The sequence below is a fragment of the Hippopotamus amphibius genome, chromosome 9, assembly GCF_030028045.1.
Source record: "Hippopotamus amphibius kiboko isolate mHipAmp2 chromosome 9, mHipAmp2.hap2, whole genome shotgun sequence".
Taxonomy (NCBI): Eukaryota; Metazoa; Chordata; class Mammalia; order Artiodactyla; family Hippopotamidae; genus Hippopotamus; species Hippopotamus amphibius.
Window position 1 is genome coordinate 136260617 of NC_080194.1, and position 282656 is coordinate 136543272.

Consider the following 282656-nt stretch of genomic DNA (forward strand, 5'->3'; position numbering starts at 1 on the left):
TGAGCCCCCCATACCCATGTTAATCACTCACGGCCTTCTAGACATTAGAGGCCCCAAACCCAGACATGCCTCCCCACTTGCTTTCCTCTCACACTTTAACAAGTGAGGCCTACCACATGTGCTTACCGGCCACATCTCTAGGGCCTGTCTAGGCACTCCTGTTTCCCACACCCTACAGCAGTCCCTCCTTTCAGGAAGTTACTAAGTCACTGAATATAAGCCATGTCCCAGTCCCTGTTAGCAACCCCATGAGGTTAAGCTCTCCCTGTTTACCCAACAGCAAAGCTCAGAGGCTGTCACTTGCCAGAATTCACCTTACGCCAGGTCAGCAGATTCAGCATCCCTACCTAGGCTGAGCACTTACTGAGAACTGCTTGACCCACAGGAAAGTCAAAAAACAGCCCTATAGGAAAGTTATCAAAACAACCCCAAAGGACAACAGTGAAACTTATCCTTCTGAAAAACAAACAAAAACAAAACCCAAACCTATACATCAAACAGGTTTTAGCACCTAACACCCTATTCGGTCTATTAGACATCCTATAAGAAGGCCTACAACCTGGCAGCCTTTTTCACTTTGCCCTGCACGACCAGCAGACAAGTGAGGCAAAGTAGCTGCTGTCCTTTAAGGCTCAGCTGCCCCACTCCTATGCCAAGAAAACACAGCTGGCAGGGGCACAGTAACTTCACATACCCAGCACTCTTTCTCCCTGGCCAGATGTACAGACCCACCAAGAATCCAGAGTCCAGACTGTGCGACTACTGAAAGAGGCTAGTTCCAATCAAGATGTGCTTTACGTATAAATAAATGTACAATGTTCATCTTTTCAAAGACACCACAAAGAGTAAAATCCCATTCTTTACATGATGAAATTTTAACTTTTGAACACAAAATGTTATTTAAAAAAAATCAATCCCAACTGTTTCTCTTTGTCTTAATGTGGCTACTAGGTTTAACTACACGTGGCTCTTGTTACATCTGTACTGGACAACACTGCTCTTAGGGTGAGTGGAGCCCTGGTCTGTTTCACAGAAGCCACCCTGCCCTTTGGTGGTTGAGCTCTTTACAAGCATTTCCCAGGTGAAGTGATCCAGTAAACTAATTCTCCCCAATTCCAGAATACACCTGGTGACAGGTTTACAGTAGAACTAGTTTTTAAAAGATGTTCCATTTTTTTTAAACATTTTATGAACACATAATGCTAAAATGTCCCTGATATGCCATCCAGATTTACTTTGAGATGAGCCTTGGTGGGCTGTGGGGTTCTAGTCAGCTGCTTCCTTATGAGCACGTACACAGGAAACTGTAACCGTATCATATTTTTAGGGCATGAAATGTGTATTCTGTCAAGCTAAAAATAGGAAAGGCACCACTCCTTCCAGGGTTAATTTAAGACTCCGGAAAGGGACAGCTTCACCCCCTGGACCCCAACCCAGAGTCAACCATCCAGGGTCAAACACACCCTCCTCTGGTGAGCAATGAGGATGATGGCGAAAGTTATCCCAAGTCAAAACCTTCTTGCACTTCAAGGAAACAGCATTCACCAATTAACACAAAGGCTGTACACTCCTGCAGATGCTCTTGCTACTCTGCTGTACAAAGTTCAAAACGACTGAGGGAAGCACCAGAGTCCTCTGAGGCATTTTATTTGCACGTATGTATTACATCCCTAGAAAAAGAATCCAAGGATTTTCCCTCCTGTGTGTTTTCGTCTTGCTTCTTCATGGTCCATGATGCCAGCTGAGGTTGTCAGTACAATGAAACTATGAAAAGTTAAAAAAAAAAAAAAAAAAACTGGTAAGTTTTTCCTAAGAATGTTCAACATAGAGCTACTTTCTGGTACAGAAAAACTCATCATTCATCAGTGCTTAAGGTGCATCCCCATCACGGACACACAGACCAATGCTGCCTCCACGGGCTGGCAGTGCACAGGCATGGCTCCTAGAACCAAACACCCAAACCCAGAGACTTCAGCTATACATACAGCCCCGGCCTCAGCTAACAAGAGAAGCAATGCTACCTAAAAGCAAAGAATGAAACTCCTTTAACTGTAAAATGCCACTTCCTGCTCTCAAAAGGAAACAGACAGTTTAAAGCATTAAAGTATTGACATAAACTTTACTGGACTGTTTCTGCCACTTACTGCGTGTATGATCACAGGCAAGCTACTATACACAGTTATTTGGACAAAGGGCATCCCACCTGGCCTGGCTACCTCATGGGTTACTATGGGGATCAAGGTAAGACACAGAACGTATGTCAATTGGGAGACATTAAAATTAGTATCATCATTACAATCATAATTACTCGCTCATAACACTATAGCTGTTATATGGTAACCATGAAGTGGGAATAAACTCAGCATCACCAAACATGACAGAGGGTTTAAGTTTTTAACCACAAACAGATAAGCGCTTACTGTGTCAGATCTTAGAGGGCTTTACCAGAACTAAGTCAGGTGATAACATAACTTATAAGACAACTACTACCATTTTTTAAGATGAAGAAATCAAGGCAATGACTTGCCCGAGTCCTCCCAGCTTTAAAGCAGAAAAACCAGAATTTGAACTGTCTCTTACCCCAGAGGCCAATGGTTGAGAAGTCATTCTGGCCATAGGAGGAGATTCACATTAAATATATATGAACTATAGGCACTGAGCCAAAAGAGCAAACATTTAAGGGCAAACAATTCTGCTGTCTCTCAGCCAGCCCCAGCTCTCACACACCTCTCAGAAACTAGAGCCTAACTCAAGAAGCGTGGCAACACAGGACCTAATCTTTGAGTCAATGAAGACGACTGCTACTGCTGTTAAGTAAAAAAACAAAAAGCTCAAGTGAAAACTGCATCACAGGACTCCACAGCAGTAACTTTCAAATAAGGAAAATCGACTCACCCAAACTGACGGGACGGGAGCAGGTTATTCTGCCATTTTTCTAGATCTTTGAGTTGCACGTCAAACCTGGGGCTGATCACTCCACACTATGAAGACAGAAAGCACTGTTCACACTTCACCAGTAACAGATAAAGAGTAACACTAAAGAGCATTTATAACTGATATGTCATGTAAACCAACCAATGCAACATTTAATGGTAACTATTTTGTACAATCTTTGATATAAATGCCATTTGAAAAACATAATTAAGACTATGCCTACTTAGGAAGAAAAAACTACTGAAAAAGTCAATAAAAGACAACACATGGCAGTCTCCAGTGTGCACTCCTATGGCGTGCAGAGCTGTCCCAGCACAAATGACCAGATTTTAAAGAGCTAAGAGATCAAGTCTTAGACAAATAAAATTATAGTCAAGCCTACTAATCTATCAAAATGGACAGAACACAGAGGTCAGAGTAATTCCACCTGCTTGCTACGGCAGGGGTGGGGGAGTGACACAGGGACAGGAGGACACAAAAACAAATATCCTCCAAAGTGAGAGCTGAGAGCCCAAGCATTACACTGTAATCAGTCATACTGAAACCATAAAACACAATAAAAGTTCAAATATCCACTAACAGGCTACATGAACCTACCTGTGGGATCACACAAGGTCTATGACTAGATCAAATGGGTGGAAAATTAGGGGACTAAAAGGCTTTAATTAATTAGAGCTAAACATGAGCCCCCCTGCTCACATCACTACTCTACAAATCACTAGCACCTAAAAAATTACCAAAGCAGAACGGCTCCCGCTACATACACACAGGAAATGACCAAGTGAGAACACTCAGGATTAGAAGCATCGACATGGAAACTTCAAAGCAAAGCTGTGTGCACCCATCCACCTGAGAATCATCCAAGATTCCATGATGCTTAATAGTAAGCTAAGAGAGACTATGAGACTAGAACTTAAGTGAAGTCTCTGGAGCAGCTACACTTCCCTGGACAGATCTGAACACACAGAAACTGAAATGGACCTGTCAAGCCCAACTGCCCCAGGGCAGGAAGCCCACTCAGGTTCTCCTTTTTGTAACATCATCCTACCAGCTACAAATGTCACTTGATGGCCAAGGGCAATTCCATACTGGAGGGAAGCAATACAGGGATAGGACTAGGGAAAACCAAGCAAACTACAGTGAAAGACATTTCTGAGGCCTCTACCCTAACACACCTTGGCTTGCTTTATTCCAGCAGCAAAAATCCCTGCCACTCAGCTAGCAGAATTCCAGCATATCCGTCCTAAACCAGATGAACCTTAAGAGGATGTATTCAAGGCAAGAATTTTCTTAATTAATCTAATCACTACCTAATTTCCCAGCCCCATTACATTTCCACAATAAGGTACATCTATCTCTCGCAGGAAGGAAACTGAGGCAAGAATGTCTTATAAAGGAAGAAAACTGCAATTGAGAGAAACCAAAAACTTCAGTTAAGTAGGAGTGGCAAGGCCTGGATTTCAACTACCTGTTAGTAAGGATTTTCCAAATTAGCATCCAAGGATGCCACAAATGAGTTCCATTTGGGAAACTCTGTTTAAACTTACTTCTCAAGCTATTATGTGAGGTTCAAGAGAAATCTGGTACAGGGCACTTCTTCAACTAAGTTTTTGGTTTTGGTTTTTTTTTTTTTAACATCAACCAAATCATCTGCAGGACAGCTTTTAGATATGCTATATACTGGAACCAGCTCTTCCATGGGTTACTGAGACCTGGAGCAGGACTCAGATCTCAGCTTCCTAACTACTAAAAATAGGGAAAAACAAAAAGACATGTCTTCTAAAAAGGAAAAAAAAAAAAAAAAAAGACTCCTTCTACTTCAAGACCGCTGTAAGAGAAAGAAGTGAATCCAAATCCCTCCTTGGGATTGGAGTCTAATGGCTACAATAGAACAAAACAAGACATAGACCCAAATTTCCTTCAAAAACTCTTCAAAGGCTTCACATTTAGTAGTTTTCATATGACACTAAGCATCCATACAAGAAGCAAATTCACTATATAAAAAAGCAACTTCGTAAAATAGGAATTGCTGGCCCAGGAAGTAACCTTATCAATAAATCTGGCCACTGCCACTAACCACTCACTTTCTTGGCCCCTTTGCCCCACACTTTGAACCCCTTACAAATCTGAAAGAGCTACAAACCTGAACACAGAAAGCAACGTAGCAGCTAAGAGACCCTCAACTTCCTTATAGACAGATACCTGCACCCAAAATACATGCAATCAGTTAAACCACAAAGTCAAAAGAATCAAATAGATTCAGTATATTATGCCTACAGGTCAAGCTAACAGGGAGAACAGACATACATTCATACAATTTGGCCTATGCCACCAAAAACAGAAGCAGTGATAGTAGAGAATCCCATATTCTCTATTCAAAATACCCAACACAATCACCAAGAGAGATGAAGAACCAAAAGTTATTTACACTGACAGGACTAGTGGCCTTGAGCCACCCAAGATTAAGACACCAGTACCACCAGCTGTTTTCACGGAACCCTCCCACACCTCTTCAGATGCCTTCTACTCCACAAACACTAGGTTAACTCACAATTCTACCTGGAGAACAAATGAAGTAAAAGGTCATACAAAAATTAATGATTTTAACCAATTCCTAATCTTTTCAACCTAAAGCAAGCACGACACTGATTTTACAAGGGCAATTATAACATGAAACACCATGTTAGACCGTTAAAGTTTCTTAAATGTGGAAGAAAATCAATTCTTACCTTATTTAGTCGGCCTGTGAGGTTCACAACAATTTTCCCAGCCCTGTGATCATCGATGATTTCAAATTCGCCAATATAACCTACAGAACACAACTGACTGTATTAAAAATAATTTTTAAAACTTAGTGGGCAACACCCAAAACAATCCACCCTGAATTTTTAAAAAGATTATTTCCTCCTTGCCCTTTCATAGGTTCCCACTCCCAAAGGCTACCTCGACCCAAGACCATTTAGCAATCCTCTTTGCCATCCCAAGGCGCTTTCAAAGAGCGCAGGGCCCTTTCAATGACATGTTGCAGCTGCAACGTAGCACAAAGAAAGGGCATTTTACCCACTAAACACCTAGCAGGGCAAGTCACAACATAACCTTCCTCCTCTTTTCAACAGTTCTACCCTACTCAGTATTTCCTGCGCAGCATCATTTGTCCAGAATTATCCAGTCCACAGCCCAAGTCAACTGCATTAGTCCTCAAGTACGACTGTTTACCTCAAAACATAAAACACAGCAAGACACTTACCATGCTTCATCATCACAGTTAGAAACCTGACGATGACTTTGGAGCACGGCCTAATAAGAACCTGGCGCTTGCCTCTCTTTTCGGCATTGTTGATACTCTTGAGAGCATCGGCCAGGACATTCATGCGCACCATGATGGCTGTTCAGGGAAGACAAAACAGAAGTTTTACCGACAATGCCATTAACAGGCATCCATCATTCCATTGCGAACACATCCTTTCCTTCCTGCCTCTAACGCAAGGAAGTTTCCCACTTCCAAGCAGGTTAGTTCCCCAGTATCCCCAGAGAAATATGTCAACTACTAAAATGAAAATACCAGCCATGGTAGGTCAGTTATTCAGAACGAGAGCTGATAATGACCAGCAATGTTCTCCAAACTTCTGAAATCCAGTAGCATCTGTACCATCTATTAACATTGTCCTTTAAACCAACTCAGTGTCAGCCCTGTCCTAACATTCAGAAGATCCTACTTAACTTACTTAACACCTATAACTATTAAAATAAAACGTCTGTCCTTGTGCCGTCTAAAACTATTTCCAACAGCAAGCGTAGCACAGTGGTACTTAGAAACACTTTACATGCACTTTACAGGCTGGATTCACTGGGCACGAACTTTACCTAACAGTTTTGAAAGCTAAGGATAAAAACATGTCTCAAAAGACAACAGTAGGCATCCAACCTGCTCCCTCAAATTCAACAAAGTGTCTGAGAAATCCTGAAGCGCAAACGACCCAACTTCGTTCCCAGCAAACCACCACCCCAGGCAGGATGCGGTTTCCCCTCCGGAGGGTCCCCAGGCTCGGAAGCTCCCAGCGCGGCCCAAGTAATGGGAAGCTGCACGCCCCACCAAAGCTACAGCCCCCAACGCTTCTCGGAGCCAAGGAGCTGCCTCAACCACTAAATGGCAGGTCCTGGCGCCCCCGAAAGAGTCGGGGCTGCCGCGCCTCCGGACGGTCGAAAGCTCCGGGTCCCGCCAGGGCTGCGGCCTGCGCCCCCGAGGCCGGCCTCCCCAGAGTGCAGAGCATGGGGCGGCCGAGCATAACACTCCCCACCGCCTGCCCAGACCCCCACAAGGCTACTATCCCCGGCCCAGGAGGCCTCCGACATCCTCGAAGGGCACCGAAGCAGAGTCCCAGACCACGGGATGGCACCGATAGCCAACGGATGATGTGGGATCTCTCAGAGAGAAGTACTCACCGGCACGGAAAGATGGCGGAAAGAGGACGGGAGGGGCGAGCGCACGGAATTATGGGAAGCTGTCGGGCTATCGCGAGGCTTCCAAAGGACCGCCAAAAACAAAAAAACAAGGATTGCCTCGTGGAAGGAGGCAGGTGAAGGGGCGGAACCTCTTCAGAGGTAGGCAGTAGAGAGTCGATGGAATCGAACAGCCGGAGCGAGGCCCCAGGGGAGCTAGCTAGTGGAGGTGCGGCGTTGGCATAAGTTCGACTCCCTTCTAGCACCCAATCCATAAAAATAAAAAACAGGCAAGGGCCTAGGTATTTGCTAATTTTTATTGCAGTAACTGTTCACCATGTAGAATGAATTTGGATATTTGCGTATTTACAGTATCTCTGGAAGGACCCGCAAGAAATTGGTAATTGCCTCTGGGAAGGGCATTAGGAGCTGGGATGGAAGACTCGCTTTTCTCCCAAAACAATTTGGTGGGGTTTTTAAGATTGATTGATTGATTGATTTTTGGCTGCCTTGGGTCTTTGCAGCGCTGGGGCTTTCTCTAGCTGTGGCGGGAGGGGGCTACTCTTCCTCGTGGTGCTTGGGCTTCTCAGTGCGGTGGCTTCTCTTGTTGCACAGCATGGGCTCTAGGTGCGTGGGCTCAATAGTTGTGGCGCAGGGGCTTAGCTGCTCCGCGGCATGAGGGATCTTACCGGATCAGGGCTCCAACCCGGTGTTCCCTGCATTGGCAGGTGGATTCTTAACCACTGCGCAACCAGGGAAGCCCTCGTTTTGTTTTTTAAATTGTGTATAGATTTTTTACTGTTTTTCAAAACAGTCAAAAATATTTTTTTAATCACTTCTTTTTTGACTTTCCTAAATATTAGCCATTATTTACTGGAGTTCCAGAGTTTTCTTTCAAGTTCTGAGATACACAGTTTGGAAGAAAGCCACAAATGTTTTGAAATAAACGCTCAGCCGCTTAAAGGTTATTGCAAGGGTCACATGAGATAATGGTGACTTGCAAAATGGGCTTGGCAAATGTCTGGCACGCAGTAAAATGCTCAGTAGGTACAGCTTGAAGCTGGGGGTCTGGCCACCTAGGAGGGAGTGAATTCTGGCTCCGCCCCCTCCGGAGATGAGTGACCTCAGGCTAGTTACCTAACATCTGAAAGTTCTGCCATGGACTTCTTTACTCGCTGCTGTCACCTTTACGTTCCCTTCTTACTCTTTCCTGTGTTTCTCACGTGGCCTCCAGAAAAATCATTTTAAAAACTTAAGTCAGACTGTAACAGGCAAAAGCTAAATTGGACTCCATGTTAGGTCTGTTTGTTTTACATTAACCTTTGTATTCTATTGCTTTTGCTACAAGTTTAGAATGTTGCTTTATAGCCTAAAATATACAGGATAGCCCATTCTCAAGCCTCTGACCTTTAGGGGTGTAACACTTTTCTATTCATTAAAGCTGCAGAACAAGGAATAACATTTGCCTTGTTGGAGGTTTACAGGAACACTGTGATCTGACCTACATGGACAGCTGCAAGAACAAAGGATGCTGGCACCAAGAAGTCTGCAATGGCCAAAAACACCCCCTCCCCTTTTTAGCATAAAAGAAGCCTGAGTTCTAACTCAGGCAAGATGGTTTTTTGACAGACACGAGTCTGCCATCTTCTCAGTCCGGCAGCCCTCTGAATAAAGTTGTATTCCTTGCCTCAACATCTCGTATCCGGTTCATTGGCCTGTCGCGCAGTGAGCGGAGCGAGCTTGGTCTCAGTAACAAGACCATGCACTCTCCAAAGGTTCCTAGCACCCGCAGCAAAATCCAAAGTCCTTATAAAAACTTACAAGGAACTCCCTCTCGTGCACACCTGCCTCCTTGCGTAGGAACATCACCCCCCAACTGTCTCCCCTGGCTGGCTTTTCTTCAGATACTCCAAGCATACTCTGCCGCAGGGCCTTTGCATTTGCTTTTCCCTTTAACTTGAATATTCCTCCCCCCAGTTTGTCAGGTCTCTATTCATTCAGCCTCTGTTCATACACAAACTCATACAGCCTCCTCTCCATTCCCCCAACCCCATTGCCCTGCTTAGTTTTTCTCCATAGCACTTACCACCTGAAATACTGGAAGTGTGCTTATTGTCTGTCCCCATTAAGCAAGCAGGGATTTGGTTGACTTTGTTCACTGCTGTACCCACAGCTTCTAGATTAGTAGTCCAGTATGTAGTACGATGTTGATACATATTTGATGAGTAAATGAATGGGCAAATCAGTCTCCCCATCTGTAAAATGGGGGTGATACACCCATCACTTGAAGTTGCTGTGAGAATAAGTGAAATAATCCAGATAAAAGAGACACATAAACCTGGCAGAGTGTGTGCTCAACAGTAATTAGCGTCACAGCCCACCTCACTCGCCCCCATCCCTTCTCAAATCCTAAGTGAGCCTTGAGGTGAGCCAAGTTCCCAATTTGAACGTCTCAGGGATATAGAAATCTCTGGTTGTAACTTACAAAAGGACATTTGCCGGACTTTCCTGGTGGCGCAGTAGTTAAGAATCCACCTGCCAATGTAGGGGACATGGGTTCGAGCCCTGGTCTGGGAAGATCCCTTATGCCACAGAGCAACTAAGCCCATGCGCCACAACTACTGAGCCTGAGTGCCACAACTACTGAAGGCTGTGTACCTAGAGCCTGTGCTCTGCAACAAGGGAAGCCACCACAATGAGAAGCCCGTGCACCACAATGAAGACCTAATGCAGCCAATAAATAAATTTATTTTTTTTTAAAAAGACATTTGCTTTTCTAGTGAACATTTCCTTTTAGAAGTGGTTTCCTGTAAGCTTAGAACACATCCTTTTGACTAAAAATGTGGTGCTCACCTTAATTGAGGGCCTTAGCAACAGTGGGGAGTTAAGTGAATAAACCCACTTCCCTTTAAGAGCCTTAGCATAAATAGGAAAATAGTACAACCCACTCTCTATCTACTTCATTCATTCATTCATCCCTTCATTCAGCAAACATCTAGTGAGTGCCTACCAGGTGCTGTACCAGGTGAGAGGACAAAAATATCAGTTCTTGCCCTTGCCCTTAAGAGGTGCAGATCTTAGACAAATCTCTGAGCAACAGCATGGTACTGGGCAGTGTGCCATGTAGGATGCCACGTGAAGTGCTGTGGGAGCAGAGGGGTGGCCTGGGAAGTTGCTACAGCCTTCCTAGAGGAAGTGCCATTTGATCCGTGTTGTGAAGGGTGATAATAACCACCCATTCCTAGTGCTTCCTGCAGATTAACTCCCAATCCTCACAACAGCACCTGCGATTACATAATGCCCCTGTCGGGTCTGTACTGTTATCTCCATTTCACAAATGAGGACACAAACTAAATTCAATCTTACATTAACTCAGTCTTAAAATTTTGCTGTAGGTTAAAAAGTCAAAACAAACAAAAGTGGTTACTTATAACTTGTCTAAGCTACTAAATTACTTGTGGGGTTTTGGGCTCCTGAAACATTAGGAAGGGTGTGTGGCCTATAGGTATTATAATGGCTCCAAGAGCTAGGAGGGCATATAAAGATGGACAGAAACCTCAGATCAGTTGGGTTGGAACTGGGAGAAGGGTAGAGGAGTGGAAATGGAGCGGAGGGCCGTGTATAAATTGTCTTGGCATCCTGTGAATTCTGGAATGATAGGACTTCTGCCAGAGGTGGTGCAAAGGCAAGAGTTGAAAGGGAACTTGTGCCCTGGCCAGAGCTGACACAGGAGTGGCCAAGCTGGCCTGGGGCGTAATCATGGCTGCATGTAGAAGACCAGCATTCCAGAGCATCCAGTGACCAGGAGGAGACCTATAGTGACTGGGTTAAGACTTCCCTTTTCTGGACACCATCAAGCCCCCACGAGGCTCCACAAGGAAGGCTATACATTTTTGGGCAAGGGGGAGTGAGAGGTTTGACCTTGAATCTGCTCCCCGGATCCACTAAGTATAGATAGTGAGGCCCAATGATAAAACATCCCATTGGAGCTCTATTTTTTTTAAAAATTCTAAGTGCAGACAAAAATCGCTCACTGGTACTGAGTTCTGAGCTAGGCCCTAGGGTACAGAGGTGCCCATGGCAGGCACTCTTCCCTGCCTGTTCTTCCAACCACGCCTTCTCACACATCACCTTTGGCCATCACTTATTCATTGTTATCTCCTTTCCCATCTAGGGTGGTGCCTTGGATGTTCACTGAATTTAAATCTTTTATTTCATTCATTTTTTTTACATAAATTTATTTTATTTACTTATTGGCTGTGTTGGGTCTTTGTCGCTGTGCACGGGCTTTCTCTAGTTGTGGTGAGCGGGGGCTACTCTTCCTTGTGGTGTGTGGGCTTCTCACTGTGGTGGCTTCTCTTGTTGCAGAGCACAGGCTCAGTAGTTGTGGCGCACAGGCTTAGTTGCTCCACAGCATGTGGGATATTCCTGGACCAGGGATTGAACCCATGTCCCATGCTTTGACAGGCTGATTCTCAACCACTGCGCCACCAGGGAAGTCCCCATTTCTTAAAAAAATATTGACTTATTTGGCACACGCAGGCTCCAGAGCACACGGGCTCAGCAGTTGTGCACGCAGGCCTAGTTGCCCTGAGGAGGCCTAGTTGCCTGCAGAATGTGGGATCCCAGTTCCCCCACCAGGAATCAAACCCACACCCCCTGCACTGGAAGGTGGACTCCCAACTACTGGACCACTGGGAAGTCCCTTTCATTTTGCTCTTAAAGAGCATCTTATAACCGTGTAATGATCACACAGGGCAGTTCATTAATTGGGTACATAAACCCAATCACCTAAACACTGTATTGGCTAAGCTTTTAAAGAAAAGGACATGAGGAGGGATTCCAGCTCTTTTATTTTTCCCCTTTTACACAAAACAAAGTAGAAGAAATAATACAGGATTAAAACTGCAAAAGTAGTTAATTGGTAGAACACACAAACATGAAAATCTGGATAGGCAGACAAGCTTATTTACAATGAGGAAATGTAAATTACAGTAGTTTGTATACAAAACATTAAAAAAGAAAAGTCAAACATATGCTCCGCAGGTGCCACTGTTTACAGCAATACTGAAGGGGAGAAAACAACTCTTTATTTAGGGACAGATACACCACAAGGTCCAAGTTTTATAGCATCAGTGCAATAAATTCACAAAACTATGTTACAGCTAGTTAATCAGTCTAAGAATTGTTCCCAAATATGTCACATTTCCAGCCCTCAGAAGTTCATTCCTACAGATTTCAACTATTCCATTTATGGGGACCAAAAGCAGCCAGTGTTACCATAAAATGAGAATCTTGAGACTTACCTTTAAAGGCTTATTCTGGTCTTGAAAAATTAGTAGGATAAGATTATTTTCTACTGAAATCACTCTTGATTAAACACAGAAAGAGTTTTGTCCTTTATTGGCTGGTCTTGGAGTGAAGGTCATAGACATGACTCAACCTATTACATACTTTAGTTTCAGTTAGCTGAAAATCTGAAATTAAAAGTATGCTCAAAATCCTAAATATCAACTTGTGTAAGCCTGCTATTAAAAAGCCTTTAAGGATGTACTAACTTCAAGTTTAAGTACAAGCGAACAAGAGTTCTTCCCCACTTAGGAGGAAGGATCAATGTTTCCCACAAATTGCTAAATTCTGCACAAGGGAGAAATCAGCACATATTAGGCCATGGAGTTAGTTTCATTTTATTCCATGAGGATTCTTCTCCCATAGTATCGAGACAGAATGAGGAATGAATCTTAACTGGTCTCTTTATCAGAAGTGGGAAACTTGGTCTCTATATTCACGAAGCCAGATTGTTTTGGAAACAGACTATGGAAGCAGATGGTAGAACCAGCTTCCTGTAGTCACAGACCACTCATCTTGTAGCCAGCTACAGCGAAGATCTACTTGAACAGTTATCTCACATCACTGTTAACTGTACTAAAGGGTGAAGTTCACCACTGTATTATTTTTAAAAGAGTTCAATTAAACCTGGTGAGAAAAACAAGACAAGTGGTGCTGATGAATGAGCTGTCCATATAAGGCCAGCTGATGAGAACACACCCATGAAGACAATGGGCACACAGCCTTACTTGGGAAGTTGGAATTTCTACTAACTAAGGGCAGAATGAGGGACAGCAAAGAGCTACTTCTGCAACGTTTTAGTATCCAGACAGCAAAACAGACACTGTTCCCAAAGACAATGTACATGCCATTCATCACACTGAATAAAGCAGATGCATTATTCATTTTTCTTTTCTTTTTGTTTGAGAAGCTTGTTTATCTCTCTTTTGGCCATTCCAATGTACTTCGAAATGATTCCATGTTGGTTTAGTCCAGGAAGCAAGAGTAAGAAAGTCACTTAAAAAAACAACAACAACAAAATTATGGAGGCAGCAATTAACTTGCTAAAGATTATTACATTTTACAGAAGGTAGTTCCTCCAACCATTACACACTCTAATGGGAGGAAGCAACAGGAAATCCATGACTTCCGTTGGTATTTCTCCCAAGAAGCTCCTGCTATCATACCTCCCCACCTTGGATGAGACACACTGCTTATCTTTACCTCTTGCACATTACTTTCTACCTTGGTTATCAGTTCTTTGTCTTACACATGATTGACCGGAGACGTATTAATATGTCTTTTGTTACCTGAACTTATTGACCGGAGGCGTATCAATAGTTTTTAGAGAGTGATACAATTAACATCACCATGTGAAGCTGTTAGAGCTTAAAACTGATCAGGGTTTCATTACACAACTTATGATTGTCACTGTCATTTGCTCCGTTAGGCTTTTGTTCCAAACTTGTTGTATATTATAAACGTAAAATTTTAAAAAAGGACACATCGCAAAATTTTGAGTGAAGAAGAATTTTCTGGTGAATTTTATGCAGATACTTTCTGACTGCCCAAGTGACATATATACTAGTGTCTCAGAAGATGATAGTTCTTCAGAATATAGTTCTGATTCAGACAATGTGAGTATTGACCAAAAAAAAAAAAGACAAAAAGCCTTAGTGATTGATTCTGATATGGAAAGTGAAAATGATATGGTGCTAGAGAATGCTCCTTTGCTTCTACAGAAGAGTGGTTTGAAGACAACATTTCATGAAAATTAGAAGACTTTACAGGTGCGTCAGGTGTAACTATTGAAGGTAATAACCTGCAAAGTGTTAGGGAAATAACAGAATTAATTTTTTCATCGGCCAAAATAAAAATTGCCGGCCACAGGCATTAGTTTCTACAAAAATCCCCTGGTCAGTAGTAAGTTACCTTTTGATAAGATCACAAACTCACTGAAAATAAGGACCTGGGTTTTACTCATCTTTCTATACTTACATGGTTACTTCATCACTATCTGGAATTCAGTGCACAGGAACATACTGTTTACTACATTCCAGTTCGATTTTACTTGCCAGGACGTGCCTGCAGTTCATCCTCAGACTTACCTATCAGGTAGGTGAGAAGGAGGTTGTGGACTTGCTGTCCCACCCAGGCAACCGCAGCAAGAGAAATGATCATGGTCATGAAGTACTAATAATGAAAATAATAAAAATTTATCAACTCCTAGAAACAGACTAAGAAGCATCACTTTAGGAGGTTGTTTCAAAGGTTGGAAAATAACAGTTTTTATTCCCACTTTTCTTTAAAAATATTTACTATCAACATATATAAAACCCATAGAAAACTCCCTAGGTTTACTTTATAGAATTTAGATACATTCTCTTCCAGAATAACTGTATTTCTATAAGTAAATTAAGTAGTTTATAATATAAAATACAGTACTTTTGCAATTAATAACTTCACATAGTAACCTGAAGAAATGCTAAGAGAAAAGAGAACAAATGCTTTCTAAGTATATGTCTTCTATATTTATTTCAGTAAATAAAAAGAAACAGAAAAAAATCCACTCTACAAGAATAAAAAATTAAATGCAAAATGTAATTTCAACTTTCAGTCTAATAAAGATAAATATCTATGCATACACTCAGAGGAGTTAAACCAACAGATAATGATAAACATCAAACCACAACTAGAGTAAAGCGGAATGAAGTCAAAATTGACAACCTTAAAATGCTGCTTCACTTAAATAAGTCAAAACCAAAAACGTACCATTTTAGGCTTTTCTTCCTTTAGCGTAAAGAGGCGTTTCCACCAGCCCACAGCTCTGCGTCGAGTTTTTACTAGATTGCTGCAAATTTCATGGAATCTTTGCTGTTGCTCAGTGGTCCTAGAAAAACAATTTTCCCCTTTACTATAGGCAAATCTTAACAGTAAACAGAAATATACCACCCTCTCAAATTTCAGAAACTATTTTCTAAAGAAAATCTAAATAAAAAACAATTCATCATAATCTTATAGAAAAAGTTCTTGTACCGTTAAGACTCTTGGGAATTCCCTGGCATTTCACTGGTTAGCACTCCACGCTGTCACTGCCGAGGGCCCAGGGTTCAACCACTGGCTGGGGAACTAAAATCCCACAAGCTGCACAGTGCAGCCAAAACAAAACATAATAAAACAAAAAAACCCTCTTTTTATAGCAAAGGAATAAGTTTTAATATAAAGACATGTGTGTATAAAGCAATGGTTATCTATGGTTCTAAAGCCATATTTGGTCAATGATAGCAACGGAAGACTCATAAGTACTAGGAGCAGTGCAGAAATCAGTATGAATTAATCTCCCTATTCCTGTATTATTTTGCAGATCCCAGTGAATCCTGGGTTGTGGCCCATCAGAGTGACACTATTTTGAGGAAGATGTGAAGTTTCTACCAAACAGCTGTATTTAAGTACTCTTCAGTAAGATGATGACTGGCAGCACTCAAAGCACAATCCCCTCCACCAGGCTTCAGACACATGATGCCTTGGCAGCCACTAACAGCTCAAGTCCAAAGTCTTTATAAATTTAGTCCCATTGAGAGAAAATATAATCACAAAACAGCAGTAAGAATACAAAAAGATCCTCCAAGAAAGCCCTTTGTAGTTTATAATGTATTTGGGGTTCTTTTTTTTTTTTTTTTTCAATTTGCCTTTGTACTGTCTTTGCAATACAGACATAATGGCTGCTATAACTGGGGATGTGTCGCTTTCTCGCCTCTAGTCCTGAGCCCTGTAAACCTGCAGTGACAGATACAGCAGAAGGGCTTCTGCTGAGCCCTGGACTCCTTGTACATCATCAGACCTCGTATGCTGCCCATAGTCCAGGCCAGACTGTGGCTACGCAACAGTGTTTTTCCTTCCTCAAAAAGGTCAGAAAACAAAACTGCTCTGTCGATAAGACTGAGCCACATACCGATTACCACGAAACTTCAAGTGTTTACTTCTGAAAATTTTTCTCCAGGAGTTACAGATTAGCAGATTAGAGCGCTATCTGGGGAGACTTCCCTGATGGTGCAGTGGTTAAGAATCCGCCTGCCAATGCAGGGGACACATTGATCCCTGGTCTGGGAAGATCCCATATACTGAGGAGCAACTAAGCCCGTGTGCCACAACTATTGCACTCTAGAGCCTGTGAGCCACAACTATTGAGCCCAGGTGCCACAACTACCGAAGCCCATGAGCCTAGAGCCTATGCTCCGCAACAAGAGAAGCCACCACAATGAGAATCCCATGCATTGCAATGAAGAGTAGCCCCTGCTCACTGCAACTAGAGAAAGCCCACGCACAGCAATGAAGACCCAACGTAGCCAATAAACAAATTAATTAATTAATTAAAAAAAGAATACTAACTGGCTAATAAAGTCAGGGTCTGAGGTTGATTCTCTCTGTTAAATTGTTACATTGCATATTTACAAACTTGCCCCCCAAACAGCAGAATTCATCACTGCACATGAAAAACAATTCTAAGGACATTTCCTAACACTAAATCCATTCTGCTATGGCAGAAACATCTTTATACAAACAAAAATGCTTAATTATCCCATAACTTAAGCAAACCTTACATTTAAAATTCTTATCTTTACACAATCATTTTATAATTTTCTATTATCAGAAGAACAAAAAACCAGAGGCACAAGTAGACTACTAATCAAATTAAAATAAACCACCAAGGGAGAGTAGCAGCTTGGAGGAAAAACCCATTCCTATATCTAGTTCTGTTCACTAGATCAAAAGTGAGAAATGCAACATTCCAGAGGGAAGCTAAAAAACACTTTCACAGGGTCCACAGCCACTTAACTTTATCTTGGGAACTCAAAAGTAACCCGTTCAAAGAATGGTATAAACGAAATCAACAACCCACTTATATGTGCAGCTTGAACTTATTCTAAAGCTCTTTTGCTAACCACCACCGCACTGCCTCAACATCTCAACCTGAAACACAAGATCAATCCTAAAAGTCAAAATATTTCATAGCACCCAGAAGAGTGTGCCTACCATAAAAGTAGACATTCATAAATTGTTGTTAAATGAACGGGCAAAAAAATCTACGTTACTGTTTTCGTATTCATTCAAAAGTGATTTGTGCAATTAATACTATATTATCTTTTTTAAAAATTATTTATTTATTTGGTTGTGTTAGGTCTTCGTTGCAGCACACAGGTTTTCTCTAGTTGCGGTGAACAGGGGCTACTCTTCGCTGTGGTGCGAGGTCCTCTCATTGCAGTGGCTTCTCTTGTTGAGGCGCACAGGGTCTACGCACACGGGCTTCAGTAGTTGCAGCTCACAGGCTCTACAGGGCAGGCTCAGTAGTTGTGGCACAGGGGCTTAGTTGTTTATGGCATGTGGGATTTTCCCAGACCTGGGATTGAACCCATGACCCCTGCACTGGCAGGCGGATTCTTAACCACTGCGCCACCAGGGAAGTCCCCTATATTATCTCAAATATCAATGGAAAAAAATGTAAGAGTAGACATACTACTTTTATGAGTTCTGCAATCCTTGATAAAACGTTACCTAAAAAAGCATCACTTCAATAAAAAGATCTAGAAAGAAAAAAAAGTCAAAATAAATGCTAGAGTATAAAAGAACTATAGCAATGTAAGTATTGGAAGTTCATGATTTATATCTAAATCAGCTAAGAAATTCTTTACATCAAATAATAAATTTAAGCCCTAGCTTTCTGATGGTTAAGACAATTCTCTGTGCCTAATTACAGCACACTAGTCACAGCTACCAGGTTCAGTAACTTCTCAGAAATTAGACTGCCACATCATTATGCCACCTACCATTTATTGGAGCCAAAAATTCTAGGCGCTAGAATGGGAACAAGGTAGTCAGCCAAGCACAAAAACATAACAAAACAGGAAACACCTGACAGAACGGATGGATCTAGATAGTAGATAGTCCTGTTTAAAAAAAAAAAAAATTAATAAAGGTTAGAAAAACATAGTCATTATTAGTCCTAGCTGAAGATGTTTATTCACCTAGTCCTCTGGTTCTCAAAGATGCTATTTGCCCTTTCCGTTCTAATTTTCTCACAAGTGGTTTTCCAGCAGCTTCATGACATGATGACATCACAGCTGTAACAGTTAATGTAAACATCAAGAGGCAAAAGCTCTCTGGGGTCCTCAACACTTTTCGAGAATGTAAAGGGTCCTAAGGCCAAAAAGTTTGAGCCACAGATTTATTCAAGTGCACTGGTTACTGAGTTTACATAGTGCTACAGATTCTGAAAACTAGGCAAACAGCTCTAAAAAAAGGCATTCTTTACAGATTATAAATTACAAAAGACTTCAGGCACTTTCATAAATGGAACCTGAGCCCTTTTAGGTAACAAGCACAATCTACAGTAATTTAATAGTGCACTTACAGAAACACCAAAGAAACCACACCCATGATGGCAGGTGGAAACCAGGCTCTTTCCCATCGAAGGACTTTATCTGCCATGAGCATCACTTCTCCCCATCCTTGCAGCTGCTCTTCCAGACTTGCAGTCTCTGCAGCCTACACATGAGCAACATTTAAAGGCATCATTTTACTAATCTCAACATTTCTGTGGTGCCTAGATGCAAAACAGCTCTTACAAATCACCATCTCAAACAAGTTAGTTCCTTAAAAAAAACTCTGCAATTTTGATACCAAATACAGAAATCAGTGGGGAAAATATATCATTTAATGGTCACCTTCCAAGTCCAAGCACTGGGCTACTCTTTCTGTGCACTATGTAACATAATCCTTATATACCCCTTAAGAAAGGGATAATTAGACCCATTTTACAATTAAAGAAAGTGAGCTCAGAATGGTTACTGTCCCAAGGCCATGCACTACTAAGTGCCAGAGCCCTGAGTATCATATTAGATCACTTTAAGTTTGCTCACTGCAGGTAGTTACAATTGATCTGTTGTCATTTCATTGATTTAACCCCCCTACTTCTGAATCCATTAGGAAAGCCTCTCCCTGAACAGAATTCAATTTCCAAAATAGCTCTTTGTGTAATGGAATCATTCAGATGCTGGCATCATTTGCACAATTAAGGAAAACTACTGTGCTTTCACCAAATTATAAAAGGCATATTAAGCCCAATATATCTCACTAAAATGCTTCTTACACTTATCAGGACATTTTGGTTAGACTTCAAATTTCTCTGCAAATTTGACAATCAGCTGCAAACAGACTTCTCGGATGAGCTAATGTGGCAAAAAGCCCTTAAGCTGATTTTGGAGTGTGTTTGTTTTTTGCCCTTAAGCTAATTTTGGTACAGGAAAAAAAAACTGCAACAAGAAACCCATGTGTCCTTATAATCGTCATCACAGGGAATTATGCAAATGACAGGAGACAGTGCAGCTTATCTTGATAAAGATGCTATCTGTGCCACGATGACCACTTAGGTGACCTCAATGTTTCTGACTTTATATACCAGGCTTAATATAGTTAAATAAGAAATTACCATGTGGCAGAAACTCTGCTAAATATTTTCTGTGCTTATACTTTAATTACTTCTCCCAACAAGCTGAAAGGAAGTTGTCGCTACCCTCATTTTACGGATGAGGAAACTGAGGTTCACAGAGGTTTACAGATCTGAATCCAGCAAATCCAAGGCCAAAGGCCTTGTTCTCCTTAAATTAAGGCATACTGCTCTGTGGAAAGAGCAGCCGAGCTCCAGGCCAGGATCTGTTGTTTCAATAGCTGTGTGAACTTGGGCAACCTCTTTGTGCGACCATCGCTTCTTAGAAGGAACCTGGCTGGGGCTAACTAAGCTAACCATAGAAAAGGGGAGAGAGAGCGTGAGAGAGCGTGAGAGAGAGAGAGAGAGAGAGAGAGAGAGAGAGAGAGAGAGTGTGTGTGTGTGTGTGTGTGTGTGTGTGTGTGTGCGCGCGCGCAAGGGGGCAGAGGTCATGCATATCTAAAAACCAATGCAAAATGAAAATCTCGCACAATCAAAACTGCCCTGCAAAGTCACTTAATTCGTTAGCACCTGAGCTCTTGGAAAATCAGAAGTCACTTAAATTATTTGGTTTCTCTATTCATTGTTGTTCTGGTGGTGTGTGCCATGCCTTTTCCTGGGGAAAGGCAACGGAGAAGACGGACAGATTTCTCTCGTTTTTGCCTAGATCCTGCGGTGAGATTAGTGCTGAGGTTAAAACTGTCCGCCTGTCATACAACCTCACTGCGGCGCCCTCCGACCCCTGCTTACTCTAAAATCGTGCCGTGACACCTCCTCCAACCCCACCAAGACAAACTCCAGGGCCTCCCATTGTCCTTCCAGCTGGATCCTACCCCCAGTTCCCAGCGGTGAGCTCGCAGCCTCCCTACCGTTTTAAGCTGTGCCAGCTCTAACAGAAATTCTTGGCAGCAGCCCTTTGACCCTCCACCCCTGCCCAAATATTAGGGGAAAAGGGCGAAGGGACATCCTGGTTAAGATCAAAGAGGGGGAAACCCGGATACGGCTGGGGTCTGGGCCCCAAAGGCGCTCGACAGGCCCCTCGGGGCCCTCTGCCAATGACTGCACCCAGGCTGGTCACAGCCCCCCTTCTCCCGCTTGCTCCTCAACCCCTATTCGCGGTGACTGATCACGCGCCCTCCTCGCCCCGTCGCACACCTTCCCCAGGGCATGTTAGGAGTCGACACGACTAGTGACCGCCAAGCACAGGATACCCAAGAAGCCCGAAGAGCAGGCGGCGTCGCCTGCACCTGGGAACGGAGAGGAGGGCCGGGCCTGCCGCGGGTGATAGGAACGAGGCCGCAGCGCCGTCCCACGGAGCATACCGAAGCGCGGAGGCCCCGCTCGGTTCCCTCGCGACGAGGAGCTGGGACTCACCAGCAGGTTGGTGCTGCGATTATCCCCTTCCGCCATCGCTCCGGAGGTGTCGTCTCACCCAGCGCAAAACAACCCCTAAGATGGGCCTCCCTCACAGCCGCTAACTGCAACCGTAGCGCGAGGGCACGCCCCGCTGGCCGCTTATATAGGCCAGCTGCCTTTCCCGGCAGACCCCGCGAAGCTCGCTCCTCATTGGGCAAATCGAGATCAAGCTTAAGTGGGCCGGACCAACCGCTGCCCAGCGCATGTCTTGAAACCGAGGTCAAAGGAGAGTGAGACCACGCCGAGGGCGAGGGGGCGGGGACACGGAGTGACCAATCAGCGGCCAGGAGACATGCGACGCCCTGCCCAGGCCTTTCCCAAGCTGTTCAACGGCCGCTGCCGGTGGTGTGGCCTGGCCTGGCCTGGCCTCAGTATCCCGAGGGCGGGCCGCCATGGTGACTCTCGGATGCTCTTCCGGGGATCCTCAAAGCAGCTAAGGAGCCTCTCTGGAATTTAGTCCTCAAGGAAATATGCCACACAGTATCAGGCGGAGGGCAGAGATGGGCATGTGACGCTAACCGCACTGTGATTAAGCGGGCCTGCTTGGGATCTTCTTCGTGACCGAGCCGGTGGCCTTGGCCCTGGCGGGGCCCCTGGGCAGGCCTGCCTTTCTCCTAATCCCTGTTCTGGCAGCTCTAGCCAGACTACTGAGCAGTTTAGCGCCAGATATGAGGCTCGTGCCCGTCTCAGGAGGTTTTGAAGACAAGTGAAAGGGGCTATTTATGTAGATTTTCTGCAATTTTCCCTTCCCTACCCATTAGGAATAAGGCGTTGGTTTGAAGGAGGGGCCGGGGTAGCGGAGAGAGTGTGGAAATCTCGGCATAGTTTGAGAACTTGTGAAAAAAAAGCACCGACTTATAAAATTGACTTATTTTCATGGGCTCTTTGGGGAAATTCTTTGTGTGGCACTTAAGAAACTACGCGCTCCCCCTCCAAAAAGGACTGGTTTTGACAGATCCTCTCACCAAGGTCATGCTAGGGAAAGACATAAACCCTCAGAAGAGTGGAGTCATTGCAATTTAAGAACTAGGTGTCTATGTGAGACACTTATATGTATTTTCCAGGATTTCAAAATGCATCAACATTTTCATTACTCAATACCAAATAATGCCAAATGTTGACCTGGTCAGGTATCTCTTTCGGGAAAACTTACCATAGCTTTTTACTTCCAGCCTTTTATCCTTTTATAGTAATCTATATTATGCCATCGAGTTTAAGTTTATTTTAAAAGCACTCCTTAAATAACTACCAGGTTCATAGGAGTTCAGGGAAGACATAAAGAAATGTGAGCCAACGCAGCTACAGACCACATGCTGCCCCTAAGAAAACTAGGGTGACAGAAGCATTGTGAATTTCATAAAGGTGTAAAATTTGCCAAGGAACTTTGGAAAAAATAAAACATCTGATCAGCTATAAACACTTTAGGGGGGTTAAAAAACGCCTTTGCAAGGGAAGGGGACTCAAAGTTCCACTAACGGGAATATTGGGGAAAAACAGGTTATGCAAATAAAATGCAGCCAGTTCGTATACCCCATTTTGGGAGATTTTAAAGTTGCAGACTTTGAGGAGCAGGCCCTCCCCATCTATTCAAAAGAAAATCAAGGGCTTCCTAGGTGGCGCAGTGGTTGAGAATCCGCCTGCCAATGCAGGGGACACGGGTTCGATCCCTGCTCCTGGAAGATCCCACATGCCACAGAGCAACTAAGCCCATGCGCCACAACTACTGAGTCCATGTGCTGCAACTACTGAAGCCCACGTGCGTAGAGCCCATGCTCCGCAACAAGAGAAGCCACAGCAATGAGGAGCCCGCGCACCACAATGAAGAGTAGCCCCCAGTCACCGCAACTAAAAAGAAAGACCACGCACAGCAAAAAAGACCCAACAAAGCCAATAAAATAATAATAAAAAAAAAAAAAATCAAAAGGTCCGAAACAATCAGCAGCTGCATAGTTAGTGAACATATTAAGCACTGAGTGCAAAATCATGCTATAGGCACAGGAATATCCACTTCCAAAAGGAGAGGGCATGGGGTTATCAGATTGCCATTTGTTCTTTGGGAAATCAGTTTTTGCTACAGAATGTGCCTGATTTTCACCCAAGTTCCCTGTGTACAACTTCAGAAGAAAGACTTTTCAACACCAGCTTGTGAAATTGAGGTAGGTGAAAAAACTGAAGCAACTGCTTTCAAACAGCATGACTTCTCCATAGACTATTTGTTACTCAAGGAACATGTTCCCAGACTTATTTGCAACTTAACAGCCTAGGAGCACAGCTATAAGGTCTTTAACTAAACTTCCAATCGCCCTAATTATTAAAACAAAACAAAACACCCACCCTTAGTGTAGCTTCCTTTGGAGTTTGTTTTTGGTACTACAAAGGCAGGATGTGAACTTTTGAAATATATCAGGTGACTAAGCAATTAACATAAATCCTAACATAATCTAGCAGCAACAAATGCAATCTGATTTCCAGATATTAAAACAAGCTGGACATTGTTTTCCTTCAGAGCTTTCATACACCAGGGAATATAAATGTCAATAATATTCTACAGGAGTTTTTAAAGATATATAAAATTAAGCTTAATAAACTATGTCTTAATACTAAGAACTTTCCCACTGCTATTCAAAAATACAATTAGAACATTGAGTATAAAACACATTTTTTTAGAATCAAGTTTTTAAACTTCTGGAGGTATTAATGCTTTAAAAAAAAAAAAAAAGCTATCCATATTCCAAAATTAAGTTTTCTGGAACCTACTTCAACAAATTCAGAGCTTAAATGCTACACCTTTTAAGACTTTATTTTTTGAAAAACAGGTATTTCATACAATCTTTGCCATGTTAATGCAAATGTGCACAAAGTAGGCCATGTATTTTTGTTTTCCAAAAGTTGCATTATGAACATTTTCAGGAAGCTGGTGTGATTTTTTCAACTTTTAATCTTAAATACAGTCACAAAATTATACCCATCAGGAGGCATTACAACCTTTTGTACAGAGAAGCCACTTTATTTATACAATGTTACTAGAACAAGGAAGATTCAGTTCAACTCAATTTGCTCTTATATAATAAGGGTAAAGTAAATTAACAAGTGAAGTATGATATTGCCATTGACATTACAGGTGGAAATATAAGGAAAATTTAAACCAGAAAATAACTAACACAAGAACTGTAAACAGGAGCTGAAACTTGGACTGTCAAGGAAAAAAAAAAAAAGCCTGCTCTGAAAGACATTAAAACATTCTGCAAGTCTGCATTTCAAAACAATCAGTTCCTTAAGTTTATCATCTTCAAAAGTTGAGCTAATTGTATGACACTTTTACATTAGCACAACAGCTCTTCCCCAGTAAGCCCAAATTCCCATGGAAAGCAAGAGACTAAATGGTTCATGTTGTACAACTAACCCTTGAACCTATAAAGCTTCTCTCAATTGGAGTCCATTTGCCCCTTTTTAAATAAGAGATGGTGATATTGTTACCCAGGCCTAAAAAAAGCAGGAAAAGTGCAACAAACCCTTCTGGGTTCATAATACAGTGAATTTCCTTCCCCAGTGTTTGGAAAATTTATGCTAGTTTTTCCCCATAGGAGGAATCTTTCTGATACAACCCAAATATTGAAAGAAAAAAAAAAGATCTGCCTTCTTGAAGTCACCCTCACATTAACATAGTCTACCTCCTACATATTTTTTTGGTGGGGGTGGGCGGGCGGGGAGTCCTACCTCTAAATTACTGGCATTTTACAAGCTCAAGATACAGAATGGAAGGTCACTGGTTTTCATATTTATCTGGTTTTATGTAAAACAAAGGTAGTTAAATGTGATAATAGAAAAGCATTCACTGATTTTTGATGTATATGAACAGAAGCTTACAAGCGAATTGTAGGTGCTTTCTTCAATATGAAAAGAATTGGGAGAAAAGAAGAACCAGCTCCTTTGATTTTAGTACTGCCAAAACAAGTAAGCCCCCAGAGTAATTACAAATACGTGGAGGAAAATAGGCCAGGAAGACTTTTCAATTCAAAGTACTGCCTATATCACCCCAGATTTAAAAGGACCTAAGATTGCACATCAACTCTAATATTTGGCTGTACGTGCACTGCCCTGCTTGGAATTTTTTAATGGCTCTTTCCTTAAATTTCACACATCAGAACAACCACAGTTAAAAACAATGCAGGTAACACCAAACATTGGACGATATTAAGAACACTACATACTAAGTTGAGATAATAGAGGCAAGTGTTAAGGGCAGAAGTGATGGAAGTTTTTCTTTGTATTACAAACCCTAACCCTGAACCTGGGGTTTGGGCTGTAAAAAAGCAAGTTAGGTTAGGGAAAGCAGATCAAGAGCTTGATTATCAGTTCTCACACAGAAACCTCACACATCTCAAACAACTCACAAGTGTCAGACACAAAGAATCTTAATAATCATCTAGCAAACTGTGAAGAACTCATGACCAGAAATAATGAATACTGCAAGACACACCAAAGAAACAGAGTAGAAGAGAAATACAGACAGCTCCATAAATTACTAAGCCTCCACAATTCTGTAGAGAAATCAACTAAAATTCAGGCAACTCCAGAAAATTAAAGATAGCAAAACACTTAAGATAAACTTCAATTTCCAAGGGTACTTCAAATTGTAGAAGAGGTTGTAAGTTATTCTGTACCCCCTGAATCTTAGGGGGAAAAAAGAGCACATGAGAGAGACTGCACAGAAAGGGGGTGTGTGTGGAGGAGAGGAGAGGGAGAGAGGAAGAGGAAGGAGAAAGGGGAGGAATGGGGTGGGGGGGAGAGGAGCAGACCCCTGGTTTTCCACAGGTATTTTTGTATCACCAAAAATCTATGACTTCATAACCACAGCACTCTGAACTTTACATTATTTTACAAGATAATCACCAAAATATAGCCCTGTTTTCTCAATCTGCTGTATCATCAATGCCTTTTACCGCTGATTAAATCTCTAACTGTTCAGTTCTCTTACAACAGTTCAAAAGGGTAAGGCTACTTGCCGAATGACTTCCCAGAAGAAGCTGAACTGTACAGACTGGGGTCTTATTATCCAGAGTGCAGTAAAGAGCAAGTTCTGAAGTCACCAGTTATTTGGATCTGCCCTACAACCAAACATGTATATGCCACACTATTCTCTGAGGGACCATTTTAAAAGTGATGGATAATTTAGCAGAGGCACATGTTCTTTGTGTAAAGCTGATTTGTTTTCTCTAGGATAAGGTGCCAGGTACCTCTGAAGCCTGAAATTCACAGGCAATAAAATTCACCTATTTCATTTATCTTCTTCACCAAAGAAGAAACAATTTCTGAATACTATCTATAGGGACAAACTAGTGTGAACTGGTCTTATCACTGTGATAAAAGTTTTTCCCCATGACAAAGAATGTTGTTGAAAGACTGTTTAATTTTGAGAGAGTAGAGGTAATCAAGTGAGGAGTGCAATAGCCTCTAGGAAATAAAGCAGTGTGCAAAACACAATATGGCATTATTATTCCAGATAGGTTGTTTTGATTGTGAAAATAAGGTTCAAAATGAATGAAGAAAATAAAATTTGATGCACTAGTTTCCTTAACGTGCTATTAGACACATGGGTATTCAAAAATACCACCTTTCTTATAATATTTGTCAAAGTATTAAAAGAGCACTGATACTGAAATGCATTCTCCCATGAGTATTTAAAGATTACTGATTAACGTGGCAGTCAGAATACAGGAAAGGCCAGAGCTACGTGGAATTTTTCCTTAATACCTTTCAAGTTTGTCTGTGAAGACTGGCGACTAGAAAGTGATCACAGTTTTAATCTCTAAAAGGCAGGAAAAATGTACTCAATCAAGATTTTAACTATGTTCTACTTTGTGTTGACACGTGATTTTAGGAATCTTGGCGTGGATTTTTATTTTGGATCAACAATTGAGCGTACACAGCCAGTCAGTACTGAAAGGCAATGCTAAATTTAAGGAAACCTTGATCATGAATTCACTACTAAACAGGAAACTATTAAAACTGTGCAAAAAGTAAAGCACTTCACATACTAATAACTGAACTTAATAAAAGATGTTGGTGGTTCTCACTTTTGCTGATGTTTGGTATACATGTCCTAAAATGCCAAGTAAACTAAAGCACTTTTAATTTACACCTTGTAAATTGTAAATTAAAAGTATCAAATGAGAAAAATGAATTAAAAAAAATTTCACTCTACCTCCACCTGAACATCACTTTATTGTTAATCTGTCATCAACAATGTAAAACTCTAATAGGTACTCTATCCTGGTTTTTAAAAAGGTAAAAGATTACACTGGATTAGCTACTTTCTATGAAAGAAATTACAGCAATCACAGAAGAGGGAAAATTTGAATGACCTCCCAAAAATGTACACTATAAAAGGGGAGTGTACATTAAATCAAATGTCTGTTAGATTCATTACTTTTGAATGCACAGTGACAATTCTGGAAACTGTACATGATAGAATCACAGAAATGACTTAAATAACCAGAATTACATTTCGTATGTGATCATCAGACCTTTAAACAATCCTTGCATTTTCCATGTTACCAGCAGTTTTGGAAAAATTTCTGTTCATCACTCCAAATATAAAGTTGTTAACAGCATCAAGATGGAAGTATATGAAATATAAGGACTGAAATAAAAGTGAATGTGAAAGATGGCTAATCTACTAGATCAGGTAAAGGGGCACAGGCAGATGGTGGGGATTGGGGAGGACGATGATGGGGTGGGGTTTTTTTCCCTTCATTTCAGAAGTAAGTTCTTCCAATGTAGTGTATCTGCTACATAGCTCTCCTTCTTCAGTTCATTTCTGAAATTCATATCGCATAGCCTTTTTGTACTTACTGGTCAACCCAACCAGTACTGTTGCCAAGCAACAAGTGTTACTCAACAATCTGAATGCATCAAATCTTCCTTGGCTGTGATTTCTTCGCGGCCCCAGTTTTCTCTGTTTCTGAGCGGGGTTTGTTTTTTCCTGGGTTGTACACACAGGGTCAGGTGGAATGGAGTTCCAAATCACTCTGTGCTCCCCGGCATCCCGGTTTCTTTCTGCAGCTAACCTCCTGACACGTTTGCAGCTGTTCTGTGGCAGAAAGACAATCTCCGTGTTCAGGCGGTGAGCTTTCTTTCTTTCACCCTTGACCCTGGGGTTGCAGGCCATGGTGTTGGGCGTATCCCTGAGTGCAGCTGTCCTGCAGGATTCACTTCCTAGTGCACCGAGATTTCCTAGGTTTCCTCAGAGTAAGCCCCCAGTTGCATCACCACCGACTGTGGTGTGGCTGTGGATGCCTGAGGCTGAGTTGATTCTGGTAGATGTCTGACCTCGCTTAACCAGACTCATCTACTGCCTTGCCATTCATACCCAGGCTGTCCAACCTTCATACAGCTGAGCCAAGTTATCTAGATTAGTTGCTTCCTTAATGACATAGTCAACCTGTAAAAATAGACAGGATAGAATTTAAAGCCATATAAAACTTGAAATAACATGGTTCATATACATGAGTTCTTTGAACTGTTTAAGAGAAAGTTTCTAATCTAATCTGAGCTTCCCTCATAATTCCATAATTTACGAATGTGTGTCCTGGGAAAGTCACAATCCCCTTTGAGCCTTAAGAATCCTTAGATGAAGAGAGAGTGCCACTGACCCCACAGGTGCTCTTGGGATTAAACATGTGAATTCACTGCGCAAATGCTTAGGTGTATTAAAAAGTGACCAGAAGATTCTAGAACACAAGTTTGGTACTCAGCAAATATCTGTTGATTCTGACTCAGCTAAATTTTCTTCTATAGCAAGAGATATAATCATATCTCTATCCAGAGCACCCATCAGGGTCCAATTATATGGTAAAATAGATGGCTGCTGAATTATAACCTACACCAAAAGGTGTGCGCAAAGAACTCTATACTTACCCCACTCCTGTGAGCCCCTTAACTTTTTCATATAAAATTTAATAACTATCAGAATAAAAAGCACAATAGCCAAGCATCCTTTAAACAGAAACCTTAGATGCACAGTTATGAAAGCACACAACCCATTAACCTACCAGAAAGTTTCTGGAAGTAAAGATACCCCTGGACACAGAACACTGTCCACGGTTTCTAACAAACTTGACATATTCTTTCCAAAGAATGACTCTTAACCAAGAAGAGCTTAAGCTCAGGTCCTATACAGAGATGTAACAGTGTCTAAAATTTAAAAAAGCTTTCCTTGCTGATGTTAAATTTGAATTGTGGATGCCAGACCACTGGAAAATAGGATATTCACAAGTCTCAAATTTTTACCCCACAGAAGAAAAGACATATGTGTAATGGAGAATCCAGGAGAACACTACCCTTAACCAAGTGATCTACCTTAATAACAACAAAGATGGCACCAACAGACACATGTTCCTTGGCAAAGTATTCCTGCCAAAAATGTTGATTCTGCATCTAATTATGAAGAAAATATCAGACAAATACAAACTGAGGCACATTCTGCAAACCAAGTGGTCTGGACACATCAAAAACTTAAATGTCATAAAAGAAAAAGAAAAGGCTCGGGAACTGTTTTAGACATTAAAGGAAACTAAAAGTAGAACAAGTACCTGACATTCAGCATAAGCCTTGACTAAATCTTTGGGGTGGGGGAGGTGCAGGGGGTGGCAGTAAAGAGAGGAAGGACATTTGAAGATAATGGGGAAATCTGAATACGAACTCAATGTTGGATAGCAGTCAATACATCAACAGCAATATTAAGTTTCCTTAGTTGATAATTATATAATTATATCATAGCTATGTATTATTACAATGTTTTGTTTAGGAACAAAGCATTTAGGCTTGAAGTGTTACAATGTCTGCAACTAACTCTCAAATATGGTTCTGAAAAACTGTGTGCGTGCACACACATACACAGAAAGATAAGGCAAATGTAAGAAAACAGTAACAACTGGTTTACCAATCCTAGGTAAAGAGTATATGAGCATTCCTACATTTCTGTAGGTGTGAAACTTGTCAAACAGCTGTGGGGAAAATAATTCATTCTGAATTTATATATACAATTTTAATAATACTAATGATAAAATTTCAGAGTAATAACTTCAGACAAACTGACACCCAAGAACACTCTATAGATACTACTTATTTATAGATACTATGACACCCAAGATATCATCCTCATTTCATTTGAAACCTTCACATATCCCTCTCTAAAATGCAAATTAACTATCTTCTGTTGGAGGAGAGAGGGTCAAGCCACTCCTCAAATTTTTGTTAAAAGAGGACTGGGGGAAAAGGAAAGTGCTAATAGGGTAGAGTCAGAGTCAAATGCTGAATACTTGATAATCCTGGAGCTGTGTTACTCAAAATCTTCTGAAGTCTGAAAACAGATTTAAGTTCCTTAGTTCTTGATATACCACCAAGGATAGGGGTCAGGGGATCTTTAAACCTATACTGTTTAGGCAGCATTAAAATGTGTAGCTAGACATCCTAGGTGGCGCAGTGGTAAAGAATACGCCTGCCAATGCAGGGGACACAGGTTCGAGCCCTGCCCTGGGAAGAGTCCACATACCATGGGGCAACTAAGCCTGGGTGCCACAACTATTGAGCCTGTGTGCTCTAGAGCCCGTAAGCCACAACTACTGAGCCCATGTGCTGCAACTATTGAAGCCCACGCGCCTAGGGCCTGTGCTCCACAACAAGAGAAGCCACTACAATTAGGAGCCTGCGCACCACAATGAAGAGTAGCCCCCGCTCACAGCAACTAGAGAAAGCCCGTGTGCAGCAATGAAGACACAACGCAGCCAATAAATAAATAAAATAAACTTATAAACAAAACAAACAAAATATGTAGCTCAAGTTTAAAAAATGGTCACCTGTTCAGCAACTGACATCCTTCTATTCGGATCAACATCTCGGCCCTCTAACTTGGCTTTCACTCTCTTCCACACACTCACTGCATAGGAGTTTCTCTCCTGCACAGCTATGAAGCAAGGGAAACGTGTAAGTCAAACCACCACTTTGTGTTAATGTTTAAGGTATCCTTATTCTAACTAATTACCTTTTCCAGTTTTAGGGTCTCTGACGGCCTTCTTAGGACTACAGGCAACACTCTTGCCAGTTCCTGGAATGGTGCTTGGTGGAGTATCTGCTGATGTAGCTAGATTTTTCTGAATCAGCTTTCTAGCGTTCTGTGACATGACATCAGGCTGAGTCTTCTGGCCAGTGTTGCTCCGGACTGCTACACAGACAGAGTTGGCAGCTCAATCGACATGTTGACAGAAAACAGAGGAGCAGGGCAGTGCTCTCTCAATCAACTACAAATGGACAGCCCTGATACAAGATGTGATTTTACAACCTTAAAGTCCTTATCCCTTAAAATAAAATCTCCTCCTAAAAATACAGCCTAAACAGCTAGATATTCAGATATAAATTTGTACAATGATGCTCACGAGCTTGTTGAGGCATTAAAAAATTACAAATATCTTAACTGTCCAACAATGAATACAGTAAAGTCATAGAATGGCACACTAAATCTGGCTATTAAGTCATTTTTAAAAAGATTACTTAATGATAGGGAAATTAGCAATTGAATATTAAGTGGGAAAAGGCAACAAAAGTTGCATTCACAGAAATGAACCGGCTTGTGTGTGTGTGCGTGCATGCACACAGAAGTCAGTCAACAAACACAGTGGTTCCACCTCTAACTGGAATGGAACTACAGATTTTTCTATTAATTATTTTTCTGTATTTCCCTAACAGACAGATATTTTATAATCATAAAATAAACTATTTACAAAGTAGTGGAACATACAGTATTTTTACTCTCTAACTTAAGTACTCTTAAAATTAAGCCAAATTTGTTCAGTTTATGATCTGACAAGAGCTTAGGGAAACACTTTATTTAAAATAATTTTTTTAAAATTGGAGTACAGTTGATTTACAATGTTGTGTTAGTTTCTGCTGTACAGCAAAGTGAGTCAGTTATACATATACATATATCCACTCTTTTTTAGATTCTATTCCCATATAGGTCATTAGAGAGTACTGAGTAGCGTTCCCTGTGCTACACAATAGGTTCTTATTAGTTACCTATTTTACATATAGTAGTGTATACATGTCAACCCCAATCTCCCAACTTATCCCTCCCCCCTTTCCCCCTTTCCTACATCTGTGACAATTTCTGTTTTGTAAATAGGTTCTTCAGGAAATCCCTTTACAAAGGTGATGACTATAAACATATTAGACACGCATTAAACATCCTAGCATCTATGAGTAAATTATTAACAGGCCAGGGCTCAGATTTTTCTGAAGTAGGGGAGTCTTACCTGCAGCAAAGGATGGCTGATAAGTAGCAGATGACGTTGGACTCGAACATTCATTTGTTGCATCAGTGACTAAGGGTGATGCAAAACTCACTAAATTATTATAGACACTGAAATATAAAATAAAATGGCTCATTTATGAGATGCTTCAGCAAATAGCTACCGACAAATATGAACAACACGGAGAAAAAAATTAAATGAATTAAATAAAATAAAACTTACTCTACCAAATGTTTTGCTTATATTTTAAATTCAGGCCAGAAGGCATTCTTACCTCTGACTTTGTGTTTTTAGTTCTTTCAAGGTGGGAGTTATTTCCTGGAGCATTTCAACATGTTCTTGATTTCGAACCTGACCCATGGCTTGGACTAATGTAAAGAGCACCGTCTGAATGCTGTCTTGCCATGATTTATATTCACTCAAGAACTGCCTAACACTGTTCTCATAGGGAACGTCTTCACCATCTGCCAGGGCAGCCTCTTCATCCTGGAATCAGTATGTTAATGATTAAGAAAAATGGCATTTGCTTCAGTAATTACTCTTAAGATAGTCACCTTGTGGATAACAGGTAATGAGTGTTTTTCAAATATCAGTGTTTAATATGCTTATTACAATTTAATTCCTTTCCTACAGGAATCTTGTTTCTAGCATAAAAACTCCAGCACAATTAAAAATAAGTCCAGGAAATGCCATGGCAGTCCAGTGGTCAGGATTTTGTGCTTCCACTGCAAGGGACACGGGTTCAATCCCTGGGCAAGATCCTGCAAGCCACTTGGTGCAGGCAAAAAAAAAAAAAAAAATCCAAAAAGTTAATGATTTACTGTTTTGTGATGATCAAGTAACGCAGCATTTTCCGGGCATTCAGTTTCCTACTATCTAGATTCTGTACAATACTAGAGGGAAGAGACAATATTTCATTTATTTGGAAGCAAGCTGTACGAGTTTGGGTAGGGAGGTGCAAGAGAGGTTGGAGATCTAAACACTCTGTGAGACTAAGTTCAAGTTTCAGCTCTTCTGTAAGTTATGTGACTTTGGATAAATCAATTTCTCTAAGCCCCAGTTTCTCTATATATAAAATTAGAATATTACTTTATATTTACTACCTGCTTAAAAAAAATAGTTGATGAAAACACAAATTAACTCAGTGACAAACAAACTGGAAATATGACCTGAGAGAAATTAGTTTTATTTATGAGAAAAAAACCCTACTTGTAATTTTATAAAAGGGGGGAGTAATTATGTGTCAGTGGTATTAGTCTTACCTTGGCCATTGCTTTCAGGAGATGCTTGACATCTCCAAGCTGCCGGTTATGACCGGTGAGCACAGTCTTTATATTATCAACCAGATTCTGAATGGTTTCACAGACCGTTTCTATCTGCTGCTCTTTCTCTGTCTGAATTGCTCTCTGAGTAGACATATCCTGGGTTAGTTGTTTGTGTGCTGACAAAAGCCATTCAGAGCTGCCAATAGGATGTTCGAGACTCGTGTCCTAAACAGAATAAGCATTTGTTTGGTTGTAAGTATCAGCCAGAATAATATAAGAGTCTTTTCTTCATCATCATCTCAAAAGACATTCATAACTCAGGTCAACACAAAGAACCTCAGCTGCCTACAAAACAGTACTTGATGATAATTTAAACAACCTATGAAACACAAAGATTTTTGACTTTTTTGCATAACCATACAGGGAATAAATGCTTAAAGTTTAAAGCCTAAGAAAATATATTTGGAATAACAAAGATGACCCATATCCAGGACCCTAAACCCCACTGTAAATCACTCTTCAAAATGAAACCAGAGTCTCCTAAGTCTAAAGCCTTCCTTAGAAAATAGAAATGCCGAATTTATCAACTTAATATTCCAGCAGTCATCTTCCACTAGCCCTCTGTCTGCTACTTTACTTTCAGTGCATCTGAGTCGTTTGCTACACACTGGCTTTCTCCTCCCCTCCGAACCTCCACAGTACTTCCAATTGTAGCTCTGAGAGTTTTCACTTTTTCGTTCATTGTATTATTTGCGTAAATAGTTCCTTGGGGGCTAAAAGCAAGGTTTAGTTACCGTTGTTTCCCTCATAACATCTCATATACAGTACATGCTCAATAAACGTAAACTAGTGAATATATTAAATTGATCCTGAGGGCGTATCGTTGGTCTGATTTTAATCATACAATCTCTTCACTCCCACCAAGATTCAAGACTTACCACCCTCTGTAACAAACGAAGCTCTAACTCAGAGACTGAACTGTTAAACTGTGATGCAAATGAACACATTTGCTGACACCGTTTGATTAGTTCGAATAATGCGGCATCCAGGTTTAAGGCTTCTGCAGTTCTAGTTCGTAAACTTTCAAAATGAATGATATTGCTGCAGAGGAAAGTGACCTGTGAAGAGGAAAAAGAGGAGTGGAACCATCACAATGAGGAAAAAAACTGCAATTAATAAAACAAAAAAATACTACCTTTTCATTTCCAGAATTCAGGACCAGGTCCTGAAAATGTATGAATGCATGACTCTTGTGGGAAACAGACCTACTCCTTATAAAAGCTGGAAATAAATGAATATTTTTTGGTTGATGCTGTTAAGTCTGAGATGGCCAAAAGCACCTAAGTAGAATTAGGTAAATGTATCTTCTGTATGATTGTTTTCTATACAAACACTTTACTCCATAATAAAACTCTCATCATATTCAGCAGCAGTTTGTGTTATGTCCAAATTCCAACCTGAAATGCTCCCCTTCTGCTTCCACGCCTGCCTAACTTTAACGTAAAGATCAGAAAACACTAATTAGACATTTGACAATATTAAGCACAACTTTTAAGGTACAATAATAATATTGTGATTATGTTCCTAAATAGTTCTCATCTTTATAGATAAATATGGAAATATTTACGGGTAAAATGATATAATATTTGGGATTTCCATTAAATATGGGATGGGAAGGAGGAGTAGGAAGTATAGAGGAAATAAAGTAGGACTTAAGTTGATAACTATTAAATTCTGGTAATGGGTATATGGGATACAGGAATCATATTAGTCCAATTTTGTGCCTGATTAAAAACTATATAGCAGTTTTTCTGTTGTTTTTTTTGCTCTCAATTGCAACAAAGTTAATCCACAACCTCTGGCAATACACAAGGTCATAAGACATTTTATTGCCATGTGGAAAAATAGCATTGAAAGTTTTGGATAATCTTAGTTGCATATAAAGAAAATCTTAGATAACTATGGAATTAAACTCTTTATTTTCCAAGAGGCTGGAGGCAATAAGGGTCTAGGGAAATAACTAGCTGTGAGCTCAGCCTAAGGACACCCCCTCCCCCTCCCCCAAGGCCTATCAGTCCCTCTCCCCAGTGCTGTGAACTATAGGGTGGCTCTCAAGCTACTCCTAATTATCCCTCATGTAACTTCCAATCAGTTATATAACCCTGCAACTGAAAACAAAATGGTGCACATGGGTGCCTGTACCTGACTTGCTCTCTGGCTCTCTTTAAGAACAAGATTTCTTCTTTCAGCTATTGTTGCTTCAAAATCTTGTAGTACAGGTGCCAAAGCAGGGTTGGCACCACCTGCCCACTTGAGACGCTGTTCAATACTTGCTTCAAGTGCCGCCAGTTTCTCCTATAAAAGCCAGCAGAATCTCAGTGAATACGACACTCTCCACTTCCTGTCTGTTGAGCATTTTAATAAATACAAGAGATTCAAAAGAAGTAGAATGGGGCATAAGTAACTTGGAAAAAAACATATGTTTAACAACTCTCACCTTTTGGAATGAATCTTTATTTCACGTTGAATATTTAAGGCTAAACATGTTTGGGGACATAAGGATTGGCTTTCAGTTTATTGTCTTAAAATTTGCAGAAAGAAGTTTCATTTTCATTTTTAAATAGTCTTTACAACAAAACGCTACAAATTCTCACTGCACTATATACGCTATCTACAAGAAAATTCATTTATACTTTTAATTGTGAAAGAAAAAATCACATTCCCACAAATGTAAAAGTTTATGAATAATGATAAAAATCCAGCCAGATTATCATGACAAGGAAGGTTTTATACAACGAAGTTGTTTCACTGTTTATTCAACATTTCAAGCAGAGGAATTCACATTCATATTCTCTCTCTCATGCACACGTGCTCTTTCTCTCTCTGTCTCGCTCTCCCCCTCCCTCTTTCTTTCCTTTCTCTCACATATACAACCTCTAAAATCAGAAAGGGCATGAGTTCATTTCCCTAAATTGAAAACTAGGACTAATATGCTGTAGAGAAAATGTATTCAATCTTCACAGAAGTGAGCTCCAGAAAAGTTTATTAAAAATTTTACAAATATTACAAGTGATTATGCTTGACTTTACACTAATATTAATCTATAAAAAGAACAGAAAAATGTCAGTTACTACTGAGTATATGAGATATAAGAATACGCACTATAGACATATATATAAAACCATCACCAAGACCAGTTTCTCTTATTTAAAAAAAGGAAAGCAAGATTAAATATTTTGCTGAAATGACCAAAAAATACAGTTAATAGCAATGGCTTGGAAAAATGTACTCTGCCTTTGACATCACAAAATTCCATTAACTAACTACACAATAGAAGTAAGAAATGCCTAAGCTTCTTGGATATTAATGATAAGCCAAATACAACTGGTTTATATGCATTTCAGAAAACAAATTTGATATCCAAGTTTTTACCATTACCAAGGTTCCCTCAATGTATAAAGGCACAGTAATATCGAATTCATTAAAAACTTCAAATATTTAGTATGTCTCTATTCTTGGTTCAAAATATACTGCTAAGAATCAGTTACTTTGGAGGGTAAGAAAAAAATATATAAATTAAAAGTGGAAAGGTACTGTGTGCCTGTGGCTGAGAAGCCAAGGACAGACTGAACAACAGAGCACCAACACTTCACCACAGTGGAGGTCATTTCTAAAAGAAAGATGTGCTGGAAACACACCTGAACTGTTGCAATTGAAGTTTCAATTTGGCTCAGGGTATGGAGCTTCTTTTTCATGCTGGTTAAGATGGCAGAACGAGGGGGAGGTGTGACCGACATGGCTTGTGGTCTACTGATAAGGAGATCCTCATGCTGCCACTGTTCGAAGAAAAAGAAATGTAATAAAATAAGCAGGAAAGGGACTTCCTAGGTGGCACAGTGGTTAAGAATCTGCCTGTCAATGCAGGGGACACGGGTTTGAGCCCTGCTCTGGGGAGATTCCACATGCCACGGAGCAACTAAGCCCATGTGCCACAACTATTGAGCCCGTGTGCTGCAACTACTGAAGCCCACGTGCCTAGAGCCTGTGCTTAGCAACAAGAGAAGCCATGGCAATGAGGAGCCTGCACACCGCAACAAAGAGTAGCTCCCACAACTAGAAAAAGCCCGTGTGCAGCAACAAAGACCCAACACAGCCAGTAAATAAGTTTATAAAAAGAAAACAAAAAACAGGCTTCTAAAAAAGAATTCCCAAATGATGACAGACGTATGCACAGAGCTTAGAGAATCAAGGAAACAAAAGTCACTTTAGAAATAATTATGTTAGTATAGGAGGCATATCCACCTAACAAACAAGGAATAATTGGAAAGACAGCACTGAAATGTTAAAGCTGTGTTTGCTCTGGGCTGGCACAATTCAGGAAGTTTAAAATTTTTCTCTTCTTTATACTGTTCTATATTAATTCCTCCAGTTTTTCAAATTCCTACATTGAGGAAAAACCCCTTTAAAGAGAAATACTTACTTGAAACATGGCGATATGCAGCTGAACGCGCTGCAGGCTTGTCTTACAGGAGGAGATGCTAGTCTCCAGCCTGCGCACCAAGTCATGCTTCTTCCAGGCAGTGTCGTAGGAGCTCGCCAGCACAGTCGCCCTGTTCATGACCAGCTGAGAGAACTTCCCAATCTGGATGTTGTGCTCCACCGCTTTCTTACACAGATCATCAACAGAGACTTTGCTTTCAGCCCCAAAATCCTTTGCCTCCACTTGAGCAATGATGTCTACCCCTAGAGCACTGATGAAGCTGCACAGCGTGAGGCCTAGGGCTTGGTTCGGGAGTCCAATCAGTAGCTGCCGCACAAAGTCAGCTGTGAAGGCCTTTATCGGTTTGGCCATCTGGTCTTCACTGAAACAAGAGTTTCTAAAAAGGGTTTTCACATTGACGATCTGTACAGGCCCATTTACAGTATTCTGATCTTCAAGGGAACTTGATCCTGAAAAAGGAAATTTTTCTTAAAGTATTTCATGCAAAACTAATAAGGTAATACTGCTGCTTAGTTAAAAACTTGAAGATTTTAATTTACAATTAAAGTAAGCCTACCCTATTCTGTCCCCCTCCAAAGTACTACACAAGTAAATTCAATTTGTTTAAGTGTGAAATATTACCTGACAAAGTTTTAGAAAAGGTACCGCAGAGCCGAAAGAACTCCTTAATTGTCTGTAGTCGTTTTAGAAAGAAAATCTCTTCCAGCACCTGTCGGTGATTATCATCATCAAAAAAATTGACTTGGGTGCTCCTGGCTTCCCTTATGATGTCGATCTTTCGCCAAGCTATAGGAATTTCCATCTTATTTAGCTATGTAAACGAAAGAAAAGAAAGTTCATTTCTCCACTCTTCACACACTGAACAACTACTTTACTACACTTGCATTATTCATAAAACCAGGTTAGTATTTACCTTTTCAACTAATAAGCCAAAAGCAGTCTCGACCTGGGCAAACATGCCATCAAATGCTACCAAAAGCATCTGGCCAGCTGACATTTTTGGTGTTTCATCAACTGAACCATTCCTTGGTTGGATTAATTCACCATATTGAGCATGAAGTATTCTAGAGGAAAAGAAAAGGGAGTTAAGACCCTTGCCACAGAGTAATAAATTGGGGAGAAAACGTAAGATCAACATGTCTTACAGCTAGTAATGCGGAGTCTAGGGGAAAAGTCTTTGTATGAAGGAAGGAGTGTCATTAGCCATTACTCATGTGATTAAATTTTATGCAAACTTGAAATTATGACATTTTTAAAAGAACCATATAAAATATTAGTCTCATTTTATATACACAATGTAAAATAATATAAACACCAAATATCAAAAAAAAAAATAGTCAAGAATCACACAACTCTAAGGCTGGAGGACCTAGCAGAAGCTGTCAACTATGTTCACACTGCTGTCACATGGCAGAGTCAGCTCTAGATGGTATAAGAGGAAATACCTACCATTTTTGGCATGCTGAGTTTGAATAATGCATAGTTTGAAGGCAGGTCTTCAAAAATTTGCCTCTCACATTATCATTAAATTAAGACTTGTATAAGCCAATCAATCAATCAATCAATCAATCAACAAACAAATAAATATTAAGGCTTTGTATAGTGTCTATGTATCCAAGCACTATTCTAAACATTTCATATAAAAAAGCAAAAATACAATTCCCAGTACCTACGATTACTATCAGTAAAACTAATGTTAACTAGATTTTCAACTTTATTACACGCACATACAGAGATAGCTATAAAACTATTAAGAGTTGTTACACGAGAATTTAAAATTTAGGCTACCAGAGAAATGTCTAATGGAAAAGAGCTGTATGATGGTATAAAATTTTCCTTGAGATTATCAAAAGTTTCTCTAACACAAGATACACACAGGCTGTAACAGAATCAAACATGTCTGTCTGTCACCCAATGCATACACTCTCAAATGGAAGTAAACATTGCTCCATTTGAGAGTAAAGGGAATCTAGATTAGATATTAAGGAAAAATAAGGGCTGAAATTTTGTGGGAAAGAAAAGTGTATAAATTTAGCATCTAACTTTTAAAATAATAGTAGAAATTTCATAATAAATCTCTTGAGAAGATAATCTAAATCACTATCTAGCTCACATTTATGCTTATGCTATACTAATTACACTCATTTAATTTTATGGTAAAACAACTAAAAGAAACATGAGAAAATAGGAAAATTCTGAATGCAGGATAAAAGAAAACATTAAGGAGTTTTCACCTTTTTTGGTGAAATAAGGGCATCATAAATTAAGAAAAATAAGTTTACATTTTGGATATATATTTCCTGCAGTTTAAGAATGAAAAGGTATTTGCTTCAAAGTAACTGGAGCAGTACAATTTAAACAAGATTAATCAGGTGCCAAAAAAAAAAAGATTAACCAGGTGCAGGTAATTACTGAAGGTGGTAAAATGAGGGTTCATGATACTATTCTCTTTACTTTAAAAAAAATTTACGTATTTATTTGGCTGTCCCGGGTCTTAGTTACAGCATTCAGAATCCTTAGTTGCAGCATGTGGAATCTAGCTCCCTGACCACGGATGGAACCCCAGGCCCCCTGCGTTGGGAGCTCAGAGTCTTAACCACAGGACCACCAGGGAAGTCCTCTCTCTACTTTCTTTTATCTTGGAATTTTCCCGTGGGAGGAAGCATGGTAAGTCAATTCATTTCTACTCTATCAATTATACTTTCTGAAGGAAACTGGACATCAGAATGCCAAAGAAACACGAGTTGGGTCACCAGGGACAAAGGGCTTAGGGCTTAGCTTCGGGTGCAGTGCATGGCTGGAGAAACTGCCCAACCTCTACAGGTTCCAAAATCAAATTGTTTTCCTAGATTTAAGAGCTGAGAATACAATGTTCAATACCTAAAACAAACGTATAAAACTTAAGCTAACTCAAAAGTGTTCACCTGAAGTGGGGTGTATACTCCACTGGCTCAAATGCTTCCATGGAGTTCCAAGGGCTGGCTTAAAAAATAAACCACACTGCACTTTGTGTATGTGCACATGTATGAGGAAACTACAGCCCTAAAAGAACACATATACGTATGTGATAAAACTACACACACACACACACACACACACACGGGTGCATGTGTAACTGGTGAAATCTGAATAAGCTCTGTGGACTGTGCCAATGTCAATTTCATGATGTTGCAACTGTACCATAGGTATGCAAAATGCTACACTGAAGGAGGGATGAACAGTACACAAGACCTCCCTGCACACTTTTTAAAAAAAAAAAACAAAACACAACTTCCTATGAATCTGTAATTATTTCCAAATAAAAGGGTTTTTTGTTTTGTTTTGTTTTGTTTTTGTTTGTTTGTTTTGGCCATGCTGTGAGGCTTGCAGGATTTTATAGTTCCTGACCAGGGACTGAACCCACTCCCTCAGCAAGGAAAGCACCAGTCCTAACAAGTGGATCACCAGGAAATTCCCTCAAATGAAAGTTTTTTAAAAAATATATTACTTATAAATGCTTATAAACATATCTGCTCTAAAAAGTAAAAGTAAGCTTACAGTAAAATAAGAGCTCAGAAAACTTTTATCTGGCTTCCCATCTCTTTCACAAGAAAACAGAGCATAGCGTAGTATTCACTTGCCTGGCAACATCGATGTAATGCGCATGCGTTTCTTCCTCAAGTCCCATAGCTGCATTTCTCAAATAGGCTTGAAGAGATTCAACTAGAGTCTGCAGTGGAATGCCATCAGTGGTCTGCTCAATAAGACTGTCCAGTTCATGAAGCATACTTTCTAACGTGTATTCTCCTTTCATTAAACATCTCAGTGCTTCTGGAAATATGATTTGCCGGAAATTTGAGTTTAATTCCTATAAATATGTGAGAAACAGATTTTAATGCTTTCTGAGTTTAGATAAAGCAACATTAAAAGGGAGGAAGTCAAACTGCTTTTCGGAACCAGAGATGAGGAATACAATGTTCGATATCTAAAACAAACTTATAAAACTTAAGCTAATTTAGAAGTGCTCACCTGAAGTGAGGTGTATACACCATTAGCTAAGTGAACGGCCTCAGATGCTTCCATAGGGTTAGGAATGTCTAAGTCCTGCGGCACTAGGTGACACTGCTTCAGTAACTGAACGAGGCATGTGACATTTCCGCTCATACTGCAGAGTTCCTCCAAGAACCAGGCTCCATCCCGAGAAGTCAGATCAACCAGCTGCTCTCCAGCACTCGAAGCTGCACCTTCCATCATTAGGTTACGCCTGAATGACATAAATATTTGTAGGGCGAAACTGACTTAGCTAAACACACATAAATGGGATACCTCAAACTCTGAAAGGAAATAAAGCAGTCTTACACTGGGTAAGACTAATGATAGTAAAAGGATAGCTTAATTTTGGGATCAAACAAAAGACACGTTTGCTCATGTTACATCTCAATAAGCAACAATGTTCACAAGACAATGAAATGGTCTCAATACGTGGTCAGGTAACTCACCTTGTGAGGGTACAAAGGGCAGAAATAATAACACTTGCTAGACTCAAAGATCCTTCCTCTCCATTCTCATGAAGGAAAACTTTGATACAACGTTCAATTTCTTTCAACTGATCTTCACAAACAGGTACAGTGACAGCTTCCTGTTTCAAACGTTCCACCTGTCTAATAAGCCGGCTATTTATGTCTGCTGCGTACCGCTGCAGGGTCATCTCAGTGGCAGTGATGAACTGACACACTGTTGGGGGTGGCTGGGGTGCATACTGCATTTCATATCTATAAAAACAGAAAGAGGTGCTTGTAAAGAAAGTTCACGCCTTACAGAATACTAAAAAAGACAATACGGATTATTGCACTTGATCCTCAAACCCTGAAGAGTAGAAATCATTATTTCCATTTTACAGAAAAGGTCTCAAGAGTGAAAGTAACTTCCTAAGATGAGCTGTTAGCAAGTGATATTCAAATCAACATTTGAATTCAGCTCTCTTTACCCTGATCCCACCACTCTTACACTGGGATACATTTAATTAATTAGGAAAAACACAGTCAGGATTTCCCTGGTGGTGCAGTGGTTAAGAATCTACTTGCCAATGCAGGGGACACGGGTTCGAGCCCTGGGCCGGGAAGATCCCACATGCTGAGGGGCGACTAAGCCCGTGCACCACAACTACCGAGCCTGTGCGCTAGAGCCCACAAGCCACAATTAATGAGCCTGAGCTGCCAACTACTGAAGCCTGTGTGCCTAGAGCCTGTGCTCTGCAACAAGAGAAGCCACTGCAATGAAGAGCAGCCCCCGCTCACAACTAGAGAAAGCCCACAGGCAGCAACAAAGACCCAACAGCCAAAAAAACAACCCCCCCCCCCCAAAAAAAAACCACACTGTCAAACCCTCTTAAAACCAAGAGAAAAGTGACTCCATTTAAATTCTATCAACCATTTCTTTCAGAAAAATAAAATACTATGCAATTGAAAATATGAACACAACTTTGCCTCCAGTCCTAACAAGAAGTAAAGAAAGAGGGATCTACTTACTTCCTGTAGAGCTCCTGACACCGCTCTACTGTGGTGTTACTGATGAGCTCTTCCATCCAGGTCTTCCACTGCTCAATTCGATGTTTCTGAAATATAGCCTTCGGGTACTGCAGTGCCACAGTCGCATAGTGATGCAGCTGCTCCAGACAGCCGCGCAACACTGAGCGCCTCTGCTGCAGGAGGGTGCCTACTTCCCCCTCCAGCTGCTCACACTGGCTAATCAAGTGGGCCTGGCCAGCGTTCTGCAGAAAGGCTGTTGCTGGCACGTAGCTTGGAGGACCTTTTGGTAAAAGATAATGATTAATCACGGTGAAACCACCTCAAATCAGCAGTCATTGAAAGGGAGTACAAACCAGAGCTCCACACATAAACACACAACAGAACTCACATGCTCACATGCATATCCAAAATAAGTCAACCCATACCAAGGTCCATTTGTGTGCTTATCTCCTGAAGCAAACTTGCCAGCTGTGTTGCTTCTAAATTACTGAATGCAGCCTGATAATGTGTTATCCACTGTTCAAATTCATTCAGCTTCACCTGGATGGCTTCCTGAACAGCTCTTTGCTGAGTCTGTAGTTGAGTGTGTTCAGAATACCTAATGAAAGGAACAACTTTTAATTGATGGCTGTTCTTTCTTCTGTGTACTTTCATCCCCCTGTAAGTACATTCTGCTCATACTTGGACTGTCTGGTAAGCTCCTTTTCAATCTTGAGGGCACGGCTCAAATGTCCTTTCCTTCTCCGGTTTTTCCTGAACCTATAGTTCCCTAACTATACTCACATTTTAAACAAAATTCTACCACCTTTGCCAGGGTTTGAGTTATCTGAAGTGTGCAAGACTGAGGTTTACTAGGTCTCAGTAACCTCCGTGTCTCCCGCAGCGTCTGGCACTTGCACATTTAACTGCCCTTCACTGAGCTTGGGCACCCGTGAGGTTCATTCACTTAGATCACTTTAGCTTAATACTCAAAAAAACTCAGCCAAGTAGACAAAATCCATTGTGCAAATGAATAAGGATTTAGATACAAACTGTAGAGAAAACACCAAACCCCAGGTTTTCTGAATCAAAGTTCAGTGTTCTAACCACTATGTCCACCATCTCCCACAGTTACTCAAACATTTAAATTAAATATAATAAAGCGAATTCTGCTTTATTAACACTTTGAAACTGCAGTTCTTGGGAGAACTTTGATTATTTATGTGAGTTGCTGCAATAATTCTAATTCAAGGTGACAATGTACACAATCACGAAAATTCGCCTTAATGACACATATTTAGAAATAAAAGTTCGACGCTTGTTTTAAACCTGTGCTGCAGAGTATGAGAAGGATGGTCTGCTCCTTCAGCTCCTTCTAGAAACTCTATTTCTTCCAGCAGTTTGCCCTGCAGCTTTTCCACATCTGTTAGTTGCTCTTGCAAACTGAGGTATTCATCTAAGCTGCTGTCCAGCTTCGGAAGTACAACCAGCATCTCATCCCTATTCTTAAACCAGTTCACCTGTAAAAAGACATTATTAGGAAGATTCTTATAGGGCCAACTGTGAGCTATGATGATGTCTGTCCGAAGGACCATGTTAGAAGGACACGCTGCACATGTTATTCTACTTAAATCTCAACAAAGCCAGGGTGTGTGTTTGCGTGATGGCACCACCTGCATTTTTCACAAAGATAACTAATACGGTCAATTCACATGGCCATAAATGAAGACTCAATTCCACAATAACATGCAGTTACCACCATGCCGCACAAAACAAGATTAGCATCACTGGCTACCATGATATTAAAACCAAGAAGGAGGGAGGCTATCCAATTAAAGAACACTTAAAATAGTCACTGGTAAACACATTTCAGTGTATTTAAAAAAGGTATAATCTTTTCAAATCATTAACTCACCTCCCCATGTGTGACTGTGACTGTGTATCTTGGCACAGGAGTATTTCTTAGTAAAAGATCACAGCAAACTGCCCTACTTCGTTGCCACTTCAATATTACACACTACTATCTTGCAAAAACAATTTCAGAACAATAGCTTCACTCAACTTTCTTATGGACATGTTAACTTTTCTCTTTTGGCCCTGCCCCACAGCTTGTGGGATTTTAAGTTCCTTGACCAGGGCTGGAACCCGGGCCCCGGCAGTGAAAGCACCAAGTCCTAACCACTGGACCTCCAGGGAATTCCCTGGATATGTTAACTATTAACAAAAAGATGATGATGACTTACTATCATTGGCCTCACCTTAATTTCAGCTACTCTCGAAGAGAAAAGGCTGCGCGTGATCTCTCGTTCCATCTCTCTCTTGCTCTGCTTGCTCTCGGCCTGCTGGCCCCCTCCACCATAGACAGCACCAGCAAACCCGGCCTCGCCCCCAGCTGTCCAGTCCACCAGGGGGTCATACACAAAGGCCTCTAGCAGCGTCAGCAGAGTCTCTCTGCCACGCCGCATAATGTGTAGGACCTGTTTTCAGAAGACTTTTAATTAAGTTTTGCCACAAGTTTCCTCATTAAAATGTAGTTTTTCATTCCAAAGGACTTGTTAAAAGTACACTAAGAGGTATAAGAGAAAACCACATACCTGCTCACATGAAAGCCTAAAAACACCTTCTACTCCAGTTACACCCAGTGCTGTTTCAATGTTCTGTGTCATTCGAAAAGGTACTTTCTCAGGAACTCTAAGGCTTTTACCTTGAAAAGACAAATCATTATATTTTTGTCCTTTCACCAAAATATGTTCGACCCTCATATAAAAAGTCCACTTTAATTTTACCTTTTTCAAAGCAAACATTGTAATCTATATGAACAACCTCTCCAGTCGTCATATCTATGAGAACATTATCCAGATGTCTATCTCCAAGGCCAATTATGTATCCGACCATAGACATGACTGCGGTAGATCTGGCATAAGACTAAAGAAGAGGGGGTGGGGGAGCAAGGTAAGCATTATTAGCAAATTTCCTTCCAACATGGACTTGATTCTCTACAGTTTACACAGCTCCACCACCCTATCCCCTTATTTCTAAATAAATGGCTAGCACTCCTCGGGGATGCTGCATGTGGTCACACAGTCCCTGCACTGAGCATACAACACTGAGGTCCTTGTTGGTCCCACTTCATCATCAGAATGCAGGATTTAAAAAACAAAACAACTATTCTGCAGCCTCTCTAGTTTTTCCCTTTGTAAAGTTTTTATCCTCCTTTTCATTGCATACATAATCCCCTCCATTCTTCCTTCATACAGTCACAGCCATGCCTTATAAAAATAAATGTAATATAAGATTCAAATGCAGGTCTCAAACTACCAAGTCTGGAGCGAGACAGGAGGAGGGTGAACAAAACAGGAAGCTGGCAAAGAAACAATGGTATTGATGACAGTCCGAAACAAAACACATACCTGTGTGACTCTCCACCATTCATCAGGGGTGGTGCAAGATGACCAAAGCTCTTTAGCAAGGAGATTTGGGGGCGTGGCCTCCATTAACTCTTCTAACACTGCCTTCATTACATGAAGAGGCCAATCCCGTCGAGACACATCCAGACTAAGTCCAACTGCTTTCAAAGCAGGACCAATTTTACTATAATAAAGTTCACTAGGACGGGGTACAATTCCAGGATTCTGAGGAGTTTGGTAGGAATCTTGGGCCTTTAAAAACAATTTTTTTAAAAAAAGATCAACTTTGTTTAAATGATAAAGATTACCTTGAAGTATTTTAAAAACTGGTTTTTCAGCAGCATTCTCCACCTAGCTAACTAAATCTCATGCATCAAATAGCTAATTCTGGACTATGCCTCTTTCTTACAATCTACATGTCTTTCTCTTTCTTAATTATTACTACTTTATTGAACATTTGGTCTACTGTTATATTTTCTTGAGGTTCAATTCGAGCTCAACATCCAAGTTAGATTCTTCTTCATAACATATAATTCTGTTTAAAATCTATCATTCATTTATGCACGTTTCCTTCTTCACCAGTATGACTTCACCACCAAAATAAAATGGATATACAGAAACATTTTATAGATAAAAATGTAGACAGCCCTTCCCTATTCCATCTCCAATGCACCCCTCAGTAATTGCTCTGTAGTCTGCTATGCCTACCTAAAAAAAAAACAAAACTCGGACTCCTTTCAAACTCTTGCTCCTTCCAGTACCTACCTTACTTAGAATCATTTTATTTGTCTAGATGTTGGAACTTGAAGTTGTGCCTGTTTAAAAATTTATCTGTGTATCTGTAGTACTTACTACTATTCCTATCATATACGAAGCACTAAGATAATCAGCTAATTAGCTAAAATGAATTCTAAAACACTGTTCTAAATCAAAGTATAAATTTCACAGGTACAAAATAGGATGCCAGTGATTAACTCCAAATTTAAGGTTGTGTCTATTCCTTCTTTAACTCTTATAAACTTGGAAAAATACTGAAGTGCAGTAAGTCTAGAAGTAGTTCACATACAACAGAGAACAGACTAATACATATACTTGCTTATCAACATTCAAATAGAAGTACATATTTTAATCAACCTTTTGTGCTTGTAAGGCAGCTTCCCGTTGTTGCCATCGTTTGTAAAGACCAAATAAGGGCGTGGCTCCATCCACCCACTGGATTAGGCCTGATCGAGTTCCTAGTGGTGTTACAGAATAATGTCTAGCATGGAAACGGGGTGTTTCCTGGCGATTGATTGTAGCAAACATAGTATTTACAATAGACAGAAATTGCATTATTCTCTCATCCAGATGTAAATCCTCCAAGCCTATGGAAACAAAATTAAAGCAGCTAGAGTAGGTGACCAAATGCGGTGAAGTGCAATGGGATGGGACTGGAAATGCAGCACTTATTTGTGTACCTCTCAATTAGCAATGGCAGTCAAGAACTGACAGCCAAACAGGCACAATGAGAGCACTGGAGAACATTCTATCCACTCACAAGGTATTAGTGACTCACATTACAAGCTACACCCCAGTTGCCCTGCTTGTATAAGTTCATAAGCAAGAAGAAAGGAAGCAATGGAAAGTCGTACTACACAGCTTCCAACCTCTTCCATCAAAATACAGGATACTCCAGGCTATTCACAACATACAGAAATTCACCAAACACAATCCTCCTACCTCAACCCCCCCCCACACACACACATTAATAATCAGACAAATGGTCTTCCTTTAAATCCCACCTTTGAAAAGATAAGGATAGCTCTTCCCATCTGACCCTAGAAAGAGAAGTTTCTTTGGCTTGGTTTTGGTAGGTAAGATTGTGATGGTTCCGCCCACACTGTGGATTGTGACAGTGTCTCTGGCTGAGACTTCTCCAGGAAGAGCAATTTCAGTGTTAGTCATGGCAGCCAGCCACGGGCTGATTTCTTCAAGACGCAAGATGTAACTTGCACGTTTCTGTGCTCTCTGTTGCAAACTCAGCATTATCTATATTTAAGATAGAAGTATAGGTTATCATTACAACACTTATTTTCCTCTATATTCAATTTGGCTTAAAGATGAATTTAAAATACAAACACCTGTTGTCTAGTTCTACAATTTAATTTAATGTTACATATTTGGGCCATCCTGGGAGCGGAAACACTGGTATACTGATATGCTCTATGTGATTTCTACTTTGTTCAGACCTCTCCCACCTCCTCTGTACAAATAAGCACTGAAATCACAGCAGGTAGAAAGAAATGACTTCTGTGATTACAAAATTCAAGGCCTGTAGCAGACTGATTCTCCACTGTTAACACAAACAAATCATTTCAGTCCTTGCAACAGAGCAAAACATATAGCCAGCTATTGGCTGTCAAGCAGACACCCCCTTAAGAAAGCCATCTGAAAATCTAACAATTTAGAGCTCTGACTACTACAAGTATGAGAAAAACACACTACATCTTCTAATAGCTCACAGGGAGTGGATCCTGTATAGCTATAACCCTATTTGTAGCTAATTCAATAATCTATACCTGAATTAATGAATCCTGGGCTCTGCTTTCATGTGAAAAATTTTAAATTAATCCTTAGCGACATTTATTCATAAAAGGAAAAAGACAACTGGAAACACCTCAAGTATCCATTGGGCAGGACAAAGGATAAACTGTGGTATTGTCCCATGGTCCGTCACTGTTCAGCTGTATACCAAATACGGATGCATCATTAAAACAACAAAAACCTAACACTAACCCATCAATTATGGAAGTGGTAAACACATACATCCACAAACAATACAAGCTCGCTTATATGAAGTTCAAAAACAGGAAACACTAAACAATATACCAGTTAGAAATATACTGATAGGACTATTTTCCTTTAAGTAAGTAATGATTAATTCAAAATTCAGAGCAGTGTTGTGAAGAGGATGATCTAATTACGGAGGGACAGGGGACTTCTAAAATTTTTCTCTATGACATTTCACACACACAAACATGGGTTTTTTTTAAAGTATTCCCCCTGGGAGGGGGATAAGTGAGGGTAGGATTGGGATTAGCAGATGCAAACTAGTATATATAGCATGAATAAACAACAAGGCCCTACTGTACAGCAAAGGGAACTATATTCAATATTCTGTGATAAACCATGATGGAAAAGAATATGAAAAAGAATGTAAATACATATGAGTCATCTCTGCTGTACAGCAGAAATTAACACAACATTGTAAGTCAACTATACTTCAATCAAAAAAAAATGTATTCTCCCTGTCTCCTCCTCTAGGTTTCTTGGTTGATTTGCTGAGAAGAATACAAAGAAGCAAGAAACTACTGCTGGAACACGAGGAAACAAGTTTTGGCTAGGTCATACATAATAAACTTCATCCTTCATGTCAGTGCTCTTGTCTTGTGATTCTGAGGCATTTCCTCTGAATTTAGCATTTCCTCTAGCTGGCATTTACTAGTCAAAGTCAGGTGTACTTTTTGTCTCTATGCTGTATCTTTTAATAGTTTTTTCATTTCTAAAGTTAAGTAAGGAAATCAGTTAAGAGCAACATAGGAAAGGGAGAGAGAAAGAAGGGATAAGAAAAAGGTACAAGGTAATAAACAGGCTCCCTCAACTAGTGGTGCTATTGCTAAAACAGATGAAAACCAAAGAAAATACAGAATTAAGGGGACCAAAACATAAAAGATAAGGGTTCTCAAATATTTAAATATACTAATTATCTCTCAAACAGCCTATGCAGAATTGCCGTCAAAAAAATTACTTAAACACTGAATACCCCTCCACCAAGAAAAACTACACAGGTACAAGATTACATTTCTTAATCTTTTATGAGAAGAATATAGCAGGCAGTCAATATTTAGCTCAAGGCCAGCACCCCTTCCTTGTCTAATTTCTAACAGTATATTCTTTGCTGGCATGAACCCTCAGTAGAAGGAAGTTTGCCACCTAGGCCTACTCACCCTCAAATTCTCAAAAATGAAGAAAACACCTTTCTCTCTGTTCTTTTCAAGCAACTGATCACTGACTGCCTTCCATGGGTTTAGAAAGTCTTCTCTTGTGTTCTAAGTAAAGAGTCCCCTTACTTAAATTTTTTATCTCAGGGAATTTCCCATTTCAGTAGCATTCTTGAGATTTTTCTGTACCTCTTTAAATGGAATCCAGCTGCTTCCAGGCTTTGCAGGGTTTGATGGTGTCTTCAGTTTTTCTAGGGCATTTTCAATTGCATCACCATAGTTATCCTGAAACCACTTCTCATGGGGCGTTTCTGCAGGGGCTGCCGTGATGCTCCTCACGTGCTCCAAAGCAAACACAATGGGCTTCATCAAAGCTGTGTGCTTCTCCCGCATGATTGCAATTTTCTCTTCTCTGACCAGAAAGACATAAAGAGTTCAATACAAACAAGGAACAATCTAAATTGTCACATGTAAGCAAACAGTATCAAAGAATAGTCCTATAAAGTGTTAGCAAAGTAACTGACTAAAACAGCATTATAAAAAATCCAGCATATAAAAGAGGTAGCTTTTCTTTTCAACAAATGGTGCTGGGAAAGCTGGATATCTGCTTACAAAAGAAGCTGGACTCTTACCTTATACTATATACCAAAAAAAAAAAAAAAAAGTCAAAATGGATCAAAGACCTTAACATAAAAGTAAGACTTTATTTAAAACTCTTAGAAGAAAACAAAAGAAAAAATAAATTGGGCTACATCAAAACTAAAAAAAAAACTATGTGCATCAAAAGACATTTTTTCACTCAAGAGAGTGAAAAAGGCAACGCACAAAATGGGAAAAAATGTTTGCAAATCATGTATCTCATAAGAGATTAATATGAATATTTAGAGAGCTCCTAAAACTCAGCAACAACAATAAAATAACCCAATTCAAAAATTAGCAAACGATTCAAATAGACACTTCTCCAAAGGAGATATACAAATGGCACCTGAAAAGATGCTCAACATTATCAGTCATTAGGGAAATGCAAATCAAAGCCACAAGATTCCATTTCACACACTTTAGGACGTTACTATCAAAAAGACAGAAAATAACAAATGTTGGTCAGGATGTGGAGGCACTGGAACCCTGGTGCACAGTTTACCAGTTCCTCTGCAAGTTAAACATAGAATTACCATATGACCGAGCAAATCCATTGGCTCACACACAAAATAATTAAAAGCAGGGACTCAAACAGATAACTGTAAACCAATGCTGACAGAAGCACTGTTTACAATAGCCAAAGGATAGGAGCAACTCCAGTGTCCACTGACTAATGAGTACGTAAATAAAATGCATATCCACACAATGGAATGTTATTCAGCAATAAAAAGAAAGGAAATTCTCAGACATGCTATAATATGGAATGAACCTTCAAAAGGTTCCTTCCTTTTATCCATATATATAAGTGAAATAAACCAGACACAAAAGGACAAATACTGTATGATTCCAATCACATGAGGTACTCAGAATAGTCAAATTCATAAAGACAGAAAGCAGACCAGTCGTAAGCAGGGGCTGGGGTGAGGGGAGAATGGGGAAGCACTATTAAATGGGTTCGGAGCTGCTATTTGGGATGATGGATCAGTTTTGGAATTGGACACAACACTGTGAATGCACTTACTGCAACTGAATTGTACACTTAAAATCAATTAAAATGGCAAACTTTATATGTATTTTACATATACATTTTTTGGAGTATAAGCATATGAATACATACTTGCGTAAAGTATTGTTGTTCTGGACTCTTTTCACCTCATCTTCCAGCTGCTGAATTCGTCTCAGGACATACATGTGTTGCTGTAACAGAACTCCCAACCAGAGCTCATCCCAGAGAACAGTGACCCTGCGCAGCTCAGCCACGAGCATCTGAACCTGCACACACGGCACATCCAAACATGCTCATCTACAAGTCTACACATAGCTCAGTTCTGCAAACACTGGAAATTACAAGTGAAATGTGTGAACCTTTTGTTCATTATCCAATTAGAGAACCTTGATCAGTGATTCTGTTTATCAGTACAGATTTATAAAAGCAATTTTGATTATTTTAAAAGCTTTGCTCCTTAAATAATATTTCCATAAAAGTTTCATGGATTTTGTTTTTAGGTGGTTTTTTCTTTCTTTTTTTTTGGGGGGGGGGAGGTTACCATAAAAATTTATTTGCAAACATATGCATTGGTTTCTCTGTACCTGTAACACCATCGTTGGGTTTGCAGAGGACAGTTTATCTACGATTTTGCTGTAGCAATCCTGCATCATGGCTTGGTCTTCATTCAATGCACTCTTAGGTTCATCCTTATTGCTATCTTGAGAAGCAGGAGGACTTCCTCCCTCACATTCAGAAACCAGCAATTCTTCTCCTTGAATGTTGCCAAGTAAAGTTGGAATTGCAGAGGAAAATTTATTTCCTATAGTGAAATGGGAGAATACATTTTGGATGTTTCTCCCATGAGCATATGTTCAATAATGTATTTGATTCCAGGGCACTCATTTAACTAATTTTGCCTTCTGTGCAATAAGGTGACCAAAGATCATGGATGTTTTGCCTTTTTACAATTTGAGCTTCTACATCTATTAATATTATAAGCTAATAAAAAAGATAAATGGGGAAAAGATCATAAATGAGTCTCAACAAATAAAGTGTTCTTCCAGCCAGAGTCCAGAATTTGGTTTTAAACCTGATCTGCCAGTTAGCTCAGTGAACCTGAGAGTGACTCGATTTCTCCAAGCCTCTGTGGGTTATTGTAAGACTGAAGATATCATGTAAAGCACACATCCTACAGCCAGGCATGGCAGTTATTCGCTCAATAAATGGTAATATTATTATTGAAAAAATTATAAAATTATTTTTGATAAAATTATTGATAAAGTTATAAACTCTATCAGCTCTGGAACATAAAGCTCAAAAAATTTTACCTAACAAACTTAGCAAACTAATTTATGCTTAAAGTAGCGGTGTTTTAAAGTTCCTTACCTGAAGCCTGTGATTCACTACTAAGTGATATGGTGCCCACTATTGCAGGATACAATATGAGATGTGGGGAATCTTGAGCCACACGGCAGAGAAGGTTACAAATACTTTGGCGCACATACACTTCCGGGTGGTTTAAGCGTGAGAAAAGTTGTGGAATAATTCCTTCAGGATAAGAAGAGAGAAAAATACTTTAAAGTTATTAAAGACAGTCAACATGGTAGAGGTGAAAGGATAAAACTTGATACCTGTCAGCATTAGTTCTAACAGCCTGAAATTCTCCCTGTGATAACAAAGAACCACACACAATAGCTCTTGATTTGCAAGTTTAGTTAGGGTCAAAATCCTGAGCAGTTCAAAAATGTTACAGAGAAACATATTTCCTACTAATGCCTGTAAAAGAAGGCAGACATACACAACTGTTTCAAAGGTATATGAAATTTTTTGAAACTTATCTTACCACTCTCTCCAAAATTCCTTTTGTACATAAAAAGCTTTTGGCTCTCATCCCTCCATTGCTCTGAAAGGTGGGAGGGAAGTGGTATAACAAGCAGTCCAGAGTGTTCTATGAACTAATACAGCTATTTCATAACACATTCAAATAGTAAACATAGAGGAATTTTTTTTTTGGGCCGTGCCTCGAGGCACGTGGCATCTTATTTCATCAACCAGGGATTGAACCCGCGTCCCCTGCAGTGGAAATCTTAACCACTGGACCACTAGGGAAGTCCAAGGAACTATTATTTTTCAACTGTTTTATTATATTCTACCCAGAAATAATTTTTCCTGAAACACTTTATTCAGACCATCACCTCTCCATGGTGCAGTAGGTGTTGTTTCCAAGCCATGTTCCAGATACTGCCTCAGCTCGCCAGCGTGCTTCACAAGCAACCTGAGTAACCGCAAGGTGGCCATCACAATCACGTCGTCCGTGCTCTGCTCTGCTCTGTGACTCAAATGTAGCCGAGGGTCATCTTCATCTAAAGGAATCTAAGGATGAAAGACAAAAGGAAAAAATTAAACAATTCAGAATACTGCCTTCAACTACAAGAGTAGAAATTTCAAATAAACTTTCCTAACAGAACACTGTGCTACCTACCTGACCAGCATTCAGTTTAAGGAAAGTAAAGTATGCGCTGCAAGATAGTTTGTACAGGCTGAAGATTCTATCTACAACTTTCCTCCACACTTTAATAACGCCTTCTGTTGCACTTTCATCAAGTTCTGAAAGCCATGGGCAGCTTGATATTAACTGACGCCAGATAACATCAACCATGTCATCTTCCTCATTATCTTCACTTTCTGTTATCTGAAGAGTTATATCTTCATCCTGAAGAAAAACGAGGAAAAAATGCTATTTTGGGACATAAAAAAGGAAGAAAGGTACATGATTTACCTTATACATACAAGCATTTTCTTTTTTTTTTAATTAATTAATTAATTAATTAATTTATTTATTTATTTATTTATTTATTTTATTGGCTGTGTTGGGTCTTTTTTGCTGTGCCCAGGCTTTCTTTTTAGTTGTGGTGAGTGGGGGCTACTCTTCATTGTGGTGCACAGGCTCCTCACTGCCGTGGCTTCTCTTGTTGCGGAGCACGGGCTCTAGGCGCATGGGCTTCAGCAGCTGCAGCACATGGGCTCAACAGTTGTGGCCCACAGGCTCTAGAGCGCAGGCTCAATAGTTGCGGCGCATGGGCTTAGTTACTCCACAGCATGTGGGATCTTCCTGGAGCAGGGATCGAACCCATGTCCCCTGCACTGGCAGGCGGATTCTCAACCACGGCACCACCCAGGAAGCCCATATAAGCATTTTCTCATTTTTGAAAGATCAAAACACCCCACATTTAGTGTTATACATGCTAAATCAATGTTACTATGCTTCCCTTTATGATATATCTTCTCTTTATAATATATTCACTAATGTAGCTAATGAAGAAGGATACAAGCATTTAGCAAAGATTAAAGATTCTGACTTGGGGAACTGAAATGCTTCAGAGTTACAATATAATATTCTGCCTGCAGAGAATTACCTTACTTTCTCTACAGCACTGCACATGTACTTAACACCAGCTTCAGCGGACACTGATATATGCTGATGTCTAGAGCAAGAACTCAACAGTTTTAGCTCAGCAAAGAAAATCCAAACTTTAAAGCCTACAGCTAAACGCTTAATAGTTACAACATTCTGAAATTGATAGAACCTTGAGAGGGGAGGGAGTAAATCCTACAGACCATCTAGTCCACTGGGTTTCAGATATGGCTATGTATTTAGAATCACCTAGTAAACATAAATAAACTCTCCCATACCAAACACATACACAAATGTTCCATCCAGAATATGTGGGGTAGTGCTTAGACACTGGCATATTTTAAAAGCTTCCAAAAGAACCTAATTTCTGATCAAAAGAACAATTAAAAGAGAAATCTACTTTATATAAAATGAACTTTGCCTTTTTTATCAGAACCCTAAGGAAAAGACTTTATTTCTCAAGAAATCACATTCTTCTTAGGAAAACATTTTAACTCACTTTCATCTTATCCAAGAAATCACATTCTTCTTAGGAAAACATTTTAACTCACTTTCATCTTATCAAAGTTTCCTTTGAAACAAAACATTTCATCAAGTATATGTGATTTACAACAGTGGCCTTGATACTATTTCCCCCAAACACTGTATGACGTTTTCCTTGCCTGAATCCCTGCTGGCCGACACACAGCCTGACCGAGAATACCATATATTCTCTCTTTTTCTTCTTCGGTTACAGTATCTGGGAGCAGATTCTGAACTTCAGATTTTTCTCTAGGCAGCAGACGAACACCTTCTCCCTGACTATAAAATAAAACAAATCATCAGTATTTCAGCTACTGGAACTGTGCCCTGTCAGCAGACATTTTAAGTCTCTATTCTGCAATGCATTAAATACATTACACATTTCAACATACATACCTGGCATTGTCAACCACCTTTCTGCCCCACCTGTAAGCCCAACTAGCCAACGCTGCCCAAGATTTGGCTACTTCAGGTGCCTGTACTGAAGACAGGTGATACAACTGTCCCAAAATAAAGTCAGGTTCTCCAACTCCAATATGTACTGCCATGGTGGAGAGAAAAATGATAATGTCACATTCATAAACTTCTAATGGCATTCCCATTAGGATTTACACTTAGGATTTTACTATCTGCAAATAGTAAGTTCTATAACATTATATAGTACTAATTTGATAAAGCACACATTTGTATTATGCTTTTCTAAAAGGCTAATACGTTGAAATGAATCACTCAGCTTCCCAAGTAAGCTTAAATTATCACCCTCTAAAACACATCAATGTCTTCCATGACAATGAATTTTACAAACAGTTCAGGTGTCAGATGTGTTGTAGGAATGTCTTGTATTTTGGATTTGACTGGCCATTTCCTCACGATTAGATTCAGCTTAAACATTCTGGCAAATATGATAGATAGGTGATGAGTATACAATTTCACTCAATCAGAGATTCATGAGATAAATATCTTTATTCCCAGTTCAGAAGTTCTGATCTCCTGCTGCAGTGCCACTTGCCAACATGAAGATTTATAATGATCACAAGACATATCCCTTATGAATAAAGACCCCTATAGTACACAGAATTGCTTAGTAAGATAATGTAAGTAACTACAATTCTACGCTTCACAACAACAAAATGCACAACATGAACAAAATTCTCATGTTTCAGTGAAAAGTTTAGTGATCTTCCAATCTGTAAAACCTGGACAATGGTGCCTACCAGAAGAGGCACTCAAACACTGAATGAATGAACTATCCTATTTGTCAAGCACCTTTCTGTTACTAGCACTAGTGTCAGGATGTGAAACTTGAACCTTTCTGTAGTTTCTGTGTTCCACCAGCCAACGGGACCAGAGGCCAGTACTCTGTATCTTTGTTGTTCCTCCCGGCATGGGGTAGAATTTTAGATATCACAAGCAGGACCAAACTGCCAGCAAAAACATCTAAGTCCATAAAAGTACCGTGAACTGGGGAGTTGGGAAGTATGGCCCGGGAGGCGGAGTTCAGTGACTTCCACAGTGGCATCAGATGCCAAAGAAATGTGCTTTAGTCACTTCTGGGCAATATAATATAATAAATTTCCAAAGAGACAGTTCTTGTGGCAAATTATAGCCAGCCTAACATTGTAAACTTTAAAATAGGGGGAAATAACTTCTAAAATTAATATTTTAAAGGGAATAAAACAAATCCTACCTGTAGATTCACTCTCGATCCGAGGATACTCCTCTTCCATCGTATTAACAGACGGTAGTTCAATTAGAGTGAGTATGTTTTTAGACAAAGTAGAAAGACCTGTGAAGTTCTGCTGCTGCTGAGCTCTGTAAACCTGTTTCAGCTGCCCTGAAATTTCTTTCCATTCTGCCTGGATCCATTTGGCCAATGTCAGGATTGACTTGGCAACAGCATGTTCCGCCTTGGCAGACTTGCAGAAAGATATGGCGCAGGAGCTCAACATCTCCATGGCGTGTGTTGACTGGCCTATAGAAAAACCAAAACACCAACCCTCAGAAGCCTTGGAAGCCAACAAAAATGGCATTCTTTCAGGGTAAAGTAATATTGTAAATTCAGTGATAATCGCTCTCTGGAAACATTTCTTACTTTAATAAACTGTAACAAAATTACCTCTTTTAAAAGCACCAAGTTACAGAGCTATATCAATTACACATAAAGACGCAAATGTTCTGCAACAGCTGAAAAAAATCAACTTTCCTATTACTGCCTTGCACCATACACAGTAATATTCACACACATGATTATTATAGTCACATATTAACCATAATTCATTTTACTAACCTGCTGTATATAGCAATTTGGTTTTTTCAATGTCAAGTTCAGGCCCCCATTTTTCATCCACTTGACCTTGAGTTGATAGTTTTTTAAAATGCTGGACTAAATCCTGTGCAGTGGTGGTCTTTCCCAGCTGAACCTCACTACACTGTGCCAGCAGTCTTGTTGCAAGTGACACATTCCCCCGTTTTCTAGCAAACTTTGCTGCTGTTAGACCTAATTCCATGAGATGGCTTCTAATTGGAACTGTTTGTTCTGGAGGGAAGAAAATATTTTATTAGTCCCTGATTGGTCTAATCTCAGATTGCTCGGAAACATGGCCAAAAAATTCTTCCCCAACTATTTCCTTCCCCACCACCTCCCTAAATAAAGATAACTCATTTTTCATCTTTAAATCCCTAGCAGCTAGCATAGTGCCTGACATATAATAAACGTTTGTTAAATGTAAACAATGGAGTAGACAAAAGTAAAAATCGTTCAGTATAAGAAATTAACTTTTTAGTGTCTGTATCTTTTTATTAAAGAGCCTAGGCCAAAGGGTGGGGAATGAGGGTAAGGCTAGACCATTCCCCCATCTTGAGTAAGTACCCTCTGCCCTTCTACCATGCCACTCTCTCCTGGTTTATTCCTACCTTTCTGAAGAATCCTTCTCAGTCTCCTTCTCGTCCACTACCCATCCATTATAATTGGTGTTCCTCGGGGTCGGTCCTAGGCTCTCTACTCTTCTCACTCTGCATACTCTCCCTGGACAATATCATCTGCTCCTGTGGCTTCAATTACCATACAAATGCTGATGACTCTTGAATCTTTATCTCTAGCCCAGACCTGACATCTGAGTCCCACCTGCCTACCAGTCACCTACACTCGGGTATTTCAAAGGCACTTTAACCTGTGTCACATGGAATCCATTTTCTACCACCCTCCAAACTTTTTACCTCCTCTGTTTTCTCTTTGGTCAACATGGCTACCTACGCAGGTGCCTGGCAATCATCTTAGACTTTACTTTCAACTCTCATATCACATCTGCTTTTTTCTCTCCCTTCCGCTATTACCTTGGTTACCTTTAGCGGGGACTTCAGCCTAACTGGTCCCTCTGCCCCCAGCCTTTGCCTCTTCTAATTCATTCTCCAACCTGCAACTGAACTGATCTTACACAAAGGTAAATCTGAACATTTAACTTCCCTTTCATGCCTTCCCACTGTCCTTCCAATAAAGCCCCAACTCCTTAATTTGGCATCAATGCAAGGCACTGACTCTTGCATTCCATTCTAATCTCAATCTCATCCAGCTTCATCTTTTCCCATTCTCCCTTAGGCGAGAATTGAGATTTGAGTCATCTAAGAATCTTTTATTACTGCTGTTGGCCTTCACACATGATATTTTCTATAACTACATCAATCCGCCTTCTTTCTCATCGCTACCTTCCCTTGTCTCAGCTTACATGTTACTTCCTCCCCAAATCCTTTTCTGATTCCTAGGATTAAATCGGTGCCCTTGTGTTATTTGAAGCACCATTCATGTGCACTTCCATTCAGCACATCATATGGCCGTTCCTTGCTTGATGACAATTTTCCCTGCCAGACTCCAGAATCCCTTTGGTCCTAGGAATGCAGAACACAGGCTCGTCTTGTTCACCATTACATCCCAACTTACAGCACAGTACCTGGCACAAAGCACATATTTTGATAAACACTTGCTGAATGAAGAAAGAAAAGTGAGAAGTGAAGTTCTGTCTCCACATGTAACTGTTGGGTTACAGACCTTTTCTTCTCAACTTTAAAAAGTATTCAATATGGGAAGGATGGGAAAGGAGATGATATCTGTAGTCCTATAATATGCCATGCTCTGTGCTAGGACTTTTATATACCTTGTCTCATCTCCTATAATCCTTACAAGAATCTCATCAGTTGGGGCAATCCCCATAACTGAAAAGCAAAGTGACTCAGAAGTTTAATGACTTGCCCTAAGGTCCCTCAATATCCAAGTGTTGGGCTAATGATGCAAACCCAGGTCTATCTGGCACTGAGAGTCCAGGTGAGTCACTGTTGACAGGAATCACCCCAGTAGAAGTCCATATCCCAGCATTAGCTTACTTAAAATTTAACACTCAAATTTACTCAGTAACCCTAGCGACCACATTTTTTTTTTTTTACTAATTCTACACAATTCTGGCAACTTTTCTGTTTTAGAGCAAAAAAGGAAATTGCTAACATTCCTTTAACATGACATTTCTTTCTTAAAAATGAGATACAGAAATATTTATACAAATACTAATTCTCTATTTAAAACATTCATGGGGCATTATATCTGACAAAGAATTTGAATCCAGAACATATGTCTTATGACTTCATTAAAAATGGGCAAGAGTTGAACAGACACTTATAAAATAAGATTATAATGGTCACTGCAAATGAAAAGATGCATTAAAGATCCACTATAACAAGTACATAGATGTCGGAAGGAATGTACAACCACTTTACAAGAAACCACCAAACTATTTCAAAAGTTAAACCATACGACCCCGAAATTCCAATCCTAGGCATTTACTTAAGAGAAAGGCAAATATATATCCACCCAAAGACTTGTACATGAATTTCAAGGCAGCTTTATACACGACAGCCCAAATCTGAAAACAAGTCAAATATTCATCAAAGGACCAACAGACAAACTGCGGTATATTCACACAATGCATATTCACACGATGACTACTACGCAGCTACAGGAAGGACGGCACTACTGATACATGCAACACGGGGAACCTTAAGAAATAAAATGCTGAGCAAGAGAAGCCAGACGCAGAGCACACTGTTCCATTTATAAAATACTTCAGTAAAGACAAGTGTAATCTCTAGTGATGGGAAGCAAATCAGCAGCTGCCCAAGACAGGGAAGATGGGAGAAATGACTGGATGAAGCATAAGGAAACCTTTGGGGGTGAGATAAATGTTCTATATATTGATTGTACTGGTGGCTATGCAGGTGAAGAAATGTCAAAATTCATGAACTATACATGCAAAATGTGTAATTATATCTCAACAAAGCTATTTTAAGAAAAAAACCTAGTTACCTTTTATTTTTTCCAACAACTGACTCTGGTACATGGTATATCTTAATGCCTGCATCCATGGCCTGACATCATGCTGTTTACATGAACGCAAAGCTTCACTGAAGAGTGGAATAAGACAGTCCTGCCAGAGAAAAATCAGAACTACTTAATGTAAACAGGCTCCTTATATGACCCCACAGGTCAGCTACTTCAGATCTATTCCAGATTTATCTACCAAATTCTCCCCTTTCTTCACTGTATCTTCTAATCACAAGAGAAAAAGACATGCTAAGTAGAAAAACATTTGTTTCCACAAAAGAAAAAAAATTGTTTTTCAGGAGATTAAGCCCAATTTATCAATGTACTTATCAATAGTCACTTTCATTAAAAAAAAAAAAACAGCTTATTTACTATAAAGCAGAAGCTAAGTTACAGAAAAACATAAAACTACTGCTTCATAAACAGATTCTCAAAGATTATTTTCCTTGGAAGGGCCCATCTTTGGTTAAACTTTACCCTATTTGGAAGGAGGAGGCACAGTGTCTTCTTTTCAGTCAAATCTGAAATTTGTATCATCTGGTATATATTTACATAACCAACTACTCTTCCACAGAAAAGGAAGGAAGGGAGGGAAGGAGGGATGGAAGGAAAAAAAAATTAGGCCAAGTAGCCACCCTTGAGATTTTACATCTTAGGTTCCATCTTCCTCACATACTCCTCCAATGAAAATTCACCTGAAAATGGCATTTTAGATTTCTGGATTTACTAGCTTGTCCAAAAAATGCTACAAATGCTATTTTAAAAACTTGAAAAACAGCCTTTGTTCCACACTAATGTCTATTGATGTTCAGAAGAATACCCTGGTAAAATACACATATACACACCTCTGTTGAAAGTCTACTAGAAACTGTGTTCTCCAAAGCAGAAGAGCAATACAGCTGTAAGGTACTTAGAACTGGCAGAGACTGTGAAACGGTTAGAGTAGAAAGTCTCAGTGGCCCAACAGCTATGCGAGAGGTTTGCTTCAAGTACTTCACCACGTTTCTGAAACAAATATTTACTGGTAATTAATAAATAAGATTTTCCAACTTGTAACCACTGAAGCAATAAAGCAGTGTGATAAGATGCTACTATACTGGCATCCAAAGTTGGGGAAGAAAAAGAAACTGCCTTCTCTTAGGTAAAATGACATAAGCAAGTCTAAATAACAGCTTTTGGGGATACAAAATTTTTAATTTTACTTAGTTTCAACCTCAGTATATTAGCAAGTCGCATTCACATATCATACGACTTCTACAACTAAAATGAAGCTATCATGAGTAGCACTGCAGTGACTTGGTAACTGCCTCACCCCCACCAAACTACACACATTTACCATAATGCATATTTACCTCCTTAGGATTAAACTTACTCAGTTACAGACTGCCACTTCTGATCTTGTTCTATGTGGTTTAAAGCAGTTGCCAAACAAACAGAACTTCTCAGCAACTGAACTTCGATGGATTTCTGAAGTTCTCTTGGATCTGGACTTAACATGTTAGGAAGCAGTTTTTTCATATCTACAGAAATTCAACAGGTTCCACAAAGTTAATTCACTTTTAATGTACAAGAGTGACAAGATACCTTGACAGTATTAAAAAATAATCACTGATGAATACCTCCTTTCGTGTTTAAGTTTATATTTAAGTTCAGGCAATTTCATGTTAAGTTCAGACACTACAATTAAGCATTTCTAATAGCTATATAAAAATACTTCATATAAAATAATACCTCAGACCTCCCAAAAGGAGTTCATTTTCAAAGACTCAAAAATCAGTAAGTCAACCGACCATTTAAAGGGTCAAACTCTGAATTTAGCACATCAATATTAACACACAAAATATTCACAATACTAACTTCAGTATTACATTTTACAAAATGTTCCAGTTGTGATAAAGAACTTAATTAATGAACCACACCAAGACGTCAAGCAAGAAAAATATTTAAACACTACTTGTACTTTTTCAAAGAAAATGGCCAGATAAATCTCTAAGTATTATGGTAGCCCTTTTTAGTTTGCTTAATTTGAATTAAACTGTTTTTCATTTGCCAAATCAAATGTAAAGAGAACAGCCCTAATTTTTTGTAAAGAGAACAGCCCTATTTTTTTGTAAAGAGACCAGCCCTAATTTTTTTTTTTGCCCCAATAAATGTATAAAAAATTCCAGATTTTCCACTTGCTTTTTTTTCTGCCCCAATAAATGTATAAAAAATTCCAGATTTTCCACTAAAATATACTAAGCCAAACATTTTAAACAGCTTGTTCCTTAAAATAATTTTAAAATTATCTCAAATACCTATTTTTTCTTTTGATCCTCCAGCAAGTAGATTGATATTTTCTCCTGGTAGCAATTCTAGTTGCTCAGTACATTCAACAAATTCTCCAGATTCAAAACTGCTTAGTGATCTGTAATTAAAATACTGGTTAGCTTGTATTACACTCTATCCAGCCTGTGGAGCCATTCGAAAAAAACAGAACAAATTCTAGAAAAAGAAAGCAGTTATACAGAATTCCTTTGACGAAGTTACTTCCACATAAGCCACCATTTTATTTTTATTTTGAAGATGTGACTACCATCTTAATTAGAGTGGCAAACTGGAAAGTTACAGCCACAGACATTTAGTTTAGCATACTCAACCCTCCATGCTTCCTTCCTCTTTTTGCAGCCTGTTATCCTTGGGGCCCAACCAAAACACTAACAATAGAGCTCTGCAGGGCAACTTCAACATCTAGTTCTGCTAAGCTACCACTAAATCCCCTGCATGGCCTCATTGCTCACCTAAAGCCTAAGCCCCAGTAGGTCCCCTATCCTGTTATCTCAACCTGATATCCTAGTCCTGCTTTCTTTTATTGCTGGCCTCCGTCTGTCTCTCCCTTTTCCACTGTTTCATGGAACCTGTTTCTCTTCTTTTGAAGAATTTTTTCTTCCCTCTCCTCACCCTACCTGAAAATGGTACACCTCTGGAACTCCTTCTGGTAGTCTGTACCTTCAATGCCAGGATGAGGGCCTATCCTCCTAGCAACCCACTGCTACTTCCAGATCTTTCACTCTGTTCCCATTCCTACTACAGCTGCTCTCCAACCAACAAGACGACTTACAGTTTCTCAATTTCCCTATTTTACTACTCGGCGTGTAGCCAGAGAAAAACATATTTCAAAAAGACACATGAACCCCAACTTTCACTGCAGCACTATTTACAATAGCCAGGTCATAGAAGCAACCTAAATATACATCAACAGAGGAGTGGATAAAGAAGATGTGGTACATATATACAAAGGAATATTACTCAGCTGTAAAAAGGAATGAAATTGGGACATTTGTAGAGACACAGATGGACCTAGAGACTCTCATACAGAGTGAAGTAAGTCAGAAAGAGAAAAACAAATATCATATATTAACGCATATATGTGGAATATAGAAAAATGGTACAGAACAACTGGTTTGCAAGGCAGAAATAGAGACACAGTTGTAGAGAACAAATATATGGACACCAAGGAGGGGAAGCGGGGGGGGGGGGGGTGGGGAGGGGTTGGAGTGGGATGAATTGGAAGATTGGGATTACCATATATACATTAATAATAAGAAAAAAATCAAACTGTACACTTTAAATACATGTAGTTTATTGTATGTCAATTATATCTCAATAGAAGTTCTTAAAAAAAAATTTCTCTCTTTTCCATTAATCTCTCATCTTTTCCTGTCCCTCTAACTGTGTCACTTCCCTTACAACTTAGCCTGAACACAGCACTGGAAATGTACATCACTTGACTGAACCCGCTTTCCTTAATAAACCTCAAGCTTGGATCAATGCAACCACCAGCTTCTCAGGTGAGCCGTAATCACCCGGCACTAATGAACAGTCTGTGTGGTGACCAAGACACTTATCATTTCTGCCACCACAGGGTCTGTGTCCTCTCCAATGGCAGGTCTGCTGTGTCCCCATTACGCTCTACAATGCCCTTGCACTTTCAGCTAACGACTGACACCTCAGAAAAAAAAACACAGACTTTCATTTTCTCTACCCTTACCTTCCCCCTGCCCCGCCCCCCCAATCCACCACGCACTTCTGAAACTGTCTGTATCCAAAGCTTTCCTTGAGGCACAGGAAAGGTGGGGTCCAGTTAATCCTTCAATCAACGTTCTTTACCCTGCTTCTCTTCAACCCCTGTGTTCTTACAGCTCCTTCCCCTTGGCTTAAAAGAACACTTAGTCTCTCCAGTATTTACAGTAAACACATAGTACTCTGTTCCAGTCACAGCATCCTCTCCTTCACTTGCATCTCTGACACGTCCTTCCTCGGTGTCCTTGTGTTTTTTCAACAGCTTCTTCTCCCATCCCTTAACAAAGATGCTCAAAAGGACTCTGACCCTGGCCCTCTTTCTTTTTCACTCACTCTTCTCCAGAGAGTTTTCTGGTGGTTTTCAAAGGCTCCGGAGTATAAAGAGTGAAAAGACAGAGGGCCTGTAATTCTTGCCTACATACTAATGGTTCTCCAAAGCTCTCTCTAGCTTAGAACTTTCATCTTAGTTCCAAACCCGATTCTTAAGTGCTTACTAAAACAATCTCATCTGCATGTTTCACATACCTTAAACATAATTCACTGTTCTCTGTGTGTTCCTACCTCAATTAAAAGCATCTGTTTTCCTTCCTCTACCTTTGCCCCACAGATGAATGGTCTACATGCTTCCACCCTGGTCCTTCACCTCCAGTCTCTTGACAACCCAGCAGAGGGAGCCAGTAAGTCGGATCATGATAACGTCTCTCTTGTTCAAATCCCACCTAAGATTTTCTACCTTATCGGGAATCAAAGTCTTTTTCAGAGTTCCCACCTACTTCTCTACCCTTATCTCCTATTATGCACTCTGTTCCAACCACAGTGGCCTCCCAGGCATTTCCAGAACACTCCAAGCCTATCATCCTAGCATCAGGTCTGTTTCCTCAATTCTATGCTCAAATGACATCCTGATTGCCTTCCCCAACTTAGTCTCTATGTCTCCTCTTCACTAGAAGGTAATCTCCTCAAGGGTTAGAATCTGTCTGTCCTACACAGTGCTACACCCCACTGGCTGGCACTCAGTATGTGCCCAATGGAGAAATTACCCATTAATTAATTAGAAGCTGAGCTCCTTGATGGCAAGGACAGCTAATGACCCTTATCATTCCAGCCAAGTGTCTGGGACACAGCCTGTACTCAAATTTCGAATTAAGAGATTAATAAAAGCACAGAGGAATAAGGGGAAGAATAAAAACAAGTAATGGAATTTAATTTTCAAACGTCATACTCTCTGTCCTCTTTATAAAAAGGTTTCTGATATATTCACACCTAATTTAGAAACAAAGCCATCAAACATTATCCTGTCCAAAAGCAGTGACAAATTCTCTTCATATTCATTATGATTTTAGAACAGGCTCTGAGAATCAATACCAAATGACTGTTTCAACATATAAATCTGTTTTCCCACTGCACAAATACCCTCCTCACTGCAAATGCTGGTTCCTCACGGTAGTCATTTTTGGAATGGCAGCATTATTAGAACTACAGCCAATTCGCCACAGTAAATATGGACAATTTTAATATTCTTCTGCCATAAAAGACTTTAAAGTTATTGAAAATTTGTTTAATGGGGTTAAGAATAATTTATAAGTGAAAAGAAATCCTTACTTTATGTAGTTGAAATCAGCTTTTAGGTTAAGGGAAGTACTGCTGGTACTCTTTTTCAAGTCGTGGATAGCATTCTGCCATTCCTGTACAGCAGCCCAATCAGCAATTGAAATGTAGCACTCACATGCTTTATTTCCCAAATAATTTATAACCTCAGGAGAAGAGTCAGTTGGTTTGGACAGCACCGTTTTTCTGGATTCACCTGAGTTAAAGTAGTTCATAAAATAGAGACAGAAATCCAAAGCAGTTATAAATATTTCAAAGAGCAGAGATATCTGAGAATATACAGTAAGATCATGAGCACAAACTATTTGGCTACAACTTTTTATTTAAACTCTAAATGCTCACCGTTCAAAGAATGTTTGGGGCTGGCACTGTTACGCCCAGCGTTAGCCAACGTGAGAACAGATTTGTCGAAGCTGGAAATGCAGCAGTCAACACCAGTCATGGCACACAGGTGCTCCTGATACTCCACAGAGGCCTTTTCAAACCTTCAACACAAGTTCAAACAGTCTTACTTTTTAATTATCCACATATTTCATTTCTAAAAAAACTGGAAAGAATGAGTTATTCAATAAATTGAGCTGAGACAATGAGTTGACTATTCTGTGTGGGGTTGAGCAGGCACAAAATTGGATCTCTTCCTCACAAAAAATGAAAATAAATTCAAAGATCGTTAAACGTTTAAGAGACAGCATAAAATAAGAAAATATCAGTAAATATCTGATCTCGATGTGTGCAAAGACTAAATAGAAAAATAAACACAAGAAAAGAATACATAAACAGGATCTAATGGCATCATAATTTGAAATTTTGGGGCATTAAAAACAAAAAAAACAAAACCACCATAAACATTAAAAACAGGGCTTCCTAGGTGGTGCAGTGGTTAAGAATCTGCCTGCCAATGCAGGGGACACGGGTTCGATCCCTGCTCCAGGAAGATCCCACGTGCCAAGGAGCAACTAAGCTCATGCGCCACAACTACTGAGCCTGTGCTTTAGAGCCCGTGAGCCACAACTATTGAGCCCACCTGTCACCACTACTGAAGCCCACGAGCCTAGAGCCCATGCTACACAGCAAGAGAAGCCACGGCAATGAGGAGCGCGCACACCACAAAGAGTAGCCCCCACTCACCGCAACTCGAGAGAGCCCGTGTGTAGCAACAAAGACCCAATACAGCCAACAAATAAATAAATAAATAAATTTATATTAAAAAATTAAAAACAAATTACCAATCAAGAAGTTAGACAGCATCAATAATCCTGGTGTAAAATAAAATCTCACAGATCAAAAACCAAAAAACCGAGGCCACTAAGATATAATTTACATTTTTAAAAATCACAAATGTGCAATAACATATGAGGAAAGCTCTACTATTAATTATTAATAAAGAAATGTGAATTAAACATTTCCACTAATATGGTGGCAGGGTTCTTATTTCTCAGTGGCCCTCTGCACTCACAAAGCTGAAGGGAAGGGGTTACTCTATTGTTAGGGATACAAGTGGGAACCATCTTTCATGCAGGGTGAATTAGCAGTAGTGTGCACCACAAGCCTTATGGTCTACAGCCTTTCTTCTGGTAAATCAACTTGTAGGAATGCATTCAAAGAAAACAATCACAAACATCAGCAAAGAATTAAGTGCCACACTGCATTAAGGTTAGTAAAAACATCACAAATAACCCTGCTGTCCAACCAAAAGGAATGTTAAATTATGGTGCACTCACAAAAAAAAAAAAGTGTTGTTAAAAATGTTGTTAAAAATCACATTGTAGACTATTTAACATGGCAAAATTTGTTTTAAATATTGCTGAGTAGTAAAAGCAAAATCATGTGACCAGCAGGAACACTGCTACTTCTGTGGAAAGAGGACAGAAAAGTATATATAAAAGAAAAAAGAACTAGAAAGGCATATACACCAAAACTAACAGTTACCACTAACAGATGGAATTATGAGCTATTCTTTTATTTTCCCTACATTTTCCAGATGTGGTAAAATTTACATAAACATGCACAGAGAAATCAAGTGAGTTTACCTAGAGGAATCAAATGAGTTTGAACTTTCGATGCACAGAGCTAATGAGCAAGAACTCTGGCCATAAAAGGCAATTTGTATCAGACTCTCTCATGAAATGTTGTCAATTAAGAATCGACATTAAATGTAATTAATATTTAATTACAATGTGAGTAATACAAAAAAATTTAACATAAAGAAATCCTACCCACCATTTCCCTCCTTCCAACTTACCTCCCTTCAGCCTGTTGGGCCACTGAATTAATCCACAGAAGATTTTTTCCAGCAACTGAAGATGACCAGACAGCAATTCCCTGTATCGCTTCAGGACAATGAAGTTCACACAGTGCTTCTACCACCATCATTATAGTTACTTCCAATTCATTCCCCTGAAAGTGGCATTCAGAAAAATCAATCACAGACCTCCATACCTTCAAAATTCAAATCTCTGCTGATTTACCACTACTGATCACAATCTAAAGCCTATTTGAAGTCAAATTTATTTAACAATTATTTTTACAACAATGAAATTACTGTAGAATTTTCTAAAATGTTGCCCATAATGTAGATACAAAGAGGCGGCTGATGGACCTACAAAGGGGGGTTGATGGACCTGAATAGACCACGGGTGTTAGTTTTTACAAAATAAAAATAAACTTACTTAAACCTTTAAACTGTGGCATCTTTAGGAGTAACAAGTGAAGTAAATATAAAGCAAAATTTAATAACCACAAATGCTTTATTTTCTGTCTTTGAATATTGCCTACTGACATTACCCTAACTAGTAAACACTTGCAATTTTGGATTCCATTTATTTAGTGACCCTACTTACAAGCTAGCACTTTTCCCATATGTTATAACATTATTAGTATTACACTTCTGCATCTACTATAAAATTATTACACTTTCCTACACATTATGTAATCATTTAAAATTATAAAAATTCTTTCTTCTATGCAAAAATTTCTTAGAATTACCTTTAAAGTTCCAACACTTAAGCATCAGTAATATATATTTTCACATGTACTAAGTAAAAAATATGAATAGGTAACTTTGGAAGCTAATGCTTGTATAAAAATATTGGATCAAAAGCTTTAAAAATGAATAGAGGGACTTGCCTCGTGGCACAGGGGTTGAGAATCCACCTGCCAATGCAGGGGACACGAGTTTGATCCCCGATCTGGGAAAATCCCACATGCCTTGGAGCAACTGAGCCTGTGCACCACAACTACTGAGCCTGAGCTCTAGAGCCCTCGAGCCACAACTACTGAGCCCATGTGCCACAATTACTGAAGCCCGAGTGCCTAGAGCCCGTGCTCTGCAACAAGAGAAGCCACCGCACCGCAGTGAAGAGTAGCCCCTGTTCACCACAATGAGAGAACGCCCACGCGCAGCAATGAAGACCCAATGCAGACAAAAAACAAAAACAAAAAAACTTATCTTAGCCACAGGTTAGATCACAGCAAAGGAATTAAGGCCAAATATTTCTAATTAACTCCACACACACAACTTTACCTGAGACGGATTTGTCTTCATTTCTGTAAGCAAGTCGAAGCCATGTCTCACTGTCACAGCAGGCTGGCCTGCCAACAATCCAACCCTCATGATGGAAAGTCGGATCCGAGTCAGCCAGTCTTGACAAGTTTGACGGTTGGTATAGAAAAAAGTCCTAATGACCTTTAGAAGAGAAAAAAGAGCTCAGGACTGGTTCAAATTACAGGCAAAGATGTCTCAAATACACGTAAAGCATATACACAAGTCTACCTCAGCTCTGTACACACCACTAGGTTTGACCACAAAACTGCCGCAAAGCAACATTCAGCCCACTGGAACCAACCTTGGGAGGTGAGGTTAATGCATTGGCACATCCCTCATATGCATTATACATTAGCTTCTCCAGGTTCTCCAGATACTGCAGAAGCAGCACAAGTCTAAGCTGGTTGCTACTGTGGCCTTCATCATTGTCTGCAGTTGTCCACTGACTGACGTCTTGATCGGGGTTTAATGTGTGGGCTGCAAGGCTTCTAATGATACCTAAAACCAAAGACAACATTCCAAATTTAAAAGGAATCTTGGAAGATTTCAGAAGTTCTTGGAGATAATTTCACAAATTCACATTTATCAAGTATCCTCTGTATACTTATCATTTAAAAACAAAACTCCCCACAAGATCTTTTCATTTTTAGAGGAAAAACATCTTCTCCACACAAATCCCCTAAATTTGTGAATAAACACATATACAACACAATTATTTAATAAAAATTTATTCTAACAAACATATCTGGAAGATCAACTGATAAAGTACTAAAGAAAAAAATTGTACACGCTCAAATTTTTGCTTTAACAAAGATAAGAAATCCATTATTAATGCAAGCTTGAAAGTATTTACATCACAAAGCCTGAAACAGTGAAGAGTCAATTACCTTCAATTGTCTGGAAGGTATCCTGAGCTCTGCCCAGTGGGGTTCTCAACTTAGAAAGGACAGTGAACTGTGCTGCTTCCCAAATAGCCCACTGCCAAAGAACAGCATCTGTCTTTAGAAGGTTGCGGGGAATTGTTGATTGGTCACGTTTATCCAGTCTCTGGCAGCTGTAGAACAATCTTTCTAACCAATTGTCCTTCCTGGGAAAAAACAGTTTCATGTTTAACAGACAATGACCACTTCATTAAAAAAAAGACAAAAACAAAAAAACTGCAAGGGAAATGGGAGTAGGGGACTACAATTTTCCCTACTTGAAAAAGGCAAACATATAAAATTGGGAAGCATTATGTCCCCATCTCTCATTTCAAGGAGGTCTTTCACGGCTGAAACAGGATGGGGTATGGTGTGGACAGATTATTAGGGTCAAAGGCTCATGACTGCAACTAAGAATCTCCAGAATGCCTATGCCCCCAGGCCCCTTCCCAAAGCACTAATGACTAGGTCAGATCAGTTAACTGTCAACCACATTTCACCATCACCGACGACTGCAAAGCCCGTTTTTATTTCTTCAGATGCTATCTTCAACGCAATTCCTCCAACTACTGAAAACTTAAAACAACCCATTTGAGAAGAATATTACTTTCTACTCTGCCACCCCTGACATATTTTCTCCTCCAAACTGGGCACAGGGTTAAGATAGTCAAGTATATTTAAATACTTTTCCCAGATGAAAGAGTCAAAGAAATGTCTTACCCTGTTCTATGAGAGTTACCATACAAAATAAAACTAATAACATCAGAGAAATCTTGTGGGTGGAATGTGTTACTTGGTGCTTTACTCATGTGACTTCTTAATGCTAAAGAAATTTCTTGAATTTCTGTGTGACTGTTATTGCTGTAGACAGAAAATAAAGTCATTGTTATACAAAATGTTTTAGTTCAAAGGTTAGTTCATACTGTAAATGAATCATTTCCCTAACTAAATTTGAAACTAAAAATTGATAAAATTAAGATTTTAAAAGTAGATACAGAAATGTTACTACAACTTTGAAATTTAAAGGTTCTTAAATCACCAAAATTAACCTAATGGAAAACTATGAAAGAATACAATTTAGTTTTACAAATAATAACTACTGAAAAGCACATTTTGGTAATGTAAGTATTATTCTGCAGCAGTATCATGAGTTTATATGCTTATAAAAACTACAAATTTTTGTTATTTTCTTCTAGACCCGCATGATTTGATCCATTGACATCTCTTCAATCACTGTGAAGTGCCATATGAGATGTGATATTAACTCACTAATAGGCAATCTGTCTTTTCCTAAACTAAACATTATGGGATGTCTCTGCACCGACACAACTGTTATACCTCAAGACAACATCTAAAGGAATTGACTTCAACAGCTTCCCAAATGCTTGTCGAATACGAGTTCCACTATGGACTAGTTGAACACGGCAAACATCAACACACCTACAAAAAAATGAAATAGGTAATACAAATGTGGCAATATTTCCAAGTTATTAGGACCGGGGTCAAAAGATTGGATCTTTAATCCATACCTCTGTAAAAGATCGTCCGGTAAGGAAGAGGACAAAGCATGTAGACTGCTGCATGCTTGTAGACAGATATTCACATCTTCAACAAGAGCTATTAAAAATTTAAAGACACTTTCAGCTTGCCAGAAGAAATTATATGCCAGTATGTCATAATTTTCTGAACCCATTCATTTCAATAAACAATGAGTGCTACTAAGGATGAGGGGCTGCTCCTGCGTGGAACCCTCACTGGCAACAACATTTGGGAAAATGATACACTCAACAAAATCCACTTAGGGTGACTATGCTTCACTCAAACCTTTCTCTGAAGGAAATTTTAAAAGTACATGGAATATACAAACAATCACATGAGCTTAAAAATGTGACAATCACAGGACTTCCCTGGTGGTCCAGTGGTTAAGAATCCGCCTTTCAATGGAGCAGACGTGAGTTCGGTCCCTGCTTGGGGGACTAAGATCCCACATGCCTTGTGGCAACTAAGCCCAACACTCTATAGTCTGCTCGCCAGAAAGCCCGCACGCTGCAACGAAGACCCAAGACCCGACGCAGCCAATAAATAAATTTGCAGTGGCTGCTCTTGTTGCAGAGCATGGGCTCTAGGCGCACAGGCTTCAGTAGTTGGAGCACACAGGCTCAGTAGTTGTGGCACGTGGGCCCTAGAGTGTGCGGGCTTCAGTAGTTGGGGCATGTGGGTTCAATAGTTGGAGCCCAGGGGCTTAGGCACTCCAGGGCATGTGGGATCTTTCCAGATGGGAGATCAAACCCATGTCCCCTGCACTGTCAGCCGGATTCTTAACCACTGCACCACCAGGTAAGTCCCAAATAAATAAGTATTTTTAAAAAAAAGTGACAATCACTTAAAAACAACTTATTTTCCACATATTAAGAATGGCAAAAAAAATTACGACAGATTATGCCTTTGTAATTAAAATGGGGAGGATACATTTCCAGTCATGAAAAACACTCAAGTGACTTATCCTTTTGCCATAACCAAAGATCTCTTTAAAGCACTGATTAACAAAAGTAAATAATCACAGAATCTTACTGTTGGCTAAAAGGCCTTTGCAAAATTTGTGGAAAGATGGAAGAGAGAATAAAGGTGCATATGTTTCAGACTTCTTCATTAAAACAGCCACTTCCAAAGCCCAGGTCATTAGTAGTTTCCTGAAACACAAAATATACAGTTGATTTCACACTAAAAGGAAAAAAAAAAAAAATAGAAAAACAACTTGAAAAACCTATTCTTTTTACATTAATTTCTTTTGGCTTTTTAAATACCTCAAGCATTAAGAAACAAATATTAAAACCATAGAAATTCCTTTGGCAAAATTGTCTTTTAAGAAAATCTCCCCAAACTAGCATAAACTATAGCAAAAAATATTTTAAAATCTCTGTAAATACATTCATCTATAAAATACTGTAGAAGGGGGAGGTTTTATGTAATTCTTTTAGGAAAGAACAAAAAATTCTAGGTTAAATAATAATACAACAATTTAAAGTGTTTCACAATGAAGTTGCTCTACCCCAAATGACAGTCTTCATTTCTTTTTCTCAAATTATGAAGTCAAATTAACAAAAGTTAGAAACTACAGTATAAAATATTAGTTACCTTGTGTCCTGGTTAAGATTATCTTTCTTAAGCAATATTCCCAGGAGATTTAATATAATTGAGAAATGTTTCTTTGTAGCTGTAGTTACAGTACTAATCACGGCTCCATCAAACAAGGACGGGGATGAGGAACTAAGACTACTAGATATAAAGTGGTCATGCCTGGAAGACAAAATTTGTATCATTTTTTTCAACTCTCATTTTAAAAAAAAAAGCAATTCCAAAGTTAAATCGACACATATCTTTTTTTTTTTAATTTATTTTTATTTATTGGCTGTATTGGGTCTTTGTTGTTGCTCCTGAGCCTTCTGTAGTTGCAGAGAGCAGGGTCTACTCTTTGTTGCGGTGCTCAGGATTCTCAGTGGGGTGGCTTCTCTTGTTGCAGAGTACGGGCTCTAGGCACACGGGCTTCAGTGGTTGTGGCATATGGGCTCAATAGTTGTGGCTCGCGGGCTCTAGAGCTCAGGCTGAGTAGTTGTGGCGCATGGGCTTACTTGCTCTGTGGCATGTGAGATCTTCCCAGACCAGGGATCGAACCTATGTCCCCTGCATTGGCAGGCAGATTCTTAACCACTGCGCCACCAGGAAAGCCCCAACACATATTTTTTAAAATATATGCTCTAAAGGGTCCATCTTCCCTTTAAAAATAAAAAAAAAATTTTTTCTGAATAAGGGAGTGTAGGGACTCCCTGGTCCCGAAAGATCCCACATGCTGCAGAGCAACTAAGCCCGTGCACCACAACTACTGAGCCTGTGTGCCACAACTACTGAAGCCCATGCACCTAGAGCCCATGCTCCACAACAAGAGAAGCCACCGCAATGAGAAGCCCGTGCACCACAATGAAGAGCAGCCCCCGCTCACCACAACTAGAGAAATTCCACTTGCATCAACAAAGACCCAATGCACCCAATAAATAAATAACTAAAATTTATTATTTTTTAAAAAGTGTATGTAAATACATTACCTGGTACAATGAGAATACAATGTGTAGAGCACTGCGTACTGAATGGCAGGGAAGTGAACAGCCAGGTCGCCATGCACAATCATCAGATTCTTACTCAAGAGTGCAAAGACAGTTGGAGACAGCGCCCACATCTGATGATGTACGAAAGAAAGTAAATGTTTGGTTCCTCCAAGATATACATGAGCATATAAAAAATGTATCCTTCAAAATATGTCTACACATTTTTAAAAATTAAAATGACATTTAAATTGGAAACAAGCTAGTACACTAAAAACCTGGGATCAGCAAATACTTCTTGTGAAGATAAGAGAGTAAATATCTCAGCGTTTGCAAGCCATGTGACACCTCTGTTACAATGTCCAACTCCTCAACTCTGCCACTGCAGTGAGGAAAGTTACAGACAAAAAATAGGAATGAAAGTGGCTATGTTCCAATGAAAATTCTTTACAAAAAAAAGGTGATGTTTGGTGATGGTTGCACAATTCTGTGAATATACTAAAAATCACTGAATTGTATACTTTAAATGGGTATTGCACAGTACGTGAATTATATCTCAATAAAGATTAAAAAAATGAAACAAACAAACAAACAAAACCAGCCAGTGGGCTAGATTTGGTCCATGGACTATAACTTGCTGATCCCTGGTCTAAACAAAGCCCTTGTACCCTTCAGTGCAGAGAACCGTATTTCCTTGGTTTTCCATATACTGCAAATGGCAAGTTGCCCTGTCCAGTGAGAAAAAGGGCACACCCTGCCACTCTAAGCCATTCTTCCCCTTCTTTCTATTGCTAAGATACTCCTTTCCACCTGAATGCACTGACCCCACTCCCTCTCATTTCCAGAGTGCAGGATGTAAACCTCAAATCTGAACACCATGTGAATTTCTCAGCAATCATATTTTAGAATGCAAAAAAAGGAACAGTCTACTGCAGCCTAGCAGTGAGGGAAAGAGCAGTTATGGAGGGACACAGGGCAATCTGATCTAACAATATGGAGAGCATGCAAATATAAACAACATATCTTGACTTTTCCCTCCCTTCTCTCTTAGAAAATATTATCCTCTTAATTATATCCCATTACTTTTCATTATAATGTTTTTCAATGCTACAAAGATCCCACAGGAGAATATACTAACCACAGCAATAATTATAAATCAAAAGCACGGTCACTTCAAATTTCTTAATGGAATGAAATCTTTATTCTTTCTGCAAAAGAATATATGAATGTTCCTAGAGTAAAGTAAGTAGTCAAAAAATAAGGACCATATGGAAGCACCAACTCTAGTGGGAAGAAGGAAAAGAGTACCAGGGGAAGAAGAGGTTGCGTATTAACAGAACTATACAAACTTGCCCTGTGGAAAATGCTGACAAATTTTCTAAAAGCATGCTAGAGTAAACAGGAGAAATTATTAAAAAACATTTTCTAAAACATAAAACAAACATCAAAAACTTATCAAGGAAGGCAAGAGCTAAACATAATAGCAAGAAAATATTCCTGTTAATTTTAATCACCCAGGCATGTCCACAGCAAGGCCGGTTTGTTCCACGTGATTCTGTAGACACACTGCCTTGATAATAAATATGTAAATATGCAATGAAAAGAGGTTCAAATGTGGATAAAACAAAGCCATTACAAGTAAATACTCACCCCAATCAGTGAGTTTTTAGCATTTCCAATTGTAGTCAGAGCACTAAGGTCAAATATAACTACAAATTTTGCATTGTCTACAGTGAATACATGATTCTTAAAAGCCTCATGTTTTATTTCAGGACAGGCATCAGGAAGTCGTAGGCTATGTAGCAAATTGTTTAGGGCACAAGTCATTTCTCCCAAAATTAATTTATAGGCAGTCTCCAAAACAGGAATATTCTTCAGGCTGAGCACTGCTTGATAAACGGCATGGGCTACAGCAACAACCTTAAAAAGAGAATTCAGCTAAGTGATAATTAAAGAGAAAGTATATTACTATCTGCATAATGGTGATGATGCAAATCAGTTGAAGACTGATAAAGTCACTGTCCAAAATACCAAAGACCTTAATTTTTAAAACAGCAATTTAGGAAACCTACATAGGATCAGTAAGTTTTTTATAATCTATAAAGATTTACTACAAAAAAAAAAAAAAAAAGAGTACTCTAAATTAAAAATGACAATGTGAAATTTCTTAAAAGGCCTTTTTTAAAGCCAGTATCAAAACGCATACAAATAGCAGTTTATTAAGATAGGTTTTCCTACATCCACTTGGAAAGTCTATAGTGGCTTTGACTGTGAGTCAGTTCAGAAGCTAACTATGAAGTTTTATTTATAACATACACATGAAATTTTAATAAAGACAAATGATGGAAATCTGAAAACACTATCTGCATACCATTCATCAAGGTATACAGTATGAAAATCTACAGATATTAAGTGAATCATTATAATTTCTATATTCTAAATCAAATATTTATCATTTCAATTTCATTTATGCAGCCCACTAAGCAACATGAGTCAAACTTTTCAATGACCTAACATAAAAAATCTGATCAATGAATCACTTACCTCTTTCTCTTTATGATAACGTAAAAACAGTAGTTTAGATGATGGTATAAATAGTTTTTCTACAAATGATGATGGCAGTTTTGTATTTATCTGTTCAACAATCTAAAAAAATAAAGTAAAAAATGAGCTATCAATTCACAAAAGAACATGGAGGAACCTTAAATGGATATTGCTAAGGGGAAAAAAAACCAAGATGAAAAGGTTACATATTGTATAATTCTAACTATATGACACATTGGAAAAGGCAAAACTATGGAGACAGAAAGATCAGTGGTTGCCAGCCAGTGAAGAGGAGAGAATAGGTGGAACACAAGGGATTTTTAGGGCAGTGAAACCCTTCTGTATGATATTGTAATGCTGAATACATGGCATTACACATTTGTCAAAACCCATAGGATGTACAATACAGAGAGTGAACTCTAAAGTAAACCATGGATTTTAGTTAATAAAAATGTGTCAATTTGTCTCATCAGTTGTAATAATAAATGTACCACACTAAAACAAGATATTAATAATAATAATTGAGTAAACTATTGGGGGAAGAGGTTATATAGGAACTCAGTACATTCTGCTTAATTTTCCTGTAAACCTAAAAACTGGTCTGAAAAATAATCTATTAAAAAAGTAACATAGCTAAGCTGTATTTTTAGGCCTTAACACTGTGACATTAAAATGTTTAGATACCTAAATAGGATGCATGTATTTACACTTATACATGGGTATTTTTTTACGTTGGCAAAAGGAAGTATAACTATGGCAGAAATGTTCAGCAGAACATCATCTAGAATTTGCTTTGAAATAATCCAGTTGGGGATGGGGGAAGAGCAAGAAGGAGGCAGAGATTAGGAGGCCTAGATGAAACTAGATGGGCCATGTGTTTCTAATTACAGAAACTGAGTATTAAGTATGCAGAGATTCATTATACTATTCTACTTTTTTTAAAAATATGCTTCAAAATGCCCATAATAAAAGGTGGAGAGATGGGGAATATTTATGATTAAGAAAAAAATAAAAACTATCAAGTTCTCATATGTTTCAGAAACAAAACATAACAGGATCTTTTAAAATAGCTATCAAGCTAACTCATAAATACGGAATCTAAAAAAAAAAAAAAAATGGTACTGATGAACCCAGTGACAAGACAAGAATAAGGATGCAGATGCAGAGAATGGACTGGAGGACACAAAGTTGGGGGGGGGGGGGGCAGGGGGAGAAGGGGAAGCTGAGACGAAGTGAGAGAGTAGCATAGACATACATATACTACCAACTGTAAAACAGATAGCCAGTGGGAAGTTGCTGTATAACAAGGGAGATCAACTCGATGATGGATGATGCCTTAAGAGGGCCGGGACGGGGAGGGTGGGGGGAGTCAAGGGAAGGAGGGAATATGGGGATATGTGTATAAATACAGCTGATTGACTTTCGTGTACCTCAAAAACTGGCACAAGAGTGTAAAGCAATTATATTCTAATAAAATAAAATAAAATAAAATAGCTATCAAGTGCCTTCTCTACATAGTATTTATCAGAAGTGCTAGTCAGTCTCCTGTGGAGAATGATATTTCATCAAAAAACAAACAAACAAAAAGAGTAAAGCTACACTGAGATGAGCTCTCAAACACTATAAGTAAATACATACTAGAGCAAAAGCAAACTAGATTATATAAATAAGACTAATTAATGCAAAAAAAACAAGAACAAACAAAGGCTTAATTTCTTCCACATCAATTTAAATTTAAGGGCCTGAATAAACATATTAAAAAGCAACAAAAAAGGATTCACATACCAATGTGAGTAAATTCAAGACTGAGATGATATAATCTGTGCCACAACTCTGGCAATTCTCCAGCTGATCTAATCCGTATGTAATAACCATGTCACAGTGCACAGTCATGCTAGGGTCCAAGCTGCCGAGCAAAACACCAACACACTCATTAGCAGCTGTCAACACAGCCTCAGAAAAAAACACTTGGTTTGCAGCCGTCACACATCTCATTACTCTGTACAGAACCTGCAAATGGGGAAAACAAGCAGCTTTTTAAAAAGATTCATATTCTTCCACAGAGCAAGAAAATATTTTCTATTTAATGCAGTTTCAACTGAAAATTAACTGTCTGCCTTGTCAGTTGTCTCTTAATGTTCTAGTTCTCAGTGGTTGAATAATAATGTTATCCCTGGTACAATACACAAAAAGGGTCCTGCCTAAGTACTCTAAAGTACTATGGTGACAGAAAATGGAATTTGCCATCCTCTATTTCCCTTATACCCAATTCCTATCCTCCCACCAAAGTCACTAAATGGCTCAAGTTTAGAATCTTTGTAAATAATCATGAAATACACCAGAACTTAGAACAGTAGCGGTATTAACAACATGGGACTAACCTGTCATGAGAATAACTTTCTGTAATCTAGCACTTGGACTTTTAATCAATCTTTTAAAACTAAATATCTAAGATGGCTTTAGCTTATGAAAGTTCATGTATCGATGGTCTCTTTGTAAAGATATGCATTCTCATTCATAACATACAATACCTATTTGAGGATTATGAAAATCATATCATTTCCAACCAAAAAAACCCCACTAAACTACAGTAGTCAACATTAATGTACTGAATTGCTAGTAAAAAATAACTTAGGAAAAAACAGATACAGAAAAAAATTGACACAGAAAAATATTTCTCGAATTCTTCTGTAACATTTAACAACCACTATATACAGGGTTTTTTTGGTTTTTTTTTTTAATCTACATATAGGGTTAAAAGGCCAAAAAGACCGTTTCTGGCAAAGACCTGAAAGACCTTCATAAAACAGTACATTTGCTATAGAACTATCCTGGAAAAGGATATATTCCTGTCCTTTTCTTTTACATCTGAGTTAACTGCTTTTATTCAACACTGACAAAGTCATCAACCACCCACCCTTTAGACAGTAAAAGTATTAAACCACTTTGATCAGTTTTAAAATATTAACATGCTGGTTTTAATTATTTTCAGGAGCTGACATTTCTGCTCAAACACACAATTAACTTACCAAAAATTACATATGTAATTAATGTCCTATTTTATATAGCAATGTGTTCAACAAAAGTAAATGCTCATAAAAGCTAGAATTTTATACTAACAGCAAAATTTTAATCATTTAGGTTAAATCTTGTATGACTTTATCACATCCATTACACTGAACCACTCACTGGACTGCAATACAGTGCATGCAGCTGATGTCTGGGGCTGCTGAAATGTGGCAATCTAGCTACCTCTTATAATTGGTCTCAGGCTATTACATACTTTAAGTTCTTATATCTTTATATCCTTTGACATCAAGCTATCAAGTTGCTTCATCGTGTCATGCTTAGAGAAAACTACTTTTTGAGGCCTTCTCTATTAGTGTTACTCTTAGTACGCTGAAAAACTAAAAGGAAACACAATAATTTTAAAGCAAAATTTATTATTAAAAAACTAAAGAATAAGATTTTGAAATTATGCATTAAAAACAAGAATAAATGGACCTACAGAAAATCTCCTAAAAGAAAAATTCACTGACATTTAAAGATTCAGAGTGGACTTTTTTTCATGGGGTGGGGGGAGTAGGATATAGAATTCCCTACTTTTCTGGCTATTTAAGAAAGTAGTCAGACACATACACACATGCTAAACAAATGGGTTAATAACATAGTTCACTAGGTAAAGAGAAGGATTTAAAATAAAAAGCAATTTTTGTTGAATGATACTAAAGACTACTAAAACTTACATCTGTTACATATGCCTCAGTAATTGGAGGACCCCGAATTGGGCTGAAGCGCTCCCCAATGCTCCTCACCACAGTACTGAACACCCGGAGAAGCGCTGCCAGCTTTGGTAAGGACACTGATGGAGGAGGAACGTCTTCATCCACTGACTCCCCAGAGGCCACATGGCTGAGGTCCTAGATGTGAATTCACAGCATTCTTATTTAAGTAGGACATTGTTCAAAAAGCAAACAAAAAGTAACTCCCAATTTTAAAATCAATTAACTTTATAGTAGATGATTTAGAAATAAAGAAGAATTTTGGCCTATGAGAAAAGGAACCTGAATCTAAATATAAAAGCAGATTTTACTTCTCTAATTATTTAAACAAGCAGATATTACCCTTAATAGATTCTTTGAGCCACTGAACAGTAAGTTGAGCCAATACTATGCACATGAAGAGCAAGGTGGGTTGGGGAAGTTTAGAGGTGGTTGGTTTAAAAAGTTATAAGACCTCATAAGACCTAGCCCACAGATTTATAAGCTAGTTGAGGAGACTAGATATACTCAAAAGAAAAGATTAGCAAAAAAATGGGGTACTAGAACCAATATATACCAACATATAATTAAGCACCAAAATAATCCAAGAGAATTAGATCTCAGGGATAGCAAAGGGAAGTCTCTACAAACCGAAATGGGTAGCTTACGAGAAGCAGATCAGCTTTAACGGTGTGCTATGAACCAAGACGTCCTAGGTGTAGGGGAAAAGAAACATGTAGAAGCAAAATATTCCCTCACTTTTCTCTGAAAGGGAGCAAACAGATTGGTACAGTCAAAAGTGGTGAATTGACTGTTTGCTAGAAGTAGCAAAAGTATAAAGAAAAGATGAAGCTAAATCTTTATGGAAGCCTTGACCACCAAACAAGAATCATGGTAATTACCAACTGAATAGGAAAGAAACACTAAGAGACTCAAAGATGGTAGGTGTAAGTCATGACAGTGGTCAGGAATTGCAAGAAGCAGTAACAGATACTGCAGCAGCAGTCTTAAAGATGCCATGCTCAAAAGGCAGCAGATCCAGGACCACCAACACAAGTAGGAGGACAGCCTCTTTGGGCCTGTATACATCAGTTCACCTTTTCATAACAAGAAATAAGAGTGAACTACAACTGAAGAAAATGTCTTCTGAAAACTACAAGCCACCAAAATTATTTCAAGGTTTGGGAAATTTGGCCTGCAATTTTTCTCTGTCTTTCCAGTAATTCTGCTGGCAGAATTACTTAAAACATCTGAAAAATAATTAAAATATTGCAATGGTCTTGTAATTTTTGCTTAAATGTAACCTGAATTATTTTAAAATAAATCTAGCACTGCTTTAGATTTTTCTTTTTGCTTTTTTTCTTAACTAGAATTTTAAAAAATAAGTTAGTTTTTTATATACTCACCTCAGCATATGCCTCCATGTCCTCTAGAAACTGACCAAGAAGAGTCGTAGAAAATGCAAGATCAGCTACCCAGAATGGCTCCAAACTCTGCAACCATCCTAGGAATCATATGTTTTGAAACAGTAGAAAGAAATTGTAAGTCCAAGTTAAAAAAAATTTTAAGAGACTTCTTTTAAAAGGTATCTGGTTTTCAAGTTGCCCACTCTTGAAACATGCCTTATATTATAAAATTAGGACTGTAAACTATTTTTTGTTTGTTTTTGTCTTTGGCCTCACTGCATGGCTTTCGGGATCTTAGTTCCCCGACCAGGGATCTAACCCAGGTGCCCCACAGTGGAGCACGGAGTCCTAACCACTGGACCACCAGGGAATTCCCTGTACACTGTTACATATACTAATGATTAACCACTACCTCTTTTAATGCTGCAGGAATGAAAATTCTCCAGAAATTAAAATATAATCTCCTGTCCTTTTTTTTTTTTAAAGTAAATTTAATATCCATACTGTCACTATACATAGGGCTTAGACTAAAATGCTTCAATCTACGACCACCCTGGCTTTCTCCTGCAGGGCCACACCTGGCCACCAAAAACATACATTCACCTACCCAGTGGAAATGCGACCACTCACCAGTGTAACTGAGAGTACTCTCACCTGTATATCTTAATTTCAGAAGTTTACTGCACCAAATAAGCTATGAGAAACTACAGCACCTGGAATAAGCTAAAATGTCCAAGTGAATCATACTCGTCATTCATTTAACTCGGAAAAAAAAATTTTGTTTCTCTATCATTTATGACAGTCCTCCAAATTAATCTGTTTGTTTAATCACTAGAAAAACAATAAATCACAAATATCCAGGATCTTCCATTCCACCCTTCAGGGTACTGCTACTATGGTATCTCTTCCCACCAGCACACAAAACAAATGACTTCAGATAAAGTCCTTACTCACAGATGCAACACTATAACCTGTATTTACTCTTCCTACCTACTACAAAAGTACACATTTTTTCCTTTAAAAAGATAAGTTTAGCTAACAAGTAATCTTCACCAAAATACTCTCTGAAGCAGTTATTTTCCTTGCATTATCAAAAAGTAGTATTAACAGCTGGTCTTTGAGGGACCAACACTCCTTTCCACAATATTTAAATGACTGGTATATGCTGAACAACTCACCAGACACCTGCTGTGTAAGCGAAGGTTTCTGAGTATGATCTATATGCCATCCGACTAATATATCAACTGTATCCTGGATGGAGACAAAGAGAAGGGGACTAATCATTCTAAGACTGCCATTCCACCTGTGGACCATTTCAGAGTAAGAGACCCTAGAACACCTTACATCCCGCCTACCTGACATTATACAAACTTAAAGGGGGGGGGGGGGGGGGGGCGGGCAGGAGAATAATGGAACTTTGTTTATGACACTGATGAAATAATTTTTTTAAAGTATCTTAAGGTATTAGTGTCAGCAAGTACAGATGCTATTTTTTATAAAACTACATTATTGCATCATTCAATCCTTGACCTTAAAACGAATTACACTCAAAGGAGCAGACTTTGTTTTCTATCTAATTCCCCAGGTCTTCATACATGCAGCCAATCCCTCACCCCAGGTCGGGGAACTCACCCTAAAATTAGTGCTGAAAATATGAGGGTAACATCGAGCTACCAAAAGAATGCACTTAACACACTTGCAAAGTAATTCTGGTGTATCCACATTTTCAAGAATGGACTGCAGGCTGGTCATTACAAGCTAAAAAAAATGAAAGTTACAAACCATGAACACGTAATAAAACGTTGAAAATAAGCAAATCAGATTCATTATTTAACAGTAGCTCCCGCCAAAACTGTCTATGATATCAAAGAAAATAAATTCTATAGTTTTAGTTTCCAAAAAAGTTGAAAACATTTCAATCCACTAAGATATTAGGCTAAAAAAATACTGTTTTTCCCTTCTCTAATGTCTGTTAACACCATTTCTAAGTAACATGTTTACACTGTTCTTAAGTGCTCTCTTCAGTACCACGGGTGTGATTAAAGTTTCAAGTACAAACACTAAGATGTGCTTGGGAAACTTGTCTTTAAAGTACCAGAACTATTTTCCAGTTCAAAATACAGAGCAAATGTTGTACAATTGATACTTTAAGATATCAGCACTTGCTTCAAACTGGAATGATTTAGAGAATGACATGTAGGCTCATGTTAGCACTATACGTATTTTGAAAATAAATATATGGCACACAACTTATAGAATATTTTGCAGCTAATTCTTTTTTGTTAAAACCCATTTTTTCCCCAAAAGAAAAGCTCTTCTCTACAAAAGAATGATGTTATAAATACAGAAGAAATGCTAGAATTAGAAAACATTTTCCAACAGCCAATGCTATAATCCATACAATGCACAGAATATGAATGAATGCTAAAATCAAGTGAAATATTACAAAAAAACAGAATATTCAGAAGGTCTTATGGTATCATGCCCAAATTACTCACTAATTACAAAGGTAGAAAAATAAGCCTTCACAACTTATTTTAAATCTACCTCTAATGTGTATCCTTTACTCAAATTCAGGAAGAGGAATTTTATTTACATCATGTGCACTATCAGTGGATAACCCCTATTCTAAGTTTCCTGTCTTCAAGCTCCCCTTCAAGGATGTGTGTTAAGGACAACTTTCTTCCCAAGCACGTCATCTCTCCCCCCACCCTCCATTCTTACCTGCATTACAGATGAAAAGGCTTTCTTTTCTCCTACAGTCTCTAGTGCTTTGTAGGTGGCACATAAGTAGAGAAGTTTAACTTCATCTTTTGCAGATGAGCTGAATTTGCTAAAAATCCATTTGAAGATCTTCTCAGCCTCATAGCTCAAAGAAGCACAAAGAAGGCCAAGACAGCAAGCTCCCTCCTGTCTCAACTCCTGAAGCAATTTGCTACTGTGTTTATTTTAATGCAAACAAAATACACAAAAATCTTAAGCTTTCAAAGATGACAAGAATGACACATCTTACAATAGAATGTCTTCCATGATTTTTTAATTTTTATTCAAACTACACAAAAGGTTGAAATTTTATCCACTTTAAGTATTCTCTCTATTCTCCCTGTCCTGCACTGCCAAAAGTACCTTTGTTAAGACTTTAGATTTTCTTTTATGGAATCAATTATTTACAAACAGTAAGGAAAGGCTTAGAAATACTAAAATTCAGACTTCAAATTCCATCTCAAAATACATTAACTGATTCACAGAAAAGGGCAGCAACAAGTGATCAGATAAAACAAACTATATAATTATATACTTTGCAATATTCAATACGTAAGGACTATAAAATAGGAAATGGTAATAGTTAAATACAATAAACTTAAAGGACAACACTGATTTAAATATTAATAAGTAACTATATAAAATAAAACCATCAAAAAGCAGTAAGGTTCATGACCTGTTGAGATGAGTTTTGGATGCTTTCCAACACTGCAATTCTTCGGGAATCATCATATGAAAAAATGACTGCACACCTTTGGAGAACCCCAGTAGCCTCAGAGAATAGATGGCTTGAATCCACTGTTGCCCAAAGAAGGAAGCTCCCTTTCACCTCCACTCTCTAAGCAGTTTCAAAATGCTCTAGTTTACAAAAGTTAATCGCATTCATTCACGCTTGCATTAAGAGTTTATGTCATTCTACTAGTCAATGCTCAACTATTGTCACGTTGACAAATTAAAAAAAAAGAAAAAAAAAAGAATGGCTCTCCCCTTCAAGTGGATTCCATTTGTATTCAGTGATAATTAATGTTTAAATACTTTAACACAAATAAAGATGACAAAGAGAACCCAATGAAACATTAAATAATAGATATTCATAAATGAAGCCAATGGATTTATATTCTTGTATACTTTTTAGTAGTTTCTAAAAATATATTTGTCTTAAGTTACTTACCTTTCATTAAGCACATCATGTATAGCAGCCAAGATATTATCCAACTGTTTAACTAGTACCTTAAAAAAAATTAATAAAAACTTCAGGTTCCTATACTTTTAAGAAGAATATTGTGTACTTTTTTTTTTTACTTGTGTTCCCTTCCAAATTATAATTGGACCACACCTTACTTTTCTTATTATTCCCAGGTCCCAATTATATCAGGAGTGTCATAAGTTTCCTTTCAGGCTATGAAAGAAAATTACCCAAAGGAAATATATAGCCATGATCATTAACGGGGAGAAAAAAAAAAAAAACCTGAAAAAGCTTGTTTTATTTACTCTGAAATGCATTTCTAAAACAAAAGATGGATTGATGGATAGAGGAAAAGGTAGAGAGATTTACGATAAAGGCATTCGGTAAAGTGTTAATGACAGAATTTAGATGCTATTATAGTCACTGTAAAATTCTTCCAATTTGCTGTGTATGTGAAATTTTTCATAATAAAATGGGGGGGGGGGTGTTTAGAGGAAGCCTGCTCTGAACCAAATCTTATTTGACTCACTATACCATTTTCATTAATTTTCTCCTGTTCTATATCAAGTTCTTAATTCAACATTAGGAGACTTACTTGGAGGATAAAGAAATTTGTAACTGCTCCTATACTTTATTCTTTTTTTTTTTTCCGGCAGGGCCACACAGCTTGCAAGATCTCAGTTCCCTGACCAGGGAATGAACCCAGGCAATGGCAGTGAAAGCCTGGAATCCTAACTACTAGGCAACCAGGGAACTCTCTCCTGTACTTTATTCTTTTTCTTTCTTTTAAAAAATATTTATTTATTTATTTGGCTGCACTAGGTCTTTACTCGAGGCAGGCCGGATCTTCACTGTGGCCTGTGGGAGCTTTTAGTTGCAGCATGCGCGATATAGTTCCCTTGACCAGGGATCAAACCTGGGGCCCTGCACTGGGAGTGTGGAGTCTTAACTGTCAGACCACCAGAGAAGTCCCCCGTGCTTTATTCTTTAAAGAGTTTTTCCATTTAGTTAGCCCTGGCCACCAGACCAAACTTACCCATGAACAAAATATGTACCCCCTACTCCAATTTCACACATGAAAATCAAAGAGATATTCTGTCCTGGAACACAGGAAAAAAAAATTCGGAGGACAACAGAACACATGTGTGAAAGGTCACACTTTATTGCAGAAGGAACCAACATGGATCCAATATTTGTAGGTAAATTACACATTAGGGGCATTAAGTTCTAGATCATCATAATATAGGCCAAATCAACCTGGAATAAGGACTCCTTATTATCTTTCCTGAGAAGCAAACATTTTCCCTTCTTAAACCACTCCAGATAGCATTCTCTAGTGTACGATGGAAACACAAAACTTAACAACATTTCCAAACATACTATACTGACCAGCTTATTTTCTGGTTGCTGAATAAATTCTTTCAACTGCTTTACAGTAGCCAGTCTTCGGTCTCTGTCATCTTCCCGGGTGATCCTCCGAAGAAGATTCGACAGTCGAGACTCATCAGAATAAGACATCGATCGCTCTGTGAATATAAACATTGAGTATAATTCAGCACAGAAACTTTACAGCCCAAATATTTTAAAGTATATTAAAAATCACACTCCACCAGACAATAAAAGCTCAATGAATGCAGGTCCTGTAACACTTTTCTTCTACACTTATAGTGTTGAAGAAACCCAGCCCCAGCAGACTGCCGGGCACACAGCAGACCCTCAAAAAAGATAAACCTAAGCAAACACCTCATTCCAGAGGACCAACTGACAGAGAAAAAAGAAAGGCTTAGAAATTATTCTCTTTTGGATCTGTTCCAAACTGTTCTCAACATCCAGATAAAGAGTACAGGTAAGAAACTTCAACGGGTTAGGGATAAAGTCTCTATCAGGTACAGACAGGTTACATGCTGCTATTTCTAACCTAGATCTCCCACTGGAGGGGAGACTCTTGTTCACATCATCATCATTTTCCCAGGACAAAGTTTAGGTGAATTGCAATCACACATTCAGTTCAACAAATGTCTAATTACCACCTACCATGCCTGTGTAAGCCATGATGCCACAAGGAAAGCAGCAAATCAAAACTTTTCTCCCCCCCGCCCCTTTTTTAAAATAGATTTATTTATTTATTTATTTATTTTTATTTATTTATTTATTGGCTGCGATGGGTCTTCATTGCTGCACGCGGGTTTTCTCTAGTTGCGGAGAGCAGGGGCTACTCTTTGTTGTGGTGCACGGGCTTCTCATTACGGCAGCTTCTCTTGTTGCACAGCACAGGCTCTAGGCACACAGGCTTCAGTAGTGGCACATGGGCTCAACAGTTGTGGCTCACAGGCTCTAAAGCACAGGCTCAGTAGTTGTGGCGCACGGGCTTAGCCACTCTGTGGCATGTGGGATCCTCCTGGACCAGGGATCGAACCCATGTCCCCTGCACTGGCAGGCGGATTCTTAACCACTGTGCCACCACGGAAGCCCCTTACTCCTTTTTAAAAAACATATTCATTTTGACTGCACCAGGTCTTAGTTGCAGCATGTAGGATCTTCAGTTGTGGCATGTGGGCTTCTTAGTTGCAGCATGCAGAATTCTTAGTTGCGGCATGCATTCAGGATCTAGTTCCCTAACCAGGGATCAAACCCAGGCCCCTTCACTGGGAGACAGAGTCCTATTCACTGGACCACCAGGGAAGTCCCTCTTCCCGTTTTAAAGGGCAAGAACAAGAAGGAATGCTCAAACAATGCTGAACACTACTAATAAAGATGGCTTCAGTACTAAGTTTCTCTTTTTAAGTTTTCAGCTGTGCAATTTATCATAATTAACCAATGTATGTTAACACAAACCACATTAAAGGGTCTGACAGTTTCATTTCTAAGGAATGAAAGGAAAATCGATAATAAAAGAAATTACAATACCTGAGAGAAGGGATAAGATTTTTAAAAATCCCTAGCCTATTTTCAGCAAGGATGACTGCTACAAATGTCGTTAGTCAGGAAATCTAGGCTCTATTTACAATTCTGCCCCTAGCAAACTGCAAAACTCTGAGCTTGCGAGGGGATCTAGACTAAATTAGCTTTAGAGTCACTTTCTAACTCTATCATACCTAAATCTAAGACTTCAAACACTTTTAAGAGACAGTATAGCCTTTGACCAGTCATTCAACTTTAGAAAATTTATCTAAAAGAAATCATTTTTTTAAAGTTGCATGAAAAAAAAGCTATATAAGAACAAACATATGGACACCAAGCGGGGAAAGCAGGGAGGGCTGGGGGGAATGAATTGGGAGATTGGGATACCAAATTGTACACTCTAAATACATGCAGTTTATTGTCTGTTAACTGTATCTCAATAAAAGTTCTTTAAAAAAAAAAAAGCTATATATACAAAGGTGTTCACCAAGAAACACACAATACACACACATACAGCCCTCACTGGGAAAAAACGGTCATAAACTAAATGTCCAAAGAGTAATTATATCCAACAAAGTGTATAAATCAGAAATCCTGATTTTGTAATCAGCTTTACCAATAAAATAAATTTCTCTTTTAGAAAAAAAATGATCATTACCTCTAATCCTATGAACTTTCGAGACACTTTACTTATACAGTGAGGCTTGTGTTATAAAACAAGAAGCAGTGATTGTGTATTTACTTTTAGAAAAGGGCCCAGTCCATGTATACCCCTACCCTCACCCTAGAGTTCAAGGATTTGCAGCGGTAAGAGCCCACTATACATTCAGCATCCACTATAATCAGGAAAGTCCTTTTTTGAAAATCTTATCCAGAAACTTTCCTGGTGGTTCAGTGGTTAAGAATCCGCCTTCCAATGCAGGGGATGCGGGTTCAATCCCTGGTCAGGCAACTAAGCCCACTTACTGCAATTACTGAGCCTGTGCCGCACAACTAGAGAGAAGCCCACACCACAACTAAGACCCGATGCGGCCAAATAAATTATTTTAAAAAAAAGAAAGAAAATCTTATCCAGTCTCCTAATCTTATTTTAAGAGAATTCTTCTTGTGGGAATTTATGGTAGGGAACAGTTCACAGGAAAAGGAATGCAAACAATTATCATCTGTACATGTTTCTCAACTCAGTAAGCTAACCAACTCACATATGTGCAAGGCACTGGTATGAAACGAGGCATTCAGGAGATGTCTCAGTGGAAGCATGTGTGATTGTCCCCAGTTTACCCAGCCTTACCCTGTGATTTCCTCATGTCTTTGATGGCTAACGCACGACTGCCATGCTGAATACTGGTGAACTCAGGGCTGGTCACATTGTTAACCCTCAGCTCTTGCCCCAACGACTTCCGACCAAAAGTATTTTCCCCAGATCCTCCATTGACACTGTAGCCACCTGAAAACCGCAACATATACATTACTTCAATAGGGCTCTTTGTTTCACTCAATCAATTCCTGATAGTTCAGGTTTTTCTGAACCAATCTGCAGCTCAACCAGGCTTTGCTTCTACTCTTTCCCTGTGATGCATGCCTTGATTTCATTTTGTTATCTTCAATGGAAGGTAAGAAGAGAAATGGAAACTAAATTAACTCAGACTTTGCACTTTAAAACTTTTTAGAAGTCTACAGGAGGGACAGTAGTCAGGAAAGACTTCAGCCTTAATGATAATATTGTATTTTGGGGACAAGAAAACTGCATTCATGTTTTGCATGTATGAAAAGTACATTTTACATTTTTTTTAAATTAAGGGGGTAAACTTAAGAAGTTTCAAGAACAGCACTGTGTTTAATATTTATATTTTAAACATATTAGAAGAAAGAGAGGTGAGGGAGGGAGAGAGGGAAGAAGGAAGAAAGGGACAGGTAAGTAGGTTAAAAAAACCAAACATACAAAAAAACGTGCCTCTAACAATATGGAAATATATATACCCTTTTCGTCATTCTGTATGTCAGCGTGGATTCTGGTATCATCATGCCTTTGCCGAGACACCACAGCTGAATTTGAAGGTTGCAGTCCATAAGAGGAAGACACACCCCTATCTCTGGATGAAGAATATTTTAAATTATCTGGGTCGGCTGATGCACTATCAGTTCTGCAAAGAGAGAAGGGTATAAGTTTACAACTTTAAACAAACATTTTGATAACCCAAATCATAAACCTTTCTTTTATACAAGCCTCTATTACTATTATACATAAGCACTCCAATGTCTAATAAGAAATCTTTCAACTGGGAAGGGACTGTCAATGGATGAAACACCAGCTTTTCAGCCCCTTCTACTATCTAAAGACCCATTCAGAAACATGAATAACTACCAGGACTAGGGTGGCCAACTCAAAACCTAATTGGTTTTAGCACTGAAAGTTCCATGTCCTAAGAACTCCCTCAGTCCCAGGCAAACTGAAACAGTCAGTCACCCTGGTCCAGAATTCTTTTCACGTGACCTAATAAAAGGAATAGCTCTTCCTAAATCTCCTCCTCCCAGAAGAGGGTTAACCACTGGAAAAATTACAGTCTTCTCGGTCATAAAAAAAAAAAAAAAAAATGCTGGCAACATATCAGGCAGGAGCAATGTGTTACCAAATTATTTTTAAAGTACTGGCTCATGGCAATGTGGCACACTCTCTATCTCACCTAAATCTGTAACTTAACTATCTGGTGGGAAAGTAAATTATAGAATGAAATTTGAAAGCAAGCTCAATAGGATATTAAGAAAGAACACATTAGCTGCAAAGTAAGATTATTTTAATGTATGGCAATACTGAGGACTTCATTGAAGATTCCTTATATAAAGAATATCTATTAAAATCATAAAAAGTGAAGAAAATAAAAGCAAGGTATCAGGAATCCAATAAAGCTGAAGGTTGCAGTCCATAATCTATTTAAAATTCAAGTACTGCCTAGAATAATCCCAGATACCTGGCTATTAATAAACAAGTGGCACAGCCGCAGGGTAAAATTAGTGTCCTTATCTAAGGATCATTCCTGTGCCTCAGTGTCCCCATCAGTAAAATATGGAGCTAAACTCTATAATTTCTCATGAGGCTTATTCTTCCTACCATCAACCATAGGTATCAAGAAATAAGGCAATACTAACTACTCTATGGCAGCATATGAAAAATACCAAGAAAAAAGCTCCTCTACTACTGATATTTCTGGGAAGAACAACCTTCTGGGGAAAAAAAAAATCATTTTTATGATATTTACTAAAACACCTTCTGCACTAATAATTTTTTGGAAAAGTTAAGGACACTGGCAAGAACAGAAACTAAACTATTCCTCAACCCCCATTCCCCTCCCCTATGTGAAAAAAAAGACTATAGTGTCTGTGTATTTCACTTAGAGTTTATCATCCTTTCGTTGCCCCCACCCACAAGAATACTAAATATGAAAAGTCATAGGCTCAGACACCCTGATCTTTCCTACTGCAACCATTGTTACTATAGAATGTAGACAAATAAGTTCAATTAAACTTGGATACCTACGTGGCAGAAGTCTAAATTATTCCTAAAGGCTCTCAATCAGCAACTTGATAAAAATCCATAACCCCAGCATACTAAGCAAGCACATAACTAAGGCTCCATAATGGAGTATCTTCTTCAAACATTCAGAGCTCACTAACTGACAAAGCTCAGAACTTCCAACATATGAAAAAATAAAATCTATGGAATTTCAAGAAAAAAACGTATATGAGAATATTTTCTAAGTATACTACATCTACAAGCATTTAAATACCTTTACCACTAAATAGAGCATGAGAACTTTTTAAAACTAACAGAATGACCTTCCCCATGAATCTAAAAACAGCACACTAAATGAGCACCTATAATAAACCATAACATACCATTAATTTCTAAAAGTGAACTGGAAAATAAAAGAGAACTGATGAGCTTTTCTGGCAGATTTTGAACCTGTCTGTATGTATGGCACCTAACACAACCTGGAGAAGGAAGCCATTAGCAAATGAATGAATAAAATAATTCTGAAACATCAAGATAACTGGTCTATCAATATTTAAATGAATATTAAAATATTATGAATTTCTAGTTTTCATTATGCTTATTTATCACATATAATACTCAATATTATTAAGAGTTAAATATTTGTATCTTTTTCTGGTGACACAGCAGTAAAAACAAGGCAACAGAGAATATGGGTTAAAAAAAGATCTGGGTTCAAATTTCAGCTCCAGCATTGAAAAGGTATGTGTGACTTTGCACAAGGAACTTAATTTCCAAGCCTCTGTCTCTTGGATAAAATGGGGATAATACCCATCTATCATGTAATGTTATTGTGAAGCTTAAAAAAGATAAGTTCTTAAGAAATACTTAGCTTACAAGGTACACTGGAAATTATTATGACCATAATAAATGCACTAAACGCTTCCAGTCTAACAGATAAATATAAATAGTTCATGAACACATGAATATGATCAAAACGTTACACTCAATATACAAGAGCTGATTCTAACTTCTTCACTGAAGAAATTAAGCAGTCTACTGCTACCAACAAATCCATTTCTAACTAGGAATCACTGATTTCAAACTAAACTGAAAAAAAAACCAGGAACAACTTCCCAATTTGTTAGAAATACATGTTTTTAAATCTCATTAGTTACAAACACCAAGTTTTGTTTTTGTTTTTTTCAGAATTTGGGTTTTCAGAAATACAACCAAAAATTCACTAGGGTAGAACTACTGTCTCAGAACTAACTGTATAAAAACTCCCTGGTTGCCAAGTTCTTTTAATACAAACTGATCAAAATATATCTAATCAGAATTCAAGTTATAGGCATTCTGAACCCAAAAGCACAAAATGGTTCAGCATTTATATGAAATCTCTATTTTTATAATATCTAGACAGTTTAGTTCTCAAAAAGTCAATATCAGGCAGTTAGCACCAACAAGATCATCCCAGTCTAATAAAGAGAAAACTGTTAAGAACGGAAATGAGCACTTAAAATGAGGCAATCAAAGGTGCAAAATAGAAAATGCAGATTTGAACTCAAAGAGGCAGGCAGAAATGTTAAGGTAGTTATAAGGGCTGAAAAAGCTATCATCTGCCAGAATTAGTCTCTCAATTTAGTGATACAAGAAAATGTATCTGTTAAGACTAAGTATCCCAGCTAGGATCCAAAAATACCTCCACAGCCCCTAAAAATATTATGGAGAGAGAGAGGGAAAAAAAAGAAATGCATAAATTCCCCCAAATGATTAAACTGAAGTTAAAGCCTGATGTACATGCCACATGAGAGGTAAGTTTCTAAAGCTCATACCTCAAAAATCGCATACTGTATAATATGGAGCCTTTGTGATGTTTTTGCATCAAGTCAATCTGTAAGACAGTAGTTACAATATTAGTGAAGACAGTGGGTTAAAACATTTGTTGTTCAAACATGAAGCAAATATCATTCATGGGTTAGGTGCTTTTAGTTGCACTGCAGCCGTCTAGGGTTCATATGCTGAAGCAAAAACTGAGATGGAATGCCACTCTGTGCCTTAGAGGACAGAGGCTTAAGGTGGCAACAAAAATATTTTTAGTACAAAAGAGAATTTAAATGTTAACTATAACATACAAATCACATGCAAATATAGTTACCGCTCATTTTAGTCACCTATTCTCAATATACAGAAAATGTAATAAATCTGAGAGGTTATTCATTTTCAGTGACCCAAGCCCTCAGACCACACATCAACAACCTACCAAGAGTTAGGGGATAGTAGCTCCCAGCTAAATGTGATCTTGTGGTCCAGTTCTTGTAAGCATTATGGAAAGCAACTAAAGAGGGGGAAAGTCAGCCTGGACATGTGAAGTCAGGGAATTCCCTATCAGGAAACATCTCCATAAAGCACCCCAAAATGACTTGATGCAAACACCACACCTAGTGGTGCCACTGGAATAAGCATCGCACTGCTTCAAGTTCTCTTTCACTAGGCTTATCAAAGGATTTCGCTGGCATGGTGAGGTCTAATCTGTAATGGATATCAACTAGGAAATCAGATTTGTACTAAAGCCAATGAGGTGGGAATGCATTTATTCTCTAAAGCTATGGTCCTCAAAGATAGATAACATCACTGTCACAAAGCAGTTGTAGGATATGCTGTGAGTTTTTCACACTAACAGTTAACACTACTAAAAATGATTTACCTTTTAAAATTAAATTCAAGGTTATGCCTGTGATGTCTCTTACTCACCTGGATTCAGACATACTTTAAAAAAAAAGTATAAGAGGAAAGGTGAAACTATGCATTACTCTGAGACCTGTGTACATCATACTTTCACATTAGAGACAATGCTCTAAAATATGAGTCTATGGCTAAAAAATTCAGTTGGGAGGCTCAAGGACTTCATTATATGAAACTCTTTCCACAGGAGAAAATAGTAAATTCCAATTTAATACAACAGAATTGAACCATCATGCCAAAATTACGAGTTTACCTCAGTTTTACCACAATGAAATATTAACAGTTAATATTTCCTGATGAAACTTCCTTAGCTACTTAAGTATTAAGTGTCTATAACACCAAATTAATTATCTATTCATGGGTTCTTTATTGCCAACTTTCAATCATCAATCAAACCTCAACCAATTAGTTTCTGCAGCCTCAAAATATAAAAACATATTTAACTACTGTTTTAAAACTGTAAAGAATTTTGCCTTGCCCAAAGAGAGGTCTGACCTTAACCCTCAGCTTCTGGAAGGTAATCTCTAAACTCTTAGAATATAATGCCTAATAAGAGTGTCCTTGTCCACCCGGGAACTTTGGGTCACACTAGAAAGTATAACAATGTGATCTCTGGTGGGGCCTTTGAGTAACACAAATCAACTCAACTTCTAGTAGGGCTGGAAACTAAGTTTATGCATGTGGGCAGTCGATCATGGAGCCCAAATAAGAGCTCTGGACACCAAGGCTAGGCTAGCCTTCTATGGTTGGTAACACTCCATACGTTATCACCACACATCAATACCAAGAATACTGCTCACTACTTCACGGGGAGAAGCTCCACGTTTGGAACTGTCCTAGACACCTATGCACCTTTACCCTTGGTTGATTTTAACCTGTATCCTTTAGCTGTAATAAACTGTAACCATGAGTATAACAGTTTTCAATGAGTCCTGCAAGTCCTCCTAGTGAATTATCCAACCCAGGAATGGTTTTGGGGACCCCCAAATTTGCATCTGCTATCAGAAGTAAGGGTGGTCTTATAGACATGCTCCCTCTAACTCTGTACCTACATTTAAAATCATTTAATATACTCTAACCCAAAATTAAAAAGGTGGTAAATTTGGTTTTTATGTAATAACTTTAGCAAAACATAGTAAAGATTCAACTTCAGTACAGTTTATATCCCTTCCAAGGAATCTCAAACACCCTCTACTGACAGACCTCTAATCATATTAACCAGAAAGGACAAAGTAAGTACCTAGAAGGGTACTAAGTTAGATTTTAATCTTTGCTTCGAGTGCACAATTGTCTTCAGTGTAAAGGTTGGTGAATACACCACTCCTGTGTAGTTCTCTTTCTGCAACTGAGTCTTCAATGCTGCCCATGACTCCCTAGCCAGAGTTCTCTGCTTTCCAAAACAGCTTTCAAACTTTCTGCACCTTTCTCCTTCCCCCGGCACCACCGCTGAGGACCTTACAGATTCCTACTACATGAGAAATACAAGTTTTTCTACAGTACTCTGTAAGCGCTAAAATTTGAGCTCATAATAAAGTCTGGTGGGCAACCTACCCAAGTAGTTTACATACATTTATTACCTCATTTAATCTTTAATATAATCCTATTGTGATTATTAACGACAGTAAGTTGGTTACCTTCTTACAGATGAGGTAACAAAGATTCCATAACTGACCTAAAGCAGCACAGCTAATTAAAGGCAGAGCAAGAACTCAAACTCAGTTCTAACTTTCAAGTTCTTCAACACTCCACCACTGCCTGCCAACTTCCTTCCAACAATCCACAAATTTACCTATGTCTGCACATAGAACCGTTCTTCCATCACACTCACATAATGGAACAAGTAAACATCCAATCTGCAGTAACCCTCTGGATCCAAACATTCCCTATCTTCTGAGCTATGCCATGTATCTCCAACTTTCCTAACACTTATCACATCATCAAAATATGAACACACTCAGAGGTCTTTCCTCTAAATAAAAAAAAACACTTAACTCTCTTTCTCCTTCTAAAATTCCATAAACCCTTTTCAGTTCATCTTGCTCAATGCACCCTGAACACTTGATTTGCTTTTGACAACTCTCTACTCACACTTTCTCATACCACTTTAATGGTTTTATTTAGTAACTTTAATTTCAATGACTCCCTCTACTTTTTCCCAATCCAAGTACTTTCTTAACCTCCTTCTTCAACCAGTTTAGATTTCATGGTCTATCATTTCAATAACTCTTGCCAACTCCCTTAACCTCCCTTAGTATTTCCCTCACACCAACCTGGCAAAATCACAACCCTGCATAAACCCAATTATCAATTATCTATCATCTGTCACTAAGCACCACATTCCCAGGTCCTCCAATGTTCACCTCCCAGATGCACTATCCAGACGTTTCCCTTCTCTTCAGATTCCAAAAAATTCTGCTAAATCCCCTCCTTTCTCTCCCCCCGCCCCATTCTCTATTTGACCAAGAGGAAAACAAAAAGGATACAGTAACACACCTACACCCAACTCTAGACCTTGACTAGGATTCCATCTATTTCTACCTTCTCTTAACCTCTCAAATAGTTTTTCTCCTGTGGGGTGTACCTTTCCCACCAAACTGAATCCTCTCCTTAAACTTGCAAAAATTTCTAATATCTCCTATTTAAAAATACAAAAACATATCAAAACACACACACAACAGAAAAAACTCCATCAATCCCACATCCCTCCAACCAATCTGCCTTTGCTCTTTGTAGTCAAACTAAGAATTGTCTCTACTCCCCATTCCATTTCTTTACCTCTACTAGCTCCTCCATCTACACCGATCCAACTTCTGTCCTATCACTTTTGGCAAAACCAGCTAAGAACTCCAGGTTGCTAAAAGCCAGATGTACTTCAGGCTGCTTCTTACTCATCCTCTCAAAGAGACTTTCACAGAGCTGTTGAGCAGGCTGTGGGTTGCACAAAGGTACCTTACAGAGTAATGAGATGGGCTGAATGAAAACTTCTTTTTAAAATCCTTACAATAACCTGGGCTCAGATCCTGAGAATTCAAAGTAACCAGATTTTTCCCTTCCTTTGGCTTACAGGATGTTATACTCTGTATTTCTTCCTACTACTCTGGTTCTGCTTTTTCAGAAACTTTTGAAAACGCTTGCTCAACCTCCTCTATCAAACAACTAAATGTTGGGAGTTTCTCAAAGCTTGACCACAGGCCCTCTATTCTTCTTACTTTGTACTCTTTCCCTTAACCCATGCTGATGGCAGTACTTTTCACCTGTATGACATCGACTCCCAAATCTAGGCCTGCATCGTACATGTCCACTCTGAGGTCCAGACCTATATACCCAACTGTTTAAAAAAACAATCTTAATGTTCTAATGCCTCAAACACAACTGGCTCCTTTCTTCCCAGAATCCCACTTTAATAAATGCTACTATCATCAGGTATTTTCCAATAAATGGCACTATTCGGTCAGTCAGACACAGTATGTTTCCCACCTCCAATTCTCACCTCTACCCCATTTCTCCTCCACGTTGCAACACAAATAATTCTTATAAGACACAAATCTGATGTCCTCCCACTGCCCTTACCATCTTATGTGCCTTACTTCCCTTTTCAGCTAACTCTCCACACTCTCGTAATCCTTTTACATTCTATGCCACAACCATCCCATTACTTCAGCGCCCTAGGTCACCTTGCTCAGACCCATTTGCCCATTTGCCTGGAACAGCCTTGTTCTTGGCCCTCGCTGACCCTAGCTAATTTTTCAATGTGCTTCAAGCGTCAGCTTTCCTTTGTAAAGTTTCTGATTCCCCTGAGGCTGAATAGGAGTCCCTGCTATATAAGTGCTACCAGAGAACCTAGTAGTTCCCTTAACTCTACGCCATTTGAGAAGCTTATTTAACTGTGTTCTGCCAGGAGACTGCAAATACCAGAAGGGCAGGAGCCTGTCAGGGTTACTTATCATTGTATCCCCACCGCCTAGATGGCATACAAATTACTTGTTGACTAAATGATTGCCTATTCTCACAACTGAGGCCTTTCTCTTGACTCTGGAATGCAGTCCCCTAACCTAACCCAACACCAATTTTTCTTCAAGATTCAACCTACAATCCATACTTCCTCTCCAAAACGTTCTATTAAAAATCAACATTTTCTTGGTTATTTGCTACAACAGGAGCACTAATTAAGAGTAATGACTCCAAAAGGTGAACTAAGTAAGATAGTTCCAATCCTCTAAGAACTTACAACCTAGAAAGAAAAGAACTGTTAGTCAGTATAAGCTCCAATTAGGAGTATAAAATGCTCTCTGATTTCAGAAAAAACGAAAAAAAAAAAAAAAAAAAAAAAAAAAAAAAAAAAAAAAGCAAAAAACCATCATTCAGGCCTTTCCTCAAACTCTTACAGCACTCAAAGAGAGTACCACCCTAGCTTGCACTTTAGTAGCTAAATATCAGCTTCAATTTGCTCGCTAGTTTGAGATGTTAGTACTGAAGACAGAGGTACTGTTATTATCTAATACCACACCTTTCACAGGGAAAGGAGAACAACACAGTGGCTGCTGCACGGAGAGGGGAGGGGAACTGACTAGAAGATGACCTTGGATCAAAATCCATTATGATTATTTAAGTAAAAACGCTGTCTTCTAAGTTAAAACTTTATATAACTAAAATCTGTCTATGTATATGATCTTAAGAGTAACTTTTCTGAACACAAAAAAGAAGCCAGTAATAGAAAGAGATGGCTTCAGTAATATATTTAAATGCACTGAATTTTTTAATCTACCTAATATGCATTTTAAAAGTCTTATTTTTATGCAAAGGACACTATCAAGTGAAAAGAACACTCACAAAACCAGAGAGAATACTTGTAAATCATATATCTCTTAAGAGTCTAGTATCCAAAATACATAAAGAACTCCCGAAGAGGGCAGACAGCAGTATCAAGCAGTATCAGCAGTATTTCGTCTTGTGGAACTGAAAACCACAGCCACAGAAAGATGGAGAAAATGAAAAAGCAGAGGACTTTGTACCAGATGAAGGGACAGGATAAAGCCCCAGAAAAACAACTAAATGAAGAGGAGATAGGCACCCTTCCAGAAAAAGAATTCAGAATAATGATAGTGAAGATGATCCAGGACTTTGAAAAAAGTCTCAATGCAAAGATCGAAAAGTTTACCAAAGACCTAGAAGAATTAAAGAGCAAACAAACAGAGATATGCAACACAATAATGGAAATGAAAAATACACTAGAAGGAACCAAGAGCAGATTAACTGAGGCAGAAGGGTGAATAAGTGACCTGGAAGACAGAATGGTGATCATCACTGATGCAGAAAAGAATAAAGAAAAAAGAATGAAAAGAAATGAAGATAGCCTAAGATACCTCAGAGACAACATTAAATGCACCAACATTCGCATTATAGGGGCCCCAGAAGGAGAAGAGAGAAAGGACCAGAGAAAATATTGGAAGAGATTATAGTTGAAAACTTCCCTAACATGGGAAAGGAAATAGCCACCCAAGTCCAGGAAACGCAGAGTCCCAAGGAGGATAAATCCAAGGAGAAACACGCCAAGACATACATTAGTCAAGTTGACAAAAATTAATGACAGAGAAATGTTATTAAAAGCAACAAGGGAAAAACAACAAATAACATACAAGGGAACTCCCATAAGGGTTAACAGCTGATTTCTCAGCAGAAACTCTGCAAGCCAGAAGGCAGTGGCATGATATATTTCAAATGATGAAAGGGAAGAACCTACAACTGAGAATACTCTACCCAGCAAGGATCTCATTCAGATTCGATGGAGAAATCAAAAGCTTTACAGACAAGCAACAGCTAAGAGAATTCAGCACCACCAAACCAGCCCTACAACAAATGCTAAAGGAACTTCTCTAAGTGGGAAACATAAGAGAAGAAAAGGACCTACAAAAACAAAAACAAAACAATTAAGAAAATGGTAATAGGAACATACATATCGACAATTACCTTGAATGTAAATGGACTAAATGCACCAACCAGAAGACACAGACTGGCTGAATGGATACAAAAACAATATCCATATATATGCTGTCTACAAGAGACCCACTTCAGACCTAGGGATACATACAGACAGAAAGTGAGGGTATGGAAAAAGATATTCCATGCAAATGAAAATCAAAAGAAAGCTGGAGTAGCAATACTCATATCAGATCAAATAGACTTTAAAATAAAAAATGTTACAAGAGACAAGAAAGGACATTACATAAAGATCAAGGGATCCATCCAAGAAGAGGAGATAACAATTATAAATATATATGCACCCAATACAGGAGCACCTCAATACATAAAACAAATGCTAACAACTATGAAAGAGGAAATGCAAGGCAGAAATAGAGACACAGGTGTAGAGAACAAACACATGGATACCAAGTGGGGAAAGCAGGAAGGGTTGGGGGGGAATGAATTGGGAGATTGGGACACCAAATTGTACACTCTAAATATGTGCTGTTTATTGTCTGTTAACTGTATCTCAATAAAAGTTCTTAAAAAAAATACATAAAGAACTCCTATAACTCAACAAAAAGACAATCCAATTTAAAAATGGGCAAAAGACCTGAATAGATAAATTTCTCCAGATATACAAATGGCCAATTAGCACATGAAAAGTTGCTCAACTTCATTAGTGTATAGAAAAATGCAAACCAAAACCACAAAGAGAAACCACACCCAACAGGATAGCCAAAAAAAAATTTTTTTAACACAAAATGACTAATGTGAGAGGTGGAGAAATTGGAACTCTCGTACATTACTAACGAGAACATAAAATGGCCACTTCAGAAAACAGTCTGGGGGCCTTCCCTGGTGGCGCAGTGGTTAAGAATCCACCTGCCAATGCAGGGGACACAGGTTCGATCCCTAGTCTGGGAAGATCCCACACGCCACGGAGCAACTAAGCCGTAAGCCACAACTACTGTGCCTGCGCTCTAGAGCTCGAAAGACACAAACACTGAGCCCTTGTGCTGTAACTACTGAAGCCCACACACCCAGAGCCCATGCTCTGCAACAAGAGAAGCCACCGCAATGAGAAGCCCATGCACCGCAACGAAGAGTAGCCCCCTCTTGGGCTTCCCTGGTAGCACAGTGATTAAGAACCCTCCTGCCGGTTGGGATACCAAGTTGTACACTCTAGATATATGCATTTATCGTAAAAAATAAAAAATAAAAATAATAAAAGAGTTCATATTGTATGGTTCCATTTATGTGAAGACTGAAAAGAAGAATAACTAATCCATGGTGAAAAAATCAGAAGAGTGTTGACCACCAGGGTAGAGATGAGAACTGACTGAGAAAGAATATGTAGAAACTTCCTTGAAGGAATCTGGGTTATGCAAGTGTGTATGCATTTGTCAAAAACATATCAAATGATTAAATTTGAGCATTTCATTGTATACAAATTCTTCTTAAAAAAAAAAACCCATAAACCAATATACTCTTTTTTTTTTTTTTTTAATACAGTGAACTGCATACGTTTGGAGTGTACAGTTTGGTGTCCCAATCTCCCAATTCATCCCCCCCCAACCCTCCCACCAATGTACTCTTGTCAATGATATGCATGAACTTGCAGAAGTGTTTAGAGGTGAAGTGTACTGATATTTGCAACTCACTTTAAATGGAAGATAAGGCAAATATAGTAAAATGTTAACTGTAGAATCTAGGCGGCGGGTATATGAGTGGTCACTATACAATTCATTCAACATTTCTATGTTTTAAATTTTTCATTAAAAAATGTTGAAGGGGAAAAAAAAAAAGACTCCTCCTGCCAATGCAGGGGACATGGGTTCGAGCCCCAGTCTGGGAAGACCCCACATGCCACAGAGCAACTAAACTTGTGCACCACAACTACTGAGCCTGCAAGCCACAACTAATGAGCCCATGCTGCACAACTACTGAAGCCCGCGCGCCTAGAGCCCATGCTCCTCAACAAAGAGAAGCCACTGCAATGAGAAGCCTGCCCATGGCAACAAAGAGTATCCCCCCCTCCCCACAACCACAGAAAGCCCACGCACAGCAATGAAGACCCAACCCAATAAATAAAAATAAATAAAGCCCATGTGCAACCATGAAGACCCAGATGCAGAAAGAGAGAGAAAGAGAGGAAGGGAGGGAGTGAGGGAGGGAGAGAGAGAAAGGAAGGAAGGAAGAGAAAGAGAGAAAGAAAGAGAAAGAGAAAGAGAAAGAGAAAGAGAAAGGGAAGGAAGGAAGGAAGGAAGGAAGGAAGGAAGGAAGGAAGGAAGGAAGGAAGGAAAGAAAAAGAAAGCAAGAAAGCAAGAAGGAAAGAGAAAGAAGGAGGAAAAGAAAGAAAGAAAGAAAAACAGTTTGGCAGTTCCTCAAAAAGTTAAACAGAGAATTGCCAGCAAATCCACTCCCAGGTATATGCCCAAAAGCACTGAAAACACGTGTTCAAATAAAAACTTATACATGAATGTTCACCACAACACAACAGCCAAAAGATAGAAATTCAAATGCCCATCAAAGCATGAATGGATAAATAAAATGTGGTATATCTATACAATGGAAGATTATTCAGCCATACCTATGGCAACACTGACATTACACTAAATTAAAGAGGTCTGACACAAAAGGCTACATACTACATGATTCCATTTAGATGAAATATCCAGAATAGGCAAATCCATAGAGAAAGTAGTTTTTTGCCAGGGGCTGGGAAGATGTGAAAATGGGGAGTGACTGCTTAACTGGTACTGGGTTTCCATTTGGGGTGATAAAAAGTTCTGGAACTAGATGGTGGTCATGGTTGCACACATTGTGAATGCACTTAATACCATCAAATTGTAAAATGGTAAATTTTACGTGTATTTTACCACGATTTTTTTAAAACCTTCTTTAAAATCTTCTTTATGACTTTCCTGACAAGACAAAATTATAGGAGAGAAAAAGACCCATGGTTACCAACAGCTGGAAGAAGTTGACTACAAAAGGTAGCAAGGAAACTTGGGGGGGGGATGATAACAGAACTATTTATAGCTTGATTGTGGTGGTCATGGTTACAATACTATCTGCATTCCTCAAAACCCAAAGAACTCTACAGCATGTAAATTATACCTCAATAAATCTGACATAAAGGAAATAGTATATTTCTTTAAGAAAAGGTATAAAAATAAGTAAAAGACCATTGATTTGTTTTTAATAATTCGATATTTCATGTCTTATATTGCCTACCATATTTAGTAGCCATTCTCCATGGAAAAGCAAAAATGTAGCACTGGATGCTCTCCAATGAAACCAAAGACTGTTAGCGTCTGAATTAATCAGGCATGAGAGCTGGAACTTCAAGCTCGGGAAGGATTAACCTAGCCAAGGTACGGAAACAAACAAAAAACAGTGCACTTATACCAGTAAAACACAATTGTTAGACTAATAGTAAAGAGTTCTAAATTTCTAGCAAAATAGCAATTTAACTCTTTAGAGATGCCTAAGTCCTTACAGCACTTTACTTTTTAAAAAAAGAAACACCCTCTAAGTTCTTAATATTTTTTATTGACTACCCATTTTGATATCTTTCAAGAAAAATTTAAAGAGTCGAAGCACTATAGCTGGCAAAATCACAAAAATCATTGCCTGAGAGAGAGAGACAGCAATGCACTTCTAATTTAAGTATTTAAGTATTATGAGGTTCTGTACCTCACCTGTCATAAATTCATATCTTACTAGGCATTAAGAATATTGATAGTTATAAAATCTGGTATGTGTTTAATCTCCAATACAAATGTGAATTCAATTTTCAGCATTTAACAAAAACAATTTTGCTAATGCTAAATAATCATTTACCTGAAGGCTCCCAAATCTAAGGCACCACATTAATTTGACTTTCTTCCGACCTTTATTTTTAACCCAAGCTAGTTTACAGCCTTAAATAAAACCCTGCTTCAGCGACCATTTGCATCGCTGCTTATCTTCCTCTTTTGTCGGCAAGTCCTGGAAGTACTTTAGAAACATCCCATTCAGCCTGGGAAATTGCCAAGACTGAAAGGAACTCTCTTACTCCATGACCTCCCTAGCAGAAGAAGGACAAAAAGACTGAAAGTCTACACAGAAACATGTCCCATCCCCTCACCCCTCACCTTCACCCAGACTCTCCAGTTAAATGCCAAACATAGCCCCTTAGGACAGAGAAGATTAAGAATCACTAAGAGTTAAACACTAAAGAAATCCTAAAAGGAAAAGTCTTGAAACCAGAGTGGTACTCTAATCAAGGAAAAGGCAGAGTGTTTTGTAATATAAGAAATGTGTGCAACCGTCTTTAAAAAGTCCTGAAAAACTGGGGCAGGACAGGAGGGGGGCAAAACAAACAAGCAAATAAATAAAAATTAAGTCTTGAAAACAGGCAAATAATTTCTGATAAAGTTCCTCTAACTAACACACTCAAGCATATCCCCAGCAGACTAACATACTTGTGCGATTCTCTAACAGTTACATATTAAAATTTTTCCGTTTAAAAATAACCCAAAAAGCACCGTGGTCTGTTTTTTAAATAAATGTACAGTGTAATAGATAATATCATCACCATTTTTATTTTTTTACAGGTCAAGAAAAATGATGTGGTTGCCAAAAATCACTCGTAACACATTAAGAAAAAGTAAATATTATGCAATCTAGACACAGATACTTTTAAAGAAAACTATTATCAAGTTAGGCTCTACTGCCACAATGGTATGGTATACCCTACAAATCCTGGACACAGTCAAGGATTTGGGCATCAAAAGAGCAATATTCTAACATGCACCCCTTAGTGTGTAACACATCTTAAATGTAATGGTAAGTATGGAAAAGACAACTTACTGAACTTCATATTTCACGATGATTCCCAACAGAGAAAGACACTACCAGAAATATCTTTAAGGCATTCTCAAGTTAGACACACATGACCCCCCCACCCAACCTTCTTAAAAAATAAATACACCTTAGAGAGAAATCTAAAACACCTTGGTTCTATTTCTAACGTTACCAACATAATGATACTAAGACAGCAAGTGGATTTTTAAGTAGACTCTGATTCCTTTCAGCATCTCCAGTAACTCTAGGACCTATCTCCTTAGGTATCTTGGGGTAGGAAATACACTATTAAATACCAAATTGGTAAACAAACATACTACCTGTAAGCAGTGGTAAAATATGTATGGTAACCCTTCTACCTAAGCACCGGAACCTCTGTTTCAGAGGTGATCTCTAAACAGCCATATCCTCCCCTACTTAAACATAAACAAATAAAAAGATCTCATGGATAAATCTTAAAAGACATGGACTCCTAAATCAAATATCTGAGAAAGGAAGATGTTTTTCACAAAACCCACATAATTCTAGCTGTAGAAATATTTACTCAATGAAGAGGGTTTGGGGTAGTTACTGAAACATCCTAGGAAGCAGCAATCAAGAGCCAGGGAACAGCGCTCCCACTGTGCTCAGCAGCAGCCAGAAACACACTGAGGTATTCTAAGTACTGAGCCATAAGTTTGAGAAAGCTATGGAACAGTTCAAAATTATCACTTAAGCCACTTTAAACTCAAAAGGCCTATACAAACGCTTTTTCTTCTATTACGTTTTACCCTAAACACACTTGTATCAGATTGATTTAAGTGACATAAAATAAGAACCTTACAACGAAAGAGAAAAATCAATGTTTCTAGATATGAAGTTCCTTGGGAGACACCATTTACCCATTTTGAGTAAATTTATAGTGCCATAATTTAAAATAGTACCAAAATCTCATGACAGCTGAATATTGTATATACATCAGAAAATGATACAAAATTTCATTAATTCCTATCTGTTTAGAAGATACATACGGTTCCTCTTTTTTTAAGTACTTCAAACTATTACACTGGCAGACTCTATCCTTTCCATCATTCCATGATTTCCTTACTCCCTTTAAAACAATACTATAGGGGAGAAAACGCAATGCAGCATTCAACTGATGTTCTTATAAGAATTAATTCTTAAATTCCAACTGTATAATGAAAGTGAAGCAAGGTAAAAGCTACCTTTTAACCTACCCTGTCTCTAATTCCATTTGCACCTGCCTTACAATAAATGCAGTCACAAAGATTACGTTATTTTTGCTGGCTCACAATTTCAACTGGTATCAAGTTCTTAAAGTGTGAATTATAAAACATAGAGAAAAAATTATAAAAACTGGGCTTCCCTGGTGGTGCAGTAGTTAAGAATTTAACAATTATATGAGCTTCCAGTCATATATCCTCTAAGAGATTTGAAATAAATGCCCTTCATTAAGTTTTTAGAAGTTACTACATACACATACACACCACACACACTCTCTAGTACTTAGAGTACTAGAAGAGAAGAATGAAATTTGAACTAGAGTGTGGGTGCATGTGTATAGTAAATTCTAAAACTTTTTGAAGAAGAGATAAATTCTTCAAAATTCTTTAAAATTCCAAATTTGACTCAGATGTGGCAACATAAATAACATTTGTATAACATTTTACAGTTTTGAAAGTAATTTCCCAAACTTTATCTTTAACCCTCACAAGGTTAGGGAAGGCAAGAATTACCTCCTCAGAGGGACAGCTAGTAATGTCCGTACAAAAGACCTTTGTTTCCCCCATACTTAGTCCATTGCTATTTTCATGACACCAGCCTCTCCTAAGACAAATATCTGTAAAGGATCAAAACTAAAAATGCACACGTTCTTAAAAATCAATATACCTTATAGAAGAATCTAAAACACTCTCATTCTATTTCTAACTTCTCCAATGTAATTATACTAAGACAACAAGCGGATTTTTAAATGGACTAAAAGAGGGGGGAGAAGGCACTGTGGTGTAATTTTTATATCTTCGGTAAGATTACAATAAAAACACAAGGAATACTAACATTATAGTAAGGATACAAGATAGGCCCCTTTAATTAAATAAAAGGCTGCTTTTACAAAACTTTGTTTTATAGTCAACTGATTACCACCCCCCAATACAACCTTTCTTAAGCATTAAGTTCATCTTCAATTTCAGTATTTTCAAAAAAGGAACAAGACACCACATATTAAATTGATAGCAATATTTCAAGTAATGACAATTAATCATAACAGAATTCTAACTCAGTCCTTCAAAAACAATACAAACTGTGCCTCAAGGTAGATTCCTCTAAATCAGACTAATGAATAAACACTAAATCTCAGATTTCACTGTCTTACTTCTGGGAAACCATTTTCACTTTTCTTCACATTTATCAAAAGAATATAAGGACAGGCAAGAAACAAAATCAATCCCTTTAGGAAAGAAAATCCAGGATGTGTTTTCTTTCCAATTAAACATGTATTAATTCATCTGCACCATACTATGTAACACTGGTATGATCACCATCTCTGGATCTTTTTAATCATCTAATCAGAAAGGAATCCCATTCTATAGAGGACAGACAAAAAGTCCAACATCCTTCCTCAAATTAATAGATTTTTCTTCCTAATTTCTGGCAAATCACAGGAAGTCAACATACACTCATTAGGGCAATGAGTCCTAATTCTCAGCATTAGAATCAAAGCAATGAGACTGGAAATAAAGTGATATATTTCAGACACGGATTCCAGGGTTCATATTATCAAGGATATAAACTAAGCAGACCCTCAAGACACAGACTAGCAAGCGTCATGGGTTACTGCAAAGAACTAAATATTCCAAGATGAAAGTTAAAATTTCAAACACACATACCGATACACACATACATCTTTTTAAATCAGAAGAGGAGAGAGTAAAGAAAATTTTTCAATTAAATTTAAATAAACTTAATTAAATTTAAATAAAAGGAAAGTTTTTTAAGAACTTGAGTAAAAAATAAAATTGTTGGACTTCCTAGGTGGCGCAGTGGTTAAGAATCCGCCTGCCAACGCAGGGGACACAGGTTCGATCCCTGCTCCAGGAAGATCCCACATGCCGCGGAGCAACTAAGCCCGTGCGCCACAACTACTGAGCCTTCACTCCAGAGCCTGTGAGCCACAACTATTGAGCCCATATGCTGCAACTACTGAAGCCCACTTGCCTAGCACCTGTGCTCCACAGCAATAGAAGCCATGGCAATGAGGAGCCTGCATGCCACCACGAAGAGTAGCCCCCACTCTCCACAACTAGAGAAAGCCCATGTGCAGCAACAAAAACCTAACACAGCCAATAAATAAATAAATGTTGCCAATGCTGTCAAATACAGAGGAAAAACTAATACATATAGTCCAAGACATGCTTATCAGTGAAACCTTTTGCCTAACCAGCAGAAAAGGTATTAATATATTAGATGCCAGCCCAAAATAAAGATCTAGTAAATAAATATTAAGTTTAACAACTTTTTAAAATCTGCAAACATATATATATAAAATTACCTTAGGCCACTGCAGAGCCTGTAATAATTTTCTTATGGACCTATAAGAGCACTGCTGAGGTTCCTTATTGATGACGAAAAGGATAAAGGAAAAAAGTGGTGCCTTTCCTTATAAACAAAGAAATAGTATAATTTAGGAAGCTCCATACCAAAAAGCAATCTACAATTCTGATACCAGAAACCTTTTTTTTTTCTGCGCAGCTTCCGGGATCTTACTTCCCACACCAGGGATCGAGCCTGGGCCCAGCAATGAAAGTGCTAAGCCCCAACCACTGGACCACCAGGGAATTCCCCAGAAACTCCTCTTTTGAAAAAGATTTTTGAGTAATAAACACAAAAAATCTAAAAGGTTTTTAAATAATAAACATGAGATCCTAGACATATTATGAACTGCAACATTAACTTCCAAAGGAATTACTTCTAACAGGAATATAATGTCCTTTTTTCAAAGGATATGAAGGTTTATATGATATTAGTAATTCACTATGAAAGAAACCTGTTGATTCTGGAAAATTTGGGTTTCAGTCACTCCCTAATCAGCAAGCATACACTGGCAAGAGGTTTGTTTCCTCAGGCAATCTAATGGAATGCCAAAAGAGGCTCAACCCACTGCTTCACTTTTTGGTGATTAGACTGTTTAAATACTGTACAAATAGATAGAACAGATATGAGATAAACTGTCAATGTGTAAATTAACTTTTAATATGTGCGCAAAGTATTTCTTCAAGAGGATAAAACCTATGAATCTTAAATAGCCACAGTCTGATCTGGCCAGCTCAGTCCACTAGAACACTGTCAGCTTATTTAAGTTATTGCCTCAGGCTAACCCAGCTGCTCTACAAGGAACAGTTCCCCTCAAAATGCCTCCTACAGTAACAGTGTTCTCAGCCCTGAAGGTAACTTTAAACACTGAAACAAACTTGCAGAATTCCATTTTCAGGTATTTACTTGAGAAAGGACACTTGCACTAGGGAAGAAGGGATACAGAGATAAAACCATTATACAAGATGCATGCACATATAAAGGTTACGTCTTACTGGGGAAGACACACACACACACACACAAACTGTGATAGTGAGTTTTATCAGAGAAGGCTGCTGCTCCTCACTGAAGGGGTGGCATTCAGGCTGAGATAGCATGAAAACACCCAGGTCAAGCACTCTGAGAAGAGCAATCTATGCAGTAGCTACACAGCAAGACCAGGACATGCAAAGGCCCTGAGGCAGAAATGAGTTTGGGGAGTGCTTTAGGGCAAGTACATAGAAACTGGAGAAAATGACTCAGACTCAGCCCTCAGGAACTTAAACTTAGCTGGGGGAACAAAAAAAGATTGAAGTGATAAGCACAGTTACTTTCACTGTATATCTATAGCACAGAGGGCAGAGACAGGGTAAGGATCTTAAGGGAAGCACACTGTTCAGACAGAGAGCACAAAAAACAGAGCTACCAACGGTCGGTGCAAGAGGGTAGAGAAAGGTCCATAAACCTGTAGCTCACAGGAATAAATTTAACCAACAAACTTAGAAGAGCTCCTCTGTGTTCCAGGACTCAAATGCCTGAAAAGGTTAACAGCGGATCCCCCATCTGAAACTGTTTTCACAAGGATCTTCAGATATCCCAAGTCTGTTTACAGCAAAAGAGGAATAACAGAAATATGCTGAAGATGACAAGATTATCAAGCCTCAGAAATCATAAACTGGTAATAAATCATAAGATATATTCAAAGATTTCCTTTGAATAATAACTTTTAAGGGAAGATCCACCTGTATACTCTGCCAGGGTTTGGGCTGGGGGGATTTGTGTGTGTGTGTGGGGGGGGGGTGCAGTGGGAAGGGAAGTTATCCAACTGCAAAGTCATTGTGTACCTGTATCTTGATCACGGTCATGGTTACAAAGGTGTATACTTCCGTCAAAAAAAAATCACAGAACTTAAGGCCTTTACATCGATAAATTTTATCTCAAAAAAGTAACGAGTTCAAAAAAGAATTCAACTAAGAAGGAAAGTACAATCAACTAATACAAGATGGAGCAGAACTAACAATAAAAACATATACATACACCTGAAACTAATGTCTAAGTCAATTATACCTCAATTTAAAAAAAAGAAAAACACAAATGTCTCCATAAAAATTTAATAGGTTATACTCTATATTTTAAAAAAGTAAAGTATTTCATACAGGAATGAAACCACAAAATGTCCACAACCTTCACTGTTATACCTCTATACAAGAGGGAATATGTTTTATTTCGTAGTCCCCAAAATAAAATGGATCCTGAAAAAACTTTAAGATAGCCAAAGACAAGCAACCAAAAAACAATATGAAGAGACACCAAACAAATGACAGCTTGTGGGAATCCATAAAGGGAGGTCCACTGAAAGCTGCCTTCAGGGATTTATTTTAGGTGATTAGGATTGGGAAAGAAAAGCAAGTAAGCAAGTGCCAAGCAGTGAAGGCAGGAAACCCTAAATTTAAAAGTTGTGAGAACTTGGTGTTCACAAAAAACACCATCAACCACACTCCATTTTATGTACATGTCCATTCCATATAATTCAAGCGTCTTATCCTGAACTGAAGTGTGAGCAGATAAAACGTAGCACTTTAGTGACCGCCCTCAGTCAACACCATATAACAAATGAGGGGCTTTTGCTTATGGAAATTCCATATATTGAGCTGAATACTTTTGTCTGAATTTAGATCACAAATTATAAACAGAATATTCAGGTCCTCGACAGTGTCTTGTCTAGATTTTCCAACTGCCTCCTACTGTGATTACACACGCACACACATCAACTAATTTTAATCTTCCTCAATTATGACAATGCATGCTGGTAAAACTGGTAAAACAATGGTTCCCTAAAGTCATTTCAAACACTTCCAATATGATTCAAGACCTACAATACAACCCAGCTCTTAAGCTTCATCTCTTATTTGTACCACACCCCACAAATATTCCATCCTTCTAACCAAACTGGGAATTTTTTTACCAAGGACAACTGTGTTTTGCCATTTCCCTACTTTCTTCTATTTTTTGAGAGACTACCCCCCCAAATTTACTGTCAAAACAGAACAGATCAATTTAATGGTCCCACTGCCCCCTACTCAACTGTATAGCTTTCCCTCCTCTGACTCTCCAAGTTTTACACTGTAAATCACATATAAAAATAATTATACCAAGAACTGTATCACAATTAGTATTTATATAAGGCTTTACCTTTTACAAAGTCCTTTCTTATCTCCCATACTAACCAATAACCTCCTTAAAGACAGTGGCTCTATTAGTCATAAAAATCCCTACAGCATCACTATTTCCTGAATTAGAATATTTTCATTGAATTAGAACATTTCACAATCTCCTATTACTTGAAAATCCCTTCAGTTATACTCTCAACTTAAAAAGGAACCAAAACAGAAGGGGGAAAAGGGTTCAATTTAAAGATACAATTGTTGGGACTTCCCTGGTGGCGCAGTGGTTAAGAATCCACCTGCCAATGCAGGGGACACGGGTTCCATCTCTGGGCTGGGAAGATCCCACATGCCGAGGAGCAACTAAGTCCTTGCGCCACAACTACTGAGCCTGGGCTCTAGAGCCCTCAAGCCACAACTACTGAACCCGAGTGCCACAGCTACTGAAGCCTGCGCACCTAGAGCCTATGCCCTGCAACAAGAGAAGCCACTGACATGAAAAGCCTGCACACCGCAACGAACAGCAGCCCCTGGTCTCCACCCCTAGACAAAGCCTGCACACAGCAATGAAAACCCAACGCAGCCAAAAATTAAAATACATAAATAAATTAATTAATTAATTTAAAAAGATACAACTGCCAAATGTTTCATAAGGAATATATTTTATTCTATGATGGAAACAACAGACTTTCCCCAAATTAAACACCCATACACAATTATCTGAAACTCCTTAATGTACTCGAAAATCTGTGGTACAGAATTGGCAATCATTAAATTCTGTTTAACTAAAGCTTATTTATAGGTATAAAACTTGTTACTCCACTTAATTTTACCCTTTATGTATTTCACTTTTATTATGCACCTATGGACATCAGACAGTACAGATTCCTAAAAGGCTGAAAAGACAACTCTAGCTTCAAAAATCCAGCTTCTCACAATGTCAGACATACTAGTTTCTGGCTTTTCTATCTTCACAGCTCTCTTTCCAATCTTGTGGTCTGTGACAATGGAGAATGAAGGTATTTGTAGCTGTGAGAACTTCAATCTGCTTTTTTCCAAAAATGAAAGCTGTTTCTAATATACAGTTTCATCCTTTTAGAATTGTAGAACGATCTTAAGTTTGGGCACAGTAAGACAACAAATATTTATCTGTTAAACAAATTAAGTCTTAAGATTCCCAAGTGTGGAAGTAAAATTATGTGTTTTCAGTTGACCTGAACAGTTCCTCTTGTTTGCTGAACAAATCTGTATTTGACTCTAATGTCAAATTAATTTTGTCATTTTGGAGTATTAAAATGAACAATATAACTAATTATACACTTAATTTTTGTTTGTTTGCCACACCATGTGGCATGCAGGATCTTAGTTCCCTGACCAGGAATGGAACCAGTGCTTCCTGCAGTGGAAGCCTGGAGTCTTAACCACTGGATGGCCAGAGAAGTCCCATACACACTTAATATTAAAACAAATCATTCTGATCTCTACCCTGATTGGTGCACCTAGAAGATTACTTCCCAAAATAAAGTCAAGAAAAGGAGGGATGGGTTAGTGGCAATAATAAAACCACTTATTTGCCTAATCATTCTTAAATGTTAATGGAGAGTGTCATGAATGAAAAGGAAGACTATAAGCCAGTGCTATAAAAATGCTTTCTGCTAGAGGTATGCTGTTAGCCAAGGTGGGCTTGCTCGGTTGCCACATGACAGTAGTCTAGTCAGCCACCTGGAACACTTCCTGTCAATATGTCTGAAGTATCACGAGTGGCCATCATTGACTCAACAGTCGGCTTCCAGACTAACTGACAAACTAACACTAAAAGAAACCTACCAAAAATTGCTTTTTTAAATCCTACTTTTTAAAAAGCCTAAATCTAGGAAAATAGAACCAAAAAAATCAGAGAAGGGCTGGTACAGGAGTGCAAATAATTTTTTTTAAACCAAAATAATTCTGATGAACCATAAGGAATCCACCTGCATTTGAAGATGTTTGGAAAAATAAACCCTCATTTAAACAAGGAGAAAAACTGAGCTCCATTCTGTCAGTTAACTGGAGTCTGTCACCTTTCTAAAGTGAAGAGCAGACAGAATAGAAACCACCTCAAATTTAACTCATGAAAATTCATGACTTGGCAAACACCTGAGGTTTTTTTTATTGGCTATTTAACAAAACTACTAGGCAACCATGCAAAGAAATCAAGTTTTGCTATGGTGTATTGTCCATTACTTTTCTGTTACCTCCTCTACAAAATAGCCAAGTACTTCCAACATCCTAATCAACTGTTACTCCATGTAACCAAGTGCATCTCACAGCACCTGTCTACCAAGGGCTAAGTTCTGAGACTTTGTTACAGAGCACAGCTTTGAAGAAGGCATACACCCTCCCCCACACACAGCCAAGAAACAAAGTACCTGAAAGAAGAAAATATGGATAATATTAATAACTCACATACATATCCTGTAACTATATAAGCCATTCTGCTTCATACCTGTCAAAGCAGGTGATCTCAACCAATAGCTGCAACTGTGCTACTCCATTTATTTAGAACCACAAGCTACAGTTATTCTTTTCCAGAAACTCTAGGACTATTTGTAAAGGGCACTTTATTTAGTCCTCTAAAGGGATACTATGTACATTCTTTTACATATGCTGACCACAACACTCAAAAATAATGGAAAATCTACTATCAATCAAAGAGCTCTCTAATGTCAAACTCAAGATCATTTATCACCTAATTCATTAGAGAAAAAATATCATACATTTCAAGGAACATACCAAACAACTAAGAATGTCAACAGCAGGTGAAAATAACAAAACTAGTTAACTGATTTTATGTAAAGCATGCACAAACCCTAAACGGTAAAGAACAAGTAAAACTATGCTTTCCAAACTTTTTTCTTTTTTTTTGTAACTACTTAACATCTGAATTCCAGACTCAGGCATTAACTTTTAAAGACACCTAGTGACACACATCAGTTCTCAACATACACAGGATTTGGGAAAGCATATTAGACAGAGTAAGCTGTGTACACTCATTAGCCAAAAGATTATTTTGAGTTTTCTATCAAGTCTTAAAGTGTTACATTCTAACCTCTTACCAATTTATTTCCAAACACTGCTGGGATTACATGTAACCATAAGGAAGCAAAAGTCATCCCAACAACGTGTGTGCCTAACATTTATTTGGCCAGTTTCTGGACAATCATAATGCAAGTGGGCTTCAAAGTATGAAAGCTCCATGAATCAACCGACCCTAAAATATTACACACGTTTAGGGAGCTCTTCTGGGCACTGGGGTAAGTTCCAAGATAGTCTGAGTATTACAAGTGCTTATTCAGTAAGAGAGGTAAGAATACATCAGTCCTATATTAGGTACAACTGCCCCATGATTAATCAGAAAAACACGAAAATTATTATTATTTGTTTTTTCTGTGGATGCTCCTCAGGGAGTTCCCTGGTTGCCTAGTGGTTAGGATTCTCGAGTTTCACTATCCAAGGCCTGATCCCTGGTCTGGGAACGGAGATCCTGCAAGTGGCGCAGGGCGGCCAAAAAAAAAAAAAAAAAAAAGTCGACTCCCCTCAAATATTCATTTCCAACTAGGCCCCAAATCTGTCTGAAATCATACCAAATTCTCCACTCCTCTAAGCGAGTCTGCTCAAGTGTCCAGGTATGAACTGCTCTCCGCCAGAGTAACTGCCCCTGCACTTGGGGAAAATCTCCTCTCGTGCTCCACAACTACCCTGTTGTCAGAGTAAGGCCTTGGAGTGCTTTTTTTCTTTAAATATTAACACGTGGAGGTCCCAGAAGGGATCACACTTAAGGAAATCTTTCACGCCGGGGGCTGCGAGGGTGAGGGGTCGGGGAAGTTACTGGGTCACAGGGAGGGCCCCGTGCTCTCAGGACCCCCCAACTCGAATTCCATCTTGAGAGGAAGGTGGCAAGTAACAAGTCCCCCACCACCAGGTCCCCTTCCTTCACCCTCCTTGACCCAACTCCTGGGTCAGTGCCTCCGCCCAGCGCCCTGGGTCCCGGGTCCGGCCCCCAAGCAGAAATGCAGGGACAAGGGAGGCATGTAGGCCTCGCCTCCCTAAGGCCTTCCTCCCCCGGCCGGGACGGGAGGGGACCCAGGAAGCCGCGCCCGGTTCCCGGGGGGTGGAGAGCCTAGGCCGCGCCTCCCAGCCCGGCGGTCCTAGGCCGCGGCCCGCCCGAGGCGAGGCCCGGGGCCGGGGCGGCGGGCTGGGCGCCGGCTCACCCACCTGGGTTGCCAGTCATTCCAGCTCCGCGGGTACTTGGTGCCGCCGCCGCCGCTGCTCAGCCGAGACCCCGGGGCTCTGCGGCTCATTACCTTCCCCGACACGACATGGCCAAGCGCCGCCGCCCGAAGAAGCGCGAGTCGCCGCCCGAACCGGCCGCCGCCGACACTCCGCTCCGGCCCGGGGCTGAGGAGGAAGCCGAGCAGCAGGAGGAGGAGGCGGTGGAGGGCGGGGGAGGCGGACGGCCGTTCCGGGTTCCGCCTGAGCCCGCAGCGCAGGACGAGGAGGCGGGAGCGGCGCGGCGAGAGGGAGGCGGAGGCAGGGGAGGCGGCGACTCTTCCAGGGCCGTACGCGGCCCGCGACGCCGGGGCCCGAGAGGAGGACGACAGCGAGGAGGAGGCGGTGGCGGCGGCTCCCCACGCTCACACAGCCACGGCTTCCCCGCCTCCCGGCTCCGCCCGCCGCGCCGCCGCTGCCGCACGGCATGCTGGGAGCGAGGGGAGGCGCCGGCGCCCGCCGGACCAGGGGAGAGGGGCGGGGCCGGACCAGAAGGGCGTGGCCTGGGGGCGGGACCGGGCGCCTGGAGGGGACCGTCCTCCCGCTCCCTGCGCTAGTCTGGACTCTCCGCGGATCGAGCCGAGGTCCAGCCCCGCCGCGGGGGATCACGGGAGAGGGGATCTCCGCCACCACCCCCACACGCACACCGTCCCACAGACGCCCGGACAAGCACCTGACGCCCTGCGGGCCGGGTAGTCAGGTGTAAACAGGCAGCCAATCAACAATCTGGGGTGCCCTTGCGGGGGGAGGCGCGGGGAGGGGGCGCACTCGCACGCGGCATTTGGGTTCACGTGCGTCCACGTTCCTCACCCTCTACGGTGAAAAGTAGAAATTAAAAAAACGAGAGAGGTTGGATATCCATCTCCCCAGACTCCACCTGAAACGTGCCCGTAGAGTCCTGACACCTTGACCATTTCTTCATGTTGCAATAAACTAAACAGAGAAAGCAGTACTCGCCAGCACCAGCCCCGATCCCCTGCAACGTGAAATATGCTCTAAAATCGTCTCGCCGTAACGCTTGCCCACCTTCCCTGCGAAAAAGAGTCTGGGGGTAGGGGACAAACCTGAGCACACTATCCCCCACCGTGACAGTCCCCCCGAAAGACTTCACTAAAGCATCTGATACATAATGTGAATGGCATACACAAAGAGATGAGGTCAACAAGATGCACATCAAACAGATAACAGGAGTTACCTTTGGGGAGGATAGTCGAAAGGATCTTACCCTTATCTGCACAGAGAGTCTTAATCTATTTTGTGTTGCAAGAAGAAAGTGTTTATATATTGCTTGTGTGATTACAAATGATGATCAAAAGTACTTGAGCTTATGCGGTGTTACACACTCATCCCCCTTCAACCTTGGGCTCCTTGCTAATGCCCACCAACCTCTCATAAAGGTATGATCCTGCCAGTTCTAGAGGCTGGAGAGTTAGATTTTCAAATGCACTTTTCTCCCCTCCCCCCTCCCCCCATCCAGGAAAAAAGAAACTCCTCTGAAGTGAGGCTATTTGACAAAACACAGAAATTCCCACTAGGTCACACCCAAGTGCTACTGAGCAGGGCTCTTTGCCTTCCTTAATCAATAGAAATTGACCAGAGGCCACATAAGAAATTTAGGCAAGGCTTTAGTGGGGCCACCCCCCCCCCCCAGCTACAGAGGGAGCAAGAACAAGCGGGGGGTGGGGGGGGGAAGGCTGGCGGTAAGCTTGTTGCTTACATGGGGTGTGTCCAGGCGTCAGGCCAGAGAGGTGACTTGGGTGGTTTGCCCACTGCTTGGGTGGTATTGTATGCAGGGGGCATGGTTAATCCTGCCACAAGGTATTTTTGGTTTGTTTGTAGTTAATGTCTAATTACATAAACAGCAGTGAACATATTGTCCTCACGTATGTTTTTAATGTACAGCCTGCTCATGAGTTATTCTTTCATTCAACATTCAGCAAAACTTATGGAACATCTACTAATAAGCAGTTGGGGATGGGGACAGTGATCCAGACTCAATCCCTGTCCTCAAGGAACTCTGAGAGTATGTGTCAGAGAGAGAGACCTATTATTAGAAATCACTGAGATTGTTATGTTTGCTCAATCTCCCCTCTCCACCATCGTGCAAGCTTGTCTTGCAATCTGACTAAAAAGACCCCCCTCTCCCAAAGCCTTTTCTTAATTCTAAGTTTTGACAATTCCTTGGACCTGTTTTCTTCAGATTCTTTTCTTTTTGTGCTCCAGGTTAGTTGATCCTCTCCTCCTCTTTGGGAACCTCAGACCCATGAGCAAATGACCGACGTAGCCAATTCATCATTTTGACTCCCTTCAACAGTTGATTGCAACAACCGAGTGGTGACCGAATTGTGTCAATTGTTCAGATCCTAAAATGATTCCCAAGAGAATAATCAGAACCTTAGACCCCTGAGAAGAATTTCAGGAGTCTTTAACCTTTTCAAATTACAGAACAACAGCAGAGTAATTCAAGGAAGGGCTCTGGGTTCGAATTCCAACTCCACTTGAAATCTGAGGGAGCGCCAGCAAAGCTCCTGACTCTCACAGTGCCCTAGGTTCTCATCTATAAAATGGAGATGATAATAGTGGCATTGCCTCTTGAGGAATAGTGATCTTGCATGTAAAGTCCTTTTCACAGTGCCTGCCACATGGTAAGCAACTGAAAAATGTTAGCTACAATTCAGATCCACCAATTCTTTGAAGCTCACGGCTATTTGGATAATATTTGACCAATGAAGAACTAGAAAAAAAAGTTGCTGGCAGGGGTTGCGCCCAGTTTCTCAAACAATTGCTTCTTATTTATCATTGTTTTTTTCTACTTCTTTCATAGACATGATTAACCCTCAAAAACAGTGTTGGCGCAAGGGCGGTGTGAGGACGCAGAAGGTGGGTAAGTGTCATTTGGCAGCAACTTCCTGGAAAGCAATCTAAGAGTGTGTATCCAAAGACTTAAAATTAACACCCTTTCCCCCGGTAATTCTTCTCCTAGGAATCTATCCTAAAGAAATGTGCCACCCTGCAGACAAACTGATTTTCTTAAAATAAAAATCAGATCATGTGACCAGCCTACTCATCAATGGCTTCCCATTCTTAGGATAAAATCCAGACTCATCATTACTAAGAGCCTGTAAAAGCTGGATTCTCCTGCACTGCAAACATCTCAGGGCTGCTCATACCCAGAACAGGATCCTAACAATGGTTCTAAATTTTGTCTTCATAGTAAAATCCCCTTACCTAGGCTGTACCCCAATTAAATCAGGCTCTCTCAGTGTAGACGCAGGCATCAATATCTTTAAGATTTCCCCAGGGGATTCTACTATGTAGCCACCAAGATTAAGAAACACCACTTTTGAGCACCTAAGCACCGAAAAAGTGATTGAAGACCCCACCCCAACCTCACCTCCCAATATATGTGGGCTATAAAGACAATTCTGAACCACTGGGGAAAAAAGAATTAAAAGCCCAGTTTTTCTCATGATGACTACTTAGATAGTCAAGTATATATATACATCAAATATGATCAACTCTCGAAACTTTCCAAAATGTTTCCTCACTTCTTTTGGTGGTTCTGCTTCACTGGTTCCATGAGCACTTTTTCATTCCACTCCAATCACAGGGACAGAATTTCTATTTCTGAAATGCACTGAGCCTCTCCAGCCCCTACGCTTTTTTGTACTTGCTGTTCTGTCTGCCTAGAATACCTTCCCTACCGTTGCTCCCATCAGCATTGGGACTGAGGGAAAGAGTGGGGTGCCTGTGGTGCCAGATGTAAGTAGGCACTCACTCTTGAGGTTGTGCAAGTGCCAACTCTGCATTCGCACCAGCCTGCGAGTGAGTGCCTCCTTTAAATGAGGGCCTCTAGGCACCTCATTTGTCTCACCCTAGTCCTGGCCCTGTTTTCCTCAGCCCATCTCAAGTCTTCTGAGAGGTTTTCCATGAACTCCTTGCTCAAAAAAGCTGGCCAGTGCCCTTTCTAGGTGTGCTCTGTCCCACACCCTATTTCTTTCCGTGGTAACACCCATTTGCATATTTATTATTTGCCTTACCCTTAGGCTATGAGCTCTGTGAGATTCAAGTCCATACGTGTCTCACCTCTACCTCCTCCATCCCTAGCACACAGCACAGCACCTGACTCACAGTAAGCACTCAGAAAATAGTTGGTAGTGAAAGGAATGAAACAAATTAACTAAGATATGGACTAAGACTGATACAAAAGTATTGGTCTCAGTTTTACTTATAAATAGCAAAAAAAAAAAAAAAAAAAAGCATTAATTATCTCAATGTCCAATGATAGGAAACATTGAGACAGTCCTTTAGTATTTGTAATTTTCTGCAGATTATTAAAAATTATAGTTATGAAGAATTTTAATGGAATCTGGAAAATATTACCTTTACATACTTAAAAAAGAGCATGAATTAGAGAAATGCAAATCAAAACTACAATGAGGTATCACCTCACACCACTCAGAATGGCCATCATCAAAAAGTCTAGAACTTCCCAGGTGGTGCAGTGGTTAAGAATCTGCCTGCCAGTGTAGGGGACACGGGTTCCAGCCCTGGTCCAGGAGGATCCCACATGCCACAGAGCACCTAAGCCCATGTGCCACAACTACTGAAGCCTGCACACCTAGAGCCCATGCTCTGCAACAAGAGAAGCCACCACAATGAGAAGCCCATGCACCACAATGAAGAGTAGCCCCCGCTCTCCACAACTAGAGAAAGCCCACACACAGCAACGAAGACCCAACACAGCCAAAAGTAAATAAATAAATTAAAAAAAAAAAAGTCTACAAACAGGGACTTTCCTGGTGGTCCAGTGGTTAAGAATCCATGCTTCCACTGCAGTGGGCACAGGTTAGATCCCTGGTCGGGGAACTGGGGTCCTGCATGCCTCTCAGCATGGCCAAAAAAATAAAAAGTCTACAAACAGTAAATGCTGGAGAGAGTGTGGAGAAAAGGGAACCCTCCTGCACTGTTGGTGGGAATGTAAATTGGTACAACTCTTACGGAGAACATAAAAAACTTAAAAAACTAAAAATAGAACTACCATATGATCCAGCAGTCCCACTCCTAGGCATATATCTGGAGAAAACCATAACTCAAAAAGATACACGCGCCCCAATATTCACTGCAGCACTATTCACAATAGCCAAGACATGGAAGCAGCCTAAATGTACATCAACAGAGGAATGGGTGAAGGAGGTGTGGTACATATGTACAATGGAATATTACTCAGCCGTAAAAAAAAAAAATAGTGCCATTTGCAGCAACATGGATGGATCTAGAGGTTATCATGCTAAGTGATGCAAGTCAGACAGAGAAAGACAAATATCATATGATATCATTTATAAATGGAATCTAAAAAAAGAGATACAAATGAACTTATTTACAAAATAGAAATAGACTCACAGCCTTCAAAAACAAAATTATGGTTACCGAAGGGGAAAGGTGGGGAGGGAGGGTGGGATAAACTAGGAGTTTGGGATTAACATATACACACTACTATATATAAAACAGATAATCAATAAGGACCTACTGCATAGAACAGGGAACTCTATTTAATATTCTGTAATAACCTATATGGGAAAAGAATCCAAAAAAAATGGATATATGTGTATGTGTGACTGAACCACTTTGCTGTACACTTGAAACTAACACAACATTGTAAATCAGCTATGCTCTAATGTAAGATAAAAATTAAATTAAAAAACAAAACATAAATTTAAAAGGGCATGAGATCCAAATGTGAACATGTGCTATGACCTCAGCTCAGGTAAAAAAGGGAGGGGAAGGTTTTATAGAAAAAAAATTAGGAGAAAATGTATTAAATTTACCTAATATTGATGTCCTGTGATAAGTGGGATCGTGGGTGATTTTTTTTCCCCTGCTTATTTCTAGTTTTCTAATTAAAATGTAGAAGTGGCACTTGAAAACACAATTTAAAAAAAAAACTAAAGCATTTGATAAATATGTGTTGAATGAACAAACAAAGGAAGAACACTCTTATGTAGCAGTGACCCACATAGACCAACTAAATAAACTTTGGCCATGGTATAGAGTCTTAGCTATAATAATGGTGACCAACTCTAGCTAATATTTATTGAGCATTTACTAATGCCTGATTTACTAATTTACTTCATGGACTTCTCCAAAACCACACTATGCAATAGGTATCTCCGATGCCAAGAGTAACGGAACAGCCTGTCCAAAATCACCCAGCTGGTAGCAGGCAGGGGACTGTCACAGGCAGGAACAGAGGGACATTTGGTCAGGACTTCACATTCGTCAAGGCCTCAGATTTAGACCTTTGACGTTATTGCCTAACGAGGTTATACACAGAGTCCAAGAAACATGCTGACAAGAAAGAAGCCTGGATGTTAGAAATTGTGTCCCCTTACTAGCCTACACACCTGGAGGGGCTGTGCATTCACCCTTTATAATTGCATTACATATTCATCTGGTGAATAGGTAATTCTATCACCTTGTAGTTTCTTCCCCCTTGTGTAAAAAGTGGTCGGCTGTAAAAAGAAAACTCTTAAAATATACCATAAATTTATTTTGTGCCCTGTTTGCTATTTCTTAATTTTTTAATACACTCAGAAACTCCAAAAGTATAAGATGACCTGAGCCTTTAACTTCTAAAAGACCCTGGTATCAAGATTTGAACACAGGAACCAGGATTTTCCTAGATAGAGCTTCCAAATTTCCTAGACAGAAACTCAAAGTTATATCCTGAGTAAACAAAAGATAAGGCGCTCTCTTTTGTTTCCTATAATCCCCAGATCTGGTGCAGGATTAACCCCGATTCCTCTGCAAAAAATCGAGGGACCTCATTCTCAAACAGGACCCTGGAGTGCAAGAGTGATTTTTAAAACACAACCTTAAAAGCAAATTCACATCATAGAGACATTAAAGCAGATTTTTTTGAAAAGAAAAACAGCCGCCCTCTTATTCCTGTTCCCAGCTAGGAAAGCTTTGTCACAGGTCAGGCTCCCTCAGTAAGGGCTATTTTTATAGCCAGTTTTCAAGTTGGTGCTGAAGGAATTTGGCTGGGAAACCTCTTGACACATTTGCAGTCTCCACTCAGGCTGCCTCAGCTTGAGGCAAGGCCAAGCTTCTATGAATCAGGACACTAGACGTGCTGCCTGGTGACTTGTGCACACTCCAAACAATGAAATAGGAGGACAATGATGCCCATCCAAAGCTGTCTGTGACTTACAAAGTGCAGAAAACACAAGGCTGAGTTTCCCCCATGCTTGGCTCTGAGGTGCCCAGGAATTGATATGATGATTTTAAAGGAGCCAGCTCCTTTGCTTTTTAAGATTTAAGCAATATCAGGCACATATGTAAATAAAATGCATATTGTGTAAATAAAATATCCCCAGCAAGTCATTGCCATCTATTGTTTGTTCCGTTATCCTTTAATATTTTAAAAACATATCCTGTATATATCTCCTTCCTATATCTCGTATATGTCTTTCTGAAGAATTGGATTGTAGGGGAGCAGAACTTTTTACTGCAAATGCTAATTGACAAGTATCGTGTGGCCAAAGGTATTTTATCTTCCTTTCTCGCAGGCTTTTTTTTTTTTTTTGGCTGCGTTGGGTGTTCATTGCTGCGTGGGCTTTCTGTAGCGGTCGTGAGCAGGGGCTACTCTTTGTTGCTGTGCATGGGCTTCTCAGTGCGATGGCTTCTCTTGTTGCAGAGCATGGGCTCTAGGCACCTGGGATTCAGTAGTTGTGGCATATGGCCTCAGTAGTTGTGGTGCACAGGCTTAGTTGCTTCATGGCATGTGGGATCATCCTGGACCAGGGATCAAACCTGTGTGCCCTGCATTGGCAGGCGGATTCTTAACCACTGCGCCACCAGGGAAGTCCTTCTCTCAGGCCTTTAGTAGAAGCTGCTACCAGTGCAGACTTTGGTTTTCTGTCATTTTTTAATCCGTGACACCTACTGTTGTTTCTTTGTCTCTTATTCACCTTCAGGCTTCTCAAACATTTTGCCTGAGGTCAGGGCCCACCAGGATTGGGCTGAAGACAAAGGATATTAATGTGTGGTAGGGGTGGAAAGGAGAGTTGTACAGATGGAAGTTAACCCAGGGCAAAGAAGAGTGGTGCCTTTAGTATCTGTTGTGGCTGTCTGGAAGCCACCCATGTCTGATGATGAGGATGATGATGATACAACTGATGCTAACAGTAGCTGACATTTACTGGGCTCTTGCTCCTCCCCACGCAGGGTGCTAAGGCTCTACAATAACTAGCTCATCGTTCATGGAATCCTCAGGATGACCACGTAAGTTGGTTGCTCTTCTTATTCCTGTTTTACAGATGATGAAGCAGAGGCTCACAGTGGACACGACTTGCCCAAGGTGACATAGATGGTACATAGTACAGCTAAAGCTTAAGTTCACATGTGGTTGCCTGTCCCCATGCTGCCCCTATAATTTACTTTGGCCAAAAATCAACTTAATGTTTCAATTTGTGTGAATAGCCATTTTTAAAAAAGCAAACAGTTGTTGCAAATTTAATTCACTATAGTTAAGGAGTTAAAGAGCCTACCAGGTAAGGGAGGGATAAATATTTCCTTGCAGGGCTTCCTGCTGAAATAGAACTCTTTAACCTCTTTAGTGGATTGCTATATGTGGTGTAAGTGAAAGTGAAACGATCCCTTCGTCCCATGCCAAGGAGGCAAATGAAGGCTTATTCTGTAAGGTCTTTTGTGCTACAATGATTTCAAGGTCACTCTGCTTGGCCTGGGTGTTTGGACCATCCTCCAGGCATACCACCTCTCAAGGCACCTTCCTGCTGGGCCCCGGAAGAGGCCTCTCAGTAAAAGCATGACTTGACGTGGCTTTTGGATTCAGGGGAAGCAGATGGCCGAGAATGACATCACCTTGGGTAAGGGAAACAGAAATATGAAAATAATAGGATTGTAGGAAAATAATAGCCTAATCTCCAAATCATCAGCTAGTGTTTGGGAAGTATTTATTCCTAGCAGATACCAGCAATGGAAAAGAGCTAATAAAAGACAAAGCCTGGCCCAGAGCTCCCCAATTTAAACTCAGAAACCAACTTTTTCACCAGTTTTTTAAAATAATAGTGACTACTTACTGAGAATTTTAATTATATTTATTTCTAACTGCCACCATTCCCCAAACCCTGGGAGGTAAATATTATCAAATCCTGATTTTTAGATAGGAGGAAACTGTACTCAGAAACTTTAGTGAGTAACTTGCCCCAAGCCTCCCACCTGGTAAGTAGCAGAACCTGGTTTTGAACCCTGGGCTATCTGATGTCAAAGATATCCCACACCTGAAAACCACTTGAGAGGCATATAATGGAGGAAGATTTTTCTGACCATTCTGTAAAGTACCAAAATGATGTGCCTCAAAGGACACTACCAACAGAATGAAAAGGCAACCCAAAGAAGGAAGAAAATATTTGCAAATCATATATCTGAAATGGAGTTAATATCCGGAATATATAAAGAGCTCCTACAACACAACAACAACAAAACAAACAAGTCAATTAAAAAAAGGGCAAAGGGGACTTCCCTGGTGGTCCAGTGGCTAAGTCTCTGTGCTCCCAATCCAGGGTTCAATCCCTGGTCAGGGAACTAGATCCCACATGGTGCAACTAAGAGTTCGCATGCTGCAACAAAAGATCCCACATGCCACAACTGAGACCCAGTCCTGCCAATTAAATAAATAAATAAGTATTTTTAAAAAATGGGCAAAGGACTTGAAAAGACATTTCTCCAAAGAAGACATACCAATAAGCACATGAAAGATGCTCAACATCACCAATCATCAGGAAAGTTCAAAATAAAATCACAGTAAGATACCACTCTATACTCATTCTGACAGCCGTTATAAACAAAAGAAACAAACTAACAAGGGCTGGAGAGGATGTGGAGAAAATAGAACCCTTGTGTGTTGCTAGTGGGCATGTAAAATAATACAGACAGTGTGAAAAACAGTATGGAAGTTCCTCAAAAAAAAAAAAAATAGAATTACCATATGATTCAGCCATTCTTCTCCTGGGTACTTGCCCAAAAGAATTGAAAGCAGGGACTCAAACAGGTACTTGTGCACCTGTATTCATAGCAGTGTTACTCACATAGCCAAAGATAGAAGCAATCCAAGTGTCCACTGATGGATGAATGGATAAATAAAATGCGGTATATGCATACAGTGGAATATTATTCATCCTTAAAAAGAAAGGAAATTCTGACATATGCTACAATATAGATGAACTTTGCAGACATCATAGTAAGTGAAATAAACTATACACAAAAAACAAATACTGTGTGATTCTATTCATGTGAAGAACTTAGAGTAATCAAATTCATACATACAGAAAGCAGAATGGTGGTTGCCAGCGCCTGGGAGGAGAGGAGGATGGGGAGTTACTGTTTAATAGGTGTAACGTTTCAGTTGGGGAGGATGTCAAGTTTCTGGAGATGGATGGTGACGATGGTAGAACAACAGTGTGAATGTACAAACTATACACATAAATGGTAAGTTTTATGTTATGTATATTTTACCTCAATTTAACAATGGTAAAAAAAAAAATAGAGGAAGAACAAGCCATAGGGACTATTTCTGTTCTCTGCTTAATAACTCTGCCTTCCTAATGTTAACAGGAAGCAAAAATGACAATCTCTAGCTTTAAAAATAATAATTTAGGACTTCCCTGGTGGCGCAGTGGTTGCGAATCCTCCCGCCAATGCAGGGGACACGAGTTTGATCCCTGGGCCAGGAAGATCTCACATGCTGAGGAGCAACTAAGCCCGTGCGCCACAACTACTGAGCCTGCGCTCTAGAGCCTGCAAGCCACAACTATTGAAGCCCATGTCTGAGCTTGTGTGCTGCAGCTACTGAAGGCCGCGTGCCTAGAGCCCGTGCCCTGCAACAAGAGGGGCCACTGCAATGAGAAGCCCATGCACCGCAATAAAGAGTAGCCCCAGCTCGCCACAACTAGGGAAAGCCCATGTGCAGCAATGAACACCCAACACAGCCAAAAGAAAACAAAAAACAAAAAACTTAGAAAACCAATTTAAATCATTTTTAAAATAATGAATTAATGGATTTTTCTTGTGTTATTTATAGAAATAATTTTTAGATTAAAAAAATGTTGCCAGCACCAGTTGTATCCATCGGAATAGAGTTTGGGAAAACTGCTGGAACCAAATTAACTGTACTGAAACTTTTTGGAAGACAGAACGTACAAATAAGAGTGGTAGTTTACACCGACATTGTCCAACGTGGTAGCCACTAGCCGCTTGGGGCTACTGAGCACTTGAAATGTGGCTAGTTCTCATTGAGATACGATACAAGTCAAATATATACCAGCTTTCAAAGACTTACAACCCAAAATAGAGTGTAAACTACCTCATTAATAATTTTTACATTGATTATATGAAGTGATAATATTTTGGATATATTGGGTTAAACTATATTATTAAAGTTAATTTCACCTGTTTCTCTTTTCTTCTCTTTGGCCTTGCTCTGTGGCTTGTGGGATCTTAATTCCCCAACCAGGGATTGAATCCGGGCCCTGGGTAGTGAAAGCATGGAGTCCTGACCACTGGATGGCCAGGAAATTCTCTCTTTACTTTTTTTTTTTCTTTTTTTTTAAAGATCTGAAAATACATCTGACTGGGCACTGCCCAGTTGTGCTGATTCCCTTTACTTTTTAAATGTGGCTACTAGAAAGTTTCAAATTATATATATGGTTCAAATTATATTTCTATTAGACAGAGCTGTGTTAGGTGAAGGATAAGAATGAGTCTTTGTTGAGCACTGTCTAAGGGATGCTGACACTGTGTCTGGGCAGCTCTAGAGACAGGAGCTATCTCTGGGGACTTGGCAGCTGATCAGCAGTCTTTGCTGAAAATTACCTCCCAGGGTCTCCTCACAAGTCCTAACCTTTCTAACCTTCAAGGCCCAAATCAAGTGTTGTGTTTTTTTTAAAAATAAATTTATTTATTTTTTATTTATTGGCTGCGTTGGGTCTTCACTGATGCGTGCAGGCTTTCTCTAGTTGTGGTGAGTGGGGGCTACTCTTCATTTGCGGTGTATGGGCTTCTCACTGCAGTGGCTTCTCTTGTTGCGGAGCACGGGCTCTAGGCGCACGGGCTTCAGTAGTTGTGGCACTCAGCCTCAGTAGTTGTGGCGCATGGGCTTAGTTGCTCCGCAGCATGTGGGCTCTTTCTGGAGCAGGGATGGAACCCAAGTCCCCTGCATTGTCAGGTGGATTCTTAACCACTGTGCCACGAGGAACGTCCCCCCAAATCAACTCTTGCATGCAGTTTATCTTTACCTTAAGACCTGAAGGAACTCTCCCTTTTCTGACCCTATAGAATTATCTTAACTATTCCTTTTGGCACTTAAGTGTATTATCTTAACTCCCCAACCAAGCCCATGTGGGAGTTTGTAAGAAGCCTCCAAATTTTGGTGTGGAAACACACAAGTATCCTATACCTTCTACTAGTCTATATCCACAACAGGCATCAACAATCAATTACAGCCCTATACCCACAATAGACATTAATAATCAATCACAGCATATTTTTCCCTCCAAGCCCATTCAAGGTCTTATTATTGTTTTTAATACAGAGCTCTAGGCAGCTACTACCCATTGATCAAAGTTGTCATGTGAGAAAAAAACCTATTTGCCATCCCTTCAATAGAGTCACTTAGTGAATAGGATTGGCAGAGTAAATTCAGCAAAGAGACATATATTTAAAATTTTCTCTATGCATCATAGGCTATATAACAATAAAATGAGACCAATAAGTGGATTTTATTAATGGTGTGTCTAAGCATGTTATTGTTGTCTGACACCAAGTATATGGGTAATGCTCATGCGTCTACTGAAGACTGGGGACGTTGTGAAGCATGTTGTGTGTCTTCTTTGGGATTCTTTTTAGCAGGTACTATCATTCCCTCTCCAAGTAGGTACAGAGCCAAACGTATTGACATTATATACCAAGTCAGGGTCTCCAAAAGTGAGTTTCATGGAACACTAATTCTGTAATTCTGTAGCATGTGAATGAATATTCAATGAAGAATGAAATAAGTGAGAAGCATTGGGTTTGTAAAATGTTAAAATGATTTATTGTTACTATCCAAAAAGAGGATCTGGTTATGCTCCCCAAATTTTTTGACATAGAGTCCCATTTTCATATCTTGAGGAGCTATGTTCTAAGAAACATATTTTAGGAAACACTGTTCCAAAGATTAGCACTGATGCTTTATTTTTGAAATGGCTCAGGGGTGGGAGGGAGGGAGGAACACTGATGCTACGAATCACTAGTGGTAGGCGTTCCTATATTTTCAAATTTATTTCTTCGAACCCAGGCTTTTGTTGCCATCATTTATCTGATGGTTAACAGGTGATAGATGAATCATTATGGTTATTTAGAATGGAAGACAAGTAAGCCATGGCTTGATCCAACCCCTTGAGTTTGCTGATGAGGAAACTGAGGCTCAGGGAGATTAAGTGCCCTAGCCAAGGTCACCAAGCACATCAGTGTCTAACAAATTAGAAAGCTAAAAAAAAAAAAGAAAAGAAAAAAAAGGAAGATGATTAAAATATGAAGTGGCCCAGAACTATCACCTCCATAATCTCCTGTCCCTTAGACTACCCTCATCTTTCATTTGTTTACCTGCAAGAGAGAATTATATTTTGTGGGAGGGCCGTGGATGTAAGATATATTCCTTTCACCCAACAGAAATAAAGAAGAGATTTATTACACCAGAAAGCATGAGAGAGACTCAGAACTCTCTCAGCCTTCCTGGGGAAAGCAGGCAAAGTGAGCTTTTTTTTCACGTTGGAGTTCTTTATACTAATGATACCTTTCAGAGAGCTTCTCTGGCTTGGTTTCTAGATTTCTGGACATAACTTTACTGTCCTGAATGCACAGTGTCCTCAAAACGTGGGCCCAGTGACAAGTAGTGGTTAAGGGTTGGAGCTGGCCTCTCAGTGGAGAGCTTCGCAGGATTTGACGACTCAGCCCACCTCTACTTGGGGCTTAATCCCACACTCTCAGTAATAACGTCAAAGAGGCCACGTGGCACATGTCCCCACACTCTATGGCTTCTACTCTCACACAGCCCAAACAACTTTGCCCTGGCAAGTCGTGTCGGCACTGACCTTGGCTAGGTCAAGGTTTTTCAACCTTAGCACTGTTGGCATTTTGGGCCAGATAATTATCTGTTGTGGGGGGCGTCCTTTGTAGGATGTTTAGCAGCTTGCCTGGCCTCTACTCACCGTAACTTGTAACAATCAAAATTATGTCCAGACATCAACAGATATCCCTTGGGGAGCAAAATTGCCCTTGGCTGAGAACCATGGATAGATGAACCCAATGAGGATGACCACCCCTTCCAGCAGACAGTGAGCTTCTCAGACAAGGGACTCTGGAAACGTATGCTAATCAACTTTGTATCTCTCTCCTTGGCACGTAGTAGATGTTCACTTCCTAATTCATTCCACAATTATTTATTAAGCACCTGTTATGCACTAGGCACTCTTGGAGGAGATAGGGACGCAGCACTGAACATCAGGTAAACCCTGGCCTCAAGGAGTGTATATGCCAGAGGGGGTGAGATAGTAAAAATACAAATAAAAGTATAAGTAAACATACAAGGTAATTTTAGGCACTATTGGCTTTGAAGAAAAAAATGCAGATAAGTATGAAAGAGGGCTGCCTTAGCCAGAATAGTCTATCAGTTGGAATTAAGTTGGTAATAGGATCCAAAATAACTGTGACTTCAACAAAATAAAAGTTTGTTTCTGTCTCAGGTAGAAGTCCAGAAGCAAGTAATTCAGGGCTGTTATGGCAGTTCTGCTCCATGAAGTCCTTAGTGATCCAGGCTCCTTCTATTCTGTTGCTCTGCTGTGCTTGGCCTCCATTTCCAAGGTTACCTCATGGTCTGAGGTGGCTGCTCCAGCTCCAGCCATCAGGTCATGTTCCAGCCAGCAGAATGAATAAATGGGGAGAAAAGAAGCTAAAGGTATGTACCAATGATCTTTTTTAAAAAATATTTATTTATTTGGTTGTGCCAGGTCTTAACTGCAGCTCGCCAGCTGCTTAGTTGCAGCACATGGGCTCCTTAGTTGAGGCAGGTGGGCTCCTTAGTTGTGGCATGCCTGTGGGATCTGACCAGGGATCGAACCTGGGCCCCCTGCATTGGGAGTGCAGAGTTTTATCCACTGCACCACCAGGGAAGTCTCATGTACCAATGATCTTTTAAGGATGGTTCTTGGATACTGCCACATTATATATCTGCTTGTATTGCATTGGACAGAACTTGGTCATGTAGCCGTAACCAGTTTAAGGGAGACTGCCCAATTAGGGACTCAGCTAAAAATAGGAGGTTCCATTTCTTTGGAAAGGGGGAAGAGTGGAAATTAGGGGACAGCTAGAAGTCTCTGCAAGAGATGGTCAGAGAAGGACTTTCTGAGGACGAGACGGTGAGAAGGAAGGGTGCCATGCAAGAACTTACTGGTAGGCGATGGAGATGTGCAAGGGCCCTGAGTGGCTAGTAAGGCCAGTCTGGGGGGAAACAGACAGAGGCAAGATCACATAAGACTTCTGGAGCATGGTAACAGGCCTGGATTTTATTCTACTTGCAATGAAAAGTTGGAGGGTTTTGAGATGTCATTTATGCTTTCAGAAGATCACTCCAGCTGCTGTGTTAGGTCAGAAGTGGGGGAGGCAGAGAGATGGATTAGCAGGCTGTTGGAGTAGAGAAAATAGTGGCTTGAATTGACCTGTACAGTTTATATGGTGAGAAGTGATTCCATTTTTCATACAATGCCACGGAATATCAGAGTCAAAGTGCACAGGGCTACTTGAGGGATTGGATATGGGGTGTGATGGGAATAAGAAAAAATAAGAATGCAGGACTACCCTGGTGGCGCAGTGGTTAAGCATACGCCTGCCAGTGCAGGGGACACAGGTTTGAGCTCTGGTCTGGGAAGATCCCACATCCGCCCTTGGTTGCGGAGCAACCAAGCCCATGGGCCACAACTACTGAGTCTGTGCTCTAGAGCCCGTGAGCCACAACTGCTGAGCCCACAAGCTGCAACTACTGAAGTCCGTGTGTCTAGAGCCCGTGCTCTGCAACAAGAGAAGCCACCACAATGATGAGCCCACACACTGCAATGTAGAGTAGCCCCCGTTCGCTGCAACTGGAGAAAGCCCATGTGCAGTAATGAAGACCCAAGGCAGCAAATAAATAAATAAATAAATAAATAAATAAATAAATAAATAAGCTTATTAAAAAGAAAAAAGAAAAAATGAAAAAATAAGAATGTCTCCCAGAATTTGACATATGGCAATGTCACTTATTGATATAGGAAAATCTTGTGAGGAGGCAAATTTGGACCAAGAGTTCCGTTTTGACCAAGTCAAATCTAAGATACCTAGGAGATCTCCAAGTAGAGATGCCACACCAAGAGCTGGAGATGCAAATTATCCACCTTAAAGGCCCTCCGTTGAAGCCCCCTTTGGAATCATCAAGTATGCAACTCTTTGCTCTTGGTCTTCTAGGTAAACTGCCTTAGAATCTCAAACACCACTCACGATAAGCCAAAAGCCTTTAACATTGTTAAAAAGAAACTGAAAGGGCTTCTTCTGTTGTAGGTGAACCACATCAGTGGGGTTTTCTGATTTTTTTTAAAAATTACAGTTGTGCAATATTTAGGCCATCCTATAGTTTCTTATTATTTTTAAAAATATTTATTTATGTATTTGGCTGCACCGGGTCTTAGTTGCAGCACACGGGATCTTTGATTGCAGCATGTGCGAGATCTTCGTGGCTGTGTGTGGGATCTTTCTTAGTTGTAGCATATAGTTCTAGTTCTCTGACCAGGGATCGAACCTGGGCCCCCTGCATTGGGAGTGTGGACTCAACCTCTGGACTACCAGGGAAGTCCCCATCCTATAGTTTAAATAGGCTTTTTTTGGGTTTGCTTAGGGAAGCAACCAATTGATGCCATCTCTACGCAAAAACAAACTCGAAGGTATACACTTTGGGAAGGCAACTAGCTGCTTCCAAGTTAAGAACTGCCATCACATGATTTTTATCAGACCCAGTGCCTAACTCCCAGGAGTTTATAATGTAACAATAAAAGTAGTAGCAGTAGATAGCATTATTTACTGAGCACCATCTATGTGCCAGGCACCTTATACACAGAATTCTAATCTTCATGCAGGCTCGATGGGGAGGTATTATTCCCCTCATTTTACAGATGAAAATGCCAAGCCTCGAGAAGATTGTGTGTCTGACTAAAGAACCGGATCTGTCTTTCCTGAGACTTTTCAAAAAACCTAATTGTTCACTGAGCCTTATTATTTATTAGAGTATCTTGCTTAGCTTTCCCATTTGCTCACCTAAAAGTAGAAGCCCCATCTCATTCTTTTCTTTTTTAATCAACTATGGTTTCTGACTTATAATGGGTACTCAAATATTTATTGAAAGAATAAATTAGAGGTAAAAATATGACTACACAAAAAACAACAAATTCATTAAAGGGGTAGAATTGGAATCCTTAAAGAGTCCTAGAGATCATTACCTAGCTAGCCCTGGTGGACTATGGCCTCAGGAATGCTTGGCGTGGTTTCCAAATTCTGGGGAAAACAAGTTATATTAGTTACCAATATTCAAAAACTGACAAATTGCAAACAAAAAAATCCATATATATATATATATAGTTTGCTTCCCTTGATATTTGGTAGCATTGGACCCACATCTCCACAGGTTCAAGGAGAGAGAGGGGCTGAGTAGGGGCTGCCCTTGCCCTACTTAGATGTCTACCTAAGCGCCCGGAGGTATCTGAATTTGTAACCTTGACTGTAAACTCCCTAATTGTAGAAGCAAGAAAACTGAGGCCCAGCACAGCAAAGTGATTTGCTGTGAAGGACCTAGGTGTCTTGCTCCCAGCCGAAGGCTCTTTCTACACCCTGCTGCCCAGTACATGCAGGCATCCTGAACATTCACATTTGTCGTGACTACAGACAAGCACATGTATACAGAGATGAGTGTACAGCTATGCCTCCCTTTCAAAATGAGAAAAAAGGCTAAATGTGTGGATTGGGTTAATAAGAAAAAGATCTTATAGGGTAAAAATATTGCATGGCAATAACATTTCTATTGCCTTTGGTCACAAGGTTGGCCTATTTTCATCCGGACCTCTTTCCACTTCTTTAAGGAAATAGTTAACTCCAGGTTAATATTTATTCCAATTCTGAGTCAACCTTGGTTTCACTTTCTAAATCATTCAGTAGTGGCCTGGTGAGATGTTGAGAAATATTGAAATAAGAAATTGGAGATTGGGGTGGAGGGAGAGAAAGAAGCAGCTGGCCTATGGGGAGGCCACCTGCAAGCAGCTATTAGACAATGTGGTGATTAATGATGTGATGCACGCAATATGTCCAGAATACAGCCAAATGGTGATTAAAGTGTTTCTTCCACCCTTACTCACTCTGTAGGGCCCCCTTGAGCTGCTCTTTGAATTTATTTCCTTTCCTCCAGTTGCTCTCCCCTCCCCCACTGAAGGGGGGAGAGGCGGTGTCACCAGAGAACCAGGCAAACAAATTCACCAACCTCTGGACCCAGTTCAGTAAATCATTGATCTATAAGGCAGAAAGTTTCAGTCACACACAAAGTTTCACATTGTGTGTTTTGTACCCCAGGCCAGTGTGTGTCACATTTTAATGTGCTTATGAGTCACTCGGGATCTTGTTAAAGTGCAGACTGACTGAGCAGGTCTGGGCTGGGGCCTGAGATCTGGCATTTCTAACAAGCCCCCAGGTGATGCCAATGGCTGCCGCAGGTCTGGAGACCATGCTCTTGAGTGGTGAGGCCCTAGATAGAGCAGTGGTTTGCAAACTCGCTTCCCATCTGAATTACCTGGGGGATCTTTAAGAAGCCCTGATGCCTGAGTCTCATCACCAGATTCTGATTGAATTAGTGTGGGTGAAGCCTGGGCATCAGGATTGTCAAAGCTTCCCAAGAGATTCTCGTATGGAGCACAGCTGGGGAAGCACTGCCCTAGACTACAGCTGTAGTTCTCAAACTTTAGTGCACATCAGGCTCACCTGGAGGATTTGGTAAGACATACAGATTGCTGGACCCCACCCTGCACGGTTTCAGTTGGTCTGGGTGGGGCCTGACCGAGAATCTGCTTTTCTGACAAAGTGCTATTGATGCTGTTGTCTGGCGATTGCACTTTGAGAGCCACTGTCTGTGGGCTGGGGAAGAGGAGAAGGAACACAGAGCTGTGTCACTAAGGGGAGCCATTAATCTTCACTTGAGCAAGCGTTTAAGGAAGCATAAGTTACCAGTGCTTAGAAGTTGCATTGACTGTCCTTCTCTTGCCACCTGGAGAGGACTGTCCACTTGTTACAGCCAGCCTATGGCCCCTGCTTCATGGCACAAGACTTGCCAGCTCTCCAATCTGTCCACTCTATGCGGACAACCCCTTTACCACAGTTCAGACCAGTCGTAGCCCTCTAGAATAGAGGGTGGTGGCCTCGTCCTCGGAGAGGTGATGCTGATGGCGAAGGTAAATGCTGCACCTGTGCAAGCTGCTGCTTGCCCGCCAAGTTTGGACGGTGGTAAGACATCCACCCTTACCTCAGGAAAAGCCCATGATTCCATTCCTCAGAGATGGTTTAGCTACCCTGGTTCTTATGCAAAGAGTGGAAGAGCTCAGTAGCAACCACAGGGATGCTGAGATGTGGGGGCAGAAGAGAGGATTATCTTATGGGGACCGGATGGAAGAATGTTCAATGATCAGGACTATCTGCCAAAACACTGAGCTCCTTACTCCAAAGAGTTATTTTCCAAACTTAACGTTTTATCTAACTTTTTAAATTAAAAAAGGAAGAAAGAAGCATGCTATAGATTTATAACTAAGCTTCAAGATAGAGCGGAGGTCAACATCACTAATTATTAGAGAAATGCAAATCAAAACTACAATGAGCATGAATTGGGAGATTGGGATTGCCGTGTATACATTACTAACAAGAAAAAAAATCAAATTGTACACTCTAAATATATGCAGTTTATTGTATATTAACTGTATCTCCATAAAAGTTCTTTAAAAAAACCCAGAAAACAAAAAACTAAATAAATAAATAAATAAAAATTCTTAAAGAAAAAAAAAAACTACAATGAGATATCACCTCACACCAGTTAAAATGGCCATCATCAGAAAAACTACAAACAGTAAATGCTGGAAAGGGTGTGGAGAAAAGGGAACTCTCCTACACTGTTGGTGGGAATGTAAACTGATACAGCCACTATGGAGAACAGTATGGAGGTTCCTTGCAAAACTAAAAATAGAGTTACCATATGACCCAGCAATCCCACTCCTGGGCATATACCCAGAGAACCCATAATTCAAAAAGACACATGCACTCCAGTGTTCATTGCAGCACTATTTACAATAGCCAGGACATGGAAGCAACCTAAATGTCCATCAACAGATGAATGGATAAAGAAGATGTGGTACATACATACAATGGAATATTACACAGCTGTAAAAAACAATGAAACTGGGACATTTCTAGAGACATGGGTGGACCTAGAGACTGTCATACAGAGTGAAGTGAGTCAGAAAGAGAAAAACAAATATCGTATGTTAACACACGTATGGAAAATATAGAAAAATGGTACAAATCCACTGGTTTGCAAGGCAGAAATAGAGACACAGATGTAGAGAACAAACATATGGACACCAAGTGGGGAAAGGAGGGGGAGTTGGGGGGGAATGAATTGGGAGAGTAGGATAGCCTATATACATTAATAATAAGAAAAAAGTATCAAACTGTACACTTTAAATATATGCAATTTATTGTATGTCAATTGTATCTCATTAAAGTTCTTAAAAAATGAAAAAAAAAGAATGATAGAGCAGAGGTAAGGCCCAGCAGCTTATTTTAAATATTCACTTTTATATTCCCCAAAGAAAATTCCTTTACTTACCTATCTATTTTCTTTCAGGGAAATTTTCATAATCAGTAGTCTGAGTTAAGCAGCATTTTTTTAAAAACTGAGATATATTTGATATGTAACATTATGTACCTTTAAGGTGTACAACATGTTGATTTGATACATTTATATATTGTGATGTGATTGCTATTGTAGCAGTAATTAGCCCCTCTATCACATCTCATAATTATCATTTCCTTTTAGTGGTTGGAATAATTAAGATCTAGTCTTTTAGCTAGTTTGGTGATTATAATACAAGGTTGTCTATATTCACTATACTATGCATTAGATCTCTAAGATTTATTTACTGCTTATTGCAAGTTTGTTTAATACTTAGAAAAAAGTAGCCCTAGAGATGTGGAAGGAAAGTATCGTTTATTAAGCATGTACTGTGTCTCAGGGATTCCACAAACCTCTTTGTGTTCATTAGCTCACGTACCGTAGTAGAAAGTTCTGCTATCTGGGATTATGATTGTCTGGGATCTTTTGGAAAAATATTTTTAAGCAAACTAAAGATAAAGCATTTTTTAAAATTAATTAATTGAGAGTGCCTGCAGCCGAGAGCCAAAAGCCCACAGTGTGGCCCAGCTCCGGAGACATTCTCTTTACACCTGAGCCGCTGGTGTCCCTCTGCAACAGGCACCGCCACGGCCCACTGAGCTGCCGTGACCCAGGCAGGGCGCCCTGGCGGAGTCGTAGCAGGGGGGAGGAGCAGCAGTTGGAGTCTCGCTCTTGGCCTGAGCCACCCAAGCTGCCGTGACCCAGGCAGGGAGCCACTGCTCACCCACTATTGTACCCTGTTTCTCCCCCACACACCAGCACTTACAGATGAACAATAAAGCAAGCTATGCTGGTTGCAGAATAATACAAAAAGCCCAAAGCGGGTAGAAGAACACTTACAGCTGAGACCCCAAGGAAACAGAAATACTAGTATTAAATCTATTGATTTGGTCCATTCTGGGGTCAGTTCTAGTTTTTTGTTTTGTTTTTTTTTAAATATGATCTTAGTCCTAAAGGATCTACATGTTTTATAACATATTTTTTTATTCTATTTTTACTTTTAGCCTTTTTATATACTTCTATTTCTAGCTAAGTTTTTTGTAGTGCAGACTATAACTCTCCTACCTTCTTTTCATCTCTATCTTTTATACATTTCTATTTCTTTCTTTTCTTTTTCAAATTGCAGTCACACTATGCTCTTCTGTTGCCCTCTCTTCTATCCTTTTTTAGTTTATTTTATCTTAATATACTTATAAGCAATATTATCAGTCTGCTCTGTTTACTTGCTTTATTCTCCAGATGACACACTGCTTTGGTATTTATTATTAGGTTTTGTCTTTATCTTAGTTCTAAGTATAATTGTCTGATTTCATTCTGAGAATCTTCAGTCTGTCTGGTGGTACTCTTGCTCTTTATTATATTTGATCCTAGCTTTCAAAATCTCCCTGGATTTGTGTTTGTGTGGTGTTTTATTTGTTTGTTTTTGTTTTGTTCTGTTTTGGTTTTGAATTTCTGTTGGTTTTCTCTTTGATTGTCTGATGGCATACTGGGGTTCTTCTGTCAGGACTTTCTAGTGCCTTATGTTCTATTGGATTCAGTATTTGTGTGTCTTATCCATGTATGTGTTTCCTTGACTTAGTATTTGCTTGACTCAACACTCTGCCATTAGTCTGGGGCTTGAACAGTCTGCTTTAAACCCCTTTATTGCTGGAACAAGCAACCTCTGAAGTTTGGACTACTATGAGAAAACAAAGAAACACCATGAAGGCAAAGGAGCAGGAAAAAAACCCCACAAGACCAAATAAATGAAGAGGAAATAGGAAAATTGCCTGAAAAAGAATTCAGAGTAGTGATAGTAAAGATGACCCAAGATCTCAATAACAAAATACAGAAAATATAAGAAACAGTTAATAAGGACTCAGAAGAACTAAAGAACAAACAAACAGTAATAAACAACACAATAACTGAAATTAAAAATACTCTAGATGGTATAAACAGCAGAATAACTTAGGCAGAAGAATGAATAAGTGAGTTGGAAGATAGAATGGGGGAAATAACTGCCACAGAGCAGGAAAGAGAAAAAAGAATAAAAAGAATGGAAGACAGTCTCAGACACCTTGGTGACTACATTAAGCACACCAGCATTCAAATCATAGGCATCCCAGAAGAGGAAGAAAAAAAGAAAGGGTCTGAGAAAATATTTGAAGAGGTTATAGTGGAAAACTTCCCCAACATGGGAGAGGAAATAATTAATCAAGTCCAAGAAGCACAGAGAGTCCCATACAAAATAAACCCAAGGAGAAATACACCAAGGCACATATTAATCAAACTAACGAAAATTAAACACAAAGAAAAAATATTAAAAGCAGCAAGAGAAAAGCAACAAATAACATATAAGGGAAAACCCATAAAGATAACAGCAGATCTTTCTGCAGAAACTCCGCAGGCTAGAAGGGAATGGCCAGATATACCGAAAGTCCTGAAAGAGAAAAACTTACAGCCAAGAATACTCTACCCAGCAAGAATCTCATTCAGATTCGATGGAGAAATCAAAAGCTTTCCAGACAAGCAAAAGTTAGGAGAATTCAGCACCACCAAACCGGCCTTACAACAATTACGGAACTTTTCTAAGTAGGAAACACAAGAGAAGGAAAAGACCTACAAAAACAAACCCAAAACAATTCAGAAAATGGTAATTGGAACATACATGTCAATAATCACCTTAAATGTAAATGGATTGAATGCTCCAACCAAAAGACACAGACTGGCTGAATGGATACAAAAACAAGACCCTTCTATATGCGGCCTACAAGAAACCCACAACAGACCAAGGGATACATATAGACTGAAAGTAAAGGGATGGAAAAAGATATTTCATGTTAAATGGAAGTCAAAAGAAAGCTGGAGTAGCAATACTCATATCAGACAAATTAGACTTTAAAGTAAAGAGTATTACAAGAGACAAGGAAGGACACTACATGATGATCAAGGGATCAATCCAAGAAGAAGATATAACAATTGTAAATATCTATGCACCCAACATAGGAGCACCTCAATACATAAGGCAAATGCTAACAGCCATAAAATGGGACATCGACAGTAACACAACAATAGTAGGAGACTTGAACACCCCACTTACATCAATGGACAGATCATCCAAACAGAAAATAAATAAGGACACACAAGCTTTAAATGACACATTAGACCATCTTGACTTAATTGATATTTATAGGACATTCCATCCAAAAACGACAGAATACACGTTCTTCTCAAGTGCACATGGAACATTTTCCAGGATAGATCACATCTTGGGGCACAAATCAAACCTCGGTAAATTAAAGAAAATTGAAATCATATCAAGCATCTTCTCAGACCACAACTCCATGAGACTAGGTATCAATTACAGGAAAAAAACTGCAAAAAATACAAACACATGGAGGCTAAACAATACGCTATTAAACAACCAAGAAATCACTAAAGAAATCAAAGAGGAAATCAAGAAATATCTAGAAACAAATGACAATGAAAACACAACAACCCAAAACCTATTGGACACAGCAAAAGCAGTTCTAAGAGGGAAGTTTATAGCAATACAATCCTACCTCAAGAAACAAGAAAAATCTTGAATAAACAACCTAACCTTACACCTAAAACAATTAGAGAAAGAAGAACAAAGAAACCCCAAAGTGAGCAGAAGGAAAGAAATCATGAAGATCAGATCAGAAATAAATGAAAAAGAAAGGAAGGAAACAATAGCAAATATCAAGGAAACTAAAAGCTGGTTCTTTGAGAAGATAAACAAAATTGATAAACCTTTAGCCAGACTCATCAGGAAAAAAAGGGAGAAGACGCAAATCAACAGGATTAGAGACGAAAAAGGAGAAGTAACAACTGATACCATGGAAATACAAAAGATCATGAGAGACTGTTACAAGCAACTATATGCCAATAAAGTGGATAACCTGGAAGAAATGGATAAATTCTTAGAAAATGACAATCTTCCAAGACTGAACCAGCAAGAAATAGAAACCATGAACAGACCAATCACAAGCACTGAAATTGAGACTGTGATTAAAAATCTCCCAACAAACAAGAGCCCAGGGCCAGATGGATTCACAGGCAAATTCAATCTAACATTTAGAGGAGGGCTAACCCCTATCCTTCTCAAACTCTTCCAAAATATAGCAGAAGGAGGAATACTCCCAAACTCATTCTACGAGGCCACCATCACCCTGATACCAAAACCAGGCAAAGATGTCACAAAAAAAGAAAACTACAGACCAGTATCACTGATGAATATAGATGCAAAAATCCTCAACAAAATACTAGCTAACAGAATCCAACAGCACATTAAAAAAAATCATACACCATGATCAAGTGGAGTTTATCCCTGGGATGCAAGGATTCTTCAATATATGCAAATCAATCAGTGTGATACATCATATCAACAAACTGAAGGATAAAAACCATATGATAATTCTCAATAGATGCAGAGAAAGCTGTTGACAAAATTCAACATCCATTTATGATAAAAAACTCTCCAGCAAATGCTCATAGAAGGAAATTACTTCAACATAATAAAAGCTATATATGACAAACCAAAAGCCAACATCATTCTAAATGGGGAAAAACTGAAAGCATTCCCTCTAAGAACAGGAACAAGACAAGGGTGTCCACTCTCACCATTATTATTCAACATAGTTTTGGAAGTTTTAGCCACAGCAATCAGAGAAGAAAAAGAAATAAATGGAATCCAAATTGGAAAAGAAGAAGTAAACTTGTCACTCTTTGCAGATGACATGATATTATACCTAGAAAACCCTAAAGACTCTACCAGAAAACTGCTAGCACTAAACGATGAACTTAGTAAAGTAGCAGGATACAAAATTAACGCACAGAAATCTCTTGCATTCCTATACACTAACAATGAAAGAGCAGAAAGAGAAATTAAGGAAACTCTCCCATTTACCACTGCAACCAAAAGAATAAAATACCTAGGAATAAACCTGCCTAAGGAGGCAAAAGACCCATATGGAGAAAGCCATAAGACACTGATGAAAGAAATCAAAGACGATACAAACAGATGGAGAGACATACCATGTTCTTGGATTGGAAGAATCAACGTTGTAAAAATGACTCTCCTACCCAAAGCAATTTACAGATTCAATGTAATCCCTATCAAATTAGCAACAGCATTTTTCACAAAACTGGGACAAGAAATCTTACAATTTGTATGGAAATGCAAAAGACCCCGAATAGCGAAAGCAATCTTGAGAAGGAAAGACGGAATTGGTGGAATTAGGCTTCCTGACTTCAAACTATACTACAAGGCTACAGTGATCAAGACAGTACGGTACTGGCACAAAAATAGAAAGGACGATCAATGGAATAGAATAGAGAACTCAGAGGTAAACCCAAGCACATATGGGCACCTTATCTTTGACAAAAGAGGCAAGAATATACAATGGAAAAAAGACAGCCTCTTCAATAAGTGGTGCTGGGAAAATTGGACAGCAACGTGTAAAAGAATGAAATTAGAACACTTCCTAACACCATACACAAAAATAAACTCCAAATGGATTAAAGACCTACATGTAAGGCCAGACACTATCAAACTCCTAGAGGAAAACATAGGCAGAACACCCTATGACATACATCAAATCAAGATCCTTTATGACCCACCTCCTGGAATCATGGAAATAAAATCAAGAATAAAGAAATGGGACCTAATGAAACTTAAAAGCTTTTGCACAGTGAAAGAAACCATAAACAAGACAAGAAGACAACCCTCAGAATGGGAGAAAATACTTGCCAACTAAACAATGGACAAAGGATTAATCTCCAAAATATACCAGCAGCTCATGCAGCTTAATACCAAAAAAGCAAATAACCCAATCCAAAAAATGGGCAGAAGACCTAAATAGACATTTCTCCAAAGAAGACATACAGATGGCCAACAAACACATGAAAAGATGCTCAACATCACTAATCATCAGAGAAATGCAAGTCAAAGCCACAATGAGGTATCACCTCACACCAGTCAGAAGGGCCATCATCAAAAAATCTAGAAACAATAAATGTTGGAGAGGGTGTGAAGGAAAGGGAACTCTCCTGCACTGTTGGTGGAAATGTAAGTTGATATAGCCACTATGGAAAACAGTTTGGAGGTTCTTTAAAAAACTAAATATAGAGCTACCATGTGATCCAGTAATCCCACTCCTGGGCATATACCCAGAGAACACCATAATCCAAAAAGAAACATGTACCGTAATGTTTATTGCAGCACTGTTTACAATAGCCAGGACGTGGAAGCAACCTAAATGCCCATCAACAAATGAATGGATAAAGAAGATGTGGCATATATATACAATGGAATATTACTGAGCTATAAAAAGAAATGAAATGGAGCTCTATGTAATGAGGTGGATAGACCTACAGTATGTCATACAGAGTGAAGTAAGCCAGAAAGAGAAAAACAAATATTGTATGCTAACTCATATATACGGAACCCCCCCAAAAAAAATGGTACTGATGAACCCAGTGACAGGACAAGAATAACGATGCAGATGCAGAGAATGGACTGGAGGACATGAGGTTGGGGGGGCAGGGGGCAAAGGGGAAGCTGGGACGAAGTGAGAGTAGCATAGACATATATATACTTCCAACTGTAAAATAGATAGCTAGTGGGAAATTGCTGTATAACAAAGGGAGATCAACTTAATGATGGGTGATGCCTTAGATGGCCGCGACGGGGAGCGTAGGGGAGAGTCACAGAAGGGAGGGGATATGGGGATATATGTATAAATAGAGCTGATTCACTTTGGTGTACCTCATAAGCTGGTACAAGAGTGTAAAGCAATTATATTCCAATAAAGAGCTTAAAAAATAAAAAATAATTTAATTTAATTAATTAATTTATATTTTATTGGCTGTATTGGGTCTTCATTGCTGCACACAGGCTTTTCTGTAGTTTCAGAGAGCAGGGGTTACTCTTTGTTGCAGTGTGTAGGGTTCTCATTCCAGTGGCTTCTCTTGTTGCAGAACACGGGCTCTAGGCACGTGGGCTTCAGTAGTTGCGGTGCGTGGGCTCATTAGTTGTGGCTCATGGGCTTAGTTGTTCCGTGGCATGTAGGATTTTCCCAGACCAGGGATGGAACCCATGTCCCCTGCATTGGCAGGTGGATTCTTAACCACTGCGCCACCAGGGAAGCCCCAAAGCATTCTTTCTCACAGAGAAAATGATGTAGACATGGAAGAAGCCCATAGAGCTCTGAATGTATGTGGGCCATTAAGCCACAGAGACTTTCTGGACCTTGTATGGTGACCAATAAAATTCCTGCTGAGAGCTAGTTATTTAATCACATTACAAACAAAGTTTTAGCAGTTGCTTCCAATGGTTTTTCCAAGTCTATGGGGTCCCCCAGGGTTGGGGGATGGTATGGCTAAATTTTGCCTGCTGGCAGAAACTTTAACTATTGTGTTTTTTGTTGCTCTGTTATATGTCGACCATAAATTGTATAGCAAAATGAAGCCATGTATTAGGCAAGGGACCTTTTTTTTTCCCCTCCAAAATACTACATCAAACATTGGCCTTGAAAATGACTATGTTCTTTCATTTAATAGATATGTTTTGGGATGTACTACACATCAGGCACTGGGTTTACAGTGGTGAACAAAGTAGACACAGTCCCTGCCCTCAAAGAGCTTCAGAGTTAGCACAAGAAAGAGATGCTACAAGTGAATATACACCCCAAGCTGTGTGTTGAGACTTGTCTCTTTGTTGTATATATACAACCTCAAGTTGTATAGGAGAGAGAAATAACGGAAGATAATTTATATTGGACGTCCAGGGAAACGACTTTAGCTGGACTCTAGGGGATGAGGAAAAAGGAGCTGGGCCAAGAGTTGATGGGGGAATAATATTTCAGCTAGAGGTGGGAAAGAACTTGGCAACTTCTGGGAGCTGAAAGAAGACTGATAGAGGAGAGAGGATGTATTATGTCCTCTAGAGAAAGAGAACCAATAATATATATAGAGAGAGAAATAGAAAGAGGGATTTAGTATAAGGAATTGGCTCATGCAATTGCGGAGGCAGAGAATTCCCACAATCTGCTGGAAGCCCAGGGAAGCTGGTGGTGTAGTTCCAGTCCAGCCCGAAGGCCTGAGAACCAGTAGAGTCAATGGTGTAAGTCCCAGCTGAAGGGCAGGAGAAGATTGATGCCCCAGCTTAAGCAGCCAGGTAGGAATCAAGAATTCTCCCTTCTTCCAGGACTTCCCTGGTGGTCCAGTAGTTAAGACTCTACACTCACAATGCAGGGGGCCCAGGTTTGATCCCTGGTCAGGGAACTAGATCCCAGATGCCACAATTAAGAGTTCACATGCTGCAACTAAAGATCCTGCATGCCACAACGAAGATCAAAGATCACACGTACAGCAACTAAGACCCAGCACAGCCAAATAAGTAAATAAATAAATAAATAAATATTTTTAAAAATATTAAAAAAAAAGAATTCTCACTTCTTCCGTCTTTTGTTCTATTCAATCCCTCAACTGATTAGATGAGGCCCACCCACTTTGGGGAGGGCAACCTGCTTTACTCAGTCTACCCATTCAAATGCTAATCTCAGGACTTCCCTGGTGGCACAGTGGTTAAGAATCCTCCTGCCAATGCAGGGGACACGGGTTTGAGCCCTGGTCCAGGAAGATCCCACATGCCATGGAGCAACTAAGCCTGTGAACCACAGCTACTGAGCCCGTGTGCCACAACTATTGAGCCCGCATGCCTAGAGCCCATGCTCCGCAACTAGAGAAAGCCCCTGCGTGCAGCAACGAAAACCCAATGCAGCCAAAATAAATAAATAAAAATTTAAAAAATTAAAAAACAAACAAATGTTAGTCTCTTCCAGAAACACGCTTACAGATACAGCCAAACTAGTGTTTAACTAGGTATCCAGGCATCTTGTGGCCCAGTGGACACTTAAAATGAACCACAGAGGATGACGGCAAGGAGAGGCGAGAGAGGTGGGCAGGGATGTGTGGTTTGTACTGTGTCAATGTGACTCAGTTGGAAATGTGTTTCCTAGAATCCTCTTCCCTGTTAGACTTGGCAGGAAGAGGCAAGTGCAAGTGCAGCAGTCACCATCACTGAAAGTCACTGTGGTCAGATGCAGTGGCTGATAAGATGCAGAGATGCCCAAAGGTTCCACTTGACCTTGCTCTGCCTCCAGCTCTGCACCACCAGGTGCTTGGGGGTGCCATTGCTTAGAGGCCAACTTGCCAGAGGGCCTTCCCTTGGCTGTCCTGTTTTGGTGACCGAATGTGCTTGGCTGCCCAGATGGACTGGCTGGTGCCTCCTTCAATCCTGCATTTTCCCTCCTGGACTGTCCCCTCCCCCCCCTCCTGTAGCTCTGTAAGGTCTAATTCCTAGGATAAATCTCTTATCCCATAACCTGCAGTGTTTCCTTGCTGAACCCTGACTGATACAATGGACCAGACCACCTAGGCGAAGGTGAAGAACGAAGGAAGCTATCGAAGGCCTCTGAGCCAGGCAGTGGCCTCCATCTGTGAGTGGGACTCCTCTGACTGTAGCCAGTGTTCAGGGCCCCCCGGCCTCTAAACGGAGCTGGGCACTGTGCAGAAAAAATTGCCATCAGACTTTTTCCCAAGTCTGCCGCACAGCTGGTGCCCTGTGCCTGTCTGATTCACTGGCCAGGGGTCACTATTGACTTTGCCCCTCAGTCCTGACAAGAGCTGGTGTCTGTATCTAACAAGTAGGAGGATGAATGTGCAAGGGAAAAGAACTTCCATCCTTTATGGCAGTGGTGTTTATGTGCAGCAGCTTTGGGGCAAACACAGGAATAGGTTAAATGAGGTGACTTTTACACCGAGAGCAACTGGAAATCTGCCTTCCTGCAGGATGTACATACAGCACTCTGGGGAAGAATACGTGGTAATTGGCCGAAGGAGGCATTAGTGGCTACATTTCAGAATCAACTGGGGTGCTTTAAAAATATCCAGATGCTCCAGTGCAGACCATTTAAATCCGATTCTGGGGGCAAGGCCCAGGCATCTTGGTGGTGGTGTTTTTTGTTTTGTTCTTTTTTTCAGTCCAAAGTGATTCCCAAGAATAGTTAGGGTGGAGAATCCATTCAACCACAGTGAAGAGGCTGCAAGCAAGGGACCTGTGGGCCATATCTTTGTTTGTTTGTTTGTTTATTTATTTATTTATTTATTTATGTGTTTAGGCTACTCCAGGTCTTAGTTGAGACACACGGGATCTTTAGCTGCAGCATGTGGGATCTTTTTTTTTTCAGTTTGCAGCATGTGGACTTCTGAGTTGTGACATGTGGACTTAGTTGCAGCATGCATGTGGGATCTAGTTCCCTGACCAGGAATTGAACCTGGGCTCCCTGCATTGGGAGTGTGGAGTCTTACCCACTGGACCACCCGGGAAGTCCTGTGGGCTGTATCTGATTGAAGATAGTATTTTCTTTCTGAAAGTTGAATTCACTGCTACCATTGAAACAGGGAGATTGCAAATGCAAACCTAAATTTCCAGTTTCTTTCCTTTGAAAACCTGGAAGGATTAGCAATACTGGGCCACAGTCCCCTCTAACCCCTCATGTCTTGCCCAGCCTGTTTCACTCACTTTATTATCTCACTGTCCACTGTAGACATTGGATTTGGGGACCTCACAGGGATTAAGAGCAGGTGTCTGTGAACCATAGCCCCTGGGCCAAATCCAGCTCGCTGCCTGGTTTTGTACAGCCTGTAAGCTAAGAATGGTTTTTACATTTTGAAATTGCTGGGCGGGGGCGGGGGGGGGGGGAGTGAAAGAAGAATATTTCATGACACATGAAAAATTAAATAAAATTCAAATTTCAGTGCCGTATTGGAATATGGATCACAGCCATGCTCGTTTGCTTATGTGCTGTGTGTGACTACATTTGTGCCACAGCAGCAGACTGTATGGTCGCAAAGCCTCAAATATTTACTATCTGTCACTTGTTACAAGTTTGCTGATTAAGAGAATAAGATTTAGAATCAAAGAAAGCTAGGTTTGAACCCTGTATCTATTATTAGCTATCGGAGAGAATTTGGGCAAATTCTGTTACCTCTTGGTAAAATGCAGAGAAGAAATCTTACCCTGCAGGGGACTGTGATGATGTCAGTTAGGTGACTATGTTCAGCCTACAGCCTAGTGCTGAGAAAGTGCACAATACATTGTACCGAACAGAAGAGGGAGACTGAAAATCGCCCTCTTTGAGACTGATAGTGTTTTTCAATGAATAACAGAAAAAGAGCCAGGGATCCTTAACCATAAAAAAAAAAAGTTAATTGCTCTTCTCCTAAAGAGGTTATGTTACCATGTCATTAAAGTCACTTTGCAACAAATGGAGTTATTGTTCTACATTAGATATCTTCTAAGTGCAAAAACTGCAATATTCATCAAATACAAAATCACCTTTTTTACTTGACAGTATTAATTATTGGCTTTATCATATAAAAGCTTTGGAAATAATTACCCACTTAGCATGAATAATAATTTAGTTTGTTTAGAAAGTGAACTGTCCATACTGAGTGAAAACTGTCTTTTATTTGATATCATTTTATATTTTACATGGGAAGTTTATTAATTACCTAGAAGCTGATATTGTCAATTTCCCTAAAAAATGAATTTTCCTCTGTTTGATCAAAGTTGACTCAAAAAAAGAGTTGGCTATAAAAATTTATAACTAAATCATCAGAACTGATCATGAATTTAAAAGACACGTAACTTAACATTTACCATTTTAACCATTTTAAAGTGTACAATCATGCGGTATTAAGTACCAATCCACAATGCTGTGCAGCCATAACCACTATCTAGTTCCAGAACTTTTTCATCATCCGAGAAAGAAACCTGGTACCCACTAAGCAGTCACTCCCAATTCTCCACCTCACTCCAGTCCCTAGCAACCACTAATCTGCTTTCTCTCTCTGTGAATTTGCCTATTCTGGGTATTTCATTCAAGGGGCCTCATACAGTATGTGGCCTTGTGTGCCTGGCTTCTTTCACTGAGCATAGTGTTTTCAAGCTTCATCTGTGTTGTACTGTAGCATGTATCAGTACTTCGTTTCTTTTTGTGGCTGAATAATATTTCATTGTATGGCTAGCCCATGTTTTGTATATTCATTCATCCACTGATAGACATTTGGGTTGTTTCCATTTTAGGGCTAGTGTGAATAGTGCTGTGATGAACATTCATGTACATGTTTTTATCTGAAAACCTGTCAGAGTTCTAGTACCAAGACCCTTTCAGGGATTTCCCTGGTAATCGGTTAAGATTCCACCTTCCAATGCAGGGAACGTGGTTTTGACTCCTAAGTCGGGGAACTAAGATCCCACGTGCTGTGGGGCAACTAAGCCCGCCCGCTGCAACTATTGAGCTCTCGCACCTCAACTAGAGAGCCGCACCCCCCCCCCCCACCCCGTGCTGCAAACTACAGAGCCCACGTGCTCTGGAGCCTGCATGCCACAACTAGAGAACTAGAGAGAGGCCCCTGTGCCGCAATGAAGATCCTGCGTGCCTCAACTAAGACTCGACACACAAACAAAAAATAAAATAAAATAAAACAAAATAAAATGAAAATTAAAAAAAAAAGACCCTTTCAGACAGTGCTAAGTGTCTGAAAAAAAAATGAGCTAGATGGATAGTAAAAGAACTGAGACCTGGATGAAAAGGGTCTTGATAACGCGTTTGCTTGCTTGCATAATACCTGTCTCACCTCCTTGAATGCAAGGGCCATGAGGGCCAGGGCTGTAGGTATGCTCACTGCTGTACCTTGAGAGATTGAATATACAAACAGACAATGCCCAGACTACATATATAAATAGAACTCTGACTCACGATCTGCAGCAACCAGCCCAGGAAACCAACCCATTATTGCCAGGAACCAGCCCAGGAGGCCAGCCTGCTACCTCTACATCAGACCTGGAGGAAGTCAGACCACTATCTTCAGCCACCAGCCCAGAAGCCAAATAACCCTTGTAACAATCAGCCCCAAATGACCAGGACTCGATTCGTAACTGACAGCTTCTCTACTTTTCATCCCCCCTTCTAACTAGAGGGACCAACCAGAGAAAGCCTAACGCGCATGCCTAACCAATCACACAGGATGCCCTGCTTCTGGTTAGCATACCTCCTACTTCCCCATGCCAGCAGCCTCTAACTGGATGCACCTGGCTCCTTCTCCCATTTCCCCCCCCCCCCCTTTTTAACTGTAAAGCATCCCTACTCCTCTGCCTGTCTTTGCATCTCTGCCAAAGGCAGATGATGAGGGCTGACTCCTTTGCTCTAGCAAGCTCTGAATACATAGCTTCATGTTCTCCTTTGGATGAACTTTGCCTATTTCCACAGCCTCCATCCCCTGGACAGGGCCTGGCACACAGAGGGGGCTTGGTCGGTAACTGTTGATGGTGTGAACACACACTGCTGAGGAAGGGCCTGAGTGGTCCTTTCACAGCCCCCTGCCGGGCCACTCAAGGCCACAGCACACTCTCCGGTCTTATCCCAGCCCCACTCTCTCTTTAGACTTCCAGACCTGCACACACAGTGGCTGACATGCCATCTCCCTGGACCTCCGCAGACCCCTGGGACTCAGTGTGTCCCACATCTACTGGCCGCCTCCCTGCTTCCTTCTACAGCTCACCTGGTTTCATCGCTCAGGGTCCCCCCAGTGCCCAGCCTGGAACATGGGAGTCAGCCTATCTCCTCCTTCTCAATCTCCCCAACCTATAATCTCTCAGCAAGTCCTGTTGGTTCTACTCCAGAATGCCTGGTGTATCCACCCCTTCTCCTGGCTCCATTCCTGGGTCAAGCCCTCATTGCAGCAACCGCCTGGAACTGGTCTAGCTGCTTTCAATCTGCTCTCCTCCAAAACAGCCAGGGGACGCTTCCTGGAACAACCCATTTCTGAACAGAAGATGCCCCTGCAGAGCAGCCTCCCAGTCACCCTCAGGTTAGAGTCCAAACGTAAGAGACGGGAATTCCCTGCCCATCCAGTGGTTTAGACTTCGCACTCCCAATGCAGGGGCCCCGGGTTCCAACCCTGGTTGGGGAACTCAGATTCTGCACGCCCCATGGTGCAGCCTAAGTAAATAAATAAATAATAAACCTAAGAGAAGAGTTTTTCTGGAGCCTTCCAGACCTGGTCCCTGCCCACCTTCCCAGCTTTAACTCTAGTCCAGCCTGTATTCTAACCACGAATATGCCTGGCGGCGGCACCTTCTGCCCTCCCCACTCCCCTTGCTTACTTGGCAGGTGGTTCCTCTTCTTCAAGCCTCAGTGAGTCACTGCCTCGGTGGTGAAGCCCCGTCCTGACTGCCACGATCCCCTCCTGTTACCTGATCGATTACGCTGGGTTCATTACACTAAGATGAGATTTGCTGGTCAGTCCCTTTCCCTCCCTCCACTGTGTACATTTCTTACGGGCAGAAATTTTAATTTTTAACCTTTGTCATCTCAGAATCAAAAACAATGCCTGGCACTTGGCAGATATCAAAATGTCAACATTTGTTGAGCAAGTAAATGTTTGCGCAAGAAAAGAACTGTATCAGGGCTGGATTACCCAACTGACTTTAGGGCTAGAGATGAAAGAGGGGAATGCTCCCCAAAAATTATTTGGAAAGACTTTGATATGTGATAGTTGAATAAAAGCAATGCAGTCACCATTCTGAGAAAATAGAGGAAATGAGAATTTTGTTGAACTTCCTTACATTCCTCTTGCTGTCTAGGGTTTTTTTCCCCCTATTTTATTTCATTTTCTTCCAGTTTTATTGAGATATAATTGGCATACAGCACTGTACAAGTTTAAGGTGAACAGCATAATGATGTGACCGATGTACATCACGAAATGATTATTACAATAAGCTTAGTGAACATCCGTTATCTCATATAGTTACAAAAGTAAAGAATAGAAAAAAAGTATCTTTTCCTCGTGATGCGAACTCAGGATTTACTCCCTTAACCACTTTCATATATAACGCAGAGCAGTGTTAATTATATTTATCATGTGGTACATTACACCCCTGGTACTCAATTATCTTATAACTGTCTAGATTTTTTTAAATTATTATGTTCTCAGTTGTATTTGTAATACTTGACACGTGAAACTTGCTTCTGAGTAAGTTTTAGGAATATTGAGGATATGAATAATTACATAAGTTGTTATTAGCTTTTTTAAAATTAGGGTCCACAGGAAAGATTTCTTTCATAGCTCTTCCCTTCCTTCCAAATACAACCTTAACCTCTATTGAGCAGATGTATGTTTTTAAGTCTCGTGTCTCCCTCTTTGCCTAGCTTCCATGAAGCTCCACGCTGAATTGGTGGCAATATTTTTCTGACTACTAACTTCTCAGATTATTTGACCTTCATTTTTCTTTTTTATTTCTTTACCTTTACTTTTCAAGCTTAACTGTACCATGGTTGTTGCTGGTTTGTTAGTTAACAGTCTTTATTTTCTATAGCAGTTTTATAGAAACAGCAGATTTATGGAAAGATTGAGCAGGGAGCACAGAGAGTTCCACATATTCTCTCTGTCCTTAAGTTTCCCCTGTTATTAACAAGTGGCATTGGTGTAATACGTTTCTCACAGTTGATGACCCCATATATATACATTATTATTCACTAAAGTTCATAATTTACAGTAGGGTTCACTCTTTGAGGTGTACAGTTCTATCACGTTGACAAACGTATAGCATCGTGTATCCATCATTTCAGTATCACACAGAAGAGTTTCACTGCCCTAAAAATTCCTGGTGCTTCCCGCCACCCCCCCACCCCCACCGCCACAGTTTGCTGTTAGTTTTGTTTCTGTTTTGAATTACATACGAAAAAGGACAGAGAGGAATCATAATCCTTTTATCCTATCATCTTATTATGGAAACTTTCAAACATCCCTAGAGGTGGAATGAAGTATACCGTTCACCCGGATTCAATAATGATTAACTTTTTGTCATTTTTATTCCCTACTATTTATTTGTTTTGTTTTAGTTTACATATGTTTCTGAACCATTTGCAAGTAAGTTGCAGACGCTGTGGACAGTTGATCTCTAAATATTTCAGCATGCATCTGTAGGAATAAAGACATTCGCCTATATAATCTCGATGCCTATATCATAGCCAAGGAAATTACCTATAACTCTATACTGTCATCTAATATTCAGTCTGCATTCAAATTTCCCCGGGTGTCTTCAGAATGCCTTTTATGACTGCTTTGTTTTCTCAAACCAGGAGGCCATTAAAATTCATGTTTGACCGGTATTGTCTTTTTAGTCTCTTTTTATTCGGAACTGTCTACTCAGTCTCTTTCAATCTTATTTTTTTATGACATTCGCTTTAAAAATTTTGTGTAGAATATACATAGCATAAAATTTTCCATCTTAATCATTTTTTTCTTTGGCCACATCCTGTGGCATGTGGGATCTTAGTTCCCTGACCAGGGATCGAACATGTGCCCCCTGCGGTGGAAACACAAAGTTTTAACCACTGGACCACCAGGGACGTCCCTTAACCATTTTAAACTGTAGTGTTCTTGAGCCTATATGAAAAAAAACCCTAAAGACTTCATCAAAAAACTATTAGAATTAATAGACAAATTCAGTAAATTTGCAGGATAGAATGTAAAAAAACCAATAGTGTTTCTTTACACTAACAATGAACTTTCTGAAATGAATGACATTGACTTTTAAAAGCCTCAGACCAGTTGTCTTCAAATATGTCCCACCTTCTGAATTTGCTTGCTTCTTCCAGATGGTAACTCCCTCCCCATCTTTCTGACAAACTGAAAATTAGTTCTAGAGGCTTGAGTGGATTCAGGATAATTGTTTTGGGGCAAGAACACCTCAGCGGTGGCATGTCTGTCAGAGTGCATCACTTCAGGAGGACACACAGCGTTATATGCTGCAATATAGGAAGGGCTTAATCCAGCCTTGAGTTGAATGAAATCTCTGCTTCTCTGGTCTCACCTAAGGGTGTTCAAGTTGATGCCTCTATAGTCTCTATAGCTGTCTCCAGCAAACTTCACGCTGAACTTTCTCCCAGCCACTGTGTCCTGCCTTTAAAAGCAACTTTAATCTTTAGCAGCCAAGGATGGGAAGGAAATATTCAAGTAAATTAGCTACAAATGCTCTCCCCCCACTCCATTCTCCTCTTCCAAGACTGCTTTAATCTCAAGATGCATTTTTACCCTCTACTTTTTTTTAAATCAATAAATGGATATGAATTTCTTTGCTTTGATTTTATCATTTTGGTGCATTTTCCTTCCAGAGGTGTTGAAGTAGGCAATTTCAGGAAAGTTCAAAGAAACATCTTAAGATCTGGCTCCAGTTTCAATCATTATCTCTGGTTCATAAATCAGAAATACAGAAGTCTAAATTGATTTAAAATTGTAGAAGAAAAAACAAGTGGAAAACACTCAGATACTTGTGAAGAAGTTTGCAAAGGTTGGAGTAGGGGGCTGGTAATGATGGTTGTAAAAATAGCTACTCTTTGCCAAACACCTGCCACAGGCCTGGCTGCCTGGAGTTCTTTCCAACACGTTTTCCGATTCTCTGACACCAACTGGGTGTCCAACAGTTCAATTCCCTTCCAGCACTACCTGGAGTTAGTGTCAGATCCCACAAGTTAAAAGGCTCAGCCCTACAAGACTGTCCCCACTTCAGATGGCAGCCACAAGACCCAGGCCACCCATACTTCTGACCAACAGCTACAAACTTGGGGGTTCTCACGACTCCTTCCTCAAGCGCAATAATTTGCTACAATGGCTCACAGAACTTGAAACTGTGTAACTCAGATTGGACTTCAACCCACCATCTTTTAACTGAGATCACACACCTGGTCTCAGGACTTAATGAAGCTCAAGTTCTTGATGTCTCATCACAGAAAGAATTCAGTGAGCGACAAAGTGATAGGTAAGAAGTGGATTTATTTAGAGAGAAACACACTCCACAGACAGAGTGTGCGCCATCTCGGAAGGCGAGAGCAGCACCGGGGGTTGTCAGTTTTCTTCGGGCTGGGTAATTTCATAGGCTAATGAGTGGGAGGATTATTTCAACTATTTTGGGGGAGGGGTGGAGAGTTCCAGGAATTGAGCCACCGCCCACTTTTTGATCTTTGAGGGGTCAACCTCAGAAATGTCCTGGCGCTGGTGGGTGTGTCACTTACCTTCTGCTAATGTATTACAGTGAGCGTACAATGAGGCTCAGGGTCCACTGGAAGTCAACTCTTCCACCATCTTGGATCTAGTTAGTTCTAACCAGTTTATATCTGTCCTATGGCTATGTCATTCTTTTAAAGGTTGTGCCCTGCCCCCAGGAATACACTTCATTATATTTACCAATTTATTGTACGAGATAAAACTCAGGAACAGACACATGGAAGAGATGGAAGAGAAGCATAGGCAAGGTTTGAGGGGAGGGCAAGTCAGAGCTTCCCTGCCTTCTCTGGGTGGGTCACCCTCCCAGCACCTTGATGTGTGCACCAACCCAGAAACTCAAGGAATCTCCATCTCATTGTAAAAATCTTTCTACAGCTCATCTCCAGCTCCTCCCCACCTCCCTGGAGGTCAGCGGGCGGGGGGGGGGGCTGAAAGTTTTCACCCTCTAATCACAGATTGTCAGCCCTCAGCTTTGGGTTCAGAATGCTTGGATTCAACCAACTGAGGATCAAAAGTATTTTTTTTTTAATTCTGGAAAGTTCCAAGAAGCAAAACTTGAATTTGCTGTGTTCTTGCAACTATTTATATATCATTTACATTGTATTTACAACTATTTATATAGCATTTACATTGTATTAGCTCTTATAAGTAACCTAGAAATGGTTTAAAGCATATGGGAGGATATGCATAGGTTATATGAAAATACTACACCATTTTATATAAGGGACTTGAGCATCTGTGAATTTTGGTAGCTGAAGGGGTCGTGGAACCAACCCCCCATGGATACCATGGGCTGACTGTGTTTGGTCTTTTGGGTAACTAGCTCCACCCTGAGGCTATCTAAAGGCCCCATCCTAAATCATCTCATTAGCATACACTCAGATGTGAGGAAATGGGCTTGTTAACGAACAACAAAAGACTCCTATCACTCAGGAGATTCCAAGGATTTTAGGAACCCAGGACAAAGATCCAATATATTTGTTATTATTATGTCGCAGTAGTACATATTTTCTTTTTTTCTTTCTTTCTTTCCTTAAATATTTATTTATTTTATTAATTTTTAAGCTCTTTATTGGAATATAATTGCTTTACACTCTCGTACCAGTTTTTGAGGTACACCAAAATGAATCAGCTGTGTTTATACATATATCCCCATATCCCCTCCCTCCCGTGACTCCTTCCCACCCTCCCTATCCCAGCCTTCTAAGCCATCACCCATCAATCGAGCTGACCTCCCTGTGTTATGCAACAGCTTTCCACTAGCTGTCTATTTTATATTTGGTAGTGTATATATGTGGATGCTACTCTCTCACTTTGTCCCAGCTTCCCTTTGCCCCCTACCCCATGTTCTCAAGTCCCTTCTCTACATCTGCATCTTTATTCTTGCCCTGCCACTGCGTTCATCAGTACCATTTTTTTAGATTCCATATATATGAGTTAGCATATGGTATTTGTTTTTCTCTTTCTGGCTTACTTCGCTCTCTATAACAGACTCTAGGTCCATCCACCTCACTACAAATAACTCAATTTCATTCCTTTTTATGGCTGAGTAATATTCCACTGTATATATGTGCCACATCTTCTTCATCCATTCATCTGTTGATGGGCATTAGGGTTGCTTCCATGTCCTGGCTATTGCAAATAGTGCTGCAATGAAAAATATGGTACATGTATCTTTTTGAATTATGGTTTTCTCAGGGTATATGCCCAGGAGTAGGATTGCTGGGTCATGTGGTAGTTCTATTTTTAGTTTTTTGAGGAACCTCCATACTGTTTTCCATAGTGGCTGTACCAACTTACATTCCCACCAACAGTGCAGGAGGGTTCCCTTTTCTCCACATCCTCTCCAACATTTATTGTTTCTAGATTTTTTGATGATGGCCCTTCTGAATGGTGTGATGTGATACCTCACTGTGGCTTTGACTTGTATTTCCCTAATGATTAGTGATGTTGAGCATGTTTTCATGTGTTTGTTAGCCATCTGCATGTCTTCTTTGGAGAAATGTCTATTTAGATCTTCTGCCCATTTTTTGGATTGGGTTATTTGCTTTTTTGGTATTAAGCTGCATGAGCTGCTTGTATATTAACTGGAGATTAATATTTTCTCCCATTCTGAGGGTTGCCTTCTTGTCTTGTTTATGGTTTCTTTTGCTGTGCAAAAGCTTATTTCCATTATTCTAGGAGATGGGTCAAAAAGGATCTTGCTTTGATTTATGTCATAGGGTGTTCTGCCTATGTTTTCCTCTAAGAGTTCTATAGTGTCTGGCCTTACATTTAGGTCTTTCATCCATTTTGAGTTTATTTTTGTGTAAGGTGTTATGAAGCGTTCTAATTTCATTCTTTTACATGTAGCTGTCCAATTTTCCCAGCACGACTTATTGAAAATGCTGTCTTTTCTCCATTGTATATTCTTGCCTCCTTTGTCAAAGATATGGTGCCCATATGTGCATGGGTTTATCTCTGGGCTCTCTATTTTGTTCCATTGATCTATATGTGTGTTTTTGTGTCAGTACCATACTGTCTTGATCACTGTAGCCTTGTAGTATAGTTTGAAGTCAAGGAGCCTGATTCCACCAGCTCTGTCTTTCCTTCTCAAGATTGCTTTGGCTATTTGGGGTCTTTTGTGTTTCCACACAAATTGTAAAATTTCTTGTCCTAGTTCTGTGAAAAATGCCATTGGTATTTTGACAGGGACTGTGTTGAATCTGTAAATTGCTTTGGGTAGGAGAGTCATTTTCATAATGTTGATTCTTCCAATCCAAGGACATGGTATGTCCCTCCATCTGTTTGTATCGTCTTTGATTACTTTCATAAGTGTCTTATGGCTTTCTCCATATGGGTCTTTTGCCTCCTTAGGCAGGTTTATTCCTAGGTATTTTATTCTTTTGGTTGCAATGGTAAATGGGAGAGTTTCCTTAATTTCTCTTTCTGCTCTTTCATTGTTAGCGTATAGGAATGCAAGAGATTTCTGCGCATTAATTTTGTATCCTGCTACTTTACTAAGTTCATCGTTTAGTGCTAGCAGTTTTCTGGTAGAGTCTTTAGGGTTTTCTAGGTATAATATCATGTCATCTGCAAAGAGTGACAATTTTACTTCTTTTCCAATTTGGATTCCTTTCATTTCATATTCTTCTCTGATTGCTGTGGCTAAAACTTCCAAAACTATGTTGAATAATAGTGGTAAGAGTGGACATCCTTGTCTTGTTCCTGTTCTTAGAGGGAATGTTTTCAGTTTTTCACCATTTAGAATGATGTTGACTGTTGGTTTGTCATATATGACTTTTATTACGTTGAGGTAATTTTCTTCTATGCCCATTTTCTGGAGAGTTTTTATAATAAATGGATGTTGAATTTTGTCAAAAACTTTTTCTGCATCTATTGAGATGATCATATGGTTTTTTCCTTCATTTTGTTAATATGCTGTATCACATTGATTGATTTGCATATACTGAAGAATCCTTGCCTTCCAGGGATAAACCCCACTTGATTAGTGTGTGTGATCTTTTTAATGAACTGATGGATTATGTTTGCTAGTATTTTGTTGACGATTTTTGCATCCATATTCATCAATGATATTGGCCTGTAAGGAGAAACAGTAGTGTTCCTCCTTCTGCTATATTTTGGAAGAGTTTAAGAAGGATAGGTTTTAGCTCTTCTCTAAATGTTTGATAGAATTTGCCTGTGAAGCCATCTGGCCCTGGGCTTTTGTTTGTTGGGATATTTTAAATCACAGTCTCAATTTCCGTACTTGTGATTGATCTGTTCATATTTTCTATTTCTTCTTGGTTCAGTTTTAGATGATTGTACTTTTCTAAGAATTTATCCATTTCTTCCAGGTTATCCAGTTTATTGGTGTATAGTTGCTTGTAGTAGTCTCTCATGATCTTTTGTATTTCTGCAGTGTTGGTTGTTACTTCTTCTTTATCATTTCTAATTCTGTTGATTTGCAACTTTGTTTTTTTCCTCATGAGTCTGGCTAATGGTTTATCAATGTTGTTTATCTTCTCAAAGAACCAGCTTTTAGTTTTATCAATCTTTGCTATTGTTTCCTTAATTTCTTTTTCATTTATTTCTGATCTGATCTTCATGATTTCTTTCCTTCTGCTCACTTTGGGTTTTTTTTGTTGTTGTTGTTCTTTCTCTAATTGTTTTAGGTGTAAGGTTAGGTTGTTTATTCAAGATTTTTCTTGTTTCTTGAGGTAGGATTGTATTGCTATAAACTTCCCTCTTAGAACTGCTTTTGCTGTGTCCAATAGGTTTTGGGTCATCGTGTTTTCATTGTTATTTGTTTCTACGTATTTTTTTGACTTCCTCTTTGATTCCTTCAGTGATTTCTTGGTTGTTTAGCCTCCACGTGTTTGTATTTTTTAGTTTTTTCCCTGTAACTGGTATCTAGTCTCATGGTGTTGTGGTCAGAGAAGATGCTTGATATGATTTCAATTTTCTTGAATTTACTGAGCCTCAATTTGTGACCCAAGATGTGATCTATCCTGGAAAATGTTCCATGCGCACTTGAGAAGAAAGTGTATTCTGTCGTTTTTGGATGGAATGTCCTATAAATATCAATTAAGTCAAGATGGTCTAATGTGTCATTTAAAGCTTGTGTTCCCTTATTTCTTTTCAATTTGGATGATCTGTCCATTGGTGTAAGTGGGGTGTTAAAGTCTCCTACTATTATTGTGTTACTGTCAATTTCCCCTTTTATGGCTGTTAGCATTTGCCTTATTGAGGTGCTCCTATGCTGGATGCATAGATATTTACAATTGTTATATCTTTTTCTTGGATTGATCCAATGATCATTATGTAGTATCCTTCCTTGTCTCTTGTAATAGTCTTTATTCTAAAGTCTAATTTGTCTGATATGAGTATTGCTACTCCAGCTTTCTTTTGACTTTCATTTCCATGGAATATCTTTTTCCATCCCCTTTCTTTCAGTCTGTATGTGTCCCTAGGTCTGAAGTGTTTTCTTGTAGACAGCATATAAAAGGGTCTTGTTTTTGTATCCATTCAGCCAGTTTGTGTCTTTTGGTTGGAGCATTTAATCCATTTACATTTAAGGTAATTATTGACATGTGTGTTCCTACTACCATTTTCTTAATTGTTTTGGGGTTTTTTTTTTCTCCTCAAAAAGCATGTAATTACCAGGACTTTTAAAATATAGCACAAAGCAAAAGGACAATCTCATATTTATCAAGCTCATTTGGTGAACACAGATAAGTCCAGAAAGCTGACATGTGAGGATATGATTTCTTAAATTTACCAAATAATAATATTTTCTGTAGTTTACTATGCCAGAATTGCTTAAATACAATGACATGAGTTAAGTAACCCATGTTTTGGTTAATTTATATTTGACTGGATAATTAGTAAGATACAGGTTTTTACATAGAAATAAAGATAATTCTTATGTGTTTATAATCTATTTTTGGAAGCATTACCTACAGAATATTGAGGCTACAGGTAATTGATACCTTAGTTCTTTCCAACTGACCATGAATTAATTTTCAAGTTGTTTGAAAAGACCCATTTTCAGTCAATTTACTGAATATTATTGGTTGTCTATCCATTATCTATTTTCCCCATAATCCTTCCTAAATAGTCTCTGATTTTTGAGTATTTGCTCTTCTCCCAAGCAGCCTATATGCTTTAGACCTGTGCTATGCAGTATAGTAGCCATTAGCTACAGTGGCTATTTATATTTAAATTGATTAAAATTAAATAAAAATAAAAGATACTAGTCACATTTCACACTTCACACATGGATAGTAGCTTAGTAACTGTCATATTGAACAGCACAGATATAGAACATTTCCTTCATTGCAGAAAGCTCTATAGACAGTGCCAAGTTTAGATCTTTTTTTTCTTTAAGAACTTTTATTGAGATACAATTGACATACAATAAGCTGCATATGTTTAAAGTGTACAATTTGATATTTTTTTCTTATTAATAATGTATGTATGGCAATCCCGCTCTCCCAATTCATTCCCCCCCGACTCCCCCCCTCCCCGCTTTCCCCACTTGGTGTCCATATGTTTGTTCTCTACGTTTGTGTCTCTATTTCTGCCTTGCAAACTGGTTGATTTATACATTTTTCTAGATTTCGCATATTATGTGTTAATACACGATATTTGTTTTTCTCTTTCTGACTCACTTCACTCTGTATGACAGTCTCTAGGTCCATCCATGTGTCTATGAATGTCCCAGTTTCATTGTTTTTTATAGCTGTGTAATATTCCATTATATATATGTACCACATCTTTTTTATCCATTCCTCTGTTGATGGACATTTAGGTTGCTTCCATGTCCTGGCTATTGTGAATAGTGCTGCAATGAACATTGGAGTGCATGTGTCTTTTTGAATTATAGTATTCTCTGGGTATATGCCAAGGAGTGGGATTGCTGGGTCATATGGTAACTCTATTTTTAGTTTTGCAAGGAAACTCCATGCTCCTCTCCATAGTGGCTGTATCAATTTACATTCCCACCAACAGTGCATGTTTTGTGTTTGTTTTTGTAGATTTTTCTTCTCTTGTGTTTCCTGCCTAGAAAAGTTCCTTTAGCAGTTGTTGTAAAGCTGGTTTGGTGGTGCTGAATCTCTTAACTTTTGCTTGTCTGTAAAGCTTTTGATTTCTCTATCAAATCTGAATGAGACGGGGATATGTGTATGAAAACAGTTGATTGAACCTGGTGTACCCCCAAAAAAATAAAAATTAAAAAAAAAAATCTGAATGAGATTCTTGCTGGGTAGAGTATTCTTGGCTGTAGGTTTTTCTCTTTTATGACTTTAAGTGTATCCTGCTACACCCTTTTGGCCTGCAGAGTTTCTGCAGAAAGATCAGCTGTTATCTTTATGGGTTTTCCCTTATATGTTATTTGTTGCTTTTCTCTTGCTGCTTTTAATATTTTTTCTTTGTGTTTAATTTTCATTAGTTTGATTAATATGTGCCTTGGTATGTTTCTCCTTGGGTTTATTTTGTATGGGACTCTCTGTGCTTCTTGGACTTTAATTATTTCCTTTCCCATGTTGGGGAAGTTTTTCACTATCATCTCTTCAAATATTTTCTCAGACCCTTTCTTTTTTTCTTCTTCTTCTGGGATGCCAATGATTCAAATGCTGGTGTGCTTAATATTGTCACCAAGGTCTCTGAGTGTCTTCCATTTTTTTTAATTCTTTTTTCTTTTTCCTGCTCTGTGGCAGTTATTTCCCCCATTCTATCTTCCAACTCATTTACTCGTACTTCTGCCTCAGTTATTCTGCTGTTTATACCATCTAGAGTATTTTTAATTTCAGTTATTGTGTTGTTCATTAGTGTTTGTTTGCTCTTTAGTTCTTCTGAGTCCTTATTAAATGTTTCTTGTATTTTCTCTATTTTGTTTTCAAGATTCTGGATCATCTTTACTATCATTACTCTGAATTCTTTTTCAGACAATTTGCCTGTTTCCTCTTCATTTATTTTTTCTTGTGGGTTTTTATCTTACTCCTTTGCCTGCAAGGTATTTCTCTGTTTTCTCATTTTGTCTAATGTATAGTATTTGCTGTCTCCTTTCTCTATGCTGCCTAGTAGCAATTCCTCTTGTTTCTGCCCCTGTTGATCCAGTGTCTTGAATAGGCTTCCTGGTGGGAGGGCCTGGTGCCTACTTTCTGGTGTGTGGCCCTGAGTCTTTTCCCTCTGCTGAGCAGGACTGTGTCAGGTGATGTGTTTTAGGGTATCTGTGAGCTTAATATGGGTTTAGGTAGTCTGTGTGCTGATGGGTGGGTTTGTGTCCCTGTTTTGTTTGTAGTTTGGTGTGAGGTGTCTAGCACTGGCAGTTGAATGCAGTCAGGTGAAGCTGGTTCTTAGACTCTGATAGAGGCCTCTGTGAGGATTCTCTGTGGTTAATCTTCCCTGTGGCTGAGGACTCTCTAGTGATCCTGGACTTGGTACTCCCTCCCCTGAGCCTCCAACTTGACTTCTGGTCGGGGAATTCAGACTCCAGAGGTCACTGGTCCTGGCAATAAAGGGGATTAAAAAAGACAATCCAAGCCCCAGACTAATGGTAAAAGGCTAAGTCAAACACACAAATACTGAATCAAGGAAACACACACATGGACAAGAAACACAAAAACAGAGCCCAATAGAACATAAAGCACTAGACCAACCTGACAGAAGAACCCCAGAACACAATCAGACAATTAAAGCGAAAACCAACAAAAGTTCAAAACCAAAACCAAAACAAAACAAAACCAGGAAAATTGTGAAAACGAAGATCAAATATAACAGGGACTGAATAGAGATAGGGAGCAAATATAACAAAGAGCAAGAGAACAACCAGCTGGACTGAAGATCCCCAAAACAAAATCAAACAATTATAATTAGAACTAAGATAAAGACAAAACCTAATAACAAAAACCAAAGCAGTGTGTCATCTGAAGAATAAAGCAAGGAAACAGAGCAGACCAGTAATAATGGTTAAATGTATAATAAGATAAAATAAAATAAAATGGGATAGAACACAGAGCAACAGAAGAGTGTAGTATGACTGGAAATATAGAAAGAAAAAGAAAAAAATAAAAATATATTAAAGATAAAGACAAAAGAAGATAAGGGAGATAAACTCAGAACTACAAAAAGCTAGCTAGAAATAGAACTACATAAAAAGGCTAAAAATAAAAATAGAAGTAAAAAATAGAATAAAATATATGTTATAAAATGTGAAGATCCCTTAGGACTAAGATCATAATTAAAAAAAAAAAAAAGCTAGACCTGATCACAGAATGGATCAGATCAATAGAATTAATAATAATTCTGTTTCCTTGGAATATCAGCTGTAAGTGTCCCTGTACATGCCTTGAGCCTCAGCCCACCTTCACCTCCCCAAGAGGCCCTCCTCTGCCTCTGGGTTGGACTCTGGACCTGTTGTGGGTCCTATAGGGTCCACTTAGGCTCTTATCTGGCCCAATTCCTGTGTGTGCTTGCTCCCACAGTCCACAGCTGCCAGAGCTAGACCTTTTTCATTTGTGGGAACATCCATTGTTTACTCAGATATTCCAAAGATATAGGGTCTACCTCGCTGATCACAGGCATTTAGTCTGCAGTGTGTATATCTGATGGAAAGATTTTAGAACCTCTCCCTTAGTCCCCCGTCCCTGGTGTTCAGCTTTGGTTTTGTCCCTGCTTCTGCGTGTGGTCTAACCACCAGAGTCTGGTCTTAAGGCTGCCTTGGAGCTCTTTGGGTCTGCCCCAGTAAGGGTTTCCTTTATTGTTCATCTGCACACGCAGGTGTGTGGGGAAAGAGACTTTGATAGTGGCTCCTCTCCCTTCATGTGACTCAACGGTAGCGCCCTGCTTGGATCGCGGGACCCCTGGGGTGACGCCAAATGTGCAGGGATGCCAACAGCCATGGGTACAGGAAATCTGGCCTTAGTGTGGTTCTTTACTGGTGCCCAGCGTAAGGTGACTGAGGGCCCACCCTTGGGGGCTTTTTATATTACTCTGTGACCTGCAGAGCTTCCTTTATTGTTCCTCTGTAGGAGTCTGTCTGTGGGGAGAGAGAGGGTACAATAGTGGCTCCTTCCCCTGCCTGTGAATCATCAGTAGCACCCTGCCTGGGTCACAGGAGCCCTGGTGGCAGTAGCACCAATTGCAGAGGGAAGCCAGAGGGCTCAGTTGTAAGAGGAATGTCTGCAGAGATATCCTTCTCTGCAGACTTCTTCTGGCTCTCAGCCGCAGGCACACCAGGCCAGCCGCCCCAGGGGGCTTTTTCTATCCCTTGTTGACTGCGACAGCCAGGCCCAGGGGGGGCCTCCCTTTGTTCATCGAAGGTGCTGAAGGAGAGTCTACAACAGTAGCTCCTCCCCGCTCCTTGTGAGTCAGCAGTAGCGAGCCACCACCATGCCTGCCCAGCTTTCTGCGGTAGGCATTCTCCACTGCAGATTTCTTCCCTGCTCTCCCCTCAGTCTATCTCCCCACTGCCAACAACGTTTCTCACCCTGAACCAGTTCTCTGGTTCCCACACTCCAGCTCCCAGACCCCCTGTACTGCTGTGAACCCATGTCTCCGTCCGGAACATGCAGAGCCGTAGTGAAGACCCTCTGTGTGTTTCTCACTCTTTCCCGTCTGCCGCAGATCGGCCGCTTCGCCTTCTTTGAATGGTCCCAATTGCCTCCCTCTGACCCAATCAAGCTCCCCGTTGGAGCAAGAGTTTCCCCTTCAGATAAGGGGGGTTTCCTCAAATTTGGCAATCTCTCCTCTGTTTCAGCTCCCCACACCCTAGGGTGTAGGACCTGTCCCTTTCCTTTCTTCTCCTCCTCTTTCTCATTTTTTCCCCTGTCCTACCCAGTTATGTCAGGTTATTTGCAGTCATTTCTAGTGTCCAAGGTCTTCTGCTAGTGTTCAGCCAGTTGTCCGTGGGAATTATTGCATCTTTTGATATATTCCTGATGCAACTGTGGAGAGAGAGGCACTCCACGTCCTTCTACTTTGCTGCCATCTTTTCCCCCCCATATTTTCTGATTATCTACTCTATGCCAGAGACTGGGTCAAAGGCTAGAGGTACAGTGATCACTAGAGGTGGTGGCACAAGGAGGGCATAGTTCCCACCTTCACTGAACCTGAAGTTTAGTGGGGAAGACAGATAACTAAACAGACAATTACAATTCAAATTTATAAGTGGTATTGAGACAGGAGGAAAGGGGGCAAGGCACAACCATTAAAAGAATGACACAGCCATTGAAAATACAGTAAAAACTAGTTAGAACCTGCTAGGCCCAAGATGGTGGAAGATTTGACTTCCATTAGCCATTAGCTTCATTACATGCTCATTGTACTACATTAGCATGTAATACACAAGAAGATATATAGGCGGCAGGACACTTCTGAAGCTGACCATAAAAGGCCAAATAGTGTGCTGTGGCCCAATTTCTGAAAATGCCCACACTTTTCTCAAAATAGTTGGAAAAATCCTCCCACTATGAAATTACCCAGCCCATAAAAAACGAATCACCCCAGCAACCCAGGACCACTCTTGCCTTCTGAGAGGGACCGCATTCTGCCTATGAATGTGTACCTTTCTGAATAAACCTACTTTCACTTTACCATGGCTCACTTTTGAATTCTTTCCTGTGTGAAGCCAAGGACCCTCACTTGGTGGCCCACCCCAGGGACTTACATGAGACCTGGGACATGACCATCCTCTTGCACCCCATTTTCCTGCAACAGTATGAAGGAGATGTAAAGGGTGTTGGAGTGCAGAGGAAGGTACTGAATGTGGAGAGTTGGGGTAAGGGTAAGGACAGAACACTGTATACTACACTAACTCCGAAAACAGAATTTCACATGCAGAAGAATGAAGGTGGATCCTTATGTAATATCATACAAAAATTAACACACAATGGGTTAAAGATCTAAACGTAAGAACTAAAATTATAAAACTCTTAGAAAGAAACATAGGACAAAAGCTTCATGACATCAGATTGGTTTCTTGGAAATGACACCAAGAAGGCACAGGCAAAAAAAAAAAAAAAAAGAAAACAAATGGGAACAATGAAAATTAAAAACTTCTGTGTATCAAAAGGCACTATCAACAGAGTGAAAAGATAATTCACAGAATGGGAGAAAAGATTTGCAAACATACATCTGATAAGGGACCCATGCCCAGAATATATAGAGAAGTCTTGTAACTCAACAATAAAACAACCCAATTCAAAACTGGACAAAAGACTGGAATAGACATTTCTCCAAAGAAGAGATACACATGGCCAATAAGCACATGAAAAGATGCTCAACATCACTAATCATTAGGGAAATGCAAATCAAACCTCACTGAGGTACCACCTCATTACCATTGCTATTATTAGAAAACAAACAAAAACCGAAAAAAAAACCAAGTGTTGGTGGGGATGTAGAGAAATTGTTACACTTATGCATTGATGGTGGGAATGTAAAATGGTGCAGCCATTATGGAAAACAGTATGGTTGTTCCTCAAAAAAATTAAACATAGAATTACCATAAGAGCCAGAAATTCCACTGCTGAAATTCTGAGTTTCAATTCTTTTGAAGAATGGAAAGCAAGGTCTCTAAGAGATCTTTGTACACCCATATTTAACTATTCACAATAGCTAAAACGTGGATATAACCCAGTGGCTATCGATGTATGAACGGATAAACACAATGTGGTGTAACCACACAATGGGATATTATTCAGCGTTGAAAAGCAAGGAGATTCTGACACATGGTTGAATCTCGAATCCAGTACACTAAATGAAATGTCAAAAACAAAGACTGTATGATTCCACTAATATAAGGTACCGAGAGTAGTCAAAATCATAGAGACAAAATGTAGATTGGTGGTTGCCAGGGGTTGGGTGAAGAGAAATGGGGAGTTATGGATTAATGGGCATGGAATTTCAGTTTTGCAAAATGAAACCATCCAGGGATGGATGGTGGTGATGGTTGCACAACAACATAAATGTACTTTAATACCACTGAACTGTACACTTAAGAACAGTTAAAATGGTAAATCTTACGTTATATATATATTTACCCACAATTTAAAAAAAAGACAACAGCAATAAGAAAAAAATATCAAATTGTACACTTTTTAAATATATGCAGTTTATTGTATGGCCATTATATCTCAATTAAATTTCTTAAAAAAAGAAAGAAAGAAGGGAAACTTATGATAAAAAAAAAAGACAAAAGCAACTGTTGGCAAGGATGTGGAGGAATTTGAAACCCTCAGACACTGCTGGGGGATTGTAAAATGGTGCAGCCAGTTTGGGAACAGTCTGGCTGTTCTACAAAAGTTTAAACATAAAGTTACCATGTGATCCAGAAAATCCACTCCTAGATATATGCTCCAAAGAAGTGGAAACATACATCTACATAAAAACTTGTACACAACATTATTCATAATAGCCAAAATGTGGAAACAACCCCAATGTCCATCAACTGATGAATGGATAAAAAATGTGGTATAACCATACAATGGAATATCATTCATCCATAAAAAAAGAATGAAGTATTGACTTATGCTACAACATGGAAGAACCTTGAAAAGATTCATCTAACCCTTCTAACCCCTCATCTAACCCTTCTAAGTGTTAGAAGCCAGACACAAGAGGCCACGGAATGTTTGATTCCATGTTTGTGACATGTCCAGAATAGGCAAATCCATGGAGTAGGTGACAGGGGCTGGGGGTGGGGCGGGGCGGGAGAGGGCAGTGGGGAATGACTGCTAATGGGATGACATTTGTTTGGGGGCAATGAAAACTTTCTGGAATTAGATAGTAGTGATGGATGCACATCTTTTCAAATATACTAAAAACCACAGAATTGTACATTTTAAAAGGGTGAACTTATGATATGTGAATTATATCCCAGTCTTTAAAACTAAAAAAAAAAAAAAAGACTCTCTTGGAGATCTTGTTAAAATGCAGATTCTAGGTCAGTTGGTCCAGGGCTGCACCTGTGATTCTGCATTTCTAACCTACTCCCGGGTCACGCAGATGCTGCTGGTCTTTGGACCATACTAAGTAGCAAGTTGAGGCTTTAGCCTGCTTCCGACTTAGCAGTTCAGCTTGCACAAACACAACAGCTCTATCTCCGGAGCTCCTGAAAGGGCAGCTTCCTAGGAAAAGGACCCTGAAGTCAAGTGTGCTTCAGCCCCCTCAGTCACCTAGTATAATACACAGTCACTGTAACTGGACCGTGTCATGAGATCAATGTCTCCTGCTATGAGAACAATCTCTGTGGCTTGGCCTGGGCATTTACAAGCAGCAAGAGACCATTACACAGCAGTCGCCTTGTATTATGGTCTCAGTACACACATAAAAGGTACAAATAAAATAAAATAAAAGAGAAAGTTCACAGGCTGATATAAGTTATTGCTTCTCATGAATGAACAAAAAGTCAGTATTATGATGCTTTTCATAAATCTTCTGGCTATAGTTATTAATCCCAGGCCAGAAATCTCCATTTTTTGAATTTTAAGTCCATAGCCCATGTTGCTAAGGGCTTGTTTTAATTTCTTTTCTGAAGTCTGGAATAATGTTATATTGGAAAAATAGACACAATAGAAATGACTAAATCCCAGGTGAAAGCCCATTGAAAGAGCCACAGACCAAAACCAAAGGCCAACTAACACTCAAAGAAATTTCTTCCTTTTCCAGAAATGATACTGTGTGGAGAGTAAAAAGAAAGCATGATGTTGAATGATATTTATTAAAACATCCAATAGGTACCAGGCATTCTTCATGTATTGCCTTATTTATATTTGTGAAGAATGCTTTTGGGTATGAGTAAGAGAATACTTGACTAGGATATATTCATCAGTTATTGCTGGGTAACAAATAATCCCTGAATCTCAGTGGTTTATGATAGTAAACATTTTTTTTTTTTTCTTGCTCATACATCTGTGGATTGGCTGGGATGACTGTTCTCGGTTGGGCTTAGCACCAGTCCATGAGTGTGGTTAAATCCTGCTCCCCACATCTCTTCTGAGACCAGCAGGTTTCTTAAGGCACATTCTTCCATGGAGATGACAAAGCCTTAAGAGGGCAAGCCCAGCTACACAAGCATGCATTTCATTGGCCAACATTTCAATAGCCTTTCTAAGTCACCTCACCAAGCCCAAAGCTAAGACATGGGGAAGGATACCCTGCCCTTCCTGAGGCCAACATGGATAATTTCACTAGTGAACAGGAAATAACTGGGACCAACCTGCCAATATACCTGTATAGCTTAGCCAAATGGGAATTTTTTTTCTCCCACAGGAAGCCCATGGCTGGTGAGGCTGTTCAATGATGGTGCCATGCCAGGCCCTGTCTCTTTCCTCTTCGCTATCTGCAGCATGTCGGAGTCTGCCTTCACACATAAGTTTCCCTGATTGGGACACGGCTGCTCACGTCCAGCCCTGCATCTGCATCATCTGCACGAACAGGCGGGAAGCAGGAAGGACAGGGCCTGATTCCCTAACGCAAAAGCTGTCCCACAAAGCCTCAGCTTGTCAGTCACTGACAGAAGCTGTGTCACTTCCATCATGGAAATAAGCATGCTTACCAAGGTCCACTGCTGCCCCAAACAAAATCAGGGTCCTTTCAGGAAGGAGAGGTAGCAGACATCGGAAGGCAGCTTGTAATGTCTGCCCTGCTGTTGAAAGCTCACAAGCATTCTCTGACATGAGCATTACTCCCATTCCAAAGGTGAGGAAATCCTGGCTCCAAAAAGTTAAATTAACGGATCCAAGTCGCCTCAGCCAGTATATGAGGATAGAACAGGATTGAGATTTGGACATAACACATTCATTTCACAACACATCACTCCTCCCCACTAAGTTGGGGCCCGAGACACCTGGGTTCTTGTCTTTCTCTCTGTCACTAACGCAAATGTGTGACTTTAGATGTATCAGCCAATGTGAGTGAGTCTTGATTTCTGCATTTTTTGAATGTCCAGGTGGCAGGAGAATAAGTGAGTTCTTTTTCAAGCTTGGGTGTTCTGTGACTTTCTGTGCTACTTCTAACATAAACTATGAAGATATACACCCTGCCTTCCTGCAGTGTGTTCAATCATTTATTATATTTGAGTTTGAAGAGTGAGTTGATCCATCATGGTTTGTTAATTTCATATTTCAATTTGATTAACTTTCAAGAGCGTGTCTTCCAGCTCTATTCAATTACTTGGCAATCTATTGAAAATTAATGCTGTAGAAAAATTGGTGTTTCTATCAATACAGACATCATGTTTTCCCCCAGAGCATATAAACCTAGTGAGTTACTCCTCTCGTCTTAAAAAAATAAACCCACAAAACAAAAGTTCTTTCCAGCTAAACCAAAAGAAATTAAAATTAAAATTACCCATGGTTCCAACCACTCACAGATAATGAATGCTTCTAGAATATTTTCTATACATGTATAAAAATAAATATATAATATGTATAATACATACCTATATATGCAAATGGGATAACATTATTTTGGATCTGCTTTGCTTTCAATTTATATTTTATCATAAGGATTTTTCCATGATAATAAATATACATTATATCATCACTTGTAATAATTGCTAACATTTATTTAATTTATACAAATATACTACAATTTGATGTTAAAAAGTAATTTCCCGTAAGGTGATACAAGTAACCGGAGTAATGCAGTGTCATTTTGGATAGTTCACTGATGAATTCTTAAACATTTAAATAGTTATATATTTATTCGTGTACATATATATATTTGCTTATATATTACATATTTATTAGGAACAATGTAACTAGCCTTTTGGTAGTCATATAATGTTTAATTTTAAAATAAAATTAATTTAACAAAATGTCCTGGGTCAAGGAGAACACTAAGAAAAGAGTATGATGGTATGGCATGTGGTTAAAACACAGACCACACACACAGGGCTCCAATGAGATGGATTTAGAAAACGCTTCCACAGACAAGGCTACGAAAAACATCCCTGTGTACTTGTCTGATGTTTTCCTTGGGATGAATTCTTACAATTGCTCAAGAGGTGGGCACATTTTTAAGTGTTTAAATATGTTCTGCCAAACTGCTCTGCCTAGACGATGCCCCAGTTTACCCTCCCACATTCCATCGCATTGGAATATAAGCTTCAGGAAGATAGACAGGTTGTTCATTTCTGTAGACCTGTTATTTGCAATAGTATTTAGAAACTGGTAGGTTCTCAATAAAAAATATGCTAGATGTCAGGAACTTTGAAGGGCCTGAGATCTTATTCTACTTGCAAGTGAACAAGTTGGCCTGCCACAGCTTCATGGATGCTGGCAGAGAAAACAAGACTCCCGGCTCAGAGACAAAGCATCTTCTTACTCACTGCAGTTGCAGTGGTTGGTGTACAATATTTGTGCCGGTTCCCCAAGCCCCAATTCCCCAAGGGTGATGCAAAAGGGAGAGGGGATGCCTGCACACATGCTGGCATGCATTGCAGAAAAGGAAGCTGGAGCTTAGAGACCGCTTATCTTTTATAATGGGCAACAACCCTACCTGACCTTTGCCCAGAGGGACACAGTACTTTCTTTTTCTTCTCCTTTTTCTCCTCCTTCTCCTCCTCCTTCTTCTTTTTTGAGACATTGCCTTCTTATACTGGACAGCAAACTAATTTGCCCTTTGCTCCAGAGAGAGATACTATCTCAATCTTCCACAGTTGTTTGTTATACAAACACTCTGTGAAAAAGACAATGCGGAAAACTTCTGTTCATAAAACCTGCAGAAACACGAGACCCGTGGAGAACTGTCTCCCAACAACATCCATCCTTCCTTTCTATACTGTCTTGGCTTTTGGCAAATTCTCCCATAAGTATGCCACTCCATTGGCCACGTCAGTTCATCTAACGGACAGAGGCTAGGACCACATCCATTCACTCTGTCTCATACAGCACTTCATTAAGGCTACTCTCAACAGGACTCCACCCAACAGTATTGTCTTTGGCAATTCCTCTGCCCATGGTCCTGGACTCAGCTAAACAAATCCCATAAACCATCTGGGTCAACCTTAGAAAGCCAGGTGGCTTTCTCCTTAAATTGTTGTGCCGACCTTTCCTCTTGGCCCAAGGCATTGGTCCAGATACAGCAGGAGGTACTAGAGGTTCCACAGGTTCCACTGTGACCTGCAGGAAAGAAGCCTACGGTAATCACATCATTCATAACAACCCTGGCCAGTGAGATGAGGCTGACCTGAGTGTCTTCCAGGGATGAGGTGGTATCACCAAGCAGTTAAGCTAAAGTCGGGGACTGGTTTCATACCATCTATTCCAATTGGATGACATCCTTCTTGGGGATAACTGTGAAAAATAATGAGTGTGTAAAACAATGAGTCAGGTATCGTTCCAGAAATAGCGTCATTTTGGAGAGATCCCTGCAGTTATGCCAGATACCATGGCATTTTCTTAAATACTTGAAGATCTCTTATGACCACCCCTACGGTGCAAGTCATGGTGTTTTCAGGGGGGAGATAAGTCAATGCCCGACTTACACACAAGAAGTGCAGTTCCAGGGTTGCACATGGTTCTCCTGGAAATAGAGTGCTGTTTAGAATTGTTGGGAACTTCCAAGTGGGACATACATCAGTCAGAGGGTACAGGGTGATGGACTGGTAGGTCTAAAGGTGCCAGGTCAGTTTGAGTAGCTAAGGAACTGCCTGAGGGCAGCCTGTCTTGTCCATCCATTCGCCCAAGTGACTGAGCAACGGCGACGGGAATGGAGATGCACAAGAGGTTGACAGGCGCTTCGCATGGGAGGTACAGGAGCTGAAGCCACCCCCTGCTGTTCCCAACAGACTTCTCTGCAATGTTCGCGAGGCTGGTGATGAAATCACAGTTAGAGTCATGCAGTGGGGCCGGCCCACCAGCTGATGGGTTTAAGGCATTTGCAGTCGTTTGAGATTAGGGCATCTTCCTGTGTAAGGAGAGCTCTAGAGGTGGCTCTGAAAGACAAAAGATTGCAAATGTCCTTTCCTCCTCCATGTCGTCTGCAGACCGAGGTGCTCCCTTCCTGGTGCCTGGGCTGCTGCTCTTCCGCCACTGGCACAAGACCCTGTGCGCCTTCCAGGAGCTGTAACCTCACCTTTTCCAATCACCCCCTGCTGACACCCAGCCCTCTGTCTGAGAGGCGGGTGCAAGGACAAGGATGTTTTTTATAAACCTTGCAGAGAAGCATCAGGGGCCCGCTTTAGGGACTATTAGCAGGGGACTCAGCGGGCAGGGGACTCAATGACGCGCTCGTGATCCTTGTGATCTGGGACCATGTTAATCCAGCCAGCGGGTTCAGGTGGCTGAAGCAGAACTAAGCTTGAGTCTCCTAGGCCCCCTTCAGCCAGGTCTCTACCTCGTAATGATTAATTTCATACGTCAGCTTGCCTGGGCCACTGGGGTGCCCACACAATTGGTCAAACATTATTCTGGGTGTGTCTGTGCTGGTGTCTCTGGATGAGGCTGCCTGACTGTCTTCCAGCTGGGACGTCGGTCTTCTGTCTTTGGACTTCGACCTGGACTGGAACTCATCATTGGCCCTCCTGGTTCTCAGGCCTGCAGCCTCAGACTGGAACGACACCATCACCAGAGGCTCCCCTGGGCCTCCAGCTTCACGACTGCAGATCTTGGACTTCAACCGCCATAATAATGTGAGCCAATTCCTTACAGTGGTCTCTCTTGTATATATCACATATGTCTGTGTCTCTATCTATCTATCATCTATCTACCTATCATCTATCTATCTATCATCTATCTATCTATATCTATCATCTATCTATCATCTATTATCTATTTATCTATTATCTATCATCTATCATCTATCTATCATCTATGTATGTATCTATCTATCTATCATCTATCTATCTATCTACCTACCTATCATCTATCTATTTGCATATATGTATCTCCTGCTGTTTCTATTTCTCTGGAGAAGCCTCACTTATACATTCCAGGAGAAGATAAACTGGGTTGCAATAAGCCCAGAAATGGTTAAGATGAAATTCTGAATTTTCAAAAGAAACCACCCCCTACCCCTTTCATTTTGAACGTTTCTCAAGGAGTGGCCAAGAGGAGATGATCCCTTTCCAGGGACATCTGTGTTCAGTGACCAAACTGCCTAACTAAGGTGCTTGGACCAGGAGGAGAGAGGGAGAGTCAGAAATCTTTCTGAGTTGGTTTTTTTAGGACTTAATATGATGAGATGCTTGTGGATGGTAGGGAGGGTGTTATGGTCTGAATTGTGTCTCTCCAAAGTTTATATGTTGAAGTCCTAACTCCTAGTATCTCACTCAGAGTGTGAGAGTATTTGGAGACAGGGCCTTTAAAGAAGTAATTATGGTAAGTGAGGGTTAGCCCTAACTCAATTTACATATGATATATGTTTATATACACATATAAACTACCCCTGTGCCACAACAGCCACAGAGTTTCAGCAGGAGCAGCCACTGTTTACTGCGTCAACCCCGTCCCCTGGAATAAACCAGGATGAAGGTTGCAGTGGGGTTGGAGTTACACATCTTCTGGGTCACTACCAACTAGGAGGTTGCTCTCCAGTGGGTCCTGCCCAGGGTTCTTCACTGGCTTCTGAGCATCAGCTGTGGCTTGAGATTCACAGTCAAGTCACTCTAACCGATGCCTCCAAGTCTCATAAAGAAGCAGAAATCAGGAAGGTGAGACTTCTCAGGGTACCTCCAAGTGAGTTCCTCTTCTGTTTTCTCTCTCTGCATCCTACAGATAAAAGGGCTCCACTGCTTCTCACAAAACCCAGTGCCCTCTGACTCCCAGAGTAACATCACTCAACAGAGGTGTCAGAATGTGATTTGTTAAAACAGGACTTAAGACTTTGGAACTGGACAGAGAAGATGGATACATCCAGAAAGAACAGAATGCCTTGGGAGCTTCCAGCATCTCCTTAGATTCAGTGTATCTCATGTGAGTGAATAAATGAATAAAGACACATGACCTGCCCAAGGTCACACAGCCAATTAGCCAGGGCTGGGACTCAACCCCAGGGTGCCAGCTGAGGCTGCTGGAAACTTCTGCAGAACAGTATTGTCACCTGGAATTTCTTCCTTCCCTTAGCATGTGTCTGCCACGGCACTGCTCACACCAGAATGAAAGGATTTGTTGTCTGTCTCTCCCACATGACTCCAAGCTCACATGACATACTATCTATTTACCTACTGGTTTATTTTCAATCAACTTCCATTAGGATGCAGACTCTATAAGGGCTGGTCTTTATTTTTTTTCCAATTGATAGGAAATTTGCACAACATAAAGTTAACCTTTATAAAGTGTATACAATTCAGTGGCATTAAGTACATTCACAGTGTTGTGCAAACATCACCTCTCTCTAGTTCCAAAATATTGTAATCACCCTAAAGGAGACCCTGTACCCATTAAGCAGTCCCTCTCCATCCATCCCTCTAGAGAGCCCCTGGCAACCACTGATCTCCTTTCTGTCTCTAAGGATTTGCCTGTTCTGGACATTTCATATAAATGAAGTCATATGATACGTGTCTGGCCTCTTTCACTTAGCATGATGTTTCTGAGATTGATCCACGATGTAGCATGTATCAGTACTTCATTTTTTTTTATGGCTGAATAATAAGTCCATTGTATGGATAAACTGCATTTTGTTTATTCATTTATTTCTTAACAGTTTTTGGTGATTGTGAACAGGTACGTTTTGTTTTTGTTTTGTTTGGTTGTCTACTCCTTTCCCCTAATGCCTAGAACTGGGGAATAAAGGGTGGGCCAGGTGTTATTCTATCCTCCCCAATAGATAATGGGCATCACTAATGGGCTTGTAGATCTGAGATCAAAAGAATAAATGATCAGAGAGGTAATAACAGCAGAAGCCACTGTGGGCGGGGGGGGGGGGAGGTGGAAGGGAGGGGCCCAACTGGAGAAAACCTTTCTATTTTCTACCTTTTGAACTTGAAAAAGTGAATCATGATGGCCACAGAGAGACATCTTTATATGCCTAGCTCTGAGGAAGGAGGTTATTTATCATCAGGCAGCAAAAGCAAAATGATGCATTAAGTTGTTGGCAGAGTCACAGTGAATCACGAGTAGGTGGAGAAGGCAGATTCTACCTACCAGGCGAGCTCTAGGGAGAAAGTAATTGAAATCCAATTGTTTCCCCACAAAGGACTTCATTAAATTGCTGAAATTACCAGGAGTCTATTGCAAAAAAAAATAAAGAAAGAAAGAAAGGGCGAGGAGAATAGTTTGTCTTTAATTGTTGATGCAATCAAGAAGAAATTAAATTGCAGTTATGTTCGTTTACTTACGAGGAGACCGCGTGTGAACACCCAGTGGGGAGCCCTATCAGCCTTTTGAAAATAAGATGGCTTTTTGTTCGGGATGATTCCCAGGGGCCCGCCTAGTTCCCGAGCAACTTCAGCTACGTCGGCGCGCCCTCTCGTGGCCATGTGTGGAAGGTTCCGCAATTACCCTTCCTTCTCCAGCATCGTGTGCAAGCACAAGGGTTCGATTTCAGCCACAATTAAATTGTCACACTTAAACTGGATCCGCAAATTGTCACAAGCCGGAAAGTCCGTCTCAGCATGTGCCCACTTGGGGGGGGGGGCAGCGGGGGGAGGAAGGAAGGGCTGTAGGAAGTGCTGTCTGGATAAACTGACCTAGCACATACAGATCCACTCTATATTTTCTAAAGGCTGTATCATCTTGCATTTCATGGATGCACCATACTTTTGTAACCAGTCCCCTACTGATGAGCACATAGATTGTTGCAGCTGCTTCTCTTTAATTACAACAGAGCTGCACTGAATATCTCTGTATTTTTGCATATCTGTGTACATATTCCTGGCAGTAGGCACATTACTATTGAAATGATAAAGCTGAAATGGCCATTGAGGACAGTGTTGTTGCCTCTCCCCCCACCCCCTCTGTCCCCCTTCCTTTCATAAGCATCCACTGAGAACCTCCTGATTGCTGGACTGGGAGCTGAGGATACATATATCCCTAAGCCAAGCCCCTTCCTAAGGTGCCTACAGTGCATTTGGGCAGGTGGACCCATCAGCAAACAAACACCTGTAATATAGCAAACACCTGTATAATACGGTCTACATAGCAGGTAGAATGGAGTGCACTGTGGTACACAAAAAAAGCTGTGATCAAGCCGGGGAGAAGTCAGGAAGACATCCTAGAAGAGGCAATAATACTTAGGTGTTGCAAGAACTTTCTAGGATGGTGCCCAGAGGGGCAGTGTGGGATGGAGGGGAAGAGAGAAAGAGGAAAAAAATTCTTTGTGCCTGCACAGAGGTGAGATGCCCCTGGAGTCCTGTGGCCGAGCGATGGGAGGAGCTAGTCAGAAAGGGGCGGGGCCAAGTAATCGGGGGCTTTGTCAATCACTCCAGGGAGCCTTGGTCTCCTCTTGTAGGACAAGGTTTCTCTGCCTGAGCTCTCTCCAGAGAAAGAGCCAATTTCAGAATCCCCTATGGGAGGAGGATGTCTTTATTTAAAAATGGAGATTCCCAGGACCCACCTAGATCTGCTGACCCATGCTCTCTGGAGACAGATCTTTGGAATCTGTTTTTAAAATCAACTATCTGGGCCGTTTTTAGATTTACTAAAGCCTGAGAACTTTGCTGTTGGAAGTCATAAATACAAAATTATTCATTAGCAGGTGTCAATGTTTATTTAAGTCACTACTAGTCAGAAGCCAAAAAAAGCTGATTTGAAGAGTATTTGAAGGACAAAGTTTATATATCAGTCAGGGGAAAAAATGCAAGAAATTAGATTGCTAAGTTAGATACGAAACTGGCTAGTTTTCTAAAAGGCAAAAACCAAAAATCATGTTTGGGGTTGACTTTGTTACTGGGCTATAAAATTATAGCTGATTGGGACTTCCCTGGTGGTCCATTGTTTAAGAATCGACCTTCCAGTGCAGGGAACGTGGGTTTGATTCCTGGTCAGGGAACTGAGATCCCACATGCCACAGGGCAACTAAGCCCACATGTTGTGGCTACTGAGCCTGCACACCCTGAAGCCTACGCACCGCAATGAAGACCCAGCACAGCCAAAATTAAAAAAGAAAAGTGTATGTGTATATATATATATATATATGAAGGAAAACAACAAAATTAAAAAAATTTATAGCTGATCATGCTCTTATAGGAGAGCAAAGGGACTGTGTTTGATCAATTGTGCATTGTTCATCAAAACCCTGTGACAGAGTGGATTCAAGATGATAGGAGGATATAGAGTTCAAGTCTCCTCACAATTAGGGCACCTACCAGATGCTGGTGGGGGACTTTGACATCCAAGGGGATGAGAGGAACCCCTGAGTGACTGGATAGGAGGTAGGGGGGAGTGAGAGGGGAGGAGAAGTGGAGGCTGGACATGACCAGCGCCCCTGAGGGGTGGCTTGGGGAGGGGAAGGGCTCCCATGCCTGGAGGGAACCTTGGGTGTTCAGAGGATGGGGGGGGATGTGGCTAGCATTTCCCCTGCCCACTTGGGCCCCTGCTGGAGAAGCCTGATGGGGTCTTGGGCCAGGTCCTCGAAACTCCAGGGCCCCCTCCAGCCACAAGCATCCTAGGGGCAATGGAAGAGGATGGGGGAAAGAAGAGGAGAGGTGAACAGAGAGGGACCCTGCAGGACCAGAGGATCAGGGGGAATGTGGTTAGCATTTCTCCCACTCACTGGGACCCCAAGAAGCTTGCTGGGGTCCTGGGCTGGGTGCTCCAACCTCTGGGGCCCCCTCCGGCCACGTGGGTCCTGGGTGGGGGGGTGGGGGGGAAGAGGAGAGGTGAACTGGGGATGGACCCTCCAGGAGGATCAAGGGAATGCAGCTAGTGTTTCCCCTGCCCACTTGGGCCCTGGCAATCCTGCTGAGGTCCTGGGCCTGATTATCTCCATTCGGAGGCCTGAGTCACTCTGGGGCCCCTCCAGTGCGCTGAGTCTAAGCCCTGCCTACCCACCCCCCAGGCCTTTTCTGGCCACATAGGTCCTAAGCATAGATCCTGTCCCTGCCCAAGCCCTGCCTCCACAGCCAAGGCCTTCTCTGGGCTTTTTCTTTTCTTTCTTTTCTTTTTTTTTTTTTTGCTATTGTGGTTCTGTTTTACCTTCCAGACATTGGTATTAATTTGATTTTTTTTTTTTTTTTTTGCTGCTGTGCAGGTTGTGGGATTTTGGTTCATGGGCCGGGGGTTGGGCTTGAGCTCCTGTGGCGGGAGCACCAAGTTTGAATCACTGGACTAACAGGAACCTCAGACCCCAAGGAATATTAATCAGAGTGAGGTTTCCCAGATGTACTCATCTTGGCACCAAGATGCAGCTCTACCCAACAGCCTGCAAACTCCAGTGCTGGAAGCCTCAGTCCAAACAAACAGTAAAAGAGGAACACTGTTATATATATATAGTCAGAGGAAGGAGTAAGGTAAAAACCTACAAGACCAAATAAATGAGGAGGAAATAGGCAACCTACCTGAAAAATAATTCAGAGTAATGATAATAAAGATGATAGAGAATCTCAGAAACAGAATGGAGGCATGGATTGAGAAAATACAAGAAATGTTAACAAAGACCTAGAACTAAAGAACAAACAGAGACAAACAACACAATAACTGAAATGAAAAATACACTAGAAGGAATCAATAGCAGAATAACTGAGGCATAAGAAGAAATAAGTGGTATGGAAGACAGAATGGTAGAAATAACTGCTGAGGAGCAGAATAAAGAAAAAAAGAATGAAAAGTGTTGAAGACAGTCTCAGAGACCTCTGGGAAAAGAGTAAATGTACCAACATTCGAATTATAGGGGTCCTAGAAGAAGAAGAGAAAAACAAAGGGTCTGAGAAAATATTTGAAGAGATTATAGTTGAAAACTTCCCTAACATGGGAAAGGAAATAGCCACCCAAGTCCAGGAAGTGCAGAGAGTCCCATAAGGAATAAACACTAGGAGAAACACACCAAGACACATATTAATCAAACTAACAAAAATTAAATTCAAAGAAAAAATATTAAAAGCAACAGGGGAAAATAAAAAAATAACACACAAGGGAATTCCCATAAAGTTATCAGCTGATTTTTCAGCAGAAACTCTGCAGGCCAGAAGGGAATGGCAGGATATATTTAGAGTGATGAAAGGGAAAAACCACAACCAAGTATACTCTACCCAGCAAGTCTCTCATTCAGATTTGATAGATAAATCAAAAGCTTTACAGACAAGCAAAAGCTAAGAGAATTCAGCACCACCAAACCAGCCCTACAACAAATGCTAAAGGAACTTCTCTAGGTGGGAAACACAAGAGAAGAAAAAGACCCACAAAAACAAACCCAGAACAATTAAGAAAATGGTAATAGGAACATACATATAGACTGGCTGAAGAAAAGACCCATATATGTGCTGCCTACAAGAGACCCACTTTGGACCTAGGGACACATACAGACTGAAAGTAAGGGGATGGAAAAAGATATTCCTTGCAAATGGAAATGAAAAGTAATCCAGTAGGATTACTCATATAAGATAAAATAGACTCTAAATTTAAGACTGTTACAAGAGATAAGGAAGGACTCTATGTAGTGATCAAGCAATCAACTCAAGAAGATATAACAATTATAAATATTTATGTACCCGACATAGGAGCACCTCAATATGTAAGGCAAATGCTAACAAACATAAAAGGGGAAATTGACAGTAACACAAAAACAGTGGGGGACTTTAACACCCACTTACACCAATGGACAGATCATCGAAGTGGAAAATAAATAAGGAAACATCAGCTTTAAATGACACAATATACCAGAGAGATTTAATTGATCTTTATAGGACGTTCTACCTGAAAATGGCAGAATACACTTTCACATTGTACATGGAACATTCTCCAGGATAGATCACATCTTGGGTCACAAATCAAGCCTTGGAAAATTTAAGAAAATTGAAATCATATCAAGCATATTTTCTGACCACAATGCTATGAGATAGAAATCAATTTCAAGAAAAAACTGTAAAAAACACAAATACATGGAGGTTAAACAGTGCACTATTAAATAACCAAGAGATCACTGAAGAAATCAAAGAGGAAATAAAAAAATACATAGAAATAAATGACAATGAAAACATGATGACCCAAAACCTATGGGATGCAGCAAAATCAGTTCTAAGGGGGAAGTTTATAGAAATTCAATCTCACCTCAAAAAACAAGAAAAACATCAAACAATCTAATCTTACACCTAAAGTAACTAGAGAAGAAAGAACAAAGAAAACCCAGTTGGTAGAAGGAAAGAAATATAAATATCAAAGCAGAAATAAATGAAATAGAAACAAAAAAAAATAGCAAAGATCAATAAAACTAAAAGTTGGCTCTTTGAGAAAAGAAACAAAATTGATAAACCTTTAGCCAGACTCATCAAGAAAAAAGGGAGAGGATGCAAATAAATTTAGAAATGAAAAAGGAGAGATTCATTGCAGAAATACAAAGGATCATAAGAGACTACTACAAACAACTACAGCCAATAAAATGGACAACCTTGAAGAAATAGACAAGTTCTTGAAAAGGTACAACTTTCCAAGAATGAACCAAGAAGAATTAGAAAGTACAGACAGACCTATCACAAGTAATGAAATTGAAACTGTAATTAAATATCTTCCAACAAACAAAAGTCCAGGACCAGATGGCTTCAAAAGCAAATTCTATCAAATGTTTAGAGAAGAGCTAACCGCTATCCTTCTTAAACTCTTCCAAAAAATTGGAGAGAGAGGAACACTCCCAAATTCTTTCTATGAGGCCACCATCACCCTGATACCAAAACCAAAGATATCACACACAAAAAAAGAAAATTATAGACCAATATTATTGATGAATATAAATACAAAAATCTTCAACAAAGTACTAGCAAACAGAATCCAACAACACATTAAAAGGATCATACACCATGGTCAAGCAGGATTTGTCCCTGGAATGCAAGGATTCAATATACACAAATCAATCAAAATGATACACCATATTAATAAATTAAGGAATAAAAACCATACGATCATCTCAATAGATGCAGAAAAAGCTTTTGACAAAATTCAACACCCATTTATGATAAAAACTCTCCAGAAAGTGGGCATAGAGGGAATCTACCTCAACATAATAAAGGCCATATATGACAAACCCACAGCAAACATCATTCTCAATGGTGAAAAACTGAAAGTATTTCCTTTAAGATCAGAAATAAGACAAGGATGTCCACTCTCACCACTCTCATTCAACATAGTTTTGGAAGTCCTTGCCACAGCAATCGGAGAAGAAAAAGAAATAAAAGGAATCCAGATTGGAAAATAAGTTAAACTGTCACGGTTTGCAGATGACATGATACTATACATAGAAAATCCTGAAGATGCCACCAGAAAACTACTAGAGCTAATCAATTAATTTGGTAAAGTTGCAGGATACAAAATTAATGTACAGAAATCTGTTGCATTCCTATACACTAACAATGCAAGATCAGAAAGAGAAATTAAGGAAACAATCCCATTTACCACTGCAACAAAAAGAATAAAATACCTAGGAATAAACCTACTTAAGGAGGCAAAAGACCTGTATGCAGAAAACTATAAAACACTGATGAAAGAAATCAAAAATGACATAAACAGCTGGAGAAATATACTATGTTCTTGGATTGGAAGAATCAATATTGTGAAAATGACTATACTATCCAGAGCAATCTACAGATTCAATGCAATCCCCATCAAATTACCAATGGCATTCTTCACAGAATTAAAACAAAAAATTTTACAATTTGTGTGGAAATACAAAAGACCCTGAACAGCCAAAGCAATCTTGAGAAAGAAAAATGGAGCTGGAGAAATCAAGCTCCCCAACTTTAAACTATACTACAAAGCTACAGGAATCAAGACAGTATGGTACTGGCACAAAAACAGAAATATAGATCAATGGTACAGGATAGAAAGCCCAGAGATAAACCCATGCACCTATGGTCACCTAATTTGTGACAAAGGAGGAAGAACATACAATGGAGAAAAGACAGCCTCTTCAATAAGTGGTGCTGGGAAAACTGGACAGCTACATGTAAAAGAATAAAATTAGAATACTCCCTAACACCATACAAAAAAATAAACTCAAAATGGATTAAAGACCTAAATGTAAGACTGGACACTATAAAACTCTTAGAAGAAAACATAGGAAGAACGCTCTTGGACATAAACCACAGCAAGATCTTTTTGACCCACCTCCTTGAGTAATGAAAATAAAACCAAAAATAAACAAATGAGACCTAATTAGACTTAAAAGCTTTTTCACAGCAAAGCAAACCATAAATAAGATGAAAAGACAACCCTTAGAATGGGAGAAAATATTTGCAAACAAAGCAACAGACAAAGGATTAATCTCCAAAATATACAAACAGCTCATGGAGCTCAATATCAAAAAAATAAACAACCCAATCAAAAAATGAGTGGAAGACCTAAATAGACATCTCTCCAAGGAGGACATAGAGATGACCAAGGGGCATAGGAAATCAACATCACTAATTATTAGAGAAATGCAAATCAAAACTACACTGAGGTATCACCTCACACTGGTCAGAATGGCCAGCATCAAAAAATCTACAAACAATAAATGCTGGAGAGGGTGTGGAGGAAAGGGAACCCTCTTGCACTGTTGGTTGGAAACTAAATTGATACAGCCACTATGGAGAACAGTATGGAGGCTCCTTAGAAAACTAAAAATAGAGCTACCATATGACCCAGCAATCCCACTACTGGGCATATACTCTGAGAAAACCATAATTCAAAAAGTTACATGTACCGCAATGTTCATTGCAGCAGTATTTACAATAGCCAAGACATAGAAACAAGCTCAATGCCCAATGACAGATGAATGGATAAAGAAGATGTGGTACATATATACAATGGAATATTACTCAGCCATAAAAAGGAATAAAATTGGCTCATTTGTAGAGATGTGGATGGACCTGGTGTCTGTCATACAGAGTGAAGTAAGCCAGAAAGAGAAAAACAAATATTGCATATTAACTCATACGTGGGATGTAGAAAAAGGTACAGATGAACCTATTTGCAGGGCAGAAATAGAGATGCAGATGTAGAGAACGGACATGTGGACACAGGGGAAGGGACAGAGATGGTGGGATGAATGGGGAGATTAGGACTGACATAAATACACTACCAAGTATAAAATAGATAGGTGCTGGGAACCTGCAGTATAGCACAGGGAGCCCAGTTCGGTCTTCTGTGATGACCTAGATGGGTGGGATGGGGGTGGGGTGGGGGGAAGGAGATACAAGGAGGAAGGGATATATGTATATATACAGCTGATTCACTTCATTGGACAGCAGAAACTAACAAAACATTGTGAAGCTATTATACTGCAATTAAAAAAAAATCCTGTGACAAAAAAGCTATATTTTTCAAAGTGTCAGATGAGGGACAAGAAAGCTATTTAAATTAGTAAATGCTCTAAACTAGGGATCATCACACCTTTTCTGTAAAGGGCTAGATGGTAGATAATGTAAGCTTTCTGAGTCAAACTTCGGTCTGGTTACACAACTCTGTCTTTTGTAGGAATGCAGTCACAGGTTAATATGTAAATGAATGGACATGGTTATGTCCCAATAAAGCTTTATTTACAGAAACAGATAACAGGCCATATTTGGCCTGCTAACCTCTGCTAGGATTTCAACTCCAGGGGCTGTGCCCTCAACCACTGGAGGCACTGGCTCAAGTGCATGCCTCTGGAACAGGTATGGAAATTCCAGGTGAGAGCTCCACTCTTGCAGGCAAGCAGCAAGCACTCACTGCCATTCGAGAATCTTCTTTTCTTATCAGCAGATGCCAAACTATGGAACCACAGAATAGTTCCTTGCAGCAGATGACCTTACATTACGTGGGAATAATGCTTGACTGATTAGGTTTGCATTTTACAATCAGAACTGCAGCCATGGCAGAAGCTCCAAGTTAACGCGAGATCTGAATATTTTCATTTAAGAAAGTCCTTGCTGATGACAGCTGCATCAACTGGAAGCCTGAATAATTGGCCATGATTGGAGGTATCCCCCCACTGAATTCTCGGGGCCTGGGATGCATGTGAACGAATCCGTCCCAGACGCAGATGTTGCTCAACAGCTTAGTGCTTCAGCAGACTTACTGCAAGTTGTCGTGTGGCTGAGGGGAGCTGGCCTCCCAGGGAGGATCAGCTCACGTGACTGCGGGCTGGAGGCCTTGGTTTCACCACAGGGACATTTCCACAGGGCTCTCTGAGCGTCCTCACAACATGAGGGCTGACTTTCCTCCAGCGAGGTTCAAGACAGAACCAGGAGGAGGGCACCTAGGCTTGGAAGTCACACACTGCCGCTTCTCCACCCTCCTACTGGTTCCACAGCCCTGCTCAATGTGAGCACCAGGAGGTGACGTCACTGGGGCCGTCTTGGAGGCTGGCCCATTCTAGGGGAGAAGCTGAGGCTGGCAGAAGCATAGCGCGTCTGGGACAGATGTGGCAGGAAGCGGGGATGGAAAAGCAGCTTGGGGCTAGTGTTCTGAGGCCCATCAAAGCCAAGTCTAACAGTTTTAACTGGGAACCACCAAACGTAATTATTACAGGGTTGTGACATGATCCGTTTGCATTTCGGGTGCTGCTGCAGCTGGCAGTATCTCCAGAAGATGGAGAGAGAGGTGAGGGATTAGAGGCAGCAGATCCCTTTGGGAGGTACTGTAATGATGTAAATGGAGAGAGAGTACAATGGTTAAGAGACAGGTGGGCTGCTGTAACTAAGAAACCTTAGAATATGATGTTTGTTTCTCTCTCACATAACAGTCCATGTTGGAGGTCTGGAATTGTGGCCTGAAAGGGTTGTGGACCAAGGCTTCTTCCATCTTCTTCTTTTGCATTTTCAACACGTTTCCACCTTATGAGCCAAGGTCCTGTCAGCTGCCTACATCCCAGCCAGAGAGAAGAGGAAAAGGTGAGAGCAGAGGACAGGCTCCTAGCCTTTAGGAGCACAACTCAGAAACTGCGTGCATCATCTCTGCTCCACACTTCATAGGTCAGAACTTAGTCACATGACCATACCAGCAGCAAAGGAGGCTGGGAAATGTAGTCTTTCTTTGGGTGTAGTCTTTCCCTGTGTTCAGGGAGGAAGAAGGTGAGATGAATCATTCAGGACAACTAGCCCTCTCCCTCCATGAGTGACGATGGTGAGGGAGATGAGGAGCCAGCTCCAATGTTCTTTCTGAGGGACATATAACAGGATTCAGTGATTGAATGAATGAAGGGGATGAGGGAAAGGGAAGTACCTCAGATGCCAGTGAGGTTTCTTGCTAAGCAGACACCTTGCCTGGGGGTTTGGAACATGCCCTCCCCCTCAGCCTCTGATTCGTGCCTCTCCTTCCTTGGAAAATGTGAGCCCTCTGATGAATCTTCTCTTCTCCCAGCTCACTCGGGCTGCTCTCCACCCCCAAATGTGCTGCCAGCTGCTGTTTACTTAGGAAATGAAAACTAATTTTAGTGTTAGCTTTAGCACAGCCTAATCTCGAAGCAAATCAGCTGCTGCCCTTGAATAAGTACAAGGAACTTCAGGGTCAAATAGAAATGGCTTCTGACTTACAGGCTTTAGGAAGTCATCTACACCATAGCACAGCTCCACTATGGAGATAAAAATACCAATTTCCCACTGAATTCTGAAAATACCATTTTCATCATATTGGCATTTTCCTTCACCTGGGATGCTCTTCCTTTAAGGTCTCTGCTCACACTGTGTAAACTGCTCCATCGTGCTCAGAGTCACTACCCTGTGTACCACTCTAGTGTCCATCAGAGCACCTATTGCCATCTGACAGATGGTATATTTACCTGTCAAGCATTTCATTATATTTCCTCCCACATTAGTAGATCACAAGCTCCTTGAGGGCAGCGGCTTGTGCCTGCTGGTCACTGCTGTCTCTCCAGTACCCAGAACAGTGGAAACTCTTGACGTCTATTTGCATAATGGCCATTGCTAGCAAAAGTGGAGGGTATGAGAAATGGACCCTTCAAGCAAACTCCTGGTGGCAATGTTATTCGAAATCAGTTTTCTGGAGAACAATCTGGTTTGATTCTCTCTGTGTTTATCCATCAACAATGTAGACAAATATTTAGAACAGAGATCGACAAATCTTTTCTGTAAAGAGCCAGATCATAAATATTTGACGCTTTGTGAGACATGTAGTCTCTGTAGCAAGTGCTCAACTCTGCTGTGATAACGGCCGTAGACAATATGGAAATCAATGGGTGTGGCTGTACGCCAATAAAATTTTATTTACAAACACAGGCCGAGGGCTGAATTTGGCTCACATGGCCGTAGTTTGTTGGTTTAGATTTAGAACAAAATATCACTGATAATGGCATATATTGAGAATATTCTAAATATTCAACAATTGGGAATTACTTAAATTATGCTACATCTATAAGATGAAAATGACGTAGCCATTAAAAATGGTGCTTTTGAAGAAATTGTAATGAACCAGGGGTGTGTTTAAAGGATAATCATGTAGACAAGAATCAGGTTAGCCATTAATTAACAGCTTGAACTCTGGAGTCAAAGAAATCTAAGCTTGATTTCAAACTTGGGCACTTAAGGGCTATTTGACCTTGGGCAAATTTTAGTTTTTTCATTTGAAAAATGGAGACAAAAAAAAGTACCTAGCTTGTGCGGTTGTTGAGAGATACGTAGCATACTGCTCAGTGCGTAATAAGTATTTAGCAAGTAATTTTTCTCAAGTGGGAAACTTCAAAACGGATTTATTTTTATAGTTTCACGGAATTATTTTTATAGTTTCGCGGATTGCAGAGCTGGGAGGCAACATTGAGGGGCAAGGCTCTCAAAGTAGGTGCTCAGCAAAAGCACCCCAGCCTCAGTTTCCTCAAGGCTAGGGAGGGATGGTGATTGGCTCATTTTGAGTCACATGAAAACACCTTGGACCAATCAGTGCATCAGAAAGTCAAAGTGCTGCCAGACTGGTTTGGACTTGCTCACGTGCCTGCACCTACAGCAGGGAGGATGGCAGTTCAACCTGGACATGCGATGGGTCTTTTCTGCGAGCACCCACGTGTGGCAGACTACAGAGAAAGTGGCTGGTATCCCTGCCCTGCTGGAGCCTACAGTCTGGTGTGGTCTTGGGGAACTTGCTAGCTTTTGGCATCGTAGGGCAGAGAAAGTTTCAAAATATGTATCTTGGAGCTCACTTCCTGTTATGGCCATATGTTCCAGCGGGTGCCGTAGTTATGGTTACTGTTTTGATCCTTTGGGGCCCTTATAATATGTGTGTATATATATATACACATATATATACATATATATATAATATATATATTATATATATATGATGCCGTGATTTACAGTAGTAGGGGTTGAGTAGGCTGGTGTGGTTTTTCAGTAGTGAGGGACTGTGGTTTTTAAGATCTAATTTTTCTCTTGCTTTTTCTCCCTGCACATAAAACTCCATTCTCTGATTTGTACTTTGTACTCAGTTTTACGTCTCTGTCTTTGTCTCTTCGAAATACTCTACAACTTTCTCCAGTCATAACTGCCCTTCTACCTTGATGAGTTCCACCTGAAATCTTTGCTTAACTCAGGATTTTACTCTCAGTGCATTTAAAATCGAGTTCAATTTTCAAAGTTCCCTTTACACCTAATGCTTCCAAAAATCTGTGTCCATATTCATCTGTGCATCAAAAATCTTATTGGATGTTAGTAGGAAATACACATATTCTCTGGGTCCCACCCCAGGCCTATGGACTCAGATCTCTGGAAATGAATTTTTGGTAAAAGTTGTTCTATTCAAGGTTAATCTATTCAAGATTTTTGCAAGGGATTTACTGAATAGCTAGGTTGTCACTACTGAATTTATTGCACTTGTAATTTTACATTAATTATGTGTGGATGAATGTCTGTCTCCTCTGCAGGATCTTGACCCTTATGGACATAAGACTGTGTCCAGCACATACTGCATGTTTAATATTGTGTGTTTGTGGAAAAAATGAACGGCCTCCTGCAGCAGGAGGTGGTGATGAGGTTCTCGCGGTCAGCCAGCAGGTGGCGCAAGAGGCTAGGCCACGGTTGAGAATTGCAAACGTGTTCTCGTTTAGGTCATGGGTGGGTTTACATTTTATTATTTGAAATCTATAGATTTTTATTTTATCTTATCTTATTTTATTCTGTTCTGTTTTTTATTGCCATGCCATGAGGCATGCGGGATCTTAGTTCCCCAACCAGGAATTGAACCCAGGTCCCCTGTGTTGGGAGCACAGTGTCCCAACCACAGGACCAGCAGGGAAGTCCTGGGTTTACATTATAAAAAATTGTTTTTATGAACAATTCCACAAAGTTATGGAATAATTTCTGTTCACAGCACTTTAAAATCTTCTTGGGGATCCTTTTTTTCGATGTAAATTTATTTTATTTTCTTAATTTTTTTTTTTCCCTTTGGCTGCATTGGGTCTTTGTTGCTGTGTGCCAGCTTTCTCTAGTTGTGGCGAGTGGGGGCTACTCTTTGTCGCGGTGCCTAGGCTTCTCAATGCGGTGGCTTCTCTTCTAGAGCACTGGGCTCTAGACTCATGGGCTTCAGTAGTTATGCCTCGTGGGCTTTAGAGCACAGGCTCAGTAGTTGTGGCACACAGGGTTAGTTGCTCTGCAACATGTGGGATCTTTCTGGACCAGGGTTTGAACCCCTGTCCCCTGCGTTGCCAGGCAGATTCTTAACCACTGTGCCACCAAGAAAGCCCTTGGGGATCTTTTTAAAACTCAATTAAATGTGGAAGTGTTAAATGAATATCCCTAGAAGAGGAATGAATTTCTGTCCTCTGACGATCTCTTCTAAGTATGTTTGAAAAGTACTTGGTACGTTTAAAAAATAAAAATATGGTGGTACTGTCTGCACCTTCCTAGGCCTCTGTCCTTCCTTCTGTAAAATGGAAGAGAAAAAATGGTTTCCAAAGTCACTTTCTAGGCATATGCAGGGATCTTGGGTGGGCTGGGGCGGGGTTGGGGGAGGGGGGAGCTTAAAAATTTCTGTTTCTTGATCTGGGGGCTGGTTATACAGGTGTGCTTAGATTGTGAAAAGGTATAAAGATGTATGCTTGTAATATGTACATTTTTATAATATATCTATTCTTTTTCGTACTCTCTTTCATTTTAGGTTATTACACGATATTGAATGTAGTTCCCTGTGCTATATAGTAGGTCCTAGTTGTTTATCTAGTTTTATATATAGTAGTGTGTATCTGTTAATCCCAAACTCCTAATTTACCCCTCCCCCTCCTTTTCCCCTCTGGTAACCATAAGTTTGTTTTCTATGTCTGTGAGTCATAATATGTGTACTTTTATGTGTGTATGTTATACTTCAAAAAAGTTAAAAAAAAAAAAGGCAAAACGAATCAAGTCCACTATGAGTCTGCTATCACTGCCTTAACAAATTAAATGCAACACAAATTTATGGTGCAGTTTGCTATGGAAAACAGTATGTAGCTTCCTCAAAAAATTATATGTAGAATTACCATATGATCCAGCAATCTCATTTACGGGTATATATTTAAAATAATTGAAAAGAGGATCTGGAAGAGATGTGTGCACACCCATGTCCACTGCAGTATTAGTCACAGCAGCCAAGAGGTGGAAGCAGCTTGAATGTGCATCAGCTGATGAGCGGATGAACAGAATGTGGTCTCGACATGCAGTGGAACACTGTTCAGCCTCAAACAGGGAGGAAGTCCTGTCATAGACTACCACATGGATGCACCTTGGGGACATCATGCGCAGTGAAATAAGCCCAACGCAGAAGGACAAATAGTGCATGCTTCTACTTATGTGAGGTATTGAATGGAGTCCAGTTCTTAGAAACAGAAAATAGAATGGTGATTGACAGGGACTGAGGGGAGGGGCATGGGGAGTTGTTGTTCAACGTATATAAAGTTTCAGTTTCACTCTATGAAAACAGAGTGCATAGGGTTCACGCAGCTTTGTGGTATACCTAAAAGTGATTAAGGTGGTATATTTTGTGTAATGTGTTTTTTACTGCAATAATAATAACCCCAGAGATTTACTCTCTTACACATCAGTAGGTCAGAAGTCTGAAATGGGTCTTCCTGGAGTAAAATCAAAGTGTCTGCAGGACTGCATCCCTTTCTGGAGGTTCTGGGGAAGATTCCATTTTCTGCTTATGTGAGCTGCCAGAATTTGGTTCCTTGCGGTTATAGGGCCGAAGTCCCAGTTTTCTTGCTGGTAGTCAGCTAAGGGTTACTCTTGGCTTCTAGAGGCTGTCAAATTCCTTGGCTCCCTTCCTCAATCTTCAGAGCCAGCAGTGGTGAGTTGAGTCTTTCTCTCATGGAATCTCTCTGATCCACTCTTCTACTTCCCTCTTCCATTTTTAAGGACTCCTGTGGGGACTTTACTGGTGGCTCAGTGGTTAAGAATCTGCCTGCGAGTGCAGGGGACACGGATTTGATCCCTGGTCCGGGAAGATCCCACATGCCTCAAAGCAACTAAGCCCGTGAGCCACAACTACTGAGCCTGTGTGCTACAACTACTGAAGCCTGCACGCCTAGAGCCCATGCTCTGCAACAAGAGAAGCCACTGCAATGAGACAAAGAGTAGCCCCCGCTGGCCACAACTAGAGAAAGTCCGAACAGAGCAAGAAGACCCAATGCAGCCAATAAGTAAATAAATAAATAAACAAATTTATTAAAAAAAAAAAAAGGACTCGTGATTAGATTGGGCCCATCTGGAAAATTTTCCCATTTCAAGATCCATCCCTTAAATCTGCGAAGTCCCTCTTGCCATGTAAGGGGTAACATATTCACTATTTCTGGAAAATTAGGACATGGACATCTTTGGGGGTGGCCATTAGTTTGCTCACCACAGGCCCCTTCCAGCCCTCACCTGATTATTCTAATTTATCTGCACGTGATGGCAGGAGAGAAGATAATCATGTGAGACTGGAGGCCAATGTTGATCCTCATAGGAATATAAGGGTTCACCTTTATTGGGACTTTATTATATGCCAGATGCATTTGAAGCACATCAGAGGCCTCCTATAATTCTTCTTGGGGATAAATGTCATTATTTTATAGCCAAGGAAACAAACTTAGAGCGGTTAATTAACCTATTTAATGTCACAATGCCACTAAGAATGGATTTGCTATAAATTTGGGGTTTACATTCATAGTCTGCATGCTTAATCAATTGGCTTTATTGCCTCTTTAATAAATATAATAATGTGGGTGGCAAAATATTAATTAAAAGATGATTACACTTGTATGTTTAAAAGAAACATGAATAAGCAGTGAGTTCAAGAAAGTGGGGAATTAGACATGGTAACACATTTATTTTATAATCAAAGACGTTGGAGCTAAGAAGGAAGGCAGTTACTTGTGTGAGGTCACCCAGCCTGATGAGGTTTTAGAATCCTTCTCTTTAGATTAGAAGGATCTTGAACTGGTAATCTTTTTTATTTGGGTAGGACCTTATACAGCCAGCTTACAGAGAAAATCCAGCTTTGGGGGTATGTGTGGTGATGAGAGCATAGTTATTAACTTGGTTTTCTAATTACATGTGAAAGGAAGCCTTCTTTCAATTCTTGCTTGTGTTCAGAAGACTGCATTTGCCCTCCTGCAGCCTGAGTCCTGATTTTTACCCTGTGTCCAGCCCTCCCCATGTGACTCCAGAGTAAATCCTGATTGGTCTAAGCTCATGATGATGGCCTGGGCTTAGCAATGGGTATTCGGTCCTGATCTAGCTAATGGGATGTGAGGGGAGTCTGCTGAGGGCTTGTGGGAGAGGTTTTTGCTCTTCTTCAAAAGAGATGTGTATGAAGAAAAGGTCCTGTTCCTCCTGCTCTGGGCATGGTCCTGCCTGCTCACAGACGTGAAACTAAGGTCAGCCAGAGGAAGGGACATGGGGATGGCAGAGCAGGAAGACAGAAGGACTCGATGATTGTGTTGAGCACTGAACTAACTGGCCCTGATGCTCTCTGCTGCTCGAATTCCTCTGTTTAAGGCACTGGCAGCTGGGTTTCCTTGCACCTGCAGATGGAGCATCCTGACGGGCTCATCCATGCCAATTTCAGTCTCTGTTTTCCCCACTGGTTATAGTTTGTCTCAAGACCAATAGCATCACACAGCAAAGGAAAATATAAGGACAAAAAGGCAACCCTCAGAATGGGAGAAAATATTTGCAAACGAATCAACAGACAAAGGATTAATCTCCAAAATATATAAATGGTTCATGCAGCTCAATATCAAAAAAACAAACAACCTAACCAAAAATGGGCAGAAGACCTAAATAGGCATTTCTCCAAAGAAGACATGCAGATGGGCAAGAGGCACATGAAAAGCTGCTCAACATCATAATTATTAGAGAAATGCAAATCAAAACTACAATGAGGTATCACCTCACACCAATTAGAATGGGCATCATCAGAAAATTGACAAACAGTAAATGCTGGAGAGGGTGTGGAGCAAAGGGAACCCTCTTGCACAGTTGGTGGGAATGTAAATTGATACAGCCACTATGGAGAACAGTACGGAGGTTCCTTAAAAAATTAAAAATAGAACTACCATATGACCCAACAGTCCCACTCCTGGGCATATACCCAGAGAAAACCATAATTCAAAAAGACACATGCATCCCACTGTTCGTTGCAGCACTATTTACAATAGGCAGGTCTTGGAAGCAACCTAAATGTCCATCAACAGATGAAAGGATAAAGAAGATGTGGTATATATATATATATATATATATATATATATATATATATATATACAATGATGGAATATTACTCAGCCATAAAAAGGAACGAAACTGGGACATCCGTAGAGACACAGATGGACCTAGAGACTGTCAAACAGAGTGAAGTGAGTCAGAAAGAGAAAAACAAATATCGTATATTAACACATATATGTGGAATATAGAAAAATGATACAAATCAACTGGTTTGCAAGGCAGAAATAGAGACACAGATGTAGAGAACAAACATATGGACACCAAGGGGGGAAGCGGGGGGCGAGGGGGGAGTGGAGGGGTTGGGGTGGGGTGAATTGGGAGATTGGGATTGGCATATATACATTACTAATAAGAAAAATATATCAAATTGTACACTTTAAATATATGCAGTTTATTATATGTCAATTATATCTCAATAAACCTTCTTAAAAAAAGAATTAAAAAAGAAAAGACCAACAGCAATACTGTTGGCACCAATAGCTTAGACCTCTGATTTTCACTGTGCAGCATCTCAGGATGTTTCTTTCTTTTTTTTTTTAAATAAATTTACTTATTTATTTTTATTTATTGGCTGCGTTGGGTCTTTGTTCCTTCACGTGGGCTTTCTCTAGTTGCGGCGAACGGGGGCTACTCTTCATTGCAGTGTGCAGGCTTCTTATTGCGGTGGCGGCTTCTCTTGTTGCGGAGCACGGGCTCTAGGCACGTGGGCTTCAGTAGTTGTGGCACGTAGGCTCATCAGTTGTGGCTCACGAGTTCTAGAGCACAGGCTCAGTAGTTGTGGTGCACGGGCTTATTTGCTCCCCGTCATGTGGGATCTTCCTGGACCAGGGCTTGAACTCGTGTTCCCTGAGCTGGCAGGCAGATTCTTAACCACTGAGCCACCAGGGAAGTCCCCCAGGACATTTCTAGTCACACATTTGTTGAATATCCACTTCATGCCCAGCATTACATGTACATTTTGAGGCTCACAGAAATGAAATGTTTGCTCAGGGTCACAAAGCTAGTGAATGTCTGAGCTGCATAACATTCCACGCCCTCTCCACCCCGCCCGGCCCCAGCAAAGCTGCCTCACCTGTTCCAAATGCAAGAAGGGGTCCATTTAGTAAAAGACGGTGATGAGAATGGCTTACCCGGTGCCAGATGTGGTTCTCAGCTCTACCCTATTAAGTCAGAAAATATATGTGTGGTAATGCTCTTAACATTCCCATTTTGCAGATAAGAAAACTGAGGCACAATGCACTTAATAACTTGGCAAAACTAGTGTTTAAGACTCCTTCCTCATAAGCTAATTGGCAGACAGGAACTGGCAACTGCTAAGAAAACCTTGATCTGGGGCTTTGGATGTAGTGATTAATTATAAATAAACAACAACAAAACAAAACCAACTTTTTCTAGGTTAAAAAGAGATATCTTTAAAAAGAAGTAGCCCTATAGCTCCCCAGAGGCAACCATTCATCAGTCTCTTGTATTTCTTTTCTTGGGAATTAAGGATTGTTTAAACCAAAGCCATGTCCAGGGTATTGTCTGAGAAGAAACAGGGAAGCTAAAGGGTTTCCTAGGGAAGCTAATAGGGTCTTGGGAGGAAGACTACGTGATGAGATTTCAGGACTTTCCATGAGAAAAGCAGCAGGACCTGGGCAGTTGGTGGGAGGTAATCTGTTTCCTCTTCTGTACAGCTAGGTATTTTTCCCCTCACACATGCATTACTTATTTAAATTAACATCTCATTTTTCAGATAATAAGAGTAAATTCCAAAATAATTAGATTAATTCAAAGAACACGGATTTTTTTAATTTTACTTTGGATTTCTAAAAACAGCTGTATCAAGATGTAATCTGTGGGGGGCAATATAGGGGTGGGGGAGGGGGAGGTACAAATTGCTGGGTATAAGGCTATGTGTACAACATGGAGAAAATAGCCAGTATCTTGTAATTGTGACTGGAGTGTAACCTTTAACATTGTATAAAGAAAGATATCTATATACCATGAAGTTCCCTCATTTAGACTGAATAAGTCAATGGTTGTTATGTTTTACAATTGGTTTGTTCAAATCCGGATCTCAACACGGTCTACACATCGCACTTGACTGTCATGCCTCTTAAATCCCTCTCCTTTCTTCTTTCCCTTTTAATTTTGTTGTTGTTGCTGTAAATTTTTATTGTAAATGAAACAGATGCTGAAAGCCACACACAGATGACTAGCTTAGTGAATCATGGTCAGGTGAACTTTTGACGTCAGAGAACACCTTCAAACCACTGTGTCAGCAGATTGCTTGCTACCCTTTAAGGGGAATTACATGCTTTCCCCCACTTCCCCAATTTCTTGACTAATTTTTGGAGGGATTCAGAAAAATGTATATACATTTTTCAAGAAATACTCAGAAGGGATTCCTACATGGAAATACTACTGTCCCATGGGTTTTTGAATGAAGCCCAGGCATAGGGTTGCCAGATAAAATACAGATAAACGACAATCTTCTAGCACAACCATGTCCCAAATCGTCCGCCGGATATACTACAAAACTATTCATTGTATATTTGAAATTCAAACTTAACTGGGTGTCTTGGATTTTTGTTTGCTTAACCTGCCAACCCTACCAGGCAACAATCAGACTAGGGTCCTGGAACATATTAAAAGCACACCTGGGCAGCTGGTTTCCCGCTGAGCTGCAGACTCTGAGAGCCCTGGTGTTGGCATTGTCTTTAAGATTTGGATTCATCTTTACTCAGTTGTCTGCCTAATTATCTTACCCATTGTCCTGTCTCCATTTAAAACTGGGTATTTGCTCTGAACTCCAACTTAACTTGTCTGGGGCCCTGAGTACCACCTCTTTTCATATTTTTTCTTCTTAAAAATTTAATAAACGTTTTTTATAGAATGGTTTTAGATTTATAGACAAATTGCAAAGGTCGTACAGAGAGTTCTCATACGTCCCATACCCAAGTCCCCCTATTATTAACACCTTACATTAATGCTGTACGTGTATCACAATTAATGAACCGATATTGATATATTATTATTAACTAGAGTCCATACTTTATTCAAACGTCCTCAGTTTTCAACCTAAGGTCCTAGTTCTCTTCCAGGATCCCATCCAGAAATACCATGTTATATGTAGGCTTCTCTTGGTGGTAAAGATTTCTCAGACTTTCCTTGTTTTTGATGACCTTAACAGTTTTGAGGCATATTGGATACATAGTTTGTAGAAGGTCACTGACTTTGAGTTTGTCTTATGTTTTTCTCATAATTATAGTGTGGTCCTGGGTTTTGGGAGCAAGACCACGCGGGTGGTGTCGCCCTCAGCACATCACACCGTGGGTGCGTGGCCTTACCACGATTTCCACGGTGATGCGGGCCTTCGTCCCCTGGCTGGACAGTATGTGCTAGGTGTCTCCACTGTAAGGGTGCTTGCTGCCCTACCCCCTTTCCATACGGTGCTCTTTGGAAAGAAGTCACCATGTGCATCTCACACTTGGAAACTGCAGCCTTATGCTCTGTCTCCTCGAGGGCAGAGTATCTGTGTAAATTATTCAGAGTTCTCTTGCCTGAGAGAATCTCTTGTCTGTGCTATTTATTTATTTATTTAATCATGTATTTATATCAGTACGGACTCTCATGAGTTTTTTACTTTTTTACGTTGGGTTATAATCCAATACTACTTTATTTATTCTGGTGCTCAAATTGTCCCAGCTTTGGCCGTTGGGCTCAAAGCTGTGTCCCTTTGACGTCCCCCTTCATTGTGATTTTTCGTTTGAGCACTTCCTTACTTTCTGCATTAAAAGGGTCCTCTTGTATATTTCTTGTTTCTGTCCTGGAATCAGCTGTCTCTCCAAGAAGCCCTATTTCTTTGTATTGGAGGATGGTATTAAACACCCAGATCTGAGAGCTCAAAGCGCTTATTGCTACGGAAGTGTCCTTCCCTCTCTAGCCCTCTCGGCAGACAGTGCAAAGAAAAGTATCCGAATACTAATCTGTGTATGTGCACAGAACAGTAAATATGTCTACGTAGGACCATCCGAATGTATATTAAGCTAAACATGAGTTCAAACTGAGCTCTCCAACTCTCATGTCTCACCACATGGAGCCTTCTAGCCCTCTCTACTCACTGGTCTATCCTCTCCCACTCCAACAAGGAGAGCCTTGGCTTTCACCATGGCCATCCATTTACTTAAGTGTTCAGTTTGGGTAAACACATAGTGGTGTGCCTTTGTTTTGACTATGAGTAGTGATCCTACTCACAGGAATGTATCCTATTGAGAAATTCCCCCAAGGATATAAAGATGCATGTGAAAGGAAGGTCATTGGTAGTCTGACTCTTTGCCAAAATTTGGCTCCCCTTACTGTGGGAAGATTATACTTCTCTGTCATTTGAACACAAGCAAGACCAGGTGACTTGTTTGGGCGAAAAAAAAAAAATGTGAACAGGTCATATGTGTCACTTTCTGGCAGAAGCTTTAAGCCTTTGTGCATGTTGTCACCCTCTCTTTCCTTTATGCCACACTGTCTGCTGGTTTCAGATAATGGCAACTCCATCATCCTGGTTCCTGGAGCGAAGAGGACGTAGGGCAGAGCCCCAGCAGACCAAGTATGGAAGTGTATCACGAGCAGGAAATAAACCTCTCAGTTACTAAGATTTGAAATATGCATTATAGCCGCCTAACCTAGCCCATCCTGACTGATTTTGTAACACTGAAAACTGGAAGTAATGCAAATATCTATCAAGTTAATACATTATGGTGCATTTCAATAATAGTCTATTAGTGCAGCCCTTGCCAAAAAAAAAGTCTATCTCTGTGACTGAGATGGAAAACATCCATATTGTTAAGTGAAAAAAAGTGTTGTAGAACGGTTTATTCCGTATCATCACAGGGTTGTAAAAGAAATAACTTATAGACATATGTTAATATGTGCATAGGAAAAAAACCACTGGAGGAATATGTACCAAACTGTCAGCAGCAGCTATCTGTACATTTTAGATTTCTATATTGTTTGAATTTTTACAAGTTCTGAGTCAAGATTCCCTCTGCTCTGGGTTGGATCTGTTTCATCTGTCATTTGGCAGCGAGAATGGATTATGCAAATTGGCTTTCCCCTTGGATGGATTTGACAATCTACAAGGTTAAGTCTGGAGGCAAACATGTGGACTTGCTAAGTGGGGACAGGCTCATAAATAAGGCAATTTGAGCAGGATCCCTGGGATCTTTTTCCAGGCCCATCAAAAGCACAGAACATAATTAGTATTCACCTTCATTCCCCATATAAACAACGGTGATTAAAAACTGATGAAGACTTAGATGGTTTCTGCACCTCCATTTGTCACTTTTGACTCTTGGATAATTATTTTCACTGAGTAGTTTTAACAACAAGGAGGAAACAGGATGGGGGTGAGGGTTTGTCTCATTCGTCTTTAAATCCTCGATACCTGGCTCCGGGGTGGCCCAGGGTAGGTATTCGATTAGTGTGATTCAGAAAATATCTGTTTTCAATAATAATTATTATTTTTAAAATACTTATTTTATTAAAAGTTATCATACCTGGGACTTCCCTGGTGGCACAGTGGCTAAGAATCCACCTGCCAATGCAGGGGACACGGGTTCGAGCCCTGGTCTGGGAAGATCCCACATGCCGCAGAGAAACTAAGTCCGTGCGCCACAACTACTGAGCCTGTGCTCTAGAGCCAGCAAGCCACAACTACTGAGTCCTCGTGCCACAACCATTGAAGCCCGAGCGCCTAGAGCCCATGCTCCACAACAAAAGAAGCCGCTTCAATGAGAACCACATGTACTGCGAGGAAGAGTAGCCCCTGCTGACTGCAACTAGAGAAAGCCCGTGTGCAGGAATGAAGACCCAATGCAGCCAATAAAAATAAATAAATAAATAAATGAAATTATCATACCTTAAAATTAACTTTTTGGTGTGCAGATCTATGGATTTTAACACCTGTAGATTTCTATAAACACCACCACAATCAGAATACAGAATGGTTTCATCACCCCCAAAAACCCTGTTGTGCTTTTCTTTTATAATTACATTCCCCCCAATGCCTGACTCCTAGCGAACACTGATATGCTCTGTGTCACTACAGATTTATCTTCTCGAGAAGGTCATATAAATGTCATTTTCTATAGATGATCTTTGGAGAGTGGCCTCTGCCACCCACCTTTTCATTACTGAATAGTGTTCTTCAATCACATTGTGTTTTGAGCACCTACTATGTGCCAAGTGCTGTTCTAGATATTGGGGACAAAAAAGGAGATAGGGCAGATGTGGACCCTATAGGTTCAGAGCTTAGAGACTGAATCCACAGGGGAGTCACAGAGTGGCAGAGTCCAAAGCGGGCTCTGAGGTCATCTAATCTCTAGATAAACTGTGGTCTGTGTACTAGGAACTCAGCCTCCCCTGAGAACTTGTTAAAAATGCAGAACCTCGGGCCCCACCCCCAGACTAACTGCATCAGTCCACACAGTAACGCGATTCCCAGGTGATTCCTCTGCAATATTCACAGAGTGCAGAAATTGCTGCATCCCTGCCTGATACCCACCTGGTCTTTCTGTGAGGACCTTCAGTCGCGGGGTCTTATTCTGTGCACCCAGCCCCTTCCACAAGGAGCAGCTCCAGTTATTTGCGGTTTTTCTTAGTCTAAATGGAAACTTGCTTTTGCATAAATTCCACACTACAGCTCTCGTTCTGCCTTTTGGGTCACTCCAAAGCACACAGATTCTTCTTTCATCTAATATCTCTTTGGTTATTTACAGACTTCATGTTCTTTTCTCCAGGTGAAACACCTCCAGAAGCTACGATCATTCTTTATGTTCATTTATTCATCCACTTGGTATATTTTTGTTGGTACCTACTACATGCAGTTACTGAATCTGACTTCTCTCAAAAAATTTTTGACAGAGTTAAAATGGGTTAACTGGATGTGAAAGTGCTGAGTATTTCTGATAAGATATAAATGAAGAAAAGTTTTCAAGGAAACATTTAATATGGATAGCTAGGACTGGAACACACAAGCTCAAGTGCCACTTAGGTAACCACAATATACCATTTAAAGGGAGGTTGTTGCATAATCTTCTGATTTTTCAAGACAAGTCAGAAAGGTGGGTTTTGATGTGAATTTTCTAATTTTTAGATGTGTGCATCAGGGTTCCCAAGAGCTAACAGGATCTTCTCAAGATGGCTTAGTAGAAAAAGGGTTTATGGAAAAGGTATGTTAAGTGGCTCAGAAAATTAACTGTGAGGTGGGGAACTGGGCTCAGGAAATGGGCAACATCCACGAGAGAGAATGTTGGGAATAGCTGGGAACTCAGCCAGATCACGTCAAGGGAGGAGGCTGGTAGAAATCTAACATTGACACCACTGCCACAGGACATTGAGCAATGCCCCCCTAGACCGTCAATCCCACTGTCTTTGGCATCTTGCAACTGCCCCCACGTTCGGGGGAGTGAACTTCACGTGGCAGCATCTGGCTTGCACGTGCCAGCAACTTGGCTTTCACGGAACTGAGAGAGGGAATATCTGCCCTTTTCTAATTCCTCGTAAAGGGGTAAAGACTTATTTGTGGAGTCTAAATAAAAAGAGTTGAGCACAGCAACTGTATTAGGAATGCTTTTGGTTGCAAGTTACTATGAACAGCATAAAACACAAGGACACAAGAAGCCAGAGACTGGGTGTCACAGAGCTGACTCAGTAATTCCTCAATGTCATCAAGGACTAGCCTCTTTCTCTATACACACACCATCCTTCAAATACTGGCTTTTTTTGCTCTTGGTCTTGTCTCATAAGATGGCTACCACAGCTCCAATATCACATCTGCATCCCAGCTGTAAAGGAGAGGACGGGATAGCAGCCCTAAGTGCTCCTCATGGGGTCAACAAAAGCTCAGCAGGTCTTGACTTACAGTTCATGGGCCAAACTTTGGTCCCATGACCACATTTAGCTTCAAGGTGGGCTAGGACTGTGAGTATCTCACTTTTTTCCTTTTCTTTAAAAAAAAATTTTTTTTTTTAATTTTTGGTAACTTTTATTTATTTATTTATTGGCTGTGTCAGGTCTTCGTTGCTGCATGTGGGCTTTCTCTAGTTGTGGCGAGTGGGGGCTACTCTTCGATGTAGTGCACAGGCTTCTCATTGCAGTGGCTTCTCTTGTTGAGGAGCACAGGCTCTAGGCACACAGGCTTCAGTAGTCGTGGCACATGCACTCAGTAGTTGTGGCTTGCAGGCTATAGAGCACAGGCTCAGTAGTTGTAGTGCATGGGCTTAGTTGCTCCGCAGCATGTGGGATCTTTCCAGCCCAGGGATCGAACCCGTGTTCCACTGCGCCACCAGGGAAGCCCTGGTAACTTTCTTTTCACAGCAAAGTTGCAAGAATAATATAAAGAATGATCATATATCCTTCGCCCACATTCTCCAATTAATTTTTTTGCCACATTTGCTTTCCAGTTCTCTATTTTTTTGAATTATTTAAAGATAATTTGTAAACAGAGTGCTGTTTACCTCTATGTATTTCAGAGTGTGTTCCCCAAGTACAAGTTTATTCTTATATAAAACCACAATAGAATAATCAAAATCAGGAAATGACACATAAACACAAGCATCTGGCTTTTTTTCAGTCTCAGTAGTGGATATGGGCAGAGAGAAGCGAGCTGGGAATAGCTGTCGGGGTAACAAACCATAGCAACTAATTTTTAAAAAAGTTTCCCCAGGAATTCCCTGGCGGTCCAGCAGTTAGGACTCGGCGCTTTCACGCCCTAGGCCCAGCTTGGATCCTTACTCAGGCGAACTAAGATCCCGCAAGCCGTGCAGCACAATCAAAACAAAGTTTCCATTATACAAAACAAACAAACTGTGTCTATGAACCAAATCCAGCCCGAAAGCCACAAATTTGCTTAACTGCTTTAAACTTCTTGCTGAAATATCTTTCTTTTGATTAGAATAGTGAGAATATTTGTACAGTATACATTTCCACTTTCTGTGTTGATGTCATTCACTCTCTGGTGTTGGAAAGAAACTGTTGGAGGTAACTGGCAAGTCTGGTTAAAGAATATTATTCTCTCCAAACTTTCACTAAATAGATAAAAAAAAATGGACTTTTTTTTCTCTTCAATTCCCTTTTAATGTCAATTTCCTGAAAACATCCCCTAATGATATGATTACAGTGCTTTAATTCTCACAATCAGAGGATAAAACAGGGGTATCGAGAGTTCTTCCCTTTCTCCCAGAAAAATTAAATTCAAATTGTACTGGAGAGATAGGAGGCAGCACGTGTGGAATAATATTTTTATATTATTCTTTTTAATGAAATTGAAGATAGAAAGTGTTCTTTAAAAAGTGGGTGCAGGGACTTCCTAGGTGGCGCAGTGGTAAAGAATCTGCCTGCCAATGCAGGGGACATGGGTTTGAGCCCTGCCCTGGGAAGATTCCACATGCCATGGAGCAATTAAGTGCATGCGCCACAACTATGGAGCCTGTGCTCTAGAGCCCGTGAGCCACAACTATTGAAGCCCATGCACCTAGAGCCCGTGCTCTGCAACAAGAGAAGCCACTACAATGAGGAGACTGCGTACCACAATGAACAGTAGCCCCCGTTCTCAGCAACTAGAGAAAGCCCATGTGCAGCAACGAAGACCCAACAGCCACTAAAAAAAAAAAAAAAAAAAAAAAAAAAAGTGGGTGCAACAGGGGCCAGGCCTCTGGTCTGTTTGGGGGTGTGGGGAAAGTTATGGCTAACGGGAGAGTCAGGGATGGGGAGCAGTTAGGAAGGAGTGAGAGGGACTGGCAATGAGTTTTCAAATGGGGTGAAGAGACAGCTTGACCACGTACAACCCTTTGCTCACCTAAAACTTCTCCTCCTCCCGCCATTGCTTTCATAGATATGCTAGTGCTTCTGAGCTCAGAAGACTAATAAAATGTACCTCATTGTTTTGTAGTGAGAATTAGATGAGACAACACATGGAAACTGCCTAGACAGATTCTGGGCCATGGGAGGTCATCAATACACAGTGGTTTTTGTTTCTGGTGACTTTAGGAACATCATTTAATCTCTTGCTGCTTCTTGGGGTTGGTTGTGTGGAAAGAATGATACAAAGAATAGGAAGTTGCCTTGAAAAGTTAAAAATGTACTTATGAATGGAAGAATTTTTTATCATTCAGGAATATGTAATATATATATAATGAAGGGTTTTTCTGGTTTAGTTGAACCTCAGAAAGGATCTAGAGGCCACCCTGAGGAAAGAGACACCAGTGCCCACAGGAGCTAAAATGTCACAAATGACCAGCTTGGAGCCTCCCTATGGCTTCGTTCCTGGAAACTGTGTGGGGTATCAAGGCAGACGCTGTTGGTTCCTCACCTGGCAACTATTTTCCCTTTTTTACTCATCAGTTAAATTCTGGTTTTGTCGGGCATCCTGTGGCCATGAGCTTTAAGGAATACAGTCCCTTTTCTTAGCCCACTGAATGGGGATGGTGAATACTGAATATTTCAAGACAATCATAGTAATTCTGCTTCTTTTGCCAGCGACTGGTTCGTAAATGGGCATGTGACATCATTCTGGCTAATGAAGGAAAGCCTGGGGGGCAGAGCTCTGTGAACGTTTTCTCTTCTCATAAATGTACACAAGGAAGAACTATGTCCTTTTTTCTTGCTCTGGCCTTTGGATATTGCTTCGTTGGGATGAGATGTTTGGAGCTGTGTCAGTTGTCTCACAACCATGAAGATCGTTGTTATATTTGGCAATGTGGAAAGCTAGAAAGAACTTAAGTCTTTGATGATATTGTTGAGCCACTGGGAACCCTCCCCTCTTGAGGCATCTTGTTATATTATTTTGTATATTGACGTTAGATCCTGCAACCTTGTTAAACTCGCTTATTAGTTCTAGCAGGGGTTTTGCAGATTCTTTAGGCTTTTCTATGTAAATAATCATGTCATCTGCAAATAGAGACAGTTTTACTTCTTCCCTTATAATTTTTATGTTTTTATTTCTTTTTCTTGCCTTGCTGCAATGGCTAGAACTGCCAGTACAATGTTGAATAGAAGTAGTGAGACTAAGCATTCTTGCCTGGTTTATGATTTCATATTGCTATATGAGATTATACATTTATCATTGTTTAAGTCGGTTGAAGTGGGTTTTCTGCAAGCTTTAATGCTTCCAGATGAAAGCACTGTAGCTGACACTACTATTAAAGATTGATCCAAGAAGACTTGGTTATATACAGGTTAGAGTTATCAGTGATACAGTTAAAATATTAACATCTCAAGTTACTTCCAGCTGCAGATCTGTTGGGTTCCATGTGAGAATTACAGCTTCTTTGCTCCTAGGGGGGCCCTGATGTTCCCAGAGATACTGAGAACTAGAGTTTGAAGTGAAGTGGCCTGATGAGGCCTACGATTTATATCTCGTGGAGAACCAGGAGCCTGGCTACATCCCCTACAGAATCAAGAAAGTATTTTTACTGCCGTGTATTTCTGAGACAGTATTTCTCAGTCTCCCAGGAAAAAGGCTGGAATTTATTGAGCTCACTGATGCCAATTATCCAAAGAGGATGTGATCCAGAAGCAAAATGAGGATCAATAGGACTCAGCTGGGATTTGGGCTTCTCCAAGTGGAAGGAATAAAACCCGTGATTAGCTCCGATAATAAAAACTAAAACTAAACAAAATCTCAGGCAATCACAGACACAGTTCTTTGCTATCTATAAGCTTTTGTAAAAAAATTAAACAACGTTAAGATTTTCCTGTGTGGACCTCAGAGTCCAGCTTTCACGCTGAAACCCCCCATCACATTCAACACACCTGCAAGCCATATGTGCTCCTGTGGGGCTTTGGGAATGTCAGGCGCTGCTGGGTATGTTCGATCCCTACCTGCTACCACATGAGTGCTCCAGGCTCGTGGACCCCTAGTGATTCTCTGAGCAGAAACCTTGCCAGAATGTAATGATCTCAAGTAAGATGAACAGAGAGCACTTGGCTTTTGCCTGCCATGGCCGACTTTCAGACACCCGAGGTTTGGGGTCCCCAATTTCAAAAGCCATGGGGCAGCTCTTAACCAGGAGAGAAAGCACATGAGACAAGTTGCATCTTTCCAAAGTTGTTTCAGTCGTTTTGGATAACTGGGTTTTAAATAAACTGAGTTTCAATCTGGTGCCTTTCATAATCGTTTCCAGCCTGATGTTTTGGGGGAGGCCTGTTTAACTTCATCAGTTTATGTGAACCCCAGAGAAATCATTGTAAAAAATGGATTCAGGTGGCTTCTAAAGGGCTGCTCCCATGGCTGCGAAACACAGTTGCAATGATGCTTAGAGGGGGCTGTGAACAGTTACGCCTTTTGTGGTTGGCCCTGGATCTGAACAGAGCCAAGCTCTCCCAGAATGCATTTACTTATGACCGCACTGGCCGTCAGCAAGGCACGTTCACAGGACTGCAGGCTGGGGAAACCACTCTCATAGCAGAGGGAACAGTTCCACTTGTTCGAACATCACTGTATGGCCAGCAATATCCTTTGAATAAAATAATACGATAACCCAAAGGTCACTCAACATCTGTGCGACATAGTCCAGACTTTGTGACTTTGCTAGAATAACAAATGAATGGGTAGAATACTTTTAAAAATTGTGCAAGTCAAAGCCACAATGAGGTATCACCTCACACCGATCAGAATGGCCATCATCACAAAATCTGGAAACAACAAATGTTGGAGAGGGTGTGGAGAAAAGGGAACTCTCCTGCACTGTTGGTGGGAATGTAAGTTGGTACAGCCACTATGGAAAACAATTTGGAGGTTCCTTAAAAAACTACAAATAGAACTACCATATGATCCAGGAATCCCACTACTGGGCATATACCCAAAGAAAACCATAATCCCAAAAGAAACATGTACCATAATGTTTATTGCAGCACTATTTACAATAGCCAGGACATGGAAGCAACCTAAATGCCCATCAACTAATGAATGGATAAAGAAGATGTGGCATATATATACAATGGAATATTACTCAGCTATAAAAAGGGATGAGATGGAGCTATATGTAATGAGGTGGATAGAACTACAGTCTGTCATACAGAGTGAAGTTAGTCAGAAAGAGAAAGCCAAATATTGTATGCTAACTCACATATATGGAATCTAAAAATGGTACTGATGAACTCAGTGACAAGAACAAGGATGCAGATACAGAGAATGGACTGGAGAACTCGAGGTTTGGGAGGAGGCGGGGGGTGAAGGGGAAGCTGAGATGAAGCGAGAGAGTAGCAAAGACATATATATACTACCAACTGTAAAATAGATAGTTGGTGGGAAGGTGTAGTATAACAAAGGGAGTCCAACTTGAGGATGGAAGATGCCTTAGAGGACTGGGGTGGGGAGGGTGGGGGAGACTCGAGGCGGGGGGGAGTCAAGGAAGGGAGGGAATACGGGGATATGTGTTTAAAAACAGATGATTGAACTTGGTGTACCCCCAAAATAATAATAAATAAATTAATTAATTAAAAAAATTGTGCTAAAATACATATAAAACTTACCATTTTGTACTAAATGCTACTGAATTGTACACAATATCCACTCTATTACTAATTGCTTTGTTGTAATAAGACTTTGGTCAAAATGAGTCCATTTGGCAGAATCTTAACATCCATCTGCCAAAGCCAAGGTCAAGGTTGAAACAGACATGTGGTCTATCTGCTATCATGATTTTAAGGAACATTATGAGTATTTAGTTTGCACTGGTGTCCTAAATTTTTATATACTTTAACTAATTAAAGTGTGGGTTTTATTAGGATCGCCATGTTACAGATGAGGTTTTTGTGATTAACTAAAGAATCTGGAGGACCATACAGCTTTGAACCCAGGTGGGCTCTAAGGTCTGTGTACTTAACCAACAGGATAACTGCGACAATTACTGCTGTGTCACTTCTGCCACTGTCATTGATTGAGGGCTGACCATGTGACTTTACCTACATGAGGGAACAGATATACACACCTCTCTAGGCCAGTTCTGAACAGTTAGCAAGGTAGGCACCCTTTTTTCAGGCAAGGAAACTGAAGTTCGGGTAGGTAAGTGCTCAAGGCCATGGGCAGTGGCAAAACTGGAATTTGAACTCGGCTACTCTGCTCTGGCTCCTCACCCCATACTGCCTCTGTTGATGGAATTAACTAATGAAAGTAGCAGCTTGAGTCCAGAAAGATGTGCACCAGGAAGACGGCTGGGCCTGATTTGAAACTCAGCATCACTACCCACTTGGGGACCAATTCAAAACCAGTTCCAGAGAGAGAAAGATGCTGACCGACTTACTGTTTTAGGTTTTTTTTTGGTTGTTATTGTTGTTGTTTGGACTGATTTATTCTATTTTTCTTAGGAAAAAGGTGGTCTTTAATACAGGGATTTCTTTTTTGGGAAAGCTTTCCATTTTAATCAGTTTTCTTTCCTAGAGAACTTGCCCCTAAAAGCTATATCCAATTTGTGATGCAGAGAGAATGAAAGCAAATGGGGGAGAAGAGAGCTGCCACCAAGAATGGATTTGTTCTTCAGGCGGTTGCTCAGTTCCTCTTGACTCATCGAAGAGAAACATTTTAGTTGTCATCTCTGTTTAGGAAACTGTGCTGTGATTCTGAAACCTCTTTAACCCTAGTCACAGTCTGAAATAGGAAGTCTTCTTATTGGGTATCTCTTAAAGACTTTGGGAAATGCCAGGATTTTTTTTTTTTTCCAATTTACTGTTTTTCCTTCTATGGATGCTATTGTCAGGGTTGGACCAAGATGTGTGGACACCTGGTCAGGCTAGTGATGTGGTTTCCTATTGAGCCAGGTGGTCAGGATTAAAAATCTGGCTCTATCACCTACCAGGTTTGTGGCTTTGATCAAGTGACTGGAGCTCCATGCCTCAGTTTCCTCATGTGTAAAATGGCAGTAATACACAATGCCTACCTTGTAGAGTTGTAATGACGATTAAACCACCTGTCCATATAGTAAGAGCCCGGTAAGTCACTGTAAAAACTAATGACAATTTTCTCTGTCTGGTTAGATTTCTAGGGATGTTTTAGCACCATCCCTGTGGTTTGGCACCAAATGTTCCATCCCTTAATCCAGTTCAGGCTGCAGCCTGGACCCTTTCCAAGCCCAGCCACTTTGCTAATCAGGATCTTATCACATTTCAGACTGGGCTCTCCCAGATCAGGCAGGGAGCCCCTGGGTCCTGCCAGCCTGCCGCCACCGTCTGCGTGGCTCTTAGCTGGGGAGACAGAAACCAAATCCTTCCCAAAGATGCTGGGAAATTAGTTTAGCATCGTCTGCCAGTGTGCAGTGACTCAGAGGCTGCCGGCCCAGCGGGGCTCACAGGCTCTGGGGTTGGAACAAGATTGATGTTGTCATGAATGCAAAGCAGGGCGAGAGAGCTGTGGGGCTGGGAGGCAGGGAGAGGCAGGGCTTTCTGTTTGTCTCTTGCTCCCCTTCTAGGTGAGCTTAGGTTTCAGGCGGCAGGACTGCCTCAGCTGCTCACCATGATGAAGAGGCAGTAGGAAGCTGGGGAAATCCAGCAGCTGGTTGGACTAATGTGAGGTGGGCATCCTGACCTGGTCACTTACTGTGTGACCTTGGACAAGTAGCTTAACCTCTCTGAGCCCCTATTTCCTTGTCAGTCAAATGGACATAACAGCAACTGGGCTTGCTGTGAGGATGAGTGAAATGACGGATGTAATGTGCTTAGCTTAGCACAGCACCTGGAACGCAGTGAGCGCTCAGTAATCGTGAGCAGTTAATCAGATCGGGCTTTACAAGCTCCCTAGCCCTTGTTTTGTTAAACATCCTCATCCCTTCAAGCCCTTCCAAGCTACTCTCTGAAAGCAAACATTCGCCGAAAGGTGGGGGAAGGAAAGGATTGAGGGGAGGTGTTGTGAGTGCGTGTGTGTGTGTGTGTGTGTGTGTGTGTGTGTGTCTGTGTGTGTGAAGTGTAAGAAAGAGAGACAGAGAGAGGGGGGAGAGACACACAAAGAAAAAGGAGAGAGAGACAGACACACAGACACAAGCACATAAGCATAGACAGACACAACCACAGAGACACATAGAGAGAAATAGGAGAGGCAGGCAGCGGGGCTGAACCCTGGCTCTGCTACTCACTAGCTGTGTCACCACAGTCTCTTAACCTGGCACCTTGCCTTGCTCGTGTGTGCAATGGGGACAGCAACAGCTCCTCCTTCATGGGACTGATGTGTGGATTAAATGAGTACAATAAAGCAGTTGGTAGAAAGACTGGTATATAGTAAATGCTCAATAAATTTGGCAGGCGGAATTCAAAGATGGCGCCCAGGACTGGCGCCCCCTGGTGTACACTCCTGGTACAATCCCCTCCCGTTGAGTGTGGGTGCGTCCTGTGAATACTTGGAACGTCACTAAGTTATATTATAGGGCAAAGGCAAAAGGATTTTGCAAATGTAGTTGAGGTCCCTAAATCTGTGGACTTTCAGTTAATCAAAAGGGAGATTATCCTGAGTGGGCTTGAATTAATCACAGGAACCCTTAGAATCTGGGTCTACAGGTCAGAGACAGAGGAAGTCAGGAAATTCAAGCCTCACTGATGTTCTCCGGTTGACCTTGAAGAAGCCAACTGCCATGTGTGGAAAGGGCCACGTGGTAGAGAGCAGTGGGCAGCCTCCAGGAGCTAAGGGCCTCAGACCTACAGCTACAAGGAGCTCCATCAACAACCAATACAGCCTGGAAGAGGACCTGAGCCTCAGATGAGACCACAGCCCAGCTGACACTTTGACTTCAGCCAGGAGAGACCCAGAGCCATGTGTGGACTTCTGAACCACAGAAGCTGTGAAATAACAAATTTGTTTTGGCTTAAGCCACTACAGTTGTGGTAATTTGTCATGCAGCATAGAAAATTGTGCTTAAAAATACTATAATAAAAATGTAATAATAATATAAAATTTATTTATTTATTATTTTATTTTAAAATTTATTTATTTATTTATTGGCTGCATTGGGTCTTCATTGCTGTGCACAGGCTTTTTCTAGTTGCAGAGAGTGGGGGCTACTCTTCGTTGTGGTGCAACGGGCTTGAACCCATGTCCCTTGCATTGGCAGGTGGATTCTTAACCACTGCGCCACCAAGGAAGCCCCATGAAATAAAACTGGAACTGTATGAAAGATAGCATGAAAGTCATTATCTATGAACTAAAACAAAAACAAAACAACACCCATTTATTATCTCATGTTTCTGCAGGTCAGGGAAGTCGGGCAGGCTTGGCTGGATTCACTGCTTAGGATGCATTTCTTGCTAGTATGTAAATGGGCAACTATAGAGGTATTTTCCAGAGAATATATTTCTTAGAATATTCATAGAGATTATACTCATCATAACACCACAAAAGAGGTCCAGGGTCAAATAGATTAGGGAAACAGCAGGTTAATGAAAGATAAACAAGGTTCTTTATTGCAAGACTTCTCAGAGCCTTTAGCACATTACTGTGCACTCATCTATTCAACAAGTATAGAGTCAGTGTCTACCATGTGCCACAGGCACTGTGACAGTGTGGACATGGTGCTGAGCAAAATAAAGCATGGGTCCTGCCATCATGGAACTTACACTCTAGTAGGAAAAATAACAAATAAATAAATAACTAGACAAGTACAAATTGTAACAAATGCTGCAAAGAAGAAGAAGAAGGTGCTAGGAGAGCGCCAGAGTGGATGAGCTTTATTTAATTATTTATTTATTTATTTTCATCTTTATTGGAGTATAATTGTTTTACAGTGTTGTGTTAATTTCTGCTGTACAACAAAGTGAATCAGCTATATGTATACATATATCCCCATATCCCCTCCATCTTGAATCTCCCTCCCACCCTCCCTTTAGGTCTTCACAAAACACTGAGCTGTGATGAGCTGGTGGTCAAGGAAAACCTCCTTGAAAAAGTGACATTTAAGCTGAGCCCTGAAGTTTGCAAAGGAGCCAGCAATGCGAAGAGCAGGACTAGCATATGAGAAGAGGGAACAGCATATGAGAAGAGGGAACAGCATATGAGAGGATCCTGGGGACGGGAAAGGCTTGGGGCATGGGAGGAAATGAAAGGCAGTGGGGTGAGGGGGTGGGGTGAGGGGGTGGGGTGAGGTAGGCAGGGGCTAGATTGACGTCTGCATTTTGCTCTAGATGCTTCAGGACGCCACTGTGCAGAGTGCATTTCCCCAGAGAGGTGGGAGTGAGCATTTAGGGCTTCCCCATTCCTCAGGAACAGGTATGTGGAACTGGCAGGTGTCGAGGTGATCAATTAGGACAATAAGCCGAACAGAAAGTAACAAGCCTTTATTCTCTTAGTGCAAGAGTGAAAGCAAGAGGCAAAGAAAAAGAAAAGAGCCAGCTCCCCAAGGTGCCATTTGTCCGTGCAGTTGAGGGCTGCTCAGATGACAGGCAACTCCCTCCAGAGACTGCAGGGCGCTGGTCTACACCACACCTGGTGGGGGGAGGGCAGCTTCCCCTACAAGGCCTGCACCCAAAGCCTGGAGGATCACACATAGGACTTTGGCCTGGAGCTGGACTCCTCAATGTGAAACTGCAATTCCCGCAACCTCTGTGAAGAATTCCAACTGACATCTTTTCACCTTTTTTTCCTGCAGTGTAAATTTCATTGACCATAGACGTGTAACTTACCTGAGAAAGACAAACAAATCACAGGTGTGTGGCTTGATTTTCACAAACTGAACTGAACACCCCTCATGTAACTCACAGCCTCATCAAGGAACAGCATTTGGCCAACACCGCAGAAGTCCCTCACGGCGCTTCTAGTCACTCCTCGCTCCAAGGGTACCACTGTCCTGACCCCGACCACCATAGATCACGCCTGGTTTTGAACTTTATGCAAACAGAGCGTTCTCTTCTGTATCTGGCTTTTCTCATTTAACCATATGTTTTCAAGATTCACTCATGTCGTTGAGTGTAGTTTTAGTTTGTTCATTCTTATCGCTGTACCGCAGGAGTTGGCAAACTACATACGGCCCATGGGCCAAATCTGGCCCTCTATTTTTATAAATAAAGTTTTATTAGAACACAGCCTTGCCCATTCATTTCCACATTGTCTGTGGCTACTGTCGCTATAGCAACAGAGTGGAATCGTGGCAACACAGACCACGTGGCCCACAAAGCCTCAACTATTTACTCTGGCCCTTTACAGAGGATGTTTCTGGACCCTTGCTGTAGGGCAGAGCCTCTCAGGATGTGGTCTGACTAGTGCTGATCCACAGACTCTTTCTGGTCAAGGACAAGGTAAGTACAGAAATCAGGAGTAAGCATTTTAAAACTTCTATTATGATTTGACGTACTGTGACATTCAAGCGAATGGTTGGTGGACTCATGTTGTTGAGTGGGGTGTAGACCTGCCCGTGGGCTGCTGAGCTCCCAGCCTGGCCACAAGCTCAGGACGAGTCACACACAGTAGGACTACAGCTTGGCGTGTGACAGGTCAGGGGGAAACGAAACTGCTTCTTCACCACAGCACTGCTGTGTCATGATTTCCCTGTGTGACAACGAGAACCATTTGCCCGTTCAACAGTTGATAGATGTTTGAATTGCTTTCCGTTCCAGTTGACAGTTTTAACTTGCTCTGTAAACTTTTTTTTTCAATGGCAAATACTCATATAAACCTTGCTGACTGTAACAAATCCTGACACGCAAAGTTCATATTATGGTTTGGCTGAACATGCCTAAGAGCTTCCATTGGACCTACACATTGAATGTGGAGCTGGAAGGGGAGATTGCCTAGACTGGCCCTATCATTCTACTGTATCCAGAGAGGGGATGTCCCTGAGGTTACAGGGTAATAAACTTACTAAGTTAATGGTTGAGCTGGAACTAGATCCAGCTGTCCTAGAAAGAGAGTGACCTTTGGAGTTAGGAGACAGTGGCTCCAGCCACTTACTAGCTGCACGATCTGGGGAAAATTCCTAGAGCCCTCTGAGCCTCAGTTTCCTGATCTGTAAAATGGGGGCTATAGGAACACCTTGCAGGAAGGATTCATGAGTTAATGCTTGTAGGTGCTCAGGGCAGTGCCCTTAACCAGCATTCAAGGAAGGGGTTCTGACCCCAACCCCCCAAGTCTGGGGTGCTGGTCGTGCAACGTGCTGTCTCTGTAATAACAGACATGTTATTACGTCTCTGTAATAATGACGTGGATGGGCTCCCGCAGTCTTAAAATCTTTCTGCAGAATGTCACGAGAGCCAGGCTGCTCTCAGCTGTTTCCCAGAGATAACTATCTATTCATCTGAAAAGTCCTATCTTGACTTGTCTACAATGAGGAGAATATTATACTCTTAAAATTTGCTCTAGGTGCAGTGTAGGCAAGAGATAGTGTTTGGCAGGAGGTAGAAGGAATATCCCAGAGAAAGGAAAATCAGATCTCTCCCCATCCCCCGCTGCTCACTCTCTTTTTACCCCTCTCTTTCTGCCATCTCTTTCTTCAATGAAACTTCTTAGGCCGAATAATAATACTCTTCAGCATCTGAGAATATGCTCAAAATTTCAAATCCCTTCAACACATCTTATCACATTTTAACTTCATAGGAATTTAGCACTTAGCACAGGGCTGTTATATGGTGATAAATGTATATATTTATATTTATATACAGTAGATCATAATATTTATGATACTTATAATCATATGATAATGTTAATAATGGCTAATATTTGTTGATCATCTACAAAATGCCTAGTACTGTTTTAAGTGCTTTTACCGTGTTGAATCTTCACAACAACCCTGAGAGGTAGATACTGACACTGTTACCAATTTATAGCTGAGGAACCTGAGGCACAGACGAGTTAAGCAACCGGTCCAAAGTTGCACTGCTGAAAGGAGAGGAGCTGGGAGGAGAACTCAGGTAGGCCGATTCGTCTCCATTTCCCCCCCTAGATCTAGTTGCAGCCCTTCTCTGCTCAGCTCTGTACTCCTGGGGGCTGACCTCTGCCACCTGATTTCCTTGTCCTCTGGTCTCCCGTTGGATTCAGCCAGTGGGAGGGTTTGGAGGCAGGAGGAGAGAGATGTGGCTGTTTCTTGCCCTCCTACCCCTGCCCTCCTGGGCTGCGGTTCTGGCGCGGCTGTGCTCCCCTGCCCCGGCCACAGACCGCTCTGTCCAGTGGCCCCTCTTCCACCACCCCAGCTACCTCGGGGCTCTGGGAACACATTCCCATCCCGCTTGTCCCATTCAGGGTGCTTCTGCTAATCCTGCCTACGGCATCATTCCATCAGTAAGTACTTTTTAAGTAAATAGTGTAGCGCGTGCCAGATATTTTCTGCTGGGATACTGACTGAGACACCAGATAATCCAACCTCAGTGCCTCCAGGCTCTGCCACCTCCTCATGTTGCCTCAGCCCAGATGGGAAGCTTCAGGATCCCCCTTGGGGAGGGAGAGGAGAGAGCCTCTAGTCTCATGATCTGCTTTCACAGACGAGAACACTTCAGGAGGCGCAGAGCGAGGCGATGCTCATACTGCCCTCAGCTGTATCCCCTGGGTGCTCACCATTCTGTCCCTTGGACAAAGCGCCTGTGGCTTTCTGCCTGGGGTGTTCTCTGGCCCCAGGAGCCTGCTCAACTAACACTCAAGCCAGGCTGGAAATGCTTGAGAATCTACGTTCTTGAAGCAGCTCAACCAGTGACAGGTGGGAGCCGGTGGATAAATGCCCCAATTCCCTCACCCCTTAGATAAGTTCTCTGCAGTGTCCCAGGAGTGCCTAGCTGACCTGGGTCCCAATTGCCCTTGGCAGTAACCTGTTCCTGAATGTACCTGGTACTGTCTCCCTGCCCTGTGTACCTGCCAGTGCTGCCTGGGATCACCTCCCAAATAAACTACTTACACCAAATCCTCACCTTCAGGGTCTGCTTCTGGGGAACCCAAACTAAGCAGTGTCCATCTGTGCTTTTCTCCTGCCCAGCATCTCCATTTTCTTCTGGGAGGCAGTCTTCTCTCACTCTCAGTCCATATGATCAGGTGGGATAGATCCCATTCCCAGGCTCCATGGGTTGGAAGTCATCTCTATCATCCATCAAAGTACCCTGTCTTTCTGATCACAGTGACTTGTTCAAGGATGGGCGTGTCACTCAAGTCAGGCTGACAGAGGTCAAGGGTAAGCCTTCCTTCCACGGGGGCTACTAAACTCCAAGGTAGTGGGGCTGCCAGCAGACCCTCATAGGGAAGGCTTGTGTGGGAATGAAGCCAGCACTGTGGAAAGCTGGGCTTAGGGAGAGAGCTTGCTACCCAATGACTCTAAGTCTATACTTTAATAGGCTTTATTATTATTTAGGTAGGGAAAGGCCAACAGATCAGGAGATGACTGCTGTTAAAAAGACAGTTCATTGTATTCACAGATCCCAAGAGAGGGAGTGCATGTCACATGACGGGGGGATGCATGGGGGAGCACCAGGGTCAGTCACGAGGCAGAGGGGGCAGGGAGCTGTGCTAAGAGCCTTTATCGTGGTTTCTGCAGGAAAGAAGGGGGGAGGCAGGGTTCACAGGCGTATGATTGGCTAATCTGAATAATTCAGTGGACTCCAGAGCACTGGGACTGTCCTTGATTGTTTGGCACCTGACTCTGGGGTCATTAGGGCAGTTGTATAGAGAGCTCAATAATGGGGGTGGTTAGAAGTGTAGAGTCTGGATTGGTTGGTTTGTATTTGAAAAGTGCATCCAAGGAGGAGGACTCTTTTCCAGGAGGGCAGGTGATGAGGAAGGCAGGAGGCCAAGCAAGGAGACTCAGGCCTCAGGCAGACTATCGGGCTGTCTAGAACAAGGTGTGTTCAGCACAGGCGTGCAGGGCAGAGGTTAAGGCATCACGTTGCAGGAGCTAGAAGCATGGCCAGCATAGTCCCTGGATCCAACCATACCTTGATTTTGGACTTTGTCAGTGAGCCAATAAATTCCCTGCTCTTTTGCTGAAGCTAGTTTTAGGGCAGTCAGTGGCAAACAAAAAAGAATGACATAGTCTGAAGGCTGGTTCAGGACTAAGAAATCAGATGTCTTAATATTCAGGCCAGTGTTTTTGCCAGCACCTCTGAGAGTGCTCAACTGTGTCCGCAATACATGCCACGTGTCCCCTGGGCTGTAAGAAACAGTGGATGACATGACTCAGTGGAGATCATAACGACATCTGGGTGATCAATCACAGCTTCCCCTCACCGCCTGATGGGAGAACAGAGGAGTGGTGATGTTCTCAGCGAGGACCGTGAGCCCATCAGCAGAGCCTCGGCACCTACAGTTTCATTCCCTTCTTCCCAGGATGACTGATTAAATTCCAGAAATGTGCACCTGTTCTGTATTCAGCAGATTCTTTTTGTGCATAAAGAGACCACTGGAGACCCTGTAAGCAAGGACTAATGCAGCTGAGTCAAAGTCTGGGAATTTGACGAATGAACGTCCTCAGATGGAGAGAGCTCGCGGGCACGGACTGACAGAACAAGTGCCATGGGGCTCTGATGACACTGCAGCAAAAGAGTGCTTTCCCGTCCTTCAGGGTCTGCTGCCAAAACAAAGCAGGTACTCAGCCTCTCCCGAGGGTATGTTCCAAGACCAGAAGTTCTCTGTATGCAGGAGGAAGAGGACGCCGTCCCATTGCGTTGGTTGCACAAGGCTCTGAAAGCTGTAACCAAGACTCAAAATAATTGTGGCTCTAACAAGACGAAACTCTGTCTTTCTCTCTCAGGCAGAAGTCCCAGCTAGGGTGCCGGCTCACTCTGTGACGTCATCAGGTGGGCAGGGTCTTCCCATCTTGGTGATCTGCCACCCCCGGGGGGCCGACCCCACCTGCAATTTCCAAGGCGGCCACCACATCAGAAGTCCAGACATCAGGAAGCAGGAGAAGAGGGAGGGGAGGGTGCACTTCTTCCTTTTTAAGGGCACGGTACAGAAGTTGTTCACATCCCGTTGGCTAGAACTTAGTTCTATGTGATCATTATTCTAGGACGCCCATGCCCAGCTAAAAATCGGGGCTCTGTTCCTATAGAATTGGGCTTCCCGATCTCAGCACCACTGACGTTGGTGCTCAAATGATGACACTGAAGCACCACTGACACTGACAACCCCAAACCTCAGACACTCCCCAGTGTCCCCTTGGAGACAGGCTTGTCCCTGCTTGAGAGCCATAGCTATAGAAGAAGGGGACAGCAGATGCTAGGGGGCCGTTCGTCGTCTCTGCTACATACTAGTTGATGGTTTTCATGTCTTTCCTCCTCACAGGCAGAAGGTGGCAGTTAGGAGCCAGACCGAAAAAGGCACATGGACCTGAATTCAGATTCTACCTGTAAGATGACGAACGTCAGTTGTCTCATGAGGAAAGCCTGGCTGGCTTGCTGGGGGCTTTAAAATAAAATGGTAAATAGCAAGTGCTCAGCACAATGCCTGTCACATGATGTACACTCAAAAATACTAGCTGGTAGTGTGCTGGTTTTGTCGTGTGACGGTGGAGGGCTCCGGGTGAACTTTTCTGGTGGGAAAGGATGTGTGGGTTGTGGGAAGTTGTAAAAGATGAAGGAGGCTGATGGTGACCACTCCTTGGTGGGGAAAAAAAGAAGAGTGAAGAGCCCAGTGACGGTTAGAAGGTGAACAGCAAGGACATAAACACTTTCTTACATAGAAGACAGAACTGGGACTCTGTCCTGAATGGCATGCTACTGTTTTCTTCTCTGTCTTTACAACGTGACTCTGGGTAAAAAAGGTGCAGACACTGGCTCTAGGCTGATTATTCTCCCGCATGCAGCCCTGACTGACCTTCTGTATCAGGATTAGGTTCAGCTGCAGAAAACAGCAAATCCAATTAATGGTGGCTTATAAACAAAGCATTGTCTCTCACATGAAAAAATTCTGGAGGTGGGTGTCCAGGGTAGGTATGACAGCTTAACAATGTCAGCAGAGATCTAGGTTCCTCTAGCTTTCTACCCCGCCATTGTTAGCATGTGCCTTTCTACCTCAAGGTCATCTCGTGGTCACAAGTGGTTGCTCCTCTCCTCTCCATGTACCAATTAGCAGAAAGGAAGAAAGAGACAGGAGCAAAAGCATGACCTTCATCTGAGTCAGCCCCCCTTTTAGGCAGTTTTACCAGAAACCCTAACAACTTCTACTTCCATCTCATTGGCTGGAATTCTCTCTGAAAGGGAGTCTGGGAAATGTAGTGGGTTTTTTTTCGCCAGGCATGTCATCTCTCCCAACATAATCAAAGTTCTTTTAGAAGGAACAAGGGATGAATCAATACTGCGTAGGCAACTAGAAGTTTCTGTTGCACCTTCCAAGGTGGGGGTCTGTGAGTGACTGGAGGAGAGGGTGATGGAAAGGGGGAATGAGAGAAAGAGAGAGAGAGAAAGAGAGAAACAGAAGAGGAGAGAGAAAATAATTGCTGACTCCAAATCTGAAGGGAGGGATCTGTCCTAGGATCTGTTTGAACTGGGTTTTGGAGACTGGGTAGAATTTTTACAAATACAATGTCAATTAGGATTCTTTGCAGGATTCCAGCTAACATTAGAAAAAAAAGCCATTTGTTAGAAAGATATAAGGTTGGGGACTTCTCTGGTGGTGCAGTGGTTAAGAATCCGCCTGCCATTGTATATTCGTGCCTCCTTTGTCAAAGATAAGGTGCCCATATGTGTTTGGGCTTACTTCTGAGTTCTCTATTCTATTCCATTGATCTTCCTTTCTATTTTTGTGCCAGTACCATACTGTCTTGATCACTATGACCTTGTAGTATAGTTTGAAGTCAGGAAGCCTGATTCCACCAACTCCATTTTTCCTTCTCAAGATTGCTTTGGCTATTCGGGGTCTTTTGCGTTTCCATACAAATCGTAAGATTTCTTACTCTAGTTCTGTGAAAAATGCCATTACAGCCTCTTCAACAAGTGGTGCTGGGAAAATTGGACAGCAACATGTAAAAGAATGAAATTAGAACACTTCCTAACACCATACACAAAAATAAACTCAAAATGGATTAAAGACCTACATGTAAGGCCAGACACTATAAAACTCCTAGAGGAAAACATAGGCAGAACACTCTATGACATATATCAAATCAAGATCCTTTATGACCCACCTCCTAGAATCATGGAAATAAAATCAAGAATAAATGAATGGGACCTAATGAAACTTAAAAGCTTTTGCACAGCGAAAGAAACCATAAACAAGACTAGAAGGCAACCCTCAGAATGGGAAAAAATAGTTGCCTATGAAACAACGGACAAAGGATTAACCTCCAAAATATACAAACAGCTCATGCAGCTTAATACCAAAAAAGCAAATAACCCAATCCACAAATGGGCAGAAGACCTAAATAGACATTTCTCCAAAGAAGACATACAGATGGCCAACAAACACATGAAAAGATGCTCAACATCACTAATCATCAGAGAAATGCAAGTCAAAGCCACAATGAGGTATCACCTCACACTGATCAGAATGGCCATCATCACAAAATCTGGAAACAACAAATGTTGGAGAAGGTGTGGAGAAAAGGAAACTCTCTTGCACTGTTGGTGGGACTGTAAGTTGGTACAGCCACTATGGAAAACAATTTGGAGGTTCCTTAAAAAACTACAAATAGAACTACCATATGATCTAGTAATCCCGCTACTGGGCATATACCCAAAGAAAATTATAATCCCAAAAGAAACTTGTACCATAATGTTTATTGCAGCACTATTTACAATAGCCAGGACATGGAAGCAACCGAAATGCCCATCAACAAATGAATGGATAAAGAAGATGTGGCATATATATACAATGGAATATTACTCAGCTATAAAAAGGGATGAGATGGAGCTGTATGTAATGAGGTGGATAGAACTACAGTCTGTCATACAGAGTGAAGTTAGTCAGAAAGAGAAAGCCAAATATTGTATGCTAACTCACATATACGGAATCTAAAAATGGTACTGATGAACTCAGTGACAAGAATAAGGATGCAGATGCAGAGAATGGACTGGAGAACTCGAGGTTTGGGAGGGGGCAGAGGATGAAGGGGAAGCTGAGACAAAGCGAGAGAGTAGCACAGACATATATATACTACCAACTGTAAAATAGATAGCCAGTGGGAAGTTGTTGTATAACAAAGGGTGTTCAACTCGAGGATGGAAGATGCCTTAGAGGACTGCGACAGGGAGGTTGAGGGGGACTCGAGGGAGGGTGGGGGGGGAGTCGAGGGAGGGAATACGGGGATATGTGTATAAAAACAGATGGTTGAACTTGGTGTACCCCCCCAAAAAAAATAAATAAATAAACAAAACAAAACAAAACAAAACAAAAAAAAAGAATCCACCTGCCAATGCAGGGGACATGGGTTTGAGCCCTGATCTGGGAAGATCCCACATGCCATGGAGCAACAAAGCCCATGCACCACAACTACCGAGCCTGTGTCTAGAGCCCCCAAGCCACAACTATTGAGCCCATGTGCTGCAACTACTGAAGCCCACGAGCCTAGAGCCCGTGCTCCATTAAGAAGAGCAGCCACCACAATGAGGAGCCTGTGCACCATAATGAAGAGTAGCCCCCGCTTGCAGCAACTAGAGGAAGCCTGTGCACAGCAACAAAGACCCAACGCAGCCAATAAATAAATAAATAAATAAATAAATAAATAAATAAATAAATAAATTTGTATATTAAAAAAGAGAGATGTAAGGATGTCTAAAGAATTATTTTTAAAAAGCGGGGTGGGGAGGAAGGGGAGGGGGGAAATGCATGTAGAACCTTGGGTGGAACTGATCAAGAGTCCTGTCAGTTCAAACCATCCTGCTGTGGTTGGTGGTATGTTCCTCTTCTCAAAATCCTGTCTCAGGGGAGAGCATCCTATTGGCTTTACTTCAACATGTGACTGGGAGACGGCACCACAAACAGGGGAAAAGGACTCCCCTGGAGGAAGTGGCGGTGCTGTAGTAGATGGAGGGAGAGTTAGGCGTCCCAGGGCCAGCAGTACCAGCGTCCGCTGGCAGAAGTGACGGGAAGAGAGCCTATTCCAGATAAGCAAGGGCAGGAATAAAGGCATAAAAGCTGGAGAGCGATGGACGCCTTCAGGGAACATCCAGTTGGCCAGTAGAACAAGCAAGAAGGGGAACCAAGGTTAGTGGGGTGGGTTGAAGCCAGATTCTAGGGATCTCTGATTACCAGGATGAGGAATGTATGTTTCTATCAGGTGGATCATGGGGGTGCTATTGAAACTTTTTGTATAATAGGATAAAGCAATCGGGTCTGACCTACGCTATAAAGAGTCGTCCAAGTTGTCACATATGTGTGGGGAAAGGCAGGGGTCTCTCTGGGTCTCGAACACTGGATTCAGGGACTCGAACGTCACCAAGTTTCTCTCTCCCTCCATCCCTCCTTTCCTCCTCACTGCATCTCTCTCATAGGCTCATTTTCCCAATCAGCACCTTCCTAACTTGGATGAGCTGAGAAGCCGCTCCCGTTACCTCTCTCCACTCACACCTTGGCTTCACCCCCGCGGGGCACTGAGCTTTGCTCCCTCCCATCCCAGGTTGAAAAATCCAGAGAAGGCCCCTGATTGGCTTAGCTTAGGTCAGGTGATGCCACCTGGCCATCAATGGGGGCCAAGAGAATGGACCCGAGCAGAGAGGGCAGCTCCCATTCAATGAGGCAGGGGACCACAGGCCATGCCAGGCTGCCACCATCTCAGCTGCTATTACAAAGGCAAGACAGAGCTTCTCTCTCTTGGTAAAATCATAGAAAGCCAACTGATTAGCCAGGGAATGTCACATGCCTTCCCTTGAACGAACCACAGTGGCCAGGAAGATGGGACACACCGCAGCTGTCTCTGCAGGAGTATGAACTACCTGGGTACAGAAGCCATGTCACCCCCCTCGCTCTGCAGCCTTTTCACGGGGCAGGACACAGGGCAAGCACCTTCCCTGGCGAGGACCCAGGTGTCAGCTCCCTTCAGCCCCACTGTGCTCCCTCCACTGGGCCCTGAGTCAGAACCCATGCCCCACATCACTGAGGAGTTGTGGGGTCACAGGAAAGAGGGGTCACATAAGCCAGCCACATCGTCTGCCTAGACGTCCATAGTGGGCACTTCTGTTCTTCCAAATTTTTCAGCGGGGAAACCATGGAGCACACAATTTCCTTCCACTTTCCACACCCCGCTCCCAGCCTTGGTATCTGCTCCTCTTAGATTTCCATTCAAATTCTTCATCCCTTTAGTGTGGGGAGCATTTCAGTTGCTCCATCCAAATCCACATCCAAACACGTATGGCGATACTAAACAAAACAGAGGCTCTTCAGTGGATAAGAGCCTTCACCTTGGAAGATATCTTGGGGAGAGAGGTTTTGTTATTTGAGCATGCCCTTTGGGGGAAGGGCATAGTGTGGTCTTGTCCCCAAATATCACTGTATTTTATCTAAATAAATATAATTTTTTCCAAATAGATACATTTCCTATGTAGATATAGGAAAATAAAGATGAATTTTCCAACCAGCTACTGAGACTTTAACAAATGGCACTTCCCACATGCCAGACACTGTTCACAAATTCTAACTCATTTAATTTATCAAAACATCCTATTTGTAGGTGACTGAGGCCCAGAGAGGTTAAGTAACTCGCCCAACATCACCCAGCTAGCAAGTGGGAGAGCTGAGATTCAAAGCCTGGCAGTCTGGCTCTGGAGTCTATATGTCATCTGGAGATGACTGACTAAATAGACTGTTCCTTCTGTGTCCCCTCTACACACAGGCTTGCTCTCTCTTCAAGTGGCTTTGCATTTTGAGTGATGTACAAATTAAGTCAGGAATCCAATTAGAGGGGCCTGTTAAACATATAAAATAGAGACGGCCCTGCCTCCTGGGCAGTGGCTCCCCATGGCTGCTCTTTGGGAGTTATCAGAATTTGGATACCTTGGTGAAATAGTCCAGCAGGACAGTGATGTTATGATGGGGAGGGCTCTGGTTCTGGAGTCAGCCAGCCTCGAGCAACAATCTTCACTCTGCCAATTACTAGTCATGAAATTCTGGACAAGCTATGTAAGTTGTCCAGGGCTCAGTTTTTGTATCTGTAAAATGGGGGTGATACCACTCAGCCCACTGAGTACTTGGGAGGCTGCTGAAATCATGCAGATCAAGTGCCTGGCACACAGGGGCCTTGATGAACACTAGCCCCTAGGATCTCTCTTCCCTGTGGCATGTAGGGCACTCAGCCACGCGTCTATTATTTTTATTATTTTTATAAATATTTTTATAAATAATTTTACTGGATGGTAAGCCCCTCAAAAGAGGAGGCTGGATGCAATCAATCCCATGTTTTTAGAGCCATACCAGCCTGTCAGGCACCAGAGCAGGCTGAAAAAACAGCAAAACAACATTTCTTTAGCTCTGCCCCATTCCCTGCTGCAGAACTCCAGGCTACCAACTCCTTCAAGACTTATAACCCAAGTCCCCAGGCACATATGCCCAGAACCTGACCTCTCACTTTTTATGTCAGTTCCTTTACTGATGGGCTCTTGGAAGTAAATGGCTGAGTCAAGGCCATTGAACGCATCGCAACTCGATAGAAACTGACAAATTTCCTCCACGAAAGCTTTACAGATGAACCCACTCAATAGCAGTATCTGGGGGTGTCCACTTCACACAACATCTCCGGCACCAAATCTTTCCCATCTTTTACCTTCTTGCTTATGTGAAAGATGAAACATGACATTTTGCTAATGTTTTGGTTCCCTTTACTTTCTCATGGAGTCTGGGCATAGTTTCCTATGGTTACTAGCCATGTGACTTTCTTTTTTTATAATTAATTAATTTATTTATTTATTGGCTGTGTTGGGTCTTTGTTGCTGCGCATGGGCTTTCTCCAGTTGTGGTGAGCGGGGGCTGCTTTTCCTTGTGGTGCATGGGCTTCTTATTGCAGTGGCTTCTCTTGTCGTGGAGCATGGGCTCTAGGCACGCAGGCTTCAGTAATTGTGGCTCGAGGGCTCAATAGTTGTGGATCACAGGCTCTAGAGCACAGGCTTAGTAGTTGTGGCGCATGGGCTTAGTTGCTCTGCGGCATGTGGGATCTTCCTGGACCAAGGCTCAAACCCGTGTCCCCTGCATTGGTAGGCGGATTCTTAACCACTGCGCCACCAGGGAAGTCCCAGCCATGTGGTTTTCTCTAAGACACTTTGGAGCAGTGAGGGGACATGCAGCTTGGAGGACCACATTGGGACATCTTTTTCAGGTTTCAAATCCCTGTGCTCCCAATGCCAACCGCAGGTCGTGGGACAAGGCTGGTGTTCATGTGTGTCTGTTGAAGGGCACCGAATCTTTTTGCAGTCAGCAAAGGTCTAACTAAGCTCTTCCCTGGGGCTGGAAACCCTCCAGCTCTAGAAATCATACAAAACAAATTGCGAATTGCGAAGTGTGAGTGGAATAAATATTTGAGCATCTCAGAGCCACGGCGGCTTTGATTGTTGAGCGGAGTGTCTTGCTGAGGGGCGAGTATCTAGACGGACAGATCACAGGTGGTGGAGCCCTTTGTGGGTTGGACCCGCTGTGCTGTTTGGCAAATCTGCCCCTAAAGACTCATTTGGAAGCTATAGAGCTCACCCTCCCTGGTTAATGGGGAAAGCGCCGCCTCGCAGGGTATGTGTTGGATGCGATCTGCTGTGTGAGTCAGAGGCTTCTCAGCTGCAAGGAATCCAGAGGGACTAACATAAGCCTATCCTGACCACCAGCCAGTCTGCACCAAACCATGCCCTCCGTGACAGCCAGGCTGCCCATAAAATTACCCAGGAGCCCCTCAGCCTGGCTCTGGGGACCAGCCCTGGTCTGGCCACTCCTCCCCCTCCCAGCCCCATCTACAGTGGCTTCCATTCCTGTGTCTTGAGTGTGATTCCCCGCCTTCCTTGGCTACGAGCATGAGATTTGGAATCAGAGAGCTCTGCATTCCAGGAGGGGCTTCACTGCCACATCCCGAGTGCTGAGCATGGTGCCTGGCATGTCAGGAGAACTCAATAAATAGTTTAAAAACAAATGACTTGGACATCCTAGGTGGCGCAGTGGTGAAGAATCTGCCTGCCAATGCAGGGGACACGGGTTCGAGCCCTGCCCTGGGAAGATTCCACATGCCACAGAGCAACTAAGCCCGTGCGCCACAACTATTGAGCCTGTGCTCTAGAGCCCGTGAGCTACAACTACTGAGCCCATGTGCTGCAACTATGGAAGCCTACACGTCTGGGGCCTGTGCTCCAAAGCAAGAGAAGCCACTACAATGAGGAGCCTGAGCGCCGTGTTGAAGAGTAGCCCCCGCTCACAGCAACTAGAGAAAGCCCGTGTGCAGCAACGAAGACCCAATGCAGCCAATAAATAAATAAATAAATGTATAAAAAAAACAAAAAAAAAAGCAAAAAAAAAACAAATAACTTTTTGCCACTCAAAGTATGGTTCCCGGACCAGCAGCATAGGCATTGCTTGGAAGCTTGTTAGAAATGCAGGCTCTCAGGCCTTGCTCCAGACCTCCTGCACCAGGATGTGTGTTGTAACAAGATCACCAGGTAATTCATATGCACCTTTGAGTTTGAGAAGCACTGTTCTAATTTACAGACTTGTTCTGAAAATCAGTGACATCAGGTGTTATACGTGCCTGGCAAAGAGCTTGGTTCATTACAGATGCTGGAATAATCTGAGTCATTTCCTTCTTGCTCCCTCTGTCCTAGAATGTAACATCTCTGAAACCTGCAGCCATGTTTCATTTCTCCTAAGATCTCCAGTCAAGTTTAGCAGCTGGTTTGTTGTAGGAGCTCAGTGAGTTTTTAGATGCTGGAGACATAGCATAGCTTAGTACAGCGACTTTTCAAACTGCAGGTTGCAACTGCAGTTGGTGGGGAAGTAAACTTTGTGGGTTGTAACCATTCAAAAAATAATTAGAAGAGAATGGATACTAATAAGAAAAAAAATATCAAATTGTACGCTTTAAACATATGCAGTTTATTGTATGTCAATTTTATCTCAATAAAAGTTCTTAAAGAAAAAGAAAGTTCTTAAAGAAAAAAAATGAAGGCAAAATAAAGACTTGATCAAAACAAAAAAAAAAGAGAAGAGAATGGAAACTATCAAAGTATATCACGCATAGTAAGGGTAAGTTTTGTTTTGTGAAATGTTTTTGTTGTGTGTGTGTGTGTTTGTGTGTGTGTGTGTGGAGATGTACTGCGTCGCTGTGTAAAATGTATTTCTTTCTTCTTGAGGGTCAGTCTAACTCAGCAACACGAAGCCAAGGCTTACTTGTTCTGCATGTAGTTTCTGGAATTAGGTAGAAATGGATGCTATTTATTGACTGTGTAACTTTGGACAAACTACTTAACCTCTCTGAGCCTCAGTTTCCTCACTTATGAATGAAGATAAGTGTTGAGGCCATCTTATAGGACCATTGTGAAGAGTAAATGAGGGGGTTCATGTAAATTGGGTGGCATCATGCCTGGCACATTGCAAGTCAATTATTGGCATTGTCACCATTAGAACCAGAATTAGAATTTTCTAGAATGTTTTTCTTGATAGGGAGTCAAGGAAACAATATGGCTAAATGGGAGATACACTTGGGCTGCAGGAGACAGGAGGAATTTCCTCTGGTTCTGGGCAAACTCCAGGCTCGGGCAGGCAGAGAGGCTTCCTGGAGGAGGTAAAATGTGGGCTGTCCTGTGAAGATGGATAAGAGGTACGTGGGTGGATGGGATTGTGTAGGCCCTTTCTGAAAGCCAGTGGAGCTGCAAGCAAAGGCCTGCAGTGTGGGGGCTCAGAGGCTCATGCCTCCTCTGGGCTCCCTGGAACTGATGGTAAGTATCACAACCTGCGGGGATATCCCTTTTTTTTCGGCCAGAATAAACCTGCCCAGTTGATTGGAGGCTCTCTGGGCGGGGCTATTTTTATTTGGTGAGAAAGTTCTGTTGGGACCAGGGTAAAAATGGCCCTCCATCTGCCTGGCAGGATTATTGGCATCCGCGTGTAGGAGGCAGGGTTGGGAAACCCAGCCTGGATGCCTAGCAACTAGTTCTTTTTCCTCTGTGCAAATCCTCTGGATTTGGGCTCCAGAAGTTCTTTTAAGTCAGACACCATGGGAGGGAAAGGAGCTTTCGCAAGAACAAAGGGGTATCAATCATGGATTTTTTCAAATTGCGGCAAAATATATGCAACATAATGCTTACATGTTAACCACTTTAAGGGACAATTCAGTGGTATTAAGTACATTCACCATGTTGTGCCACTGTCACCACGGTCCACTTTCAGATCTTTGTCATCATCCCAAACAGAAACCCTGCACCCAGGAAACACTGGCTCCCCCACCCCCACCCCCAGTCCCAGTCCCTGGTTCTCGCTAAGCCACTCTCTGTCCCTATGAATTTGCCTATTCTAGGTACCTCATATAAGTGGAATCACGTATTTGTCCTTCTCTGTCATTATTTCATTTAGCATAATGGTCTTTTAAAATTGTAAAGTCTAGACTTGTTTTTTACTAAAAACAATTTTATTCTACTTCTTCAATACACTAATACAATGAAGCCCACATCCCGGTCTAGCTCAGGAACATTTACTGATTCTCTGGTTATCTATTCTCTATTGTTCTTATTTTCTCAAAGACTTTTTTTGGGAGCAGTTTTAGGTTCACAGCAAAATTGAAGGGAATTGACGGAGATTTCCCATGTAGCCCCTGCCCCTACACATGTGTAACCTCCCCCGTTACCCACATCCCTGACCAGAGTGGGACATTTGTTACAACAGATAAAGCTACATTGCCACATTATCACCCAAATCCTATGTAGTTTACATTAGGGTTCACTCTTGGCGGTGTACATTCTATGGCTTTGGACATACATATAGTTATAATGTATCCATCATTGTGGAACCATGCGGAGTATTTTCACTGCCCTAAAAATCCTCTGTGCTCTGCCTACTCATCTCCCGCCCCCATCCCTGGCAACCACGGATTTTTTTACTGTTTCCGTAGTTTTGCCTTTTCCAGATATCATACAGATGCAGTCATACAGTATGTAGACTTTTCAGATTGGCTTTTTTCACTTAGTAGTATGCATTTAAGATTTCTCCATGTCTTTTCATGGTTTAATGGCTCATTGATTTCTTTTTTTTTTTTTTTCCATTTTTTTTTTTTTTTTTGCTTTTATTATTATTTTATTTTATTTTTTTGGGGGGTACACCAGGTTCAATCAACTGTTTTTATACACATATCCCCATATTCCCTCCCTTCCTTGACGCCCCCCCCCGATTCCCCCCCACCCTCCCTGCCCCAGTCCTCTAAGGCATCTTCCATCCTCGAGTTGGACTCCCTTTGTTATACAACAACTTCCCACTGACTATTTTACAGTTGGTAGTATATATATGTGGTAGTACAGTCATTGATTTCTTTTTTATAAATTTATTTATTTATTGGCTGCGTTGGGTCTTCGTTGCTGCGTGGGCTTTCTCTAGTTGTGGAGACGGGCGGCTACTCTGTTGTGGTGCTCGGGCTTCTCAGTGCAGTGGCTTCTCTTGTTGTGGAGCACAGGCTCTAGGCGCATGAGCTTCAGTAGTTGTGGCTCACAGGCTCTAGAGCGCAGGCTCAGTAGTTGTGGCGCACGGGCTTAGTTGTTCAACAAGGCATGTGGGATTTTCCTGGACCAGGGCTCGAACCCATGTCCCCTGCATTGGCGTTAATGGCTCACTGATTTTTGATGCTGAATAATATTCCATTGTCTGGATGGACCACAGCTGATTTTTCCATTTACCCACTAAAGGTCATCTTGGTTGCCTTCGAGTTTTGACAGTTATGAATAAAGCTGCTGTAAACATCCACGTGCAGCTTTTATGTGGTCATAAGTTTTCAGCTCCATTGGGTAAATACCAAGGAGTGTGATTGCTGAATTATGCTGTAAGAATATGTTTCGTTTTGTAAGAAACTGCCAAAGCACTTTCCAAAGTGTCTGCACTGATTTGCATTCCTGCCAGCAGTGAATGAGAGTTCCTGTTGCTCTACAACCTCACCAGCATTCAGTGTTCTCAGGACTCTGGATTTTGGCCATGCTATTAAGTATGTAGTGGTATCTCACTATTGTTTTAATTTGCATTTCCCTCATGACATATGTGGAGCAAGTGTAATGTTTTCCAGATTCATCCATGTTGTGGCACATGTCACTACTTCATTCCTCTTTATGACTGAATAAAATTCTCTATTATTTTTAGTAGAAGAAATGAAGGAAGTAGGACCTGGGTTTTTCAAAGTACTTCAACAATTGCATGGAGGAAAATAAAAGTCACGTGTGTCTAATTTTCAGGATGGTGGTGTCACCTCCGCCAAACAAAGAACTGTCTGTCCCTAACCAAGCTGTTTGGTGGCTCTAATATGCTTCTGGTTAAATTAGCTCTGCTGGGAAGAAGTGATTGGGTTTTTCCCCGTTTCAGTGAGCTGGTTACCAGATTTGGAACTGACAAATCATGGTGGGTTTGTATTGTGTCCACTTAGCTACGATGGGACTGCCTTTTTCAGAATTCCCTTTTTCAGAATTGTCCTGGTGGGCACGAGCCACGGAGACGTTTGTGCAAGATGCGGCAGGTGGATGAGCGGCGTGTCGTCCCCGGGAGTGGAGGGGTGGGGTGTACAGCCGCCCCCGCAGCCCGCACAGCTGTCGATCTTCTGTGGCTCCCCCGGCTGCTGCAGGGGCCAGGACTGCAGTTCCTGCATCCTTTTCTGGTTCTCCTCCTCCTGGCTCAGGTGTGTATTAGACTGCATGGTGAACAGTGCTGGCTGCTCCCGCAGGACCCCCGAGCTGTGGAGGCCGTGAGAGACCCCCAGGATCCCACCTGTCCTTGAGGCTCCAGCTCAGCCTCGCAGGGTTCTGTCTGTCCTTGCCCTCCTCCCCTTCACATCCATGTCCTCTCCTGCCTGCTTGCCCTGCAGAGTCAGGTTCCAGGACAAGACACACAAAAAAACGGCCTCCCATAGCTGGACTGTGTGCCCAGCTCCCAGACCCCTGTATAAATCCCTATGATACACATCCCTGGTGGTTTTGCTTCTCTGGAGCCCTGACTGATGTGCAGATTCCCAGACCTCTGTTGGCTCATTTAATGTTTACACTCAAGTGCAGATGTAGGCAGGGGAGCTGTCTTTATTCCCATTTTATTGGAGAATAGATAGAGCCTTGAGCAAAAGACAAAATATAGAAAACTACTTAAGAGTGGGACCCAGTGAGGACAGGGGCTTTCTGACTCCCAGCCTAGCCTTCCTTCTCCTATGCTCTGGGGCTTCCTCTCACCTTGACGGGCCCACAGTCCCAAAGATAAGAAACGGAAACCCAATCCATCCACTTCTTCCTTTGTTTCTGTGTCGTCAATGGCCAGATGGGTTTTCATATGAGAGAACAAGAGAGACCAATGGTGGGCGATTGCCTGCAGCTCTGCTGGCCCATGGGGGACCCTGAAGGATGGCTGAAGTGTCTGACGCGCCCCCTGAGCCTCTGCAGCCCTCTCCTTGGAGGGGGGGACATTTAACCCCTATGCCTGATTCTTTGCTGACTTCCTGTTTCTACATCTCAAAGATGAACTGCTGCTCTGATTGGCCAGATAACAAGGCATCGACTACTAGTGGCCAGAGTCACTGTTCGTTGAAAGGTGTGGTGGTCAGGGTTCTTTCTCCAGAGCAGCAGAACCACAGGGTGTGTGTAAAATGAATGAATGAATGAGGTGCTTTTGTTGTGGCTGTTGTTGTTTTAAGGAATTGGCTTATCTGATTGTGGAGGCTGGCAAGTCCAAAACCAGGGAAAAGGAGTTGATGCTGCAGTTCAAGTTCAAAGGCAGCCTGTCCTCTCTTCTTTGGGGAAAGTCTCCAAATGACTGAATGAGGCCCACCAAGGTAGTAGAGGTGTGTTACTCAGGGTTCTCTAGAGAAAGAGAACCAGTATGTGTGTATGTATGTGTGTATCTCTCTGTCTATCTACTTATCTATTTATTAGAAGGAATTGGATCACGTGATTACAGAGGCTGACAGGCCCCACGATTTGTAGGGCGAATTGCAAGCGGCAGACCCAGGAAGAGCTGAAGTTTCAGTCTGAGTCCAGAGGTAGGTAAAAAGTCAATGTCCCAGCTCAAAGGCAGTCAGCCAGGAAGAACTCTCTCTTACTCAGGGGAGGATCAGTCTTTTTGTTCTATTCAGGTCCTCAAGGGGTTGGCTGAGGCTCTCCTACACGTGGAGGGCAACCTGCTTTCCTCAGTCCACTGATTCAAATGCTAATCTCCTCCAGAGGCACCCAGATTGATGTCTGACCAAATGTCTGGGTACCAGGGTGACACAAAATTAACCCTCAGGAACAGTGATGTGCGTATGTTTTCTCTCTAGTCCACGTGGGACTGGTAAACTGAGCCAGGCTTCTCTTAGGGCCCAGCCTCCACTACTTAGATATGCTTATCTCATGCAGCAATTTAAAAAATGACCCTCGGGGGACTTCCCTGGTGGCACAGCAGGTTGAGACTCTGCGCTCCTAATGCAGGGGGCCCGGGTTTGATCCCTGGTCAGGGAACTAGATCCCACATGCATGGTGCAGCTAAGAGTTTGCATGCCACAACTAAGGAGCTGGCAAACCGCAAGTAAGGAGCCCGTGTGCAGCAACTAACAATAAATAAATACATACATACATACATACATACATAAATAAATATTTTTTAAAATGGCCCCAAGTTGTTTGGCACTTCTCTCATCAGGAGTTGGGGTCTACGTTCTCTTCCCCGGACCCCGGGCTCTGTGACTACCTGATTCAAAGAATACGGCGGGAACGACTCCATGCTAGTTTCCAGGTCTAAGCCTCAAGAAATTGAAGGTTCAACCTCCTATCCCTTAGGAGGCTTGTTCTTGGAATCCAGCCACCATGCTGTGAGGAAGTCCACGCAGCCAGGGGAGACCCTCCTGCCGTGGGGAACCGACCCCCCTGGATCTCAGTACTGGCCTTCCAGCCAGGTGAGTGAGCCACCTTGAGAGACCCTCCAGTCTCCAGTCAAGCCACTCCTGCTGATGTTGCATGGGGCAGAGGTGAACTGTGCCCACCTGGCAAAATAAATGGTTGTTGCTTTTTGAACATTCAGTTTCTGAGCAGTTTGTTATGCAGCAAGGGTAACAGGAATGCCTAGGAAGTCTGGCTTTGGACTTCGGGAGAGCTGGAGGCCTCCCAGCCCAGCTCCATTAGAGCTCTGCTGGGGTTGTTGGTCCAGGAGCTGTGTGTGTCTGTGTGTGTGTGTGGGGGGGGGGGGGGGATACTTAGAAAACTGGCGGGGTAGATGCTGCTTGTGCCCCTCCCACATCCCCTAGGTTCCTTTCCATCTGTTCAGTGGACCAATCATCCGGCTGCTACAGGGTTTGCTGCTAATGGCTCACGTTGGAAACTTTGTCCAAAGATTGCCTTGGGTAACTGGAGCTGCCTTAGCCCCCTGGAAGTGCGCAGGAGTCAGGCTCCCCCTCACCCCACGGCTATAGCCAACGGCTGGCTGGTGTGAAGGTATAGAAGCCCAGTCCCTTACCCAAAGCAGAACAAACTCTGGGTCCAACTTCTGTCCAGAGCTATCCATGGGGTTAGGCTGAGGCTAGGCGTCACCTTCTTGGTTAATTTCTCCCCAGTCCTATCCGGCTTCTCTTCCTCCCATACAACTTCTCCTGTGAGCGCTCCCTCTATAAGTCACTTGCACATACACCCTTGTCTTATGCTCTGCTTCTAGGAATGTGACCTAAGAGAGCACGACTTCTTGGATGCCTGGAAACTGTACCTCCATGGTGCTGCTCTGGGGTCCTGAGTAGATGGTAGATGATCACAGCTCTTACCCATCCCTCCATGAACAGGTGTTTATGTTTCTCAAGTGCCAAATTCCAACATGTCTATTTCAGCAGGTCTACCTCTATTTCATAAATCCCCCAAATCTTCATGCCCCTTAGATGCTTCTATACTAATAGGATATGTTTTGCCAAAAGCCTTACTTTCAGTTTCAAGGTTCGTAGGATTCGCTGGCAAAGTAACCACTCTACACTCAGTTAAACAAGAATTTAGATAGTTTTTTGAATTAACAAAGATTACAGTATACTAATTAAGAAAAGGATTAACTAAGAAAAAGTAGTAAAGACAGAGATTCATACATCACCGAATTGGCAAAACACCTACATCCAGATCCAAGCAGCGCTGGGAAGTCCTTGGAACAGCAATCTGGAGTCTCAATTGGGAACAGTCCCAGGTAGTGCATTCACTCCATGGGTGAGACTTCAGATTGGAGTTCTGGGGGCTTCTGTTTATAATTCCAGGCCACAAACTGATATCATCAGTTTGCGTGTAAAAATGCAGCTCTAGATTTACTTTAACAGTGTTGTTGGTTTCACCACATGAGTCACAAGATTCTCCAGACCCCAGGGGACTGGCCAGGTCCCCAGGGCTCAAGAAATTCCAAGACCTACTCCCTTTCTTATCGTAAGCGCCGCTTGACTTGCTAGCAGCAGTTGTCAGGTGTGTAAGCAGACGCGCAGTCCAGGCAGGGTCACAGGTCGGTCAGAGGCGTACTTCTGTCTCTGAGGCCTGAACAAGGCTGTATTATTAATTTCCCCAACAGGGTTCAAGAAAAAGATGTGAAAAAAAGTGGGAAGGGTTATGGCACCATAGGTGACTTCATCGTCCTACCACTTATCTCAGACAGGTATCTCAGAGGTGGGTAGTTGGGGGAGTGGAAGCTGGAAGCAGGAGAAATGTCATGAATTTGCGTGAGCATTCCTGTGGGATAAAAGCACTCTGGGAGCAAATTATGAGATCCGTGGGTGGGCAATATCTCTGTGATATTTTGACATGTTTAAGGTCCTGATTCACCCACAGTTAAAAAAACCACCTGGCCTAGGGCTGGGGGGTTGGAGAGCGATGACTGGGGTGTGGGTTTCATTTTGGGGGTAATTAAAATATTTTAAAAGCGATTATGGTGATAGTTGCACAATCTGTGAATGTTCTAAAAGCCATTTAATTATACACTTTAAATGAATGAACTGTCTGGTGTGTTGTATAGACTGAATGTTTGTACCCCCCTCCTCAAATTCATATGTTGAAATCTAATCCACAAATATCTCAATGTGTTGGCATTTGGAAGCAGAGTCTTCATGAGGCGATTAGGTCATGAGGGTGAAGCCCTCATGAATGGGATTAGTGCCCTTCTAAAAGAGAGCCCAGCGGTACTTCTCTGGTGGTGCAGTGGTTAAGAATCCTCCTGCCAATGCAGGGGACACAGGTTCCATCCCTGGGCTGGGAAGATCCCACATGCTGCAGAGCAGCTAAGCCGATGCACCACGACTACTGAGCCTGCACTCTAGAACCCATGAGCCACAACTATTGAGCCCGTGTGCTGCAACTACCAAAGGCCATGCGCTTAGAGCCCATGCTCCGTAACAAGGGAAGCCACCGCAATGAGAAGCCCGCACACCTCAAGGAAGGGTAGCCCCCGCTCTCCGCAACTAGAGAAAGCCCATGCAGCAATAAAGACCCAATGCAGCCAATAAATAAATACATAAATTAAAAATAGATAAATTAATTAATTAATTAATTAATAACTAAAGCAAACTCAGAGAGCTTTCTCGCCTTTTCTACCACTTGAGGACACAGCTAGAGGTTAGTCATCCAACCAGGAAGTGCACCCTCACCAGACACTGACTCTGCCAGTCCCTTGATCTTAGATTTTGCAGCCACCAGAACAGTGAGAAATAAATTTCTTACGTTTATAAGCCACCCCGTCTATGGCACTCTGTTACAGCAGCCTGAATGAAGACAGTGTATGAATTATATCGCAATAAAACTTAAAAAAAAGTAACGCACCCATATTCATGTCTGGCAACTCCAGTGGTGGCGGCAGCACTGGCGTGTAGTGTGGGCCACTAAATGTATGTGGTCTGTGGCTGGGAGTAGATAGTGGGGAGTGTAAACTGTCCCCAGTCTATTGGAGAGCAGTGACTGGGTCTTGGGCAGTCCCTATAAGAATCAATATCCCTGGGCTTGCTAGGTGGCGCAGTAGTTAAGAATCCGCCTGCCAATGCAGGGGACACGGGTTCGATCCCTGCTCCAGGAAGATCCCACATGCCACGGAGCAACTAAACCTGTGAGCCACAACTATTGCACCCACGTGCCTAGAGCCCATGCTCCACAACAAGAGAAGCCACGGCAATGAGGAGCCTGTGCACCACAACGAAGAGTAGCCCCCACTCACTGCAACTAAAGAAAGCCCATGCAGTGCAACAAAGACCCAACATAGGCAATTAAAAAAAAAAAAGAATCAATATCCCTAACCAATGATAATCAAAATGCCACCCAATTCCCCACATACTACAGAGCCACCACGGCTACCAGGTTGGACTTTGCTCCTCTGCATCCCTGCCCCCGCACTCCCCTTCCCTGATCCCCGTTCATCTAGGCTGACATATATCAACATTCAAGGTAGATTCCTCAGAGTCCTTCCTATTTCCAGCAGGCCCTACTGTCCTCTGTGAACCTCCTCATTTTGTGAAGGGGCTTTCAGATCTTTAGTTCTGAGAACTCTAGAGAAGGAAGAGACCTTCTAGACCATGAATTGTATGTCAGTATAGATCACCAAGTCTGTATTACTTAATGATCTTTGTTTTCAAGTATTAAAAACAAATACCCAAAAGTTTGAAATAAAGGAAAAAGATGGTTGTATAACCTTTCAGAATCAAGGTTGTATAACCTTTCAGTCTAATGAAAGATTATCTGACTCTCTAGGGGATGTAACTTTGTTTGACTTTGTTATTGATTAGGCCCAGATTCTATCAAGTTAGATGTTAACTTGTAGAAAATTGAATAAGGTGCAAATGATTTTTGTCCAGCAGAGAAGATAATCTCCAAGTATTGACATTCTATTATCCTGTCAGCAAGCTTCTCCTGTAAAGGGTCAGATGATAACATTCTAGGCTTTGCGGGCTAATACGGTCTCTGTCACATCTATTGAACTCTGCCCTTGTGATGTGAAAGCAGCTGCAGAATGCTACAAACAAGTTTGGGTGAGTCCCAATAAAACTTTATTTACAGACATTGAAATTTGAATTTCATGTTATTTCATGTGTTATGAAACATTGTTCTTTCTTTTTCTGACTGTTTGAAAATGTAAAAAAACTTTCCTAGCTTGTGGGCATACAAAAACAGGTGGTCACTCTGATTTGATTAGCAGGTTTTAGTTTGCTGATTCTTGGCCTAAAGATTTTATTGCCCTGTAGGTCATTAACTAGTTTCATATTTAACCTGGAAATTGATTCCAGCATTCTCTTTTTGTACTAAATGTATGTGTGGATGGGAGTACATATGGGTGCGTGTGTGTGTGTGTGTTAGTTTCTTTTATCCTCTGGGAACCCATTTTGCCATCCTGCTGATTCCTTCACTGATGAATTAAACACATCTTTGACAGATGCTCGCCACACACCTCCAATTCAGTTGGAACGTGGAGTAGTTTGGGCATCTCTTTTGTTGCCTTGGCTCCCCTCCCCTCCACGAAGTGTTTTATCAAGATGTTGTCCTAAATAAAAACAGGTCTATTCCTAAGAGAAATTCTGATGCCTACAATTTCCCCCACTCTATCATTATGAGGCTCTTTGTGCAACAACAACATCCTTCTTCACAAGGCCAATGGCTGGGGCTGGCAATGGGTGGGACTGCATGGATGAAAGGTAATGAGTTAATGACATGGGTGGCGCTGATGCACAGCGGGGCTTGGGTACCAGCAAACGTCAAGCTGCCAGGGCCCACGTGGAGGAGAGCAGGGCACCTGGAGCCTCCTGCAGGGCTTCTCCCCATCTCTCTCCTGCATCCATGCTTTCAGTGCAGCTGGAGACTCGCCCCTGCAGATATATGGTATTATTAATATGGACCAGTGCTCCCTGGAAGACTTGACTCTGACAGGGCAATGTTACTGTTGGACTCTTTCTATTGTAAGAGAAGTAGCAATGACTCCAGTGGGTGTGGGGAAAAGTATAGGTTCCTGCAGAGGGTAAGTTCACTGGGTGCCTGGTTATTCTTTGGTTCCGTGGGGGCAGGTGTTAATTAAATAGTCCGTGGGCTGTGGGAGGTGGGTGGAAAAAAGGCACCCCTCCCCCCAATTCAACATGGCCAAGAACACTATGAAAAAATTCTCATCCTCCGTGATTGTCAAAGAAATATTGATTGAAACCAGTACCAGCAATGAATATTATTATTTTTGACATCTTTCCATTGATTAGGGTGGAAATTTGTTTTACCTTCTTGAAAGCATTTTGGCAATAAATATATTAAAAATACCAGTGTTTGTCCCAATCACTGCCGCTGGTCCTCAGCCAAGTCCAACCTAGTCCTAGAGATGACAGAGAGAACGGGCTTAAATTTATTATATTTTAAAAGTTGCTACATATTTTAAAGTACCCAAGTGATACATGAATATATGATCATTGTAAAAAATAAAACATTATGGATGAAACTAAATTTCTCCCTTGGGACCATTGCTCCCATCTCTGAAGTCCTCGATTTTGTCAGTTTTGTGTATCTTTCCAGACTTTTAATTTCATATTTGCTGATATATGTGTCTGCAGCAATATGAAGTATAATTCTGTGGGGAAGAATTTGGATATATAAATATATAAATTTACATATATTTGGATATATAAAGGATATAACATTTTATGCATTTTCCTGCAACTTGCTTTTATCACTCAATAATATGCCTTAGACATGTTTCACATCTGTACATAAAGGCTGCATAGCATTCCACTGAACGTGTGTCATAGTTTATGTAACTGATCGTTCACTTTAGGGCAGTGGTTCTCAACCTTGTTTATCCCCAACCCCCTAGGCCATCGATGATGGAAGATGTTCACATTTATAATACGTTCTCTAGAGATGCAGAGTTATAGGTAATAGCCTGGGACCCTCTGCCCTCATTCTGTCCCTTCCTTTCCCTCTTGGGAATGTGCATTGGAATGTAAGTGAAGAGTAACTGTTGCTATTATTGGGGTAAATTTGAACTCGTCTTAAAAAAAATTAGTAAATCACTGACAGACCTTCCATTTAATTACTGTTATTGTTAAATATCTTGGAACATATCTTGTGACTGGTCTGTATATGCTTCCTTAGCCCCATCCAATAGAAGAGAGAGAAAAACCTCTCCTCCCACTATGAAACTGAATGCTTCCTTACATACTAGGCTATTTGGCCATTCTGATTTGGGACTTCAGGCTCCCTCTGTATAGAAAAAGAAGTTTCTGTAAGTCTCCCAGCTTATGGAGGTCTATGAAGGCGAATCTTAGGAATGAGAGAGTGAGAGGGTAGTTCGGCTCTTGGGGTCTGCAAATTGAGAGAGAGGGGAGGAGGTGTTCCAGACACAGGGGTGGCCGATACTGAGGAACCCCTCAGGACCCACCCACCCCAGCACGTGTCCCATGTTAAATGTGGAGCTGAGTCCCTACTGCTTGTAGTTGAGGTCCAGGGAGAAGAGAACCCAGCTGAGCAGGACCGATGTGGGTAAAGCGTTCACGGTTCACTCGTTGCAAAAAGTGCCTGCACAGGCTCTGTCCAAAGTGAGCAGACAGCTGCCTTGACGCCAGGTGTCAGCAGAGTTGTGTGCCTGGGTCCCCACAGGTGGTCTGGCAGTGGGAAAGGAGGACAGTTCAGGACCCTGTGTTGCCACAGTGATATCAACAAGAGCCAAGAGGATCAGGACTGCAGGGCTGCTCATGTGGGTTGATACATTTCTTTCTTTGAAGAGATAATGAACTGTAATGAAGGGGCTTCCCTGGTGGTGCAGTGGTTAAGAATCTGCCTGCCAATGCAGGGGACACGGGTTCGAGCCCTGGGCTGGGAAGATCCCACATGCCTCAGAGCAACTAAACCGGTGTGCCACAACTACTGAGCTTGATCTCTAGAACCCACGAGCCACAACTACTGAGCCTGCATGCTGCAACTACTGAAGCCCGTGTGCCTAGAGCCCAGACTCCACAACAAGAGAAGCCACCACAATGAGAAATGTGCACACCGCAAGGAAGAGTAGCCCCCGCTTGCCACAAATAGAGAAAGCCCGAGTGCAGCGAAGACCCAACACAGCCAAAAATAAATAAATAAATAATCTTAAAAAAAAAAACAAACTGTAATGAACATCCCCTAGAGATCCCGGAGTATTACAGAAGGCAACAAAGACATTCTCAAGTGCTCAGGTTGCGGGGGCAGTGTCACCCAGCTTGAATGCTAAATGTTCTCTCCTTGTCCTGACTGATGAAGCCAGACACCCCAATCACCACAATAATGGGAGCGAACATTTTCTGAGTGCCTACCACGTGCAAACCCTTTTCGTGAAGTCTGTCGCTCCATCCTCACAGCCTTGTGGGGAGTGCTGGCATTCCCATTAGCTTTCCCAGCTGGGAGCTTGGAAAGGTGGAGGAGCTCACCCCAGGTTCTGCCTTGCAAGTGGTGCAGCTGGATGTGGGTGTGAACCTGGCTCTGAGCCCACCCCTCTCCTTTCCACAACAGAGCCCCTGCGGTAAGGCTGTTGAAAGAGATAAATGAGCTTCTGTGGCTAAGGTCCCTGACACTCAGGAGATGTCAGGAGGAAGTGCTGTGTGGCTAAACCTGGGTTGGAAACAGAAGCCCTGGAATCTTCTGTTAACATGGTACGTTTGTGAGCATCAGGGGAGGCAAGGGATGACTTCCTCAAGAGAACTCCTCAGCTGGTCGGAGCCTCCTTAAAAAGATGGATGCTGGGCTGTTGGCTCTGAAATTTCCTTCCAAATAACAGAAGGCTGACTTTTCTGGTTTCTTAAAAATTTTATTATTATTATGATTATCCTTCAAATTGGGCAAACCACTTCACTCTGCCCCCGTGTGTTTATTTTGACAGTTGAAACATCTCCTGACTCTCTTCCACAGCTCTACAGAGGAGACCCTACTTATAAACTGAGAACAGGAGAGAAATACTCCTTCCAAGAACTCTTGAGGGGTGAGATGCAGTCCTGCCCTTCTCTGAGAAGACTGCCCTGAGGCTGCGGTTAGTCTTCCACAGTTTGAAATTTAGAGTTGGCTCCTCACTGCCTACTTGTAATAGAGATATTTTGTTCTGTTTTCAACATGGCTTGCAACATGAGCTCTCTTTCGATAAAATAGCACCTCCAGTTCCTTTTGGGAAGCCATCTCTCCCAAGCTCTCAGCCTTGACTGCATAAGCCTATTGGCTAAAGCAATCAGGCTCTTCTCCCGGTCAGCACGATTGGTTAAAAGTTGGTCGAGTAACTTGGTACAGCCAGTGAGATAAGAGGAGGTGACTGCAAGGGCTTCTGGATAAGAAATGCCCCTCATTCTCTTGAAAGGTGTAATAAAGATTTAGAATTACACTGGCCATTTTTGCTCCCCTAAGGGGAGAGGCTGGAGCTTCAGGATCAAGCCAACAGCATGGAGGCAGAGCATGGAGATAAACACTTTTGTCGATATCATTTAAACTCCTGGATCAAGCTGTGCCTGAAGGTAGATACCTCTGGACTTTTCAAGTCTATGAGTAAATAAAAGTCCTTTTGTGTTTAAGGCAGTTTGGGTTGGGTTTTCTGTCACCAGCAATTAAAACAGTCTTGATGCATTTGCCAACAGAATGGCCCTGAGGGCTGCCAAGGGAGTGGAAAGAGTGTCCACCTGCTCATTGGAGGCTCAGTTTGAAGGTGGGACCAATGTGTTGGCAAAAGTGCAGGTGAAGAAGGGCTCTCTACACTGCAGGTGGAGTGTAAATTAGGGCAGACTTTTGGGAGGGCTGTCTGACTATACTGTATGTATTAATCCGGGTCCTTTGAGAAGCAGGTGCCAAGATAAATTAAGTATGCAAGGATTTTATTAGAGGAAATGCCTGTGTGAAAGAAAATAGGAAGAGAGCCAGGGAAGGCTGATAAAGCCATCAGACTTGGATGCAAGTCTGACTCCCAGTGAAGCAGAGAAGGTGGAGGCATCCTAGACTGTCCTGCAGTCTAAGGCAAGTCCTCTCTCTCTCTCTCCTCCCTCCCATTATTCTCAGGCCTGGCTGCCTAGCTTCCCAGCCCACAGCGTCTCAGCAGCAACAACCTACAAAAGATGGGGGACTCTGTGGGCTGTCAGAGACTGGCACAGTGACACCCAGATATGATGACAGGAGACAAAAATACCTGAAGCTGCTGCAGCCCACAGGACCCTGAGTCATCAAGAAAAGACTAATCCCCTGAGTATCTTCTGTTTAAGGAAGTAGGAACACGTATAACATGGTTTAGAAAGATTTCTATCCAAAGTGGAAAAAGTGGAGATAGTTGTGCTTCTTGAGGAATGAGTTTAAGTTTTCTGGAAAAGTCACCTATGCAGAGCTCTTCATTTCCCAAAGCTACCTGATAAATCAGTCAGATCTGGAAGGGACTGTTTCTCCATTTTACAAAGGAGAAAACTGAAACTCAGAGAGGTTAAACCACTTCCATGAGGTCACACAGTAAGTGGCAATGGTGAGATCTGAACCAATGTCTTTTTGAAAAAATTTTTTTATTGAAGTGTAGTTGATTTACAATGTTGTGTTAGTTCCTGGTGTACAGCAAAGTGATATATATATATATGTATGAATATATGTATTTTTCATATTCCTTTCCGTTGTGGTTTATTATAGGATATTGAATATAGATCCCTGTGCTATACAGTAGGACCTTGTTTTTATCTATTTTATATATAGTAGTTTGTATCTGCTAATCCCAAACTCCTAATTTATCCCTCCCCCCACTCTTCCCCTTTGGTAGCCATAAATTTTTTTCCTATGTTTATGAGTCTGTTTCTGTTTTGTAAATAAGTTCGTTTGTATCATATTTGAGATTCCACATATAAGTGATATCATATGATATTCGTTTTTCTGTTTCTGACTTACTTAGAATGATAATCTCTAGTTCCATCCATGTTGCTACAAGTGACATTATTTCACTCTTTTATGGCTGAGTAGTATTCCGTTGTATATATGTAACACATCCTCTTTATCCATTCATCTATCTATGGACGTTTAGATTGTTTCCATGTGTTGACTATTATGAATAGTGCTGCTATGAACACTGGGGTACATGTATCTTCCTGAATTATAGTTTTGTCCAGATATATGCCCAGGAGTGGGATTGCTGGGTCATATGGCAACTCAATTTTTATATTTTTAAGGAACCTCCATACTGTTCTCCGTAGTGGCTGCACCAATTTACACTCCCACCAACAGTGTAGGAGGGTTGTCTTTTCTCCACACCCTCGCCAGCATTTGCTATTTGTAGGCTTTTTTTTAAGAACTTTTATTGAGATATAATTGACATACAATAAACTGCATATATTTAAAGTGTACAATTTGATATTTTTTCTTATTATTAATGTATATATGGTAATCCCAATCTCCCAATTCATCCCATACCAACCTCCCCATCCCCCCCCGCCCCGGCCCTTTCCCCATTTGGTATCCATGTGTTTGTTCTCGACATCTGGGTCTCTATTTCTTCCTTGCAAACTGGTTGATCTGTACCACTTCTCTATATTCTACATGTATGTGTTAATATATAACATATGTTTTTCTCTTTCTGACTTACTTCACTCTGTATGACAGTCTCTAGGTCCATCCATGTCTCTACAAATGTCCCAATTTCGTTCCTTTTTATGGCTGAGTAATATTCCATTGTATATAGGTACCACATCTTCTTTACCCATTCATCTGTTGTGGACATTTAGGTTGCCTCCATGACCTGGCTACTGTAAATAGTGCTGCAATAAACACTGGGGTGCATGTGTCTTTTTGAATTATGGTTTTCTCTGGGTATATGCCCAGGAGTGGGATTGCTGGGTCATATGGTAGTTCTATTTTTAGTTTTGCAAGGAACCTCCGTACTGTTCTCCATAGTGGCTGTATCAATTTACATTCCCACCAACAGTGCAAGAGCGTTCCCTTTTCTCCACACCCTCTCCAGCATTTGTTATTTGTGGACTTTCTGATGATGGCTATTCTGACTGGTGTGAGCTGATACCTCATTGTGATTTTGATTGCATTTCTCTGACAATTAACAATGTTGAGCATCTTTTCATGTGCCTGTTGGCCATCTGTATGTCTTCTTTGGAGAAATGTCTATTTAGGTCTTCTGCCCATTTTTTTTATTGTGAACCCATGCCATTTTTTTTTAATTTTTAATTTTTATTATTATTTATTTATTTATTTAATTTTGGTCGCATTGGGTCTTCATTGCTGCACACAGGCTTTCTCTAGTTGTGGCGAGTGGGGTCTACTCTTCATTGCAATGCTCAGGTTTTGAATTGCGGTGGCTTCTCTTGTTGCAGGGCACGGGCTGTAGGTGCAAGGACTTCAGTAGTTGCGGCAGGTGGGCTCAGTAGTTGTTGCACTCAGGCTTAGTTGCTCTGCGGCATGTGGGATCTTCCTGGACAAGGGCTCGAACCCGGGTCCCCTGCATTGGCAGGTGGATTCTTAACCACTGCGCCACCAGGGAAGTCCCCCCATGTCTTTTTGATTCCAGATGTGGTAACACTGAGAGGCACCACCCAGATCTCCACCTTCAAGGAAGGGGACAGAGAGGCCGCCAGCTGTCAGCTCCTACAGGGTCAGCCCCAGATGCAGAGAGCTCCTTTCTGGGGCAGCCACATCAGTGACTGAGTGGAGTACAGGCCTAAAGGCCTGGCCATTTCAGCCCTATGTGGTCCACTCTGATGGCCACCATCTGCCCCAGATCTCCCTGCCAGGTGGGCCGATAATTTGTCAGGCTGCTTCTCAATTTCGCTTCTTCCTCTGCCTTCCCTTCACAGGTATTGATCCATAATAAACATCTACCTCAAACCCTGTCTCAGCAACTGCTTCCAGAGAATCCAATCGGGAGCAGTCGAGGAAGCAGAGGACACGATGGGGCTTAGGAGCTGGATCCCTTACCTCTAGGCTGGCGATCGGTGTGGTGGGTGGGACAGACAGCCCCCAACACGAGGTGGTGTCCAACTATTCAGACTTCCATGGAGTGAACTGGGAGGGTGTGCAGGGAGGGGACGCACTAGTAGGATCGAGGTATCAGGCAGTTGACAAACCGAGCAAAGAGTACCTATAAGCATATCTAGATTGTGGCTGTTGCTACGAGACTTTGATGTTCTACAGAAAGATACTTAACAGCAAGGACAGGTAACAGGTACTTGCTCCAGGAGTGAAAGCCAAAGAGCCTCTTTGGTTGCAAAGAAGTTTTCATCTCTTGTGGCATGAGGCAGATCAAGCCTGGGACTCAGAGAGTCTGAACTTCAAAGAGAGTTGAGCTCTCAAACAAGGCAGCGTGTTATGCTACAGTCAAGGCCCTGGCTGGGACCCTGACAGTGGGATGGGGTCATCTGGGTGGTGCCCCCAAAGGTGTTTCCACTTTCGGTGCTATTATAAGTAATGCTACTAGGAGCATTTATATATGAATACCTGTTTTCAGTTCCCTTGGGTGTACACCCAGAATTGGAGTTGCTGGGCCCGTATGGAATTTCTGTGTTTAACTTTTTGAGGAAGTGCCAAACTCTTCCAGAATGGCTTCACCATTTTACATTCCCACCAGCAGTGTATGAGTTTGGTGATATTTTCATTTTCCTTGGGGAATCACCTTCTTCTTTGGGCCCATGTCTTCCCGATGGCCCATCCCTCCTGCCCAGCCATGTGCATCTACACAGGGTCTAGCCAGCCAGCATATGCCAAAAAGATTGCTTCAGGAATGGGCGTGTGCCCCGAGCCAGGCCAGTGAGATTCAACTCTGAATCTAGAATAACCTCTGGACTAATATATCCACCATCCTTTATTTATTAAACCAGTTTGAGTTGGTTTTCCTGATCACTCTGTATCTTAAGATTTGCTTGTATAAAACCTCTGTCTAAGAGATTTGTCTCTTCTTTGTGTTTTACTTTTATTGAGTGTCGACTTTATATTAGGTACAGCTACAGATCAGGTCGATGCTGGAGTTGGGCTTGCTCCGAGAGGGCAAGACTGGATCAGTGAATGGTCAGGGCTGTGATCTTGCAGACAAAGGGGAACTTTCGGCTGCAGGTGTTGTCATTCCATGACCTCAGAGCTGTGGTGGGAAAAAGCAGAGACTCTGTGTGAAGGTCCATCCACCGCAATAAAAGTCACCCCACCATCCCACCAGAGTAAACGTCCTCTCCCGTAGGCCTGTTGTCTACACTGGCGTTCCTTTCTTGCTGATATTTAATGAGGCTGCCGTCCAACCTTACCCTCTCATAAGGCTAGTGTTGACTTGCCACTGTGGAGGCAAGGACAAGCTTCACCCAGAGGCTTGGCCCAGCTCTGGCTCCCAGGCTCCAGGACAGCTCCTGGGATAGCAAGTCGCTGTTCCTTGCCTCCCTCCCCTCATCAGAAAAAGAAAAAGGAGCAAAGAGGGACTAGCAGCAGTTCAGGGCTTGGATCTGGAGTAGATATAGGTTTGAAACCCAGCTCCATACCTACTTGCTGTGCAAACTTGAATAAATCACTTAACTTCTCTGAGCCTTGGTTTCTTCATCTGCAAAATGGAAATATGAATAGTGTTTGCTTCTCAGGATTGGTGTGAGGAGTGACTACATTGTTCACAGTGATGTTGTCACTGCTGATACCACATGCAAACCACTGCAGCCACTTTATGTCTTTCATCTTCTTTTTCCTTCACAGCCTTCCCGAGGGTTGTGTCATTAGCCCCATTTTGCAAATGAAGAATCTGAGGCACCAAGAGGTTCAGGCACTTACTTTGGGCCACCCAGTTCATAAGTGGTGGAACTGGGGTTCAGACAAGGACACTCAACTCCAGAGTCCCTGCTCTTGCCACGGTGCTGTATCAACTATATCTCCTTCAATGCTCAGAACAGCTCTGTGGGCAGCAACAATTATTAAATCCATTTTACAGAAGAGAAAAGGGAATCTCAGAGAGTATAAGTAATTGCCTCCAAGGACACAGAACTAGAACAGGGCCAGTACTTGAACCCAGCTGGGTACTCTTCTCCGTACAACACCTGGGTACTCCTCCAGGCATTCCTTTGTTCTAATGTCCAGGAGAGTGAGCCACCTTTGGTGCATTGGTGAGCTGATATAAAAGCACCATCCTTTGTCTCTATATGACTTTCTTTTTTTCATGCTTCTCTAATGTCTTTTCATCCAAATCATAGTTTGCATGTCAACAATGCACCATTAAACATTGTTGAAAATGCATCTACCATAGAGAACTGCCATGCCCCTAACAACCCCCAGTGACCTCTGGTCACTCTCCAAGGTGTTGAGCAATTCACAGTGTCCCCAACATCCCTGGCACCTCCCCAGCACCCCTGTAAGAGCCCTGGTCTAAAGGGCACCCACCACTGGTGGGCCGGTACCATATTTGCACGCAATCCTCCTCTTCTGGGTCCGCGTGGACGCCGTCGTCTGGCTGGCTCCCATCCCAGTAGCTATAGTCATAGGATGAGCCGTCTGTCCATTCAAACTGCCCTTCCTGGGGGTTGCACCCAGAGGCAAGGAAGCAAGCCAAGGAGAGAAAGATCAAGCATTCGAGCCAGCTCCAGCCGGGGGCAACATTCTACTACCTCCATATTTAACAGGGCAGAAGTCCTCACTTTCATCCGATATACTATCATTACCACCATTACTGAAATCGAACAGGACCCTGCAGGGCCTTCCTAGGTACAAAAGCCCCTCCAGGTCCCCTGCCTCTTGCTTGCAGAAAAGCTGTGGTCTCCCAGGCCTCCCCTGAGTCACAAAAGAGCAGGTTCAAACAGTTAATGATTAGGACAACAGAGTCACAGAATCTTTAGTTCCTTCCCGAAGTAAATAGATCACAGTGTCCGATGCACATTCCTGAGCTGTTTTGCAGATATTATGACTGCCACCAGAGGGAAAAAGCTAACTGCATGATGACCAGACTGCAGCCATGACATAAACTGCTCCCCCTGGAGCAATACTGAATCTATGGCTAGCTCAGTGCCAAGAAATGGCCTCAAGGAAATGAGAACAAACTGACCCTGGAGTTGCTTAAAACAGTCAAGATGATGCTGATCTGACCACTGCATGACCACTTTCAAGATGACTGTCAGAGCTCACTGTGCTCTTCTAGGCACAGACCCCCTGCCTGTGCACCCCTGAAACTCCCCTTTAAAATCTTTGTCTCCTAACCAGCAACTGGGAGATGGTTTTGGGGATGCTAGTCTGTCCTCTCCTCAGGTTGCCGGCTTCTGGAATAAAGCACTTTTCTTGTTCTACCAACCCTCTCTCTCGAACGCTGTCTTTTGAAAAATGGGCAGCCAAACCTGAGTTTGGTTCTGGCTCTGGCTGGTAACATTACTAGATGCCGTTTGTCGAGGGCTTAGTATGTACCATGCTGGGTGTGCTTTATTCATTTTATCCTCACCATCTGGCAAAGCAGGCATTGTTATCTCCATTTTACAGGTGAGAAAACCGAGACTCAGATTAGTCTACCCAAAGTCACACAGTTAATAAGCATCAGTGCTAGGATTCAAAGCCAGGTCTATCTGACTCCAGTACTCAAGACCCTAACTACTACATTAAAGTTTTTTTTAATATTTGGGTGGGAGTCACCCTTTATCTCTTTTCTTTCTGTCCAAATAGTGTGTGTTTTTCTTGCCTGCTGTGGAAATAGTCTGTCCAATTACAAGAAAAGTCCTGTTGGGAATCTGATTGGTGTTGCAATAAAAGTCTCTCCCAAAGCACTGACGATTATGGAGGCCACTTCACTTAATGGAAATTGCATGTTCCTTCTGGGAGAGAGATGAGCTTGGGATTCCAGCTCCACCCACTTTCTAGCTCTGCAATCTGGACAAGTTATTTAACTTCTCTGAGCCTGTTTCCACACCTATAAAATAGAGCTAATAGTTCCTTCAGAGAATTATTGTGAGAATTGAACGAATTAAGCATTAAGGGCTTCCCTGGTGGCACAGTGGTTAAGAATCTGCCTGCCAATGCAGGGGACGTGGGTTCAAGCCCTGGTCCAGGAAGATCCCACATGCTGCGGAGTCACTAAGCCCTTGCGCCACAACTACTGAGCCCACATGCCACAACTACTGAAGCCTGCGTGCCTAAAGCCTGTGCTGCGAAACAAGAGAAGCCCCTGCACTCTGCAACTAGAGAAAGTCTGCACACAGCAACAAAGACCCAACACAGCCAATTAATCAATCAATCAATCAATCAATCAATCAATCAAGAGACTTAGCTAGTGCCTGGCACTTGGTGCCTAGGCCTGAAAAGAAAAATATTAAAAAAGTCCTTTTACTGTATCATTTGTTATTATTATTCTTAGGTCTTATAATACAAGTTCCTTAACTCTAAGTATATTCATAAGCCAATTTTAAAGTTACTATTATAACAGGACATTTTGGCTTTTTAAAGTTACAACTTGCATCTGAGTTTTTGCCAGATGAATTTTATTGATTTTTAAAAATATCTATACTGAGTCTGGCCACTATTGTTACTTCCGCTAATTAAAAAAAAAAAAATATATATATATATATGTTTATTTATTTGTCTGTGCCGGGTCTTAGTTGTGGCACGTGGGATCTTTGTTGCTGAATACAGGGTCTTCATTGTGGCATGCGGGGTCTCTAGTTGCAGTATGCGAACTCAATTGCAGCATGTGGGATCTAGTTCCCTGAACAGGGATCGAACCCTGGCCCCCTGCATTGGTAGCGAGGAGTCTTAGCCACTGGACCACCAGGGAAGTCCCACTTTTGCAACTTTGATAGCAATTTTGACCACCCTTAATGAGCTCTCACAGTGTGCCAAGCACAGGCCAAGTCTTTTACAAATCTTGGCCCATTTACTTTTTACAACCAGGCAGTATCATTATCTTCCCATTTACAGCTGAAGAAACTGAAGCTCAGAGACATTAAAAAAAAAAAAAATTGCCCTGAAGTCACCTACCATCCAGTATGTGGAAGAACAGGAGCTGGAACTGGAACCCTATCTGCTGTGCGCTCTGAGGCAGGGCTGGAGTCATCCATGTAGGACAGATGCTCAGAGGTAGCTTGCCCAGGGAAAGTTTGGAGATAAAATCTCCAGGCGGAGTCTGCTGTGATGTTGCCAGGTATGTGATCTGGCCCCAGCCAGCCTCTTTGGCCTTATTCTCCACCATTATTCCACTCACATCTGCCCCACTCTGCATCCCAGACACACTGGCCCTTAGTGTCCTTGAGTGTGCCATGATCTCTCCCACCTCAGCACCTGTGCCTATGCTGTGCCCTCTACCTGGAATGCTCTTCCTCTAGCTGACTCCTACTTATCCACTAGATGTTAGCTGAAATATCTCTTACCCTGGGAGACTGTGGCAGCTGTAGACGTGTACAGCTCAGTGCTCCTCCAGGAGGACCAGCTGAGGGAGCACGGTTGACTGAAAGCCCCTTGGACCCAGCACTGCATTCACAGTGAGCCTGTGCTTCCTCCATGCTGTTCCCAGTTGGTGACTCGGCGTGTCATGGGTACTAGTTCTGGCCCACTCCTGCCCCATGTGCAACTCCTAGAATGGGTATCCTTTGTCTGGGGACACCTCACTGGCTTAGCCAAGACTTTCCAGAGTGTGCTGTGATCTGAGGCTCTCCTCATCCAGCCCTGCCTCCCCCTCTCCTTTCACAGGGCTGAGACCCACATTACGGTCTGAAGATCTTCCCTCCCTGCCTCTTCAACCCTTTCCTCTTTTTTCCTTTGCAAATGTTTTCCCTCAAAAAGCTCTTACCCATCTAATCACATTTTTGTGTCTGCTTTTTGGAGAATCCAAACCTAAACAGAGGCTGTGCCTGGCCAGCCAATATGTTCCCATACTACCCTCTTTCACAACGATGATCATATTTTAACTGGGGCATCATCGTGTCTGTTGTCTCTGTGTGCTGAGCACGCAGCAGTGACCTGGCACATAGGTTCCATATGAAAGGCTTTTAAATCAAAATGGAATCTTGGCTGGAGCTTCCAAGAGGGCTTGAAGGACAGTGCTTCCTCACCTGCCTGTGATCGTGAAGCCCTGTCCAGATGTCAGCTGGGATCCCAGGAACACAGCTATTCACGAGGTCATACACAAAGACATTCTCCTCCCAGCTGCAAAGGTAAGAAACCCAGTAGCGTGTTATTCATTGCCTCTTGGCGTAAGATTGAGTTGCAAATTGACAGCAGTTCTTGTTAGCCCTCCTGGATCAAAGTAAATAGAGGATGTGATGCAATCCTGCTTTCTCTTTTTCCTTTTTAAACTAAGGCACCCCTATGGGCTGTGCCCTCAGGGACATCTCGATTTGGTCCATGCTAGCGCAAAGCAGGACTCAGCACTGCTACACATCTAGAAATATAAAAACAGTAGCAAACAAGGTGGATTATCCTGAAGAGACAAAGAAAGGAGTTGACATTGCATTGCATGCATCAAATAACGAAAACTGGATGTCTTTGCTGGTTCTTGAAAGCCCTCCTTACGGTGCCAGTCCTTACATAGCCTCCTCTCTCCAAATCCTTTTATCTTAGAACATCTTCAAAATCTTTTGTTTCGCTGGAAAATTCAGCTCAAGGCTTGAACTTGCATAGCCAACTCAGCAAAACCAAATCCTGCAATTAATAGTCCACCCTCTTCAGCAGGTGTCTTAGGCCATTCAGGCTGCTACAACAAAACACCACACACTGGGTGGCTTATGTACTGCAGGAATTTATTTCTCACCGTTCTGGAGGCTGGGAAATGCAAGGTCAGGGAGCCAGCATGGTCAGGTGAGGCCCCTTCTGCATGCAGAATTCTTGCTGTGCCCTCACGTGGCCGATGGGGGCAGAGGGGCTCTGTGGGGCCTCTTTTTTAAGGGCACTAACTTTATTCATAAGGGCTTCACCCTCAGAACTTAAACATCTCCTAATAGCATCACATTGGGCATTAGGATTTCAACATATGAACCCTGGGGGGAGACACAAACATTCAAACCATAGCAGAAGGCATTGGTGTCTTCTTGGGGGGTTCTCACCTCCTATTTCAAAGAGCTTATAAAGTAATTCACCCAACAACAGAAAGGGATGGAGGACCCTGAAGGCAGTCTGCTGCCAAAAACAACAGAGAAATAGGGATGGATGAATGGAGAGATAGAAGATAGATAGATGATAGATAGATAGATGATAGATAGATAGATAGATAGATAGATAGATAGATAGATAGATGACAGATAGATATAGATAAATAGATAGATAGATAGATAGATAGATATAATAGATAGGAACACAGAGATTTTCTTCAGGTCATTAAAATGTTTCTTGAGCACTGATTTCATAGTCAGGTACTAGGCTGAGTGTTTTACAAACTCATTTCATCCTCACATCAAACAGGCGCAGGAGCAGACGCTACTGGTTACCAATCCCACAGCCATTCCTAATCCTTTTGCCCTTTGCCTACACTCAAATTTAGGAAGGCCAGATTTCACTATCTCAGCCTCCTTTGCAGCTAACACTGGCCATCTGACCCAGTTCAGCCAAGTAGATGTAAGGGGTAATTGGGAGAGGGCGTCTTGGAAACATTCTCCTGTTCTATAAATGGAGAGTGGTGGGTGGAAAAGGCTCAAGTTTCCACCACTGCCTTCCTTCCTTGGAGTCGTAGCTGTGTGTGGACATGATACTTGGAGCTGCTGCATCGGAGGCCCCAGAGGGAGGCAAGGATACCTGCTCACTGAGTGCCCAATATCCATGAACCTGGGAAGTGTCAATTGCAGAGATGAGAAGGGTGGGCAAGTGACATGACAGCAAGTGAACAAGTAACAGGCAAAATTCACGCAAGCAGTTCACAGACTCAGAGGGACAGATCCCACTGGACAAGGGATTCCACATTTTTGGCTTCCATATGACACTAAAAGGTGAACATTGGTGTGTTGAAGAAGTCACTATAAATCAGAAAGAGAAAAACAAATACTGTATGCTAACACATATACTGTATATGGAATCTAAAATAAATGGTACTGATGAACCTAGTGGCAGGACAAGAATGAAGACGCAGATGTAGAGAATGGACTTGAGGACACAGGGGAGGGGAAGGGGAAGCTGGGACGAAGTGAGAGAGTGGCATCGACATATACACCCTACCAAATGTAAAATAGGTAGCTAGTGGGAAGCTGCTGCATAACACAGGGAGATCAACTCGATGCTTGGTGAAGACCTAAAGAGTGGGATAGGGAGGGTGGGAGGGAGGCTCAAGATGGAGGGGATATGGAGATATATGTAGACATATAGCTGATTCACTTTGTTGCACAGCAGAAACTAACACAATACTGTAAAGCAACTATCCTCCCATAAAGAAAAAAATTTAAGAAAAAGAAGTCACTATAAAGTAATAATAATCAGCCCCAGACCTAACACCTAACCAATAACTCACTTCAAAACAGGATTATGTTGAGGTACCATGCAACAGAGTATACCTGCTCCCACTGGCTTCTTCTAAATGACTGCTCTCTACAGGCTGCCACCTTGTCTAGAACGTCCACCAACAGATTTCATTTTGCTTGAGGCGTTGGTGCCGAGTGAAAGCATACATGTCTACTCTCCTTAATTGTGTGTCTGGGGAAGACATTACTAATCCATCCCAGAAGCACTCAGAATTCTGGCTCTCAGAATCCTTCTCAACACAACGCCCTAGGCAGTCCCATGCTGGGAGCTGCTAAACAAACCTTGTTGTGAATGGAATGTTTGTCCCCCCACCTCATTCATATGTTGAAATCCTAACCCCTGATGGGATGGTATTAGGAGGTGGGGCCCCTGGGAGGTAATTAGTTCAGGAAGGTGGAGCTCTCTGAATGGGACTAGTGTCCTTAGGACACAGCATGAAGATGACCAACTGCAAACCAGGGAGGGAGCCCTCACCAGACCTGACCACGCTGGCCCCCTAATCTTGGACTCCAACCACTGGAACTGTGAGAAATACATTTCTATTGTTTAATCAGCCACCCGTCTGTGACACTGTTGTTATAGCAGCCTAATGGACTGACAGGTATTATTGGAGGCAATGGAGAGGAAAGAGGGTGGGTGAGGCTGGGCTGACTTGCCCTCAGAAAGCTGATCTGACTTGGGCACGCTAAGTAAGCACTGACCTCTTTTGTTATATGTATATATATTAATAATTAATTACTTTTGGGTCTTTGTTGCTATGTGTAGGCTTTCTGTAGTTGTGGCAAGCAGGGGCTAGTCTTCGTTGTGGTGCGCGAGCTTCTCATTGCAGTGGCTTCTCTTATTTCAGAGCACGGGCTCTAGGCACATGGGCTTCAGTAGTTGCAGCATGTGAGCTCAGTAGCTGTGGCTCACAGGCTCTAGAGCACAGGCTCGGTAGTTGTGGTGCACGGGCTTAGTTGCTCCGCAGCATGTGAGATCTTCCCATATCAGGGCTTGAACCCGCATCCCCTGAATTGGCAGGAGGATTCTTAACCTCTGAGCCATCAGGGAAGCCCAGCAAGGACCTCCTGAGACACCCATGATTATAATTAATAAAAATAATAACAGCTCCCACTGTGGAGCACTGAGTTATCCAAGCACTTGTGTAAGGACTTCAGATCCATTATCTCTTCTAAAGCTCCTCAACCTTAAAAGGTCAGTGTGACTACTGCTATTCTCCAGCTGGGGACTCCGGCTCAGAGAGTTTATGTGACTTGGGCAAGATCGCCCAGGTAGGAAGTGGTGGAGCGGGGACTAGCCTGGGGCTGCCTGACTTGAATGTCTTCAACCAATGCACGTAACATTGCACGGGTTTCTTCCTGTAGAACACCTGCTGCCCCCATTCCCTAAGCCTCCCAAGCCTTCAAGATCCTGATGCAGGACTAGTTCTTCCAGGAAATCTTCCATGAACACCCTCTATCCAATCCTTGCCCACCCGTAGCACAAATTTCCCATGCTCCCCAGGGCAGGCTCGTTGTTTAGTTTTCTATTTCTGATGGTCTGGTCTCCCCAAGTGCGCTGCAAGGACCACACGGACCAACATCACTCATTAGTTCTACTTGACATCTTATCTAATGCCATCATCAGGCTCTATTCAACGTCCATGTTCCAAGACAGTGTGTTCTGTCTAGCATCAGACTGATAGACTTCTGGGGACAAAGTGTTCTCTAGTCCAATGGGTCTTTGCCATTGGTCCTACCCAGCTAGGCACTGGCATCCCCAAGTGCCCCTTTCACGCACAATTCAAGGTGTCCTACATCAACTGCTGAACATGCATGGTGAGAGGTCATCTGGGGGAGTGGCTGCCCAGCCATTTTAGCACTAGTGCCATCTTTGTTCAACAGCGCCTGCTTAGGAAACTACTACAATATTTTGTTGTGTTTTCCCCATATCTGGTCAAAATAACTGGGAGATAGAAAGGCCCAAGGTGCTACTGCAAGTAATAAGGAGCAGAGATCCAATGAACTTAATCCAATTCAACTGTCACTTGAAGCAAAGATAGAAATTATTAGGTAAGCTGAAAGTATGAGAACCTTAAACTTTAATCAGATGCTCCGCGAACGTAATTGTGTGTTTAATTATGAAGGAAAAGAACAAAATTACAAAGCATGAAAAAAATGCCAGAATTAGAGTATTGGATTGTGTCTCAAAGACGAGATGTAATTAGAGATTTTATAATATTGTCTAGCTTTATGGGAACTGAACTTCATTTATAACAGATGAATGTGTTGTGCAAGTTCAACTTTTCTACATGTTTTCAGGAAAGTATTATATGCCAAAGTGGAAAACTACCTGTATAAGAGAGGAAATGCTAGTATAACATTTGGGAAATGTTAGTAGAAGAGAGAAAAAGAGGGATGTCAGGACTTGAGAAGAGAGGAAGGAGGTAAGTTGAGGCAGAAAAGAGCAAGATCTGGGTCACGGGCTGTTGGAAAAGCCCTGAATTTGCCTGGAATCCTTTCTTATTTTTTTAGTAAATTTATGTATTTATGTATGTATGTATTTATTGATTTACTTATGTTTTTATTTATTGGCTGCGTTGGGTCTTTGTTGCTGTGTGCGTGCTTTCACTAGTTGTGGCAAATGGGGGATACTCTTCATTGTGGTGCGTGGGCTTCTCAGTGCGATGGCTTCTCTTGTTGCGGAGTACGGGTTCTAGGTGCATGGGCTTCAGTAGTTGTGGCATGTGGGCTCAGTGGTTGTGGCTCTCAGGCTCTAGAGCACAGGCTCAGTAGTTGTGGCACACGGGCTTGGTTGCTCTGTGGGATTTTCCCAGACCAGGCCTCAAACCCATGTTGCCTGCACTGGCAGACGGATTCTTAACCACTGCGCCACCAAGGAAGTCCCTGGAATCCTTTCTAATACCTATTAAACCATGGGATAGGTTACAGGCACCATGAGGCAGGCCAAAGGGAAATCTCCATTTGGAATCACTTTTAAATTTACTCTTTATTACATATATTTCATTTTCATCTATAGGCTGGGAAATTTTGAGAACCTGTTTTATCCATCTTTTTAAGGGCCAGTCACGTGCCGTGCTGTGCTCTGTATCACAGGGGATTTGACCCCCGAAGACTGCCTTTCCCAGGCTTCCACATCAGCTGCCCTGCATGTAATGGGAGGCACTGATGGGGAGGATGGGAGGGAGAGAGAAGCAAGCTGTTTCTTTCCCTCTCTGCCGGGGGAGGTGCTGGCAGTGGCTGCCTGGCTTCTGTGGCTCCAGTTCCCATAGGACTGGCCGGCCCTCCAGTTAGGGGTTGGATTTGGCCTCCTGCTGGTGCGAACCTCTTGATCCACTACCGCTTCTTTAAGTTCTCAGAGCCCATCAGTTGTGTATGTATGAAATTCTCTCTGTGTTAAATGTTTGCAGTGGTTCCTGTTTTCCTGGCTGGACCCTGACTGCCTCACTATATTCTGCAGCACCACCAAGGGTACAGTGTCTGCTCAATACATCTGCTGGGTGAATCGATGCGAGGATTTGAGACTTTTTTGGAAACTAAGATTGAGGACCCCTTTCCCATTCTTAACAAAACTCAGTGACTCTAAAGTGTAAAGAACCAACCGTCATTCTAACTTCAAGTCTCTGAGATTCTTGAAAGATGAGGCAAGATTGTGAATTTGTAGTTTAGTGGCAACAGAACACATTACACCTGGCTTCAAAGAATCCACAAATCAGCAAGGATGTCAGATGTCACAAAAGTGATGAAGAAAGTGCTCCTGGAGTGGTGGGAGGTGAGTGCAGTCAGGTGCCACCAAGTCAGGGGTGACTTCAGAGGTGATGACAGAGCTGACTCTGGCAGGTTAAGGAAGCGTCTACCTGGAGGAGAAGACAGGACAGGAATTCCCAGTGGAGGGAACAGAATGTGCAAAGTAGGCGGGAGCATATGGGCTGGACCACATTGGAGAACTTCGAGATGGTCAGCGTGACTGGGGCTTAGGCGGCACAGAGGAATGTTGAAGGAGGCCTTGGTAGGGGGGCTATGGAACCCAACTGCTCAGGTTCAAATCCCAGCTCCACCGCTTGATAGCAGGTTACCTTCTTGGAGCCTCAGGTTCCGTATCTGTGAAGTGAGGATACCTCCCTAGTATGGTTTGCAGGAACTTGATGCTTATAAACACTTAGCAAATAAATGTCAGTTCTTATGCCTTCTGTTATGGTCTTTACATGTATATTTATGTGATTTGTATCATAGGGTCAAACCCCCTGGGATACAGAACGGGGCACGGCACAAGATCGGCCCTTAGAAAAACGGACCTTCTAGCCTCCTGTTCGCTACCCTTGCTGAATGTGTTGTCCTCTACTGCCAAGGCCAGTGTCCGTGAGAAACTGGGCTGAATAAAAGCAGCAATTACCAAAGAGAAACGCCAGTGAGAGACACCATTCTCCACATCCCTTTCCAAAGGGGGTGTCTGGTTGGACTACAAAGGATGGAGGAGTCCACTCACCTGTGGATGGAGGCCAGTTTGGCGGACTTCCTGCCGATGGAGAACTCAGAGCAGTAGAAGTCAGCTTCGGCCCAGGTCTTATTGAGAGGGAAAAATCTGTAGCAGTGGCCTCTGAACTCCATCCAGAACAGTGGGCACAGGGAAGCCTGGGGCAGCTCTGGCATGGCTGGGGGTAGAGAGAAAATGGATTGGGAAGAAGGTTGGCCGTGCAAACACTGATGCTACAACTTATGACATCTTTTTAAGAATGAAAGTAAAAAGTGTCCTGTTATGATTAACGCATACTTAAAATTTACAAAATAATAAAATTAATATGTGCTCATTATAGAATCCTTGGAAAACGTTACTGCATTAGAGTGTTTTTCTTCTTGTCATGATGATTTTTTAAAAAAATGCAATTGTGATAATATTGACCACCCACCCCTGTCAGTATTCTGATTTCTAAAAATTAGAGGATAAGCATTTCCCCTCATGTCTATAAATTTTTGTAAACATCGTTTCAAATAGCTCTTGAATACTCCCCTGAGTGGCCCCCCTAGAGTTTATTTAATCATTCCCCTATTTGGGGTTAATTAGATTGTTTTCTTTTTTAAAAAAAAAAAGCTATTAGAAATAATGCTGAGGTGAACTGCCTTGTGCATAAAGCTTTTGCAGCATTTCTGATGATTTTCTGGGGGGATCAAAGCTTTGATACAATTTGCTAAATTGCCTCCTGGAAGCAATTGATACTCCCACAGGGATGTTTGAGAGCGTTCATCTCACCCCGCCCTTGCCTACGCTGTTACAACTTTAATGGCAATCTTTGTAAATTTTATAAGCATAAAAATGGTATCTTATTTCAACCTGCACTTCTGGGCTCTCTGGTGAAGGTGGATATTTCCCTATATGTTTACTGACAAACTGCAGCCAAGACTATTTACATCCAGCCTATGGAACCATTGGGGTTCTGAAAAGGGACAGACAGAAAAAGGCGTGTTGGAGACATTCAAGTTCTCCAAAGTCTCGGCCCCTCTGGAGGCCTCTTAGCATATACTTTTTTTTGGAAACCATGATTGAAGATGACTCACTGGGGGAGAAATGCATGCTGAGAACCCGCCTGGAACTCGGTTGGTTGGCTCCTCCTCGAGAGCAGGCACCAGGCACCGGGAAATTGTGAGACTGGTGTCCGGAAGCCTGGGTCCCAGCCCCAGCTCTGCACCTGACGTGTCAGGTGATGCTGGCACACTCCTTCCCTTCCCAGACTGGCAGAGCTTTGGGGTCCCTTTTGTGGTGCCCACGGGTGTGGAATCTTTGCCTTCAAAGCCGCTGTAATCGCTGGCTGGGCTCATGAATAAGGAAGTAGTGGACGACCTCTATTGAGCATTTGTGATGTGCCGAGCGTGTAGAGGGAAACTGAGACTTAGACAGGTTAAGTGACTTGCCCGAGATCATCCTGCTGGTAGGAGGCAGAGTAAAGATTTGAACCCAGGCCTCCCAACACCAAAGTTTTTGATTTTAAAATACACATGATACTTCATCGTGGGAAACCAATAGGGCTGAGGATTGTTTTGTTTCTAATAAATAAATTTATTTATTTATTGGCTGTGTTGGGTCTTTGTTGCTGCTCACGGGCTTTCTCTAGTTGCAGCGAGTGGGGGCTACTCTGCGTTGCGGTGTGCGGTCTTCTCATTGCGGTGGCTTCTGTTGTTTCGGAGCATGGGCTCTAGGCCTGCAGGCTTCAGTAGTTGTGGCACGTGGGCTCAACAGTTGTGGCTTGCAGGCTCTAGAGCGCAGGCTCAGTAGTTGTGGCGCATGGGCTTAGTTACTCCTCGGCACGTGGGATCTTCCCAGACCAGGGATCAAACCTGTGTCCCCTGCATTGGCAGGCAGATTCTTAACCACTGCACCACCAGGGAAGTCCCGGGGCTGAGGACTGTTAATTGCGTGTGAGCCCCTACTTCATCAGGTTGCTAGGCCAACGAATGGAGTCAAATAAATTCGCCGAGTGCTTGGCGTGTACGGAAGCTCCATAATAGCGTGATTATCAATGATTAGCTCAGGGTCTCGTCACTGAGGTTAATGGGCTTCAGGGGTCCAGTAAAACCCTTGAAATTAACACAAAATCAAAAGTTTGTATGTGTACACACATGCATCTCTATGAATTATTCTGGGGAAGGAAAGGGACAGTTGCTTTATTCCATAGAGCTATGCTAAGCAGGCAGCTTCCAGCGGGGCTACCTGTCCCTGATGAGAGCCATTGGGTTTTCCCATTTGACCAGAACTAGTCCTCCCCCACCCCAGGCAGCTGCGCTGGTCAGTCCTGGCTTGTCCCTCCCTCCCCGCCAGTCCTGGCCAACTGTTTTCAACGCGTGCCTGTATCCAAGCCGGAGCCAGCTGATTCCAAATTTGCTCTTAACCCTCTCCTTTAAGGCAAAGGGAGAGAACTCTGCTTATGGAGTGAGTGGGCTCAGTACCTCGGCCCTTGCCTGCCCTCCTCTGGACCTCGGTCTCCGCCTCTCTCATTTGAGAGCATTGGTCCAGGAGGACATTGCCTCGATGCTGAGACGGCTGAAGGACTCCTCGTGATGCTGGGTGTTGCTGGGCTCCCTGTGAGGACTTTTGCCCACGCCCTCTACACAGAGAGATTCGGCTGAATCACTCCCAGGGGTCTGCTTTCGGAGCGGTTCCCCCTTTGCATGGATGTGAAGCAAAAAACCATTTCCATCTAATTTCCATCTATCCCTTGTAAGCAAGGACACTCCTTGGTGAGAACAGGGCCACGTTTGTCCAGGCGTTGGCTGGAATAAGTAGCCCAAGAGCATGATATTTGCTGGTGCTAAATCACTTTCCCCACTCTTACCCACCCTGTAATTATCTGCATCCTAATTATTCATATTAAAGATGGAAGTAGGGGATGTAACCACCCCAGTTTGCCCAGGACTGTCCCAGTTCTAAATCTGAGCATCATATCTCAGGCCGCCCTTAACTGATCACCCTGGAGCTGTGGTTCTCAACCGGGGTGATTTTGATTCCCAAGGGACATTAAACAATGCCTAGAGACATTCTTGGTTGTCAAAACTAGAGGTGGTGGTGCTATTTGCATCCAATGGGTAGAGGCCAGAAACGCTACTAAACATCCCACAATGACCAGAACAGCCCCCACAACAAAGAGTTTTCTGACCCCAAATGTCAATAGAATCCCTGCCCTAGACGGAAGGCAGAACTCCAAAATGTAAAATAACCCCACACTGCAGCAACACAAAGCACCCAGCAAACGTCCACATTTCTCAGCCTATCTGTAGTTTCTTTAACAAAAACTAAGCCACGCAACTGATTAGAAGTAGAGTTTGTGTTATTTCTCTAATATTAGAGTTTAAATATATAACTATAAACCCATGGCTTAAAAGCCCCAGGGCATTGCTAGAACACTGTGTTTAAATTTAATGGTACAGACTTCACCAAAGGATGCTGCACAGGGGAAGTCTTGCATTTCCTTCCTGAATTTGGGATGAAGCCGAAAATTCTTGGTCATCTCTCAGACAGAGGGAGGATTCCCCACTCCCCACCTGGTGCATCCTTTCCCATGAGGTGGAACTCTTCACTGGTCTCCTCTCTGTGAAAGAGTCCGAGTCTCATCCCTCCCTCCCCAGTGTGGATGTGAAGCCCGAGCTTCTGTATTAGGGAGGCCGACACCGCAGCCAGCGCTCTGCTACGCATGTGCCCACTGCTTTGGTTTCCATCTCTAACTTTGTTTCCCGCCCTGCTCACCCTCCTCACTTTCTTGAAAGCCCAGCTTAATTTTCAAAGGATATTTGTAAAGTTTATCTCTATTTCTGGATGCCTAGAGTGGAGACATTTTCTGTTCTCTAATTTACCATAAGGTCTGACCTGGAAGTTTCCACCCTCATTGTCCTCTCTTTTAACTTTTAAAACTTTTAATTTTAAAATTAAACTTATTATTTTGGAATAAATTTAGATTTACAGCAAAGTTGCAAAAATAGTATACAGTTTCCCCTAATGTTAACATCTTACCTTCCCACAGTATACTTGTCATAACTAAGAAATTAATATGGGTACATTTTCTTCTCCAAACTACAGGCTTTATTCAGATTTCACCAGTTTTTTCTTTTTCTGTTCTCAGATCCAACCTAGGAAACCCCATTAAATTTACTCTACCTTTGTGATTTATTTGATATCACATATTATAGTATAACTGTCTTGATTAAAACACCTGTTCCTTTCTTTCCCCAGGAACGTGCACAGAGCTGTGTACACACACACACACACACACACTTTTTTCACCCTTTTCGGGGTTGCCGCGCAGCATGCAGGATCTTAGTTCCCTAACAGGGATCGAACCCGCACCTCCTACAGTGGAAGCTCGGAGTCTTCACCACTGGACCGCCAGGGAGGTCCCATACTCACGCACTTTTGATTAGACAGAACTGACAAGAATTGGCTGGAACTGACCAGCATTGTCTAGCATTGGTGGATACTTGCCCCAGACCATCTTTATCTCCTCTTTTCTCTCTCTTCACATCCAATCAATTTTTAAGTCTTATTTATTCCATCTCCCAGCACCTCTGCAATTCCTTTCTCTTTCCTTCTTTCTTTTCTTCCTTCCTTCCTCCTTTTCTTCCTTCTTTCCTTCCTGTCTTCTTCCCTCCCTTCCTCTCCCTCCCTCCCTTCTGTCTCTGTCTCTCTTTCTTTCCCTTCCACATCCTTCCTTCCCCTGTCATCTCTCACAGAGACCCCCTCAACTGCCTCTTGGCTGTTCTTCCTGCCTTATCTCAACTTCCACATCCAGAGGGATCCTTCCAAAGCCCCGATCTCGTCTCCCCGAAGCCCACCAGGAGTGCCCATCGCCCTCAGGAACAGGGCTCCCGCCTGCCTCTGCAGTTTATCCCCTGTCCTCACAACATGCTCCAGATTTGCTTCAGCTCTTGCCACTTCTCAAAAGCATGCCCGGATCTTTGCAGATACTTCCCTTACCCTGCCTTCAGCCAATTCTTTTTCTTTTTCTTTTTTAAACATTTAATTTATTGGTTGTGTTGGGCTTTCTCTAGTTGCGGCAAGCGGGGGCTACTCTTCCTTGTGGTGCTTGGGCTTCTCATTGCAGTGGCTTCTTGTTGCAGAGCACGGGCTCAGGCATGTGGGCTCAGTAGTTGTGGCGCATGGGCTTAGTTGCTCTACGGCATGTGGGATCTTCCTGGAGCAGGGATCAAATCTGTGTCCCCTGCATTGGCAGGTGGATTCTTAACCACCTCACCACCAGGGAAGTCCCCGCAGGGTGGCTTCTTTAGGGAAGATGAGGTAGGAGCCTCTCTAAGAGCTCCTAGAGCCCCCACCTTTCACACATCCCCGTGAATTCTTGTTCAGTCTGGCCTCCGCCTGCTCGAGGTCTGCTGTGATCACCTCTGCCCCGTGCCTGGCACATCGTAGGGGTGCAACAACCCGTTTTGAATGACTAAATGCATGCTAGGCAATCAAACACGGCTTCTTTGGGTCAAGTGCCCCTTTTGGGGGACAGCGGTGAGAAGGGTGTGGGCACCACCCGTGTGTCCTGATGCCTCTAAACGGGTGTATCTTGACTCTAGGATGGCGTGCCTGGGCTTTCCTGAGCGCTGACGGCAGGTGACGGACGCTGGTTCTCCAGAGCATTCAGCACAATGACTGCTGTGAGGAGGGGTATCAGCATCACCAGGGAGCTGGGGAGCAATGCAGAGTCTCAGCCCCCACCTTCCCGCCCTCCCCCCACGCCCGGTCCCTTTGATTTTCTCCACTGAGCAAGTGGTGGTTATGGATGCCTGGGGTGAAACATACCAGAAAATGGGGCTGTGACAGGTCACTGCTCAATTACTCCCCTTTCCACCTGGGCAGGCAAAGACCTTTAATTGGGAGGACCCGGGAGGCAAAAAGGAGCCCCTCGCTTGCACTGCGATGATAAGGAACGGCACCCTGCCTGGCATACCCCACCTCCTTCGCCTCTGGGATTTTAGAAACAAGGATTAGAAGGATCTTATGGGACTTTCCTTCCTTCTTTCCTTCGTTCCTTCATTGCTTCCTTTATAAATATTCCTTCCTTCCTTTCTTTTAAAATATTTATTTATTTGGCTGCACTGGGTCTTAGTTGTGCATGCGGGATCTTAGTTGCTGCAAGCGGGATCTAATTCCTTGACCAGGGATCGAACCCGGGCCCCCTGCATTGGAAGCACGGAGTCTTAACCACTAAACGAAAGTCCCTCAGAGGATTTTCATCAACCTGGAACCCAAAGTAGCCTTTGCTAATCCGTGTCTCTCTTGTGAAGAGATCTCTACAGCTTTATAGCTTGGCAGTCAGATAGTGATGGCAACATAATAACCAGGGCCAACCTTACTGAGCGTCCATCTGAGCCAGGCATTGTGTCAGGCACTTTGTACATATCAATTCATTTAGTCTTCATACATCCTACAAGGTAGGTAGCATGATCACCCTCCTTTATAGATGAAGAAACCAAAGCACAGAAAGGTTGAGTAAGCTGCCTGAGGTCACATAGCTCCTAAGTGGCAGAGCTGGGGTTTGAAGCCAGGCTCTCTGGCTCCAGACCTAATTTAGAGATTGCTGCTGCATTTAAGTCCATTTCCTTTTGTCTCAGTCTTGATGGTTTGGTCCTTTGTTCATTCCTTTGTTTATTCAACAAGTCTTATTTAGGCACCTACTTGGTCTCAGGTAGCTGGCTATGTGCTGGAGATACTATGGCACCCAACACAGAGGTGACCTCTGACCTCATGGATCTTACACTCTGTGGAGACTGATGTTAAGAAAACTAAGCACAGAAGTAACATGTCATTAATATGCAGTTAATATGGACTTGTATTATGCAGGCAGAAACTTGAGGGAGCAGTACCCAAATTGTTTTGGAAACTGGTCATCTGTTTGTCCCTTTTCTCTCCCCAGTTGAACTGGTGGCCACCCCAACCCTGCCTTCGGGGATGCCCACTGGTGCTTATGACAGGACACCAGAGTGAGTCCCCTTCCACGATGGGGAAAATACAGGGTGTTATCACAGGAGCACCTAAAAGTGGCACATAGCCCAGATTTGGTGATCCAGGTGGCTTCCTGGAGGGGGTGATGTGAGACCCCCACTGAGACCTGAGGACAGGGAAGAGTCAGAGGAAGAGTGTTCCAAGTTGGCGGGGCACAACATGTGCAAAGGCCCAGAGGTCTGAGAGAGAAGGGAGCATTTGGAGATGGTGCATGGTTCAGCCGGACTGGGAATCTGAGAGAGGGACAAGGCTGGAGGTGACAGAGGGGAGGGGTGGAAGCAGGGGAGGACACACAAAGAAGCTTGTTGCTCTGGAAACCAAGAGGGCAAACTACATGGTATTTTACTTCAATTAGCAGCACCAAAGGCCCCCAAGTTTTCCCAGCTGGGGTGGGAGTCTGAGCTTGTTAAGGAACGAGGACACGCCAGCGGAGTAGTTAGGGGCACCTTTTTTTAATCTCTCTCTTTTTAAAAGAATAAATTGTCAGCTTCCTACACGATCTGGCTGCTCGCTCCACTGGCCCCAATCCAGCCGCCCACAAACACACTCCCCTGCCACCTCCTGCCCAGATCCGTCTTGGGAGCCGGCCGGGAGAACAGGGGGAGGCTCTGGGGGCCATGTTTGCACACCCCCCCCCCCCAGGTCACTACTGGGCCCCAGATGTCCCAGGGGGTCAGAAGTGTCTCCCAGTGCCTGGCAAGGTGGCCACTGGGAGGGCTCTGTCTCCGTCACCTTTGCTTCCTGCTGCCTCCCTGGTCTACACCTCAACCCACGGTAGGCCCTTCCCAGAGAGCCTGGCTCCAGTGTGCAGAACTGCTGGTCCCAGGCCTCTCATGTCTGAGCATTTCTTTCCCTTCTCTGGGGCTGCTCTTGTGGCCACATGATACAGAGGAGACAGCACTGGGTGATTTTTTATATTCCTCATAACAGTGGCCATTCACTGCGTGATTGGTATAACTGTCGAGACCAAACGGGAAGGGGTATCTGTATATCATCCCCGTTTTACAGATGCAGAAACTAAGGCTCAAAGAGGTTAAGTCACTCGCTGCCACAGCTAGCAAGTGTTAGGGTCAGGATGAGGCTCAGATCTGACGGACTTGAAAATTCCTAAGTGCTATACAGTGCCTCCAGAAAACATCTTTAAATGGTCTTGGTTTTCTCATCTGTAAGACAAATATATTCAACACCAAATTTAACAACGTTATGGACTGAAGGTGCCTCCTCTCCCCGAATTCATATGTTGAAGCCCTACCCCGCAATGTGAGGGTATTTGGAGGTGGCGCCTTCTGGAAGAAATTAGGGGTATATGATGTCATAAGGGTGGACCCCCATGATGGGGTTAGTGCCCTTATGAGAAGAGGAGAGACCAGAGCTCTCCTCTCTCTGGCCATTTGCAAGCCAGGAGAAGAGCTCTCACCAGGAGCTGAACTGGTCAATACCTTAATTTCAGAGTTCCTAGGCTTTAGAACTGTGAGAAATAAATACCCGTGGTCTAAGCCTCCCAGTCTATGGTATTTTGTGATAGCAGCCTGAGCTAAGACCAACCAACATAATTAAGCAAATAATTCAATGTTTCCTGGGTGCTTATTTGGCTTGAAGTCTGTGCCTTCAAGTTGCTCACAGTCTGGATTGAGGAACACATAGCACACTCAGCAATGAGTCCTCACATACTAAGGGACATTCTAGAAGTATGCAGAGGGCTGTGTGACCACAGAGGAGGGGTAGGGAATGGGCTAGTGTCCAGGTGGGGGTACTTTAGGATCTAACTCTATGATCCAGACTGGAGGGTGGGGAGGGGTGTACTCTAGGAAGTAGGGACACCCAGTTGCCGGAGCCTCTGTGCTCCAGCCTCAGAGCTTGGACTCTTGAGTCAGATGACTCCAGTTAGAAACGCAGCTCTTTGTGCCTCAGTTTCCTCATCTGTAAAATGGGCATGATGACAGTGCCTACTTCACAGGGAAGCCAGTGCCTGGCTCGTAGTAGGTGTTCTAGTAAACACGATATATTATTACAACAGAAACAGCCTGGGTGCCAGAATATTCCTGGAGCTGAGTGCACAATGCCAGCTTCCTGGAGGGGCGAGGAAGAGGCTACAGAACTTGACCGATTCTCCCTCCCCACCCCTGAAGCCTTGCAGAAGCAGGCCCTGAGCATCAAAACACTGTGCTAGAATTTCCTTTGCTGTGGAAAGTTCTTGGGCTTAGGAGCCAAGGAAATGAAACTTTTTGATGGTTATTGTTGAAGAATCATAATAGCAAATATTTATGTAGCTTTTACCAGGTGACAGGCCCTCTTTTAAGTGCTTAATATTTTTTAATCCACGTAAACAAAGTGATTAAAGCCAGGTTCAGAGAAAGGTTTTAGGAAAAGGATCTAGTCTGGCTAAATCCTCCTAAGTCTCTCAGAAGTGTCTAAATGTTTGTTTCCAAAGCAGATCTAGGGGTATGGCCAAGATGCACTAGTTGCATATATTTGCATGTGTATGAAAGGTCCAGGGTAGTGGGATGAAGGGTGGAATGACTGATGCCCTGTTCTGCTTTGCACCTAAAGGCTGGGGATGTGGGAGGGGAAGACGAACCAGGCCCACCCTCAGTAAGGCCGTGTGCCCACCTTCATGGTCCTCAAGGGCTCACTAAGACCCCAAATAAGCTCTCCCTATTCACACGTCAACACACACACTCACGCACACACACACACCCACTTGACACAGGCACACACACTTAACTCACACATTCTCTTCTGCATTGAAATCACTTTCCTCTAGCAGATTTGTCCACTCAGGCTTGAACTGGGCTTTTCGCTGGGCTGGGCAGATGGTAACCTTGGCTAGACTATTTGGCCCCTGTAGGCTTTGGTTTCCACAGCTGTATTGTGGAAGGATTGGGCTGAGTGGATTTCTAGGACCCTTCCTTCCAACTCCAACTCTGAGATCTCCAAAGTTGCTGGGTTGGAAGGGATCTCAGTCTCCTCATTTGTAGAGTGGGGCTGAAGCATGGGGCTAGATGTCTGGAAGCTCCTTTTAGAGGGCCTTTTGTCACAGCAGAAAAGTGTGCTTTCTGGCCAATTCTATCATAACATCAACAACAACAGTGGCAGAAGAAGTAAGGTAATGAGCCATTTTTCAAGTGCTTACTATGTGCTAAGCACTTCACTTGCATGATCTCATTGAAAAGTCCTCAAAATGTTTGATGGACACCACTATCTTCCCCACTTTCCAGAGGAGGAAACTTGAAGCTCAGAGAAAGGTCCTCTGGGCACAAGCCAGTGGGAGAGAGAGGACTCCCCTAGTTACTCCCACTCTCAAACTCAGCCTCAGGCCTTTCCTCTTATTTTGGGCAGAAAGGTAAGATCTTGGAACACACAAATACCCTTCAAGGATATTTTGTCCAACTTCTCTCCTGCTCACCCATTGCACAGATGAAGAAATTGAGGCACAAGAGCAAGGATGCAAAGACACTGTTATGGACTGAATGTGTGCCCCTCAAGTTCCCATGTGGAAGCCCTAACCCCTAATATGATGGTGTCTGCAGGTGGGGCCTTTGGGAGGTGATTAGGGTTAGACGGAGTCTTGGGTTCACCATGATGGGATTAGTGCCCTTACAACAAGAAGAAGAGAGACTGGAGTACTTGCTCTCTCTCCACCAGGTGGCCACTTGCAAGCTGGGAAGAGGGCCCTCACCAGGTAACAGATCAGATGGTATCTTGATCTTGGACGTGCAGCCTCCAGAACTCTTCCTGTTGTTGAAGCCACCCAGCCTGCAGTCTTCTGTTACGGCAGCCCGAGCTGACTAATACAGACACTCAGAGAGTTTATGGCAGACCCTAGCCCCTGATGCTTGCCCAGATGTATTGACCACCCTTTATCCCCCATCACTAGGGTTGCCAGATTAAAAAAAAAAAAAAAAAAAAAAAGGAATACCCAGTTAAATTTGAATTTCAGATAAACATCAAATAACTTTTAGCATATGTCCCATGCAATATTTGAGACATTTACACTAAAAAATCATTTGTTGTTTATCTGAAATTCAAATTTGCCTGGACATCGGGTATTTTATCTGGCAATCCTATCACCCCACTATTTAGATTCACCCCAACACTGTAACAGCCCAATAACTTTGCCTTACGGGGATCTTACAGATGTTTTATTACAGTATGAGTTTTATTTTAATGGGGATAGAAATAGTATCTCTGCCATAGAGTTTTCGTGAGGATTAAATAAATCCATATGTTAAAAAGTGCTTAAAACAGTGCCCGGCATATAGTGAGGCCTACACAAGTATCAACTGTTGTTGGTATTATTATTATTATAGTTTTTAAACAATGTTTGGAAAGGCCCCTCCTGGCAGAGGAGACAGGCAAGATCCTCCACCTTGAAGGGATTGAAGGACTTAGGACTCCTCCCAGAGCCAGCACCCTGGCCTCCTTATTGCAGAGGTGAAGAAATTGAGCTCATCTGAAGCCCCGCATCCTCCAAGTGGGACACTAGGAGGCCACATGCCTGAGGCTGACAGATCCCAAATTCCTGGGGACACAGAAAATCTGCAGAGCTGGGTGTCACTGGGCCAGGCCGCCAGGGAGGTCACTAGAGGGACAACTATGTCCTCCTGAGTGCCCAACTCCAGCAGCACAGCGGCAAGGCTGAAAGCTCCCTGAAAACAGCTGTCACAGCCAAGCTGGGGGTGGGGAGCCCAGATGCCAAATCCCTAACAAAAATACAGTTTTCAGATCTTCCTAGGGTGCCAGGCACTTTCCCCATGTTACCTCATCTCCCTCACACAGTAGCCCAGGGGGTGCCCTTGTGACCACCATTTTCTGAAGGAAACTGAGGCTCAGAGAGGTTAAGAAACTGTGCCAGGTCACACAGCTTTTAAGATGCAAAGCTGGGATTTCTCACCAGGTCTCTTTGGCTCTGGCCCTAGGACAATGCCAATGCGCTAGAGGGAGAGGAGTTGGAGGGGCTGTCAGGAGGTTCAGTTTGGCACCCCAACATTCCTTGGGTCAGGCAGGCCTGCAGCCCGGGAAGTGAGGCCTCACTGACACCTCAAGTATTTGCGGGGTGTCCCCCTCTGCCTGCTCCCAGCCCTGGCCCCGCGCTCACCTGGGCTGATGTTGATGTCCGTTTGTGGAAAGGCCTGTGCGGAGAGGAGGGTCAGGACGGCCGCAGCCCACAGCCCCCACTTCTGCATCCTGGTCCCCGAGAAAGCCACCCCCCGGCTGAGCAGAGGAGAGAGGCCCTGCCGTGGGAGCTCGGGTCAGGATGGCTCTCTTGCCCAGAGCTCAGGAGGACTGAGTAGACCCCAGTCTCCTCCCCCTCCCCTCCCTCTTCCCTCCTCCCTCCTCTCTCCTCCCTGCACTGCAGAGGTCAGCTCAGAGTGACAGCCCGAAAGCTGCCCCGCGCCGGCCCCCTTCAGAGAACTAAGAGGAAACGCAGCCCTGCTTTGGAGCCACCCCGCCCTCCCCACCAAGTGGCCGTGGGTACGTGCTTGCTTCCCTCGAGACTCTGTAAGATGGGGCAATAGCAGCGTGCACATCCCAGCCTGAAACAGGAGACAGAGCATCTCGGCGCCCACAGAGGAAATAGTAGCAGAAGGTAACCATACAAGTCAGCATCGAGGGCAGAGGTCTCCTGTGCCAAAGTCAGCTCACCTGTGGATGTAATCTGTTGGGTCCATGCTGTGTTTTAAAATTTCTAAAAATTTGTCAGGATATAAAATCAGGAGATTTTAAGTGTAAGTCCAGATTTCTGCCCTCTGTTGAGAATCTGAAGATCTCTTTTTTTAAATTAATTAATTAATTTATTGGCTGCGTTGGGTCTTCATTGCTGCACATGGGCTTTCTCTAGCTGCTGAGAGCTACTCTTCATTGTGGAGTGCAGGCTCCTCATTTCACTGGCCTCTCTTGTTGCAGAGCACGGGCTCTAGGCACGTGGGCTTCAGTAGTTGCTCTAGAGCGCAGGCACAGTAGTTGTGGCGCAGGGTCTTAGTTGATCCTTAGCATGTGGGGTCTTCCCCAACTGGGGATCAAACTCGTGTCCCCTGCATTGGCAGGTGGATTCCTTTTTTTTTAGAACTTTTATTGAGATACAGTTAACATACAATAAACTGCATATATTTAGAGTGTTCTATTTGGCATCCCAATCTCTCAATTCTTTCCCCCCCAACCCTCCCCGCTTTCCCCACTTGGTGTCTATATGTTTGTTCTCTACATCTGTGTCTCTATTTCTGGCTTGCAAATTGGTTGATTTGCACCATTTTTCTATAGTCCACATATATGTGTTAATATACGATATTTGTTTTTCTCTTTCTGACTCACTTCACTCTGTATGACAGTCTCTAGGTCCATCCATGTCTCTAAAATGTCCCAGTTTCATTGATTTCTACAGCTGAGTAATATTCCATTGTATGTATGTACCACACCTTTTTTATCCATTCATCTGTTGATGGACATTTAGGTTGCTTCCATGTCCTGGCTATTGTAAATAGTGCTGCAGTGAACATTGGAGTGCATGTGTCTTTTTGAATTATGGTGTTCTCTGGGTATATACCCAGCAGTGGGATTGCTGGATCATATGGTAACTCTATTTTTAGTTTTGCAAGGAACCTCCATATTATTCTCCATAGTGGCTGTATCAATTTACATTCCCACCAACCAGTGCAAGAGCATTCCCTTTTCACCACACCCTCTCCAGCATTTACTGTTTGTCAATTTTCTGAAGATGTCCATTCTAACCGGTGTGAGGTGATACCTCACTGTAGTTTTGATTTGCACTTCTCTAATAATTAGTGATGTTGAGCAGCTTTTCATGTGCCTCTTGGCCATCCATATGTCTTCTTTGGAGAAATGCCTATTTAGGTCTTCTGCCCATTTTTGGATTGGGTTGTTTCTTTTTTTGATATTGAGCTGGATGGACTGTTTATATATTTTGGAGATTAATCCTTTGCTGATTCGTTTGCAAATATTTTCTCCCATTCTGAGGGTTGTCTTTTCATCTTGCTTATAGTTTCCTTTGTTGGCAGAAGCTTTGAAATTTCATTAGGTCCCACTTCTTTATTTTTGTTTTTATTTCCATTACTCTAGGGGGTGGTTCAGAAAAGATCTTGCTGTGATTTATGTCGAAGAGTGTTCTTCCTATGTTTTCCTCTTGGAGTTTTATACTGTCTGGCCTTACATTTAGGTCTTTAATCCATTTTGAGTTTATTTTTGTGTATGGTGTTAAAGAGTATTCTAATTTCATTCTTTTACATGTAACTGACCAATTTTTCCAGCACCACTTATTGAAGAGGCTGCCTTTTCTCCATTGTATATCCTTGTGGCAGGCGGATTCTTAACCACTGCGCCACCAGGGAAGCTGGAGAATCAGAAGATCTGACAGGGACTTCCTAGGTGGCACAGTGGTAAAGAATCTGCCTGCCAATGCAGGGGACACGGGTTCCAGTCCTGCTCTGGGAAGATTTCACACTGCCACGGAGCAACTAAGCCTGTGCGCCACAACTACTGAGCCTGTGCTCTAGAGCCCGTGGACCACAACTATTGAGCCCATGTGCCGCAACTGTTGAAGCCCACGCACCTAGGGCCCATGCTCCACAACAAGAGAAGCCACTACAATGAGGAGCCTGCACACCACAATGAAGAGTAGCTCCCGCTCGCAGCGACTAGAGAAAGCCCGTGTGCAGCAACGAAGACCCAATGCAGCCAATAAATAAATAAAATAAATAAATAAATTTATTAAGAAATAAATAAACACATTAAAAAAAAAAAACAGAAGATCTGACAGACTTAGGCCTCATTTGCACCTGGGAACAATTGCGCGGAGCTGAGAAAGGGCGCCCCCTTCAGGCGGGGCATCGGCGCTTCGGCTCGGCGGGTCGCCCCCGCGTCTGCCTGGCTCTGAGCGCAACAATGAGGAGGAAGGGCAGGTGTGTCACCTCCTCCAGGGTCTCTCGGAGGCTAAAGCATGTGCCGGGTAGAAGGTTCTCGACGCAGAGGACGTGTTCAACATAGAGAAGTAAACGTTATCATTAGCGTGCAGTTCTACCGTGTTCAGACTTAAAAAACGATTTAAAATGCGCTGGTGTTTCATTGGACTCTTATTGCATTTATGAATTGATACCTCTTAAAATCGTGGATCCTCAGGCGCGTCACTCTGCCTCTCTGGGAGCCTCACTCTCCTCTTTTATGAAGCAGGGATTATAACAGTCCCTGCCCCACAAAGATAAAATGTAATGACTTGTCTGTAATACTTAGCGTGGAAGCTGGCAAGGAGTAGGCGCTGAGGACAGGAGGGCAACCTGTGCTGGGATCGCCGCTGAGCCAGGGCAGGTCTTCTCCTGGCTTTCCCTGCACACTCCCCCTTTCTCTCCCGAAGTGCCTCGCCAGCTGCCCGATACTCCGCGTGGCTGGCATCCCCGAGGGCGCGAGCGGGTCCCGGTCGCTCACGTTCTCTCTGGAACACCTGCCGCTGTGCGCGTGAGGAGTCACGTAACCCGAGGCCACGTGGCGTGTTTTGCCGGCCCAAACCGGGGGCTGAAAGCCTGCCAAGGCCGGACTCAAACTACGAGCACAGCCCTGGGGCCCGGGTTCATCCCCGGCATAACTCACGTCTACGCCTTGCCTCACAGCTTTGTGCCGATGCGCCCCAGAGCATGCGCATTTATTTATCTATAAATGACACACGTTTATTATATGTGATGTGCACGCACAGCTTCCTGTACTAATATATCGTGTGTGTTATAAAACAGCCCTCCCATCAACTCGATGATGGGTGATGACTTAGAGGGCCAGGTGGGAGGGAGTCGCGGGAGGGAGGGGATATGGGGATATATGTATAAATACAGCTGATTCACTTTGGTGTACCTCAAAAACTGGTACAAGAGTATAAAGCAATTATATTCCAATAAAGAGCTTAAAATAAACAAAGAAAGAAAAAGAAAGAAAGAAAGAAAGAAAGAAAGAAAGAAAGAAAGAAAGAAAGAAAGAAAGGAATAAAGAAAGAAAAAATAAAACAGCCCTCCCCCAAATTGATTTTTTTTAAAAAGTTGATACAAAATATAAAAATGGCAGAAAGTTGGGATGCTTTCTCCCCACTCCCCATCATCTGGTGGCTGACTCTACGTTAGAGGCCCCGGCTGCCATGGAAATCACACACCCTCTGTGTGAATGAACCAGGGGTAGAAGGAGGGTCGTCAGACACAGGCCAGTGGAAATGCTTTTGAAAAGTGGAGGATCCTTCGGTTTGGCAAATAAACCACCTAAATGATCTGTGTTGATAATACAATATGTAATGTCTGGAGGTTTTGGTGAATTGGTCCATGCTGCCTCTCTGGATGGAAACATGTAAGGTATTTGTGACAAGCTCAGTCCCAGGTGTGGTCCTTGGACCAGCAGCATTGGCATCTCCCGGAGCTACTTAAAAATGCAGACTCTCAGGCCCCACCCCAGACCTGCTGAATCAGAATCTGCATTTTCACTAGATCCCCAGGGAGTCACATGTACATTAATGTTATGACACATTGCTCTAGACAGGGGTTGGCAGGCTTTCTAAAAAATTCTATTTTTTAGAGAAAAATTGTATGTATTTTAGGTGTACAACATGATGTAATATCATACATATAGTGAAATGATACCACAAACTAATTAGCATATTATCTCCTCACATGGTTACCTTTTGTGCGTGCTGAGAGCGCCTGAAATCTACTCCTTGGCAAATTTCCCGTATTCACTACAGTATTATTAATTATAATCATTATGCTGTGTCTTAGATCTTTAGACTTAACCATCCTACATAACTGCAACTTAAATTTGTTTCTGTAAAGAGTCAGATGGTAGTGGCTTTGCAGGCCATATGGTCTCTGTCACAACTATTCAAATCTGTGAAAGACTTTAGGAATGGGCCTGACTGGGTTCCAATAAAACTTTATTTACAAAAATGAGCAACAGGTTCGTAGCCTTACCACCCCTTGCTCTAGACCTCAGGTTTACTGGCTAGAAAGTAGACAATTTATTCATTTAACAAATAGGATCTTTGCTGCCATTTGGAGGCTGTAGAGCTCTCTTTGTATCACAGTATATATTTTCTGGCTTCTTTTTTTAAAAATAAATTTATTTATTTATTTATTTATTGGCTGTGTTGGGTCTTCGTTGCTGTGCACAGGCTTTCTCTAGTTGCGGTGAGCGGGGGCTACTCTTCGTTGTGGTGTGTGGGCTTATTGTGGCGTCTTCTCTTGCTGCAGAGCATGGGCTCTAGGCGCACGAGCTTCAGTAGTTGTGGCACACGGACTCAACAGTTGTGGCTCACGGGCTCTAGAGCACAGGCTCCGTAGTTGTGGCACATGGGCTTAGTTGCTCTGCAGCACGCAGGATCTTCCTGGACCAGGGATCGAAACCGTGTCCCCTGCATTGGCAGGCAGAAGAAACCAGTATGCCACCAGGGAAATCCTATTTTCTGGCTTCTTAAAGACATTACTTTTCACCACCACCCCCCCCCGTCCTCTGCCGACACACACACACACACACACACACACACACACACACACACACACACACGAATATACACACTGTGCTCATGGGGGCCTGGGGGTTCAGTGAAGATCTATTTTTCTTCCTGTCATCTATTTGTCTGCCTATGTATCCATCAATCTATCATCTATCTATCTATCATCTATCTCTCCTTCAGTTTCTTAGCTTTTTAAAATTGTCATTTATTTACCAGTAACTAAAACAAAGTTCCCCATCCCTCACCACCATTCTAAAAGGGACAGTAGAGGCTAGTTTATTTCAAGCCTTTCAATCCAGGTACATCTGTGTCTGTGTTCAAATTCCAGACCTGCTTCTGTGTGACCACACACTGATTATTTAATCCCTCTTAGCTTCAGTTTCCTCATCTGAAAAACGGGAACAAATCGACACTTTCCCTTATACAAGTGCTTAGAACAATGCCTGACACATAAGTGTTCAATGTATGTTAACTGCTTCAGAAATACTGAATAGGAAGGTATAAAATTGAATAGCAAAACAACTTCCCAAAAGATAACCCCTGCAACCTTCAGGGCAATGTCTTCCAGTCTTTTTTCTAGGTGTAAGTTTCAAATTTTTACTTAGTGGTGCTCATTCCTTAATTATTTTAAGTGGTATTTTTGACCATGAAAAAAGGAAAGGTATCCCACTGGTGGTGGAAGACAAGCCACCCAGAAAGAAAAGGAATTCTTCCTCCTTCCCTGCAGTGATTCCCAGCTTTCTGGGAGTAAAATATCAGTACCCCAAATAGCTGTTCCTGGTGCCCTGAGACCCATCACATCTGCACAGGGCTGAGCAGAGGCCATAGCTTCTGTCAAGTTCCAGAGTGTGGACTGGAGTCCTGAGGGGTTCTGGAGTCTCCAGGGATGAGACAGCTCAGGATGGGCCCTGGGAAAATAGATGCAGATTTAAAACTTCACACCACTGCTTCTACCCCACCTCCTTCCTTTGAACTCAGGTCCCTGAGCCCCAAAGGGGGTATGTAGGTGTTCCAGGCATCTCCTTTCCCACCTCCTGGCTGAGGAGGAGGAGGATGCTAATTAAACCAGGTAGGTAGCCCATGATGGGGCACATGGGGCCCAGGTTTCTATAGAAACCAAATCATTTCTTCACCTTTCAACACATTTCCCTCATCTCCTGACAAACTACCCTTGGAGACGGGCATGGCTCTGACATCTGTGCTTCTGCTCTTCTCTCCAGTCAATCGGCAAACATTGCCTGATGTGTGCCCAGTAGGCCTAGCTCTCAGGTGCCGTGGGTTAAGACTGCAGGCATTATCATGGCTAATTCCACATCACATATAATCATACGGGGTAAAAACCATCATCCTCTTTTCAGATGAGACAGCCCAGAAAAGCAGTCAGCCACACCAGCTCTGCATGAGTTTGTTAGGGCTGCTGTAACAAAGTACCACAGACTGGGTGGCTTAAATAAGAGAGCTTCATTGCGTCATAGTTCTGGAGGCCGGAAGTCCGAACTCCAGGTGTTGGCAGAGTTGGTTCCTTCTGAGGGCTGGGAGGGAAGGAGCTCTCCTTGGCCTGGGTCTCCAGGCCTCGCTCCTTGGCTTGCAGATGCCGTCTTCTCCCCGTGTATCCGCACGTCGTCTTCCCTCTGTGTGTTTGCCTCTGTGTCCTAATTTCCCCTTAATATAAGGACGCCAGTTGTATTGGATTAGGGCCACCCTGATGACTTCATTTAACCTTAATTACTTTTATTTATTTATTTATTTATTTATTTATTTAATTGGCTGTGTTGGGTCTTTTCTGCTGTGCGCGGGCTTTCTTTTTTTTTAGTTGTGGTGAGTGGGGGCTACTCTTCATTGTGGTGTGCAGGCTCCTCGTTGCCATGGCTTCTCTTGTTGCACAGCACAGGCTCTAGGCACGTGGGTTTCAGTAGCTGCAGCACATGGGCTCAATAGTTGTGGCTCATGGGCTCTAAAGCGCAGGCTCAGTAGTTGTGGCGCACGGGCTTAGTTGCTCCACGGCATGTGGGATCTTCCTGGAGCAGAGCCCAAACCCGTGTCCCCTGCATTGGCAGGCGGATTCTCAACCACTGCGCCACCTAGGAAGCTCCCTTAATTACTTTTAAGGATCCTATCTCCCAATGCAGTCACTCACTGAGGTACTGGGGGGTAAGGCTTCAGTACAAGAGTTGGGGGAGATACAGTTTAGCCTATACCAGGTTCTAGAGTCAGCCAGGCTTGGGCTGGCGTTCTATCTCTACTGCTCACTCACCACTGAATCCCATAAAACCTCGGCTTCCTCATTTGTGAAAGGGGAGTAATAACATCTCCCGCATGGGTTACTGCATGGGGACTGAACGAGACGTGCAGCACGTGGCAGGTGCTTAGCCGGCCCTGTGGTTACTGTAAATGAGGGGAGCAGAGCCTGGGGATGCCTGCTTCCAGCCCTCAGCCACCTGAGCTCCCCTGAGGCTGTGCGGGCTGGACCACGCCTGGGGACAGCTCACCTGCTCGAGCACACGCCCCTCGTTCTCTGCCTGGGGAGTTCTCGGTGCCACCCAACTGGCTCAGCCCAGACAGGACAGATCTAAAATGACAAATACCGAACGCTCCGGGGGCAACCCTCAGGCCCTGAGAGATAAGGGGCATTAGTTAAATAGTCCAGCTTCCTCACGGCAATCCTTGTCACGTGTATTCTACGTGAGCCCCCAGCATGACTGAGCCCCAGCTGCCCACAAAGCCAGTTAAAGCAGCCTTTGACTGCCTTTCTCCTTCCCCTGACTTAGCCTTCCATTTATGCTTCCTGGGGTCACCTCCCAAATGAACCATTGGCATCCCAGTCCTGGCCTCAACATCCGCTTCCGAAGTGCCCTACCTAAGAGAATGAGGAAACCGGGGCCCAGAGCAGCTCTGCGGCTTGTGTGCGGGTGCAGGTAGGGAGTGCGGGGCCTGGGGCTTGAACCATGGCTTCTCTGGCTCCAAGCCCATGGGCCCAATCACCATGTAACCTCATCTCTAGTCCTAAGTGCCTGTCATGTACCTGTTTTCCTTCGTTCTATTTGTTCTCCCATATTTTTATCATCTTCTGCTCAATCATGAGAAGGAAGCTATTTTATAGAGAAGGAAAAGTTTCTCCTTTTGTCTCCTCAGAAACATAACCTAACTCAACCTCCCTGCCTTTCCCCCATGACCTTCACGCCACCTGCACTACAGAGTGGGAGACACCAGAGGGACCAACGAGGGGACTGTGCAATGCCCGCTGTGACCAGAAGGGGTGAATCCATCTCAGCCCACGGCCGGGGTGGGGGGGGGGGGAGTGTTACCAAGGTCAAGCCCCCTTTGTTGGGCACAGGCAGTAGAAAGCTAAGTAGCCATGGCTCTTGCCCTGAACAAGCAAACAATTTTACAGAAAAAAGCCTTACTTTCCTCACCTGAAAAGTGGGGATAATAACCTTTGTCAAAAGGTTGTTGTGAGAATTAAATAAGACTGTACAGGTATTGGGCTTAGCACACAGTAAGGATCCAATAAGTGGTAGTTGTTATTACAAGAGTTAAACAGAAATATAAGCTTCTT

At 41.8% G+C, this 282656-nt stretch overlaps 4 protein-coding genes and 1 non-coding gene across 12 annotated transcripts; 1 reads left to right on the top strand and 4 right to left on the bottom strand.

Annotated features, from left to right (window-relative positions):
* Nucleotides 1–1614: 1614 nt before the first annotated feature.
* Nucleotides 1615–7439, bottom strand: RPS15A (ribosomal protein S15a). The gene is made up of 5 exons (XM_057695341.1): nucleotides 7378–7439; nucleotides 6182–6319; nucleotides 5664–5743; nucleotides 2896–2981; nucleotides 1615–1764 (listed from the first exon to the last, which is right to left on the bottom strand). Exons 2-5 carry the CDS (start codon nucleotides 6312–6314, stop codon nucleotides 1671–1673), a joined length of 393 nt encoding a protein of 130 aa, XP_057551324.1. The 5' UTR covers nucleotides 6315–6319; nucleotides 7378–7439; the 3' UTR covers nucleotides 1615–1670.
* Nucleotides 7440–12209: 4770 nt separating this feature from the next.
* ARL6IP1 (ADP ribosylation factor like GTPase 6 interacting protein 1) lies at nucleotides 12210–21687 on the bottom strand. 2 transcript variants are annotated; one of them, XM_057750903.1, is made up of 6 exons: nucleotides 21560–21687; nucleotides 19112–19245; nucleotides 18528–18647; nucleotides 15475–15592; nucleotides 14811–14895; nucleotides 12210–13719 (listed from the first exon to the last, which is right to left on the bottom strand). In XM_057750903.1, exons 1-6 carry the CDS (start codon nucleotides 21593–21595, stop codon nucleotides 13601–13603), a joined length of 612 nt encoding a protein of 203 aa, XP_057606886.1. In that variant the 5' UTR covers nucleotides 21596–21687; the 3' UTR covers nucleotides 12210–13600. The 2 variants fall into 2 exon arrangements, with proteins under 2 accessions (XP_057606886.1, XP_057606887.1); XM_057750904.1 differs by lacking the exon at nucleotides 18528–18647.
* Nucleotides 21688–24391: 2704 nt separating this feature from the next.
* SMG1 (SMG1 nonsense mediated mRNA decay associated PI3K related kinase) lies at nucleotides 24392–119741 on the bottom strand. Of its 7 annotated transcripts, XM_057695982.1 has the most exons (64): nucleotides 119309–119433; nucleotides 96596–96654; nucleotides 93251–93414; nucleotides 92562–92717; nucleotides 89759–89895; nucleotides 88355–88413; nucleotides 87145–87358; nucleotides 86053–86178; nucleotides 85599–85671; nucleotides 84421–84518; nucleotides 83000–83173; nucleotides 81039–81263; nucleotides 79254–79355; nucleotides 78360–78629; nucleotides 76713–76843; nucleotides 75748–75909; nucleotides 75184–75302; nucleotides 74142–74229; nucleotides 73951–74052; nucleotides 73333–73473; nucleotides 72580–72779; nucleotides 71994–72190; nucleotides 71672–71833; nucleotides 70391–70545; nucleotides 68491–68633; nucleotides 68143–68344; nucleotides 64776–64885; nucleotides 63851–63998; nucleotides 63324–63483; nucleotides 62461–62581; nucleotides 59401–59649; nucleotides 58801–59085; nucleotides 57510–57654; nucleotides 57254–57392; nucleotides 55659–55889; nucleotides 55372–55549; nucleotides 54563–54724; nucleotides 53779–53996; nucleotides 53306–53460; nucleotides 51739–51961; nucleotides 49351–49597; nucleotides 48704–48933; nucleotides 47573–47821; nucleotides 46949–47087; nucleotides 46757–46866; nucleotides 46421–46639; nucleotides 45492–45682; nucleotides 44609–44781; nucleotides 44184–44463; nucleotides 43155–43427; nucleotides 42685–42919; nucleotides 42297–42523; nucleotides 39590–39740; nucleotides 39298–39487; nucleotides 38656–39125; nucleotides 37874–38011; nucleotides 36378–36530; nucleotides 35114–35293; nucleotides 34173–34400; nucleotides 33185–33396; nucleotides 32914–33020; nucleotides 31647–31826; nucleotides 31462–31568; nucleotides 24392–29045 (listed from the first exon to the last, which is right to left on the bottom strand). In XM_057695982.1, exons 2-64 carry the CDS (start codon nucleotides 96643–96645, stop codon nucleotides 28968–28970), a joined length of 10941 nt encoding a protein of 3646 aa, XP_057551965.1. In that variant the 5' UTR covers nucleotides 96646–96654; nucleotides 119309–119433; the 3' UTR covers nucleotides 24392–28967. The 7 variants fall into 7 exon arrangements, with proteins under 7 accessions (XP_057551965.1, XP_057551966.1, XP_057551963.1 ...); XM_057695983.1 differs by lacking the exon at nucleotides 96596–96654 and having other exon boundaries at nucleotides 119398–119741; XM_057695980.1 differs by lacking the exon at nucleotides 96596–96654 and having other exon boundaries at nucleotides 87145–87355; nucleotides 119309–119741.
* A 28898-nt stretch (nucleotides 119742–148639) lies between these two features.
* Nucleotides 148640–148712, top strand: TRNAV-CAC (transfer RNA valine (anticodon CAC)). The gene has a single exon. It is a non-coding gene; the product is annotated as a tRNA-Val (tRNA).
* Nucleotides 148713–249669: 100957 nt separating this feature from the next.
* Nucleotides 249670–273794, bottom strand: CLEC19A (C-type lectin domain containing 19A). The gene is made up of 5 exons (XM_057748850.1): nucleotides 273707–273794; nucleotides 261604–261769; nucleotides 254727–254820; nucleotides 251086–251218; nucleotides 249670–249814 (listed from the first exon to the last, which is right to left on the bottom strand). The coding sequence occupies exons 1-5, from the start codon at nucleotides 273792–273794 to the stop codon at nucleotides 249735–249737; spliced, it is 561 nt and encodes a 186-aa protein (XP_057604833.1). The 3' UTR covers nucleotides 249670–249734.
* Nucleotides 273795–282656: the final 8862 nt, after the last annotated feature.

Excerpts from the sequence above, each read along its gene's own strand:
- RPS15A (XM_057695341.1), bottom strand. The coding sequence starts at position 6,314 with ATGGTGCGCATGAATGTCCTGGCCGATGCTCTCAAGAGTATCAACAAT. Across the intron at positions 2,982-5,663 it reads TCACAGGCCGACTAAATAAG|TGTGGAGTGATCAGCCCCAG; the intron begins GTAAGAATTGAT and ends CTGTCTTCATAG. Across the intron at positions 1,765-2,895 it reads CTCCCGTCCCGTCAGTTTGG|TTTCATTGTACTGACAACCT; the intron begins GTGAGTCGATTT and ends AACTTTTCATAG.
- CLEC19A (XM_057748850.1), bottom strand. The coding sequence starts at position 273,794 with ATGCAGAAGTGGGGGCTGTGGGCTGCGGCCGTCCTGACCCTCCTCTCC. Across the intron at positions 261,770-273,706 it reads GGACATCAACATCAGCCCAG|CCATGCCAGAGCTGCCCCAG; the intron begins GTGAGCGCGGGG and ends CTCTACCCCCAG. Across the intron at positions 254,821-261,603 it reads AAACTGGCCTCCATCCACAG|CTGGGAGGAGAATGTCTTTG; the intron begins GTGAGTGGACTC and ends TTACCTTTGCAG.
- ARL6IP1 (XM_057750903.1), bottom strand. The coding sequence starts at position 21,595 with ATGGCGGAAGGGGATAATCGCAGCACCAACCTGCTG. Across the intron at positions 18,648-19,111 it reads GTGGTTTCTTTGGTGTTTCT|GACTATCTACTATCTAGATC; the intron begins GTAAGTGCACTA and ends TTTTTTAAACAG. Across the intron at positions 14,896-15,474 it reads AGGAAGAAAAGCCTAAAATG|TACTTCATGACCATGATCAT; the intron begins GTACGTTTTTGG and ends TTTCATTATTAG.
- SMG1 (XM_057695979.1), bottom strand. The coding sequence starts at position 119,394 with ATGAGCCGCAGAGCCCCGGGGTCTCGGCTGAGCAGCGGCGGCGGCGGC. Across the intron at positions 70,546-71,671 it reads TGAAGACAAATCCGTCTCAG|GGGAATGAATTGGAAGTAAC; the intron begins GTAAAGTTGTGT and ends TGCCACTTTCAG. Across the intron at positions 47,822-48,703 it reads CTGCCTTACAAGCACAAAAG|GCCCAAGATTCCTACCAAAC; the intron begins GTTGATTAAAAT and ends TTGTTTTTAAAG.